Below are 216,008 nucleotides of genomic sequence, written 5' to 3'. Positions count from 1 at the left end.
CGATGCGTGAGGTCACTGGCAAAGTAGAGGCGAACGGATCGACGCTGGCCGGCGTTTCGTTCGGGTTCGAACGTAGGTACATAATTCATCGAGCGTGCACCATTGTCGGCAGCTTCATTAATACAAATGGCGTCTGGTGAATTCTACCCCGACCACACCCCGCGCCCTGCACGATAGTAACAAGGGCGTGTGGGTGTATAAGGCTAGCGAGCAGCAGTAGCAGCCGGCGGCGGTGGCTCTCGCTACCGCGGTATCATCCCCCGAGCGTGTAGCCGAACACACGCTCTCCTGCTCTGTGGCCGTCGCCACCCCCGAGAGCCAGGACGACGTCGGGACGCGCGGACATATTTTTCCAGCGCTTGTCGACTTTCATGAGGGCGTCTTTCCGCAATAACATATTAATATCCCGGAGCATCGCGAGACTTATGGGCTGCCGTAGAAAGCTCGACCCTGGATCAACGCAACGCCCGTTAAGGCGGTTCCACGAAGAAGCCGGGGACACCGGGGAGGACGTCTCGAAGCGCGGCTTAAGCGTCGTAAAGCAACCGTTGCACGTTCAGCCCGGGCGGACACTGGCGGGTTATCGGCCAGGAATTGACAACGATTCCAACAGCGAAATATCTTCCTCGTTTTACCAACTACCCTTAAGTCGTGTCCCGAATTTATCGCCGGGATCGCGCTCCATCTTCCTCTTTCTTCCTTTCCTTCTTTCTGCCTGCTCTTCCCTTTTATCGCGTTATGTAACCGCGGAAGCGTCGTTACGTAATCGAAAAACATGAGACCACACAGTATGTGCGCGGTATGGACGATCCCCGTTCGGACAGTTTTCCTGTTTAGAGTTTTAATGTTACATTTGCAATGATAACGAAACGGTAAATAGGAAGTCGCCGAGCTGGCGATTCTTTATCCCTGTTTCGGAGAAAAGTTTCGATCGATGATCAAGGACAAAAGTGGCGCATATACATATACGTACGCGATTTTGTAGATTCAGTGGGGAGAAATCAAAAAAAAAAAAAAAAAACAAAAAGCCACCGGAAATAAAGCTGTTAGTCCTCTGTGGACGACGATGGAACGACGCATACGGCGATGGGGGCGGGAAATATTACGGGCAACACGGATCGCCGGAAGGAGGAATGCAGGAGATTCACAGATGGATTGGTACACGGCCAGGGCCGCAGGCAAAAAAGCGAAAAGACGCATGATCAAGTTTACATCGCATTTATTTTGTTCCTTTTTTTTCCTTAGCAATCGTATAATCAAGGTAATATTACAATAGCGTTCAGAACAGCAACCGCCCCTACGAAAAGGTCACCGTTTCTTCGTTTACAACACGTTTCACGCATAGGCAGCAGGTGCGGCCCTGGTCGCTCTCGCGGGTTACATACAATCAGCATCCAAATTGGTAAAACAATCGATAACCCTAATATGTTACAAAAGAGGATGCTGCGTGTTTTGCCTTGTGCGTTCTCCGTTTCCTTTCTTTCTTCTCGCCACCGTCGGAAAAAGAAATTACGTTTACAGAAATGACGACGACGACGATGATGATGATTGCGGCTAGCTACCACACTACGCATGGACAACGCCTACCCCTATAAGATATAGGCCTAACTTGCCTAAAGAGAAACAAAGTCCGTTATTTTAAAACGTTACAGCACAGCAGAGCGACGAATGCATTCTTTCTATATTCGTATATATAATATATATAATTTTTTTTTTTTTTTGTTTGCTCGTTTATTATTCGTTTCAACGTTTCGCGTTTCCTTCTTCTTTCTTTCTTTCTTTCTTTCTTTCTTTCTTTTTTTTTTTGTCCTTTTTAATCGTTATTTTTTTTTTTGCAATTTTCCATTCTTCCCGTTTTCACCGAGATCCACAAAATAAATAATTATTAACATTACATTCCTCTTAGAAATACTGCGTTTACCTATTACTCTTGCGTGTCTCTTAGCGGCTATTCGTATACATTCATTAACTAGAATAGTTGTTTTACTTGCTTAGGATAGCGCCACGCACACTTCGTGTCCGGGTAGGCGTCTATAGGTACTAGGTAGGTACGTACAATGTAATAATCTTGCTCGTTAGAGTCTATCGGAGTTTCGTTCGATTCTGTTGCTTGAACCGAGAGTCAGCAATCGAAGCGATTCGCGTATAGATGAGGAAAGAGAGAGAGAGAGAGAGAGAGAGAAAGAGGAAGAGAGAAACTGTGAAGGAATAGAGCGGAAGGGAAAGGAATAGTACGAAGATGAAGGAATCTGTTTGCATCTTTAACCTCATTCTTGTTCATTTTTCTCCTTTCTCTCTTAAAGCGGTAATCGACGTACAGAGGGAAAAAAGCTACATTCGACTCGTGAGACGAACGCGCGTGCCTCCTAGCTACCCAGCACGCGCGTATATCGCATAAACGTTTCTATATATAATATTTAACAAAATTATCGAACATCAACATAGATATTTTGTACCGATCGAAAGAAACACGTTTTTATCGCGCGCCGTGCCCGACGAGATCGTCAGCACCGGGACGACGGTTATCATCCGTCGGATGTAATTTCTCATGGAAATGGGCGAGCCGCGCTCGAAGAACGACGAGACACACGGCGACGGTAGAAACGTGTTCTCGTGTCGTTTCGCAGACAATAAAAAAAAAAAATTAACAAAAACATAACATCAACAGCAGTCGTAGCATAACACGCTGCGGAAGGGATCGCGTATCGTCGAGCGTGCGCGATCAAAAAGCGAAACAAACGGAGCAACGCTAAGTAAACGAAAAACGGGGGGGGGGGGGAAGAGGAGAGAGGAGGAAGGTAGCATTCGCGAAATGTATAGCATTTTCTTTCTCATTCTTTTCTGTACAATCGAGATTCGCGAGAATTCTCTTCTTGTCACTGGGAAACGCGTCGATAGAATCGACAAATTCACCGACACAACCCCCCCGATCCTTCGAGAACATCGTCGATCGCCACCTGGATGACACTCGGGGATACTTTGTCCACCTTCCTAAGCGTTAACTTACTAATTACCTCGTAGGCTTCTCGTTACGTATTTAGGTTTCAGAGAATTGCGCGCACCCCAGCGCGCCTCCTTCGTTCGTAATTATATGACAAACCGAGACAATGAGACGACGAGAGACGTCCGATAGACCTTCGAGAGACGCACAACACGCAATGTTCCCCCATCGTTCTCTTCATCCTCGTCTCTTTGGACGCGTTAACGCGCGGTTGTATCGTCGTCTCTCGGTCGACCTTTCACGCTCGAAAACGAGAGACGGACGGAGATCGGTTGTTTTAACGAACGGAACTACTCCGTATAACTCACCCCCTCTATCTACACACTACTGCGCCAAAGCAGGGACTACAGATAGAGAGGCCAGAAAAGGGGACGGGACAGACGGGGGGGACTACGACAATACTAGGCTTGTACGGACGTCACTGTGCACTTGGATACTGATTGGTCTGCGGGATTATTGGTCAAAGTGAGCTACAGGAGGTTCCATAGAGGGTTGGTTGTTGTGGTGGTGGTGATGGTGGTGCTGGCGCGCGGGGGAGCGGGAGGCGGGTTCGTCACTCACCGGGTGCAGCATCCGATTCGCCGCAACCGATAAATTGACGATCGACAGATACGCACATCGACCATCTATTTGGCATTACAGAGACAGTGGATGCAGCCTGCCACTCACCTGAAACAGAAATCAGAATGTGACGTGTTAGGTGACGAGCAGTGTTTCGCCGACGCGCTTCTTCTGACCGAGACTGGTCAGCAGTAGCTTCTTTCTCTTTGCAAAATAAGCGACAGAGCAGAGAGAAAATTGACGCGTTCACTGCCGCGGGGGTCACCGGTGACCGGCACCCGATTTGGCTATAGCGGCGTGGGGCCCACCGGTGACCGGCGGCGCAGCAAATGTTAAAAGTACGATTATTTGACAAAAGGAAGATCGTAATAATTGTCTACAATGCCGTGGGGGTCACCGGTGACCGGCGACGCAAAAAATATTAGAAGTACGATTATTTGAATAAAGGAAGATCGTAATAATTGTCTACAACGCCGTGGGGGTCACCGGTGACCGGCACTCCATTTGGCTATACGCCGTGGGGGCCACCGGTGACCGGCGACGCAGCAAATATTAAAAATACGATTGTTTGAAATAAGGAAAATCGTAATAATGGCTATAGTGCCGTGGGGGTCACCGGTGACCGGCACTCGATTTGGCTATAGTGCCCTGGTGACCGGCGACGCAGCAAATATTCAAAGTACGATTGTTCGAAAAAAGAAAAATCGTAATAATTGACTATAGCGCCGTGGGAGTCACTGGTGACCGACACTCGATTTGGCTATAGCGCGTTGGGGCCACCGGTGACCGGCGACGCAGCAAATACCAAAAGTACGCTTATTTGAAAAAAGGACAATCGTAATAATTGCTACAACGCCGTGGGGGTCACCGGTGGCCCACCACGAAAAATGCTTCAAGCATGATTTTATAACTCGTTTTATTTGCTGCAAATAATATTTCAACATAGTATGCATCGCATAATGAAAAGTTCACGTCGGCGCCTTGGGAAAACCATGGGAAATTCGTCTGGCAGTCAACGTGTTAATAAACAAATTGCTCCGCTAACTGTTTCGTATAAAATACAATTATTTTTGTATATCGCGTGATTCCACGAAGATAATCGCATGTACCGTTGTAAGAGAAAACGGTGAAACGGAGCTAATCAGCTCGTGCGTCAACGTCCTCGTAGAATCCCTAAGAATTCTTCGTCAAACCGTTCGTCGATCGCGTCGACGATCTTCCCGACATTCTCGCGTTCTACGAATTGGACGATCGTCTTCTACGAAATCTCTGCGTAATATTTTACACATGGATTTTCTTCGAAGAAGAAATATAAAAATTTAGAAAAAAACCGCCATTATTCCGTGGGGGGTGGCGGCGAGTCGTCGAAGGGTGTTACAGACGGTTCAAGGTTCCACCGCGTGGTCTATAGGTTCATACGTTGAACGTGTCGAGGACAGGACGGGTAGGGTCGTCCGGCGCTGGTTCAGCTTCTTTTGTAATGGGACGAATGCACGTGGTGCCTTGTCCGGCCACACGCACGTTGAGCCCCGTCTTTCGTGGTGTCTGTATCTCGGGGATATCGATAGCTCGCGCTAAGAGCGAAAGGGGTTGGGTCGAGAAGGTCTTAGGGAGGAAAAGGGCACAGCGGAGGCAGTGCGCGTTGCCAATCCGTCGCTGCCGTTCTCTGCCTTTTCTTCCGCGCGCCGTCGCCGCCCCTTTATCTTCCTTTTTATAACCAGCTGCTGCTTTCCACTCGCTGATTCTTTCTTACCACCCTTTGATGCTCTCTCGATTCGACGTGGTTCACGTCGGTCCTGACGATTCGTGAAACTACCCTTTTCTTTTCTTTCCCTACGACTACGACTCTTTATTTTTCTCATTGAATCCGATCGTCCCCGGTGAAAGATTATAAACTTAACGAAAGAACTTCTTTATTTTTATCTTCTTCCTTCTTGGTCGTGGCTTCGGAATAGCAAGTCTCGCAGTTACGAGATCGAAGAAGGAAGAAGATTGTGCCCGTAAGGACTTGGATAAAGTTGTTTGCCCTGGCTGCATCGGCCGTCGTGACAAAGGCGGATGAAGGAAACGGAAAGGTGGAGAGGATGTTCTCGAGCACTTGGCAAGGTCGGCACATTTTACAGCCGCAAACTCGCGCCAACTGTTCAATCTATTCGCTTATACGACCTGCTTCTTTCGCTTCCCCAACGAATATCCTCGGTCTGAATTCACCGACTCTGGCTCCAGTTATTCCTTTCAATCCTATCGACCGATTCTCCTCCCGTTTTAATAGTTCTCTTCGTATTTTTACATTTCTTCGATACACAGACAACCTGGTTCCATGTGTGTATTATACGATGGTCGTTTAAATTCTACTAAATCCAGGATTCACGTTATCATTCGCGCGGAATCGCATGGCAATCTTGTTTTAAGAAATATGCCCTTGAACGCTCTTATGAGACCATAAGTCTATTCCTGTCGATTTCCTAACTTCGATACTGCTTGTACGTTCGTCCTCGCGTAGTTGAGGAGAAGATCCGTTAAATTCAAAGACGCGAAGATTTTCAAAATAGCAGAGAAACTTACGAGCTTTCGTACCATAATGTGACGACGTGAATTTTTGAAATGTTTCGAGAAGTTGCAAAAATGCACACAGGCCACACTGGAGAAATGATACAAAATTGACTGACAGAATATTGAATTCTCAAATCGAGTTCTTCTTTAAAAATACGAAAGTTGTGGCTTACCGTGAGTTCGTCCTGTGATTTTCGTTCGATGGGAAATGAAATGGGAGGAGAAACGGACGGGGAGGGAAGAAACGGGAGCAGAATCACGCGAGAAGAAGCTGGCTAGGAACAGCCTAGCGAGAACAGGCTTGTTTGTTCGTGGCTGTATTTCATTTTTGCCGTAAGTTTGCCTTTCGGCCTAGAGTCGCTGCGTAACGAGTTTAAACGTACGTATATACACGAAGGCGTTGCTCCTTCGCGCATTTATCAGGATTTCCGAAGGAAGCCGGAGTTTTTAAGCCGCAATAAATTCCCGTTCCCGCGTGCCTTTACGTCGCACGAGTCTAACGTTGCTTAAAGCTCGCAAAAACCGAAAGCACGAATCTCGAACGCCACGAGCGCGATACGAGCTTCGCTTTGCGCCCGAAAAGAGAATTTCAGGTTGTTCGGAGGGAATTTGCCTTGGAAGAGCTTCGGAATTTGAGCAACGGCTGTAAATCCTCGATTAATTCGTTGAATCGGTGAAAGGGGAGGAACATGTACTGTATATAAATAATTATAATTAAAATGCTATGATGAGAATTTCGATTGCAACTTAATGTTAATATTGTAGTATCTTTGCTGTAATTAGTTTATTTAGAATAAATGGATTAAACAGATGTTGATCAAACAGGAAACCATGGTTGTTTAACGTGAACTAATCACAATTACGTATTATAATTGAGACAACTAGATCGTTAATTTGCAACTCTCGTCACCACGGATTCAACGCTCTCTCGATAATGCAATTCGCACTCTCTGACTTCTCAACTCACAATGCGTTTATGTCACTTAGCAACCCCTTGTATTTTGTCTTAGCCGCTTGTTTATAATTCGCTCGACACCCCAGGCCTTTCATCCACGACGCTACAATATTATGAAAAGGCATCGATACATTCTTAGTATTTGTTCTTCAAGAAAAATTCTACATCTTTATTTATGTACATCCGTGACCTTGAGACCGCTATTACGCAAAAATATTCTAAATAAGGAGAGGTGCATATCATTGTGCCCTTGAATATACATTGTGTTTTGGGTTGCAAGGTCTGAGAACAAAGCAACAAATGAACAGATTTCATTTTATGTTCCTTGTAGCCTCTACCTGAAGCTATTAGGTTAACCTTTTTGGTAATGTCCTTTCGCTGTAAGTACATGAACCTGCTCCCTATCATTCCATTGCATTGTAACACTAAGAGAACAAGGATCTGGATCAGCATAAACTTATACATTATACTTATACCTTTAATTATTTCAATATACTTTTCTATTACAAATTGATCCACTTGTTCTTCAATTACCTAACCTCAACACTATTTGCCAAGAAAAAGAAGACTGAAACCACTCATTTTGTGTGTATCAGTAGTTCTAATGGTAAAGTGCCACAATTTTCTCCATAGGAATATTAGTTGCAGAAAGATGAACAATTATCTGAAGTTAACTATTCTTTAATGTATTTTTCCTTGGTGTATTTTGCTACAATTATAACCCTAAATTGATTGTCTTTCATCTATCAACTTCTTTATAATTCATCCACTCGTTCTTCAATCACCTAACCTCAACACTATTTGCCAAGAAAAAGAAGACTAAAACCATTCATTTTGTCTGTATCAGTAGTTCTAATGATAAAGTGCCACAATTTTCTCCATAGGAATATTAGTTGCAGAAAGATGAACAATTATCTGACGGTAAATATTCTTTGATGTATTTTTCTACAATTATAACCCTAGATTAGTTGTCTTTCTTCTATCAACTTCTTTATAATTCATCCACTCGTTCTTCAATCACCTAACCTCAACACTATTTGCCAAGAAAAAGAAGACTAAAACCATTCATTTTGTCTCAGTAGTTCTAATGATAAAGTGCTACAATTTTCTCCATAGGAATATTAGTTGCAGACAAATGAACAATTATCTGAAATTAACTATCCTTTAATGTATTTTTCCTTGCTGTATTTTTCTACAATTATAACCCTAGATTGGTTGTCTTTCTTCTATCAACTTCTTTATAATTCATCCACTCGTTCTCCAATCACCTAACCTCAACACTATTTGCCAAGAAAAAGAAGACTAAAACCATTCATTTTGTCTGTATCAGTAGTTCTAATGATAAAGTGCTACAATTTTCTCCATAGGAATATTAGTTGCAGACAAATGAACAATTATCTGAAATTAACTATTCTTTAATGTATTTTTCCTTGGTGTATTTTTCTACAATTATAACCCTAGATTGGTTGTCTTTCTTCTATCAACTTCTTTATAATTCATCCACTCGTTCTTCAATCACCTAACCTCAACACTATTTGCCAAGAAAAAGAAGACTAAAACCATTCATTTTGTCTGTATCAGTAGTTCTAATGGTAAAGTGCTACAATTTTCTCCATAGGAATATTAGTTGCAGACAAATGAACAATTATCTGAAATTAACTATTCTTTAATGTATTTTTCCTTGGTGTATTTTTCTACAATTATAACCCTAGATTGGTTGTCTTTCTTCTATCAACTTCTTTATAATTCATCCACTCGTTCTCCAATCACCTAACCTCAACACTATTTGCCAAGAAAAAGAAGACTAAAACCATTCATTTTGTCTGTATCAGTAGTTCTAATGGTAAAGTGCTACAATTTTCTCCATAGGAATATTAGTTGCAGACAAATGAACAATTATCTGAAGTTAACTATTCTTTGATGTATTTTCTTTGGTTTCTAGAATTATAACCGTAGATTAATTGTCATTCCCCTATCAACTTCTTTATTCCTCGTTTCTCCTTATCGTAACTAGTTCAGCTGTTGTAAGTTCAACTCTTAGCAGAACCGCCAAAGTTTACATTAGAAACTTAGCCGTCTTCTATAAAAGAAATTCCCGATACGTGGGGCAATCGAGTCCTATATTTCACGGTCGTAAATCGAATCTCACTGCCACGGTACCCAACGAGCGTTTAAGAAATTCAAGCGCGCGAATCGAGAAAAAATAACCGAGGGTAATATCCATGTGCAAGAGCAGCGTTGCCCGCTAGAACAAGAAACGTACGGAAGGGTGCAAGGGAGAGACAGAGAGAGAATGGAAGAGGACGAGAAAAGGGATGGGGTTGAGCACGGAGCGGTTATTATCTATCGCTCTCGTTACCACAGGTTGCTCGTAAACCGGCCGCATCAAGAGGATGGGGCGTTTGGGTTGGAGAGCAGAAGCATAGGTAGGTAGATACCGGTACTCATATCGTTGTCGTCGTCCCGTACCCTCGTGCCACCACTGCTAAGCCCCGTTTTCCTTCCCTTTCTCTTTCTATCTCACACGTTCTTGCTATTTTATTCGGTTACCCATGCAGGGTATCGCATACAGTGCGAATGGACGGTTGCGTCGAGGGGACACTTGAAAAATCTCCACTTACCGAGTGCCTTTCCTTCCTTCCAACGATCCACCATCGATGCCGATTGCTTTTTACCCCCCCCCCCGCTCCCCCTTCCTCTTGTTCTTGTCTCTCGTACATCGAGCAAGGCAGTTCTTTGTTTGAAGGAGATACCATCTAGCCCTCTTCTGGCTCAAGGATCGCTCGATCAAACGACTTCATCGTGCAAACGATCGCATCTGTGATTTTTCCTACCAAGACGCGATAAAGACGATTTTTCCTACGTTCTACGATTCGCAGTTCGATTAGGGCATTGCATTTTTCACTAATTTAGTAAGATCAATGAGTGGTTTACTTGTCATATCACGACTCTTCATTTTCTTCAACCCCCCAGCGGTAGTTTTAGGTTAGAGTCGTTAGAGCTAGTTTTAGGTTAGGATTGAGTTGGAATATTCCATTTTATTGAAAAATTTATATAATGGTAAAGTTAGTTTCAATAGTTTCTGTCTGTATAAGATACAGAATACAAGATAAAATTAGACAGTCCAAAATGAATAATATAAATGTAATTACCTACGATTCAACAACATCATTTAATGCTTAATGCGTGCGAGAAACCACGGTTATCTAACGATAATAAATACCATTCTTTCAATTCGCACTTATTTGTAACTAAAAAATAAAAAAAGGTACACACACAGAGTCTCAGTGTTCAACGCGACGCACGATAAAAAAAGGTGGAACAAACCCGTGGCCGGACGATACAGAAACGCATCGGCGTCGCCCCATAATTTCAATGCGTTCGCAGTCTATAAACGCGTAGGAAACACAATGATGATCGATATTTCAAGTCCGAGCGACGAGCGAGAGGAAACGAGACGGCGCGACGCTGTGTATAGTGGCAAGAAGTGTACGTGTGTGTGAAAGAGAGAGAGAGAGAGAGAGACAGAGAGATTGCTAGGTTCGCCGATGGCGAAGGGAACGGCGAAGGGCGCGAGACGGCGCGGAGGAAGTTCGCAGAAGCATCGGATTGAGATCGAGTCGCAAGTTTTTTATCAGAGCGACGTTGCACGAGCGCGAATTGCGCGTAACCCCCGCGGGGCAACAGCACGCCCGTCGCGACAGGGGGCAGCACCAACACCGTACCGGACCCGATACTGCGTGGTGTGTAGTTGCTGCGAGCAGCCGCTGCACCAGGAACTCATAAATCTCCGAGGATATAGATGGCTCTAGTGTCGCGTGAGGTTGCAAGCTACCCCATGCAGGGTGCCGTGGAACGCCCTCCCGCCCCTACTCTATCCCCCATACCCAACCCATTTCTCTCTCTCTTTGCTTCTCTCTGCCCCTCTTCGTCCATCTTTGCCCCACGGTCTTTGTCGTTTTCTCTCACGCGACGTCCTTTTCGTCCGTCGAAGCCAGGCCAAGTTCCATCGGTCTTCCTCCGTTCCCGAATACGTCGAATTACCGAAATCCCACCTTCGAAACCAAAGGTGGTCCCTTCTAGGCGAACCTCTCCCACTCTCCTTTTCTCTCTTTCTATTGCCGTGATATTTCACACCGGGTCGTATAGTTCCAGCCAGGTACACGAGATCCTCGCTGGCCATCGCTTATCGAGCGACTATCAATTTAGATACACGCGAAATTGTCGAACGGTCGAAGAGTAGAAAAATCGTGTTCACCCGTGGCACGCAGCATTTTCTTCCAACAAGCTGACTGTTGTACACCCACATAGGGAAGATCGAGGAAGATTAGACGTAAGTCAGAAGATTGTTCCGTGTCCTCGCATAATTGACTCGTTGGTTGTATGAAGAAGAGAAGATATACGAGGAAAAGTATCGTGGGTATTCGATGACGAGGGAACATCAGCCGGAAATAAGAGGGGATTCTCGCGCAGACGGCGATCCCCGGTGTGCCCCCGCAGTGTTTACACCGGCAACATTTTCAAGCGTACCCGGGCGAAATATTACCGTATCGCCTCGTGCCGGAGAGTGATATCGCCGGGTAATATATCGCTTCGCGTGTTTTATAGCGACGCGTACTCTCCCTTATAGTGGGTGTACCTAACCTAACTGAGCGGATATCTTGGCCGGGTGCGATGCGACCCAGGGATATATCGGACACCATGGAACAGGCACGGGATCCTCCTTAAACCCACAGCGAGACAGAATGCCGCGATGCTCGGATATAGCACGCACGAGAAAATGATAGTCGACAGAAATAATGAAGAAATCACTGAATCACATTTCTTCGCTTCTCCAAGAATAACGTGAATACCGTGCAGATTTGCGACGAGTGCTGGTCACATTGGTCATTTCTTACAGACCCGATGATATAATCACAAAAATAAGTACGTGCATCGAGTGGAAATTTCACATACATCGTCATGTACGAATAAGAACATGTAGTAACACATCAGGAATAATCTCTTTGTTTTTAGCTGACCTGAAGCTAACTCCTGGAAATGCAGATGAAAAGTGGTTAGTCGTATAGGGAGCAAAAGTTACAGGATCATTGAAATATCGAACGAAGGTTGGAGATTGTAGGTGCAGGTGTAAACTGAGCAAATTGAACGTGGTAAAATTTTTGAGATACTAGCGGAACCATCTCTCCTCTCGTAGGCTGCAGGATGTGCCAGGAGAAATGCGGGAATACCTATAAGCCAACAGCGCGAAAGAGCGCCCTGCCGAGCCAGAACTGCATGTTGGTACGACTCCAGTGTAGGAGTAAAACGAGTACATAGAAGTCTGAGAAGCGGCAGAAAGAAGAAAGAGGAGGATTGAGGAGAAGGAGGAGGTGGAAGAGGAAGAAGAGCGAGTAATAGAGGAGAGGTAGAGGAAGGGAGAAGGAGCGAAAGAGACGAGGAGGTACGCGGGTCCAGGGGCCAGAAAGCCAGAAACCAAGCAAGCCAGCGAGCCAGCCAGTCAGACCAGCCAGCCAGCCAAGCCAGAGAAAGGAGAGAGGACGACGCCGATGATGAATCACCCACCAGGAGTGAGCAGGAGTAAAGGAGAGAGGAGGGCAATAAGAGGACGAGCTACGCAAAAAAGGCTGCACGTTGGAACGCGCTAGAGCGAGTCGCTAACTGACTTATCTACACATCGGAGTATCAAGCCATCCTCGACGCCCCAGTGTAATGAGCCGTGTGCCGGTATTTCGGTTGTTCCAGTTGAATAAAGAACAAGTGAAGATTGTTACAGGTAATTTTAATCGCTGCCAGAACCAGCAGAATCAAAGATGGAGTAGAAAAGAAAAGAAACAAAGAAAAAAGAAAAAGAAAAAGGAAAAAAGAAATTGGGTAAAAGTGAGGGAACAGTGTGAAGGAATTGCGAAGGGAGAAATCGCGAAAGAGAAGTGGTATACGGTTTGTAATTGGTATCGGGGAAAACTGAATCCTTCCCGTGGGCACGTGAGCGAAGAAAATCCGAGGGGTGGAATTCCCGTCGCCGAGGAAATTGGGTTCGTCGTCGCGAAGCAGCTAGAGGGTAGAACGAGGAAGCGAAAGAAGTTCCAGTATCATCAAAGACCGCGTAGATCGCTGCGACTGTGGATGTGTACACACCGATGCGCTTTATATAGAAGTTGCGTTCGCTCGGTCACGGGTAATGGTTTTACGAGCGTCAAGGGTGATATAAAGAAAATGAAAAACACACCAGAGCTACTGCCAACATGCGCGGGATATAACTACGCTCCGTCGTCCCTTCCTTTTCGTCTCCGCTGCTTCTTCTTAAGTTTATATACAGCCGAGTGGAGAGAAAAAGAGAGAGTGGGAGAGTCAACTCAAAATTCTAACCACCCTTTCCCACCTCCTTATGATTTAACTCCCCGCGGAGTGCGTGGCAATTAGTTCTCATATTTCGCTACCGCTCATACCGTTGCCTGAACTTTTAAAGCGCCTTCGCGCGCTCGCACGCTCCAGCGTGGATATGATTTATTCGATCAAGAAGCGTAAACTTCCCTCCAAACTTTTATTCCATTGTCCGTTTTTAGTTGAAAACGAATAATTTACCGCGGCCGCGGTTTGATGCGAGAATAATCTCCCGAGGGATCGAGCGAGACCACCGACAGAGTCCCTCCGGCTTGTTCCACCCCTTGCCATAATTTGCAAAGATGCGCAACTTTTTCAGGCATTAGAATAACGAAGGAGGCACCGGCTAAAAGTGGCGTCAATTTTTTCTCGCTTCGTATCGTCGGATAGGAATTACGCTTACGTAATACGGCTGTTATCTCTTCCACCCCTTTCGCCTGTACAACTCCAGTTTTATGAAGTCTCGTCGCATTTCTCTTTGCGTACTTCCATTTCGTACAAAAGAATATTTATATAGTAGTTAATAACATCGCTATACCGTACTATTGAAATATTTAAATATTATTTTATTTTAAGCATTTAAATATCAAGAAGTCAGAGAAGGTTCGTTTATAATTTAATGGAAAAAGTAAGAAAGTTTAGGAATAAAAAAAAAAAAAATATGGAGGGTATATAAAGTTCCTGCGAGAACGAAAGAAAAGATGCATTCCCGGTTTTTTTCCAACTTCCACCGCGATCCAGGAGTGTATCTTCCTGAAGGGTAAGCGTCCCGTCGAGTGTATGGCAATTAGGCAGCCCGTTCACCCTGCCGCGGCATCGTCGTAAACTTGCTCGCCTTTATGCACGGCCCACGAGCGCGAAGAAGTTTTCGAGAACTTGAACGGGACTCGAGAAAGGTTACTTCAATACTACGATGTGTGTAAGTGGGTTGCGAACGAGGAAGAAGTTGACGCGACCGAGGGTTCCGGTCGCGTACAATGAACGCATTACACGAGGAATCTTTGTAACTCGAGGACAGAGTGGAGAAAGAAACGCGTTAACGCCACCTATAACTCATACTTCGAACATCTGCACGACCAATAAAATGTTTCCAACTTCCTGGCTACTTCTTTCTATTGATCCCGATTTCTTGTTACAAAATTCTCTGAAATTTATATACGAACGCAAACGTGACGAGAACGTGCAAAGTGAAAGACGGTCGATAGGTAAAATCGTGAAGGTAGGAAATCGACGGAAGTCGGTCACACCACGGATAAAGACATTAATCTCGTTCCGCGATAAAGTAATGCGAACAATGATAAATTCCACGCGGGGATATTTATTACGTGCGCGCGGGCGCTCGTGGTCAAGGAACATTTAGCTCGTACCACTTTATTTCAACGCGATCTCGCTGCCGGGTGGTCTGTATAAATAAGCAGCCGTCCGAAACTGGAAACGTTCGAGCCGAGAGTGGAGAGAGAGAGCGCCGGACGATATCCCTATTTCGAATCGTTGGAACGATTTTCACGCGTTTCTTTTTAATTAAGCTACCGGCCGCGTTGGCGTTGCGTTATCGGTCGCAATTATTCGCTGCTGGACACGGGCACGGCATATGAACACCGGGGACTTCCCCACTGCCCGCGATTGATGGACAACGCGGACGCGCGCGCACGGTCATTCTTGCCGCGTTAAACGAACCGTGTAATCGCGCACACGAGACACGTAGAGAAATGCAGCGCGCCGCGAGCACCGAGACTGTCCGTGTGCTTTTTCAGCCACGACGAAGAAGGCGTAAAACTACTCGTGAAACGTTTGTCGCGGCTCTTTTGCCGCGCGACAACTCGTGAAACGGTTAACACGCGTCCACCTCGTTGTTCTCGACCTGTTTTTCTGTATAGCGATACAATCGATTTCTGAACATCAACATCTGGAAATTTCTGCTATTTAAGTATTCGCGCAATTTTAATGAGCCAGCAGCACCTAACGAAGTTTATGTATCGCGCAAGTATAGCTACGTACGCAAATGTTGCAGCGTTACGATGAGAAACAATATTTTGTTTCGAAATTTTCAGCTTACTTACTGATAAAATATACTTTTACGAACCGCGGCGAATATAGATCTGTTTGAAACAAGCATAGCAGAAGAAAAAGAACACGAGGAGATCGAATTCGTGCTATCGATGGTGCCTAGAAAAATTAAGTAGTTATGTAAGATAATTTGGCAACGTCGCAGCAGCCATCACGCTGTAGTCCGAAAAGAGTAGGAAGGGAGGGGAGAGAGACAGAGAGACAGAGAGAGAGACGAAGGGCGACGATGTGGCGTGTATCGTATGTGTTAGAAATATCCAGGCAGACGGAGCGAAGCGTATGCCATCTCCTCTCTCTGTGGCTAGCCAAGACCCGAAAAGAAAACGACGAAAAAAACGGTTATGGAAGCCTTAGGTTTTGTGTTGCAAGAGATTCTAGTTGGAGGCTGTGTGCCGTTGCCTCCTCTATCCCGTTCTATGACCCACAGCACCCTAACCTCAAAACCGAAATGGAAGAGGATGGGGAGAAGCAGCAGGGAGGGTGAGACACGAGGGAATCGGGGAGAAAGGGAGAGGAAGTAAAGAAAAGATCGAGATGGCGTTACGATTCTCCGTTTCTCTTTCTTTTTCGTCCAACGTCTCCGCTGCTCTTTCCACCGCGTTCGCTTCGGAGCCCGGGGATTCTGGGAGTTTTTAGAGTGCGGCCCCTCATTGTTGTGTAAATGCGGGCCAATGGCGCCGGCAGACGGGGCGCGCGCAACTTACTTTTAAATGCTAATACCGTTGTACAAAACCGGGTTTTACGAAATTCGCGGCTTCCTTCAGGCTGCGGATCAGCGGCTACATTTATTAAGCTATCAAGCCGCGCCAAAAAGCCTTTGTTTATGCCTGTTCGCGCGCGCTGTGTAGCGCTGCACGGTGCTGAACCGCCGCACCGTACGAAAATTTCACGTAAATTAAAGCGCGATCCCTGAGCCGGACCCTTTGTGCTCGAATTCTGAACGTTATTAAGAGCGAGACACACAAGAAAAATATTTTCACGTCCGGAATTATTTCCGCCCGTTCGAAAGTGGAAAGATGAATTCACGCGACAAGCAAGTAAACCTACGACGACGAGTAAACAAGCCGTTGTCGTCCGTTCGAGCATCGTCAAGGAAATATCTACGACGCAAATTAAAATACGATCTTGACTTTCGAACTCCGTGCTCATAAATCTAAAAACGTGACTAAAAAAAAAAAAAAAAAGAAGAGGTATAAGAAGCAAAGAAGGAAACATAGGTGTTTTTTGATGTCCAATTATCCGTTCGTCGAGTGACAAATAAATTTCCTCGACACCTTGAATTTACACCGAAATCATCAAGATACTCCGATACCACGCCGCCGGTCGTCATGGCAGAATTTACGACGGAAAGTAAGCGCACGCGAAATGAAAGCAAAGATAATAAGCAAGAGATGAGCAGAACGGGAGTGTGAGAGTGTAAGAAAAAATGAAGAAAGAAGGCATTGGAGAGCCGAGGCAATCGTTTCAAGCCCAAGGCTATGATGATTCGTCGTAAAGAGATAAGAGGAGGAAGAAAGGCCTCGATAAATGAAGTATGACATTAAGACGTAGAACGAACTGCAAGGACGCGATCTGCCGGACGATCCGGCAACTCATAAGTCTCCCCACTCCAGGCAACCACCCTTTGGCCGGGAATCCCCCACCCCCAACGTGCTGTTGGCCAGCGTGCAAGCGGATGTCCCGGACGCACGGGCGTAGACTTTACGAGAGTTCAAGTGGTATCAGCTAATAATGACGGTCGTAAACGTCGCGATAGAATCAACAACGAAGAGTTATTGCCAGCCAGTTACGTGGCAACGAAAGGCGTAAAATGGTAATGAAGTGTAATCAAAACAAATCATAAAACAGCGGATAGAACAGTCCGCACCCGACTCTCTTGTAAGACACGGCCAAGAGCACGTTCCTGCTCTGAATTCGTACGCACCTGCTGCACACGAACTTATCTCCGGTGGCCTTGCGAATATATCCTCCCCCCATAATGTACAGATTAATCGTCGATCAAGAAGGATGATATCGACTTGCAAATGGACGAACCTGATGCACAATCACGTTTCACGAGAATTTCGAGAGATAATAATTTTTTTTTTTTAATATCGGAAGAAATACATGGAGTATTCGATTAGACGACCATTTTTTTCAAAATGGTGGAAGGAAAAGGCAATGAAATCTATGGTAAAGTCTTGAATACGGTAGGAGAAGATAAATTGCGGCGGTGAAAAAGTGGTAAAAGTTGAAAAGGAGACGAAGAGACAGTGGTTTCACGGACAGTGGTCACGCTAAAATTTTTCTAGGACGTCTGCTCGAGAGGTAGGTCAGGGTCTGATTGCAGGAAGGAAGCAGTTAGGCCCGGTTAAAGTCGTTAAGCCAAGTTTACGAGGTGTTACCGGGAGCGTAACCTGTAAATCTCAAAGGCAGCGGAGAGAGCGCGTGCCAGTGGCCGCCCTTGGAAAGGCCGCGGAAGGGGTAATGGATATAACCGGGGTGTAAGAACCGAGGTAAGACTTCTCGAGCGCTATAAACGCTTTTATGGATCGTAAAATGTCTTCCTTTACAGCCAATAAAGATCCCCGACCTACCGTTTGACGAGCGGGCAGTTGAATATATGCGCGCGAAAGAACGAAAGAGCCGAACGAGAAATAGAAAGGCGGCGAGAGGAAGAGAGAGGAAAGATCGTGCATCAATCTGTCGGAATCACGCTTTACTGCGCAATAAAATCACACGCTGTCGGTACTTTATTCCGTCTTCATGAGGCCGCTAGTCGCGCGGCTTTATTGGATTATTGACGAATAGCCATGAGAATGCGTTCGTCGGGAAAATGCAAGCGGTCCAGTCGAGTCAGCGCAACAGCGTATACACGTACAATGTACACGGATTCACAGGCACGACCCCGATCGTATACTGTATAGTTGCCTTAGGTATGGAGCACGGATCCCGACGTTGAGAACCAGAACCATCAACGTAAGTTACTGTACGACCGCGTCGATAAAAACAACCATAAAATGCATTACCGGCCATCATTGGACTACCGTGGAATAGCGTTAAGCTGGGTAAGTAGGAGCGAGTTCTAAATTAAACGGCGTACCGATTGAGTCGTCGGTAAAGCAGAATTGCTGCTTTATCAACCGAGAATGTGTCGATCCGTGCTGCCATCTACGACGGAAACGAGCAATTAACAAAAAATAGTGCCGCGCAGTACTACAGAATTTTCCACCTCGAAGATTTTCTCGCATCCCTCGCCACCACGAACGAATCGCCGGACTTTTCCGCGATAGTGTTCGCGAGAAAAATTCCGCGAAAGAAATCCTTCCTGGCAATATGTAGATTTATATCGACGAACATGGAGACGAACGATAAAGAGTGACGAGCCAATACGACGAAATATACATCGCCGTTAGTCTCCGCCTTAACCACGCCCTCGGAAGCAGGAGTGAGGCGGCCATAATTAAGCTCGATGTCGTTAAAGCCACTAGATGGCATCGCAATGCCATAGACCAAATAACAGTTCGTGCAAAGCCGCTTATACTACTTACTATACTCGCGGTTCCTAGCATCGTTAAACATACCTTATCGAGTTCCTATGACACGACCGTGTACAATTCATATTTCAGACAAATATCGACGAAGCAAAGATCACCGTTTCATCGTGCACCGTCAAAACCGATACAAACGTAACGACTCTCCGTGTATCAACGATAGTATTATCCACATAAAAGAACGGCAAAAGTTGCGATCTGAGAAATCGACGCTCCTACCGCGGCGAAATAAAATCTGTCTATAGATCTGCGGCTCCGGGAACACGATTTCGGGATCGAGATACCTTTAAAATATTTCTAGCTTTCAGACTCGGGCCCCAGTGGCGCGATTTATCGCCTATACAGGGCAAACTTTCCTATAAAAGTAGATCGCCGGAATTCCTCTAAATTGCCTTTTCTTGTTCACTGTCAAAATTTATCTTCGCGTATATCTGTGCCATGGCACCGGGTCGGCCCGCGAACAAGCGATCGACACAGGGAATTCTCGATGCCTCGTTCTTTATTTAGGCGACGAAAAAGCCTGACGTATGGACGTACGCCACCAGAGGTCCGTCAAATTCTTGCACCGTGACCACTCGTACGATAGCACGCCGCGAGAGTGCACTTTCTTAATTGCACGTAGTCTCTGTTACTCCGCGTGCTCGCGAAGCGGACAATAACTGGCGGTCAATCGTGGCCGACAATGAAATGCAAATTTCACGGAAATTCGACGACGAGCTCCGAGAAAAAAGCAGCCCTAAAATATGTATATCTCATTACATTATCGAAGCGTGGCACGATCGCGAATTTAATGCAGCCCCTCCGCTATCAATGCAGGATTTAATGAGCCCGCGAAACAATGCAACAGAAACGCGCATGTACGTGCGAGCGCGCGCTCGCGCGCAACCAAGTCTACTCTAATAAATAACGTCGTAAATATGTAATTAATATGGTAATATAATTCAAATCGTAATTTATCGTGCCGCTAATCGATTTCGCGTCTCGATACGATGACGTTACCTCCACCACCGCCGCCGCTGCGCTACTGTTCCAGCGTAACGCGATTATAGTTGCTGGCAGTATTCCATGCACCCAACCTAACGATCTACTTTGCGTCGTAAAAACGCGGCCGGCACGTGGTTACGCTGATAAAGGAGCACAGCAACGATAAAGAAGAAGTCGGATAATAATCGTTTGGATAAAAGAAACGTCGCTGAATAAGTTTCTGCTGCTTCTAATCGATCAATGAATTTGTTGCAGTTTTGTTATATAGATAGATATAGCTATGTACACTTTGGTCGCCTGGTAGGTAGATTTTTATTTATTAATTTTACACTTAGGCTATTTCGAGATTTAAAACAACATGTACGTTTAATCGTCAACTTTATTTCCTCATAATTACAAGATCCATTTGCATCCTGTCGCACAAGATGTCCCGTAACTTACGATAATTCGTATGCTTGAATTTGTCAGAAATATTCTAAAATTCTTTCCAAAATTTGATCGTAAAGAAAAAGGATTTAGAGAGAGAGAGAGAGAGAGAGAAAAAAAGACAGGGTTTGTTTTCGAAATGTCACTGCGTTAAATCTTTCGAGTCTGCATTCCACGGAGACTTTGATGCGGGATACGAGTAGCGATGCATGCATCATGCATGCACTATGCTTGTGGCTATTTGCAAGGCTAAAATACTATTTTAAGGCTGGCTAACAACACGGCGAACCGATTTCAGGCAGTTGAGAAGCGAAATTCAAGTTTCACGAAAACGCGCCGCTCAACGACAACCGAACGAACCAACCAGTCCATCGATTAAACATCGCACACACTGGATCGGTATCGTCAAATCTGCACGCTCGGCCACAGCCTACAATTACGACGCGGTTCGTGGAGTTAATTGGCGAATTCCTCTGCCGGCAGGATGTCGACAAAAGCAACTTTATAAAGTTTTCCGTTTATCTGGAAAACCACAAGCGGGGAGGGTGGGGGGGGGGGGGATATGATTTGCAACCGGCTGGGAATTATCGCGCGAATTTCTCTTCTTTCGCACCGTTTGATAATCAGATTCGGAACAAGGTTCGTAGAAAATTGTTCGTTACAGCTGTTATTGTTCGAGTGAATATCGCTGTTCGAATGAAAATATTCAGAGTATTTGGGAAATTTTCAGCGAGTTGCATCTTCCCTACAAGTTTTATCAGCGACTGCTTTAACAAACATAATTTTCTAAATTTTTCGAATGGAAATATCCAGAGAATATTTGGAAAATTTTATACTTTGCACCGGGTTCCATCATCCATACTTTCATCAGCGACTGCTTCAACAAATATAATTTTATACTTTCTACCGAGTTCCATTATCCATACTTTTATCAACAACTGCTTTAGCAAATATAATTTTCTAAATTTTTCGAATGGAAATATCCAAAGAATATTTGGGAAATTTTCTACTTTCCACCGAGCTCCATCATCCATACTTTTATCAACAACTGCTTCAACAAACATAATTTTCTAAATTTTTCGATTGGAAATATCCAAAGAATATTTGAGAAACTTTATACTTTCCACCGGGTTCCATCATCCATACTTTCATCAGCGACTGCTTCAACAAACATAATTTTCTAAATTTTTCGAATGGAAATATTCAAAGAATATTTGAGAAACTTTATACTTTCCACCGGGTTCCATCATCCACACTTTTATCAACAACTGCTTCAACAAATATAATTTTCTAAATTTTTCGATTGGAAATATCCAGAGAATATTTGGAAAATTTTATAGTTTTCACCGGGTTCCATCATCCACACTTTTATCAGCGACTGCTTCAACGAATATAATTTTCTAAATTTTTCGATTGGAAATATCCAGAGAATATTTGGAAAATTTTATACTTTCCACCGAGCTCCATCATCCATACTTTCATCAGCGAGTGCTTCAACAAATATAATTTTATACTTTCCACCAAGTTCCATCATCCATACTTTTATCAACAACTGCTTCAACGAATATAATTTTCTAAATTTTTCGATTGGAAATATCCAGAGAATATTTGGAAAATTTTATATTTTCCACCGAGTTCCATCATCCATACTTTTATCAGCGACTGCCTTGACAAGTATAATTTTTTACATCGTTGAAAATCTTGCGTCGAGGGAAAACACGCAAGAAAGAGGTAGGAGGAGGCTCAACGTCAAAGGAAGATACGTAACAATTCCCGATGTGTAATGATGGCGCGAACCACCCCCTGAGACGTCTTCCGAGGCAAAAGAAATCTGCACGAGAAACCAGTTGAGTGAAGTAACGATCGAGTTGCCAGTGAAGACGAGAACAATTAATTTCATAGTAAGAACACAGTGGAAGCTGAGTGTGGCAAACACGAGAGCAAAGGGGAGAGGGAAGGAACGTAATAACGAGTGAAAACGAAGGCGGCATGTCGGCTGGTGGACACAAAGCGTCCACCACGGCCAACATTTCCCGGGAATCCTTTTTTTCCAGCCAAACATGGAAAGAGTCATAAAAGCCGGGTAGAGAACCCGGCGAAGCAGCGCAAGGCTTTCGTGAAAGCAGAGAAAAAGCGGGGACCTTTTTTTTTTACAACCGATATTGGCTTCGGCCAAGCAATTCGAAGGGTCGTTCGTTTTCTGGGAACGAATGGCCGCCCCCTGGACTAAAGTACAAATTATACCAGAGGATGCTGCGAGGCAGATAGCGTTTCAACGACACAAGTTGCCATCCTCTTTTGGCGGATCAGTTTCCTGTTTTTTCCTCTACCTGGCCAAAAACTTTCTACTTTTTTTAGTCACCCTCTTGCAACCGTACGATTTCACTTTTTCTTCTCCTATTCTCTTTTTACAGCCTTGTATGGCTAAAGAGAGAAACTGGCGAAACTTTCGAATATATCGGCCAGTGAATTTCCCTTAACGTAGGACGATAATCCGAACAACGGTGGAACGAAGAAACTGCACGGAATCGAGAAAATTGCAGCCGTTTCATTATCGTCGAGCCACGCAGTTATCCACTGGTGGAATATAGAAGAATATGAAAATCACGACGGGGCAACATTTCACGCGAGCCAGTTGCTGCGGCAACAACAACAACCCCTTGAGATGCAGAAGCCCGTGAGACGGCAGAGTTAAATGCACGCAAACAGAATAACTTAGGAAATTATGAAGGCACACGCTCGCAGGTGGTTTATCCTCATTAAGTGTAGCGGATAAACTTAATTTTAAAGGCACGGGAGCTGGCTAAAAGCGCCCATCCCACCCCTCCAACACCATTTGTAACGCTCTCCAGCCGACATTTTCTTCGGGATCCCGTAACTTTCGCCGATGATATATCAGGCTTAATGCGCGCTAGAGGTCTCGCGAAACCGTTGTTCAACGCCGTCGGCAAATCCATTACCATCGAGTCGACTCACCCCTGGCGAATTCGCTCAACGCAAGGGTTAAGCTACTGTTACTTGGAAGATTTATCGGAACCTGGGGCTTCTACAAGAAACGTAAGCTTTCTATGATCGCAGGTAATTTGTTTTTCAAAGGATGAAACTTCCCTTTCGAAAGGCACCGTTCCAGACATCTTTTTCGATAAGAATTTCCCAACTGCCGGGAAGTTGACTCCTCGCCAAGATTCCATAGCGACGTTCACGCGAAGAGATCTTAAAATCGAGATTCTGTTTGACGACCTGTGTAATTCTATATTTTCCACGACATTTCGCGAATATTTCGTCCATTTCGTTTTTCCTACCGCTGACTTTCTCATCCGAAGGACACGCTAATTCGTCCTAATCGCGTCACGATCTATCGGAACGGCCAACCTAAAACAGTCTGCGAAAGCATAAAACATCGGCAAACCGATTGCCGCGCGCTGGAGGTGTTTTCGATCAAGTCAGAAATTGGCCGTTTAAGAGGAGAAAAGGGGCAGCAGACCGATAGAAGCGCGAATGCGAACAAGCGAGAAGCGAGAAGGGTGAAAGAAGACGAGAGAAGAAAGGAAAAAATAAAGGTAGGAGAACGATAAAAAAGGAAATAAACGTGGAAGGGCAAAGAAGGCAAAAGAAAAGAGAAAAATAAAAAAAGGATCGGTATCGAAGAAGTCACTCACCTTTAATATAGCTGTGTACATTGCGGTGCTAGCAGAGGGTGGTGTGGATTGGTGGTGGGGTGGTCAGGGGGGCTCCGGTGCAGGGCGTACCCCTAGTTGGCCCCCTCCGGTCCCCCACCGGCCGCTTGCTGCTGATGCGCAGCCGCGGCCGCTGCTGCCGCTGCCTTCTGCGCCTGCGCCTGCTTCTCCTGTTCGTTCAGCTCCTTGATCGCCTGTATCTCCTTCTTCAGCTTCATCCGCCGATTCTGGAACCAGATCTTGATCTGCCGTTCCGTCAGGCAGAGCGAGTGTGCCATCTCGATCCGCCTCCGCCTGGTGAGGTAGTGGTTCGTGTGGAATTCCTTCTCCAGCTCGAGCGTCTGGTAGCGCGTGTAGGTCTGTCGGCCGCGCCTGCGCATTCCGTTCGCTCCTGCAACCAACAAAACCATAGCCGAACGTTCAAACGAGCTCTCTCTAGAGGGAAAGATCGCGTGTCTTTCCGTGGACTTCATTTCGGCGATCCCGATGGGAACCCGGCTGTTCCATCGAAATAATACGTTCACGCACGTCAGCAACGTTCGCCTACTTCTCCTCTCGCTTTTTTCAAGCTTCCAGCGAGCTACGAACGTTGTTGGCATCGTTAGAGATAGCAAGAACGTTGTTTACGACCAGTTGAACGATTGCAAGCGAATGTTGCTGCTACAGTATAGAACGTTCGCAACACCAATCATGCGTATCCTTGTAAACGATAGTCCTAACTGAAAGTAACAGCGATCTCCGACTCCTTCAACGTGTTAGCACATTCGACGATAAACCAGCCTATCGTCGAATCAAGTGCTCTGCGTACGAAGTTTCTCGCCTCGTTACAATTTCAAACGAACCACGAGATCTTTTAATCCAACGTTCATCCCCGGGACCGCCTAGCTACAAATATCGGCAGCCGAGACGCGGAGGACGAGTTGAACGAGTTGGAAGATGGTCGGAAAATCCCGGCAACATTCTCGATAACGCCGAGACACCCGGATAACTTCCAAGCGGCAGTTTAAAAAGAACGAGTGGGAGACAAAAAGGAGGAAAAAAGGGGGCGCGTAAACGGTTTCAGATAGAGCGTGGCGAAGTCACAGCAAGCCACCGAGAGAAAGTAGAGGAGAGCGTAGGACAGCGGGATAGGTAGACCGTCGAACAGCCGCTTGGGTACAGTACCTAGCTGAATAAACCCGTCTGTGGGGGCTCAAGCTCACCTTATCGGCCGTTACTGCCTCGTAAAAACCCTGCCGTTTCACCTCTGCCAGCAGCGAGGTCCAAAGCAACCCCCGGCGCTCAGCCGTAAGCAGCCGGTTCGCATACGCTTTATATCGAAGTACATAAAGGACTTGCCCGTGTAATACGATTCCCTGCGTTCGACGACTCCCTTTTGCCATCCCCTGGAGCTGTTCCGAGTCTGCCGGACTCGTTCGCCCGGAACAATTAATTTCGCTTAAACGCTACTCGCCATTTTGCCGGTTATTACGCGATAAACCGAGAAATTAATTTCACTCGAAGGGTTTAATTGTTATGAATAATTAATCCGGGTGCACGCGTCCCACGGCTACTCCCCGGAAGATAGGTGACGCGGCGATATCGAGTCCCGTGGTGAAATTCATAACGCCGCCAATTGGTCGAGTCGCGAGGATACTCGAAGAAATTTCATCCGGCAATTCGTCCACTCTGTGAACGGAATTTTTCGCCGATTAAACCGGACACGGTGCGGGAGGGAGGCTTACGGATGGCTTCCGGCGGATGGAACAAATTTCAAATTTCGCGACGAAATTCGAATCAGATTCGCGCGCAAAACGGCACGTCCTTCGATAGATATCGGCCAGTCACCGGCTGTGTGCACACTCTCCCGAACAAACGAACAATTCGAAACGAATCGAGTAATAAACGCGTCATATTTACAATCGTATCTGTGCCGATCTATTATCTACGAGCCATGCGCGCGCGACGGCCACGTCGAACAGCCGCCACCACGCACTGGACCATTTCCAGTTGGCCATTATACAATATCGCGCGCAGACGAGCAACAACGCGCCGCGGCAGAGTTCATATCGGCATCATGTATATTATCGCAACGTAATCAAGTGTTTCGGCGCGCACCCCTAGCCGCCGTCGCCGCCGCCTCTGTTCACGCGCTCCTCTCCCTCCACGAGCTCTCACAGCGGCGCAACATCCCCATGGTTTTCATTTCAGCTTGTCAAGCAGGGCTCGCGGAGGGCCACAGAGTTATGGCGAACCGTTTATAAGGGTTATTTGTCACGCGCCTCTTCCAGTGTGTTGCCAGTGCCTCCTTTCCACCCCCGAAGAACATCGCTACTGCCTACGACGTGCCGCTGTTATATCGTCCCCTTGGCTCGCGCTGTTCCTCACCAGAAGCGGGAGGTGGGGTTCTCAGTCGATAGACTCGTTCGAACTTATAAATAAAAGCGGAGCCTCGGCCAATTAAGCCAGCCTCGTACGTCTCCGCGAAGTAGAAAATGTGACAAGCTGTACCGCCTTCTCTTTCGCGACGCGTTTCTTCTTCTCGGCCCTCGCGCCTCCCTCCCTCGCTGAGGCCTTTTCAATTTTCTATCGATCGCTTTTCCTATAAAACTCTTTCTCCCCTCTGTATCCTCTGCTCGCCTCTTTCCGCTCCGTTCTATCTCCTTCGACGTATCGCTACGGCGCATCGCGAATGCAATTAAACTTTCCTCTTCGAAACGTACGGCGATCCGTTGCGTTCCGAAGGACGAGATGGTACAAAGGAATAGAGATATATAGGAAATCCCCGGACGTTTGATTTTTGGCGGCCGTGATCCAGTCTTCTACGACTCGTCCCTTCCCTCGAACTCGGTCAGCCATCGTACACTTTCTCGCCCCAACTTACGCACGCCCCGTGGGATGTCGTAGGCGAAACGAAATTGGGGGAGAAGAAATTCCAAGGCTGCCACGCTCTCGGAAAAGTAAGAAGAGGCGTGCGTGGCTGTTTAACCAAGGGGATGGATAAATTTTATGCTGAGACCGTGAAACGTGTTTCATCCGGGGAACGAGAAGGAAAGTCTCGCTGGATGCCGACCGGGGTCACAGGGGTAGCCTGTATTTGGAGAGGAGGAACGATCCCGAGAAGAGCAGCACGCTTAGACCGAGTGAAAATATTTCCATCGTAACTCACGCTTTTCTAGAAGAAAAAAACGTTTCCATGTATATCGTTGGAAATTCCCTTTCCCCGGCAGAAGCCTCCGCCCGAAGGCCTTCTACAACGTTCAAGAAAAATGGAAGCCTCGAGCGGTTGTTTCGCGTGGAAAACGATCGATTCCTCCGATCAGCCTAAGTAAAAACGATAGAGAGAAGATCCGAACGAGCATGGAGAATTTCGCGAAACTAATCCCGAGGTATCCTCACGGCTCGTTTAGGTTAGGGATTCCCCCGATTGGAAGCAAGTTTCGACATGGCCAAGCATAAACAGGGAGACGGAAAGGGAGAGACCTCGGATGTTGCCAACTCTAATAAGAACAAGCAATACGTTGATTGCTAGCCGGAATACGCCGGTATAACTCTGGACCCATGGCAAAACACGAGCCGCCACCCTTCGTTTCCCTCTCGTGAAGATCGTGTACGCCAAAAGCGGATCATACGCGGGGTCGATCAAATCAAAGTAAGTGAATTGGCTGGCAGCATGAAGGATTTCCGCGAAATTCCCCATGCTCGGCAGAAATTTCTCCCATAGGCTCGCCACCCTTTCCCATCTTCGTAGCTTCCAACATTTCTCTTCCGCCCATCCACCTTCCTCTTACCGACGAATCCGATGAACATCGATCGAAGCTCTCGCTGCTTTTTGCTGCCTGCGTTCGGCTACCGCAACCACGGAGGTGAATTTAAGCGCGACAATTTCGTAAATCACCACCGACGAACGGTGATGCAATACCAATTACCCTCGGTTTGCTTCGTCCCTCTAAATCAGCCAGCGACTTTTGTCTGTGACCCGTAAGGCCGGTCTGGACTGCTAAGTCTAGGTCGTTTCACAAGTTCCTGTAACTTGGAAACATCAGGCGCGGCGTTCTACTATCCAGGAATTCTTGTCGGCCAAATGGAGGGCAAGTTAGCCGCATAAATCGTGAACGTAATTAGAGGACCTTTCGCTGTCCGGTTGTTGGGAACACGAGACACGGGAAGGTCAGTTAGCTTCGTTCGGAGAAACGGGCACGTTGTGTTGGCTTTGCTCGCGTTGGTGTCGTAAGTTGTCGCGCTTCCGGTGTGTCCGCGTCCCTCCCGAAACGCGAACGTTCACGGCCGCAACGAACTCTGTTTGCGAGGCACGAGAGTCCCGCAGACACTCGGTATGAGAAACGCGTAGCTACGCAGCAAGATCGTAGCTCAACGTGGGGTACACCCTCCTCCAGAGGCTTGCCAAGGTAGGTAATCCTCTCGGGGGCGTGAGTTACTGCCTAGCGTCCCTCGCGCTGTACTCTCTTCTGTCCCACCTTCTTCTTCTTCGCCCCATCGGCCTTCCATGCGTCCCTTTTCCTGCCGCTCGCCTCGCTTCGTCCTACCTTGTACCGTCTTTCTCGTCACGCCGACCTTTCCTCTCCCGTTTCTCGTCTCGCCCATTACTATTCTTGCAGCTCTCTTTCGCCCTCGGCTAGGGGCTGCTGAGAAAATGCCGGCGGAAAGTTGGAGGGCCGCCGGTGGTGCGCGCCACGACGAGGAAAGAAGGGAGGAAGAGCGACGCTGGTGGCAAGGAGAGCGTACGGTGCTCGCTGTGCCACAGCTGGAGAGCATTAGTCAACTGTAATTAATAAGTTATGTACAAGACAGGCTAACGAACAGCACCGCGACGCGGAGGTGTTGTTGTCTCTCTCTCCAGCCGGCAGAAAGAGCGGCGGAGATCGCTTTTCACTACGGCGCGACGACGGAAGCCTCTGGGATCGTAAATACGCGCCTGGTAAACCCTTGTAACGTGAATAAACTGGGGGTGCCCGCTCGGAAATAAGCGACACCCGCAACGTGTACGACTCTCTACGTGCTCGTACCACGCTCTTTCCTACCGATCATCGACGCTCTCCTCCAAGATTTATATCTCTTTCGCCTTGCATAGAGGTATTCTCTTTATTCCATAGGCCATTATTACGTAGGCAGGAAAATAAGATGAAATATATTCGGCTTGACGGGCGCGATATATTTCTTATATTTGCTCACGTAATAGACATCGCTGGTAATCTCTGAATTAAAAAGATCCTTCTTCGCGCGATGACGAAAAGCCGATCAGCCATCATCCAGAGGTCAAAGAACCCGCCTAGTTTACGGTTCAACGGGCAATCCCTTTCTGTCGCCAGGTTTAACGAGACTCGGAAGTCTCAGGACAGTCGTCAGCGAAGATCGGCGAATCTGTCGGATATCGAGAACGGGGCATGCAACGACGTTCGTCCCGAGCGAGAGGCTCCCACGGCTGAAAGGGGGATCGTTATTCCGCGTGGTTCTCGGCGTACGTTCTAGCCTATCGAGGTAAACTCGTCGTTACCGAGGCGCAATCGCGATCGGTCGAAACGGTGCAGCAGGATACGGAAAAGGAGGAGGAGGAGGAGGAGGCGGAGGGTGGGAGGCAAGGTGGCCGGGAGAAGTTACGCGACGCGGACAAGAATGTCGCCGGCAGCCAGCAGGATATACCATAAGAAGAACGAATGGAGCATTCGAGAATAAGATATCGGCTTTACGTGCAGCCACTTTTGAATAAGCGTGGTGCCGCGCCGCGGGCAAGGTGGCGACTTTGCTCCCACGCGCGAAACGCCGCCATCCAACGGCGAACTGGCGGGATAAAGGAGTTCGTCCCAGTCTGGTGATTCTCCTCTAGTCCTTCATACGATGTTTGCTTGTCCCCGTGATTACCTGGCATGTTTCGCCGTTGCCGTGTAACTCGGTGCCTCGTATCTGTCCCGACATCGATGTAATAATTCGTTGAAAAACGATGGGCGTGAACGCGTGCATCGCGTTCGAGATCGTTCAGACGAGAAACGGAGAGCAACCAGAACGGTTTCACGTGAACCACGCAGGTCGTTGCAACGAGCTGGAAATTTTACGTTGCCTCGGTAATCGTCCGTTCTTTGTAATTTTGTAGCGATACACTTGCCCTCCACGATGTTCGGTCTCCGTTCGAGAATGCGGTTGGTCGTTTTGCTCGTTCGAACGTAGAACGTACAGCGAAGTATAATGCCGTAAGAACGATTAGCCGGGCCGCAATTAGTAGTCCGACTGGATACGCCGGCTGGTACGTTGACGAAATCGCGCGAAGGTCGCCCATAACTCACGTCCTCGTTCATCAATCAGTAGTCAAGAACTAACTATTCCGTGCTATGGTATTGGCGCGGAGAGGGGCGGCTCATTTAAATGTACAGCATTATTTGCTGCGTCGCGTTGAATGATATCTCGCAGAGGTCGAGGCACGCGAGAAGGAAACGACCGGCTGCGCCTCGAACTTGGCGTTTCAACAAGCAGGCGATACAAGACCATCGAGAATAACGTTCAACGGTTGTAGGCTGCTTTTATCAAATCTAATAACGCGACCTTTCTTGCCTCGTAGGTTTAACCGAAACCATACACCATCTTGAAAAAGGCTGAATGGACTGGAAGCACGTCGTTATGCGCCTTTCCACCATGAGCTATCCATCTGTGATGTTAAAACTATTCGCTAGCCTTTGTTAACCCATTGCAGTTCGCTGCGACCGTCTTCTATCACCAAGCGCGGATTACTACGCGCGCTGCGACCGACTTCTATCACCAAGCGCGGATTGTTACGCGCGCTGCGACCGTTTTCTATCACCAAGCGTGGATTGTTACGTACGCTGCGACCGTTTTCTATCACCAAGCGCGGATTACTACGCGCGCTGCGACCGTTTTCTATCACCAAGCGCGGATTGTTATGTACGCTGCGACCGTTTTCTATCACCTAGCGCGGATTGTTACGCGCGCTGCGACCGTCTTCTATCACCAAGCGCGGATTACTACGCGCGCTGCGACCGTTTTCTATCACCAAGCGCGGATTGTTACGCGCGCTGCGACCGTCTTCTATCACCAAGCGCGGATTGTTATGTACGCTGCGACCGTCTTCGATCACCAAGCGCGGATTATTACGCGCGCTGCGACTGCTTCTTATCTCAGTCGCTAGCACTAGAACTACTACGTGGGTCAAAATGGCTGTTTTGACAACTTTATCTTAAGATTCCTACTTCATCTTATATTTCTCCTCCGCGGGATAGTTAAAGGAATAATATAACAAACTTAATTTTGTTTTATTCGTTTAATATAAAAGAAATTTAGTGTCATGGCTACTTATACCAGTATAGGACAAGTTGATCCGGCTGGTAAAGATGATAGAAGTGAACGTTTGAAAAATAAATTTACACTAATATCAACCCTATGGGACAAGTTTATTGAATACAGCGAGAATTGCTATAAACGTTACAACAGACGAGCAACTTTTCCCAACCAAAGCCAGATGCAGGTTTACGCAATTTTTACCGAATAAGCCCGACAAATTCTGAATGAAATTTTGGCTGGCATCTGATGTTCAAACAAAATATATTGTAAATGGGTTTGCTTATTCAGAAAAGAACGAAAACCGAGCAGCATCGCAACCTCTGGCTGAATTTCTGCTACTGCAACTTATTGAACCGTATAGTATGATGGGAAGGACCATAACGACCGACAATTTTTTTACAAGTTTGTCACTGGCATATAAATTATTAGCCAAAAGAAGCACGCTGGTTGGCACAATACGCGGAAACAGAAGAGAACTGCCTGAAATTTGTAAAACGACGAGCGATACTATGGCTCGCTTTTCGTCGCTGCTGCATCGATCAAACGAGATTACACTCTGAATTTATAAAAGTAAACCGAGAAAGAAAGCTTTCATGCTGAGCTCTAAACATAAAACCGTCAAAATTGGCAAAGGCGAAAAGGACCTACCTGAAACGGTCGAATTTTATAAGAGAAAATTTGGAGTAGACATAGCTGACCAAATATAGCGCGAAGTCGGGATCAAGAGGATGGCCACTTCAAGTACTTTTTAATATTTTAGATTTAACTGGCATAAATTCCTGCATTTTATATAAGGAAACCACGGGTGAGCAGATATCCAGGAAAGATGAAGACGAAGTTGGCGCTGGCAATGAAAAATCACGAGTAGAACAAAGAGCACCTGACATCCAAAGTACGTCAAAGAACTCACCTTATTCGCGCAAATATTGTCAGATAAGGTATTGCAACAATAATAAGACCAGCACCATTTGCAAAATGTTTGTAAAAAATATTTTTGGGCAAACGCAGGCAGGAGAAAGTGAACGTCTGTAAGAAATGTTACGAATGACAACTTTTGCACCTAATAATTTAAGTTATATATGCATTTTATTTATTCCATTATGCTCACCACGTTTATTATTATATTATTATATCATACTTTTTATATTCACCAATGGAAATTTATTTTAATATTCTTGTTAGCAAAGATTTGGGTACTAAATATTCTTCATTATTGTGCTTATTGTTATTATATCATTTTTATGATCTCAGAACATGTAGTTCCCTTTCTAAGATAATAATAAATATAAAAATATGCCATAATTACGTATTTTTTAAAGACCAGTCATTTTGTCCTGTTTTGGTAGAGAAACGTCGGTAGTTCAGACGTGTGAGATCACTTTTCACCCTATATCAGTTTATTATTTTCTAAACAGGTCTTACTTTTGTTGTGAAGATCTTTTTAGCTGCCACTACGAGCAAGTACCGTCGATCTGAATTAAATTTAACGAATTCGAATTTCAGAAATATTCTAATTTTATAATGTAAACTAAAACTTAGCTGGCCCAATGGATTTTTACCTTAAATGCCACATTTCCGACGTGCCATTATGCATTGACCATTTTAAAGAATCCCACGAGAAGCGACATGATTTAATTTCCACTTTAGTCCAAACAATTTTTACCTTTTTCCTCCGTTCCAAAGAATGTAAGACGCGACGTTCGCCATGTAACTCGTTTTGAACAGTAAATCTCGGATAAACTCCACGAAGAATGTCACCTACTGCGCCTAGGACCGGCCGCGCGCGGTCATAGGCGGGACCATTCCTCTTAAGTGGGGCCATGACGCAAAAATGGGTTAATATGAAACCGTAAAATCGTAATGTAAACTCACAAAGACAAGATCGCGTGAGTATCTCGTGGGAATTGAATTAACGCGTACACGCGAGTCGAATGGGCGCTCGTAGCGGACGTGTCCGTCTCTGGCGAGTGGCCTATCCGGTGCGAGAAGACAACGTCTACCGGGTAGTGGCAGAGGCTACAGAGACAAGGTGACTCTTCTACAAGCCAGCTGCTACTCGCGGTAACTGTAATAATTATGCAAAGACCGAATGCAACGGTGCATCGCGAGCAAGCGAACAGGCGGACCAGCGACCGAAGGGGCCAAAGGGAAGAAGAAGGAGGACGTTGCAAGGAACGGAGCGTAAAAGGAAGAACGCGAGTCAAGATGGTGGAGGAGATGGCATGCAAAAGAGGCTTCGTAGGTAAGCGAACTGAGCCGGTTGTAAGGCGACACCTCGTGGCTCCATATATCTTTCTCTTTCTTTCTCGCCTGATCTCTGTTCCCCGAGCAGTCGATGCCACCACGGTCTTCTTCTTCCTTCTTGTTGTTCTCTTCCGTCCAACGTTTCCACCTCTCCCCTCCCTCTGACTCACTTTCGGCCTGCATCGGTCTCCTTTTCGCGATAAACCGATAACGTTTCTACAGCTTTCCATTCCACTCGACAATTTCCGAGATGACTGGCTTCTAAGAAGGATGCAATTTCCATTTTCCAGATCATCTCGGCTGATCTTCCGAAACACGCTCGCCAAGCATCACAGAAACAACGTACGATCGATCGCAGGGTCGACACCAGCACGAACCTGGGATTTTAGGTACACAGCGTCCTACAGAGCAATCTGTGGCTGTTGTATTTCTCGACGATTCGCAGTTCTCTTGGTTTTCACTGAACGAATTTCCAATTACTTACGCCCCGAGGATGCTCGAGAAATATACATCGCGTGGAAGGCATGGAAAACAGAGTTACGTGAACGGCAATTCACCGAAGAAGCTGCGAATAGTACGCCCATTGAAAGGGGTGGTCGTTCCATCCGACGAAAGATTTCCCCTCCACGTTCGTCGTGGTTCGTCCGATTGATACGAAAAACTAGGGCCGTTGTTCGTCATACGTACAGCTCGTAATCTGTAGAGGGTCGATGCAAATGGGCCGGGGTATAAATGGCCGTGGAAAAACAAGCAAGAAGCTCGGCGAAGACGAACCGAAGGACGAAAAAAGACGATGGACTCGGGTCGGCGAGGAAGATGGTGGTAGAGTTTGATACAGGTGGGTAACCCCGCGACACCCTCTAACGAAACGGATCGTCTGTCTTACTTACATCGGCTCGCATCTATAAACTCACGCGGTTGGTACACGCATACGAAGGCCAGCACGCGTGTATATCCCTCGTTGGACGTGCAAGGGGGACGCGGTTACCAGCGGGCAACCGACCCACCAACCACCCATATATCTGCGTCCTAAAAGGAATTCCAGAATATATTTTACATATGCTTTATTGCCGCCTTATTTCCAACTCTATGGGCACAGACCTCGAGCACAGACGGACCAACACACAGAGAAAGAGAAAGAGAGACGGAGAGGCAGCGGTGCACGCGCACACTTTCTGCCTCACAAAGAACGATTCGACTTGCCACACCGCAACCGTTTTTCTCCACGTTTTCGTGCATCCTAGCGATCTGCCTCGTTAGTCGATTCGTTTGAATGCGAAATTTGACGCGAGAATTTCTGGTTGCCAGAATTGTCCGTTCGATCCTCGGGGGATAGATGACGAACGGGAAGACGTAAAGAGGATAATTTGAGAGAAGCTGCGTTCGTAGCTGCTTCAAACCAGGTCTTTTCGTTCCCTTGCCATCCTAATTCTTCGTTGTCGGAATTTTAATACAATACGACGTAACAGAAGATTGCCATCCGAATTGTGACGGAATACTCATTATGGACGTTCTTCTGAATTGTGCGAATGCTGAAGAAGAGGAAGAATGGAGTGTCCGAGGGCAAGGAAAATCGGCTGGAAAGGAACGGCGTGTGAGTTAGCGAGGGACAAACCCGCAGCATTTTTAGAAGGGTTGGAACCGTATCGATGGATCATCGGACAGACCACGAGGAGCATACCGGCTAGTTGCACGGTAGCGCGTCGTAGACTTATAATAGGGTCGGATAAATGTATAATGCATGCTGCTGCACGACTGCATTCCGCAGTAATGACTTAACTTGTACCAGTTAACAAGTACCGGACTAGATGATTCGATAATTTGCAAGTGGTCGACGTGGATGGCCGTTGGTTTCGTCAAGCCCGTGGCTTGCAACGGTGAATCGTCGAATGTAAATCGCCTATTTCTGCCGCCATCGATTACATCGTTGCACGACATCGTCGCATCTCAACGTGGTCTCTTTTGCGTTCACCACGATCTCCAGTTAACCAGGGTCGCTCGGTTAACCGAAGGAGCAGTGAACTTCACGGATCCTCGATGCATGTCATCAAACTTTGCCCAGCTGGCCGCCATCCAGACGCTGTGAATTTCCCATTATTTCTAAGATTCGGTGAACCGCTTATGGCTTGTTCCGTGCTAACAATAACAGGGACAAAAAGGATGCGGATGAGAACATCTCGACGTTCCTACGTTCCCTAACTCAGCTCCTACGAATCTGTTTCCCTGGACCCCGCCGAGAAGAGAAAGGTGAACAGTAGGACAGCAGAATTGGATTATTCGATAATTTGCAGGGAAACACGGATTACGAAACTGGCTGTGTACGCGGAACGAACGGAGGGAGGCTACGGGGGAGGGTGGCGCAGAGAGCGCTGGGACCCTGAGCGTGCTTCTTCGGCTACTCCAAGTTCGACGGGCCCCGACGGGGGGCCCCCCACCAGCAAGTGTACCACGGAAAGACGGTGGGGAGAGCCGGTTTCGACGACCAAGACGCCATCACGCTTAACGGCAAGAAACTATGATTACCGAAGCCCACGAATGCCCGGTGCCGGCTCTGCCAACGAGGAGTTGCGCACGGTCTTTCTCCTCGAAAAATCAGTCTCCGCGACTTGCAGCCGTTCAATTACCGTACGGTCCACCCCGTTAACTGGCCGAGGCAGAAATTTTGGGACCCGCGAGCCGCAAATTCCGCCTGATCCTACGTATTGCGGATAATAGTGGGAATAAGGGGTGGAGCGAAATGATGGCGCGGCGTGCAGCTCACCGAGTCCGACGCTCGAAGCATAAAAAATGCATGTAAAAATCAGCGGAGCGGTGAGAGGATGATGGCCGGGGTCGAAAAACCTGCGGGCCGCTTGAATAAATTAAACAGTAACTTTTGATTCGTTTCACTTGGAACGGCCAGGGAATTGCACGTTCCGAGAGGACGCCAGGGACGATGCACCGGCGGTGGTAGCGCGCTTTTAATGCGTCAGGTTGGCCCATCTTGACGAGCGTGCACCGACGTCGATCGATAAAAGATCACGCGAACCCTCTTCCTTCGAGCTTCTTGTATATCTCATGGGGAGCTCTGTAACTCCCATTAATAACCGAGAATGGACGAGGAGGTGGTGACGGGGGGTGGCGGAAAAAAGGAAGTAGAACTCCATTATTCATTGGACGCGGTCTCGCGCTAGTAGTTGTGGATTCTCGCGAGTAGCGAGACTAGGCTAAGGGGCGTGATCATTCCGTCGCATGAAAATAATAATGAACTCGCATAAATCATGGAAAGTTGGAGGGAACTAGTTCTATCGTTGTCTCTGCTCTTCCTACGGAGCGCACCATTCGCGATATCCGGGCACCGCGTGCCGCCACGATGTGCTAGCCGGCTGCCAAAACTGTTCCTGGACCGGCAACTTTTCTGGCGTGCTGGAAAATGCAGGGGAAACCGGTGTGCGCCGCGACCGATTAGTCTCCGGTTCGTCGGTGCCGCGTTTCCGTTGCCGCAGCCTCGTTTTTCCCGATTTTCACCAGCGCACCAACCACCCACGGCGCCAAACCACCGAACAGCAGAGAGAACACGGCGGTGGCTTCGAGACAGCCGTGCGATTGCTCTTTTTTCGCCAGATAGAACACGTTCGGCCCAGGCTTTTCGGGGATCTGCTGGCGTCCGAACGGGTTCAGCGTAGCAGCCACGATCGTAGAATGGAAGTAGGTAACCTTTGGGATTTTCGACGTGATATATCGCGGCAAGGCGATCTACGATCTACCGGTGGACCGATATAGACGCGCTGCTTGCTGCGGAATGTTCTATGCAAATCGGGAATCAGGAAGCAAAAGGAAGCCTTATGAAAATGAAACTTTCAACCTAGCCAGGTGTAACCCGTGAAAATAGTCGAAATACCACCACCCCTCCCCCTTTCGTTCTTTATATCTCTTGATCCGTGCGGTAGCTTTCCAGCGAATCCGACCTCTTCGCCTTCCTTTTGTCCTCTTTATCCGAACGAATTAAGTTCCCCTGACTAAAGAAAGAAGAAAAAAAAAAGGAAAAAGTCTACCACCTTTCACGGTTGCAAATATGTTTGAAGCAAATTCCCCGCCCAAAGAATATCGCGACAGCGTAAAACTCGTTCGCGCGATTCCTCGACACAGGAGATGAACACGGAAAGAGGGATCGGTGAGTCGGATGGTTACGTAGTTACAGGTTGGCCAGACTCGCGGTTAAGATGAACGAGGCGGTGCGCAACGAGATCTTATCCGGACGCAGCAGCGGCCACTGAATCATCCGCTTTGAATAGGGCTTCGCTACACTCCCTATATTATACCTATAGGTACTAACCTTCTACCTATGGCCGCGCGCGCTCGCGTTTACGATGTAGCGTCTCCGAAGCGAGAGAAACGAAGGGAGATGGAGCGACAGCACGGGAAAGCCAGGCCAGGCGACAGAGATCGAGCCACAGCCTGTATAAATGCGTTATACGGCAGAAACCTTGGTGCGCACTAAATTACCGGCCACGACACTGTGACACCGCGTTGCCGCGGCTTGTAGCCCCAGCCACCTTGCAACTCACAAGTCGCCCTCTACCTGCCCATGACTTACAAGTCGGCGATAACGTTCCCTACCACAGTCTTAATCAGCATAAATCATAGCGACAATGCGCCACTGACCGCCTTTGAATCCGCTACCATCTCTACGAAAATGCCAGTTCCATCGTCTGCGCCCGCCACTATCGTCTCGATTCACCAGAGATCGTTCAGCATTTCGCCAGATCAGATACATGGAACGGGGAATATAATTCCCGAAGTCAGAAATTGCTGGCGATATCGATGAACGAGCGAAGGTGCGCGTTTCGTCGATCGAAACGTACTCGTCGATGGTAGTTTTCAGCGAAACGGCGAACGATCGCACATTGTTTTTATTCGCACAGCGCCTTTGGCATCGCGCAAACTCGGATCTTCGAAACGTTCTACGTTTACTCGCCAACTATTTAAGTTTGTAACTCAAACACTGTTCCGCGCAAGTTACCCTTTACCATGGATATGAACAGCGAGGCGAGGCGTCGTAAATTAGACGCGTTACGCGGAACACCGGAGATGCTTAACTTTGTAAGATCTCGGCGCAACAGGGCAAATGGAAGAGAGGTTCGGTAGCGGAATTCAGGCCGCAGCTAGAAACCTTCTGAGAAGTAAATCCAAAATCAGTAGACGCACTTTCAAGTTGCATAAAATACTTGCTGTACCGCGGCATGTGATCTTAAGTGTCATGTAATCATAAAATGGCCACAGACTTGCTCGTGCTCAAGAGAAATGCGACAGGATTAGCACGCGCAGGCCAAACTTATGGTCCCGTCGTACATCTGCAGCAGCGAGATTGCTGGCGCGCCAGCTGCTTCGCTTTTTCCACCGATTTGAAACCTGGCTGCTGCGTTCGAGGATACGCGCGCATCACCAAGTCGCATCGTCTGTCTTAACGGCAGCGCCGGTACGGTCATTACGCGTGAAATCGAAACGGTGCAAATGGCTGTGCCCCCTACTCTCGTTACTCGGTTCACGTGGACTATGGAATGCCGTTTTCTAACAAAATTCAAAATTGTAGCCTTTCGTTGACCAGCGTCCTTCCGCCTTGCCGTCTTCAGGCGCGTCTCTACGACTCGCGATCAATGCAATCTTCAAAGAAGAACCGATTACTTGGCGAAGAACAATCTTCTTGGACGGTGATCGAACGAAGTACAGCCATCGAACAGGGTAATTTTCCTTCCTTCTGATCGATCTTTCGAGGAAGAAAAATACGAGACCTTAGCGGGGCTACACGATGCCATGCCGAGAAAGAGGAAGACGGAGGAATCGTTACACGTACTCGCGTTGATTATTAAAATGCCGCGCGTTAGGATGGACGAAAGGATTTAATTCGATGAACGCGCAATACGCGGCAATAAATGGCGTGCTTTTCACGAATTACAGGATACGCTCGTATCGTTAATGCCGCGCCATTACTCATAAGAACGTCTTGCGCCGGAGATTAGATCAAAAGCCGCGTGAGCACCGAGCAAAGGCAGCGTCTAGAAAATCATTAATATTGATCAGGCAGATGATTGATAACTTCATTAACACGTTACACGCGCCGTTTCAATTAACTGCTCGTAACCGTTCGCTTGGTGAATGTGCGCGCGCCAAGTAATTTACGATTCAACGGAGCTCCTCGCGTTTTTTTCACGCTCCAGTCAATTAGCGATAACCTTTCCCGTGGACGCGGCCGATTTCTAACGGACAAACTTCTCTCTGCCCCTTTTCCCTGTCCGTCAACCGTGTACGAGACGGTGATTTACGCCGGCGCTAATTAATCGCGCGAGCATTCTCCCGCGAATTATTATTTTTCCGCATGGACGTTCGCAACGAGCGGGACCGCGAGCCACCGCGCGGCTCGAAACATCGGGGGATCGTTTGCATTTTTACCCAGGAAACATCGTAAATCCGATGCCTCGACTTAACAACGTCGGAACGGCGAGAGCCGACTACACTATCGCGGAATATTTTTCTTCTGCTTCTTTTCCCCCCTTCCCTGTCCCACTCGCGCGCCCTATCATGCCTTGTCTCCTTTCTTTTTCCCCCTGTGTTCCCCGTTTCTCTGCCTCTCTCTTTCTCGTCACGAAAAAATTCTAGCATCTATTCTCCGCTCACGTAGAACGTGACGAGAGGAGAGGAGAGGAGGCCCCTGGAAACCGCCGCGCCTCGTCGCGTCCACCGTCGCCACCGCCCGCAGGCTTGCAGCGTTTCGCCGCTTCGGCCCGAGACAAGAACAGATCCGTACCCGTAATTGTAAACATTGGATTAATGCAAATGCGCGCTTAAAAGCTTAATTGCTTTGATAAAGTATGGCGGTGCATTAAATTCAAATGCATGTAAATTAATTCAAATTTATGAGAAATAGGTGGACGCGGAGCACTTACAGGAAAAGAGGGAAAATAAAAATTAGTCCCCGCGGGGCCGGCCCCCGCGACGAGACTCTTTTTTCATTCTATCCCTCACCTCCTACCCTCTCCCACCTCCATCCCTCGCGCCCTCTCTCTCTCTCCTCTCTCTTGCTCTTGTACCGTGCCACTCCTCCCCCAGCAGCCCCACCATTCCCTCTTTTTCACGAACGCGCCATGTTGCCAGCCAGATTGGCCTTTATGTGCAGGTTTCGCCAATAAATTCCGCCTTCGGTTCTCTTCCGATACACGTCGAATTTTAACGCAGCGGATCGTTGCCACGCTGATTGACGATGTCAAAATCAACCGCGTGCCAGCGCTTTCGGAAAACGCGGTCCTCCGACTACCGCGCAGCCTCGTGGTCGTTAGCAACGGCACATGGTCGGAAGAAAACGATCACGGGTACAGTAAGAGAAGAAAAAGAGAAAAGGAAGAAAGATACAAGCACCATCGAACGAGAGAGGCAACGACCGGTTCGCGCCTAAATTCGAACGAAGTGAGCCGTATCGGAGCGTCGATCGAACGCGCCGAGCCTTCGGCATCTCAGCTGCCATTATGAATTTTAAAATAAAGAGGAACACGTACTAATTTACCATAATTCTTGCACGCGTCCATTTTTTAGCATATCCGATACCTTCGTTCCAAGTTCATCGACTCGGTTCTCTCGAACCGAGAAACATAACCTCAATTTGAACGCGCGGACATTCGCGGCGGAATAAATGTCGTTCTTCTGCAGCTACGCGGCCCGATGCTGGCTGTATTTCAAACGCGTAAACGCAGCCAGCGTCCCTAAACAAGCTGCTACTTATTGCAACGTGATAGAAGCTGGACGCACGAGCTTCGTTGCTCGTCGTCGACAGCGAAGTTACGCGCACGCACCACGTGACCACTCGACGAGCGGAAAAACGAGGACGAGAAGTGCATTTTAACGCGATCAAACTTATCGACCGGTGTGCACGGTGCGCGCAGGGTGCAGGGAGAATCGAATATCGTCCTGGTGGAAGAGAAAGCCCCGGAAAAGCCAGTGACAATAGGAAAATCTTTGGCGCGCAGCGCCACTTCAGCCCGCTGATAGATGCGCGCGTTCCATAACGGCGATAATGGTTGCTGGCCCATCAATTTCGCCCGGGCTTGATTAGATAGGCGCGTTTTATTACGGCAAAAACTCAACTCTCGCCCCGTCGAAAACCAACCGCCGCGACATCCTCCCCGCGCGCTACCCTCCCGTGGTCCATACGTGGCGCACACACAAACACGCTGCTCGCACGAAGCAGCATCGGTGACGCCACAGCGACTTTATCGTAAATAAAACGGAATCGCGAAATACGAGAGCGAGGTGATATTTGCCGGTGCACGAGCAAAAGCAAATACTCTCTCTCACCGCGGGGGTCGTATAAACCAACCGGAAGTATTGTTCTGTCCATGAAGCCGGGCCGATCGACGGTCAAGTGTCGGGCCGTTGGTGTGCGTTGCGTTCGAAACTCGTTTCGAAATATCGTCGAGTCTCTGTGGTCGCAGGAAGGCGACCTCGGAAGAAAGACACCGCAAATCAATTGTCGATAAAGGCAGAATAAACAGATATAAATCGGCGGATATCGGAGATGGCCATGAATGGCGTGGAATGAAAATCTATATTTTTCGGCGGTGCCGCGTGGCTGACAACTATTCCTGCGAATATAATACGCGATAAATAAATTGGGGCGCGTCCGCGAGAAAATGGAACGGGAACGAAGTGTACGGATGACAGGGTGGAAAAACACGCGCGGACATTTGCATTTTTCGTCGTACGAGTTGGGGTCGCGCGATTGACAGAACGTCGTTACACCGCTCACTACGTTTTTCTTCGCGGGCATTCGTCGTAGTGCGTCATAGTCGGCTGCCATAAATTGCATGCTTTTTATTTTTTACCTTTTAGTAAAAAAAAAAAAAGAAGGACAAGTATAGGTGGATATTTCGCGTATTTATGATTCTGTGGATACACGTGAGCGAACATTTTTCGAAATAATCTATCGAGAAATTGCAGGAAATTAGTGGAAATGAAATTTTCATATCGGTTGAATTTTGATAAACTTTCTCGTACAAGGAATTAAATATGCATTCTAAGGTTCTTTTTAATGACATCCTATCGACTCACGAATGTCGTAAATATTTTTACATATTTACATTTACTGGCATAAAATCTCCACTTGGAAACGCCACTAAGCAACGAAATACTAGACACGAAGGTACGTTTAAGGTTTATCGTCGCATCGGCCGATCGTCGATCGTAGCATAAACGAGATACGTCCGCGTCTCATCGAGCTGACGCCGATTATCGATGCGCGCTCCGTTAATAACCGTGTTCGATTTTATTAACGTGCAACTAAGATCGGCTTAATTTGCGCTGCCGTTCCAGCGTCAATAACATCGCCGGTATCTTAATGCATTAAGATTACGCGTGAAAGGCGGTGCTCGTACCGTAGCGTCGAGGATAAGCCGCGAGAGTAAACGCAGAGATGCGCGTGCCAATCGCCATCGCGCTCGCGCGTAATTTGTAAAACCGAACAAATTACGCCGGTACGGTTTTATCTGCTCAAAGATGAATCGATTCGGAAGCCGACACGCGAACGTTGCAGATTTATCTTCGTCGGAAGCGCCACAAGGAGATCCCGATGATAAAACTACCCCTTCTCATCTCGAATATCGTGTTTATTATCACGCCAGAGCATTCGTTCCTATTTATATTATACTTTACTTATTATTATTATTGAGGAATAATAAGTAAAGGACTAAAGGACAAGGGGTTGCCAGGGGGCAAAGAACGAATTAACAACAGTACGAGCTGAGACGTCGAAAGAGCGCGGATTGCGTTGACGAGAGTCGAGTCGTTGATTAATTACTTAGTCGCGCTGATTATTGTACGTTTTCTGCGATTACTTCATGTTTAACCTTTCCGCTTCGAGTGCCGCTTATAGGCGGCGCCGGCCGGATGACCTGTGGGTACGCGAGCCGCTCATAGGCGGCGACCACGTGACGATCGGTACCCCATATATCAGGCATACGCCAGTGCCATCTGTAGTCAATAATGCATATGTAATACATAACCTACAATTTTGCAAGCCTTTTCATATTAACGATGTAAATTATACTTATCATATGGGAGCAAAGATTGTTTTATTATCGTTTTATCCAGCACGATTGTTATTTAAGACTTAGGAAAACATTTATACAGTAATCACGCCATTGTGGGCATTTGTGGCGCGCGTTTTCGTACAGGAAGAGCACTAACGAAAGGGTTAACGAACATTATTCTCTGTTCAATTAACACCTGGTCGATCTACTTACTATAGTAGCCACGATACTACGTTATGATCATTACTATTGTACTTTTCGAATGATTCGACCGAGCAACTTTTGCAACAGCGATACATCGACGTGATTCTGTACGGGCGAGTTAAGAGAAGTTTACGTTCGTTAAAGTCCGCCATGGCTGAAGTTTGCCGGCGTACGATCGTAAAGCAAGAAAAATGTGGGAAGAAAAAAAGGAAGAGGGGAGAGCGAGCGAGTAACTTTCGCGGACGCTCGATCTTAAAAAGTAGTTGCGCGTATCGCGCGTTTACGACTTATCTACAATTTTGCTTCGCGGCGGCAACAGTTTCGACGATAATCGCAGGCAGACCGATATAGTAGGATCGCTCAAGGACGATCGGTACATTTATAGATTGATAATAGTAACATGCACGTGCTACTAGCGCATAAAGGTCGACGCGCAGGTAGTCATTAGGCCGCCCCACGCCCAATACATTAAGTCGTTATGAAGATATCTTTAGCCTTTTCTCACCGACAGTAGGGTCTCTAAACACGTTCGGGCTCACTGGAATAATAGCCGGTATAGCTACGTTATCTTCGGAGCAAACAAGGTGTTTTTGTTTTCTTCGTTTCTTTTTCTTCCGTTCTCCTTTCTTTCTTTTCTTTTCTTTTTTTCTTTTTTCTTTCTTTGCTCCCTTTTCTCGCTCGATCGATCGCTCGGTTCTCGTCGCGGCAGATCGTTATTATCGTTTAAACTTCATTACGTTCGATTCCATGCGGGCGAACGGGGGTATAACACTTTCACGATGTTGTTGCAAAGTATACACCTTGGGCGAGGGAAAATTCCGGCGGAAGGGGGCAGGTCTCCGGGTAAACGGTTTCTATTCATAGAGCGTCGCTTTTTGCTCGCCTCTGTACACGTATCAGCCTGTAGTACGCATAATCATGAACGGGTGTTTCTGAAAAAATCTCGGTAAACAGGATAATAATTTCGCGTACACGAACGCTAAGCGGCAGAGACGAAGCAAACTAATAAAGAAAAACTTGTTTAACGTTGACTCTCAACGTTATTCTCCATTTTCCCTAGCCAGATCCACTCCTGCTGCTCGCTGCCGCTTCTTCCTCATCCCTCTTTGCCTGCACCCTCCGTGGCGTCTCGGACGACCAGTTTTATATCAGCAACACTGTCGCAAAATCCCGGTAAGACGCGAGCGAACAGCCCCTTCTCATAGCAATTACCGCCATCCCATGGAGAAGAGCGCGACCCACACCATTGCGCCACACTCTTCGCTACCCCGTGTTCTTCTCTCTTCCTCCACTTCCTACCCCTTTGTATCGCGCACCGGCTCTCCTCGAATACCCAAGTACTTACGCGTACTGCCTAACTAAAAGTCCTTCTCGCAAATTGCCAGTTATTACCGACGTTACGTTTATCGATGCAGCGGTTGCGTTTACGTCGGACCCGCCATTTCTTCCCCCTTCACCCCCCCTGCGCCGCTGTGTTCACCGCTTCTCCCCCTTTCCACCCGAGACACGCTCTCTTTCTCACTTGCCCGTCCCTCGCAGATTACCCCTGGCAGGAGAACCCCTCTCCTTCCAGCTTTCGACATACCTTTCTGCCTGTTTTTACCAGAACCAGGCCCCCCCCCACCCCCAACCCCAAGACTCGTCTTTGATTCGCCTGGCGCGAGTCCCCTCAGCCTGGCTCTCGCGAATCCATCAACGAACACGGGTAGCTATTAATTCCGGCGGATTCGGAATCGAGGCTCGTTTCGTTCAAATTACGAGATCGCGACTTCCTCAGGGACTTGTCCGCGCCCGCCTGATTGGATGCGTTTAACGCACACCAAATTAGGATTCGGAAGTCCTCGTAAGCAGAAAAACGTGATTACAGGGGGACCACCGTCGATCGGGTATAATTATCCAGACGAAGTTGAAGTATGTTGGCGTTCCCAGCAACTTCCAAGCAGTTGGAATTTATCGTAATAATAATGACGATAAAAGAAGAAACGTTTAAAATAAATATCCTTCGTGTAACTTCTCGGGACGAGAATATACCACCTGGAGGGAAAAAATAAATTCAATAACAGCAGGCTATCGAAATAAGATGAATTTCTTCTGGAAAACCAGTCGAAGATGTATATCGTGTCCGTTTGGAAGAGTCGGTGGGAAGAAAATGTTGGAGTCGGAGGAACGGTCGCGCACCGGCTTTATCATCCTCAGCCGAGTGTGGTGTGTGTGTCGCGAGAGGATGAAAACGCCGTCCATAGCCGACGACTGCACCGACGTTCCCGGTGTCTTATTTTCTTTTCCATTGCCGATGCAAAAAATATGATCGAAGCTGGTCGACGCTGCTACGGGTATGTCTCGACTATGCCGAGGAGACGATCCACAGAATAGACGTTTAGCTGGCGCGCGGTAGAACACGACGGAACGAAGAGGACGAGGGCGGTCGACGAGGATGCGACGCAGAGGGCGAATCGAGCAACTGGTGAGGAAGATAAAGAGGAAGAGGGATTAGTGAGCCACGGGCACACAGGATGAGAACGCGAACGCGAACGTGAACGTGAACGTGAACTTGAGGGTAGGGGAAGAGCAAGAAAGAGGGATGCAAGATTCTTGAAGGTAGAGGCAGAGGAACCAAAGAGGAAAGGTAGAAAAGGACAGAGGTGGCCAGAGGGAAGACAAAGGTAGAGAAGGAGGGGAAAGAGTGGTGAGTAGAAGGGCCGGGGGAAGTGAAAGAGTGAAGCGTGTACGAAGAAGAAATGGGTGGAAGGCCAAGCGAGGGGATCAAGAGGGGGGATATCAAGAGCGGACCTCCCAAGTTGCGGTGAGATGGCGGATCATCATCGTCGCATCATCCGTGAGCCGAATATCTTCTCAGGGCTTCGTTATTAAGCATACGATATACTGCGTATGCGGCTCGTATTCGCGTCAAAAAATTACCGATCGCAGTATCGAAAATTCCTACTTGAGCACCGATCGACTTTTAGATGCAATTTGCCGGCGGACCGTTCGTTTTGCACGTTTTTCAGCGGAGTGCCGGTCGGCCGAGACGGTAGATTGCTCGATTCCGAGACGAGAATCGCGTCGTTCGTATAATTAGTTGGTAAAAGGAAGCGGTTCAATGTGCCGTTCCTCGTCGATCGTGGCCAACATTACTCTTTATCCTTCCGACGACCGGTACAGCAATGCCTTTGAAACGTTCCATTTTTCTTCCATATCTTTTCTTCTTTTGCCTCGCTGCTATTCATAGAAGGCGAAGATCGACGAGCTTTTTTCAGTTGCTCTTAATCTTCTTGAACGAACGATCGGTAGGCTGCTTCTTTCCACAGAGAAAGATCGTTAGCAGTAGGATGTACGGCCTAACGATCATCGATGATCCCTCATCCGCGAAACGATTCTATCGGGCGCAAGTCGAGGGATGTGAAAGCTGTCGGGGAGGAAAATACGGAGGAAAAACTAGGCAAGGGAAATAGTGGATAAAATCGTTCGGAACGTTCCGTTTAATAAAGCAATGCTGTAATTGCCAGGCAAAGCTTCAAGAATGGCGCGCGTACGACGGATGATATTGGACCAACAGATATTAATTTCGGGGATGTACGAGACATTTAAAGACCGTGGGGATTCTGATCCCCAGGCGTGTAAGGGGAAGATAAGGCACCGTGTACCCGCGGCCTGTAATCAATGGCTGGCAAACGAAGTTATAACACAGATGACAAACAAACGTAGCTGGAGTTTGCTTCGGTCGCTGTACCCTTCGAAATGTACTTCCTGCTTGCCAAGTATTTGTTTAAAAAAAGTATTTCCATGCGATATTAAATCGGAATCTGTTGTATTGTAAAAAAATGGATCATCTTTTTAATTTCTTTCATTTTTATACCTTCAACGATAGTAACGCAATATAATTATTGAGATATGTATGATTTTATGTACTGCACTAGGTTAGATGCGTATGTGAGTATCAGTGTGCGCAAGTATGTGTGTGCGTGGCGTCTCGAAAACGGACGAATGTAAACAGTTCAGTCGGTTAACAGTCGGCTATGGAAGACAGTGGCGAGACGCGTGTATCGATGAATATCTTAGGAATCGTCCATAAAATAAATATAGAATTGTTCTAATATTAATTCCAAGTGTAAATTTAATGTCCCTATAACGTTATTTCGGTTAACAAGATCCACGATTCTCAATAATAATACTTTCGCAATGTAAAACAAGTGGAAAAGATCAACGATATGAACGACATTAACACGTATGTATATGAAGCAGACGTTTGAGTAACGCGTAGGAAGGTAAAGCATTGGTATAGAATATTGGTATTAAAAAGAGAATTGGAAATTGGAAATAGCGCAAGTTGGCTTCTCGTGGTACCTGCTTTTTAAAATTTAATTTAAATTACTATTTGCATCAACGTCGAATATGTTTCTATCATTTTAGAGGCACGTTCTTAATGTGATGTAAAATTTAAAAATTAAAGAATGTATTGACAAATAATAAAATATAGTTCTACGTAGAAAATTTGATCGTTATAAATATTAATCATATCACTGTATATTAGTTTTTAAAAATCAATTTATTTATTCTACCACACGTAGCTATAGCAACTATAAAAATTAAGATTATTGTAATTTTGCAATTGAAATACATAGTGCTACAAGCCTTTAAAAAATATAGACCGATAATTATTTAAATAATACAATGGGTCACAACAGTTAAGTTTTTTGATGGCAAAAATGAATTAAAAATTAGAAATAGAGCAAGTTGGCTTCTCATGGTATCTACTTTTAAAAATTTAATTAATTTACTATTTGCATTAACGTTGAATATGTTTCTATCATTATAGAGGTACGTCATTAATGTGATGTAAAATTTAAAAATTAAAGAATTTTTAATCGTATCACTGTATATTAGTTTTTAAAAATCAATTTATTTATTCTACCACACGTAGCTATAACAACTATAAAAATTAGGATCATTGTAGCTCGACTTATTCGCAATTTTGTAATTAAAATACATAGTGCTACAAGCCTTTAAAAAATATAGGCCGATAATTATTTAAATAATGCAATGGGTCATAACAATTCAGTTTTTTGATGGCAAAAATGAATTAGAAATTAGAAATAGCGCCAGTTGGCTTCTCATGGTATCTACTTTTAAAAATTTAATTAATTTACTATTTGCATTAACGTCGAATATGTTTCTATCATTATAGAGGTACGTCATTAATGTGATGTAAAATTTAAAAATTAAAGAATTTTTAATCGTATCACTGTATATTAGTTTTTAAAAATCAATTTATTTATTCTACCACACGTAGCTAGAACAACNTAGAGCAAGTTGGCTTCTCATGGTATCTACTTTTAAAAATTTAATTAATTTACTATTTGCATTAACGTCGAATATGTTTCTATCATTATAGAGGTACGTCATTAATGTGATGTAAAATTTAAAAATTAAAGAATTTTTAATCGTATCACTGTATATTAGTTTTTAAAAATCAATTTATTTATTCTACCACACGTAGCTATAACAACTATAAAAATTAGGATCATTGTAGCTCGACTTATTCGCAATTTTGTAATTAAAATACATAGTGCTACAAGCCTTTAAAAAATATAGACCGATAATTATTTAAATAATGCAATGGGTCATAACAATTCAGTTTTTCGCTGGCAAAAATGAATTGGAAATTAGAAATAGCACCAATTGGCTTCTCGTGGTATCTGCTTTTTAAAATTTAATTAATTTACTATTTGCATTAACGTCGAATATGTTTCTATCGTTATAGAGGTACGTCATTAATGTGATGTAAAATTTAAAAATTAAAGAATGTATTGACAAATAACAAAATATAGTTCTACGTAGAAAATTCGATCGTTATAAATATTAATTATATCACTGTATATTAGTTTTTAAAAATCAATTTATTTATTCTACCACACGTAGCTAGAACAACTATAAAAATTAAGTGTGTTAATTAATAGCGTTACAAGCCTTTAAAAAATATAGACCGATAATTATTTAAATAATGCAATGGGTCATAACAATTCAGTTTTCCCCTGGCAAAGATCAGAAGTCATCGTCAAAAACGGACGACACCTAACTGAACAAAGTCACATTTTTAAGCAAAAATTTGGAATTTTCCTTCTCATTTAACTCGCTTAGTTTCCAACACAATACAAAGAGTTCTATCACACCAAGCAAATATTCTAATGAAGGTTTCATGGAATTTTCTTCCCAGATCGATGTTCCACAGATACTTGCACGATATTCTCGATCTCGGTTACTTAACAAAGACGAAAATCAGAATGTAACAAGTCTTTTTCTTTTATATCGATCAACAGAAATTGGCAGACGGAGTCGAATGCCAAGTTTTCCGTACCATCTGACTCCTTTTCCAATTGTGGTGGCATAAGAAACCATTTGGCCGGAATAATCCATGCCACACATTCCCTCATTACATCCAACGACAGCTAGTGGTTTGAACGTTGCGAACAAACGAAACGAGAGACGATTCTTGAGACTCGCATCACTAAAATATCGACGGTACTGCTGCGCGCGTGGCCTGACGGAGATTTCTGTGAAAACACGCGTGGCAGTGAACGTATTAAGACAATCGTTAAAAAAAAGAGAAAAAATACAAAGATGAAAGTGACAGGAAAAATGATCTCCGATCGTTTTGAACAGAGAATTAAACTAAAGCCCAGTTTTACATCTTCCATCGATTCATAGAGATCTCTGGCTTGCCTAAGCTCAACGTAGATCCACTGGCCCGCGTCACACAAAAGTGGCATCGCGCGTCATCGATAGGTCCGATCGGTGGCAGAAACAAAACGTAGCAGGAAAAACAGGGAGAAGAGAGATGTATGTGACATCTCGTAGGCTGCATATGGCGAGAGAAGGCACGCAGGGCGCGATGGTAGCTGTGCGACGATACTTTATACGCTTTTCGAGTAAATTGGCAAATTGTAAGCCAGTGGGGAAGTAATCAGGGGAATTGTTACGGATGTGGGAGGTTGTTACAGGGCCGCTGTACAAGAGTAACCTGATATTCGACCATTCGTTTTTCTCTGGCCGCGGCATTCGCCCTTTTTGTAACGGTAACATGGAGCTTCTAGGGGTGGAACCATTATGGACGTCCTGCCAGAGGTCCCCATGGAACCTGTTTTTCCAATGGAGTCGCCATCGACATCTGCCCTTCGTTTAGAAGAGGAAATCTCGCTCTCTCTGCAATGGACGTGCACATTTGGAAGACATAATCTCGTGGTTTTCCCAACCATCGTAATTCTCCGCGTCGTTCTTCCCGTACAATCAACTTTATTTGATTTTTGATTTACGAGATGCAGATGAAATAAACAGGCAACAATACGCGTAGCGCAGCTAACAAAAGTAGCTTGAATTGTGCGGCTAAATTTAGAGCGCGTTGTGAAATTTTTACGATGAAATAACTTTTATCGAGCGATTTATTCGGAAAATTCGTTGCTACAATTTCTTCCAGCTTTTTGCTCCAGCCAATTCACCACTGCGCGGAATTTTCATTGCAACAACACAACGCGCGAAGGAACGTTGCATTAAAATATGGAGATGGTCGGAGTGGCAGACGTTCAACTTTACGCACCTTTATTCTTTCGCGGAAAGTTCCAGCGAAACGGAAACACAAACGTAAGAATCCGATTCGTTATGTACGTCGTTCCGGTGTGTATAAAACCGGTACTATACCAATACCTCGTTCGTGCACCTTATGAATAAGCAATAGGCAGTTTCATTGTGGTCTCATCTTTTATTCTTAAATGTTATTCCTGTCGTGACCGACCATTCTATTCCCAAGTGTTATCCCAAAGTCGAATCGCGTTTGCCCTTCCGGCACATCCAGATACACTTGCCAGTCAATATTAATGTCTTTATTAGCGATCGTGCATCTCTCTTTCAACGTCTTCCGATCTGCAGAGCGTGGGAGGATATGGCCATGTCGTAGAGGCTAACGTAAACAGTGGAAAAGGAGAAGACTTGTCGCAATTGTTGGAATATTCGGCTTGGAAAGCGTACTCTTATACTTGCACCAACTTCGCCCTCTTCGACTACCCTTTGCTGGCCTGTGTGTAACTTCTGCGAGGCAATATCTCTCTTTACCTGGAATAGTTGCGCAAGTTTTCAGACGCGCATAAAACGCAGCGTTTTCTATAAAAAGGAATCCGCCGTGAAATACAGCAGCGTGAAGGGCTGATTCGTAACCTTTGGAAGCGGGATCAGCTGCTTCGAACGAGGGCTGTGAATTCAGTGTCTTTGTACAGTACGCACTGAACTAGAAGAGAACCATTTAACTTATACCCATAACACGGACTACTGTTTCTCTGCAAGGATTTCTTTGTTCTTTTTCGATGAAGAGAAGATAGGAAAATGTAGAATTGGAAACGTAAATTATTGGGAAACAGCTTTTAAGAAAGTAAATATAGTTTACTGAGGGGTAGCAACGTAGAAATCGTCTCGAGCATCTCCTTCCGAACATTGAAATTCCATGACAATGATTTAGTTTATATAATATGTGTCTAAAAAATGTGTTTGTGCCTAAAATATTCTTCCCTCTCTTTGCTAACGATATACCCGACAATTAGATGTCCGATTATGCCAGTGCGCGCGTACCGAGCGAAAATTCAAAGTCGATTTTCTCGGAAGCAAAGCCTCAAACGAAAAATTGTTATTCTATATTTTCGACTCCTTTTTTCGCGTAGAATCACCCCCTTTCCGCTTGTACCACCAGTTACCAGCCACCCTGTATATCTGTCGGAGATGAGAAGACACCGGAGCCTTTCCTTTGGGAATTTTGGCAAAATCCTCTAATACTTTAGCCTACATTCTATCATAGCCGTAATTAAGCAATTGTTGTCATTGTATTTGTTCGAGATTTGCGATAGTGGGATTGGGCTCGGAGTGACACGACTGGCCGCCGAACGTAGCCACGGTCACGGGATGGACGTTCCGCCTGACGGAGGTGTGCAGTGGTTGTATGGTTCTCCCTAGAAATGTGGTTGTGGCGGCATACGACCTCGAGAACGGGCCTGGCCACGTGTGATTTTGCCTCGGAGGTGTCGATTTAATGGGACACGCGTTGTATTAATAATCAAACTCCAGACAGAAACTGCCTAGCAACGGCGATTGCAACTTTCTCCATGCTTCCAGCCAGTATATAACAAACGAACGGAATCGCAAAGAGAGGAAAATTTTCATCGGTCTATTATTCGTGCGATCGCCTTGGAAAGTTACACATCGAGCAGTGTATACCGAGCGTCCCAGCAGACGTATTTCGTGCTTCAAAGTATTGCACGTTTAGTAAAGAGTTCTCCCGTTGACCGCGGATTCGTTATTGAGCCCAAGAACATTGTGAATAGCATCTCGCGCGTCTAAACACCACGGTTGTTGGTCGAACTCTGTAAAAATTCATACTTATACTTGTAAATACAATCTTTGTTGTACGAAACGACGGCTAATTCAAATGAGGAATCGTTACGCGCCGACATATCAATAAACAGTAGCAAAATGTAATACTGACAATGTGAATTAACGCAGAAGCAAAGAAACGCTCCTAAGAAATACTGCTGAAGTTACACGTCGAAACTCGGCAACCTCTCGGAGCAGTACTTCCATCAAAACTGCGGAACTTGGACGCACGAGGCTCGCAGGAGAACGATACGGAGACGCGTATAAATACGCGAACGTTTCACGTATGATCATATTGCGGCCATTAACATGGAGAAAAGTTGGTCTCGGTGCCTGGAAAGCAAGGGAGCAGCAACCACGAAGCCTTTAAGCCGCGGTACGGCAAGTTTCCCCACTGATCCTCAGTGCGAGGTGAGTTTAAGCCCCGGGATTCCGGAGTTACTGCCATCATGGCACACCATGCACCACCGCCCATAGATATAAGTATAGCCCCTAGCGTAACACCGTCGACTGTACTCGAACCCGGTGTGCCGGTCTACCACCGTCCTCTATTTCGACCAGCTTTCCCTCTTTCTCTGTCTCTCTTTCGCCGTTGAAACCCACCCCCGTTTCCAGCCCCCTCCATGTTAGTCGGCTTCATCCCTCCTCTCGCACGATCCCTGTGTGCGGTCTCTTTCTCTGTCTACCTCACTCCCCACGCCTTCGTTTCATTGTGCCCTCTCTCTCTCTTCACTGGCGTTGAGTCGTGCAACCGCGATCTAGTGCATCCCTATCGCAACAACGATCGTTCTCCGGGATACGGTAGCTGATATTTATGGCGGTGCCGGCGCGATGTTGAAGTAGTTAAATTGCTGATAATAAATGCGAATCCGCGGTAACTGCTGGCGGAATGACATCCAATCTAAAAGCACCACGTGCGACCCTACACGGATGCTCGGTGTTTGAGCTTTCAATTCCACAGGCCGCGAAAATACAACCTCTGGCGGACGCAATCTTTCGCCACTGCGTTCAACTTCCTCTGACGAACGAGCGGGGAAAACCGGCACGCTGGTCTGATTAAAGTCTGCGAACGCAACTTTCATGGACCCGCTCTCTTTGTGTGCAAACTTGCGCAACTTCCTCCGACGATCCGATCGCACCCTCTGAAGCTACGGGGCTCTAAAGCGGACGCGTTCTTCCATCCACTTCTGACGAACGATTCGTGCAATTATAGGATAGTTGAAAATGTATTAGGAAAGTGTCTTTTCTTGCAACAGTGCACTCCGTACGAACGTGAAAGCAAGTCGCGGTGTTTGTCTCAACGGAAGAAAATGGGTCGTACGTAATCCGACGAAATAATACAAAACAAAGCGTCGTGCGTCTATTTCCTCAAAGAAACATAACGTGCTATTTAGCAAGTAAGGCAACTTTCTGCCTGGGCTTCATTTGTTCAATTTTGCATAAATATCCGCGACCTTCAATACGAAAGGCAATTGGTGAAAATTCACTGTGACCATATAGTCTCAGGTTACATCTCGCTGGCCGATCGTCTGTGGTCGATGAAATTTATTGAAAATTTGACGAGTCGAGATGGAAGAGAATAAATGAAAAATCGTAGGCGACTTGGCCGCAACTCGATAAGCGGTAGTCATCGAAAGCTACCAGTTACTTGATACCGACGGTCATTACGATATTATTACGCGATTCTTCGCGACGAAGAGAGCCAAAAGGTCACCGTCGAAGGGGGCTGCCATTATCGCGGTCAAACGGGGTCACTCCAATTACACGAAGCAACGTTAGGGTTTCAGAGCGGGGCCCGATCGCGTTGCTGGACTTGGCGAGGTTTTCGACCTCCGACCGCTTCGATCGATAGAATCCACGTTGTATTAGCACGGAAACAGCTCGCAAGACCTTTCAGAAGGCCATGCAGGACAACGCATACACTGGGTTATCATTTTCCTTTTTTTCTCCAACTTTTTCTCTCGCAAAGATTGCGTTTATCATGGAACGTTGGAATAAACGATGAAGTAACGCCACAAATAATCATTAACAGTGACTCATAATCAGAAAGCTACGTACTGGATTTTACGTTATCGCGACAAACATTTCCTCGTGACGTTTATTCGCGCTTTCCTTGTTTTCCATCGAGCAAGGGTTGCACAAATTGGCTCGTCTGCAGGTAAACGGGCGGATGCGACGATTAAACGCGTGATCGTCCGTTCATACGATCGCGTAACATAAAATGATAATCGAAGATACATGTGGCACGATGACGGACTGAAATTTATCAGCGATGCTACACGGGACCGGCGATCGATTAAGGAATCGAGGCGTTCGTCGCTCGGTATGGAAACGCCGGAACGCATGCGCACCTATTAACGTTACCCTGAAACGGCGTCTACAAAATTTGCCCGGGCAAATGGCAAATAATCTGATTACATTTGCATAAAACCGTGCAGCAAATACAGTGTTGATACGCGGAGCCTGGCTGGAATGCGAACGAACAGAGAACGAGACGGAGGAAGGGAAGGACCGAGAGACCGCGCAGGAAAAAAGATAATTCAAACGCGAGGGGGTAGTTGGAGGGTGTCGAGCGGCGAGCAGCGTGCGATACGGCAAAGGAGGAAGGAAGGGGCACGCGGTTCGAAGAAAGAAAAAGTCAATGAAAAGAGAGAAGGCAGGATGGCGTCGCGACGCGTCCACTTCTTCCTCGTTCTATCGTTCTTCTTACGTTGAAGATAGGAGAAGAGAGTGGAGAAGACAGAGGGGAGGCCGGGGTGGGAGGTCCAACGTGTACGCGGTGCAACGAATTTTCAGCGGCGTCGACGGTGGCGGCAGCATCTTAAGCTTCATGCAAGGCAAATCAACCCTCCTGAAAGCGAAGTGCTATTCCCGGATTGCGCTAGCAGACCCTTTTACTTATATTTAAATTTGAAGATGGAAAGGTCGCGCGAGAGAACGAAGCCGGCTGTACACGGCAGAACGTCGGGACAAATGAACGAACACGATTCGCGGATACAGAGCGTAGCAGAGCAGACTAGAGCAGAAGAGCAAGATAGTGGAGAGGAGGCGCTAGCGCGCCAACCAGATACGAAAAGCTCGACTGCTGCAAATAACCAAAATGGCTGGCTAATCCAAATGGAATCAGGATACACTTAAACGAATTGCACAGGCTGAATAAATCATTGGAAACTGCGGGATTGATTTGCATATCCGGCGAGGCATTATGCCACCGTCAGCCCTGTTCCTGCGGTAACAGAGGGCGAACCGAATCGGAGCAGGGGGATCTAAAGTCAGACAAGAGCATTCTCGAGATTGGCTATATTTCAGGAAGCGCAACCGAAATACCGGGGCGCGTTTGACTGAACGGTCGCGCCCGTTCGATGAAACCTACTAGAAACCGATATATAACGCCTCTGTCGAATGGCTTGCTGGCCGAGGAAACATTCGAGTTGATCGTGGCGGACGTGTGCTTGCGCTCGTGCGAGCAAGACCAGGCTAGGATAGAAATTTATGTGGTTGATCGCGACGCTATTGGCCTAATTATGTTAATCGCCGTGGAATTTCCGGCAGGTGAATTTATTCCGTCGAGTATGCTCCCGTGTGCACGCGAGAAACATTACCCGAAGCGGTAATTAGAGCGAAATCAAATTGCGTCGGGGAAAGGTTAAGAGAGAGATGGCGATCCTCTTGGGCGATGGCGTGATATGTGGACCAATAAACTGACGTCGAGTCTAATGGTCCGAGCGTCCGGAAGATCGATGCCGCTATTGGATTACCGACGTCCGCGAGTACGTGCCTGACGTTCCCGAAAGTAACGGCATCTTGAAATTATGAAACGTTCATTTTCGGATCGGCAAAACGTTGCGGGCTCTCGAATTTTGAAGCTAATTTATATCCTAACGATAAATACAAGCGCAACGAAAACTTAATTACCACGTTTCAACTCCACAAACGATGTAACCTGGCGGTAGCCACCCGCGTGATAATCAAACAGCTGAAAAATTCTACCAAATTGGACAAATCGTGGATGCAAAGTATTAAACAAAAACAAGAAAAAAAAAGAGAAAAACAACGCTTCCTTTGCGTCGAACGTATCGTATACCGAGCCTACTTGAAGGGATGATCCTGGAAAGAACCGGAGGGAACGAAGGACATGGAGAGACGGAAATGTACTTGCATTCGCGCCCTATCTCCCATAAATAAGATTCCTTTGTACCACGTTTTTTGTCCCTTCGTTTCACGAATTCCTGTGTGTCGGCGCGCAGCGTATCGAAAATACGGGAGAAAGTTGCGAAACAATGCAAGGAACGTCGTACTGTAAGATGAAAGAACGAGGCGAGGATGAAGGAAAAAAGCTATGCGGAACAAAGGAGAAAGCTAGTCATAGAGTTCTCCGGCCGAGAAAATGTGGTGTCAAGAGCCCTGCTGAACACCGACGACTAAGTCAGGTATTTACCGTACTCTCTGGAATGCCTTTGAACGAATGAAGCTGTTATCGAACGTCCCACTGCACCTAACCGACGACTAACATGCTGTCTACCGGTCTAGAATCTAATTAATCCCGCGTTGCTAGCGTGGAATCAAAATGAGGCACATTATTCCTTTGGAATGGCGTGTCTGATTGATCGAGGCGATCGTCAAGCTCGAGCTTCGTGTATCATTATACGTCATTGAACGAGACAGAAAAACATTTCATCGTTCATCGAATATCTTTCTTGCGGTTGTTCTACGACCTACAATTTCCAACACTACATCAAACATTGCGATCGCTGGGTCGGGGATTGACAATTTCTACGATTGACATTTTATAGACCTTTCAACGACAGAGTATTCATGATTTCCTTGCTTTCCTTCAAAAGAAGGATAAACGACCGAACGAGAGTAGGAAAGATAAATCGGCAAAGGTGAAGAAGAAGTGGAACATTGGGTATGGTCAAGGTAGGGACACGTTATAGATCATAGAGGGCCGAGGATCATTGGCAAGCGAGTAGGAAGCAGCCCTCTGCCTGGGCATTTCATTATATGGCGAGAGTCGCGCCGTGCCATTATTATTCACGCGTCTCTGGTTGCGTGGGCTCACGACCCGCAAGAGCTACCACTGTCAGCCCTGCTGAATTATAAGGGCATTACGACGCGCGACTGTTTGTGGCCGTTAATCGCGGACCTTCTGGAAAAGCTGGAGACAGCCGACGACCGACACGTGACTCATACACGCGGCGACGACTTATCGAAAGTTGCGGGACACGCGAGTCACCGGACAACCTGCGATCGTTGCTCGAACGAGAGGGAACGCGTTTCAAGGAAAGCGGTGAAAATTTGTCTCGTCTAGACGAAATGTTTTTGCAGCGGCACGTCGACTATAAGCATCAAGGATATGCGATTATAATAATGGCGGGAGCGGCGCGGGTATATAGTCGGGCTGGAAATAAAAGCAAAAGAATTCGCAGCCGTAGCGAGTAAAGCTGCTGTAGACTGCGATGCCTATCGGTGCACGGGAAACAATCATTGATAATGCGCAGTCAACATTCACGGGCAATTATTTACCCGTTGAACGCGTATTTTGTAATCTACGTAAAGCGGAGTAATTACACGTCTTCCTGTAATTACATGCAAATTATAATAATGTATCGTTGTTGCGATGAAAGTTTCTTTTTTCTTTTCCCCTTCTTTTGCAAGAGCTCCGAGCGGCGACCAAGCAGTTTCCAGAGCAACAACTCGCCGATCAACGCGCCACTTAACATATCGCGCGACGTCCACCATTATACGCTGTACACTGTCGACCGCTCCGAGCCTACGATTTCTACAGACCGCTTATTTATAGAATTACGGGCCCAGCAGCCAGCGACCGGTCGATCGCAATCCTACAAACGCAACGGTTGTTCCTTATCACGCGAACAACGAGCTTAGCCCTCCTCGCCCTCTGTATTCGTATTAGATGGACGCGCGTGGTACGGCATATAAGTACGAGACTTACGTAAGTACGCTAGTGATCGCGTAAATACATATATCTGGAAAGTTGGGTAGAGGATTCGGGATACGTTTGAAGAGCCGAGGGAGATAAATAATCGTGACAAGAGAACAACAGAGGGAAAGGCCACGATACAACGACAGAAGCACAGAGGAGAGCGGTAACGGCAGAAGCCGTTCCGCCGATCCAGTCGCATCGCTCCGAAGCACAGTCGGATGGACGTTCTTTCTGAACGAAACCCAATTAAGAAATGTTTTGTCCGGCTAGCGGGTAGGCAGTGGGTAGTTGAAGAGAAAAGAGAAAGAAGAGGACGAAGATGGGGAGGATCGGAGGAGATGGCAAAGGATCGAAGAGAAGAATCGAATAAGAGCACGAAAAGCGTAGGCGAGGAAGGCCAGGGGAATGATCGAATATCGCAGCATGAGTCCAAGGGGGATCGAATCCTCGATCGAGGATCGGAGGTAGGATATACTGGAAGAGAAAGAATAAGCCAAAGGGTCCACACACGGGTCTTTCGCATAGGCGGTAGAACGGCAGCTGTTTGAGTCGAGCAAATTAGTAGCCGGCACGTGATTGGTCTGTTACCGCCCCGTCTATATTGCAATAACCACCGGAGCCACGCCGCGATACTTGCGAGCGTGAAGCGAGAGCCCCGGTCAAACGCTTCTCTTCTTCATGGTACCGCTTGTGCGTGCGCGCGTCCACCTTCTTTCGTCTTTTCTTTCTTCTCTTTAGCCCCGGCTCTTTTCTCTATCCCTTTCGGTCTTCGTCCCTTGCCCTCACACCCGGTCTACCTAACCCAACCCCTTCGATCTTCGTGTTCCCTGAACTCCTCTTTCGAAACCCTTCCGCGCCAGCTCGCAATTTACTCGCGATATCTTTATGCCGGAATTTACGAGCAGATAATCATCGGAGGGATGTTCCGGCATTTTTCGGCCAAATTATTATTATTTATATTGCGATACCCCGCGGACAGAGATCCAACGTCTTCGGCCGGCATTAATTAACTCGGGATCCGCGGTGATGCGCCCGAAGAAAATGTCTTTATTACCTGCCGATCTTCGCACGAATCGTTCCACCACCCTCGTCCACTGTCGTTTCACGCTCTTGCACGTTTCTCCACTTCTTTACTTCTTTAAAACCCAACATATCACGGCAACCTCTATGTTCGGATACGAATGATCGGACACTTGGCTTGCGAAAAATAAATTTGCGCAAAGTCGGCGATAAAATAATCTCGGACGTTAGACGCGGCCGAAGAGATATTTCCCATCAACTTTTGCAATAATTAAGAACAAGAAATAATAGGTGCCTCGACTGTCAAGTTCGAAAGGAACGACAAATTACAAGGAGGCGAAAGGGCTAGCGGACACTAGGCGGACACAGTTAAATCACAGTGATGGTTTACACTCGCCCACTGTCGTCTGCCGCCTCTCTTCATTTCGCTGCGACAACGCGACTCCCTTTCTCTCATTCGTTCGCATTGCACGCGGCTCTTTCTCTCCTTTGAACAGCTTTCGTGTACGTGTACCTGCCTCCCCCGCCTTCCCGCCACTTGCCCGTTATCCCTTCGCCTTCGTGGTGCGCGCGATGCTTCCCGGAATCGAGGGAAAATAAAAGTCAGAGGAGAATACAGCTGAAAGAAAAAGGAACGACCGAGAGGGAATAGCCTAGCCGCGGACAGAGAAGCAAGAGAGGGTTGTAAAGGGGATGGGAATGGAGGAGAGGGGCGTCACGGAACTCATGCAACGTGAGTGGGCCTAAGGCACGACCGCTGTTGCTGGTGCTGTTGCTGCTGCCGGTGTGCTGTTGATGCTGATGCTGCCGCTGGTGCAGCCAGAGAGGAGTTCTCGAGAGCGATATCTACCTATCTTGATGCGATACAAGCAGCCACCTTCTATGCGATATAATCCCATTGCCGATGGGATCCGACGTGTTGCGCTGCTCGACGAAACCGTGCTAAGATAGAGGGGGTCGTAAATCCTCACTAGCTACCGTCCTGCTGACTCCAACGAGCTAAGTTCCCTTGCGCCTTATAAAGCCTAACCCTCTGACTAAGCGATCCGGACGCTACCGCTAGACGTTTCTTCCTCGTCGAGCTACATGACTGACGACCATATTCCAACCTTTGTTTCGTCCGTTTATTCGCCAGTCATTAAAATCGTAATCGTCGTTTCATGGGCAAAGTCGACGATGCTATCCGAATGATAAAACGGTCGCTATACTGATCGCAACCTGTCGTTTACCATAGGACTATCGTAACGCGATCGAGCATGACTATATAGATTTGGAAAAGCGTAGACGGTGTTGCTACTTACTCATACCGTGACAACGTTCGCTTCTTCGTTCTTTGCTACGAGCTAGCGGAACGCTTACCTGCAACAAAACGAAAAAGCATGGGATTAGAGTGACAAGTAGCAGTCGGATCGATTATTTCGCAATAAATGCTAACGATATTGCCGATCGACGTTTCTCGCGATTTCGTTTCACCTCTGTGGTGTATTTATACACGTTACATGTACGTATTGCCGAGAGTGGAGCTTCGTAATCAGCCGTAACAGCAGGAGGGTAACGATTAGCGAAACGCTGTGCACAGTTGGACGCCGACTTGTCCAAGTGATTACGCGGCATCGTCGTACGCGTTCTCTGTGTCTTCATTCCCGTCGTGCCGTTTCAAAGATCGTTAAAGTTAATGCGACGTATACCGAAGTAGGGCAGATTGCTCGGCCCGATCGCACGTACGTTCATTACGCGTTCCACGTCGCATAGCTTTATCGCGGCATGCCGTAGGCGGCTCGGCTCACTCGTCGTCATCGTTAACGAAGAAAATGCGAGCCGAAAGTTGAAACGAAGCGATCCGATTAAATCAACCGGACCTCGAAGCTGGTCGCCTGTTCCTCCGCAGCGGTTTTCGAAGCGAAACCGCGATCGCCATTTGCGGCACGCGGCCTCTTCGTCAAGCCCTGCCCTTGGCATTCGAGGGAATTTCGGCGAACAAAGTTGTTGAATATCGGTGGAGAAGAAAATCGCCGGGGAACGGAGAAAAAGATGTACGTGCTGGTCTCAAAGGGGGAGGAACGACACATAGAAGCTGCTAGGAAGACTGATAGTCCTCTGCGTTTCATTACCACCTCGGGAAACCGGTAACGCGACCGTTTTCTATTCCCCTCACGATCATCCACGAGTATGATGGTCGGAATTGAACTTCTTCCTCGGGAGAAAAACGCAAGTGGAGCACGCGAAACGAACGCTTCTTGCGTAATTATGAGCGAGGACGGTAGGGAGGCAGGGCAAGACAACGAGCCAGAGTTTCTTTCGGTAGAGGCGTATAGCCATCTTTAACGAGGAATACGGAGAAAGACGAGCTGTCGAAACGGGCCGGCGTAATTTCAAAAGAGGCCGTTCCGGTTTGATCGACGTTCCGCCCGCGGATTGGAAGATTTCGGGGTAGCATGCGTGGGGTGGCGGTTGCCGATGGTGGTGGAGGACGCGCGCAAAACTGCGATGCATGCCGTGGTAGCGGCGCAGCAGTCAGCAAGAAGAAAAGAAAGAGAATGAAAGAAAAAGGAAGAGAGAGAGGAGAATGGGGAGAAGGTGGACGGGGAGAGCCTTTAGGAAACACGGTATTCAGGAACCCGGGTGGAAAAAGTGGTAGGTTGGGCCTGACGAGTCGCCATCTCTGCCGGCGTCACATCACGTAGCGGGCCCCGAATGGCGGGCTCGAGATATAACGAACCGTCGGCTTGCCGGCGAGAAAAAGTTGGACGATGGCCAGTTACGTACCGCGTCACCACTATCCACCACGACGCTCTATACCTGCTTCTCGGTGGAAGAAGGACGAGGAGAAAAGCTCGAGGGAAGCAGCACAGGAACGAGGGACACGTAGCGAGCAAAGACCGAGAGAAAGAGAGAGGAAGGGGGAAAGAGTAAAGAACGAACAGAAAGGAACGGTCCAGATCCTCGTTCTTTCAACCAGCCACTTTCGTTCCTGGCCGCATTCAGCGAACGGGAGGCCCCAGGCTGGGGCTAATGGGACGCAATTAAACGATTGGTATCAAAGAGCACCGCCGGTCGCGCTCGCGGGAATGTCGCGAACTAGATGGCAATGCCGGGGCTTCTGCAACAACGGCAGAAGCACACGGAGGCCCACGGTTGATTCGCTGCCGTGGAGAGGACGAGTCTAGAAAAATCTCGGCCGCGTCCAATTCCATCTCATTAGTGGAGGGAAACGGCAGCTGATGCTTGTCTCTCTTGCGGTCTTAGCGCAAGAAGAAGAAGCGTTCGGAAGCCATGTATGGAACCGGTCTCCCTCTGTCTCCCTATCTATACACCCGTATGTACTCGAACGGTGAATATACCGGGTGTCGACCACGTACCTCGTATTTCTTCTCACGATACGGACAGCCGGGCAGACGATCTAGCATTCTTCTCCGTACGATAACCACACGCTCCTGCACACCGGAGGACACAGCCGGCCAGCGAAATAAGGACCGAGAGAAGTTGGCCTAACTGCCAACTTCTGCATAGAGATTCGAGGATAACACGACCCTTCTGCTCTCAGGCTGATGCAACCATGAGCGGGAATCGACTGTACCGTGCTTAGTCCGACACTATACACGTTCTCCAGTCTGATCGACGATCCCAGCGTCGCGGGACGATTCCATTCCGTTCGTTCGTTTAACAAGTACGAGTACGTTACCCGTTTATGGGGCGAAACAAACGACGGCGAGCCTCGGTCGAACTCTAAAAACTTGAAACGCCTGAAACGTTAAAGGTTTTCGAAGCAACGACATCTGGACTTTTAAGTGCACCCCAGATATATCGTGACGTCCTTGAAATCGCACCAACCAGATGACGAATCGCGCGAAATACGTTACAGAAAATTAGCAGCATTTGGACAGGACACCCTGTACATGTGGACCGCGCTTATATTCCGTATGTGCATATATTCTACACGTATATACCGCGCACAGGCCATACCTGCATGTAGCATGCACATGCATGCGCCGCAAAACAAAGCGAGCTCGTTAGGAGGTGCATTGCAACGACTGCACTCTTTGCTCTCCGGTACATCCTGCTGGCGGTCTGAGTCCGCCGACTTCGGCCTCCGGCCGACTCGCTTCTCTTTGCCCGTTTCTCGCCATTACGAACAAACTCATACTCGAACACGCTTTGGCTTTGTTCGTGGTTCGGTACCAGTCGCCAAGGAAAGGGTAATTGCCTCCAGTCTCTCCCGGCAATGTTCGAGAGATCCCTTTGGCAAACCGTGGAATTGCGTATCGTACCGTGAGATCGATCGTGTAAACTGCGCGCCAGTCGGCGAACGAGTCCCTGATTTACGGCCGTATCGAGCAGCCCAGTCCACCTAGGATTTCAGAGATAAGACGGCTACTACTTTGGCGTACGCGCCACGCTAAAACCGATTGCCAACGTCTCGCTTGGAAAAGACCATCGATTAGAAAATGCCACGAGAGCTAGGGTTCTCGATAACGAAGGAAATACGTTTGCGCGGAGGTTTACCATTTTTCTGATCGCTTCCGGACGCTCGATACTCTTCGTGCATAACCGATGGAACGCGTCGTAAAGGATAAGACGGGTAGGAGAGACCGGTAGCCTTAAGGTCGAGATAAAACCCGAACAGTGAAATATCACCTTATTAATGCCAACCGCTTCATTAACGTCAAGCGTTAACACGTGCACAGTCGGTCAGAAGGCAATCCGTATCCGAAGCGAAATTATTACGCGGTGCGCTCTCCTGGCTACGGTACAGGGTGGAACGTGGCCGAACGCTTTGCTTGTCGATAAAGAGCGGATCCTTCATAAGCGCGGCAAACCGCATAACTCTAGCGCGCGGCAGACAAGCAGAATAAGAGGAAATATGGGAGGTGATCGGCCTCTCTTCGAGGTGGAGTCATGCGAGCACGGCCGTGTAGCCCTGACTGCAAAGAGGAAGACGGAGAAAAAAAGATCACGCGGGTGGAAGAGAGAGGGCGGTTGGTCCCAAGAGAAAGAGGCTGCACTAGCAAGAGAAAGAGCGGACGAGAGAGTGTAAGAGAGCGAAAAAGAGCGGGAGAGAGGCTCCGAGCGAGCGCCAACTGGGCCGACATAGCTCTCGACTCTCCAGGACGAGTTTATGCGATTTTTACACTCGATCTGATTTTTTGGCGGCGCGCCTCGCTCTCGCGAGACAGATATATGTCCCACAAGCATACAAGAGCCGCGCGTATAAAGACATCGAAGCGAAAGCCAACGAGAATTCCTCATCCCATCCTCTCAGCTCACCCTGCTCTGTTCCCTCTTCGGCCTCGCTCCTCTCCTTCGCGAGCCACGGTACCCCATCATCCTCTTTGCCACCATACTTGGTATACCCCTCTTCCTTCTCGACCGTCTCCCTTCTCCTAACTACCACCACCTTCCCTCCCTTCTTCTTTTCCCTTCTCTCACCCCCTTCCCTTCGCAAAGCCCAGCAACGGGAACAAGAATACGAAGAGTCGAAGGGCCTCGCCCATAACCGGTTCAGTCTCTCTCGTCATCGCGCTCTCCTCTACTCCGCCTCGACAAACCGGCAACCGACTAACTTACCTACCTGATCCACATAGATATGCCCACGATCGGATACCCAATAAACTGCTGCTTAATCGCGCCACCGTCTTCTCTGACATACATTTTCGTCAGCTATTTCGCGAAACGTCGATGACGACCAATCCGCCACGGCTCCAGCCTCCGACTAGTCTGTTCTTAACGCGACCCCACGGCCACTTCTGGCCGAGTCAATTGTCACGCACGCTAGACCGTTAATTCGTTAAACTACATCGTTAACGCTAGCCTTGGTAAAACCCTTCTAGTCGTTTGGTCGATACACTGTAATAAGGAGCGCAATGCTCGTTGTTGCCTCGGTCTACCTTTGAGAAAATAGAAAGAAGGGAGAGAGAAAACGAGCGATCGTTAGCGAATAGCGAGCCCAGTAATTTCCGCGTATCCCGAGCAGCGGCGAGAAAAAAGTTCCGCTTGACTGGCGACATCGCTCATCGGCCGAAAGAATCGTCCAATTTGCGGGACTCGTTTTGCGTCGCCCTGGCCGCCACTGCGCGCCATGTGCGCGCTTCCAACGACCAGAATAGGAGGGAAAAAAAAAGGGGCCTGCTTTCGATTAGAAGGTTCGCTGGGACCGTTTTCTTCATGGCAGACACGCGAGCACGCGAGCAACCGATGTACGTCCGTGGACGAGAATAAAGGGGGTTGTCGATTCGCCGATCGTAACACAGGGGGAAGGAAAAAAATTTCTTAACGCGGGGAACAGCGGAGAGGCTGCACGGACGGTGTAGCGTGGCACGGCTATCCGATCGAGCAGTACTCACGCATACGGGCCTCACTGTGCCTCGTGTACATAAGCAACGACAGGTAAGAGTGCAAAAGCGAGAGCAAAGAGTTAAAAGAAGAAACGCTCGTGGAACAGCGTCCACTCATCACGCGGCGTGTAGCCGGCCTTTACATAAGCGACCATGCCGCCTGGCGGCGAAAGCGAACGAACGCTTTTACAACTCAATGCAGAGCCCTCCTGAAGGCCCCTTCAAGCTATCTTTCTCTCCATTCCTCTCCCCCGTTTTCTCCGTCGCGTTTCTCTCCCTTTAACCACTCGCCCTTCTTCGGACCTCGCATGTTTCTCTCCCTTGCGAGAGGACCAGTCGTAGCGGTATATGTACGCGCGCGTACCACTATCTCCTCTCCTCTCCTCTCCTCTCTTTTCTTCCTTCGCCGAACCGACGCGCATTTATATTCCCGCGAAAAAGACCAGCTTATTCGCGTCTCGTGACATTCGACGCGTATTCGGGCGAAGAGGTAGCCAGGGATTCGAAATAGCCGGCCGTCTTTCGACGTCCTCGAAACGGTGTCGAGGCCGACGCGTATCCCTCGACGATCGCATTTTTCATCCGATAGCTCGTCGAAATTTCGTCACGTTCGCAATGAAAAGTTTGAAGGGTAAGCAGTCGCTGGAAAACCTGACTCGCCTGCAAGCACAGCCTGCCGAACATCGATAATTTGTATGTTCTCGTTCTCGAGTCTCTTCTGAGAGAGCAACCGAATGAAACAATGTAATCGACGATGGTTAACTTTCCGCGCAACGAGTGCCCGTCGTGGTAACCGCGTCGCGTGAAGAATTGCATACGCCAGATATATCTAGACCATCGCGCGCTTCGGCCGGAAACCGGGTTTTAATTAATACGAATTAATAATTAATAGCGAGACCGTGCTCACGGTCAGCGAGTATCGTCTTCGCGCAAAAAACGATCGAAAAGCAGAGTAGAATGGGAGGGTCGAAGAGAAACGGCACGGCAGAAGGAGTTAATTATCGCGTCCGTATGATTCCACCGCGGACACGATAATTAACTCAATCCCCTTCTTTGTCTCTCCCTTTACCCTCGTGCGGCTTTTTATTCGCTGCGACACCAGGTATACAAGCCACGAGATATTCAATATCGCGAACGGTTAATGAAGGCTCTCGTCCGCCAAGTGTAACGCAGATCAGCGCCGTCCAGAACTCCAGAAAGACACGCCGCCTCGGTCTTTAAACGAAGCACAGAGCAGCGATGATACGTTGCGTCAGAGTAGATGGTGTCTTTTATACGGTTCGTTATTGCGCGCCTTACTAAACCATCGTTCCCGTTGCTCGTCTTTGCCTATTCGCCTCGCTTGGGTGCCCCTGATCATCGAATCGTACAGAACAGAACCACCCCAATATTATCTTTCACTTAAATTTTGTCTCGTTCAACGAGTGAGACATGCTCTTTCTACGCAGACAATTGTTTTCCTGCAATCACTGCAATCTTCATCGCGCGTCCCAGGGTGAGCTTCCCATAGTAAACGGCCAGGTGCGCGTCATCTCGCCTAGTTTGCCCTGAACGGATCCCTACGTGGCGTTCTAACGACGCGCCTATGATTTATGGCCCCCATGGTCCGATAAATGCGATTCCTTTGGTCGTTCGACGACTGAGAAACGTTCATTTTGCGAAAGATCTAGGACGTTGGGAAAGAAATCGATGATTTCTACGAGCGATGTTATCGGGGTATCTCGGGCGTTCTCTAAATTGATTTCCAGGCCTCGTGAACGGCACCCCAATGGAACAGCCGAACGCCCTGCCTCTTATCTGGCAACGTCCCTCGCATTTCTCTTACCCATTACGCGTCTTCGTTTCATTGGACGATACGCGAGCTACCTGGAGAATTTTTAAACGAAATATCTAAAGGGTAAAAGGAAGGAAAAGAAAAAGACTGCAAATCTTGGTGCTAGAGTTACAGCTAATTAACAATACGCGGCGAACGCGTAACATTTTTCTGGCTTCACCGAGCCCATCAATCTTTGAGTTACGCGTGAATTAACGCGCGCCGACGCGGTCGTGCTCTCGTCGAAGCTGTGGAAATGCGACACATTGGGCAAACACACGGTCGGCCGGATTTCCGCCGTTCACCGAGTTCCCGAACTCATCGTCAAGCGTACAATTTCGGACACGCGGAATTGTAACGACAATCCTCAAATTGCTAACACACCGGGACCTTGTTAAGTATTCAGCTACGCGCACACTGGTTTACACGAGCGTCCGTTTTCCAATTCGGCCGATGCGAATAAGGGAAGTTTGACAAGGGGGAAATCTTTCAGCATGATCGATTGTTAGAAATGGCACGGCGATTCGTTCAAAGTAACGGAAAATCGAGTACTTGGAACAAGCATGACGAGCAAATTATTAAAATATAATCGATATTAATTACGACGATGACGACATGGAAATTTGACTTGACGTTTGCTTAGAATTTGGATGGAGAATAAAATTAAGATATTGTACAAAATAGAATTCCTAGAAGACATTAGAAAATACAAAGAGATTCATCGACTAAACGTATTAACCAGTTGCAAAATTATAGGATCGAACAAGCGTATGATTCGTACCAATAAATAAAAGTCATGAAAAAATCCAGCGAACAAACGTTCTGCCTAGTTACAAAATATTAGCAGAGTTACTCAAGCTAACCGGTTCTATTTCATTAGTTATTTCGTAGCACAGCGATTGTAGCGCCAACTATCTATCGTCCCTGCTACTTTATTTATACATGACGTGGCTAATTAAGCGCGTAAAACTAGCAAAAAATGCTGCGTTAATCGCATCGGGGCAATCCGACGAAGTCGGTCAAGCGTAAAAGCATATGCGCGATTACTGTGTACGCACGATTACTACAGCTTTTACGTGGCAGTTAATTATTTATCAGTAGAGCACGTCATCATGCCGATAAGTTTGAACGTTATCGCGCAGAATTTGCCATATCTTGCACTTTCCATTCATTTTTTTTTTCCGTCCATCCCAGCGATGCACGCCTTCGCGTCGGTAGCCACGACACGGTCGTTAATTTATAATCGAGCTCGTTACCCACGAATGAAAACGTTTCCTCGTTAATTATCGCCTTTAATTTTTACTCGACACCGAAGCGCGAATATAACCAGCGCTAGTTTCAACGGTGACGACGAATAGGTCCATTCCAGTGAAAAATAAAAGCCTCGAAAACGAAACAAAGATGAATTAAAGATTATCTCACGATGGAGTTCTAATAATACATTGCCATGTCTGATTATAACGCGTTAGCGATCTGGAGAATTGTGTCCAATTTATAGAGACAGTCGAGGTATCCGACGGCAACAAATCAATGGCGTCTTTACGACGCCGCGAATCCAGTTCCGAGTTAAACTAACCTCTCATGTGTCCTTTTCTATAATCTAAAAACAATAAAGTCAATGTTATAAAAATCTGTCTAAGCTATGTTTCATCAAATTTTATAAAAAAAGTGACTCGACTTGAATTTTATTCGCGTGCATTAAAATAATTACGGGGATCAATTAGCACCATCATAATCGAAAATTGTTATGTCTTCTGTAAATACCTGCAATTACCTCAGTGAACATTACGATACTGGATTTTTACACCCATCATGTCCTGCGCGCATATTACTTTTAAAATGCCCGATATCCTTGGACATGAAATGTTGAAATTGCTTTTGCCGAAAGATGGTTTCGTAACGGTTGATTATTATCCAATACACGCTTGCTTAATGGCCTCCGAGGGAAATTATACGATGCGCGGTAAAAATGTCATCGGCGAATAATGCGAAAGGACAAACAGATCGATTATGATTACCTTTTTGCCGTAAGTGCATCGTCTCGAATCACGCAAGTCGTCTAATGATTATGAGGAGGAAAAGAAACGGAGAGAAAAGGGAAAAGAGAAAAAGGAATGCGTTGGAATCTTACTTGGCGCGACACCGGTTTCCGTCGAGATAATTTATCGCAAGAACATTTTTCGAGCCGCGATCATTAACCGTACTGTCGTAATTATCGTGCGCGTTTACCATCGCCAGTCTGAAGCAACACAAAATTGACTTTTACATCTTGATTTATTCACATTTTTTTCTTTTTCAATTGAAAACGATGACCTAATGATCTAATGGCGATGACACGCCGTTAGCTAGTCGTCTCGAACACAGCCGTTGGAACTTTTATCGAAGTCAATGTATTACTTTGAAATATCGATATACCCGCATTTAGACGCGACATCTACACTTGTAGAATATGAGGTTATGTATTTGTGACAGGTGTGCGTTTGACAAAAATTATCTGCCTACGTAAACCATTTGCCGAATTATTAAATGAAACGTCGTTTTGTTCGCATGGTGAAAATGAAGAAAACAGAACGATAGCCATGCAATTAAAATGCTAACCTAGGCGCACATGTAGTTTACGAAGGAAAATAATTAGAATAAGCAATCGCATACACGATGCAAATTAAGGCGGCACGTTTTTTAACTATTTCGGTTTTGTTGACCCTATAAAATCGAAAATGAGAGAAATATTTTTTAAGTTACGTGGATCTCTTAATTTTGTAAATGTTATTTTCAACAATGTCGAATAAAGTATACTAACTCAATCAACGATTACCGCTAGACAACGCGCAACTAGTACGACCAAAACAGCAGTAGCAATCTCAATTTATTCAATCAAAATTCAATTGCAAAACGATTTGGAAAATTTGAATAACATCGGCGATTCGTAAAATTGACATTGAAGTTAATGGAACTGCATAAACAGTGCAATAGCGCGCACGCAACAGAAGCATTACACTAAACCGTCCACAATCGGTAAATACCGAAATGATATGCGGTTCACCGCAAATGATCAAGCCGCAAAATTATCAGGTTCACGCGAGAAACATTAAAGAAGAGCAGTAATTTGATGAAAACAAAAAACTAAATTCAGAACACAGAATGCACTTGCACATACACGCACGTGCACGTATAGGTGAGCATCACAGGCACACGTGTGAACAATCGTAAGATGGCTCCATCATATCCACTTGGCGTCGAAATGAAAAGCCAACGGGATTTTTGGCGACTTACGTACCAGTTTCGGTGTCCAATCCGCGGTGACATCGCGAGCTGGACAACAATCGTGCAACGATACCGTGAAAAACAATGGAAAAACGGTTGAACCGAAATCGCGGCAGAGAAAAGATAACCGCGACGACACGGTGGCCATGTTGATCTTTCGCCCCACCCGATTCGTCGTGAGCGCTTAGAGCACGCACGATCGTTGCGCCACGGCGCGGCACGTTATCCACTGTTATAGGCCCGCGCGTTCCCTCATCGACCGGTTTTCATAGCCGTGTGCCAAGCTTGACTCCATCCCAGCATGCTCCCCGTTGGGTTCACCCGAGTCGCCATATTGCCATGAGACGAGTTCGAGCCAGATCTGCGCAGGTCGGATGCCGCGGAGGCAACCTTTGCCTCGGATACACCCACGTCGCGTATTTATCTATTAGATTTACATTGGCGATATATCCTTCAATGACCGATTCGACGCCTGACGCGGCCTTAAGTGCGCGATTAACAATATATCGAGTGCCACATGAACATTTAGCTTGGGAATGTTTCACTCTCAAAAGGTAAGCACGTGGATGCGCGAGTTTGCGTCTCTATGTAGCCACGGTTATAGTTGAACATGACAGAGAGCGCGTGTGTGCGTGAGCGAGGCGAGTATGACAGGCTGTGTACGGCGGCCATAATGGCATCGATACTAATAAAAGTAAATATTCTACTTTCGTTTTAAAACGAACTGCCGAAGCGTAACGAAAGATCACGTTGCAGTTTTGGAATCGTACCGGTTTCGTGCGTAATGCAGCTCGAAGAGTCGCCGTTTTACAAGATGCTTTGTTATCATGGTAGTACGCGTGCGTGGATCCGCTGACTCACGCACACAGGCACGCATAAACATTTGACATTGCAGTCGTGTTTGTGTCTGCGCGGTAAACCGTAAACGTTTATGAACTATTTATAAAAAAAAGTCTGATAAATGTACCGTCCGTCAGCAGAGGAAAATGCAGCATGTATAATGAAAATGTAAAGTCCGAAAATCGAAACGAAAACGACCGGACTGCCCCGACTATATATGGAGCTCCTAAATACGCGTTGAAATAATTATGAACATTACCGGGGAAATTTCGATTATTAAAGCACACCCGAAATTCTCAATAAAATACAATTATCCGAATTATTAATGAGATTTGTATAAAATATCTGACGGGGCGAAATTTAAGGATTGGAACGATTCCAACGAACGTTTCACGACCGAATTCCTCATTAACATCCAACGGGATGCGCTTTCTCAATTCTGCTGGCTGTCTTGTGTCAACAAAAGTGTTGCACACACAGTGCGCACAGACGGGTCTGGAATCGTAAATAAATCGTCCGGAAACGATACCACCACACGGCATCTACTCGAGTAGAAAAAACAAGTGGGTCCAAGCAGCGCCACATGTTGAAAATAAGTCATCATCTAGAAGCGAGTTTTTTCCTCCCAAGCGGAGAACCCGAAATACACCCGACCCCCCTGCCTTTATGTTATCGCGACTTTTAAAAAAGGAGGAAATAAATCGTTTCAAGTTGGATAATAACTCGTATCAAAAGTTGGTGAAACGAAACTTTTGCAATTACCCCTGGCGCTTTTATAAAAATGGGCAAAAATTACTTCGAGAAGACCGATATAACTCCCAATGTATTTCCAAGCATGATAAGAACCGTACATATTTTTTCCACCGATTCGCACAAGCCTACCTTTACCCTTTCTCGCACGGTCAGAAGTTTTTCCTTCGAAAACGATTCTCAACCGCGTTCCAATTACCACTATGCAAGCCATACATACGTCTTACACATATACTTCAAGTATACCAAGCTACGCGAAGCGCTCTATCTTCACCGTGATTACCAAAACGTCCGCAGAACTTCTCTGTATCCCCCAAGTATACCTGCTCATCCACCCGCGATACCGAGATGCTGTCTCGTCTTCAGAAACTGGTAGCAGTAGCCCAGACAGTGGCTATATACCGCGAATGAAAGCCACCGGATAGTTTCGCGGTGCAGCTAATTTACGCGAAGTCGAGCAATAAACATCGCGTCTCTCGCTAGAGAATACCAGGCGAACGCGCACACGGATGAACGAACGAACGAAGCTGAGACCGAGGAGAACAGAGCGAGAGGGAAAAGCGACAAAGTGCGTTCGTGTGTACGAACGAGAAGCATACGCACGTAGGGCGCAACAGTAGCCGTAGCGCCGGTTAATTAGGGTTTAAGTTTATGAGGTGCAGGCGCGCACGCCCTACCCCCGCCTCCCCCATTCCACCACCTCTCGCCACCCCCACCGACTCAACCCCTCCATCGCTTCCCATGGTCTTTGTCGCTCCCCGTTAAAGCGGTCTGGTTGTTTCTCTGTCTGCTACACCCCCACAAGCCCCCATCCCCATGCGCGCGATTCACCAAACCACCACCAGCACCGGTAACATCGTCCTTTGCATTCTACGCGCATACATATGCTTACACGGGAGGGATTAATATGTGCGTGTGCACACGAGGATATCAAACTTCACACGCGAGAGCAATAACAAATGTTGGACGTTCACAGCTTCACAGGTTTATCGCCGTTACCGCCGATTTACGCGTGGCTGTGATAAAAACAAAAAAAAAAAAAAGAAAGAAAGAGAGGGAGGGAGGAGAACAGATCGAAATAACGGCAGCCGGCTACCGAAAGGATGGTGATTACCGTCGCCTAAATGAAAAACCCGATACATTATGGGCTTTTCAACGGGAACGACCGACACCTATGCCGTATCACGTATGCTTCCGAAGATTCTTTGCCCGGCGGAATTTTTTGAACATTTCCTTTTTCACACCGGACACTCATACTTTGTAATTTCGATTAGTTTCGGCTAAGAACGTTTCCGGTACCGTATCAATCATTCGAACGATAGTAATTGCTACGAACCACGAACAAGAAATTTCAAATTTCGTCGACGTTAGAAAATGTAAAATTGTCGATAAAGAAATATTCGGCGAAAGTGACGTGGAAGCGTTTCTCGAGAAGAGTTAACGGTACGATTAAAGGCACGATACCGTTGAATACGCTGGGTCGTATGTAGCAATATATTTTGGTTTCCAGACAGTAACCTCTGTTCCTCCGAGCTGCTGTCATTGCTCTTCTTCCTTCCTTCTTTTGCTTTCTTTTCCTCTTTCGTGGCAACGTAGATCTGTCTACTGACAGATCCATTAACGTCGCCGATAGGCGTATAAGATTTACGCGCTACAAATACTTAATGGCGCGTTATAACCTGACGGCGAAATTTTACAATTTACGCGTCTTTCATTCTTCTTTATGTGACTCGAAATAGTACCATCTTTCAATCTGTTCGTTTCACCCAATCTTTTATTCAATGCTCGTAATTATAATCCTCTTCGTTAGTTTGCACAATATTTTGCAGACTCGAATGCCTCTGCCCGGCAAAGCACACGGGAAAGCACGTGGAAAATCCTTTGTGCAAGAACCAGTGTCGTTATCGGATGAAGTTATACGCTGGTCACTTAATGACTACACAATCTAATATCGAAGTGAAATCCGCCGATGTGCGTTGGCAAAATAAGCGATTGGTAATCCCGTTATTAATGAGCTTTACTCCGTTCACAATGGAAATTAATTGCACACGGTACGCTCGTATAAATTGCATCGAATTAAGATACTTCGTCATACGTTCTCTCTCTCTCTTAGTTATAATATCCTCGATGAAAATTCATAGATGTACGTTCGTTGAAATCGCCAGACTTTTCTTCGCATTTCTTGCTATCATCCACCCGTACGTTATTCCAGCGAAATTATCATAATACGTTTCCAGACTGCCATATATCGCTGGCTCGCGATTCTATCGTCCGCTAGCTACCGTCACAGCCCGGATCAGCCGCAGTACGCAAACTGCGAAAAGCATTTTTTCAATATTTTAACGATATTATCGCGTTACTCGTCGCTAATTACGTCCACCGATACTTGTACTCCGAGAAGATCTTGGCGTTTCAATTCTCTCACGTTTAAGCAGATAAACGTAAACACACCTCGTAGTCGAAATATTCCTGCTACATGTTATTCTAAAACCAATCTGGACACACGGAATACCACTGAGCCACAGAAACAAAATAGGGACATTACAAGCAAAAATTCTTAGAACAATAGTAAACGCATGGTACGTTAGAAACGAGGATATTCGGAAGGACCTGGTCAAGGAGGAGATCAGCAGATACGCGGAAAAATACAAGGGAAGAATAGCAACACACCCAAACGGGCTGGCTGCGGAAACGATCGACACAAGCGTAGAAAGAACATGTTATTCGTCATTGCAAGTTCCACAGTCATGAACGATCGAACGACAGAGTACACCGAGGTCCGAGCCGGTGAGTGCAGACAGCTGTGTAGACTCTGGTAAGAATTGAGTCCTCGAGTAGATCGCGTGTCGAGTCACGGTTATTCTATTATTTATCCAGAGCGGTGTGCTTGCTGGCCAGAAGGTGTCGTCAACAGCTCATAAAATCAGATCGGGTTTGGATGCGGGTGTTATCAATCTCGTTCAGTCTGAAAAGGGGATTCGGTGTGTTCGCGTGCTACGAACGAACGATATCAACCGGAAATCTCCTGTCGCAGGTTGGTCTCGCGCGAAACCTTGCATCGCGTGTTGCCATGCTACTGCAGTCGGACAAAAACCAACGAGAGATAAGGCCACCTCTTGGAAGAAGGGCTGAAACGGGTCGGAAGGAAGGAGGAGAAAAAGAAGGAGGTAGGGCGATTTGGAACACAAGAGAAAAGGAGAGAATCGCTGCCGCCGCGTGATACGGCCAGCTTTCGAATGCGCCGAGTGCAAACGAGTCCACCACTCGACGAAACTCACGCGGCCGTTCCCTCTTTCGTGATCTCCCGCGATATTCTTCAGGCCGACCGCTTCCATGTTGCACACGTTTATGCAGATATCCATGCACACATATCCGGGCGGCATACCGCGCGCCACGGAGAGACGCGCGCAAAAACTCGCGTGGGAATGCAAAAATGCGATTCACCGGTGCGGCGAACCACGACCGGTCTCTTCGCCGGAGTTTTTGCTACATCAGATAAAGGGCCAGCCGCTGAAAAAAAACCGCGGATTCGTTAACGAGTTCAAGTGCCCATTCTGGAGTGCGTCAAACTAATTGCACACGCGGATATCCTTCCTTAGGAACCTTCTTCCTTTATCGCGGTGCTCGCCAGTGTTGCGACCAGATTTTACATTGCCATAATAAAAACCGACCCTCTTTCTGTAATTCGTGCGAGCAGATACTCAACATTCCCTTTAGTAGCATTGGCATCTAATTTCATTGTTCAAAAGCGATAAACACCGGTGTCCGTCGAAGGTACATAGAAAATTTGAAATTGGCAAAGTCATACTAAAAAGTAGGGATATTCATATAAATAATAAAAGCTATTTCTCGAGCGGCGAAAAAGAGATAGAAGAATAGGATGTTCATTTTCATCGTTGCGACGATCTTTAACTCGATACTTGAACAAATATACGATCGCGCACACCGCGTGACTTCACTTATTATTACGTATCTGGGTGGCCGGGCGGGACGAGGGGCGAAAGCGAGCGGTATATATGTAAAGGGGGAGGGGAGGGTGGTACATAATATATATCTAACTGCGCCGCGCCGCGTAATTAAATCATGCCGACGGTTTTGCAATTAAACTCGATTATTTGCTCGTCGCTAGCCGCCCTGCGCGCACCGGCCTCGATTTAACTCTTTCAAGCGACGCGCGCCCACCCTTCGGCACCCTTCGTCCCATTCGTCCGATGCAATATCCTTCTACTTGATACCGCGGGGCCAGCCACCACCATCTCCGAGCTCATTTCAAAACGCATTCCTCTCGGCCGTTTAATTGCTGCTGAAATTCAATTAATCTTTCGACCAAGGTTTTCTCAGCCATCTATCCTTCTTTGTCTTTTAACTTGTCCATCGACGATACTCGTCGAGGTTGAGAAAGCGTTCTCGACTCTTGCGCAGTTACGGATTTTGATTTTATGATCGTATTCAGAAAGTTTTACAACGTAAAATGGACCGTTTTATATTGGGGGCTTTTATGGGACCGGTATATCGGCCGACAAAATAAAAACTGCTGGAAATTAAGTCTAAGGTTGACTGAGAATTTGCATTGTAGACGAAGGTTAAGGTGCAGCAGGTAGTTCCGGTACTTTTCTCGTTTATACGATGTGGTTGTTACGGGTAATAAAACGGCATCACCGTGACCGTGCTTAAATATCTGTGTACATGAAGAAATTTAGGCACCGTTTTCATACTTCTCCGCGTGTTCCCAGTGGCAAACAGAGAGCCTTGTGTCATTTTAATTTCAATTACGATGAAAAAGGACACGATGATACGTAATATGGAAGGGGACGATATTAACAGTAAGCGAGTCGTAGCCGCGACAGGAATAACAGTTTGCGATTTTGTCTCGTTGTAAAATGAGTCTTGTATTTTTAACTATTTCAAAGTCTTTTATTATTTTATTAGTCTTCTATTTTAAATTCGAAATTTCGAAAATACCGTTCAGCGGTAAAAAAGATCTTATCGGAGCGCAACTGGAGAAACGTGGGGATCACCTTGCATTATCCCAAACTTTCACCAAAGGAAAAGCGTCGTCCTCTTTTTTACTACCCCCCAAAAAATGACAAGGCGCCGCGGGGCCCTAACAAGGGAAACGGGCTAACTTTCACCGAGAAAAGTCAGAATCTTCGGTTTCTACAAACCGTTCTACACTACCGCGGCAAAGGTGCAGGAAAAAAAGTGAAATTTCAAAGGCAATAAAAAAGTAAAAGTCGTTTTTTTTTTGTTAGGAGACACGCAGCGACATAAAACATCCTTCGACAAGAAAGGGAAAGCTAGCCCTTAGGATCTTATTAAGAATTTGTGTTCTTTGCGTGACGAATCTTCCGGAAAACTTTCTCTATTCGTAGGACGTGAAAAAAAGAACTGGTTTGCTGCTTAAAACATTCGTTGCTACTATGCCCCTCTCCTGTCTGGACCAACGGAATCCAACTATGGAGAACAGCAAGTAATTCCAACATTGAAATACTTCAACGCTTCCAATGCACCTTTGTATGTCACCAACGAAGTAATACATCGCGACCTCAATATATCCACAGTCAAAGAATTAATAACAAAATATAGCAACAGATATAGCAAAAGAGTCAACAAACATCGGAACCCCCTAATAAATAAATTACTTAACACGTCGGACCAGATCCGCGGACTAAAAAATACCACCCGTTAGACCTAAGCACAAGATTTAATTAGATATTTATATTAAGTAATAATTACTTATTTATAATACTTATCTATAATAAGTATTAACTTATTACAAGTAATTAGCCAGGGAAAATTACTGAAAATTCTCAATGCGAGAATTGATCGTAAATTAATAATAAATAAAGAGAAAAAAAACTACGGCCCTCCAGAAACTTCACGCCTCTTTTATTAATGCTATTGTTCGTTTAAATAAAAATTGCTTCAATTTCACTGCTTTTGATGCTGTTTGCCTTTGTACATAATTTTGTGGAAACATGTAAACTGAAAAAACATCTNTTTATTAAAGCTATTCTTCGTTTAAATAAAAATTTCTGTTTCAATTTCATTGCTTTTGATGCTGTTTGCCTTTGTACATAATTTTGTGGAAACATGTAAACTGAAAAAACATCTTTTATTAAAGCTATTCTTCGTTTAAATAAAAATTTCTGTTTCAATTTCATTGCTTTTGATGCTGTTTGCCTTTGTACATAATTTTTTTATTTCTTTAATAATTTACATTCACAATTTGTCCAATTTGGACATTTGGTAGAATTTTTTAGCTGCTTGATTATCATGTGGGTGGCTACCCCCAGCGGGGTACCATCTTCGTGTCTGTTATGTTATACCCTTTGTGAGATCTGCTGGGTGTTTCCTGCTCAGTCTTCATTTCTATATAATTTTATAAACTGAAAAAACCTCTTTTATTAAAGCTACTCTTCATTTAAATAAAAATTGCTTCAATTTCATTGCTTTTAATGTTGTTTGTCTTCCTATATAATTTTGTCGAAACATGTAAACTGAAAAAACCTCTTTTATTAAAGCTATTCTTCATCTAAATACAAATTTCTGTTTCAATTTCATTGCTTTTGATGCTGCTTGCTTTTCTATATAATTTTGTCGAAACATGTAAACTCGAAAAACATCTTTTATGAAATCTATTCTTAATTTAAATAAAAATTGCTTCAATTTCATTGCTTTTGATGCTGTTTGCCTTTCTATATAATTTTGTCGAAACATGTAAACTCGAAAAACATCTTTTATGAAATCTATTCTTAATTTAAATAAAAATTGCTTCAATTTCATTGCTTTTGATGCTGCTTGCCTTTCTATATAATTTTGTCGAAACATGTAAACTGAAAAAGCCTCTTTTATTGAAGCTATTCTTCGTTTAGATACAAATTTCTGTTTCAATTTCATTGCTTTTGATGCTGTTTGCCTTTCTACATAATTTTGTCGAAACATATAGACTGAAAAATAACAATTTTCGGTAACAAAAAACTAGAAAAATAATAACAATTGCGGCAGTGAATTATTGTCGAGTATAACAACCATTGTTTAAAATAATTAGAACGATGCATTAAACCTATATCGCTTATGAAAAACCAAAGTGTTAATTAAACTGACTTTTTGCCATCGTCGTAATCATCGATAAACGCGATCGATGGAAAATCGTCCATCTTCCAGGGACCTTTGATAACATCTCGTATCCCCGGATCATTAAAGATCTGTATTTTCTCGGGAGTAGCACTCTCCCTCGATTTTCCCGGGTTTTGTTCGGGCAGCACGTTCCTGTCTCGCTCTGTACCGTGTAATAGGGAGAGCGAAACGGAGGATGCGACAATATCCGGCGCGCCGGCGTCCGACAACTGATAACGCCAAGGGATGTTTATGTATGTGTTCATAATATGTTTCGAGTTATGCTCAACCCCTTCGAAGCATCGAGGCTATCCCTGGTACCGCTCGAAATTACAGACACGCGAAATTGCTCGAAAACGAACAATACGTGCGATAAATTTCCAAACTGGAAATTTTCATCTCGTTAACGGTTCGTAACCGAATGAAGAAGAGAAGGCGATAGACACCGTGGCAAAAAGAAGTGGCAATTGGAAGCTAAAGGATGGACGAGAGACGACGCGAGAAACGCTATAATTCCAGGCAAATTTTATCGATGCCGAATGAATAAAGCTATAAAAAGGCAAGTACTTTCGCCGGCGACTCAATGCTTTTCGTATCTATATGTAAATAAAGTGGAGAGAAAGAGAGCAAAGAGAGAGCGAAGCAGAGAGACAGAGAACACGAGAGGGAGGAGCTGAGAGGGGAAAAGAAGAGGCGGCCATTTCTCTCCATGGAGCTGGTGTAATTTACGCGAGGACTGAAGATAGCGAAGGAACTTAATTCACGTCCCGCCGACGAAAAAATAGGATAGAACCACTACCACGAGACGGAACCACCTCGTTCGCTGCTCTTAATTCTCGTTACAACGGGAACGCTGCCCTTATCCGTGGCCAATTACCTAAGCTTATTAACTATTCCGGATAAACGAACTCTCTACTCTGTCTCATTCTCGCGCGATCTACGATCCCTATACAATGGTTCTTTCTTCGACCAACCTTCTATATATCGCACATATACGTACGCGTTATTTATAATATCGCGTGGTTGAGGCGGAATGACGAAACGTCCCTATGTTCGGTATAAAACGAAACGACCGTGTAGACATTTTTGGTTGTCAGGTGAGCCGGTGACATTCCGCTGGCAATTATATCTCGATAGGAAAGAATACGGTCGACACGGTGTCTGAATGGGGTCCGCCGCGACTCGCGTCTCGTGCCGTGGCTATACCTCCGTCGAGTGAAATAATAGTTCGGCCTGGATGCCACACCCAGTATTGTGTTCACTCATACTCGTGCCTCTCCGTCGCCTTATGCGCTTGCTTTGGCATTTTACGTAGGTATACATATCGATGATATACATGTTCCTGCTCGGACGTACTCGACACACGGACGCACGCGCGGTACAAGTGTACAAAAGGGGACGCGTGTGTAAGCGTACAAAGACGACGAACACGTAGAACACGGGGAGACCCGTGGCTGGGTCTCCAAGATAGCGAGATACACGAATGTCGAGAGAAAGAGACTACGGGGGGGGAGAGAGAGAGAGAGAGTCATGGAGAGACAGAAATAGATGGAAAGAGAGAAAGGGAGGTAAGCAAGGAGCAGGAGAAACAAGGGTAGAGGGGATAGCGGGGGTTGGTTTGGAAGAAAGGTGGGGTCGTGGATGAACGAAAGGGGGTTGTATGGGATGATGGCGGTGGCTTTCTGTTCGTTCACGTTCGCTTCCACGTCCCTGCAGACGTGCCAGCCGCTGATCTACGATTCCCTGGCGCATAGCAGACCGCATAACTCTCGTCTTATACCTCTCGTTGAGATCTGGACGACGATATTGCTTATCCGCGTGTTCGAACCGCGACCCGCTTCAAATCCCCGCTAAACAAAGAAGAAACACGTCGCGGAGGATAGCGAGAGAAAGATTGCCCCGCGTCTTTAGGCTGGCGTTCCGAGGGGTGGACTTGGTAAATCCGCTCGTTCATTCCACGCCGCATGAAATATTCTAACGTGAATTTCAAATGGGATAACATTCCGGTCAATTTATAGTTAATAAACATGAGAACGAGAGAGGAGATAGTTGGCTGAATGAATTTCACTCGGGAGGGTGCATAAAGTGTCGCGAACCCTTATCCCACGATAGGCGCGGTTGCTTCACGATCGTATGGAAAAACGTCGATAATCCGATGCAAAGGAGAGAGAAAGCGTGGGATATAGAGTTTTACAAAGGCAGCAATTTCCAGACGATCGCGATCATCATTAATAGGATGGTGACTCGTGTCGGTGAACTGGCTATAAAGAGCGGCAGAAAAACTCGAAAGGTATAAATTCTATTATGACCCTACGGCGCAGTCTGAAGCATGGTATTACTAAACAACGTTGTCTCTGCACGGAAGCCTTTTAAAAGAATGGAATAAGGGAGACGAAGAAGGTGAGAGGTATTTTGTGGAAGAGATAGTGGAGAGCGAAGCGAGAGGAGAAGGTAGCGGCGGAGGAGAAAGAGGAGGAAAAGGAAAGCGTCCGCCCCTTTCCTTGTGCTCAGTTCAGGGCTCCAGCTCGTGCAAGCGGTTAACGCAGCCATTTCACGCCTCGAGAAGCATCCAGTTTCCTCATCCAAATTCTAACCAAATTCACGGATATCTCTCCTCCGACAAGCTCTACGAGGATTTCTATTTAGCAGAAGTTGCAACATGGCGGAGACAATTGAGAGAAATCGAGCAACTGCTTCCTCCCCGACCGTTGCAAATTAATCCTCCCATCTAAACAACGCGTTATATCGCGTTGTATGAAAACGCGTTACAGTGAGAAATGACAGTCTGCTTCACAGATTACAAAGTGCTTTTCGTCCCCTGACGAAGAAACGAAAAGCCACGAAACAAATGCAATGCACGCTGATAAACCGGTCAAAGGGAGAAATGGATAACTCGATAATCGAGATGCTGCATCACGCAGCCCATCGCCCCGAATAACCCTCCGTCAATGCGATCTTCCTACCAACCCTTTGGCCACTTGATCCTTCGTCAATCGGCGCAGTTCGATCGAAGTTATCCCTTGAAACTGCAATCCTTTATGGAATTAAATGGTAATTAACGAGGACGACTTGGTTTTTCGTTCTTCCAACGGAGGGTGAGAATGAGAGGGGACGGCACGATCGTTTCGTCGTAAACGGGAAAATCGCGCGGAACGAAATCCCGTGTTGGGGACGCGCAATCAAGGGAATATGCCCATTGAATCCGCGCGTACGTTGTCTGATACCGATACAACATCTATTCCACGGAGAATTTCCATATAGGATTCGGCTTATGGCGGCTGCTGGATGCGCGAAACCGTCGCATGTACACGCTATCGAATTTTTACGGGCAGCCACCGTTCTATCAGTTTACCTCGTAAAGCCTCGCGACCCTTTCCGCGTTTTTCCTGGCAGAATGGCTTAAAGTGAGTATCGATCAGAAAGTCTGAGGGAATTACGGTCCATGAGCGATTCTCCATTGCCTATACCAAGTGGTTATATCTGCCATACGTCGTGTGCCATAGGAAAGGGGCGGCAACCGCAGCAGCACGACTGTCCTTCCTCTCACCCTCCGTCGCCATACCCGTACTCGGCTACCCCAATTTCACCCCCGAGAGCCAATATTTATTGATCACCCTCGAAGGCATCGTTCTGTATTCTCTCCGCCTCGCTCTCCTTCTCTTACTCTCGCGCGGCTACTCTTCTTCCCTATTCTTCCCTTCGCCCCGATTTCCTTCCAACGCGACCTCCGCACGTTCTCTGGTGGCGAACCTTTTCTTCGTTTTCTCTTTCTCCCTGGTTCTTCCCTCGTTTTCAAGAAAAAGAGAAACACGGGATCGGTGTCGGTTGCCGTGGCGCTGTCAAGACGCTCGCAGCTGTTCTTCGCGATGCTTCTTTTGCCGGCCGCCTCGCACAGGGAAAGAGTTCGTCAACGGGGGAAAGGGAAACGGAGTTGGAAAGCAGCAATAGCAGCACCGGGACTCTCGACGCGATGAAAATTCACCCCACGACTCTTTATTCTTGGAAGCCTGCCTCCCGTGCCGTTCAAGAATGCCGCAGCTCTACACCGAATTCGTGAAATCCGAGGGGGTAGCTCTCTCTCCTCTGCTGTGGTAGCAGCATCTGTGCGAGCACGCCTCGCCCCGAATAAATCTAATCTCTTGACGCACGATCCGAATTCGGCACGAAACTTTCGAATCCCCGTTTAAAACGCTGGCGGGACGAACGCGACGTCGACGAACCAGAAGCGTCTCACCGGGTCGAGTCTTCGGCGTCGTTCAATTCCAGACGGTGATTTCAATCGGTCGTAATCCCCGTGTCACATATCCTTATAGTGCCGCCGATTGAAATCGTCCTGCTGGGAATCGACGCTGAAACCTCGAGCACGCGAAACGCCTTCTAACTTTAATCATGATGTTTGAAGAAAGCACAACTCAACTCACCTTGCAACCATGTCCAATGCGGCTTAGCAATATCTTCCTTACCTGTGACAGAGAGAAAAGTCTACGTGAGGATTCAACGTTCTCTGGTTGGTTGGCGTACGCGCGCGCGCTCGTGTATTTTCAACGGCGTGCAACGATCCGAATAAATCTTTTCCGACGATCGAATTGAACGCAACACCGGGCGGATCTGGACAGTGGGTTCGGGTACGGGACGAGCGAGAGGTAGAAATCGCCGGGATATCGCGTACATATAATAAGAGGCGTCACTTTTTGAATTATTCGCTGAAAACTGATCGCCGCCTGCGCGAAACATCGTAAATCCTGCAAAATGTTTAAGCAGCCCGGGCGCGTATAATGCGAGAGCAGCGCGCACGATCGATCGATCGGAACATTTTAAAACCGAGCCAATGAGAATAACTCGTGGCCCGTCATAAATGAAGCCATAAATCGTATTTAGCCATTCGCCAAGCCGGGGCGATATTTCGCGGCATCGGACAACACAATTTTCTATCGGATAGTTCAATTTCTAGATCGAGGATTCATATTTAAAAATATCCCCGCCAATCGGACGGGATTAAACAATTAACGATCCCCAGTGCCCCTTCGCGCCACCGTTACCCCTCCCTTCATCTATGTCACGTTTGTTCGACGAGCAACCCTCTCCCACCCCTCTTCTCGTCCCTTCCTCTTGTTTTTCATTTCGCCGGCGATTTCGCTGGCGCGTGATGAAACGTCGATCGATCAGCTACTGAATGCATTTTGTACGCGGCCATCGAACGCCGGATTGTGTTCGTTAATATTCTATTAGACATGGACAAATGCGTGCCGTGTTTCAACGACACCGCGCGTTTAATCTCCTTCCCTCATTATACATTCAATCTCTCGTAAAGTGAAAATGACGCCCGGCAGCGATTCGTTGAACCACCGACTGTGGAAACCGCTCCTTTCCGTCTGTTTCGAATTCCGCCGAACCAAACACCCGGTCTGATCACCGGCGCACAATGGCCCGTTTCTTTGCAAATCTTCCGCTCCACGAATATCCATGTTCATAGACGTTGTAAGATCGAAATGGATTACGATTAAAGCACGATACAATAGCGCCACTGATCGTAACAATCGGTCGAACCAACTCCCTCCGCCGTTATGCATACAGCAAAATTAAAATGTAATGCAAAATGCAATCGGTCAACATTAGCGAATAGCAGCAGCAGACACGGTGCATGATCATCGTAGCGGAAAGGATTAAGTTAATCGCGCGAAATGGGAAATTTCAATTGTCGAACGACTCGCTTCAGAACGCGCGGCAATTATGCGCGCGCGCCTCTCCGCGCCGCTTGTAACTCACCCTAATAACAGAATAGTATAATCAATTTGAATCGCGAGTCGAATTACGATGCTTCGGTTACATCAATCATTAACTCGTTTATCGTGTAACCGGGCTAGTTAGTCACGATCGTAAAGCAACCTATTGAAAGTATAATGCGGCGAACGAAAAGGGGTTGGTAGCCGCGGCGGCAGCGATGGCCGCGCATTAAACCAAACACAGCCGTTTTACACGCGTATCGGCTACAAACGTACTGGCCATGATAATCTAACATCTAAGAACAACTTCTTTCCTGCCCAGCCGGCCTCTGTCATCCATATTCTAGTTATTTGCGCACGTGCACGGCCGCCAGCTCTGCACTCGTGCGTCGGTGGTGCCTCTACTCGCACGTGGGTGTGCCCGTGTGTTTAACACACGCGCACGTACCACGTACTTACGTGTGTTCGCACGAGCAAACGCGCCTACTTAAGTCAGATATTATCGGCAGAGGAGGCAATTCGATTGCGTGTACCGAAGCATGGTGCAGCGCTGATATAGAACTACTAAACAGGTCGTAGATCAGCTCGGTTAGTTATAACGCGGCCTCTGCTTTCGCCCCTACCAACACCACCCCCTTCCACGCTGAACCAATTCCCACCGGTGTTCTGGATCATTTGGCGGCCCGCGGCCGTCAGATGCGCGCATGCACCGCTACCACGCTCTCTGCGCGCTATCGCGATCCTGTAATTCGCCCTTCGATGGACTCTATGATTTTTAGAAACGATTTCGAAAAAAAAACCGCATCAACGGACAACAACAACCACCCCAGGGGAACTGCGCAACTGCACTTTTTTTTACGGCTGCGAGGTTCGTCGATCGCTGGGAATAAAGCGCTCTGCGATAGCTGGTTCCATTCGCGTCCCGTTCTCTCTCCCGTTTTTCTGTGTCTTCCTCTGTCCCCTGTTCCTTTCTTTGTCTTCCTCCGTCCCCTGTTCCTTTCTTTGTCTTCCTCTGTCCCCTGTTCCTTTCTTTGTCTTCCTCTGTCCCCTGTTCCTTTCTCTGTCTTCCTCTGTTATCTCTGCAGCTCGCAATCGCGGTATTCACGTCAATCTCGTCTTATCCGACTGCAAGACGATCCTCGAACGTCGACTTGCTTTTCTTATTGCTTTCGACAGATTGCAGCCGTAGTTCGATGGTCACGGATCTTGAACGAAACGCGGAGTTGTAAATCAGCGAGAAAATCTCATATCCGCGACGATAGCCGTGATGGTGCCTGGTTCTTTCGTTCGGCCGGCTACGGCCTCCGACCGACGAATTGATAATTCAAGAGGGAACGCGTTATTGGCTCCCGAAGTGAAAATCTGCAGACCGGTGACTTACGACACATTGCCGGTGACTGGTTATTAGATTATTGGTCGTATCGACAGCTCATGCGTTGGCCGCCGATATAGCGCGGAAGGCAGCAGTCACAGAGGCAGGCCGACAGGGTGGAGAGAGAGAAAAGGGGGTAGAGATTCGGGGGATGGCGATGGTCGGTGATGGTGTCGCTGCTTGTGGGTCGCGTACGGACCACGTACAAATATAGAGGGGACCGGGGTGTGAGCGGTGACTGAGGGACAGAGGAGGAGCGGGGGGGGGGCCAGCGGCGCTGGGACAAAATGGGGAGACCGTGATAACGATAACGTACGATCGGCATTAGCTGGCGGCTTGCAGCGGCTGATGGATGCGCTAATTATCAGCAAGCAGGAGTTACAGTGTTTCGCGTAGCCGTCCGCGCGCGCCGACCATCACTATGCGTTTCCGATAGAGACCATCGTGAAAAAAGAGATTACGCGCAGTACGGTGAAAAAAAAAAACACGAAAAATCCGCAATTGCCGAGCATTTCGACGTGACGGTTTTGGCTCGGAAAATTCGAACGAGGATCACCCCATTTGGAACGGACCCTGTACCCGTACAGAACGTCGATCCTTCGATCGGCCAAATCCGAGCCTGCGACAACCTGATCGCAGCGTGTTGCATAATTTGCAAATTAGCTATTGTTATCGTGACTGTGAAAACGCAGGTCCGAATGAAATTCAGGAAAAAGACAGAAATCGAAGTAAGAGGGGGAAGAATAATTTCTCTGTTTCTTCGGTTTTTCTTTTTTTTGTTTTTTGGCGAGTTTAAAAGGAAGTCGACGATAGAAAATCCATTTCGTTGGCGATCCGAGCGGACGATACAAAAGCGGTCCGAACAATTTTCTTCCCTCTTACGTTCAATTTCGAAGAGCTGAATCGTAGTTCTCGCACATCCATGTAAACCTATACGTATCCGGAAACCGCAAGCTGCGGTCTAAGCCCTAGATGCATCTACGTAACATAATCTACGATAGCGGGCGGCGCGTATATAGCGCACGATCGGTCGAGATCCGGTGCCCCGTAATGAACATTGCGCTTGTTTATTTAATGGGAAATTCGGTGGCGCCATAAAGCTCGAAGAAGGGGGTGAAACCTATTAAATTTATGTTTTCGGTTTACCCGCTCTGACGGATCGCAATGCCCGCACGCGTCGACCTCTAGCCACCCCCTGTCGTGGTTCGACCACCCTCCACCCACTTGCACCGCCATTTCTACCACCTACTATACTCCCTTCCACCCAGCTTTCCTGTATCTCCTCTACCCTCTTTGTCTTCCTCCCTCATTCAATTTCTCCCGCTCTCTCTCTCTCTCTCTCTCTCTTTCTCTCTGTTACCAGCATTGACTCTGTTCCTCCCTTTCCAAACGTTCATCCCTGTCGCTCTCTCTTTGTTTCCATGTGTTTGTGTTTACCGTATTGGTCCAGTGTAATCCAAACGGAGATATATATTCGTAGTGGGCAGGGGGTTCGGGCAGGGTTCCGTGAACCACGCTGCGGCACCCATCGTGACGGACAGCGCCGCGTCAGCGCGTAAAGCATCATCGCGTTTCTGCGGCTTGCGATCGCCCGCCGTACGTTTCGTTGCTCACAACCGGCCGAAGATCTAAAATTGAACTCGCGCACGGTCATCGATCCAGCGCGTGCTGCGTAATTTTATTGTCAATGGTTTATCCCGTTCTTCTCCCATTGAAAGTTCAAGTTACTATTAGATCGTTTTATTCGAAAAAGAGTTACCGTTTCATACTTCGAAGAAAATGTATTCTTTTCTTTTTTTTTTATAAATTACCAGTACGTCTAATAAAACCTGAACAAATTCACATCCCAAGTCCGAACTTTCGTACCGTTATCGCGGCATCTTCCGACAACCGAGACGTTTCCTTCTCGGTAAAAGTTTCTGTTTTAACAGGTCGAGTAGCTAATGCCTGGTAACCCTCGAAGAATCTGGCATAGGAAAAACGGCCATCCTGCAACTTTATCCCTTTTGAATCCCCCTAATTGCCAAATTTTCCTCGCCCTTAATTTAGTGTTATAATTGCTTCCTACCCCTTATAAGGGGTTGCCCGCTGGTGCCTCAGTTGCCGTGATACCGCCACCCTTAACGCCGTTCCTTATATCCATACCCTCCTCCGCGAAATATCCTTACGCAGTTTGCCTTCTTCGTCCTCGGTGTTCCGTCGTCCCTCTGTCTTTTATCACGGTATTTCCAAATAGCCTAATAAATTCGTACTCGATGCGCATTTAAACGACTCGGTAGGTCCGCCATCGATCGCTGCTCGTTACCACTGACAATCATTGGGCATTAACGAACGATTCCTTTCGCTCGTGTCCCCTTGCTGAATCGCAAACAAATCGCTTGCAACGATCCATAGATGAAATCTTCGTGCAGATAAATAGCGTGATACGTAGGGTGTTTTTAAAATTGAATGATTGCACGACACTAGAACTTCATTTATGGCAACGACGTCTGGCTTACTGTCCAATTAACTCAATGAAATTTATTTATTTATTCCGGTGTGAATTCTTAGGCGAGGAGAAACCATTTGTCTCTCGATAAGTCGCGCTTTACGTAGCGATAGTCTCTTGCAAAAATGCGCGAATATCTCGCAAGTTCTTAATTAGAATTCGAAGTGCGAGTTAGAAGCATACTCGATACGAGCAATACGCGAATTGACTTTACACGCGCAGCGCGTGCCATTCTGCTTGCCACGCAGTCACGTCTGCGAGCGTTCATGTTCGTCCAACATAGCGGGCCGCATGTACGGCAGAACACGAAACTTGAATGAGTTTTTATGTCACCGAACACCTGGCAATAATAAAGCGATAATTTTGCCTCGACCAACCCGGGGTACCAACCCCCGCGGCTATTTTCCCAACTTTAGGACGTTCCACCTCCGAACCTTTTTATCTTCAGGTCCAATATCTTCTAAAATCGTAAAATCCCTAACTATCGCGTGTTCATCCATCATGGCAGGAAATATGCTAATGATACGCAAGATAGATTTTTCATTTTACATTACAAAAGCGACCTTTAACTAGCCTTGTAAAACTATACAAGACAGTTTACTTGCTGCACTGTCTCCTTCGTTTATCGTAGCCTTCGAACCAACCAATTGAGGTTTGCGAGATTCGATCAAAAGTGCAGCAAGTGGAATTAATAGAAACATCCTCTGCTCGTTCCACGGAGATTCCCTTTTCGATGGAACAATGCGGACGAGAATGTGAAAAGATGGCAACATGTCGAGCAGAGAGGAAATGCATGGAGATACAAACGCATCTGACGTGGCAAAGTGCGTTTGGCAGAGTCGATATAATTTCGGCGCGGCACTCGGATGTCGTTGAACGTACATATACATTGAGCCACATCCGGGGCCATATAGACTGTCTGAAGAAACTACTCGAAACGACATAATAACGGCCGAAACATGGCTATGTATGCGTTATGCGTACGCTATACGGTAGTTGCTGTACATAAAAGTCAGTTTACTTTCGGTTTACATGGCAGTCTAGGTACGGAGCTAGCTGGTACATATCGCAGAGAGTCGTTCAGCTTGCCGTCTCCATTGCGACCAGCAGCCACACCAATGGATCGACCGTAGCAGGTTTCTTTTCGAGGTCCGCGCCTCGTATATATCGCCTCGCGTATACACACAGAGAGCCAAGTGTACGATCGAATGGCTGAAAGTTCTAGCGTCTAGGCAAAAATGTGTGCGGAATCATGGCGTGCTTATTCTCCGCTCTAACGACCCAACCCCCGCGAGATAACTTGTCCAGCGGCGAAATGGCCCACAAATAAGCGGCCGATAAATCAGCCTGGCAAGAAAAATCGTGGCGACATGCCGTGACCGTGAACACATTGGCCGCGATTGTGCGTTATCGAAGTGGCTACTTTCTAAAGAGAAAAGAAATTTGAAGGAGATTCGGCAAACAGAGAAGTTGCCAGCCACTTGACGGAAATAATCGCCACCCTATTAATTCCCAACGATAGTTTGTAAATGTAATTTTCATAGCAAGTACTCGAACATTCTGAATAGAATATTCAGTTTCCGCGAGGATTATGACTAGAAGGATCTAGTTAGAGGGTCGTTAACAACTTCGAGATACCGTTACCAACCCCCCTCGCCGTTCTCTTTTATTACTCTGGAAAATTCTCGTCGCCGACGACGACAACGACAGCATATAAAAACAAACTCGTTTAAAGAAGAATAACGCTCGGTTGTGGTTTGGTCGTCGAAAGGAATGAAGCGGCCGCATAATGCAGGCGTCGTGCCGCGCGGCTGGAAAAGAACGAAGGGAAGAAAAAGCGGTCAAAAGAAAAAGATTCGCGCGACAGCACCAAGTTTCTTCGCGCGATGTTTTATTTGGCGGCCGCGAGCGTTGCAAGAGTTAAAGCACGGATCCACCACTGCCGCCGGGGCGAAGATACAGCCGAGTAAAGTGGCGGGCGTTAGACTCAAGGTAGGAGTGTATAAAGGCCCTGCCCAGTCACCGCAAACTTCTATTCCCACCTCCTGCCACCCCCGGCACGCTACCCTGTTACCACCCCTCCGCAACCCCCGGCGCATACCGGCTACCAAAGGGTTCGTAAAAGTTGGGGACGCCCGGGATATTTACGCGTCATCGTAAACTCTAGGCGTCTTCTTACTTACCCCAGGATACACTGGCGCGCTACCTCCGGCTATAGCCAGATACAACCCCTTTTCTTCGGCACGCCGCCGTCCGGCTCGAGATTATTATGCCGCTATCGAATGGCTCGGTTATTTCGTCTGGCGTGCTCGAAAAATGCATCCTTTACGCTTATACAGTGACTCAATGAGGCATTCGTACTCTCCATTGTTGGCACCGAGGGGTTGACGTATCTTTTACGATACAAATTTTCAGATTCTTGCGGAGGATAATGAACACTGGCGTAATTAAATTTGGCTAATAATAATATTCTTAATGATAGGAATTTGAAACATCTCATTATGAATTCTAACTTAGTTCAATGTCAGTATAGTTAGTCCTTGATGAAGAAAGATTGGAACTTGCGCGTATTATTTCACTCTATTGTTTATACCGAGGAATTGATGTCTTTTTTCAAGAGGCAAATTTATAAATTCTTGTTGATAATAATGAATGTTAACATAATGTCCTTGATGATAAAAAGCTTGAAACTTGCGCATATTATTTCATTCTATTGTTTATACTGAGGAATTGATGTTTGTTTTTAAAACACAAATTTCCAAATCCTTGTGGATGATATTAAATATTGGCATAATTAAATTTAGCTAATAATAATAATAATATTCTTAATGATAAGAAATTGAAACATCTCATTATGAATTCTAACTTTGTTCAATGTCAGTATAGTTAGTCCTTGATGAAAAAAGATTGAAACTTGCCCGTATTATTTCATTCTATTGTTTATACTGAGGAATTGATGTTTTTTTTCAAGAGGCAAATTTATAAATTCTTGTTGATAATAATAAATGTTAACATAATGTCCTTGATGATAAAAAGCTTGAAACTTGGGCGTATTATTTCACTCTATTGTTGATACTGAGGAATTGATGTTTTTTTTAAAACACAAATTTCCAAATCCTTGTGGATGATAATAAATATTGGCATAATTAAATTTAGCTAATAATAATAATAACATTCTTAATGATAAGAAATTGAAACATCTCATTATGAATTCTAACTTAGTTCAATGTCAGTATAGTTAGTCCTTGATGATAAAAAGCTTGAAACTTGCGCGTATTATTTCATTCTATTGTTTACACTGAGGAATTGATGTTTTTTTTTAAAACACAAATTTCCAAATCCTTGTGGATGATATTAAATACTGGCATAATTAAATTTAGTTAATAATAATAATAATGTTCTTAATGATAAGAAATTGAAACATCTCATTATGAATTCTAACTTTGTTCAATGTCAGTATAGTTAGTCCTTGATGAAAAAAGATTGAAACTTGCGCGTATTATTTCACTCTATTGCTGATACTGAGGAATTGATGTTTTTTTTACGATACAAATTTTCAAATTCTTGCGGAGGATAATGAATATTGGCATAATTAAATTTAGCTAATAATAATAATTATAATGTTCTTCATGATAAGAATTTGAACATCTCATTATGAATTCTAATTTAGTTGAATATGTCCTTGATGATAAAATGTTTATACTGAGGAATTGATGTTTTTTTTAAAACGCAAATTTCCAAATTCTTGTTGATGATACTAAATGTTGGCATAATGTTCCTGATGATAAAAAGCTTGAAACTTGCGCGTATTATTTCATTCTATTGTTTATACTGAGGAATTGATGTTTTTTCTTAAACACAAATTTCCAAATCCTTGTGGATGATAATAAATATTGACATAATTAAATTTAGCTAATAATAATAATAACATTCTTAATGATAAGAAATTGAAACATCTCATTATAAATTCTAATTTAGTTGAATATGTCCTTGATGATAAAATGTTTATACTGAGGAATTGATGTTTTTTTTTTAAACACAAATTTCCAAATCCTTGTGGATGATATTAAATACTGGCATAATTAAATTTAGTTAATAATAATAATAATGTTCTTAATGATAAGAATTTGAAACATCTCATTATAAATTCTAATGAATATATGTTCTTGATGAAAAAAGCTTGAAACTTGCGCGTATTATTTCACTCTATTGTTTACACTGAGGAGTTGGTGTTCTTTTTAAAACACACATTTCCAAATCCTTGTGGATGACAATAAATATTGGCATAATTAAATTTAGCTAATAATAATAATAATATTCTTAATGATAGAAATTTGAAACATCTCATTATGAATTCTAATGTAGTTGAATATGTCCTTGATGATGAAATGTTTATACTGAAGAATTGATGTCTTTTTTACGACACAAATTTTCAAATTCTTGTTGATGATAATAAATATTGGCATAACTAAATTTAGCTAATAATAATAATAATGTTCTTAATGATAGAAATTTGAAACATCTCATTATGAATTCTAATATAGTTGAATATATGTTGTCGATGATAAACAATTTGAAATTTGCGTGTATTATTTTTTAATTTTGTATGAAATATTAAGAATTTAATTCTTGTGTCGAGACTCGTTTCGGCTGCTCGTTTCGTGGAAAATCAAAATTACCATAGATGCCCAGATTATTTAAACATCTTTACGTCTACTTCTACAGTTTTGTTAATTATGGAAGCAAAATTTTCCGAAATTATTTATACGTCATGCAAAAGTCAAATTAATTTGTAACTACACGATAGTTCGTCATTCGAGCTAAGAAAAGAATACACAGTTCGTGAAAAAAAGGAAATCGACGATTATTGGAAAAGTATAAACATCTTTGTTATCGACATATTAATTAAATACATTTCCAAATGATTTACATTTGTACCATACAATCTTTCCCAATTTTCATAACGCACGCTCCTTTTCGTTTTATTAAATTCACGCGGCTCATTTTCCGTTCCATGGTTTTCACGCATCTGCTTTAAACGTTTGTTAATTATTATCCTGTCAGGATCACTTTACAAGACATTAGAACCTCTCAAGAATTCCTATATCATGAATTAAATATCACACGTTTAGATAGCTTTAAATGCACACATAAATTAATTCTGAGAATTTCAAGCGTTTGATCCTGTCGCTTGGTCGAATTCATTTTCAAAGATTTCAGATAATAACGATTTTCAGGTAGATATCGCGCTAATGAAGGAATTAAGATCAATTAGCAATTTCATTTGTAACACAGAAGGATCGGCCGAGTAAATTGCTCTATTCAGGCAATCGCCTGTTTCCTTTTTCCTAGCATTAGCATCGAAGAATGGTTAATGCCAATGGCACAGGTATCCTCACAAATATGGCCTCGAGGTAAACGTAGAAATTCGAAAGAACGCAGAGCCAAGGTATGCGAACACAGTTTTTAACGTATGATTTCGTCAGACATCTGGCTCAATGAATTAAGTTATCCAGGCTGATGGATCCTACCTTCTTAAACATAATACTTAGAAATGGCTACTTGGTCTACCTACAGTCTGTCAGACAATAGAAAATATTCAACGTAAATTCGTCCAGTTTGTCTCCTTAACCGACTGAAACGTTGTATACAAACATCGTTAAAAAACAGTGGACTGTACTAAATCGAAGACCGCGAAGAATTTTAATCGACGATTCCTTAATTTCTGAATTGAACTACTTCGAGTTAAATTTCAAGTAAATTTGCATTTGCAAACTGAAATTGAAATTTTCCTGTTCAACTATTTCCCGATCGAAATTTCCTCTGAAGGATTTAGTATGTAATACGCGAGAACTTACAGACGGAATAAGACGTGGAATCAGCAGATAGTCATGCATAAGGTCAGCGATCGAAACTTCACAATGGTCTATTTCAGTCCGTTCTACGACTTTCTATCATTCGTCATGCACTCAACCGCAGGAGAGTTGTACACGCGGGAACACATGTTTGCCAAGATTCCTCCGCCCTTCTCGAAACCGCCACGTCCGCACTGAATTGATCGGTATATTTTCGAATTGGCCCGGTGTATTTAACGGACACACACGTCTGCTGAATTTCATACGCGTTGTTCACAGTTGTGCACAGTGAACCAGCCTATTGCCCTCTCTCGCCGTATTTATAGACCATGTTTTGTCTATTTTCTATGTATTTTACAGGCAGTCGGTGGACGTTCAACCGTGGCGTTTGCATCTCGTTCGATTTTACTCGACGCGTGACACGCCAGTTACCTCTGCTATCCCCCGGTTCAAATATTTTTAACCCCTTCTCTGGCCGAAAGGATTTTCCAAAGTTACAGTCGCGCCGGATATTTATGTATCGTAAATTCGGAACGCCTTCCACCCCAAACGCTCCAAGACACGCAGGCTCCTTCTTCTTCCCCATTCCGAATTACCCCGAAACTAGATACAAGTCACCCCTTCGGAACGCGGTAGCCTTCCTCCGTAATTATCCTACCAAATGGTCACATTGTTTCGCATGCCTGACCTGCTTAAATTAAGCGAAACTGCGTTTCGTGCGGCTCAAAAAATTACGCCCCATTTAATACGCCCAATGATAAGGTCGAATTGAATACAAAAAAATGCTTGTCAATTTCTACGCCAGAGCAGAAGAGTACTTTGGTACCTTTTACCTCTGCTCCATGTGTTTCAATTTTTTGAAACAAAATATCTGCGTATCTTGAACTATATGGAATTATATAAACTACGACGTGAAGATTTTTGGCCAACAGTTTCAGTGCTCATTAACACGTTGACTGCCATGGGGGTCTCACCGATGACCGGCACTCGATTTGGCTATAACGCCGTGGTGGCCGGCGACGCAGCAAATGTTAAGAATACGATTGTTTGGAGAAAGGAAAATCGTAATAATTGTCTACAACGCCGTGAGGGCCACCGGTGACCGGCACTCGATTTGACTATAGCAACGTGGGGGCCACCGGTGACCGGCGACGCAGCAAATGTTAGAAGTACGATTGTTTGAAAAAAGGACAATCGTAATAAGTCTGCAACGCCGTGGGGGTCACCGGTGACCGGCACTCGATTTGGCTCTAGCACCGTGGTGACCGGCGACGCAGCAAATGTTAAGAATACGATTGTTTGAAAAAAGGACAATCGTAATAATTGTCTACAACGCCGTGGGGGTCACCGGTGACCGGCACTCGATTTGGCTATAGCGCCGTGGTGGCCGGCGACGCAGCAAATGTTAAGAATACGATTGTTTGGAAAAAGGACAATCGTAACAATTGTCTACAACGCTGTCGAGGTCACCGGTGACCGGCACTCGATTTGGCTATAGCGCCGTGGTGACAGGCGACGCAGCAAATATTAAAAGTTCGATTGTTTGGAAAAAGGACAATCGTAACAATTGTCTACAACGCCATGAGGGCCACCGGTGACCGGCACTCGATTTGGCTATAGCGACGTGGGGGCCACCGGTGAGCGGCGACGTAGCAAATATTAAAAGTACGATTGTTTGGAAAAAGGACAATCGTAATAATTGTCTACAACGCCGTGGGGGTCACCGGTGGCCCCCACCACGGAAAATGCTTCAAGCATAATTTTATAACTCATTTTATTTGCTGCAAATAATATTTCAACGTAATATGCATCGCATAATGAAAAGTTCACGTCGGCGCCTTGGGAAAACCATGGGAAATTCGTCTGGCAGTCAACGTGTTAAATAACTGAAGGTGTAGTTACGTCAATGATTATTTTATGTCAATATAGCATTATATTCCTAATTAAGCAACTTATAGATCTAAATTGTTCGTTTCATGAGAAGATACGTGTGTATTATTTATAATTATTGTGTTAAATAAGTACACGTTAAATGAGCGTACACGATAACGCTATGACTGAACACTTGTAGGCTTAATTTTCATTTTTACCGATCCTACCATCTTTCGAATTTCTGATTCTATTAGGCTTTGTTCTTTTTTATTTGAAAGTAGTTTACAACCAATTCGCATTGAGAATTACAAGTAAATTATTCTGGCGTGGTACTATAACGTGAATAATAAATGATTATGTTTGGTTCTAGCCGAATCTAATGTTTAAATCTTCGACTATTAGGTCGTGCGAAAAGTTCCTTTTTATTTTATCGAATTACGTACGATCCATTTTGTTCTAGCAAAATAAAGATCACAACGTTCGACAGATTATGTTTGTACAAAGATAAACACGCGTTTCTAAAAGAAAGACACTTTTCCGACAACCTAACAGAATGCGTTATTGCCAAAAAGACCGAAAAATTTGACAATCTTGGTCTTTGTCGTGTCCCCCCAATTACCAAGTGCAATTTATTAGGAAGAGAAAAAGATTACAAGTTTAATCGCGACCTCGATCAACGATTTCAAATCTCGCGATTCAAAAGCTATCTGCTGTTCGTTCCACGATCCGGTAGCTTCTTCCTTTACATGGCTTGGCACGTTCAATGGCATTTCGATATCGTGCCAAAGGGAGAGAGAGAAACAGAGAGGTGGAGAGTAGTCGCGCGATACGAATCGAAAGTTGCGGAATATCGAGCGACGATCTTAAAAATAAAGCCACACGCTATTTCCGATAGTCCGTCGCATCGAGCGCAGATTACGTTTCCATCGAAAAGGTATAAAACAAGAGAAACGTGTGATTCGAGCGTACGACGAATTTACCAACTTCATCCTTCCAGTTTCTCCGTCTATGTTTGCTGGAAGTTTGTCAGGACAGTCTTAAAAATACAGAGAAGTCGATCTGTAGCAATGGCGAACGGTTAGTTCCGAATGGAAAACGCTAAGCTGGTTCGTTCGTTCGTGCATCTAAAGGGAGGGTTTAATTCCCTTGAAGCATTGTCCACGTTAGCCACCATTACACTCACATGGCCGTGCAATTAGCAATGTAAATGCCGGTTAGTTAGTTAGCGTGTTCGTAAAGCAAACGAAGGTGGGCACTGGGACTAGATAACGGACCTCCCAGGCGAGTGATCATCTCAATTAACCTTTGATAACGCCACGGTTATCAATTGCTTTTTGCATACCAATCATTGTCTCCGTTTTTTCGCCCCGATTTACTACGCCGCTAATTCGCCCATCTTTTCGCCAGCTTGCAATTTTCGGTTAATGGTAAAACGTCTCTAGCGTATCCTATTCGCAGTTCAAAGGCAAAGCTATGATTTACTCGAATTGTGTATATTTAGTTGCAGCATGTTCGTCAAATCGAACACTTTGAATTGGAACGTTCGTGGTGAAAGTTTTAGACGTAAATTTTCGAATTCAGGTATTTACTATGGAATTTCTAAATTTCAACGTTTAAAGAGAAACAGCGATCACAAATCATTTTACCTAATACAATCCTTCAACCAGCGGAATATTTCCTTGCAACGAAATTCAAGGCTGTGGACTATACGTATCAGGTCGTCCTGAAAGTTTCTTTTGTTTCGTAAGGTGACAAATGGATGAACAATTTCTCTTTTGTATTATTTTATTGAATCAGGTGTGATCCATTTCGTTCTATTTCTGTTACCATGTTCCTGCATAATTCAGTAAATTAATATAAAAGAAAAAAGCATTGTGCGTCTATTATTTCCTCATAAAACGAAAGAAACTGATAGAAAAAAAATAAAATCCGCGAGCGTCGATAAAAATAAATAAGGAAACTCTTTCATCGTTGTTCTATAACAAAATAATTAATTTCTTAGTATAGTTATAAAGTATGCAGAATCAAAGTATTCCTTCCACGCTTAGAGTATAATAGACGAACAACAATTTCTCTTCTATATTATTTTATTGAATAAAGTATCATCCATTTCCTTCCATTTCTATTACCATGTCCCTGCGTAATTCAATAGATTAATATAAAAGAAAAAACCTTCCTCATAAAACGAAAGAAACATGTCGGGCAACCTAACCTATAATCCGCTGATGCATGCAGGACGTACACTATAAAATTCGGAATACCTCATAGATGCGCAGAGAGTCACTGAAACGCACGATCCTCTAATTAGTTCGATCGTTCGAGAGCTTCCATGCCGTCGAACTGTGAAACGCGGCTCACTCGTAAATAACAGCTCATGAATGAAGAGGATACGTTGTGGAAGCCGGACGAAGGAGACGTAGCGCGGATGCGGCCCCAAGATCCGCTGTAACGAACGCGCTCGGTAATCGCGACCGAGAGTCGCATGACGACCGTTGAACCTTACTAATGGAACGCTCGCGATAGTCGATCACACCACTTAACATGTACGGGTATAAATCTGGTGTCGTGGCCAGCCGAGGCAAAACAAGCCACCTAACGAAGCGCCGTGTCGATTCCTCGCGTGGCAAGGCGCGACTACCTCTCCTCTCTCACCTCTCTCGAATTCCAACGGTTCCCCGTTCCGTTCCTTTCCGTGTGCCTACATTCTCATCCTGCAAGCTAGAGCTATCATCATCTTTTCTAAGGCCACGATTCTGTGTGAGTTGTGCCAGCCAGTGAATACACAGAGCACGCACAGCCGAAATACAACACACCCGAAGAAGGAAGGAGCCATACTGCCATCGGCTATGGCCGCAAGGGTGTTTCCCACGGACGAAGGACCAGCCCCCTGTCCCAAATTTTTCTGCTACTCGCTATGATGACCCCGTTACGAGCCACCATAATGGCCTGGCCCGACCCCTACTTTCTTCCTCGGGGTCCCGTAGTCAGCTGCATCTGTTTCGTAGAAATAGAGTAACCTGATCTGGCAGGCCCGAGACTGAGCGGTGAAACGAGAGGGGGAAACGGGCGACGCAGATTTTCGGGGAAAGTGTAAATAGAGAAAGTGAAATTAATATTTGATAAGAGAAAGTAATATTGGAAGTAGTTTGCTAACCGGAAATAGAATCGCAAGAATTTCTAATTCCTCTTGAACATGTTCAATAATATTTTTATTTATAAAGATGTTTCGTGTAATTATTGCGTTATTATATTAATTCTGATTAAGAGTGTAGCCCGCTAAATGCGAAATTCTTACGTTTGATAGATCGTTTGAGATTAGACGATTGTTTTACGATATCTAACTTGGAAAAAGAAATTTGAAATATATAGGAACGTGGACGAAAGGGCGCAGGCATTTTGTCCCCGTTTTCAAATACTGTGTTACAGCGATAGCATTCACGACGCGAGCGATTGCGCGCGAACTAATTTTATAGCTTGACGAAAAGCGCGTCAAACGCGTCGTATAACGTTGCCACAAATTTCCGAGGATTTCGTATCGAGCCCATTAAATCTTCCGGTCGAGCACCGGTTGAAAATGAAAATTAAGCGATTCTCGATTGTTTACAGAAACGCCGTGACTATTGCGCATCCCGATCTTTCGACTCTTTTCGCTCTTTGTTCTCGACACAGGTGAGGTAACCGAGGCGAGCTACGTTACCGACAGACGTAGTGGGACATTTAAGCTCGCACAGTTGCGGTACGTGGTCGAACGATGGCGTTCGCATCTTTATGCCACACCCGAGATGCTTCGCCGCTCGCAGAGAGCGTCGTGGAGAGCCCTTCACGGCTGACAACCAGTAGCCACGTGCCGTTCGTTTCTCGGGTACGGTTAGGACGTGCCTCTCGTTTGCCAAATTCTCTAATTGTCCCGGACGAAATTTTCAAGCGTTATAACATCGGTAAACTCATACTCGGTACACGTGGATTCTTCTAAAGATACAATATGAAGTCGTTCCTTGGAATTTGGGTATAAAAGTAAATACGTAAGATATATAGAAATCAAGTTAATTTATTAACGCAAAAATGTATGCGACGAATTTACAGCGAACGTATAGAATTGCTACGAACATTCATCGGTATGCGGCAACGAATCTGAAACGCTCGGAACAAAGGAATGCCCTTTAAAAGTGGTTGGCGAGAAAGGTCGAGCGATTAACACACGGAATTTCTATAGTCAAAATTATCGCGTTTCCTAGCTAAACTCGTCATCCTTTTCAAGCGTCAGCCATTTAAAAAACACGGTTAAGGGAAAAGGCGGAGTAGAAAGAAGACGCTCGGACGATTTTCGCTTGCGTCGATCAACCATTACGAAACTCATTCTATCACGTAAGAGGGCTGCCGCGAGATTCTTTGAACGTCTTCCGGTGGTCGATTACGGTAGCTAGAATCGGGCTAGCGGATGTTGTTAACGGCGATCGGTGGGCTCGTGAAAGCGGCCGCCGATAACAAACTGCCGGTCTCGCGGAGGCCCACCACCTTGCGACGAAATTAGGCTGTCTGTAAAATGTAATATTATTTTTAGTTGGCTGCCCTTCCCCGTTCACCGGCGGCAGTAACCATAATTTTTCGTGGGCCCGCGTGGCGTGACGCCGGCTATCCGCTCGGCCAGAGCTCTCACGCATACCAAACTCCATCCACAACACACTAATTCTCTCCTCTATCCACCCACGTGCTCGTCCTCTCTCTCTCTCTCTCTCTCTCTCTCTCTCTCTCTCTCTCTCTCTCTTCTGTCCACCCTTCCTTCTTTTCCTTCTTGTTGCTTCGTCCACGGCCTGCTCCCCACCAGAAACGACCGCATCTTTTTCGGCCGCTCAGCTCTCTCTAGCGTTCGAATCCGCTTCTTCTTCTATCGCCATCGTCGTTTCGAACGTTCGCCATTCCAGCTGGTCGCCACGTCTTCTCTTTCGTGTACCGACCTTCAAGGTTGAATCGAAATTCTAGCGGACTATTCCGATCCACTCGAACCAAGGTCCTCGCCCTCGTTCCTGACCTTCCGCACCTTTAACTACCGGTTCGAATAATACCCGTGTCGATTTCATTTTCTTCCTTCTGGCCCATGCCACCGATGTCTATCTGTGTCTCGCAATTCCATTTTCGTTTTCTCCCTATGTAGCAATTATTCGAGCGGAGACTCCCATCTAGGTAGCTTGTTCGTCTTAGACTGTGACTGTTTATCTAATGGCGATCGCGTTGACGCTTCTATGTACAGGGCTATGATCGTTCTCTTGATCATTCGTTGGCACAAGGAATGGTATAGCAGCGGTGTAGCTTACGAAAATTCAAACTATTCCAGAAATCACGCCATCGTGTCATGAATATGAATATCTATCGGTAATACGATAATTGTAATTCGTTTAACCGCCGTCTAAAAATTTCTAGATGTCCGTGAAAGAGTTGCGGTTGCGTGCAAAATTCGACATTTTATATCGAACGATTCGGTTCTCAATAAGATGCTCAAGATATTCATATTTTTGTAACTAACATCCTATTTACTTTGAAATATTTCGATGAAATCATGTTACAACGCAAAAGAACGCTATGAAGGAAGGTAAAGGAATGAGATGAAACAGGTTAACTACTCCTTCGCAAACGGTTAACCTCCGCTTCTACCCGATCTTTATATTTCCTTCCAACTTTACAATCTTCTTCGACCGAGCAGCATGTTCGTGAGACAAATTACGTAAAATACAAAATGCTACGAGATTTCTCTGGAATATTCGCGAAGCCGTGGAACAGGAGAGAAACGATTCAGACACGAGCAAGAACTCGAGATCGCGTCGGCGGATCAGCGATCCTTCCGCTGCCCAGTCCTTGACTTCCTCCGCGGATTTCACCGGAATATCAGGACCGCGAATCATTTCAACGGCTTTCTCCTCGGCATTTTCTGTCACGCAATTAACGTTCGCGCGCGACCAACCGCGCTCGTACCGAAGGGACCGAGCCGCGGAGATAAATCGCTCGCTTGGGTTCACGCGGGCTCCGGGCAAATTTAAAAACATTCGCGGTCGTTAGATTCCGTGTCGTTTGAAGGCGCGTCACACGGGGTCAGCATCGTCAATCCAAAACAGAGATCGCGTCGATTATTCCACGCTGGGATTTATTTCCGTTGTTCGTTTCGATCGATGGTATCAGACGTTTCTTTCCCACCATTTTCTTTCTGATTATCTTCTATTTTTGAATAAAATTGTATTCTTAACCCTTCGCACCGCGAATTTTATTTCAATTTCGTTACCAACAGCTGCTAATGCTTTCGAGTGTTTTATTTGAAATTTTAATTTATTTCTGGTAATTAAATTTTTCCATTAATACCTATTTATTGCTTCGTTTTCTGTTTATTATTCAAATAATTTAGGAAAATAATTCTATTGCGAAATAATTTCTAACCATTCGCACTGCGAATTTTATTTCAATTTCGTTAGCGGCAGCTGCCAACGCCTTTAAGTGTTTCATTTGAAATTTACTTTAACTAAAAAATAAGAGAATTTAGATAAAGAAAGGAAGAAAGAAATTCACTTAAATACCAGTTTTATTCACACTATTGTTGTGTTTCCTAATTTTTAAGCGTATGATATATCTTGAAACAATTTCCAAAATGCACGCTTCACAAAAGAAGCTGGGACTCGACAAAGGAGCTGCTGAGACCTGCTGAGGAAACTGATATCACACTCGACACAGGACAGCAAACGATTGATAATTATCAATGACAGATATAACGATTCTATGCAGCATTCTAACATAATACGCTGAAACCCAAGTTCTATTTTACTGACAATATTTATCCTTCAACTAATTAATAAAAGGTGACTGAAAGTCACAGTCGATATAGCAGTGTAAACGGTTAAATCGAATGAAAATTCAGTGAAATTTGTTGAATTACTTCAAGAAAATCTCCACATCGTCCTGGAGACCGCTGTTACGAAGAGAATATAATTCAGCCAGAGAAGTTCAAAATAAACGGAGGTCCATATTATTGTGTCCTTGAAGATAAATGTCGTGTTGGGTTACAAGGTTTAGAAACAAAACAGCTATAAGCAGAACTCTGTTGCTGTTTCTTATAGCCTTCAGCTACAGCCACACAATTTTAACATTTTGGTGATGTCCTTTGCTAGAAAAATATGAACCTGCTCCCTAATTACATTCTCTCGTATCGCAACACTGAAAGAGCCCCAGGATCAGGATCAGCATACACTATACCTGCACTTATGCTTGCGTCAATATACTTTTCTACTACAAATTCATCCACTCGTTCCTCTATCAGTCAACCTCGACAAAATTATATAATAAAATGTTGTTAAAATATATTTCTTTCTTTCGAGGAGTACTAAGTTAGAAGGATTGAAATTATTTCAAATATCGTTATTATTATGGAAGATGGGGATCGAAGATACGGTCGCAGTGTTTATCGTTCCTTCATTTACGACCGGACATATTTTTGCGAATTTCTTACGTCTCATATTCTACGCTACGTTCCTTGACAGTTATTGAAAACTTATCGCAAATGCATCGTGAAGATCGCCCGCTTGGACGAACGAAGCAGCCGACGAAAAGTAGCAATTAACTGCAGGAGCCAGCCTCTATGGAGCCACGAGTCTTTGCACCTTTTATCCTCCGCCGTGCCACTCGCGGTGGCGATGGGCGTTCCGTTTGACATTTCGCGCGATGCATCATAATACAAACAAAATTGCCAGGCGAAGCCTATAATTCTGATAAGCGAAATTCATCCAGCTGATATGCAAGACAATGTCTCCGAATCTGGCCAGCTACCACCTATCGCCTACGTCTCTTGTCTCTCACCTACGAACTCTATTCCCTTGAAAAAGAATCGAACAGGATAATATCCTTTTATTTTTTTTTGTAACACCTGCACAAGAAACCGTCACTAACGCTGCAACGAGTGCAGCCGCGGTGGCAAACTCTGTACACACAACAATGGCCACACGCGCGACAATTAAAGTGATTTACGGAACAGAGACATTTTTCAGTTGCTCGTAAAAGTTTAACACCTGTGTCGGGATTCAAACGGCGCCACCGAAACGGTATCGGTGCCATTAATCCCGGGATCGATTAACGGCGTTTCGTCGGGAATCGACGCTACCCGAGGGTAAACAACAGCGGGTCGCGGCCATCCCGACGACATCGTCGGTAATAACTTGCCATTACGGCCAACGATAGGCGCACGAGCGCGAAGAAAAAGAACCGCCAACCCGGCGCGGTGTGTACCTCGCCTCCGATGCTCCCTGTATACCTGAAATCACTTCTCCAGCCGTCGTTTAAAAGAAGAAGAACAGCAGACAGGGTGGAGGAAGTGGAAGACGAGGAAGAAGCACGAAGGAGGGTGAGAGGTGGGTTACGCATCGAAGGCGGCCCTATGGATGGCTCGCAAATCATCCGAATGCATCATACCGCAATTACACGGCCAGAGTTCATTTAAATGCGATAAATAATACGCCACTCATTGTACCGTGCCATCTGGCGAGTACCTTCTCTTCTCTAATGCCCTGCGCGAATACCACGCGTGCTATGTGCACGGGCCCGAACTGGGCCTGCAGCTTTTCTCCCGTGCCAGCCGGCTTTTCAACCGTCTCAGTTCCCTTCTTCTCGCCAGAGACATCGCCGTGACTCGTTCGCGACTCGTTCAAATTTGCCGGCTGTCGGCGCACGCCATCCTCCCAAATTAGACATCCGCGGGTTCCAGCCAAGCATCATGCCGATCCTCGCTGTTACACGGGTCTTACGTGTCTTTCGCTTGTTCGTTAAAAACAGGGTCAATTCGTATTTATGAATAATTCAAGGAAAATGACGTGCTTTCGCAACGAATCCCCTACGCTCGTTTAATTCACCTGATAAACAATAAAACACTTTCCCCTCGAGCACGTCGGTTTTATCTACGCTTCCCTCTGCCACGAGTTCACCAATCAACCAACTATAACACGAACGGGAAAAAGATGAAGAGAGAGAGAGAGAGAGAAACAAGAAGAGAATCGAAACGTCAAAGTGAAATCGATGCTAGGAATCGAGTGGCGGAAGGAAACGTGGCATACGTTAGATGAGTCGCACTGGATGCAACGATAGTTTGTCCGGTGTATTTATCGTTCTAAATCTCGACTGGCTTAATGCGGCCATAAATCGAAAAGGCGCGGTCCCCGGCCATCCCATCGAAAAAGAGAAGGTCGCCGCGTCGTGTCCCGGTGAAATATTGCAAGTTGCAGTTGGCCGGGGGTAAACGATGCCGCGGTGGCCACGGGAACGGCCAACAGCGACGACGCCCGCTATCACGATAATTCGACGTGGAATTTGCACATTCCTCGAAAGCGATGTACGTTGGGCGTGAAAAAGCCGGTGACAGAACGAGCGTCTTCGTCCATCGAGATCCGGTTAAAGGCGGACACACAGGAGACGCGGGAGAAGAGCATGGCGAGTCCCTTTGATGTCACGACATATCTGCCGGTCGATCGGCCGACGCACCCTTATAAACAAGGGTTACTCGAAAGAAATCGCAATAATTTATACCCTAAGGGCTTGGGCAGCGATCGCGTGTCGTTGGGTTGCTACCTACCGGCCGTGCGCTTCACGTATGCATACACACGTGTTCGTGGCGCTGTCACGTGACCCGAGCATTTTCGTTCCACGCGAACACGAGGTGTATGTTGCTCTGTGTGCCTTCTGCGCTCTGCTTTTGAGGAATCAATCGACCGCGGCTGGCCGCCTCGACCGCCGTTGTCTCTCTTCCTCTTTGTTCCCCCTTCGACCATCGTGGTGCTTGCGGCTTCCTTCGCGATGCCAAGGAAACACCGTTGTAGTGGTCGAGAGCAGCGAGGTTTCGCTTAATTTCAATTACAAACGGCCTTTATTTATTTTATTCGTTTTATTTCATTTCAGGCGGATATGCCGTGTTAATTGTGATAGTAGTTCCTGGCGGTAGATGTCACTGCTGAGGTACTGTCCTACTTTCTTCAGATTTAAGTATCGTGGAAGAAAAATATCGCACTACGGACCACGGGACTCGAACCCGGGTCCCGAACGTTCGTAACCTACGCCTCTAACCACTGCGCTATCGTCGTTCGGTGTTAATCAGTGTCGAAATGGTGGTATTTGGGCTGTCGAGTGCGGCCACAAATTTGTAATTCAGCGCTTTTCCTCTCGAGTGCGAAAGAACGAGTACGTAAAAATAATTCTAGCTATCTATAAATAATTTTTCCTGGTTTATCTAAAGAGCCGAACAAAGTGTCGACAAGTACAGCTGATCGCGAACTGCGAAAAGTTAATGGGAAACGTAACAGTGTGGCGTTGTGCTTGAGCGAAACGCAGCGGAGCGAGGCGACAGCGACGGCGTTGATCTGTGTTCGTTAAAGGGATTTGCCGGGAGTAGTTTGAAATTCCAGCGTTAATAAACGTTAACCGAGTGTCGGCATTAATTACGCGCACAGGTTCGAGACGCGATCGACACCGTGATAGGCGTTCGAATGTCCAGTAATTAGCGAAATCTCGCGATCGTAATGCAATAAATATTCTGGTCACGTGAGCCATCTCGCGAGGAAGAACGATGCGCTGCCGGTCGCCAGAGTAAACGTATTAGAATGTAAATGCGATGCAAGCTTACGTATATTGCCTCTATTCGATGTAAAATAGAAAGATATTTCTTTTTCAACTTCGTGTCCTTCGAAGCGAACCGACACGCGTAAATTAAACGCAGGCGAAAGAATCGGTAAAGAGAACCGTGTGCACATTGGGCAAGTTTGTTCGTGTGGGTAGATAAAGAATCTGTGCGCGATTCTGTTTTTTCTTATCGCTGACACGTCTCGATACACCGACTAACGCGATTCCATCGTTCGGCTCACGATATCTAGCGAACGTAATTAAACGTCTAATGTTACCGTAGCGCATTTCGTTTCGTTGCTAAATTGCCTTCATCTACGAATGTATGCATAATTGAAATGCCTCGATGCATGGAGAAACCATTGTTCTACGGAAGAGTCACGATCGATCCAATTACGTGTCACTTCCGATTTCTCGGCTTCGAAATTTTCTCATAAATCGTAATTTCCCGCGAATAAACTCCGGTTTCTTAGCACCAGGCACCGAATCTTCGTTGTTACGTGGTTCGGTCTGTAAACGGTGATCGGAATTTGACCCATTAGCGTCCAAGCGCGGATTATTACGCGCGCTGCGACTGCTTTTTATCTCAGTCGCCAAGTATTCCTCAAATGTGAGAGATCACGTTTCATGGTAGTATCGGGTAAATTTAGATATAAATCTTTTCCTGACTATTTACAATTTATTTGCAGTAGAATGAGACAGAAAACGATGGTTGTTTAACTGGAACTAAATACAAAAAATCACACTCTATCTCAAACAACTCTCGCAACTCAACAACGCTAACAATTCTATCTTTCAACAACGCTAATAATTCTCGCAACTCGACAACGCTAACAACTCTACCTCTCAACAACACTAACAATTCTCGCAATTCGACAACACTAACAACTCTCGCAACTCGACAACGTTAACAACTCTATCTCTCAACAACACTAACAATTCTCGCAATTCGACAACGCTAACAACTCTCGCAACTCGACAACGTTAACAACTCTATCTCTCAACAACACTAACAATTCTCGCAATTCGACAACGTTAACAACTCTATCTCTCAACAACGCTAACAATTCTCGCAATTCGACAACGCTAACAACTCTCGCAACTCAACAACACTAACAACTCTCGCAACTCGACAACGTTAACAACTCTATCTTTCAACAACGCTAACAATTCTCGCAACTCGACAACGCTAACAACTCTCGCAACTCAACAACACTAACAACTCTCGCAATGCGGCAACGCTAACAATTCTATCTTTCAACAACACTAACAATTCTCGCAATTCGACAACACTAACAGCTCTATCTTTCAAGAACACTAACAACTCTATCTTTCAACAACACTAACAATTTTCGCAATTCGACAACGCTAACAACTCTCGCAACTCGACAACGTTAACAACTCTCGCAACTCGACAACGTTAATAACTCTATCTTTCAACAACACTAACAATTCTCGCAACTCGACAACGCTAACAACTCTACTCTTCGACTTCTAGACTAACACTGACTTTCAACGCTCCTTGAACCCAAAATCGTCCTTCTCCTCTAGCGTTCATTTCCTTTTTTTTTTATCTCACTACGTTCATGCTCCGCAAAAACTAGGTGACCTTAGTCACATAGGCTTTCTTCGATGTAAACTAACAACTGAAGGGCAAACAACACTGTTCTTATGATTTGATCGATCTCTACTTAGGCCCTTTTTCACCATACGACACTATATCAGTTTATTATTTTCTAAACAAGTCTCACTTTTGTTGTGAAAATCTTTTTAACTGCCACTATATGAGTAAGCACTGTCGATCTTAATTAAATTTAACGAATTCAAATTTCAAAAATATTCTGATTTTATAATGTAAACTAAAATTTAGTTTGCCCAATAGATTTTTACTTTAAATGCCACATTTCCCATGTGCCATTATGTATTGACCATATTAAACAATTCCACCAGAAACGATATGATTTAATTTCCATTTTAATCTAAACAATTTTTACCTTTTTCCCCTGTTCCAAAGAATGTAAGACGCGATGTTTGCCAAGTAACTCGTTTTGAACAGTAAATTTCGGACGAACTCCATGAAGAATTCGCGTGTCATTTACTGCACCTACGACCGACCGCGCATGGTCATAAGGACCATTCCTCTTAAGTAGGGCCATTATACAAATGTGTTAAAATAGAAATGGGACGTGACAGAAAGAAGAAAGGAATTCGTCGTTTCCTTGTCGGTGCAAAAGTAACGTTTTCGCCAGTAGTTCACTGCATTATTTCTTAACATTTAAACTCATTCTTCAACGTTTAAAATTCCACCATGTATTTTTAACGACGTTTAGTATATTTCTTCTGTACATAGATACCCGGCGATGGAATTAGAAATTGTGTGTAGAAATTCGAATGAAAGTGAAGAAGATCAAAATATGATCTACAAGCTGCTATAAGCTGTGCACATCCGTGTCACAAATTTACAAATTTGTGTAATTGTATAAATCCATCGTTTGTCTTATATATATATATATATATGTCGGATTAGCGTTAGGTTTAGCAATCGTTCTTCTACAAAGATTGATATTCTTTCTTTATTAATATTCATCTTCTATAAAGATTAACATTTACTGGTATAAATATGATTTTTACAGAGCCTGACAAATAGCCCTGGTGATCAGGCACTCGAGATATTAAAGACGATGTTCCTAGCTTCGATAACGAATCCACGGTCAACGGGCCAACTCTTCGTTAAACGTGGAATATATTTTGAAGCGCCAAGCAACGTTTGCTGTGACGCTCAGTACGACACTGCGCGTAAAGACAATGTGAAAACTGTCCAACGTGATCGCAAGAATAAAAGACTGATGGAAGCTTTCCTCTCCTTACGACCGCGTTTCTTCGTCGCATATTGGCGGGGGATACCAACAAAATTCCAGCAACCGTTGCTAGGCAGACCAGCGTACAGCGGTTCGATTGTTAATACAACGTGTGTCCCACAATATTGGCGCCTCTCTGTTAGGTAGAAACGTTCATCCCGTGACCGTGGCTACGTTCGGCGACCAGTTGTGTCACTTGAAGCCCAAGCCCACTGTCGGAAATCTCGGGCAAACGTAATCGGATCGAACCGTAACAACTGCTTCTAAGTTTCATTATTTAAGTACAGCTAGAACAAATAGCGCGGACTAAAGTACCGGGGATGTTGGCAAAAATTCGGAAATTCCTTTCATCTCCCACGTATATATAGTTTTATAGCGAAACATATTTCAAGCGCATAACAGGCGAGCGCGATATTAGCAACACTTTGTTTAGCAACCGAAGATCATACTCCTTCGCGTATATACTTTTGCACGGACTTTTACAGATCTTCGTTACTCGGCTTTCAAAGTAATTATACAAATTGTTCCAGATTAAAAGGCTGATTTAATCTTGCATTAACGCTAAAAATACTTCCTGGGGACGAAACTTCATCACCTTTCAATTTGCCTAATTCTCAGGTAGCAAAACACACGAAACGTACAGTATGTGCGTGTAGCTGTGGTAATATTCAGCGGGTGAAACGGATAGGTTCAGGTTCGAGAAATAGGTTCGCCAGGTTCTATTTCTCCAAATGTATTCATAAGTTCGCTATACAGAACTAACTATGCATCTAGTAGCTGTATCTAATCGTATCTGCAGTCATGCCAATTTACTCGCCTGTATTCCCGTCCTATATGCAACTTGCTATTAATCGTTAATTGTTTATTCATTTATATGGTCCCTTTGCCGTACCGGAGGATGTCACCCGCGCAGGAAATATCAGATCGTCCAAAAAATGTTCCTTTCGTTTTTTAAGGAAATGATAGGCGCGCAGTGCTCTTTGTTTCATACCAGTTTCGTTGAGAATTTTGCATCGCAATAGCCGAAATAACGCTATAGGAACATTAAATTTACATTTGGTATTTCTATCAGAATAATTCTATGTTTATTTGATAAACGATCGCAAAGATATTCATCGATACAAACTTGCACGCGTCTCACCACCTTCTAACCGACTGAACCGTTTACGTCCATTTGTTTTCGAGACGCCGCGCGCACACATACTGATACTCACGTACAAGTATCACTACTACACGCAGCTAACCTAGTCCAGCACGTCAAATTATACGTATCTGAATAAGTTTATTGAATTATGCAGGAACGTAATAAGAGAGATAGAAATGGATCGTACCTTGTTCGATGAAACGACACAAAAGAAATTGTTGTTCATCTATCATCATCTTACGAAACGAGGGAAACATTTCCGACGGTCTAATAAATAAACAAATGCATAAAAGATCAGATAAGAGCTGTTGATATTTACCAAATATAAATTCAGTGTTTCCACTACTTTTGTTTCCCGCTTACTCTACAACGTTGTTAAGGTATCCCGATAAATGTAAAGTATGGTTGTTCAATGTATCGTAACGCAGGCACCTCGCACTAACAATAAACTTCGACGTACAAAGTCTGCGTCGAAAGGGGCTACAAAAGTAAAATATAATTTAACGTATACTACAGAAAGTATCGTGCAGCATAGAAGATTCCGCACATTTGCCGCGATCGAACCGTTGGCATTAGCAGACAAACGATCGTAAGAATGAGGCGCAAGCGGAAGTCCGTGCGAACGGTCGCAGACGAATGACATCTTTACGTCAACCAAATAAACCCTAAATTATACCGGAATTGGAGTAATTCCAAGTCAGTTGGACTACGTCCAAGGCCCTTGCCTCCGTCCTCTACTTCGATCGCGCGATCCTCACTGCGGCGAATTCCCGTTGGTCGTTGAAGATCGAAAAGAAGAGGTGTAACGTTTTAAAAAACACATTATCTTGGCGCGGCGGAGGATTGCGGGCACACGCGTGCCCGAGGAAAATGCATATTAAAGCTTATCTGGGCGAATGAAGCGAGTCAGAAACGAGGATCGTGCGGAACCAGGCGACTGAACTACCGAGTAAGCGCGTTGCACTCGCGATACAAGGAAAATACACGTAGAAATAACGTGGACTATTTTCATTTTCTCGTTGGCGTGGATCCTCGTTCGTAGGAATAGGAAATCCAATGGTGGATTATTAATAAATCGAGCAGGCAAGGGCACGCGTTTCATCGGCCAGAAGATGGAACGGTGTGGAACGAAGGATCCGAAACACCTAAGCAGTCGATAAAAGACGGATGGCAGCCGCGTTGAAGCCCCATGGGTGCCGCACTAGCCGTACGGTTCAGGGTGGTCCGGCAACTTTCCGTCGCAGGAATGCAACAACATAACAGAAATCGTCCCTCTTCTCTCTAGTCCTCCCTCTATTTCTCTCGTCCAGAGTTTTTTGCTTTCATAAAAAGATGCCCCTTTCCTTTTTGCTTGCGCCGTTTTATTTTCATCGTTATTATCATCGTTATTATTTTTCGACGGCTGCGGCTCGATCTTGCGAGGATCCAGGTTCCAAGGTGGAGTCGCACTGATGCCGGATAGCAGAGCGAAAAGGAGCACGACTTGGGACGAAGCGAAGGGGGCAGCGGAGGACGCAGCAAACCAAGGGATATACGCGTGTATCGCCATGCATCATCCTTCGTTCGTTGGAGAAACCAAAGGCCACCGCGGGGTGCGTTACCTTTGCTGCTTTGCCTATGGGCGCCTAAAAACGATCCGTTGCTCGCAACCTGGAATATCCACGATAATACATCGAAAGGAATTCCGCCATTCCAACCAATTTGTACGTTCACCTAACGATACACGTTCGAAATGTTCGTCATTGCGAAACGATATTTCTTACTATCCGTACATAAGTAGGCAACTGTAACTACTTCTAATCCAAGACTTTGGCAAAAACGTTCAGACGTTCTTGGATACAGGTTCGTACGTCGATTGAATTTCACTGGGAACGGTCAGGTATGAAAGCGATGTAATCTATTTAAGGATAAATCACAGGCAAAAAGGCATTTTCGACGGGATGGTCGAGCGGTGGAACACGAGTTCCTTCCGGCTGCTCGAGCATGGTCGCACGAGCGTCGTTTGCCGGTTATCGAAACCGTACACACCGACCTATACTTGGAATACGAATATAATGCGAGTCCGACTATAGGGGGGCTTTGCGAGCTCGCAGCGTGGTACCATCGGAGCACGGGTAATGAGACGGCCCCCGACCAAGAGGAGTTGATATGCCCGCGCCCGCTCTGCCTATAGTCCCTTTACCATAGAACAACCGTCTTGCCCTATACGTCGTCCACCAACTAACAAACATTCGCCGGTCGACCTCGATGCTCGCGGGCTTATCGATGCGCTCCCCTTGCCACGCTGTTTGCCGCGCGACCAGGACACCGGTGCACTTCACACACAACATGCATACGTAACGTGTGTAACGTGGTATGGTTAAAAGAGCCTCCTGTAATTTCTCGATTGGCCGCCAACTAAATTATGTAATCGTGCACACACGCGTTTCGTGCTGTTCGCGCGCTATGTAAATTACGCGCGAACCCGCTTAATTTCGACGACGACGACGACAAGGAGGACGACGATGACCGCGAGTAATGAGCCGAGCTGCACAGAATCGCTCAAGACGAGTGGATGTAAACTCCGTGTAAATTACGGTGCTGCCATTTCCATCGGTCTTTAAGAAGATGATTAAAGCCTGTTAAATACCACGGCTGAGTCGATCAACCCATAAAGCAAAAACTAGAAGCCCGAAGCTCGTTTCCGTGGGTGGAAAGGAAACGAGAACGCTCGTGGATTGTGCGTGCACGTAGCGAATTCGAAAAATCGTGATACGAAACCGTGCTGGACCGTTAGCGGACCAACCTGCCTGTTAATTCGACCGATCTAACCATCGTGGGCAATCCAAGCAAATACAACGTTTCCCTGAGGATCGCAGCCTGCAAATCACGCGAACGCTCGGCTTTCCGTGACCGGCCGCCGTATTTCCTCGAAACGGCGATTTTTGCATAGCTGTTAGTGAATTTTCATAAATTATCTGCGCGATAAGACGCGTCTATCCGCGGCAAATGCCCAGCCGTGAATTAACGTAATCGACCAACTTAACGGAAATCGCCGGGAAAACCAACCGCACATATCCGGCCAGAGAAAACCGGCGCGAATCAGCTTCGGTTGCCTGCTATTCTCCATAACTGTTTCTCTCCTTCTCGTGCTACGTATTAACCAGGTCTTAACCACGCACCTGTCCACGAGCAAAGGAATTCGGTTTCCACGCAAACGAAGCAACACGCCACCAAACACACGCGGCCGATTTTCCAAACGTGGAATATACATGCTTACTGCACGGAGATAATGCAAAGGTTCGCGAAGCCGCTGGCACTCTATAATCATTAAACGATGACTGAATTAAATTATCTGTAATCGGCCGGTCGTATCGGTCCGGTCGGTGGCTCGCGATCGAAGAACGTGACCTCGTACGTAAGACTACCTACTTCTCAGTGGGTCTCATCTCGATATTGCTATCGATCACGAATCAGGACAAAAGTGTGGGAAGGGAGGAGGGGAGAGAAAATGAAAAAGAAGAGAATACGAATCACGCCCTATCCTACGTATCTGGAGGATTTTTCGTTCGAACGGACAACTGGCTTTTATCAGAGAAGCAATTGCCGCCAGCTAATCGAGCAGAACCCGAGTTTCTGTAATTTCTACGCTTCGTAACAGAGAAGAGCACAAGAGCTACGTTGGCGGATAGAAAACGCCGTCTAAATGAATCAAGCGTTTACCACTGGTCTTTCGATGTATTACACGCGACGTTTGAGCAAAGAACATTGATGAATCTCGCGGCAGTTTCCAGAGGACGAAGATGGTAGGAACGCGCTGCTGGTATGAAGAGAACACAAAGTTAGTCCGAAAACCGCAGCTCGTGTAGTAATTTCAGGCGCATTTAACCGCAAAAATGATTGTTATCGAAGAAGCAATGGGGCAGGAGTACGCGATGGGATCTCGTATTAGCTGTTCCTGTCCGGCCCAAGTAATCTTCTCGGCGTTCACAATTCGACAGCGTATGGAGCAATGATTACGTCGATGGGAGAGCGAATCGCTCGTGCCGTGTTCCAGCCTTTATGAACGAAAATCACTCGATGAAATCAATGAAGGATCATCGTTTGTATAGGATAGGTAGAGGGCGTCTTACGTAGATACACAGAGGAACTTTAATGATATCGAGCGTACAAGGATTCGACATTGTTCGTCAAAGGTGACTCGGTGAAAGTCAACTTTGCGACCTTTAAGATGCGAGAAGAGTGAAAGATCCGAGTAATCTATGCTCCTACAGATTTAGATCAAACGATATAAATCAAGATGGAATTTAATTACGCGTCGTTTGTATTTTATTTGAACGATAAATAATCTTTGTAAAACGTTTATGGGAAAATATTTGAAGCTGTTACTGTTCACGGAAGTGAAAAACTGTCACGCCCCGAATAAAACTGGCGAATAAAAGACTGACAGGCTAATAAAGTCGGCATCGATTTAAACGTATTTAAGGGGAGACCCTGTGCAGTCTATAGCACCGTAGGCAAGCAGCCATTTATCCACCCTTTTCCCCTTCCATGGACACCAAGGTCACCTAAATCTCAACGAGGCAGGAGTTGCACTCAATATTGTGACCGAAGGTGTAAGCTATCGCGTTTCATTCTTCTCCTTTTGCGTTGTTCGCCTCTCTTTCTCGCCGTTTTCGTTTCGTTCTACCGGCGCACGTTACCATTACCGCCGCCGACATCGACACCACTGCCGACGCCGCATCCTGATCGTTCCCGGGCGGCGCAGTTCTCTATATCCAAGGCGCTGATTTGATCCACGTTTTAGATACGAGCATCGACCAACCAGACACGAAGATAACGAACTGCTAATACTAAACTTGAAAGTTACACGCCGCAGAGTATTGAAACTTTTCTTTCTTTTTTCTCCGCTGCCGTCCAAAAGAGAAAGAGAAAAAGAGAGAGAGAGAGAGAGTCGCGCGTGTGTGTTATATATGCACGAATACACATGGAGGAAAGGACGCGTGTAGCGTGTGTGGTGAACACGCGCGAGCCATGAGAACTGGAGGACGCGAGGAGGTGAAGCGAGGCGCCAACCGCTTTACCTTTTTCAAACTAATTATCGGTAGTTTGCGCTTCCGTGTCTCGTTAATCTTATCGTACACCTCCCCCTCGCCTTTTTTCAGAACACCGTGGAAATTGAATAGCATTACGCGTAACGAAATTCTCCCGTTGAATCTTATGAATTTCATTAGTACAACGTCTTCTTCGGTCCACTACTCGCCTTGTATCCCACTTATTCTCTTTGCTTATTTAATTTTTTCCTCGACTTTTTAGATGCAATGTTACGGGATCCAAGTACGGGATGACGATCGCTTCTCCATGCGCGGGAAAGAGAGCGAGCGAGCGAGCGAGCGAGAGAGAGAGAGAGAGAGAGGGAGGTCGTTACATGCCGACCGAAGGATGAGCAGGTTAAGTACGTATACGCGTATTCCGGCAGTTATTTCGCAAATTTAGTGGGCACACAAGGGTCGGCGCGTGCTGATAATACCGCCTCAGTTCCCACCCCTGCCATTTTCGACCTTAAAACAGGGGGAGGAGAACGCGTCCTGCCTCCGACTGCCTTTCCGGCCAAAAGTGATTTTTCCAAATTCCCTGGCAAATTAGATGCTTCGACCTTTGCGCCGGATAATGCTGCAGCCACCCTAAACGGGGTTAACGGGAAATCTGAAACGGAAGAATAAGCAACCGGGGACGCATTTAACCGCACGAATTTCATTAACTGGCAATTTCGCGTATCTGTCCCACCGCGAGTTATTTCGGCAATGCAAAGGCGAATTCTCCGGCGCGGCATGTCCTTTATATTTAATTATTTTAATCCCGTAGCGGTCTATCGAGGAATAAGAATCCCTCGAGCGCCACACTTTATTTCCCTCCTCCCCATTTTTCACTCTTCTCGTTCTTCTTCTTCTTCTTCATCATCATCTTCCACCTCCTTTCAGTACTATTCCTACCTCCTCTTGTTCTCCTTCACTTCGTTTTATCCTCTTTTCATTTCACAAACTTACATAAAATTTTAAACGCAATCCACACTTGCGCAACGGACGGCGCGCACTTCGCGCGGAGGTACAATTATGCAAAAATCGAGCATATTCCCTTAGATTAAGGGGTAGGTTAACCACACCTGCATGCAGAGCCAGACATACGATTAAATCCATGGGCATGGATAATGAGATGCGTGTTCGACTTTAAGTGGTGAGCCACGAGTGAGGAGATCTCCGCAACCGGTCTCTGAATCGCTCATACCTACGCGGTTCTCTCTCCTTTCCTTCTTCTTCCTTTCTCCTTGCTTTCGTTGCAAAACTCGCGAGCTGACACAATAAACGAAAAAAAGTGGACATCGATGAAAAGCCACGAAATTTCTCTGCATATTAATCAGACTTATTGGCTTACTTACAACGACCTGTTATTTCTGCTAATGCTAAGTAGCTGTCGTACAAAATACTTCCTCTCCCACTTTTTTTTAAAAACGACACCGGTTCCGTTCGAGTCCGCGTCATTTAAAATCGTCCTTATCTTTCGGCGACTTTCGTCACGTGTAATTACGATCCAACGAACGCGAAGACCGATACCCGACTAGGTAATCTAATAAAAGGATGAAGGAATTTAAACATAGGAAGAAATACCATGCCAATAATGATAGCGTTACGTCGGTCGTCATAGTCCGAGCCGAAGGACGAATGGAAAAAACGAACGATCGCGGCGCGCGGTGGTTATGTCGAGAGATGGCTGTGGTCGAGGGAACAGGGTTCTGTGGGCCTATGGGCCAGTGGAGAAAGGGTCGGTACAATTGACGAAGTGGGGGAAGAGCAGTGATGGACGGACTCGCTGCTCCCCTGGACGGTTCGGGCCGCACCAATAACTTTCCGAGACTAAAAATGGCACTCGAGTCGCGTGCTTTTCACTCTACTGTTGTTTCACTCCACACGTTCAAATACCGTCTTTTTAAATATTTTTCACGATACTCGGAACACAATCGTACTGTGACGCTGTAGATTAAAATTCTATTTATCAAATTCTATTGATCAATTTTGTAAGGTTAAAAAAGAAAGAACATGAAAATGACGACCATTGTGCGAATACTGGAGAAACCGTACGAAGTTGCGTAGTTTGTTGACTCCTAGGAAAGCGTACGAACCCCATTGGAAGGTAGTAGGTAGCATGGACGCGCTTGCAGGACTCTTGACCCATAAAGCATAGGAACAAGTTCCTATGACGGCACTCTCTCTCTCGTATAAGAAGAGAGAAAGAGAAAAAGTGAGGGCGAGGAGGCATAGAAGCGAGCCGAAGGCCGTCTGGGCGTCGTACATCAAAAAATCGTTTCCCACAGCTGAACTTTGCACTCGAAGCCGAAGATAGAACGCGATCGTCTTACATCCGCGATAATTAGTGTACCCGGACAAGCAAACATGGCAGAAAAAAGTGATTAATTTATCAGGAATCGTCGGCGGAAGACGTTCCTTTTTAGCAATTTCTTTCCTTGTCTCTTTCGCACCGCCCCCACCACCCTCCCCTCCCCTTTTCTGCTCAGCCTCTTCCTCTCCTACGACCTTGCGAGCTGCTCGCAATGATATAACTCTAATAATTTGTCCCGTCAAAGGAAGAAAGCAGGTATGTATATAATAGAGGTCGTGACCCGATGTAACGCGATACGTAGCCAGTTGCTGCGTTCGCTGTATACCGTGCCGCGCTCTCGCGCTATGCATTAGATGCACGTCCACGCGTTTTGCAAGATTACCATCCTCGTCTCGTCTTGCCTGGTCTCGTCGCGTATCTAGAAAAATGATCCGCCCGAACTATATACCGCGGTGAACACGATGGAAGTGGAACAATGCTTCTGTTGCTCCCTTTGTTCCAACGCAAGTCCCTTTAACACGTGGGCTGATTGTCTGAGATGGAAAGAACGGCAATTTCACTGGCGTTCTGAAATGTCAGCATTCGTTGCGTCGAATACGAGCAACAACGCGAAATGCCACTTCTTCCTACATTCTATTCTAATGGATTATTTTGAATGGCGTAAAAAGATCGAAGCGTGTCACGCGTTCGCACGAAGCGTCTCCAAACGTATCCACACGAGTTCCATCGTGGTGAAGAATAGCCGCACGACAAAACATACACCGACTACTTCCTCCAACCAGAAAAAGAGCAACCCGAAGGTGACTTTATTAGCATACGATTGGCACCGTCCATCTTAATGCCCCTCCGCCGTGGCCCTCTTCCCTTTCTGCGCTTCTTTGTCCCCCTTTCCGCGCGTATCTTCCAACAATGTTTATGCCCGTGTTCCCCGATGTTTAGTCGGTGCTCGCGCGATTCCGAGGCCACCGCGTATCTTTCTGCCAAATTCGATTTCTTTCGTCCGCTCCTTCGCACACTGCTAAAGTCTCCGACAAGCGCGTTCGAACCTTCCATACACTTTTACGCACGATGACTAAAACAAGCATTAACACGCTATTTATTATATATTATTTATTCATTATTTAATCTGCTAATTAATTAATCAGATTCAACTATATCGAGTTTAGTATTAGTGGCTAATTATTTCCACAGATTTGATACTCTTAAAATGAAACGTGCAATCTGATAAATAGACAAGTTTAATGTCATTGAAGAATGAAATATAAGCAAAGACCTGTTTCACTCACTGGATGTCGCAAACATCTTTTACACTGTTTATCGTTTTCGCACCTTCAGATTTCGCATGAATGCGCAAAAATATGCAATGTACTAGCAAAAGGAAAAATGTTTCCTTAGATAACAAGAGTGAGCCAGTACTTTTTGTAGCCGTTGTATATCGATACGAACCTTTACACGCCAAGAGGTGAAAGAGCAGACGATCAGACGCGTTTTAACACGCATTGAGCGCGCGCGCATCTTTATAAATTCACCTTGTTTCAGCTTGTCGAAAGTTCAACGCGTTCGATGTAAATTATTCGAGCGCAGTTCCGCATCGTTGCATTATCCCAGGCTCTAGAATTTTTCTTCGTCACGAAACGCGTACACGACGTAGCATTAGAAAGATCGCGGAGCGAATCGATCGGTCGCGGATGCGCTCAAGTTCGCGGCTAAAAGCGAGAAAGCTTTTACTTGACGATGGCTCGTCGAGGACGTCTTAAACAAAAGCGCGGTGTGTACCGGCGTCGGAACGTATTATTATTGTTCGCGTAGTTACCGTAATGATCGTCATTATTGTCATCAGCAGTGTTGCTAGGACATTCCTTCACGGTAACGAATTTAGCGAAGCTTTGCCTCGGACGAACAGGATCTTGAGGGGAAAGAGAGCCCGGCCAGACGTGGCCCGAGGGCCGCGTCCATTATTCAATAATCTCGCGAGCCAGCGCTTTTCGTTTTAACTGCAACCTTTTTTTGCCATTGCAATTGTCGGCAATTGTGCATCTTGTTAACCGAAATAATGTTATAGGAACGCTAAATTTACGCTTGTAAATAATATTACAACGATTCTATATTTATTTTGTGGACGATTTCTAAGATATTCATCGATACACGCTTGCACGCGTCTCACCACTTTTTTCCATAACTGAACTGTTTACATTCGTCTGTTTTCGAGACGCAGCGCGCACACAACTTCCACACACTGATACTCGCATACGAGTATCTTTATTACGCATCTAACCTAGTCCAGCACGTAACATTATACGTATCTCAATAGCAATATTGTTTTTGTTCGCGATCGATACGCCTCGAGTAAACCGTTCGATGCCTGGGTTCTCGAAGACAGTGAGGATTTGTCGTGCACAAAGGGGCACGGAAATTTACGAACGAGCTGGCAGTGCTGGAGGATGAAGATCGATAAAAAAGTGAGCAGTTTTTACAAAGGAGTCTACACAGTTGCCAATGGTATCCAAGCTGAACATTATCGTAATAGAAACGGCGTGCTAACGTCGAAGATTCGTCACTGCGATACCGCGTCAACTTAATTCTTCTTTGTTTTAATTATAATCCGTTTAAGGCACGAATACGTAACTTTTAATGATCGTTACATCGCACGAAGAATCGATGGACATAGGGGAAACTGATAGCAAAACGGAAATATGATCCTTAAAGAGACCACGATAAAGAATACCATACTAGCGAAGAATGATTTTGCTCGGATGGAAAGCGGAAAGAGGAAGAACCGCTGATGTTAATTTGGCCTCTCTTCCGCTCTGTGCACTCCTCACCCTCCCTTTTCTTGTAGCAATTTCCATAGCCTTGTGCGAATAAAACGCATTAAGATAGTCATCATTGGCTATTAATTTATGGCTGCGCGTATTTAGATCGACGCGATAGTATCGACTCGTTAACGCTCTGTTCCGCACCTTGTACCGAACAGATCTGTTCAAATCGAAGACGACTCGAATGAAACGGTCGACGATTTCACGAATCTGCCTATTCCCCGAACGAGAAATTCTTCCACTTGTTTTCAACATCATAGCGAAACCATCGAAAGTGTTGGCAGCCTAGTTCTTGCGCGAGAAACTCGGAAGACATTCGCGGCGGCTGGATTAAAGCAATGATTCTTAGGTGTGCGCGATTTACGCCCGCTATCTCACCTTCTAGGATGAAGAAGAGCCACTGTCGGCAGTTTGTCCTGTCTTCCGCCACGCACTCTTTATTACCCCGTTCTTCGCCGTCTTTCCCCCTCTCTCTCTCTCTCTCTCTCTCTTTCTCTCTGTTTCTCCGCGTGCACCCGCGCGCTCGCGCGATTCTGTACAAGTTCAACACATTTAGGGGGTTATCGTATTATGTCGAGTCACGAACTCGTTATAGCACGGCAAGACGGATCGGCGCTATAAAACCACTTGGTTTCAGTTTAACCAAAGGGTGCACGGTATAACTGGTTTACATTTTGCCGCCTTTCTTGCTGCCTGCCCCCTTCTACCAGAGCGAGCGCGTCTCCCTACGGTTGCACGGGAAATTTTTCACGATACCGTGTGGCCTCCAGTCTCTCTCTGTTCGCCTGCTCGAAGATACGATCGTTGGAACGGTGCAACGGGTCCACAGGAAAACGTGGATACAAGATACGACGAGAGTGTGGCAAGAGAGAGGCTCGATGAAAAAAAGCACGAGGGCGAAGAAAATAATAAACGTGCACGAAGGAATCCACGCTAATACCACGTTTGTGTGTGTGTGTGTGTGTGTGTGTGTGTGTGTGTGTGTGTGTGTGTGTGTGTGTGTGTTGTAGAAGAGAGAGTAAACGGGAGAAAAGCGTTCAACGACAGAGCAAAAGGGGAAAAGAGAAGAACGAAAGGCGGCCGAGGGCGAACGAGAGACGAGAAACGACGAATCGAAAAGGCACGGGGGATGCACGAAAAGGGGCAAGAACCTTCTCGACAGAGATACACCTACCACAACCGCGCGCTTCCTATCGAAACCGGCACTTTCGTTTCACGCAAATTTTAAGTTTCGCGAATAAATTGCTAGGCTGTCGGTCCGAACGAAACGACGCCGAAGCGAAGCGAGCCGAGCGGCCGCGCGAGTCGACGAGGAAAGGCATTACCCTGGAGGTGGTACGAGGGGCCGAAGCAAGCGGCAACTAGTCGATCCACGTGCTCGTTATCACGGTAATAATATCGACGATGTTGTCTTCGTCGTCGGCGTCTTCTTGCCGCTGACTCTCGACCGGTCAGCACGAACCAATGAAAAATACTGAAAAATTCACGATAGGATCGTGTGCACGCGCGTTTTACGTTTTTGCCGCCGAGAACGCGTGCGCGCTCGCGTGTGAATCGGCGCGCTTCGACGCGAAATCGAGCGCGGCAAGATCGGCCGTATCGAACGGGGAACGTGGGAGACGATGCCGACGAAAGGTGTAATTTTAGTTAGGAAGAGTAAGTAATGAGCAATCGACAGGCTGAACGGCAATTTCGTGGCGGCCTGCCTTCTCCGTCCGCCACGGACCAGCTATCTGCCGACTTTGTAGCTTCACTATAGGCTACGTGCATTTTTCCCATCTACACGCCACATGGAATTTGTCCCGCGTGAAAGTACCTGTACAACTGGAAGCTATCGAACGTGACGAAACAAATCGAAATGTAGAATTCTAACGAAGCAATTTATTCGAAAAATTACGAAACTGTGGTCGGAAGGCGGCGCGAGAGCGTCCGACGGGAAACGTTGTTCCACTTCTGGGTAATCGCGTTACGAAGAAATCTACTGAAATCTACAATTATTGCAATTGAATGCACCTTGGCGCGCGGTTAATCAATAAGCAGCGACTCGTCCGAAGGAATGTCACGAATCGGCCACAGGAATTTCGTGTGGTTTCGCGCGGCCATGGAAGGGCAGGGCTAATGAAGAGAGTTTCTCATTTTAAGTCAAACTATAATATTCCAAGACTAACGATATTCAAGTATGGATCATGGAATGACGCGGACGAGAAAAAGGAACTGGAAGAGAGAAATTCTTCCCGGGGGCTATGGACCATCCAGTCCTCTTACGTAAGGCTGGCGAGAATCGTTTGCTCGCGACGGATATATTCGGAAATTTAGTTTCAAGACAAATGAAATATATGGCGAATATTTGGCAGCGGTTGGTCTACTGGTGTCGAGAATGAAACAAGGCTGATCAACGTGGAATATCGTACGATAGATGGACCGAGCCGATTCCAATCTCTGGTGCGCGGAACCCGTTCCTCAGCATCGGTCGCGGGGTCGCTCTCCTCTTTCGCGCATGTGACGCGAAGCATCGCTGCGTTTCCCGGCTGCTCTGCTCGCTACCGCACACCGTGTCAGCGTTCTCTCGTAAATCCTCGTGGGCGGGGCGTGAACGCAGGCGTTTGCGTTGATGCTGTCCAAGAATAGCGTACAAAGTGTATCGAATTTGTACGATTCACCTCCCGGCTCTTCCCGGGCCCTGTTTCACCCCTTTCGTTACACCATCCGCCTGATGATATCCTTTTTTCTTTTTTCTTGTGGCCGGAATCAACTTGGCTGGACGATGCTTCAAGTAGAGTTTCTTACTCGCCGACACTCGCGGCAAATTTTCGTCGGACACACTGGCACGATAGTCGATCGGTGAACCGTTCTTTCTACAACTATCCCCCCGTTCTTTATCCTAAAACGCTGTTAAAGATCGTCCGCCACCGGAAACGAGGGAAATGTATGCACGAAATATGTCAGCGTAATAAAAATCAACGAGGTCGGATCTAAGCCGAGATAAGTGGAATTTACGATTACGAAACACGATTGAGAAGGGAACGTGGCCGACGCAAGGCGACTAGGTATCGACGACTGATCGAGCTCGACTGGTCGACGCGACGTCGCTGGAACCCGGAAGAGCCGGTCGGTTTCGGTTTAAAAGAAGGTAAAAGTAACAGTTATGTTCATTGTCGCGCCTGCCTCGTCCGGACGTTTTATGACTGTCCCTCGTAAAAAAAAGAAAAAGCTAACGGTCCGCTCTCGTTTCGTCGCTATACAAACCCTGTTTATTGGCTTGTGCAACACGGCGGAGCAACGTGGATCAAGAAGCCTTACAGGGGGCTTAGTCCTCAGGTCCGCGTAGCTGCTCTTTTCCGTGCAAAGTGTCGTGTTGGAGGACGAACGTGACTACGCGACCGTTTGCCAGTTTTATTGCCAGGTCCAGGCAAATTACGACGCCGTCCAACGACTTTTACGTCTATTCGCCGTGGCGTCCCTTCACCCTGACTACACCGTAGCGTTTTTCCCTCGGCCGGCAAAACCAACGTGCTACGTAATAAAGATGGAACAGGCTGGCCTATCAAAAACGTTTTTCGGATCGTCGTAGCTTCACGAGGATTTTCTTTTTCTCAGTCAATCGCACCAGGCTGATCGAAATAGAACGCGCGTGTGTTAAATGAGTAGTGTTCGAACGTGTTAACGTAAAATATTACACCAATTTGTTACGGAGTATCAAGCTAATGGATATATATTCGTAGGAATATAAGAAAATAGATAAAACAATTAAAATATTCCGCATACTGTCGTTCTAAAATAGACGGCCGAAGAACCAGTTTAGAAACACAGCGATAAGTATCGCGCGGCAGACAGGTACGAGGTATCGCGTCAAACCGATCCGTTTCGCCCGATGAATTATTAACTCGAAGAATAGCCAGATTTTGAAGGTTCTAGCCGATGCGTGGAATTTGCTTTCCGCGAATAATCGAAGATAAGCTGCGACTATGAGCCGTTTACGCGATAAACATAGCGAGGGTTACAGCAGCTATTCTGGCGTGCGTCGAGGAATAGAACACGATGCCCGGAAACGGTGTTTCCTCCGCATCGATACATGGATTTCCATTAAAAGTAAATACGTGGTAAGGTCGGCGCAGCTCCGGTCTAAGGCTCGCTTCGTGTGTAATATATAATATGCGGTTAGATGCAAGACTACTTTTAACCACGGCCATAAATCAAACAACCGACTCTGCGTGCATTCCTAGAGAAAACCTGCTCCGGCCCGAGAAAAAAGTCCCGGAGACCCCGCTCGAGATCTCGCCGCGTCTAATGAACGTGCCTCGTTCGTTTCCTTTTGCAAAACGAGAAACGATAGCCTATTACATTTTCCTGTGTCCGTTCGAACACCTTCCGTCAAATCAACGCTTCTCTGTTATCTGCATACTCTCGTTTCCCCTTCTATGTCTCGCATGGCGGACGCTGCGTTAATTCTAACCGGCACGTACCTCACGTGTATTACATTCGCGCGTATGAAACCGCATAAACGAATCATATTTTTCACGTAAGTCTTATTATCGTATAGGAGTAGACTTTACTTCATTTCATTAGCGTACAGGAAAAAGTTCGTTTCCTTTCGCTGTGCGCTCTATCAGCGTGGCAGCGATGATCAAATCAAGCAAGGGTTAAGGTTAAATGGTCAGCCGAATCCGTGATTGAATACACGCTAGTTGCAAGTGAAACGTAAAAGAGGAAAATTTATCCCTTCGGTCAATTAGACCTCGCGAGCGGAATACGGTGCAATTTTTAACGCGTTGACTGCCATGGGCGTCTCACCGGTGACCGGCACTCGATTTGGCTATAGCGCCGTGGTGACCGGCGACGCAACAAATATTAAAAGTACATAGCAGGATTCTTTGAAAAAAGGAAAATCGTAATAATTGTCCGCAACGCCGTGGAGGTCACCGGTGACCGGCACTCGATTTGGCTATAGCGCCGTGGTGATCGGCGACGCAACAAATATTAAAAGTACATAGCAGGATTCTTTGAAAAAAGGAAAATCGTAATAATTGTCTACAACGCCGTGGGGGCCACCGGTGACCGGCACTCGATTTGGCTATAGCGCCGTGGTGACCGGCGACGCAGCAAATATTAAAAATATGATTGTTTGAAAAAAGGACAATTGTAATAATTGTCTACAATACCGTGGGGGTCACCGGTGACCGGCACTCGATTTGGCTATAGCGCCGTGGTGACCGGCGACGCAGCAAATATTAAAAGTGCGATTGTTTGAAAAAAGGACAATCGTAATAAGTCTGCAACGCCGTCGAGGTCACCGGTGACCGGCACTCGATTTGGCTATAACGCCGTGGTAACCGGCGACGCAGCAAATGTTAAAAAAGTACGATTGTTTGAAAAAAGGACAATCGTAATAATTGTCTGCAACGCCGTGGGGGCCACCGGTGCCCGGCGACGCAGCAAATATCAAAAGTACGCTTATTTGAAAAAAGGACAATCGTAATAATTGTCTACAACGCCGTGGGGGTCACCACGGGGCCCTCGCCACGAAAAATGCCACAAGCGTGATTTTATAACTCATTTTATTAGCTGCAAATGATATTTCAACGTAATATGCATGGCACAATGGAAAGTTCACGTCGGCGCCTTGGGCAAACCATGGAAAATTCGTCTGGCAGTCAACGTGTTGAAAAGCAGATATCGGTATGATCTGTGTGTCATAACGAAAGCAGCGTTGCAACGAAGCTCGGCGATCTTTGTATCATTGTACGCCGCGAGCAGATTGTTTCGCTCGTCGTCGACGTTTTCTGCGAACTTTCAATTTAACGGCCAGATCCGGGCCTTTTTCTCCGAAATCACCATCTCGCGCAAGAAGGGCCTGTAAAAATGACTCGGAGGGCCCCTCTCGGACGGCTCGAGCCTTCGGCTACTCTCCAATTAACCCATATATAGATCCCCTCCCTTTCTCTCTCTCTCTCTCTCTCTCTCTTTCTTGCTCTTCCACTCTCTCCGTATAGGTTGGGTAAAAGGAAATCGAGCTGGGCTCGTTTGATCGATCCTTTCCGCGACTTGCATCGGCGCTGCCGCCACGATTTCCCTTGCACGGGAACCACAGATCGAACACGACGCACTCGTCGAAACCGAGTATCCCAGATCGAGATTTCGAAATCGCGATACCAATGCGCATATAAGAGAAGGAGAGGAGGAGAGTTGGCCTCTCGAAAGGCACGCGCGAGCTCCTCGAACCACCGCTATTATTACGACGTTACGTGGAATTACGGACGCCACACGATCGTCTGCATGCACCATCTTATTACAAGATCCTCAAGGTCTTCGTCAAATAATCCGCGTTTTCCGCGACAAGCTTGGTCGTCTGCAAAAATCGTGGTCGCGATCCTGCAAAGTTGTTTGCCTCGAAAAAGAAAGAACGCGATAGAAGAAGAAACAGCTTTCACAGGGTTGGTATGTCGCTATAGGTAGAGGAAGCGGATTGAAAAAGGGACAGGGTGCGTGTGTGAGGGGAAAGCGAGAGAAAAGAAAAATCGCAGCAAGCCGAGAGCGACAGCGTTACGGTAGCCGTAAATTTCTTCGGCTAATGGTGCACAACAAACGCTTGTCCGTACCTAAGCTCATAATGTCCGTTCACGCCGGCCTAATATCGTTCCCGGCGTTTAATAAATATGTCGCGCAGGTAATACGTCATAACTTTTCCACGCGTCGCGATCTCGTGCAAGCGGTCGCGCTCGCGCAACACCGTATACCCACACGCACGAAACGGCCGTATACACGCGAGTCTACACGAGCGGCGACCGCACGAGCGATGTATTACGTTGATATTCGTTGAACGGTTACCGCGTAATGTCACTGAGTTATACGCTTCTTAACCGAGACTCTTAATCGCGGGATAATGTTGTCCCAGCTCTTTCTTTCGCTCCTTTTGCTCCTCTTTCTCCTCCCCCCCTCCCCTCCTACCCCATTCGCTGTCCCCTTTTCTCTTAACCCTGTCTCCGTCTTTCTTTTTCACTCTATTCGCCGGTTGATACACACGACGCCGCGCCATGTACGCATACCGATAAAACATACGCGCAGTGTCTCGCGCACGTGACGAATGCGTAATTTCGCCACGGACGAATGATTGTCCGTACGTTTTTAGTAGCACAAAAAGGACTCCATGGTTAGATACTCGCCCCCTCCCGTACGGCGACCATGCACCGCCGCCGTGTAAAGCATTCATTGAGTGGAAGTGCAGTGTCGATGGCGTGATTCACGCATCTGGAATTCGGTGGCGCTTCGAGAAAATTAATTAAATCCCACTGATTAATCCGCTCCATCTCTCTTTATCCTCTTCTTTCTACTTTGCTCTCGACTTGATCTCTTTCTCTCATCGGACGCTGATCGACGGCACGTACGTTCCTGACTATTTCTAGGTTACGGAGATACAGAGGAGACCGCCGCCGAATGTTTATACTATTAATCGCGTTGTTCGCACAACACGATTAATATGGCCGGCAGGTAGTAACGGTTGTACCGAGAGCCCGAAGGATAAGCGGCCGACGAGTCGTTTATGCGCGTCCGCTTAAAAACGCCAGATAGAATCGTACATCATGGAGCGTACGACGGGAAAGAGGCGGTAAAATTAAGAAATTTTCGTTCCGGCGCACAGCGACGATCAAGCAATTATTTTAAAAGGTCAAGAGGTTTCAGCTGGATAAATTATGTCCGTCGTCCTTTCCCACCCGCGTCGGCGGTCAATAGCTACGAAATAAACGTTTCGATTCAGTTCCCGCAGTTCACGGGACTAACTTATGCCCCGTTAAAACGACGGCAGATCGTACGCGTGAAATTGAGGAAAATGCGGAAAGCAGCGTACATTTACCGGCTGATCGATGTAACGAAGGAAACGACAAGGAAATAATACGAAGTAAACGTATACATAAAGAGTTTGTTACGTAAACACACGTACAAGGCGACAACCGATAGCTGGAGAATCAAAAAGGAGAAAAAGCGTGTTAAAATGCGCATATTACGACTGCGTTGTTCGTACGTTCTGCCTACGGTAAAATTCACGAATGCTGGCTACACCACGTGTCCCGGTTCGCTCGAGATAAAGTGTATCGATGTCACTGGCAATTAGCCGCCGCTCGATATTCATAACTTTTTTACGCTCGTACCTTTGGGATTGGTAGAACCTGACCGGAATGGAGAAGGCAAGGAGCAACGGATACAAAAGCATTTTACGGTCAGATCGCAGAGAGAGCTTAGGCTGGCAGGTGGTGTTTGTAATGGCCGGCCATCGGCAGACCAGGCGGCAGTGCTATAGGCAGGTTTGCCGTGGTAAAAACTGTTGCGTGAGTTACGAACGTCCGAGTCTATTTGCGGTATCGACGGGTCCCGATTACATCGACGCGTATTAATTGAATACGCGCCACAACGACGACAGTGCAGATGGCGCCGAAACGCTGCAAGAAATCGGGACACCGAGGAGAGAAACGGCGAAGAAACCGATCGAATATTCTTTCCAGTACGCACGATCGCGCCACATTGCCACGCCATACGCCTGCTCTCCTCTCCTCTCTTCTCTTCTCGGCGATCCGTTCGTTGATAGAAACGGTACGATACAGTCGCGCGATGCGGCGCGATCATCGATTTCAACGAGTTCCACGTACGCCGAAGCACCGTGTCGAATCCCTAAGTAACGCAACGATGGAAGATCGATGGGAAGAAGAAACGTTTAGCCAACTCGATGTATGTAAATTGTTTCTTTTATCCACGAATCCACCATTTCTCTATCCTCCTCTAATAAATAACGCGCAATCGTGTTTTTGTAGTCCGTGTGAAAGTATTCGAACGATTCGCGTGACGCTTTACGACAACTTTGTAGGATGCCGATGCGTCTTTCCCTCTTCGGACGTTCATTTCTACATGGTAATTTTATTTTCGTCCTTTGAACGGCGAACGCTGCTCATGCACGTGGTACGTCTTCATCTGCAAGAGCAGAGGCAAGTATTCCGCAAAAACGTGAGCAGGAACACTTTTTGATTCAATTATTTTACCTTGTATCCTTCTTTGCTTGCGGGCACACAGGTATACATATCCTTTGTCTGGCGGTGTAGTCGTTCCGATCGTCGAGCACCTAAACACGTTCTTCGTGCCTACGAAGCGCGGCCGATCCAAAGTATGCATTATCTCAGCCTGCAGCAGTGAAATGGCAGTCTGCTATATAGACGAGCAAGAAGCCGAACCAATCAAAAGCGCGGCGTTTCTGTCGTCAGCAGCCTTGAAATCTCCAGCCGGCGATCAAACGAATTTCCCTTTTTCCATCGTGTCCTTCTATTTAGCGTTCCACCCACCGGAACGCTTCCTGCTTTTTCTCGTTTAACGTCCTGCACAATGAAATACGTCTCGTCGACGTGGTTTACAGGCGTTTTCTTTCGTGCCAAAACACACGGGTCCATTAGTCTAGCCGCTAGCGCGATATAATGATCGATAGAGATCGAACTGAGGCAAGAGCCTAACTACTCGGCAGCCTGTCTTCCTCTGTTCTTTGCGGAAACAACAATCTGAGAAACACGGGGTAATTGATGAATAGCCATTGACAACAAACGGCACGCTGTGAGAGAGGATTAATCCCGGGCCACGACGGCGATAACTCCTCCCGCATGAAATTTGCAAAACAGTCGGATAGCGTATGAGCTGTTGCCGGTGTGTAAAAGCTAGCCAGCGCACACGAGTTCGTACATGCGAACAGCTCGTCCATCAAATTGAGAACCCTGGTAGGCAGCCGCTATACGCTGCCGGCTGAACGTGCGGCGATCAGCACCTATGCTTTGCGCGCGCGTTACGCGCCACTCACGTTCCTTCGCTTCTTTTCTTCCACACAGCTCGTAGGCACCGATAAACCATTCCTATTGTTTACCATCGAGTCCTGTGTCGTTTACTGTCGTGGAACGACGGCGATCTCTCGCCGCCTCTCGATAAAGACGTAACCAGAGACCATCGTCGTCTTCCAAGCCGTCGTTTGTTGCCCTGCCTATTCACCTCCTCTACCGCAACACATGTACGTGTGTCCTTCTCTCGATCCTCGAACGAGATACCGGTGTAGCGTTCATACACTAATATCGCTCTGTTTATCTTATAATCGTGCTCGCATACATTTCCTGTCCCTGTCGCGATGTAAACATACTGCTGCGTCCTACCTTTGTTTCCATGTTTATAGCGTGTTCGATCATTTGTTTTGCTTTATGGGAAACGAACTTTACTTCAGTGGCGTTCGCATCGTCTTCATCGTCGGTGTCCCAATGAAGGAGAGATAGGTTGGAGCAAACATCACGCTAGTCTTTTCTATACGAAGAGAAATAGAGATAATCGGCGCAATAATATTCTTACGTGTTACGGTAAGTGATTGAAATAATCTTCAGCGGTAACTGGCGGTAGATCGTATCGAAACGGAATCGCGATTATTCCGCGCATGTTAAGTTCCGGTGAACGTTGACCAGCGCGTTACCAATTGCGTGAAATAATATTACGGACTTTTATAAGTGGCAAAGCACGTTGTCGGTAAGAGAAAAACGTGGGACAGGATGTAAGTGATTCGACCGATCAGAAATTACGCTTTCATGCGGTGAATCTGCAACGCCCGTGATTAATACTCTTGAAAATTTTCACGTTATAACGCAGCAAAATATAAAAGTTGATCGACGATACTCGGGGTTCAGGGTGAAATTATGCGGTGGGGCATATGCAAATTGCGAATATCCCGATACATTTTGATCGATGTTTACAATTACTTTTAATGACACGCTTCTACGGCATTTTGTCTCACTATGGCCGACTATGGCCTTTTTTCGCAACAATGAGCGCACTGCCGCACGGCATGTTAATGAACGCGAATTAAAAATCAATCAACGAAATGTTACGTACGGAGAATATCGAACAACAGCTTGTAATCTCGCGCGATTTAAAACTATTTTCACGAACATCTTTGCCCTATCCTTTATTTTCTCCCGAGTAAAACACCAACAATTTCAATTTTTCTGCCTAGTGTAAAAAGGAAATTTACAACAAAAATGTTACTACCCTCGTTCGTGACGAGATGCAGGCACAAACGTTACACGTTCGATGACGCAAAGAAACGACTTTTTTCCGGCTACGTTAACCACAACCTTCGCATTTAACTCTCGTTGAATATATAAAACAGACTACATAGCTTTCTTCTTCCAATCACGAATTCGCAGAAAATATGCTCCTTTCGCGTGTCCAACGTATGTACGTGGTTTCAGGAAGTCTGGGTAACGTTACAAAATTTCAACGACAATTATTACGTAATACTTGCAACGAAAGGAAGAATACTTACAAGAGCGAGAAATTGTTCGCTATTCTTCAGTCGTATCATTGGCAAAAGTGGCGTTTGAGGAATTCAACGAGGCAAGAGCAGGATGGAATCCCGATCAAATGTGAAGAGCCACGTAATTTTCAGAGACCCGAATGTTTTTTGAGCGAACAGTACGCAGAAGCGGCGGGCGTGGAGAAGGGAAAAGGGCGTAGTAAGTCATACGGAGAGGCTCGTACGTCATCCTCCATCCGGGCCAACGGAGCAACACATGGAAAGGGGCTGCGGAGCCTCCATACACGACGAACGCACCTACTTGGCTTGCCTCTTTAGGTCGAGGTTCGCTAGTGTTCGCGTACCACCACACACGTTCATAACACGCACTCACACGCTGGTCACTCGTGTGCCTCGATATGTAGGAGAGGCTGAACCACTTGGTCACGGGCGTGCAACACGCACGCCTATATTCGACGCAAAGTCCACGATCCGATCTTTTCAATTTTCCAATTGTAAATTAGCGCCTTAAATGGTTGGTAAAAAAGAAGGCGTCGTAGAAGCGTGAGTATACGGGAACGAAGCGACCGGAAACATCGACCACTCATCAAGAGGGAAGTTCTCTCAGCCATGTTTGTCAGCCATTGAGGTATACAATTTTGAAAGATACGAAACAACTACGCGTATGTTTATGCCCGTATGATTATTAATTATTAAACATTTTTCAGGCTCCTATCGAGGATAAACGTTAGAAATAAACGACCAACGAGGGAAAATTATAGTGGAAACATAAGGAAAGAAAGTGAGTCGATTATTGTTATTTACGAGACGATTCGGCAGCAAACGATAATTAGCCGGTCGCGTGAAACGAATCCGTAAAAATCTTCCGCCCATAAATGATTTGTACAATGAACTTGCCCGTGTTTCTGTTCCAGCAAAACATTCCTACCACACACGAAGACGCGGAACGATCTTGGTCGATACACACAAAGATATGTGCTCTGTATTACCGACGAGCCTCGCAGCGACGATAGCGGTAAGCGCGGAGGCACATAAGAGGGAGGGGTAAACGAGCCGAGCCACGATTTCGTCGTCGTAAACGTCAACGTTACGGTTACAGCGTTGTTCCTAGCTGGTTTATATTGAACGAGGTTGCTCCCCGAGGTACGTAACACCTACTGGCAACCGTCGTATCGTCGAGTAGCACCATACTCGTTTCCAACCCGACAGAGAAAGAGAGAAAGAGAGAGAGAGAGAGAGAAAGAGACAGAGAGAGTGAGAAAGAAAGAGGAAGAGAGAAGCGGGTGAGACCACGTGGCTTTTACGCGGGAATCCCACTGCTTCGGCACAAGAGTTCAAGGTTTGTTAGCTCTCTATCCGTTCGTACACGGTGCCGAGACTAGACGAACCGCCCAATAAAGACCGCCATAACCACCACGCGATATCGATGCGCGTAAATCAAAAAAAGAACACGGATATACAATACCGGTTCGTTGGACTTCTAACACGTATTTTGCATTTTTTTAATCAATTTCGGAGGGTCAGCCTTACGAGGGAGCAGAGTTGGATTATCGAACGATTTGATCTTCACGGTACGTTTCTGCCAAGAACGTTGATATTTCTTTTTCTTATATTTTTTACCGTTCAGTCCATAATGAGAAACACCTATGCCTTATTTATGAAATTAGCATTATGCTTAACATTCATAAAATCGAACTTGTGAGAAACGTGAGAAGCAGAGTCTAAACAAGGCTAATGAAAACAATTAAATAATCGAATCGATGTTTTCCTTTTTTCTTTTCTTTTTATCACATCGATGGATTATCGACCTCTCTGAATTACCGTGAAGACGGAATAACAGCTGAAATTAACGTTGGCAGGAAGAACGCCGTCGGAAGACGAGGCAGTTTTACAGAAAATAAATGAACCGTGGGGATGTACAGAGATAGTATTCGAAGCTCCGTCTTCACGCCCTCTAATTACCTCGTAGACGCGGGCCAGACCCTTCAATGAGGGGCCATAAATTTTCCTTGCATTTGGAAACAGCCCCAGAAACTGATACCGCCGGACAGAAAAGCCTTTTGTGAATCGAGTCTATGCGTCTTGTAAAATTGCCATCCAGTGGAAGAGGAACGTGCTCGATAAATGTAACTAACCGTTCAATCTTACGGCGCGATAATTGTCAGATAGATATGAGCGATTCTCCTCTCTCTTTTCATCTTTTCTCTCTTTTTTCCTCCGTAAAACGTTATCTAAGTAAACGTTGTCTATACAAATAAAAGCATGGCTCTATATCTACGACGATTCATTATACACCCGATAGCATATTATGTTGCTTCATTACCGCAACATTAATAAGAGAGACATTTACATCTGAAAACGGTGGCGATACGGACGCTTCGCCGGCACCCATAAATCACAATGAATTTCAAGCGCGTGTACCCTTTGATGTTTATCACGGCCAATGATACAAATGCATTCCGTGCAATCAAGTTTCTTCGGCCGATCGTGAGGCGTACGCGGCGCGGTAGTTCTCTCAAGAGCGTTAATGTTGTCCCGAGATCGTGTTCCCGTAACACCAATCCGCAATAAAACGAACTTAATGATACCGTGTCTATCGTTACTGATTTGTGCGATTTGGGCGGTATAATCACTTCTTCAATCACTTATCGCATACTAACCAATGACGTTTAACGTGGATACCGTTAGAAGATCGATAAATCATCCTATAAGATATATCATCTTACGTGTTTGTCGTACGACCACCACCACCACCACACTCATATTCCTCGTACAATACTTAGAAAAACTATCACCTTGTAAAGAAGGGGCCATATTTCTCTCACGTCTTAAACTTTCAGACGAGATATTCGAAAGTTAGAGACAGGAGAGGTGAAAAGTAGTTTCTTGTTTTTTTTTTTTTTTTTTTTTTTTTTTTTTTTTTTTTTTTTTTTTTTTTTTTTTTTTTTTTTTTTTGGTAAAAACACGGAGACAGAAATCTTTATAGATATAAAGATAGTAAATAGTTGTCCTCCGTCGTTTCTAGAATCGGTGTTTTTACCATGTTTGGCAAACCGACAGCAATAACCCTCGTGGACGGATCGGTTCCTTAGGTGCGTGTCGATAAAGCTAAATTATTTATTGTGTAGGCCGTAGCAACGAACACCGGTGGAGGACATTGATGGCTCTATATTTACCAGGAGACTTTAATCTACGACGAAATAATCCATAATCCTGTATCGATAAATTTTGCTACGCGTGTATCGATTGTAGCCGGCGATGTTGAAGAGCACTTGCCGGCTAGTGCTAAATGAGTCAACGACTTTCGATTCGCGAGAGCATAGAGAAACCTGTTCGACGAGAGTGCCTAGCCGATCAATCGCCTTTTACCATTCCTACGATTCCTCCTACGATCGCCGCATTCCGTCGTATCGTCGACCCGATTTGCACACTCTCTAATCGCACGATTAAATCTTCCGTGTCTCCTCCGCGATAAACGCAAAAAGGTAATGGCAAACCGTTTTCCGGCTTTGTCGATCGAAGAGGCGAAAAACGAGCGTGTGCGCGCGCGCGCGCGCTAGCCGCACGATTCATCGACTATAAATCTTGTTGCAGTTATTGAATGGAAGACGCCGAGTTGATTCAGGAATACGCGAGCAAAACGACGCCCGGTTGAGAGGATTCTTTGCTCCGGGCCGTGAGCCGGTACCGTGGCCGAAACTTGACGTTAGATGGAACGAGAACGATGCAACACCGCCGCCTCCTTGAATATTAAATTCTTTCTGCCGTTGAATTTAGTATTTATAGAAGGACGTAAAGAATAAGGTTCGTTCAATAAAATCCCGTTTCTTGTCTTTGAATAAGCACGCGCCTACGTCACGAAAGCTCATAAAATAATCTGTACACCTTTTGTATGCATAAAGAGAGAGGTTCTCCTCTCGCGTGGTTCTCCTGCGGGAGGAGGAAATAAAATAAAAAAAAAAAGACAGAAAAGGGAGGAAGAGTACAACGGCGGGGCCTTAAACCGGACCAAAGGGCGCGAGAAGGAGGCTAGGAGAAGAAGATCGTAGGTAAGAGTGAAACAGGACGGCGAAGAATGAGAGGTAACGGGGGTAAGAAGAGAGGACCAAACTACGAAAGACGAACGGTCTAAGACCCAGCTGAGTTGGTGTAGAGAATAGGCGGTGTCGAAAAAGCGAGATAGAGTTGGAGAGGTCTGGATCTGCCTACGACAAAGCGAGACCCAGCTAGGGAACCTCTCGGCAAGGGGGACAAAGACATCGCTAGAAACAGCTGACTACCGGAATTCGTGGTTCCGGAGGGGTGAGTACGACGAGGAAGGCACTTGAACCCCAATTGGACGAGGGCTTCCCCATTATACTCGACGTGCCCAACGATTTTACACGCACTTGACTCCATTCTATCTATCCACCAGACGTAACTTTATCGCTGTACGACCGAGTTTCCACGATCTGACGTTCGTTTTCAACGTTCGAACGCGAACTGCACGAGAATACGCGACGTACGGGCAAACGTACGACGGCCGAACGTACATGATACGTAGAGCAAACTACGATTCGCTCTGGCTTTCTCAGAGATCGGAAATAGATCTTCTACTTTTAGCAAATACTTAACAGCGAACGTAACGAGTATTCTAGCTAACATACTGTATTAATCGAAAAACCCATTTGGCTTGCCTCGTACGTCTCACGGTCGAGTCTACGAATTGATACGCGAAACTAAGAGGCGCTCGAGATCGATGGAAGATGCGGGGAAGATTAATTTTAGCGAGAGACGAAATTCTCGAATGTGAAATGGAGACCGTGTGCGCGCGCTTTTTTTACCAACGACCCCGGGGGGGTGGAAAGAAGGCGCGCGCTCGAGAGAGGCGCCTCCTCGGACAAAGAGGCAGACGCGCACGCATTAATGATAACTCCAAGTGACACTTTGCGCGTCGCTTTCACGCGGATGAGTTAGTTATTACCGATACCCCCGTCCCCCCTGGCACGCGGTGCATTCATTCGCGCAGAAGGCAACGGAATATTTTTAGTTGGCTGCCAACTATAAATCCGTTATCTCGGCTACGCTTCATGACGGATACGTCGTATTTCAATCGACACACAAATAGACTCGACCGAAAAAAATTACGACCAGTTTCGACGTAACAACACAACAGCAACTTACATTCGACAATAGTATACAGCTCGTGTCTTCTATTTTTCAGAACGGAACCAAGGGGTGGAATGATTTGTTTAGATATGTATCGGGTTAGCGAACATAGAGCGGGGTTTTCGCGTTGAAACCCGTGTCGCTCCCGCTCCCGGTTTTCCCTCCTACACGAGATACAATGGAAGGACGCGAGACGAAAATATCATGAAGAAAATCGAGGAGAGACGCGATACGAACTATCGGATGCGTAAGTTTCACGCGATTCGAACGTTGACCGTGAAACGTTCGACGAGGGCGATTTAGCCTGGCGTATAATGGAGCTGGGTAAACTCGATCCACCACGCCTTTCCCGACCACGTGGCCTTCTCTACACACTACCGACCCGTTGCTGTTCTCTCTCCCCTAAGCATCGTATGGTCGCTTCTCTATATTTCATCACGGTTGTTATGATAATCGTTGGACGAGAGAGAGAGAGAGAGAGAGAGAGAGACATTTAGAGAGACAGAGAGAGAGAGAGAGAGAGAACTTATGAATGTAAACTCACCTGCTATAGCCATCCAGGGGTAGAAGGTATGGTTGGTGGGTTGCTGATGTAGTTGCGTGGCAACCGGTTGGCTCGCGGACGAGTTCAAACTGCAGGTGTTCCAGGACGACGTGAGGGACCTCGAGGAACTGTTGTTACCAGGACTCGATGCCGGGTCGCCGCCTACGAGACCACCGTAGCTACCAACCCTCGTCCCTTCTGGAGTGCACGCCGAAGGACGGACCACCGAATTGCTCTGACTGTTCGACCCCGAGGTCGCTGACTGCCAAACGTCCTTGACGGCCGCGGCTGCCATCACCGCAGCGTAACCATTCTGATGCGCCGATGCCTGATCTTGTTGCTTACAGTCCTTGGTTGCTGTGGTCGAATAGGAAGAGGTGGTGTGTCCGGTCGCCTCCGGTGTCGTGGAGTAAAGTTTGCAGGCCGTCGCGACGCTCGCGTCGTACGGCGAATCTTGAGGTGGTCTCGTGTTCGTACCTCCGCCTGGATGTATGCCCAACGACGAGGACGTGTGATGATGATGCTGCGTAGATGCGTAAGGTGACATACCCAGGCCGAGAGGGAAACCTCGATAGGCCGCGGCTGTGGCGGGATCGTGATGTTGACTGGCGGCTCCTGTCTGATGGTGGTGACTTCCGTAGAAGCCACCCGCAGTCTGCTCAAAGTACGAGTTCATTATCCCGGGTATTTTGAATCACTTGCACTGAAACACCGCCACTCGAGAAACAAAAAAAAATAACACGCGAGGGCGAGCAGGCGAAAAGGCAAGGGCCTCGTGTTCGCGAGACGACTGTTCTCCGTAGAGATCTCTTCGAATCCTTCGAGAGGACGGAAAAAGGAGGGCCGCCGAGTACACGATCGTGTGTTTTGTTGCGTGGCCAGTCACGAGCGATGTTAAGAGTCCATGCTCCGCGCGACCCGTTATCTCGTTCGCGTTCTCCGAGTTGGTGGAAAAGGTCCGTTCACCGTTCGAAAGGCACCCCGACGATCGTTGGACGAGAGGCGAGAATTGTCGAGGCGATGTGGTCGTGGTGGTCGCTGTCGTTCCTACTCCGTGTGTGTCCGGTGGTGGTTCGCGCCAAAAGGCGTGAGGTAGGCGCGTCGCGTCGAGCACCGATACGCTGTTTGACGCGGCTGGCGACAGGTGACAGCGTCGACGAGGGACAAGCAAACGGGCATTAAACCGTTTTAAGAGGTCATAAAAGTCATCGGTAGGTATAAGCGGTTGCACCCAAGAGTGTCAATGTCAGTAGGCCGTAGATGTATAATTCCGAATGGGACTCATGGCAGCGGCGGGGGCTTTTATGGGCTTGTTATGGTTACCGCTACCGGCAAGTGTGTAAACCGGCGGTCTAGGTGGTGGAAACGAGCGATGATCGTTAAACCGTTACGACGCAATAAACCGGGGTAATAAGACGGGCTATAAAACTGGCTGTGGGTCTCTCTACCGCGTGCGCGCCCGTCGACGGTTCGGTCGGCCGGCACGCGACGATCTCTCCCTCGCGAAAGACCTCTCTCTTTCTCCTCTGTGCGTCTGTCGTATCGAAATGATTTCTGTGCGATATGATATTTCTCGCTGTGTTATCGGTGACACAGGCCCGGGGCCCCGTGGCGTGTCTCGTAAACGTTGGTCGTACTTTTTAAAAGGACCGAAGCGACCGCTCCGACTCTGTCCGCACTGCACTAGCACTAGCCGAAATGTGACTTCGCTGATGACTGCGAGGTTCGGTACGAAGCGACGTACGAAGGGGATCGTAACGAACCACGGTATGCCAGTGCGGTGGTCCACGGCACACTACCGCTTTTCTCGCGCCCCGTGTACCGCCACTCTGTACCGTCCTCCGTCTCTTACTCGCTCGTTCGCCTCCTTTCCTCTCTCTCTTTCACCGTCGACCTCTCTTCCTTCCACCACCGACTTTCCCGTCTCTCTTCTCTCGCTCTACCTCGCTCTTTCTCTCTCCGTCACTCGTCCGCCAGCCCCAGCGTTTCTCCTCTTTCTCTTTTCCACTATCATTCCCTCTCTTCGTTCGTGAGCCGCGACCGTCTCACTCGCGCGCGCACACTCTTCACGGTTAACTCTATTGTGCGAACGAGGAACGCGCGCTGCTTTTCCTCCTTGTCTTTCACGCGTCGTTCCCCTCTCCGACGCGATAACCGACTTCTCTCGCTTGCTCCGTCGTCGCTCGGCTCCCCCTCCCCCCCACGCTACGCCCCCTCCACGCTTATCCACTCGCCCTCTCGATCCGTCTCGCTCCACCTCTCGACAACGCGTCGCGTTTCGTCTTGTCTCTGCCGCGCTCTCTATCACACACCGGTTCCTCTCTCTTTCCTTTCCTCTCGATTAGACTACGCAGCGCCCCCTGTTGATCGTTCGAGTAACTCAACGACGTGCCGCGAGATTAAATTCGTACACGTTGCTGGTGTGCTCCGCCTGGTATTGTACGTACGCGTTTTCGCGTCTCAGCCACCAAAACTAGATAACAGGGCGAAGAAAAGATCGACCAGATCGGAAGAAGCGCGAAGAGAAGCCGATGGGAGAGGATCGCCGGGACGCGAGAAAATAAAAGGGTCGGAAACGGCGGATAACCGATGGCATCGAAAAGAGACGAATACATGTTGCCGCTACGTTGGGGTGTAAGAGGTACGCGAGAGTATCGAAGCGAAGGTAAAGAGAAAGAGAAAGGCAGGGGAACGGCGAAGGAGCGGCAGAAAGAGAGAGAAAAAGAGAGAGACGGAATAAGATGCGAAATTGCGGCAGCTAAGAGGGAGACGAGAGGTGCTAGCCCGCGTAGATCGGACTGCGAGGAGGAGGGGGAAGAAAACAGGGTGCCAAGGGAGGAGGTTATGCTTAAGGACCAATCAGAATTGAATTCGTCACGAGTACCACGCCGGCACAGCACGAAAATTCCTACGCCATGTGAAAGTAGTTCCAAGTTGGAACGACGCCCATGACTGGTTAGGCGCCGCCCCGCGTTACCCCCACCAGTGAAAACACGCGAGCAGCCGCGGATACGGACACCGCCGGCCACCGTACGGTAGAGCGAAAGCTGCACGCCACGCGCGTCACGCAACGTTTCCTTTCCTCTCCGCTCCGCTCCGTCCCTCCGGCCCTCACCGCGCCCCCACAGCTTCTAGGGATACGTGCACCGCCACCTCTGTGTTTCGTCGCGAACTAACGCTGCCAGATCCATTCAGACGTTCAAACGACCAACATCAACGAGGCACCTTGCGATTATCGTCATTGCCGAAAACGATCTTTGCGAATCGACTTTTACGACGGAAGATTGTTTGATCGACGTGCGATTTGCCAAAGCCAGACGAACGGAGAAACGAATGGAAAGAGAAAGAGAGAGAGAGAGCGAGAGAGACAGACAGACAGACAGAAAGAGAATGAGAGAAAGAGACGGTGGAAATATTTTGAAGCGAAAGGAACGCCGTGTTTCCCTCTCGTACGGATTCGTGGATTTCAGGTCGAACCGGTCCGAGGTTTCCCAAGTCTGTCCGTGGATTCGATGATGACGCGATTGCGAGTACGAACGACAAGAATGTTATCATAAACGTCTTTTACGAGATACTCGGACGTTTTACGAACCAATTAGACTACGGCCGTACAATTAAAACGCCGTAAAAGTGAGGTTCGTGAGGGAAGCGGGCAAGCGCCGTGGCGCGCGCCGCCACCAGTATCGGGAATGTTTATTGGGATGTAAATGTCGCTGGATTATCGCCCCCGCGGTTCGCACCTCGTAAATTATTCCGTAACGAGCCGAGTAATGCCCATCATAAGCTGCTCTCAGGGGCCGGACCGGACTATTTGCTCGTTCACTTTCGCCATTATGGATGTTTAGGATATAACCCATCGACTTCGCTACCAGCCTCCAGAAAAAAGATTTGGATTTTTGCTATTCATCGAACGATGCCTGACCACGAGCAATTATTCGTACATTGTCTACTGCGCTCTCGCTGCTACGTCTAACGCCGATATTTGTCGACTTTCGTAATTATTTACGACGATACGCATGTTTAGTCTGCGATTTCATTTTCTCTTTCTACGATCGTCTATATCCAACTTGATCCAATCATAATAAATAGAGTAGGTTCGTAATTTAGAAACATCTTAGATATAATTTTTCAACGCGATGTTACGGAAATTATGTTTCGAGATTGTAAATTGTCAGGCGTATGTGTCAAAGAAATTGCGTTAACTATTAGATGAACGACAGTGGAAGCGATAAATTGAAATGGAAATGCCAGAGAATGAGAGAACACGTAGAGTTTTCGAGGTTACGATTGTTAGGATTTCAATGGATTATTACGAGCTGGCGGGACAATCATCAAATAGCCGAATTGATAGAGCCCTTGATGAAGAGACTTGATGCAGTTTTCGCTTTTGTGGGACTCCGACAGGTGGCAGCCCGTTTGCTTGAAAATCATGACGGCAATAAACTCCGGTTTTATGACCACTTGAACAGAATCGTAAAAGTCAGGGCCTTTAAGCTTATGGCATGGTAGGACGCGTGTCGAATATGGTGGGGGCGTGAAGAGAGCCACCATAACGCGGAAGAAGGGGAAGGGTACCAGGGGCTGTGTGGGTAGCCAAAATGGGCCTAAATGCCCCTTTTAAAACACCATTGAAGATAACCAGCCACCACTAAAAGGGGTTTATTTAATGACCAAGGTTGTTCTCACAAAACCGGACGCTCTGTGGCTACCGACGACAGTTACCTGATGGCTTCATGATTATTACGAGTTTCTTTTCTTTTTCTTTGTTTTTTCTCTTCACACCAAGTGTTGCATGTTCGAACAGTGTCCACCTGCGTTACAAACACTCGCGCCTGATTGTCCTCCCATAGAATAAGAAGAAACAACAGTTAACAACACGGCAGACAGTCTTCTCAGACGATCCTCGTGTAACGAGAGACGAGTTAAAGCGTTCTCGAGTTAATCTCCGCTGTTCAAAAATATTGCTATTGCCGGTTTTCAAACAGACTCATTTTAAATGCCGTACGTACACGTATACATATGATCGGACGCACGGTAAGACATTCGTTAATTTTCGCGACCAAATATTAGTTGCGATAAATCTGGGCACGTATCAGAGAGTATCATCAAGGAGGAAGGATCGCATGTACGCCAAAATGGATGATGGACATTCTCCTCTTATGGATTTAAAATAAAAAGAAAATGGAGAACACAGGCGTTCGAAGGTAGTGGGAGGTATTAGACAGCGTAGCTATAGCAACGAGAAGATGGACACGAAAGTAAAGGGGCCGTTGCACCCGACTCGAGCAAATCTGCACTCTTGCTAAACCAGCATCCATTCTTCATCGCTCTGGTGGCTTTGGCTCTTCTGGTCTCCTTCGGTATGGTTCAACGCACTGCTCGGACTCTCATTTTGGCTGGTCTTTCTTCTTTCCTCCTCCGACTCTTCGCCGTACTCTCCCCCAAACTTCGTTTTCTCCTCTTTTGCCTTCTTATACCGCCTCCCTCTACCTCCCCGGGGAGACCCAGGATGAATATTCGATCATGAACGAGCGTCAGAATTTCAGATAAGCGCGATTCTCGTCGTCGTTATTCGCGCGGATCGAAACTCCTGGGGATCAACCTGTGATATAAGGCCACTTGCGCCGCTAGATGATAATGGCGAGCTGGGCGGTGCATTGAAACGGACCGTGTTTTATATTAAATAAAGGAGGGAATTAGTTTGTAAGGAACTAATCGGGGGAAAAAAATGAAGATTTAGAGAGAATATTGGTCAGAAAGCGTATCGACACGCCAATCGTGCGTCCAGAGATACGGAATAAATTATTCGCTGTGAATCCAGAATATATTCCAGTAGAACTGAAATATGTGTTACATATTTATAAAAATCGAGGAGCGGGGAAAAAGGCAATCGCTATGTATTTCGATGTAATGTTGATGCATATTTGAAATTTCTACATCGAGCGACAAGAGGTAAGAGATTCTGTAGCGTGAAAATGGAATTTTTTCGCTAAAAATTTATATCCATTTACAATGCACGACGACGGGCATTCGTATAAATCGAGACAGAAAATTGTGAATGAGAAAATGTTCTGTAACGAAAGAGAGCCTATCTACCGTGTTCGTTGAAATGCAGAGTTTCATTTAATTTAATCAACAATTGATACAAATATAAAAATGACGGAAAGGAAGAATCGGTATGCATATTGATCTGCAGTATATCAGGAAGGGAGGCAGGATCGCTCACCAAGGACACGGAAGAAGTCCTCTTTGCCATCTGGCGGTTTCCTGCAGTATCACCTGACTGCAAAATATCTTTTCTGCAGCTCTCTACAGTTCTCGGCTGCCGATATTTCGATAGAGCGAAAAATGCAGTTCGCGACTCAACACTTACACGGTACATAAATATTTTCTGACCCCGTTTCGTATCTAAATAGAAATTCTAAATGGCGGTTTCCCGCGGGATTCTGTTGCCGAGAAGCGTTAAGGGGAAAATGAAACGTTTACGGTTGCCAATCCTCCCTGCGCAGCTGCACTCGTAAATCGCGAGGTGGAACGTGAATGTTCAAATAGCTGAACAGATTAATATACGCGGGGCAGTTTCGCGTCTTTGGTTAGCTAATCTTAACGATAATTTTACACGCGGGCAATCTCCTTGGTGAACTGCGAAAACGCGTTGTTAAAACACGTAGTTTGAAAAACGGGCAGAAATGGTCAAAGAGGAGAGGAAAAAGGGCACAGGCGAAGACAGCACCTACGTCCACGTAATTGCTAACCAATTTATTTAAACACAAGCTGAACAGTCGTTAAACTTGATGGGGGCCTACCTTACCGGTCGAGGAACCTGTTCAGCAACGAAACGTAATATTAAGGAGCGTTCACACGAGTTTCGATCGCGAGACTTTGCGCGGCCAGTCTTAGAACTACGGCAGAGTAGGACAAAATTTCGAAATTATTAGCTCGAAACCTATATTTAATGCCATCGTTCGAATCGTTTCGTTTCGATCGAAATCGATTTCGGCCATGAAGTAAATAAATCGACGCGAAGATAATTGCTGAAGCCAGCTGCTCGCTTAAATCCGGTCCCTACTTCAAATATTAATATTAATATGTAACACACACACACATATATATATATATATATATATTCAGCGCAATGCAACGTTAGATCATAAACTCGAGCGTCAAGATGCCATTGTCGATTTAGCAGCTTCTATTATAGCACGATGAAACGCACGACCATTTGCATAATTTCTATTAAAATTACGTTATGAATTATTAATTTTCGTATCATTTTACTCGCGAAAATAGCCCGACTATCATTTTCCTGTTTTTCCTTTTCCGTGGATAGTATATATCGATATCGTTTCGTATCCTTGAACCGATCAAAGTCAATAAGATTGGAAATGTGCGGTGAACACGTGCGCGCGAGAAATACCCCAGTCGGTGTCGTTCACCCATGCGTATATTTCATAGCGTTTCAAAGTTATGCAACCGCGAGTATAAACATGAAAAGATACGATTCATTAGCGTGTTATCAAGATAGCAATGAGTAGTAAGTAATACGTAATGATAGGATACAGAACTGGCGTGGATAATGAAGAAAGTGTGTTTGCGACGACAAAGGGGATAATAACGGTTGGTTAGAAGCAGCCGACCAGGCCGAATGAATGACTGGCAGCTTACACGTAAACAAACAAGTATCAATGCGTCCAAATTGAAACATAAAACGAAATGAATGAGCCCATAAATACTTAGACCTAATGGTAGGGTGCGGGTAAGCTATTGCTCGAAGATCGTTACTTATGCGAACGTTGTAAGAGAACGTGCCCGATACCTTTGTAAATATTGGCGTCGCGTCGCTTCGCTTTAAATGCTAACTTTTCATCGAAATTCTAATGGCATTATTTTTATCCTTTTATTATTTTATCTCGATGGATATAGAGGGCGCAACTTATTAAAAAATACGTTATCATCAAACGTTCGTAACCTTAGATAGTTGAACAGTGTAATTAACTTTTCCTTTTTAATTTCAAGGTTTGCCCGCTAGGTCGTTCCTTCAACCTGATACATTTAAATCAGATTGTTCGTCACGTCGCGTTAACATCATCGGTAGATACCTAACGATTATCATGGCAATCAAACGTGCCTTTTCTTGCGCAAACGTAGCCGCTTAATTTGTAGAATGCAAATAGTAGCAGGCGAAATAAAATGTGTATTCTATTAATTGAACGTTAACTCACCCCATCGTCCTGCAGACGTTGATCCTGTTTATCATCTAACGGCGCCTACGCGAATCTGCCTCTGCATTCTGAAACGAAAGGAGACTACGATTAAGGAAATCTTCCAAAATTACAAGCCGCGTTTAACTAGATTCTACGTGGAACTATGGACTTCTACTTTGTATAAATGCTGCTATTGAAGAGAATCAGTATAAGCAGCCCCGATATTCATCCGGGACGAATAATGAACGATTGAGTATCGAGTTTACAATGATTTTCTGTTTCACGGGGACACTGATGGTCTTTGTGCGCGACCGGGCTATCGTGACATTAAGATTCCAAGAGGGAGGCCTGACAGACGGCCGTGCAACGCCATATTCGCTTTGCTTTCGTCCACGAACTTTAGCTTCTCTGTCACGCAACTAATTCCCCTTTGCTTTTCTTGCGGGATTGAAAAAAAAAAAAAAGAATATGAAAAAATGCCGACTTCCAAGAGCACACCGGCGTAACTGATAGCGCTTCAACGACGGTATTGATATTGCTGAACGATCTTTTGGTTTTTCATCGCGTCGGAATTTTTTGCCAACCGCCACCCATGGCCCGAGACGTTCGAGACGATCTAACAACCGATCCTCGTTTATTTCTGTGTTCCACTTTGTTTTATCCTTGCAGAAACATCGGATAGCGCGTGAAGAATTCGAAGCACAGTTTATTTTACAGACTGCGAAGGTTTAAAACCAGTTCTGACGAGCTGACGAGGCGCGAGACGCTCGAGAATGGAAGGATTCACTGTCGCAAGGTAATTGAACGTGTCTCGCTCTCGTTGCATCTATGCCAGCCATATAACGAGAAGGAGACTTAGACGATCCGTGAGCTTGCAATCAGCGAGTCTATCGGGCCAGATTATGCCAGTTAAGTGTTACGTAACGAAAGACATCGACCGTATGTATTAATACCTCGCGTCGTTGAACCAGCGACGATAGTGCCAGCAATAACAATAATGCATTTCTCCGTAGCTTAGCCCGGTGCTGTACACGCGACTTCACGACATGGATTTGCAATTCGAACGTCTATAGGCGTAATATGTATAAGTCGAGAGGCTACTCGGCGTGTCCGCGCGAACGGATAAACGTGGTTAGAAGAGAGAAAGTAGGTGGAAAGGGAAACTAGACATTTCTGGACGAACAGATGAAACTAGATGGATCGAACGGTGTAGAAATAAGAGGAACAATACAAGTTAAGAATATCGCGGTATCTTCCTTTTTTCTTCTCAAGATCCAGAGGATAACAGCGTCGTTATACCGCAACATGGATGCAACAGCTGCAACACAAGTCACGTTTGTTTGGCTTAAGGCGATTCCCCGTCATTTCGTATGTGAGCTCTTTCAAGAAATTTTTTCTGTAAACGTTCGTCGAAGAATAAAGAATCCATTATGTGGTGTTAATGCACGTTTGAAGAAACGAAATCTGCATACTTGTTTATACAGGGACCGTGCCAAAACTTACGTATTTCCATTTTCCATAGCTTTAATTTATATATTCTGAGCGTAACACTGGCTTAATACGTAGCGCCATCTTTGAGAAGAATCTTAAAACAGCGCAATTAGGACCTATATATCATGCCACTTCCTCTTATTATGTAGACAACAATCATCTTCCTATATCTTTTCCTCCGTATCGCGCTAACAGTTTCCAGTGTACAATACACAATTATACGCAATTATGTATTAATCATTTTCATCCAATCTATTGTAATTAGAAATTATTTAATAGACCTATTTTTACAGCATTTCAAACAGCCACATCATTAGACTATAAACACCTGAGTGGTTACATAAATATGTAACGGTACAACGATTCTTTCTTCTTTATTTTCCCCATCTACCGGCTAAATTGCTAAGCCTCGATCCTACTCCGTGTTGCGTTAAATGTTATCTAGCTTGTGTCTCAGTGTAGGCTCGTCTATTTATCTAATATCATGTTTCTATGATATCGGATTTCTTTTTACTTTTTATCGTAGCTGGTGTATTTTAACCGCATAGACCGTAAGCAAGAAGGAACGAAAAAACGGAAGAAAGAGAAGAAGGAAAAAAGAAAGAAAGGAATAAGAGGCAACTTTTTATATCTCACATTATCGTTACTTCGCTCTAAATCTGTTCCACCAAAAAGCAATCAACAGTTTTAATCGTGAACGTTCTGTGTATCTTGTTTGGGGTTTTTCCATCTTTCTGACCGTTCAAATACTCCACCAATTTTAACCAATTAAATCAATTACGTCTAACAACTGCTCCCAGTATTAATTAATTCGACGCAGATCTCAGTCAAGGTACGCCGCAACACTTTATTTTCAATATGAAAAGATGGATACCTAGGTCAAGTTTCTCCGTGCGTGACTTCTCTACAAAGATACGCTTTCTAACTCGAAAGAAAACAATGAAGTCTCTCCTTTTTTATTTTCCTTGCTCATCGATTACTCTTACTATTATCGATTCGCCGTCGCACGATGTTTCCCAACCAATACACGGCACATTCGTTCGCGTGCTTCGCGCATGGTCATGCATTCCATAGTTCTATGATTTCACTGCTTGCTCTCCTGAATTCCCATCGAACTGTCTCTGTCCAATCTGTGTGCTCAAAAATTGCTCAAAGATGAAGGAATATGTAATTCCTCTCTAAAATATCGTTATAAACCCTTCGTCATTTTCTTACGGCAAAGGCCTACATCGAGCTAATTTTGGATCTCGTAATTGGGCGATGTAAAGTGGAATTTAATTTTATCCCTCAACTAGTAGACTGGACTGCTATAATAGTCTGAATTAGGACAGAGTCAAGTTACTTAATTTCAATTTATTTCAATTATATTAAGAATGCTATCGTGACAGTCTTCGTCGCATAAAACACGGAATACTGTAGGATCTTTCCTACGATTGGTTTATTTGCAATAAATGGATTAGACAGATGTTGGTTAAACAGGAGACGATCACGTATTATAATTAAGACAAATTGATAGTTAATTTGCAACTCTCCTCACCACGGAGCAATTTAGACTCTATGGCTTCTCAGTTCACACTGCTGTTAATTCGTTTGCGTCACTTAGCAACCCCTCGTCTTTTGTCTTAGACTCGTGTCTTTTGTCTTAGCCCCACCACGCACATGTTCCGCAACCGCTTGTTTATAATCCGCCCGACACCCCCAGGCCCCTCGTCAACGGTACTACAATACAAATAAAAGTTAAGAAATACTGTGAAACAGTATAATATTTTTTTTTTTTATTTGGTAGACTATTTACGATCAATTCTCATTGAGAACTATAGGTAAATTATTTTGGCGTGGTACTGTAACTTGGATTATAATAGTTTATAGTATGTTTGATTCTAGTTGAACCTAATTCTTCAATCTAGAGAGTATTGTCCTTTTAGTCTGCGGATCTGATCCGTCGTGTCAAATAATTGGGTTTTGCTGGTTGTTAACTCTTATATTATATCTGTTACTGAATTTTCATATTTCTTCTTTAACTGTGGGTATCTCAAGGTCGCGATGTATCGTTTCCTTGGTAACATACCAAGGTGCATCTATCGAGGATCTTAGAGTTTTCGATTGGAATCGTTGGAGAATTTCTATGTTGGTACTACTGGCTGTTCCCCATAGTTGCCAATGTTTAATCCAAATCGTCGTGGATCGTCTACTGTTCAACGATATCGATTAATTTTTAGGTTATTTTTTAAAATCGATATATATATATATGTAATTTATCTATTCAGAGAAACGAGCATATTTCCCAGTACGTGAAGAGAAAAGTGACCATCGCTTGGTGATACTGGATCGCCAGAAGGGTCCTACGACCAATGTATGAGACTCCTATGTAAAGACCCATTGTAGGGAGATCGCAGCCTATCTCTCTTTACATGAGCCTACAGGCCAAGTAGAGTCAGAAGTTGGCATTCTCGTTGGCAATATCTCGAATGGCAAGACTTATATAATGCAAAAGTTGTGATTAATGCAAATCTTATGTTTCTGCTGTAGGCATGTAATCTTGATGAGATTTTATAATTCGTGTCGTTTATCAAAGCAAAATTAGTTTGCAAAGTGAGGTTAAGTTAAGAATTATGTTCATGGCTTAAGGATATTGCCACAATTCGTTTTAAGTAGCAAAAATTTCTTCTCGATCTATAAATTCTGAAGAATATATTATGCATACCGGTATATTAATGCATGTACATAAATTAAGATAGATTAAGTTGACGTTTAAACAATTTCAATGGTAAAATTAACTCAGTGTATGTTCCGTCGCATGGATGTTGAACTTTAGATCGACACACTATATCTTCTTTATGAAATAACTTTATTATTCTAATGTTCGTAATAAAGAAATTTAACGATCAATAAGAAATGGATTGGAATATTAGTTAAGAAATAAAATGATTAATGTCCTTCATAAAATGTATCTCACAGAGATAGATAAGTACCTCAGATATTAAATAAAATTTCGATATCGGAAACGATATATAAATTAATAAACAGATAATCGAGATATTTCCATCAACTGTAATACGATTTTTAAAATATTACTTGCTGTTAGCATTGTTTCACACAATTTCAAACACTTCTCCTACTTCGATCTATCACGAAACGATCAATCCATACATAATATATACGAGTGTTCATAAATATTCAGTAACTAACTACCGACGGAATATTTTAAATTTACTGCATATTTACTGCAACAAAAAAAAAGGAGTGATTTTTTTAAAGAAGCAAGCGACGCATGACAGTAAGAAACTGTAAGCGATGTACATATAACCAATGGCTTTGAAATAGGAAGAAAATGGGGAAAAGAAAATGAAAAGTGTCTTTATTAAAGACGACCCGTGCCGAATTTGGGCGAGTGTCTTTCTTCCCAATGATCGTTTCGGGTCCACCATCATGATCTTCTTCATGGTGGTCGATCAGATGGGGGCGAGGACTGGATTTAAAGATGTTCTAGGAAGGGGACGTGTTTGAAAGAAAAGGGGAGGACTCGTAGCCTTTGTGGCCGGGTTACCTCCACTGACAACTCCGCCTTTAAAATAGCACCGGTTCCGCTTGGTTTGTTTCAGAGTCAAACGAAACTGCAGAAAAACTGTTCCATCGAATTATCTCTTCCGTTTTCCTTCTAAAATTAATTACCGCTATTCTCCAGACATTCTTCCTTTTATTGTTCATAAAAAATCCGTACCGAAATAGTGACCTTCAAACTAAGGTACCGAGGCGACGCAATTTTTAAATTCTCATGACATTCTCTAGTAAAAGTAATAAACTAAATTTCAACATTTTTGACTTTTCTGACAATATCAATAATCTATCATGGAAATTTCTTTCAAACTGAGCTGCCTACTATAAAACTTTTAAAGTTTAGTTTTCAAGTTAATTAAGTTTCGTAAGGAAACGATAGATGTCCATCCTTTTTATTATTATAATATATAATATATAACAGACGAGTGTTTTATATTGTGTTTATATTATGATAAAATATAATATAAAACAAAAAGCGTCGTGCATCTATTATTTCCTTATAAAACGAAAGAAACTTTTGAAACGAACTAATGCATTTACTTAGTAAAGTAAAGTAAAAATAATAAGTGAAATTTTAAAGGCGCGATTACAAAATTGGTATGTGTATAAAGAATGAAGAAAAATATGAAATTGTTACAGAAAATGTAGGAGTGGCTTGGAGGTTCCATAAGGAAAGTACCTGCTACCCCGGCAACTCCGCCCTCGAAATACTCGTAGGCTTTCTTGGCCCGACATTCCTTTCATCGCCATCAAGGTCAAGGTAGGTTAGAAAAATTTAGAATGGCCAGACTTCTAAAAACCTGACATTCCGTTCGTAGACGTCAAAGACAATCTTTCTGTTGATACAGCGACTGCCACCAGAATAAATTGCTTCCGTCCAGTTAGAAATAATTCGTCGAAAATAAATAAATAAAAAAAGAAGATCCTCGGCCATTTTATCCTTTAGGCAATTGAATTTTCTCGTACCCCTATGTCGCCTCCATAAATCTTTGGAATCTCCCAAGCAAGGCTACATTAAAAAATGAAAGGAAAAATAAATAAAAAGATTTACAGTTACACAAGAAAAAGTAACTCATCTTACATCCATTTTTCTTTCCGCGAATGAAATATTCGTTGTGCAATACGAAAGTACATAAGTTCACGATACTTGAGAGGAATCGAACGAAACGACAAGTCGAAAGATATACAACTTCGTTTAAATTGTCGGAAAGAAAAGTCAGAGTTTTAACAATAGCGGCATCAGCAGCTAATTAAAAGGAACGGTAATGCAGAAAAATCTGTGTCGCAACGGAAGATTTAAGAGGAGAATGCGCGAAGGGTGCGCAAGTCAACGGGCGGGAGACTGTACGGAGGCCAGAGAAGTGGGTGATGAATAATGGATGGTACGACGTGGCTATCTCGTGCCCAGTATAGCCTGTAGGACTTTGCGGTAATGGTCCGTAAATTGCTGAACCGTAGGGATAATGAAATCGCCGCGGTTGGCTCTGTAAACGCTTCGTTATTACGCGTTTCTGTATCCCTGCGGTCGCGCTTTGCGTTATCAAACCGTTCCGATATTTCGCCCAATTAGAAATACATAAGTATAGTTTTCTCTAATAGGTACGTAACATTTCTTCGACGAAAATAAACTCACGCTTTGTGTACTATTTTGCTACGACGATGACATATCGTTACTGTGATATTTATTAGCACGCCCTAAAAGTTTCCTTCGTTTTATGAGGAAACAATAGACGCACGACGTTTTCTGCTTCATATTATTTTATCGAATTACGTACGATCGATTCTGTTCTACCAAAATAAAGAGTACAACGTTCGACAGATTAGGTTTCATGTTTGTATATAGATGCGTCGTTGTTGAAGGACACTTCCCGGACTACCTAATACTTGCGAGAGTATACATATTAAGGTATCGAAGTATCTTTTGTTATATTTATGCATTAGAGAACTAGATCTTTTTTCCAAGTTCTTACAGAAGTAGTCTTTCTAAATTGTCCATTGTGTCCATCTTATCTCGTACTATTCGTACAATTTTCGTGCTTCGAGAATATTTACTTTCGCGTGTAGCTTTCGTTACAAGACACGACTGGTATTAAGGAGTTTTCGAGGTTAGTAACGGTATCGAGAAATTGATTCCGACGAGCGTAACGTGGACGGAAACACGAGCACCGTGGAAAAATGTCTCTCATTGCAAAGACAATAGGAATGCATCTCCTATTACAACGAAAGCATATCTAGTCAAAGCACTTGTGACCTGAATCGTGAGGGCAAATAAGCGATATCCTATAATCGTTCCTTTGATGACCTTAAAGTAAGTGCAAGCAGGTAGGTAAGCCAAGCAAAGGTAAATAGGCGTGCCGCAATGTTTGGACAGAACTACCACCAGGTGGCACGCCCACCTAATTTCCCTAATCTGCCATGCAAATCGGCCACATTAAGACTTCTCTTTACTCTGGTCACTAGAAATTTCATAACAGGTAAAGATCCCGCTGGGGCCTCGCTATACGAGCCATTCATCCTGAAGTATTCCTATCAAATACACAATAAAAGGGAAGCTTATCTTAAATAAGATCGTTGTACAAGGAGCTGTAACAAAGAGACGATGGCAAATAATTTCACTTTCCGTGTTAGAACGTCTGGGTAATTACCAATCTGTCAGTCGTTTAAACCAGTTTAAGGCGAAACAGATTTTAACTGTCGCTATCTTTTTATTGCTCGACATTGCTAGCGAACTTCAACGTGCAATTATTCAAAATTACTAAGGCAGCGAGTTGTAGGAAAGTGAAACGAGAACGAGAACACGGCCAGATGAAAAAAGCATCGCGATTCTTCGCATGGTGTTCTTGTAATTATTTCACGTAGCTCGGTGTCTACCTACTTAATGCACTGGCGTGATATGCACATTAATGGCGTCATACACGATAACCCTAGGCGCTAACAAGAAGTGACTGACGCCTGAACGTTTTAGATTAACCAGATAGGTTACTACATAAACGAACTTCCGGTGCGCGTGTGAATAATGTGCTGCTAGCAAAAAATATTGCATTTTTGATAGCGCGCGGGAAACTTCTGCATCGATACTCCCATGTTCCTCGTTAAACTCAACAAGGTTACTCTTTGCCGATCACGTGATATCGCGTCGTAGGTTCCATTCAATGGTCCATCATACTGTCATACTAATTTAATGACTTCAATTCGTTCCGCCTTATCCGGCGGACTATGAGGATCGTGCGAAACCACGTTCGACTCGTGCATCAAAATTATAAGTTGGAAACTAAGATATCTGGAGTAAATCGGAATGCAACAGATTCGTACAAACGGCAGAGGAATGGTCGGTATTGTACCTACCGAGTCGGTTTTTATCGAACGTAAATTATGCCGGTAAAAAGAATGATGCGGCGGTTCTACTTCTTTAGAATGTACATTCAATTCCGAAAGTAGACAGATACTGCATAAGGTTACTTGATCCATACAGCTTGCGTTCGTAGTAAAAAGCTGCAGGTTGAAACTTGCTCGATCGAAGAAAGAACTGCACGTCGGCAGCACCTATAAGTCGGACCTATAAATAGGTATAGTATAAAACTATGGTATAGAACGTTTGATAAAAATATCGAGGAAATTTAAGGCATCCACTACTAGTTGGTAGTTCGGAAGAAGCAACGATGCATATCGCTAAACCGTCCAGTTTAGACTTTGTAATATTACATACGACTTGTACGGTTAACTGTACGTACGATCATAGAAACAATAGAAGTGAGATAGGATCGCGAAACAGAAGTCGTGGATTATCGGGTAGACCAATACTCCTAGATATCCAGCGCGTAGGCTTGGACAGGGTCGTGCAGGATACTTGGTGTACATAAGAGTGGCGACGTGGGCTGGTAAGCTTTTCATCAAGTGGGTTCATCGGGGCCAAGAAGAGCCTTTTGGAATGTGCTTGATCTAAAGAAGTGGTGGGAGAGCCCGGTGAATTAAGCCGAAAAGAGACAGAGAAGATACACGCTAAGCGGAGAAACGGCAAAAACATGATCCCCCCATTAATACTATCTTCCCGTCTCCTCATTTTATTCCTTCTATTTTGGCTGCTTCTTGCTTCCATCTCCACGGATATTATAATATTTTTACGCATTTTTGCCGTATTATTTTTCTACGTCTGTTTGCTGATTTACATTGTCATTGGAGATATACGTACAATTCTACTTGGCTGATTCTGTCGAAAAACAAAAATTATGAATCAACTTTTTCACCGGCTACTCTGACTATATTCTAATTCTATTGCCGTTTCTCTCTCGTTCTCACTTACATTTTCATATTCATTTTTATCTTTGTTTATTGATCGATAGACAAGCTAACCGCATGAGATCGTTCACGGTTGAATAAAGTCATTCAAGCTTTTTCTGACGGTAACGCGTATCGGTACAATTTATCGATTTAAATTATATTTTTATAATGACGTATCGAAATATGGAGTATAATTGTGAAGATAAGAAGGAAGAGTCGTGTGTAGGATTATAGAATGTATGAAACAATCGTAAAATCAGTAAGTTTATCAGAATTTTACCGATGAGTTTATCTAAGATCGAGGAATATTTACTAGTCTTACTTTCTGCTACTTGCGAGCAAACACGACGGTGGCTGCGCAAGGGGAAACATTTATCTGATATATAACACGTTTATAAGTTCCGCGGAGACGAGAGAGGCAACATGAAACTCAAGCTAAAGTACTCAGCTTGATAGGCAATGAAGTGTAAGTGGATATGTTTCGTCGTCTGCTAAAACGCGATGATATCGGGATTCTCTTCTGCAGGCCGGTGAAAATAAATGGGTAAATCAACAAATGTAACCCTACTTAACACCCGTGATCATTTTGTTTCTGTTCTTGTTAGAAAGAAACCGCAAATGCATTTATTTTTGTGAGCCACGTCGCGTCGTTCCGCGCCATAAGGATAAAGAAATGGTTAAAAATACAATCGAAAAAATAGCTTAAGAATGCTTTTTCACCACGGTCGAAAAATAAATTGAACATGTAATATCCATAAATACGTTTTTGCTATTGTTCCAAACGCGACAACGGTCGCTGCAGCATAATCAACAACGGGATAACGTTACATTATAAAATATTAACGGCCATGCGGTTGAAAGAGGAACGCAATATCCAAAGCGAGACCGGAACGAGTCAAAGAAATGGTTGAAAAAAAGAAACTGATAGAAGTACAAGGCGTATAAAAACAACCGTTTCGAAAAACCGCACTGTACCATTCGAAGCTTTATTTTTGCGTATTATTCGTTGTTTCTAGTGTTTTCGTTTTTCTACTGTCGCGTTATTTATGTAAATTAATCTCTCTGCATCCATTACATAATTATAATTATAATAATTAAATTATATATAACGTAAAAATTATCGGTTAGACTAAAAAAAAAAAAAAAAAAAAAAAAAAATAACACGGAACCTCATCTCAAACGTACAAAATTATAACGTTACAACGAAGAAAAGAATACTTAACATAAATAAAATATTCCTTCTTTTTAAGAAACTATAGGTACTTACATACTTGTAAAATATCGTCTAAGAGTCATGCACGAACAAAGGGTATCTACCTCGAGTATCTAAAGCCACAAACTATCGTTATAATTTTCAATCTAGAGTTACGACCGGCCTTAATAACGACCAAAGAAAAAAAGTGAAAATATGATAAAATGTACCTGAACAGTAGCGTCAGCCAATGTTGGTAAGGCGTACACGCAGCGTAAGTCGCGTGATGGTTGCTAAGGTTGCAACACTGACTACCGTGGTGCATCGCGCTCAGCTGACACGCAAGATGGCTGCCCGTGCCAAGGGCGTGGCCGTGCGCTGAGCTACGTTTCTGCCGGTTTACGAAAACGTTTTCAACGAAACTCGTCGACAAGAATGGAATTCACTCCCGAGAAAAATCACCGAGTTATGGCTTGCACTTCCACATCGGGCACCCGTTAGCTCACCCACGTTGTTGTTGCACGCGACGCGTACGCCGTGCACACACGGCAGCCATCTTAGGATTCTCCTTCCACCTTCCGCGCACGGTCCATCTGTCGCAGCCTCCGTCACTTTATCCTTCTTCCACCACAAACCTTTCTCTTCCACCTATCCCTAGTTTTGCCTATCCTTAGACCGCCTCTTTGACTCTCAGGTAAGAATCTCGGTTACTGCCGCGCGATTTAGGAAATCTTCCGCGAGCCTTTCGAAGCCAAGAAAACTATCCCTTCACGGTGGCTTTAACGATCGATATTGTTTGGTTTTACACACGCGCCTCTATTACCAGGATCGTTTCAGTCAGCCGAAGGAGAAACAGTCGCTTCCGTTTTTCTCCGACGTTAAGAAAGTTTTATTACGAATAATTTCTCGAAATAAGAGCCGCGATATTATTCCTTGGACATTTTTTAATGGCGTCTTACTACAGTCTCCGAAACGGCGTGCAGTCTTCGATAAAAGTATTCATTTCAGTCATACGTCTTTTCTTTATTCGACGCAGTATGATTATGTAGTTCCTTTCTGGAATTTAGATACGACGAAAGATAACATATTCTATTTTCTTTAGATTTTTCAATGAAAGAATTTAGAGACGTTTACAGACGTTTTAATGCTATAATAAAACGATGTAACAAGAAGTTTAAAATACCAATGTACAGACGTGGAAACAGAGGCATTATTTTTTACAGCGTGCACGAGATAGATCAGAAATTTCCAAGTTTCCCCCTTACATGTATCTTTCATGTAACCCGCCCTTGTCGTCGTTCCCCTCCTTCGTATTCTATTCGTCTACTCCTGCGTGTGTCGAGCAGCGCTGCGCTGCGTGAGCGTCAGCAGACGCACAGCACGATACATTTTCGTGCGTGTCTTTTCGTGGAAAATCAACGACCACGGAGAAGGATGACGACGATTCCGGAGGGCTGTACACGTCGGCAGTCAGCAGAACAACCGAAAAGCCGCGGCGGCGGACGTCGCGTCAAGAAAAAGAGGAAGAAAAGAGTGTGGAAGAAGTTTAAAAATATTTGGGGTAAGTGTAGACGAAACAGTATGCGATTGTATGTACCCGTTTCTGGCTAGCGATGTGAGCTGCGGCTTGGTTCTCCTCGAGGCAGGCGCGCCAACCGGTATAGCGATGGGAGACGCGATGGAGGGAGTAGGGCAGCCATCTTGACTATAGACGCCGTCTCGCTCGGCCACGTTCACAATCCCAGTAACTCCATCGCAGTTTACGCTTGCGCATTATTGCCCGGTCGCTGAATTTCTTCTTCTTCTTCCACCCTTTGACACGTGCCGCCGCCCGATTCCCGGAGGAGCAAAACACTTATAGATTCGAATTCGAAGCATGGTTTAATCTCTCGCTCTGTGACTTTGCAATATCCTTTTTGGCAGAGAAGTCTCCTTTCTTTTCTCTTTTTTTTTTCTATCTTTTATGTCTTCGTATTCTCTTCTCGTATGCCTGGTTCGTAACGAAAATAATAGAAACGTATAGTGGAGAATATTAGTTACCCTTTAACGTTTCTCTGCTGGTGATTTTATTTTTTATATTCTCCTTTCAAGCTTGCCGTCCACGTTAAATCGTAGGTTTATAGCTTCTATCTTGTAATTGGTGTTTCGACCATCAATTTCGTTCGATGTTATACGGTTTTCAATATGGCGGCTATATTTTATAAATTCATTAAATCCGTTGGCGTCCCGCGAACTGAAAAACTTGGCCGATTAATTGCTTCGCTCTCGTCTATATATATGTAGGGATATTGAACTAATATCCCGAATGTATGCATTCGATAACGCGGCATTTATTATGCGAACGATAGTATCGCAATAGCATCAATTTATTTCATCGCGAGTGTCATGATTGTAAATTGAATACGTGACGTATCGTTTACGAGCTTAACTAATTTGATGCGCATTTCAAACAATTAATAAGCGATATAGTGAAATTGTCGTCGGTACAATCGTTGCTCATATAACCAACGTTTATTCTACAGTTCTAAAATTTCGTTTGGCGGACATTTTTTTTTTTAGGTAGATATTATACAGTTACCACGTGAAAACTCTTTAATCCTATCTTTCCTCGCACGAATGCGTAGTTAATTTTTATAAAATTGTCATTCCGGCATTTGTCGTTCAGCGTATACGATCGCCATGATTAAATATTTACATTTATCATTTGCATTTTGAGGTACTCACTTATCTTGCCATCCACGATTTTCCATATTACGAATATCACGTTAGGGCCAGATTTCTAGCCAAATCGATCCAACCAAACTTGTTATATTTTGGTACAATGATAAGAATCAAAATTTCATTTGTTTCATTTCACGCTACATAACCAATTGAAAATTAATAAAAATTCCATTACAGACTTGAAACGAATAATTAAATCTCTAAAATTTCGCGCTCTGTCTCGTAATATTCAACGATCGCGAGTTGTTCAAACAACTTACAACCTCTCAAATTTACATTAGCTCGAGCACGCAGATTACTTACGTATATTATCTTCTGCATCGACAGTAATTTTTCATTTTTCTTCTGCATTTCGTAATTACAATTAAAATGAGCTGAATAATCACACGTAGCCGCGTACTTTTTAATTTTCTATTTACCTTCGCCAGGTTATAATCGTTAATAAATTTTGAATGCACAGGTATTCCTGGCTAGGGATAATATCAAAGTTTTTCACGCCGCGTCTCCCCCATTAGCCTCAAACGCATTGTTCAGACTTACTGCATATTGATCCCATCAATCTTCCTACTTTCTCCCTTCTGTCTTTCCTTTTCGCGCGTATAGTAACGCGCATAAATCTAAGAAGTTCTCGCTGGGTTTGCTCGGTACTCGAAATGCACGTGTGTACTATACACGCAATAAAAATCGCCTTCTTCGTGAAAGAATCTCTAATCGGATTTTTAACGATACAATTCTCTACAAATTATTATTATTTTTTTTTTTTTTCTTAACGAGAACACGCGGTGTTTTATGTTAAACGGGAACTTAATATCAGGTTTATGAAAGCAAGTCGCAGCGCATTGAAAGCATTATTCGTTCCGCAGGAAAAGCACGTTTACTGATGTTGTATCGCGACTGTATTTATGATTTCAAATGCTGCCTCAAACCTTATCCGGGTCACGCTTTATGCTGCTGATAATCTATTGTTGTTGTCGCACTAAATATTCATCATCCATTTTCTTAAGAAAACTACGCGCCGCCTTCTTATTATACTTGTCTGTATAGCCATTATTTCTTCTGCTCTTTTATCAGCCTTTTTACACCGTGAAGTCATATCGTTGACAGAAAACATTGATTTTATCAATTTTATTTCCGCGTGTTAAAAATTTATGCTTAATTCCGAATGGATTAGAAACACCGTCGTCTATTTGTATAACAATTATAAAACTATTAATGCCGCGATTATGATATAATTATTCTCGATAACATTCGGTTATCGTTAGCTAGTAATAATACAAAGCAGAAACGCTTGTGAATAATTGATTTTTAATCGATCGAATATGAAGCATATGCTAGGAAACACGATATATATAATTTACCATGCGAGTGGTAGGAAGAAACAAACAGAATAAAACGTACCGTGGTGTGGAAGAATTAATGGCGAATCCACCAGTGAATAGTTTCTGAGTTGGCTCGGAGGTGTGAAATTTTAAGAATAATCCGTAACGCGGTAACGAGGAGAACGAGCAATCTGCTTGCACTTTTATGCGCCGTTTGGCACACGAGACGCACGTCGCACCTATAAAACGCATAAAACGTCAGGTATAAATGGCCGCCGCGCACTCCTTCGACCGAACCTTTTAAAACGCGCGCCTCCGCCTCGGTTGGATTCAGTAAAAGTTGCCTTTTGTTTGATAGCCAACTAAATCGGCCCGGCAACCCCCTAATGCGTCATTACTGTCGGGTTTTACGACTGCCTCGTATCATTTCACTTAAGTATATTGATATGGCAACGAGTTCTTGACCTGCCTCAACGCCAACGATCCTACCATACTTATGCTATGTACAAACGCGTTTGTCACGGGCTGTGCTTCATGCAGTTTTTGGCACTTGACTGTAAGAGAAATTATCGTTTGCAGGAAACGTGGAACCCACCGCTTTCGGTGAGATACAGCCCGGAAACTGAGTTATAAACGAGACCGAGTTACGAGCTCTGCATATATTTCGAAATTTCTTTTACATCATTTCTTTTATATAATCCTAACATTTCGCCAGTATTGGTGTTTCTGATTTCCATCATGTGCTTTCTGTTCGATGACGAAACTTTTTAAAATACCCTAACTATCTGGCCGAACGAGAAACACTTTACGGAAGCAAATTCTCGGCAAGGCGTCGTTTCGTCGACTGATAATGACAGCTTATCTTTGTACTGTCATCAGCACAATTCCAACTATGTTCATCTTCCAGAATATTCGTCGAGACACGGTCGGTTAATGAATGAAAAATGGTTTCATTCGTGATAACCCTCGTGACATTTCACCAATGCAACCCAATCAACTTGTTTTTCTCGTACTTTCATCGAAAGGAACTTCCTCCTTAGTTTCACAACTTCCTATTCGCTTACTAATTTTCTAAAGAAGCTGAACAAATTTTTCGTTACATACTTGTTATCTAGTTGCGTCGAATTTTCTGTGCAAAGATCCTCTTCAACTTCTTGTTGCATTCCAAGCACAGATACAAAGTACACGCCATAAGTGGATGGAAAAGAAGATGTCGGCTGTGCACCAGAGAGCACCTACCTGCTCATTATCAGCAAACATGTTATCACAGAAACAAGGGCTCATCTTTATCTGGAGAGAACAACCACCGCATTCCTTGCACATTCAAACTTACAACTTCAAATTCATATAACACTCGAGCCTCTAAGCAAAATGTACACCGCCGACCATAACTATCGCAACACCTATTCATTATGTTCATTGAAAAATTCGAATAAACACCTTACTTTATTTGATACTTTATATCACAAGACACGCACGATATAAATAAAATAACAACTTTACAATAAAATACCTGACAAGTATTCAATTTGCACTAAATATCACTAGGCGTCCGAATAGTTTTGGTAGGCAGCGTAACTCTTTCTATGATATCACAGTACACGCGCGACTTTTTTGATGGAACAGACGAAAGGATGGTGTTAGAGGCGCGTAGGTCGAAGTGGAACTAACTCTTGTCCGCTTAACCCCATGGATTCTGTTGGTCGTCAAACGGCCGTCCTTGGCTCCTACGAAAAAAAAAAAAAAAAAAACGCTAGGTTTCAATGAGGGGTTCACGAAAAAAAAAAAGCAGAAACTCTGAAATGAGCAATTGTAGGGTTTACGAGGCCGTGGCAGGCATAAACGTTTAGTTTCAGTCACGGGCCAGATCCGACGGGTCGACATGACCACTTCCGACGGATTGGTCTTGTACACTTTACCTGTTACCCTAAGCCTGTGACCCTTTATAGGTTTCTTTCCTCATAAAACATGCTTTCCGAAGACAGTCTGCTTCTTTTATTCTCTTTTTTACTAAGAAAATGTAATTCCGCCTTTTGGAGACACTTTATCGTTGCGACATGTATTTTGATTATGTAACGTCAAATGTATTTGAAAGAAATGGTAATACTTTCTCTATATTTATTTTTTTAAATGGATGATCAACGTAAAGGATTGACTGGACTAAAAGAACACATTGGTAGAATGAATATTGGGTTTGAGGTTAGATATGGTTTTATCCCGACGAATTTCGAATTGCAATATCTGGTAAAAAACACCAGCATTCTTCAATATTTTTCTCGAACTTGATGCTTTTTATTCTTATTAATTATTCTGCAAATTCGCAATATTTAACGAACAGAAATTTTAATACGTAGCCAAATTATTTATAAATAAATACCAGCTACGGTATTTAATCAATGACGAACTTTCCATATAATATTTTCTATCGAATAGAACTGTGTAGTGTGTTTGGATGAAGAAGCAAAAAAAAAGGTGATCGTTGTATCGGAAAGAAGGAAAAAGTTGGGTCATTACTGTTGGAATCTCGAAGGTTTACGAGGTCGAGCGGATCGCGGAACGACTGATTTGAACGAGTCAAAGCGCAACGACCTTGCAGGTTTACCTTTTTTACTAGCCATCCCCGAGTCAACGTCGACTGTGACCCTTTATGGGTATTCCTGCTATAAACACCCTCTCTGTCACCCCGTTAAATGCTTTTTTAGCCAAAGCGGCCGTTTTTAACAACCCTTGAGAGACCTCGGGCCCATCTACCGTTCGCTCCCTTTTCAGCCAGTCGGCGGCCGTGGAGAAAAAAGCCGCACTATTGCAGGAAACGCGGCACCTCGACTATTCTTTTCCGAGGTTTTTACGAGCAGCCTTGAAATTCCTTGCAATTTCGTAACTGCCTTCCTGACTAGCTGAGTTACGTATACTTTTTTAAGATCTTTTTGTGGCCACGTTTGAGAAAAAAGATAGCAGGGAGAATAAGGTGGAAGGAGTTCGTAAAAAACCAAGGCCAGTCCTTGAGGCGACAACATTACCGTGTTTGGACAATTACGTTGGCCGTGAGAATTATTCTAGACAATTTTCGGGAAGTCAGGTAAAAAGAGTGATTTTAAAAAAGTAGCCACGGACTGACGCTGATTCCCTCAAGTTCTCAAGTTTGCTCTCTGATGCGAAGGTGTTCAGTCGGTCGGTAAAAGTACAGTATCAGCTTTTTAGCAGGTTCGTGCAGTCCATTCGGAATATTAACGGTATATCGGTTGTAAGTTACACGGTGGAGTCGGGTGACAGTCCTCTGAATCCTGATCGGTCGTCCACTATTTCGGTAAGATCGTTCAATCTTTTACAAAATATCTAGATCGATCGTTAAGCCTGTTACAATATAGATAGATAGATAGTTTCTCCTATATATACAGTTTATTAGTATTTTACCGTAATTAAATTACCTTTAGATCTATCATTCGTCGTTGGTAGCTACTGGGGCGCGAATAATTTCCCGATGCATAATACGATTGCTTTTTCTGCCTACGTACCGTTGCAAATTGCCTTGAACCCTCCCCGTTGTTCATCGGATTAAGACATCTACGCGAGACTGACATGCATACGATGCAGATCATACAAGGTTGGGAACGTGACAGGAATTATTGGTAGCTAGAGTAACTCGTTGCATAAAAGTTTAAATAAGGCAATGATCGCTTAAGATTACCCCGGCTGCCCAGCGGGACGCAGATGGTTTCTTTTGAACGTCTCTTATGCAGGCTCCTGTTTCATTGCGCAATTTCTCTCTCGGTACCACGAACAAAGCATCGCTATCTCGGTTTCCTTCTGCAACCCGATATTCAGAGAAGAACCGCGTGCCTCCATTTATTGAAAACTGGTTGTTTCGCCCGTTACGTGGACTTTTATGCGCCGTGTACCACGTTCGTTTCGGAGACATACCTCTGCGGCTTTTGCGCCTCTTTTTCTTCCCGCCACTTGGCAACAACCGCTAATGCATTCGCGTCTGCAATATCCCGCTGATAAATAATTCACGCTAACACAACAGAATTGTAACATAGCATAATGCATGCAGCGCTGCATAAATAGTAATCATTTTCATCACGTTTGCCAACCAGCTGAATGTTCGACTAGTTACACCACAACCACGGTATAACAACGCCTGTTACAAGCCCTTGTTTGTAAAATCATTCATACCGAATGCACGTACGTGCAACTTTCATACAGTCAATCTAAATGTAACGGGATAGCTACCGATTGGAACTCGTCTAGACTTATGCGCGTAATCTTCGAACGAGCCAAAACTGTGTATCTATACAAATTCACACCAACCTATATATATATATACATACATACATACATACATATATATATATATATCATAGTATACCAGAAACCTTTGGCAATCAGTATCCCGTGTGTATAAAGCGAAGCCATTACTTCATTGCGGTGTTTGCTCGAAATTGTATCCCCGTTGATTCGAAAAAGTGTTTCAACGATGGCTTACCAGCTACGCACCGTACATCCTAGGCGGCGTACATTTATTCATGGAAAATAGGAAGCATTGCTCCTGCGCGAATGGGTAAATAGGTATCGATAGATGCATAAAGCCGGTAGCAGAGAGGCCGCGGCCATTCGCATTGTACCCGTCGGCAGGGTGGAGCTTTCCACGGATATACGGAGCGAGAAAGAGACAGGGGAAGGAGAGAGAAACCGGGAGAGAGTAACCAGGAGAGAGAATCGGGAGTGCGACGGGGTTGGCAGAGCGAGAGGAGAATAGCGCGCGGCGGTCCATAACATGCGGTAGTAACTAACCGGATTCCGGTGGGCTATGCGCGGCAGCACCATCGCCCCATACGGCGTAGAATATGGGGAATCTATGGGCTCATATCCACGACCCAAACTGTACACTAGCCAAATGGACGCGGCAATAACGGCCCGTTAACGCTAATTCGCGGAATTCTGATTGACGACGGCCGCAGGGAGCGGGTGTGCCCCTCAATTTCTGTCTCTCTGCACTCTCTCACCGCGCGCTCCATCCTCTCCTCTCCCTAGAACCCTGAACACGTTCGCTCCTCACTTCCTACGTACTATACGATCTCGGCCGCGATCACTAACGCCGCACGAATTTTTTCGGCATCTATCGCCGACACTTTTGTCTCGTCAGATAAAATGTATCATCTGTAAATCAGACAGTAAACTTGTACGAGCTATATATTTTCGTTAGTTCGTTGTCTCGTTGGCACCTTTTGTCGTACCGTCGAAAGGAATAAAATACGATGTTTGTTTCTTCTTGATAGATAGTGTAGAATTTTTGGTATCGAACGATATCGATGTTGGCTATCTTGATCTTACATCTTCCACGCCAATGTCCCCTATTTCTCTTGCTCCTCTGGTCGACTACATGCACTTGGTCTCCGCCTGCTATGAGTACACCTCGAATCCCAAATGTGAACCCAAACATCGCGGCTCAACCCTACAATCCAGCGAGTTCGAACGGTGTACACAGCCACACACATACACGCGCTCATGAACAGCTGTACCGTTCTTCCTCTTTGGTTCAATTGTTAATTTATTTTAGTTACAGTCTGCTAATTTGCATCGCGTATTCGTTACGTAGAATCATGCAATCAAATTGGAACATTAATTTTTATAAGATCTTATCGTCGTCAATATTAAAATATTGCAGGCATTAAAATATTTTGATGCAACAATGTCAAAGCAGCTGTAAAGTCAGCGGGTGGTTTTCTCGATCGATTACACCACCGATTGACATCTCGGTTGGAATTACGCGCGACAGCTTTCTTCGCGTCGTGAAACGCTTTTTTTACGATTCGATGAGATCACCATTTTAATTGCATTCCTGAACGAAACCTATCGTAACAAACATTGCGTGCGTTCGAACCTTCCAATTAAAGCCGACCGTTTGCTGCATTTCACCGTTTATTTATAGACACACGGTTAGCACGCACGCTTTTGCCGCTGGATGCTCACCCTCATAAATGTGTCGACATTTCGCAAAATGCATAGTCGCCAGAATTTGCTAAGAGCGTAAAATTACGTTGCGCGCCTTCCTCGTAACTTCTGTCCATTTTGTACTGACAGTTCCGCCTAAAATTAATACAAAGAGACGGTTAAATCAACGTCAATTAAACCGAAATTTCGACATTACAACTTCCCGATCCGCGGAGACTCCGCAGTAAAGTATTACGTCTACGAACCAATTAATTGTATAAATAGCGCGAAAAAAGTTATTCGCCCTCGACCAGATTTATGGCGAACGATGAATTTTACGCGATGAAAAGTTGCCGCGATTTCTTCGACAAATAAGGAGCCGAGTTGAATGAGCGTTGGAATAAGAGAAAGAAAAAGAAACGAGGGAAGGACCAGTTGGACCAGTTCGCCATTTTGAGCTGCCGAGGAGCGCCACCATAAAGCGGTCTTTCGACCTACCGTCTGCACTTCCGTTATCATTTGCGCGCGTCCGTTTCATTTTTGTATTTCAATTAATCGGGAATAGTCGAGAACGTTTATCTCGAAATATCGATACGAGCCAGTCCAATCGATATATATCTCTGTGGGCATCCTGATTTCGCTTGCCAGCCTGGCGTAGTTTCGGCTTTTCGTTGCCCCCGATCCGTATCGGCCTGTAAATTCGAAAAATCTCCAAGAAACCCTATGAATTTGTCCACATGTGTCTCGTTAGCCAGTAGTTTTGGGTATTGCCGGTGGCTGCGGATTAGGACAACCATATGGGTAGCAGGTACGAGCCCCTAACCCTGGAATATTGCAGGATAAGAGACTGGACCCAATTAAAGCGCTAATAACAACCGTTGTCCGACCAACTTGTTCTCCCTTTCTCCTCCTCCGCAAACGTGAATTTACACGCGAATAGCTATCGCAGTTTCCGACACTCTGCCAAGCTTTAATGTTCGTTCACAATCATGCGAATTCTCTTGTTTCTTCCTCTAAATTTCTCCGAAGAGTTTTAACGTTTCGAAAATGGAAATTTCCTTCGTTCAGTGTGTTTAAAAGTTCGCAATATTACGAGATGTTGATAGATATATCGCGTAGATATAAAATTGTTTACGACGCCACCTGTTTGAACTGAAGAAATTAGAATAGGAGACAGTTGGGAAGCGTTTCTCAACATTGTTACAAGATGATCTTCTTCCTCTGACATAGTCCTTTGTTAACAATTTCATAGTACATTGTACATATATATATATAATTTTAAGGAACATAAAGTATCTACTGGATATGTTTGTCGCGCGGGAATCTTAGATATTATTCGTGTTATTCGTATTATTCCAAATATAATTTTCTGCCACGGTCAAGTACTCATTACACCACCCCCTTTTTGAAAAACAACCCTACCGTGCTATACGATATACATATTTCATATCGTTTATCATTTCATTCAGCTTCTTTTACGTCGGCTAGGTACTGCATGAACACACTGATTAAGCCGTATCTCAATGATCGACAATTAAAACGTAGAATCGACATACGGTACACGAATCTCTCGAGACGAGGTTATCGACTGATTCATTTCCAGAGCCGTTCGCTCGGAATCGCCGCAATTACTTTGATGTGAGAACCGTGTCAAACGTGACGCTACTCTTGATCTGAACGGCCCTTTGATTCGTGAGAAAAGTGCCATTTCGAACACGCTATTCGCGTATAAATCGTTGGATAATCAGGTGTCTCCGGTCAGATCTCTTGCTCGTGCGTTTGATATTCTTCGAGACAGGTGCGATCGCTGTAGGTGGTCGGATGTACGTTTGCACCGATATTAGGAAATAACAGCCTTACGTCTTCGCCACCCTGCAAGTGAAATTAATTAATCTGACCGCGTACATACACCTAGCCTGGTAACGGCGTAATGGATCTAGTCGCCCGTTTGAATCCCTAAACGCGAGTAAAAAGTACTTGAAATTCGAGAAAATTCTCGACAACCTGTTCTTCGTGGAGAAATCGTTCGTTAGGAATCGACGTGATTATCATAGCCGTTTGGCGTTCATCGTAGTACTTCCGTTTCAATACAGTTTTACCTATGCAAATGAACGCAACTGGTTAACTAGCAACTTTATTTCCACGTCTTTGCTAATCACGATCTGCACGATCTTATTACCATATCGATTAACGTTTCTTAATTAGAGAATATCAACGAAGATTTCATTTCTGTCGTTACAATAATATCGAAATAGCATGTCCGCTACCGGACTACCAATTACAAGCTTCTTAATTACGACTTAATATTTACGAATGGTGTAGTGCAACCGTGTACGTGAAACGATCCTTAGGAAGTCGAGCTACACACATACCAATGTCTCATTAATGTTTCGTTCCTCTTAACATCGCCGATAAAGAACATCGATTACAAAGTTTCAGGAGTCAGTAGGACGCACGTGCAAACATCGCTCGACAACCGTTTCAACTAGCTACGCAATCTTTTTGCCTATACGCCATGACGTTCCTTTCTCTTCCTCTTCTTCGTTCTTTTATTTTTCTATGCTTTTCGATCCCACGATTGTGCGTATATCCAAGCGAAATTTTTTTCCTGCATTTGTAAATCTTCCACCTACGTGTCGCGTTAAACCATCGAGAGCTGTAATCGTTACTCTCAGCGACGTTAGCTTCGAAGAAAATTATTCGCGGATAGACAGACGTGGAATTTACGCGTTTCGCGTGAAACTTTATCGGTACACGCTGGACGAGCTTGATATTTCGAAACAAAAGGAAGGCGGTATAAATAAGCGGTATATTTTCGTTATGGAATTATGATACACGTCGCGCGTATTTCAATTAAGGATGATTAATACCCGGCTGGTTCGCATCTTGCCATCTCATCTTTAAAGTTCCCGAACATCTCACGATTCCTACCGCGAGAATTATTTCGCGTTTCTAGTTGCCTCGCGAGGTATCGTTTACCCAAACGCGTTCACGTTCGATAAATCAGTTCCTTCACGGGATTAAAGGCCATCGCGAGTTCATTCGACACTCGATTAAAGCGCCGTTCTTTCCCTCGGCTCCGTTTGACGGCATCTAACGTACGAGGTTGTTCGCTTCTCGGAAAGCTGTCTACAAAGCTTTTCTGTCGCTCTTTTGTTGCTTCGAATGGTCTCCAGAGAGCAGTTCTCCAGCGTCACGTAAGAACGTCCTGAAATCAGATTGTAGACATATATACACGTTGCTTCTTCTCGAGAGACGTCTGTATACGTGGAAGCACGGTTCAGATTCCCAAGAAGATGAAAGGGAGAAAATCAGCGGTGCACGTGCGCAGGTAAAACCGTGGTTTTCGTAGCTTCGCTCGTGTCTGGCCTACGTTGGCCGAATGCATTAATCACTGGAGGGGCCGCGCGCGATGCATGAACGTGCATTGCGCTCGCCTCTTCGCCTGGCCGTTGTGGGCCCAGGTTCGAAGCCCTAGCCCCGATAGTCACGCACTGCACGAAAACACAACGCTCCGGGCCGTTTTATATCCGCAGCCACTCGAAAATCCGCCAGCAACCTCGCGCCGCCTTAGTTCGTTCGGATAAGGCGCATCCAGGGAATCGTTCGACTATATTCGTCTGTATGATAAATATTCATGGGATCTGCCAACGATTCCAGACTATTCCGCGAACATATAAATGGACGTTAAAATTTTTAACGTACCAAAAGCGTGCACGGCGAAAAGCAGAATATAAAAGAAGAAAGAAAAGAGAGAGAGAGAGAGAGAGGCAGCTATATAGGTAGAGTTACGAGTTCGTGGCAACGACTCGCATGTAATCCGCGTGGCACGTCGTCAAAGTCTATCTCAAAGAGATTCCAAGCAGAGAGGCGTACAGTAAACTCGGTTATCATAGCTTCGCGTATTATCCGTGAAATCTAATTGCTGATACCTACGTGAAACAACGCACGGTGTCTTAGGTTAATGTGACGCTGGACTCTGATATGGTACCAGCAACAAATGCAGCGGCCCCGGGATGAATAATTCAAGCCACCATGGCAGCGCACACAGCCCAGCAAGAGCTGTTTCGCGCGAGCAACGGAGAACCTCGAGCATTCCTGCACGCATTCGGCCGCTCGCGATTGTAAATCTTGACACTGTGCCCTTATGGTGGATGTTATGCGCCAATGAGCAGAGAGAATGAAATACGCGACCTTGCTTTATAGCATTAGCTTTGTCACTAGCCGTTTGTTCCTGGTTTCGCCAGTTTTTACCCTTCGCGTTTCCCGAACCGAACGATAATCTCAACAACAACAATAACGCGCTAATGTCTTTAAGATCGTTTAACAATTAATTTTTATATCAATATTTATGCTTCAATGTTATCAAAGTGCTTGCGCACATAATTAATTAACATTTAACTGGAATGAAACTGTGTGTTTAGCGGCTACGTTAAATCGTTTCGTCCATTAGGAAGTAGATGTAAATGGTGTTTTCGTGATTCATCGATGGAAATGCAAATGGGAAAGGTTAAACGTTCACGTTAAATAGATACGACGAAAGTGAACGAGGTTTATGGTTAGTCTGTTACGTGGTCGGAGTCGAAAAATAAATCATCGGAACTCCATCGTCACTCGATAAATATCGTAATTCTTCGGCGAGGAGTCGATCTCTGGCGGGTTGTAGAACTCGCGGGGCCAGCTTATCGGTATCGCAACCCAAGGCATCGGCACGATCGAGATTTAATAATTTGATAAAATTCCAACGTATTGGTGGTTGCGGTAACGCGAACGCGCTAATATTTTATGGTAATTATTATAACTTTATTTTCTTTCGATCGTTTTGCCGAAGCCGGGCTCAATAAAATGGCGAAGATTTAATAGTTGTGAAACGCGTCCGTCCGTTTCTTCCACTGCGATTTAAATTGTAAATGAAACGGCGATCAATTTGCCAGGGTTTCCAGCCCCGGCAAAAAGACAACGGGGATAAGCGCAATGGGAACGTCTAACGATATCCAGCCGCGACAATCGTAGAATTACACTTGGAATTGGAAAATCGAAAAAAAACATCTCTATCTTTAGAGCGCCGTGTGCCACGAGGGGAAGGCCATGTACGTACATCGGAAGATAGATACACCGATGCTAGTACCAACAACCCCGAGGCGTTCTTCTCTGATAAATAATCGATTCGCGATGCTCGTCCTCGAGAATAAATCTAGCGGGGCAGGCTCATCCGTCTGGGACAGCGGCCACGAAAACGTATGGAGGCGTTTGGTATATAGCGAGGAGGTGGATGCTTGTCGCTGTTTACGGTGGTTCGTTATACACTGACGAGGTGTACGAGGTTATACGAGGTGGTAGATATGCAGCACAGTATCTAAGAGGGGCAGTAGCGATCGTAATTCTCGCCGGACGACTCGGTGTGTTCCTTTGCGCCGTTCTCGAACTCGAATAAGGTTTCTTGGTGTTGGTGGTCGTGTCCGCGTTGGTCGAAGGTAAGCCCGGATCATATTCTTAACGAGAGTGTTTTACGATCAGAAGACCCTTTATCTACGGCGGTGTTGTTGGCGTTATCCAAGACCAAACCGAAAGGGAGTCAGCGTGAAAAAGGGGGGAGAGAAAAGGGGGGAAGAAAGAAGAGAGAGAAGCCGAAGCGCTTGGCCGAAGGTGGCCGTGATGTATCTCGCACTTAGCTTTGCCACGCCATGCCACACCAGGCCACACCGAGTCACACCACCCTATACCAACGCTATAACGCCACGCCATGCCGCGCCACGCCATAGTTGGTCAGGTTTTTTATGCGTTGTCACGATATCACGCATGTACCTATGGCGTGTATGTCGATCGTCCCCCGTTGTCTGTCCGAGATCTCGCTCGTTTGTAATTGTCGCCGTTCCGTGTATGTTGCACGAGAACGACGCGATAGCAATGGCTGAAGTAGAGACTCTCGTCGTGTTTGACAATGACTGCTGAGAAATAGGTTGATCTGATACCAGAAATAAGAGTATGCCGTAACTCTTTGATGGGAAGGGACACGCGGACATTGTCAATGGTATTCCCGTTTCTTATCACGATTCCATTTCCCTCCAACGATATTTCTTCATTCGACGGAAGAATTTAAGCTGTATATCGCCGGCATTCGATAGCCCTTACCGCTGCTGCTCGTATCCACGAGGCGTTTTCTATTTCTCAAACAGCCGATTCGATTGAGTAACCCACTCGACTTTATTTTAATCCGATCGACTGGATCGTTTCATTCACCCTTTTCCAACTTACGTCCCCTTTAACGTCACCGACGTTATTTATACATTCGCCGTCTGCTTATATAGATCGCCAGGTAAACTTAAAGTCGCCTTGACGCGAGTAACAACAGCTTGAGAATTTACAAGAACGTCATCCCATGATTTTAGCGCGTCGAGCGAACGATCGGCTGAAATTCGCACGAAGATCAATTAGGTTATCGACCTAGCCCACTTCCGGGTCCATCCTCCTCCGGCTACCTTAATCTCGGAGCCATCGATTTCCAAGCATCTCTACCTGGAAAAGAAGCAATCCGGAGAACCACCGTGCGTGTTATGTACGTGGAAGCGCCGATGATTTCTCCTGTACAGCCTCAGCTCGCGCGTTCAGCGCACCATTTTATAAATATACAATCATGGCGATCGCGAATCGACCGAAATTAATACATCGTAGCAGGTTACACGTTCCCGTAACAAGCGCGAGGAGGCTGCATCAGTCGCGTTATCTTTATGCTCGACGAAAGCTTTCATCAACCCTTTCGGGTGTACGATACTCGGCCACTTATTCAAATGAGACGTTCGCTCGAACCACGATACGATAAAGAGATAATTCAGTACACGTACGAGTGCATCGTTATTGCAATTATACGTAAATGAGACGATTACGTGTTCGGCCATACAAAAGACGATCGGCTGAGCATCGGCAACGCAACTCACCGCCTTTTCTTCGACAGTGTACGCGCGTCTCGTACGCTCAATGGAATGGCCAAACGCGACAGACGTTTTCGCTCGGGCCGTTAACGTTTTTTTCATAAATATCATCCACCAGCTTTCGCGAAACTGCTACTTGGCGACGCGTGGTTATTCGCCGGTAAAGAAACTCTCATAATTTAGACCAGATAGGTTTTCTGCCGCGAGTGAACCGCGAGTCTAGAAGATTTGAATTTCTCCTCCTTTCACGGGGGTAGCTCGCAGGGAGATCATTCACCCTGTACACGTGCACGCGGATAAGATCCCATGAATACATACCTAACGTTGGCTAATTTGCATACGCGAGAGGAACCTATCGGTGGATGTACGTTCCGCTTACGTACAGGGTGTCTCGAGAGCATCCTCTCATTGTCACGATGGAGGCAACTAAAAATCCCGCTCGTCTAATTTACCAAGTCTAATTCAAATACTTTGGACTAGTTATCGCACGATTTTATGACAAAATTCTCTTATCCATATGATCTAAATTCTCTGTAATTTAACAAATTGTAATTTCTATAAAATAGATATAGAAACAAGTGGTATAACAATAGAGAAAATGTATCGCGGTAATACAAGGTGTCTTTAAACATTTTCCCAGCGAATTTCTTCGAACATTTCCACCTCTAACATCGCATCTCCCGACAATGACTAAGAACATAATGAAAACGGTAATTATTTTTACAAAAGGAAGAATTTTGAAACGCACTATAGGTGCGCTTACGTAGCCATATACACGTACCATATACACATATAAGTATACGTAGTCCGAGAGTGGTGTACGTGCAAGCAGTGGACCGACAGGACATCGCTCATGGCGCTCCCTTCGTCCTAAAGCGCTATGTTACAGGGGGTTGGGGGCACTTACTTCGTTCTCGTACTCTTGTACCTTCGTTATCCACTCCCCATTTATCCTTCACGTGATCCCCGTGTACGTGTACGTACACCTTTCCTCCTCTTCTCTTCTTCTGTGTAATCGGAGAACTGCGAGCACCATTACCCGAGCGACCCGGTCGAACGCAGTCAAAGAACTGCGAAACGTCGGTGGCCGGTTCCGCGCCGGCTAGTTACGCTAGACACTTTCTGCCTTTATGAAAATTCTACAAGCTGAACCTGTTGAATATTCGCCCCAACTTTCACCCCTGTTTTTCCGTGCCCTAAACTTTTTAGTATCTTTATAACCGGCTCTTGACCGTGTAAGGAGGTCTCGTGGTTGAAAAGTATTCGCGTCATATTCTCACGAAAAGTACGGAGAAAATGTTTAACCGCGCGTTCCTCCGCTCGTTCTTATCCTAACCGCGTTCGTTTTCTGGTGTTGAAAAATTGTTTAAGTTTAAGAACAATGTGGCAGAATCTCCTGTTAGTACGTGACTTCCGGTTTACGCCGAACCCTCTTTAAAGTATCTGTTACAAATCTCTTGGTTTAATCAAATATAAACGGAATTGAGATGTAACAGTTGGAAGATCGCAGTGGAATTACAAGTACTTTTCCGTGAAATGTTGTTTTTCACTTGGCATACTGGAGTATTCAAATGAGAGGCAGGTACGGTGCAATTACAGCGATTAGAAAAACGGAGCTGTAAATACAGGCTGGCAGAAAGTTCTCTTTTTTCTCCTTTTTCCACGAGCGTGTGTTCCCAGTCGTCTGGCAATCCGTTGGTCAGCCTCGTGCGGAATGGCCGTTGCAAGAAGCCGACTTGGGCGTAGTATACTTTTACAGCAGGACCGGAACAACAGTAGCGAAAACCGCGCTGCCAGTTATTTTCTAATGCCGAGTACCGCTGCTTGGTTTACGAGGCTATAAACTGACGTCACAATACCAGGAGCTGGCTTGTACGATGGGTCGGATGTGCTACTAACGCAAACGCCACCACTTCGGATAATGGATTCATATGGTCCATAAAATTAAAGGATGCGACAAATTTATCGTCGTATTTCACCCGAACTTTCGGTTTCGGGACACGAGACACGTGCCTACGTGAAACTCCATTGCCTTTGTACCTTTTTACTTTACCGATCTTTTTACCTTTATTACCTTTGATTTACCTTTGATTTACCTTTACGAACATGCAACTTGTATTTTGCAACATTTTGTCGTTTTCTTCTTTTTTATCGTAGCCGGGCGCCACGTGGAAATGAACAGAAAGCGCGGTAAATTTGAAACGCAGCGGTGCGATGCCAAAGACATCCGCTACATCGTAGTCAGGTGCAACGCATAAAGTATCGCCAGTCGCAATTTTGCCTACAATTCGGATATAGCGTTATTCCTGCTAGCAGTTTGATTTACGAAGATAATAAGACGTCGGCTGTAAGATTAGAACAGAGTCGCTGCGTGCCTTATTAAGACTTAAATTGGAGCAAGTGAATAAGGAAGAACGGAACAGGGCTGAGAGAAAGAGAGAACGCCGACCAGGGATGGTGGTGCATCCTGGCATTATGGCCGCCGCTCCTTGAGTTTGGAGGGTCCGGGATGAACGGCTGGCAAAGATAAGGAAAGCTGGAGGGGGTTGCTCATGGTTGGGGGATTTGGGGGTCGAGGACATCCATCTTCCCCCCCTCTACACGTCCCTTCCTATCTTCCACGCTCTGCCCCGTTGCATCCTACAGGGTTCACCGTACCGACATACATCTCCTGTCGAGAGGGGAAACCTCTCTTCGTCCTGTCCTTTGCTTAAGTTAACTTTACGCTTCCTCTCTCTTCGTTCGTTCTTCTGTTCCTCCGGGCTTCCTTCTCCGTTGCCGCAGCATCGTGGTGCGTGCGTTTTCTTTCTTCGTGATGGCGAGAGAGGCATTCGAACGAGAGAAAGAGAAGACGGCGGAGCGGAGCCGAGCGGACGAACCGAGAGCCAGAGTCGAGCCACGAAACGAGCATCGCCGAAGAAAACACAAACTTAATCCTACGCGTGATTCATCTGGGCCGCCATAGATCTGGATTATCTGCCGTCATCTGCATATTTACGAGTATCTGCTTTGTCCTGATTGTGCGAGCCCCACGCGTTCTCCTACTCCAGCGTAGGAAGTAACACCGAGCACAAGATAAACCTATCCGCCGTGAATTTCTTTGTGCGCTGCGCTTTTCCTTCGTTTCGAAATTCAACACCTTTGTAAATGCTCGATCGCTAGATCCACCAACCTTTTCCTTTCCCTAGGAAATACTTTCCAGCCATCCTCAAGACAGTCGTCCCTCTTCGTTTCGTCAGAGATGAAATTCTACGTACAATAGCGTAGGCTTAAAAATAATAACGAGCTGCGACGTCCCTATCCGTGGTGAATCTTCCAGATGATGTCTCGCAACCATCGAGAAATCCAACGCGCGAATTCTATACGAATTTGTTACGTTTTCTCTTTCGCCATAATTCTAAGCGTAATCGTGCACGTTCGCTGCGATTTCCATCATGGCGTTTGAATAACGCATCGTTAAACGCGTAGCAAACATCCGTGGCTTTAACGGGGCATAAATAATTGTCGCACAAAGTGAACGCGCGGATTTAACTCATACTTCAGCGTGTCGACAATAAGCTGATAACGGGCCGGTACACGCTCGCCATGCTTCGCTGTACGCGTATATTCCTCGCTCTCGTTTCGCTGCCGATTGTGCCGCCGTTTAACAAACGATATGATGGAGACTTAATCGACGCCGAACCATCGAATTTTAATTAATCCAGCGTGCGTTTTTCTAACCGATCGAAATGCACGCGCGAAAACGCTTTTTTCACGCGTTTACGGCGATAATTCAATCGGGGCTTTTTACCCAACTCGCTAAATGCACCGTGACACGGCTATATAGAGGCGGCAATGGGGCTTCTTGGAATTTACATATAGTGGATCGTGCGCGTTTCACAGCCAAGTACGTAAAGGTCGTATTGTAACCTTTTTTTCGTCGCTCGCGGCTCTAAGTGGCGGCCAGTTTTTTGGAAAATTATTCCCCGCGCGGCTATTCGCAACGATGTATCATTTACCCGGCAAAAAACGTGATGAAATAACATGCATCACAGCCGGTGATTTATAAAAGAATCGTTCAGCGTACGTGCATTAAGGGAGCGCAGGAAACAGCTCGAACACCGTTCAAGATTGCACGAAAAATCAGCGCTCCATGGTGTGCGGTAACTTAATAACACGTCCGGCACCTCTTTACAATATCTACAGTCTGCGACCGAGAGATCGGATCGTGAAAACGGACCAATAATTCCCCTTATCGTCGATCCTTTCTTTCTTTTTTCCATTTTCTATCTGTTTCACGAAAAGCAAACGTTTCTACGTGCCGATAGATAAACGACGAGATTGAAAAATCAAAGCGTTTCCATCACCTCTGTTCATCTTGGCTACCTCCAATCTCATCTTCATCCCTTTTACCGCACCACTATACCGTGATGATGGTCTTTGATTAATTCGCGATCGGTCTCGCCGAGTTATTCGCCGATCGACGATCGGCGATCTGCAAATTACCTACTCATCCAGTAATAGCGACGACGTGCCTCCGTGCCAACCGTCCATCTTACCTTCCACTCCTCTATCTTTTACCTGCCTGCCTCTTGGCTACTCTTTCCGTCGCCACACGGCGCTCCGGTTTTCTGCCTTTTTTCTACCACCATCTTCATTTTCTTAATCTCCGGTTGCACCTGAAAAACCGATCGGCTATCCCTCGATCGTACAGCGTTTTTCAAGCATTCGGTTAACGTTTAATAACAGTCGGTCGGTCTTGAATTTTCGTTACCGGTGTTTACACCGTCCGTAGTCTACCAGTCGCCGTTAAGCATCGGCCGGGGCGCGTTTTTCCGTCGCGCGATCGCGTTTCGTTTACACGCGAAAACGTCTTTTAATTTAACAAATAGCAAAAATACTGGCTTGAACGAGCGCCCTGTCTCAGCTCTCCTCTCCAATCGATCGTTTAAACCGCTGGCTTTGTAATTTCCCCGAGCGAAGGAAGCAGCGATACTTTAAAATGAAAAAACTCGGTTAATGCGAACGGCCTGTCTATGCTAAAGATAGCGATTTCCCCTTTGAAGTGAAAGCTGTTTGCTCGCACATGCGCCCCGTAACGTGCGAACACGGTGCGGTTCATCGCGTGCTAAAATAAAATAAGAAAGAAAAAAACAGAGGGAAAGAAGAAGAAATGCTGGAAAAGCAGAAACCCGTTATCGACATTTTGAAATTCACAAACGTTCTCGTTCGGTCGTTGCACGAGCAGCACCACGAAACAAATTCTCTTCGGGATTCTCTGTGAAAATTCTTACGTAAACCGTCTCACAACTTACAGATACAACAATGCTTGACCCGTTCACGATAAAGAAAAGGGCCTCGATGCTCGTTCGGTCGAGTTTTTCTTCCGAGCCCGGAGATCTATTCTTTATGGAGATTACGTGATAGAGATACGATCGAAGCGTATCTTGTGCGCGATGCTCCGATGTTCCCGGCAAGTGATGTTGATTTAGGTCGGTTGGAGTTACGATTTCTTTCTCCATGCCAGCCGAATGTACCACGACGTTCGTATGCTAACTGAATGTAGCGAACTTATGTAATATTTTACGATACCAGTTCTAGTGAAATATCGTGCAGAATCTGCGACATTAAATCTTCCTTCGTTAAACGCTCCAGGTCGCACCTTTCTACGTTTCATCTCCGGTGGATTAAGAACAATCGTCGCGTTTAAACGAATTTACGCGAGACAGAAATTTGTGCCTCTAACAACAATTGTAATTACCTTCGTTACGATAGGGAACGTTTGTCAGTTTGAAATTGAAGTGCTTTTGTAAAGCAAGCTTTTATAAAGGAAAGCGGGAAGAACGGGTGAAATTAAATGAAAGTAAAAAGAACTTCATCCGAAAGCATAATACACGCATTATAGTAGTAGCTCATTCGTCAAATCGTGTTGTTATTTTCCAGTTGGTTTTCTACCTGCAATGGATGCAGTTTAGTCAACATTCGGAAGCCATACCATTTTATCACGGCCATTCAAACCCCATTGGCCGTGCAGTAGAGATACCGCACATATCTATATACATGTCTAGCCTGCACTCTATATGCATACAGGGTGAACCCAGCGGAACGCTCGACTCCGTTCAAATGAAGAAATAAAAAATTCAATTTAACGAATCATCGCCGTTTTTAAGGACCGGCAATCTGGTTCAATAGTCGTAAAGATGAATCCAAGATAACCGGCGCTGCAAATATTGACCTCTTAGTCCCGATATTCTTATCTCTTCGCCAGCTTTTTTTTTATCCGTTCAAATAGAAAGAGAAACGCTTGTTCGCCGTTGCAAATTGCAAAAGGTCTTGTAGAAGCAACCCTCGTTAGAAGATTCTGTTAACGAGTTATACAGCCGTCAGAGATCTTGTCAGAACTTGCTGGAACGCGAATATAACGCCACCCTCTACGCGTTTGACATTTTCCTCGTCATTTTATAAAATTCTATACAATTTTCTTTCTTATTTACATTCTCAATTTGTCCAATTTGGACACTTGGTAGAATTCCTTAACCGTTTGATTATCACGTGAGCGGCTAACCTCAACGGGATACCATGTTCGCGTTTGTTAGGTTATGTTCTTTGCGGGGTGTTTCCTTCTCATTGAAAAATTTGGAAATACGTTGGACAGCGAACGTGTCAAGCCTGACAGCTAAGAAATGTTCTAAGAAAGCGACGATTCAGCCCTGGAATTTAACATCGTTGAAACGAAAATGCATATAATTAACGGCTGCAAATCAGTACACTAGCGGAAAGTATATAGCGAATGGTTTTCAGATAAACATTATGCCAGTGAAGAAGCTTCCGGTGGATTTCGATCGCATAAAGATAAGAAACACCTGTTTCGATATCGATAACAAAATTATATACACACCACCTTATTATAACACCATATCGGTGATATTATCTTCTTTATGCGCCTTTGTACGGTGAAAGCTTGATTCCACAGTGGTTATTGGAAATCGATTACGCGCGCCGATAAATTATTATCAACTACACATCATACCGAAGGCAATAAATTTAGCGTACCTTGTCTTTAGCGATTTTTTCACCATCGTGCAAGTAGCTGAGCTATCGTTTCATTATTTTCGTATTCAAGCGGCGTTCATTTTTCGCCGCGGTTGCCGTGTACCACCGGTCATTTAATGACCTTACCATTCATTTTTTTCCTTCTCTCCCCTCCCTTTTCGTCTGCTCATTTCGCACTACGTGTAACACTTTTCATCTTACTTTACCGAGCAATTTTCTATGCGATAAAGAACACTTCGGTGTGAGACATTCTTTAATTTCCTCACGTTGGATGTTCATGGGCCGAAAACATGCCAACATTATGCCACCATTAATACGTAAGCTGGCTGGGACAAATTGCGGCCAATTTACCTACCAAGCTGATAGTTAAGATAAATCAAAGTCACCGCGATCGAAATAGGAAATTTCGCAATTCGCCGGATGATGGTCGCGCCTTTATGAAAGGATCCTGCTGATCGGCAGATCATATTCCTTTCGATCGCTCGCCATAGAAACCGTCGTAACAATCGAGCGTAACATTTGCAAGTAGCACTCCCCGTGATCAAAATCCATATCTCATTGGACCTGACAAAAAAGGAACAAGCAAAACGAAAAATATCGAACCGAGTCTTTTTTCTATTCCAAAGCAGATCCGTTGCACGGATTGAACTGCTGCGTCTGCATCCGTCGGATACGTTTCTGTTCACTTAAGCGTATGGATATTATCGATTTAACCGAGTGGTTAACGGGAAAAATTTCTACACGGTGTTAATAAAATAGTAACGACGACCTTATCGATGAGAAAAGGTTAAAAAAATTTTTTTTTCTTTTTAGGATTTAACATAGCAGAGAATATCGTTTAATCGATCTACTTGCATTTTTATTGAATCTGTTTGTGTCGTTTCTACGATCGAAGAATACGAGAGAAGAATATCGACCGCAAGGTAGAATTTTGGGTAACACGTATCTCCGATCGTAGTCACGTTGTAGCCATTTCGTGTACATTAAATACTGACTCGAGGTAATGAGTACACCTGCATGCATATCTTCATCTGGAAAGCAACGCAGCCATTCAATAGCAAAGCTATTAATCCGCGGGATATCAAGATCTAACATTGGGCAGGACTTCTGAAACGTTCGCAATGTTGCTGATAGCGAACGAAAGAGCAGTGGACCGCCGGACGTATCGTAACCGACGCTAAAGCAATGGGTGGAACTATGGTGAGATGGACGATACATTCGATTCGTTTCTACTTTTTATTCTGTTTCCTCGCAATCAAATTTTAATTTGGTTTTCATCCCGCAACCTTGGCGATAATATACGTCCGAATTCACTTTATGAGCTTCATTATTTCATTTACAATCATAATATTCGTATAATTCATTATTCAAATCTCTTTTAGAGAAAATATTGTATTGCTAAATTATTAAGGCGTTTTGCCAATAAACAAAGACCCAATATTTCTTCCCGTCATCCTTTCAATTTTCATTACAAGGAAACGAACAGGTAAATAACTTGCGTAGAGGCGAGTCTAAACTATCGTTATGAAGATATCACGGGTCGAAATTCTTCAACAATTTGATTACGTCTGTATCTGTCAGAATCTCTTTCGTTGAGTCGTTACATAACCAGCAGAATAATATTAGTAATATGGAAGTGGCTGATGGAGAAGCTTTAGCACCAGCCATGATGGTAATGGGGGCTTGGTTGGAGGAGGGTTGACCATTCAAGGCCGACTTGTTGGTCGCTTACGGGGCCCAAAGTGGGACCCTCTCATGGAGGGGGTTACACATCGTCCCTTTCCCTCGTCTTTTCTTCTGCATCAAACGATTCGAACCTACGCGGATAGCCAGAACTTCTTCCAAGAAATTTTGATCAACAACCACTCAACCCATGCGAATGATCGTCACCAACGATGTTTTTTTAATTTTCACGTCGGAAATCAACAAAGTATCGTCCTTGTCATGTTCGCGGAGAAGAAAGACTCGAAATATTTTGGCCGCGCGAAACGATAAATAGGTAAATAAATAAATACGTATACTGTGCGTTAATAGCTGACACTGGTTAATGTAACCGGTCAAAATCATTTCTAGAAATCATCGAATAAAAGTGTCATCAAGTAGGATGGTTACTTTTGGTCACGACATAGTTTGCGTACTTTCTATCAAGGCATTTCGTACGGCTATCGCTGTTCAAGACAAATGCGCGCGGCCAAAGTTGGGTTTTCACGTAGAAATTCGAAGATGGAGCTTAACACGCGGCAAATTAGTAATTTCGCGTTGTCTTCGAATCAAGGAAATCCCTGGCCACAACGTAAGAAATGCAATTTTGGCGTAGAGTCCTCAGTTGGCGCAGATGTTCCGCAGAATCTCGTTGCACGATCGTCCCAGGAGTACAACGACTGCGGTTTACGAAATAGTGCAGGATCATAAGGAGAATTAGGCGTCTGAAGTTGCAAGGCACGTAGCTTCGTAACGACGTCTCGAAAGGTTCGTGATTTTACCGAACTGCCGAAACGGTCTCTAAAAGTATTGTTCCAGCAAGCAAAGAGGAAAAAACGAAGAAAGAAGGAAAGAAACCGGGAGGAGGAAAAGGAGGAAAGAAGAACAACGGGTCTTCCTTCCGCGTTAATAATCATCCGCAGGAAAATCCCAATTCGTCTTTCGATCTTTCCCCTTTAATATCACAATTTCTCACGCGTTTCGTCCAACGAATCGGATACCCAAGGCCGGAATAAAAAATAGAGCTGTTAAAACTTGGAAATTCCGCGATCAAACTTGCTAATCTAACTTTATAATTAAACATAGGAGCGCATAGCGCGCCAAGAAGATAACGAAACTGTGGAATGTTAGCCGAGCCCGATCTCTCGCGTCTTACCGTTTTCCGACTTTAATTAATTTTGCGCGGCACACGGTCGCCATAACACGGCCACGCTCCGGCAAATTAACTGTCACGTAAATAAGGCCGGACGCTCGCATGATACAGCCCCGCAACGGCCCGTGATATACATTCGATAAATAACGAAACACCGGAGCGGCTGATGAATTGGAATAAAAAGATGGAGGTAGCATGGCTACGGAGACCGCTATATCCTTCCGGTATCTGGTGGCGAATCGTTAATTCAATACCGGCATCCTATCTCCTTTTTGGTGAACTTATCGGGAAGGGATAGAAACGCCTTATCCACGGTGGCCACTCGTCGTCGTCGGGAAAAGCAAGCAAAAGAGAGGAGAACCATTTCTCCGACCGGAAGCCGGACGCCCTCCGGGTCTCCATTTCTATGGACGAGCGACGACGTGCCACGTCAGCTACGATCGTCCACCCTTCTCTGGTTTTTCGTCAGCCCGGACGACTGTTCTGATATTTATTTTTATTGCCGTTCCTGTCAACGCTACCTCGACATATACAGGGGTGCCCTAGGTCGACGAAAGACTTGGACGATTGCCAGATGAATCGTACGAATAGATCCAAACGGTCAATATTTTATGCCGGTTCGTTGTTCGCGCCTGCGAATTCGTTCTGACGCGAGCCTCCGAATTTAAAGTGGCCGAATGCGTCTTAAGAAAACGACGATCCTCGTGTCCTTATCCTCACTGCGGATGCTTTATCGTCAGCGTCTATAGTTTTCCAACGCTGAGAAACCGCGCTGTAACGAGAGAATCGAGCAACGTTTCCGATATTGCCGCATTTTTCTATGGCTTGACCATGTTATTTCTCTGTAAAGAACAAGCCGATATCAGCAGGCATAATCGTATTTAAAATAGGAGTATGCGAGTGGCGGCTCTTCCCGCCGCTCCGGCTGCCCGTTCTTAAGCCGACGGTCGCACCGTTTACCGCGAAATTATAGTCCCAAGGTTGCATGGCCGTCACGAGTTGATCCGATGCGTTGATTAAAATCATGAACCCGCTGGGTCGCCGTGAGGGGATAAGAAATTGCTGTGGGCACCATGAGAATTCACGTCGTTTTCGATTTCCAATTCCCTTGGATCGTTCCCAAAGCAAAGAGATGATGAATTCACGCTCTTTTCTTCTCTTTTTTTCTTTTTTTTTTTTCTTCTTTTCAAGTATCGAGACTCGAACGGTTCCTCCTCCGATGCCGACCTTGGGATGTGCTGGTTCACCTCGAGAATATTCGACAGGTCCGCGTTTTTTCCCAAGACCGTACGACAAAACGCAAACGTTTAATGAATCGATAAGAGCGTGTCTGAAAACCTCGGTGAGATATCGACTGGCGCGAGCGCGCGCGTTACGGCGCATACGAAATACGAAGGTGGCATGGGCCACGAGTACAGGAAATCTAGCGTGTGGATATTTTTCAAAATTTTTTCCCAGGCCCGTGAGTCGCGGTGGAAAAGCCAGGCAAAGGCTGTGGAGTGGGTGGGTGGTGTAGGAAGGTGGTATTTGCGCGGGCCAAATAACCCAAATAAAGAACAAACAGCGAGGGTGCTGTAGAAAGGGAGGCCACACAGGGTGGCACAGGCCGATGGAGAAAGAAAAATAGAAAGGGATGAGAAAGCTGGAACGAGAGAGCGAGACCGTGTCGAAAGAGAAAGAAGCAGAAGAGGAACGGGGGTATGAGAGAAGGGAGGAAATGGCGCGCGTTACGGAGAAATGGCGCGGAAACTGGGGATAGTGACGGGCAATGGGCGCCTGCCGACTCCTCTAACCGAACGAAAACTCGTAGCCGAGGAGACCGTGGGAGGACAACCACTCCCTGGCTTTGCCGTAGCTCTACCAACGTACCATGGAACGAGGACAAAAGAGAAAACGAACTAGAATACCTTACAAACGAGAATCGCGGAAGGGATAGATAGCCGGACGACGTGTATAGTGAGAGCCGAGGAGAGCAAAATGAAGGAGAAAGATCATCGCCTTCGTTCTTTTCCTGTCTCCCAGAACCTCCCTTCATCCTTCCACCTCATCCCACGGTCCCCTTTTTCTGCCGTGAATTGCGCGTAAAGATTGCTCGTACGATTGAACGAACTGACTCGGACCAGGTTGCGCATGGCCCTCGGAATCTCTGCACCAAAGACCACTAAAGACCTCCTGCTCTTAATGGACTGCAAATAACGATCTGGAGTATTTCTGAACCGCGATCTGACCTTGAGACTAATACAGTCTAGTCTCGTTAACCAACGAGGCTCCATAGTTTTCTACCACTCGCTATATCAGCGAAAGATTAACGGTCGTTTTTAACAGCAGGTTTCAAACAGAATTGAGAGAGTGGAGGGGGCCAGAGAGCTAATTATACGAATTTCTATTTTTCCTCTATAGCATTTTGCGTCGTTGATTAATCACCAGGAGGATCTAATTGTATAATTAATCGCGTACAATCTGTTTGGTAGGTCGAGTCAGGTTGAGTAACGTTTCCCAGATAAAAAATTCATACGACAGACAGACAGACGATATCCACGGTGTGGGTAATTTTAGAGGCATGGAATGTACCAGACCACCGTCTGAAGGATCCCTCGATGGCTGGTAACTGTGCTGGCATCTAGCGGCTCACCCGAAAACCTTGCCACGGTTAATTCGATTCGACAATATCAGGCCGAAACGAACGCGGCCGAAAAAAGAAAATGGAAATCGAATCGAAATTATTCTCAAGCTTGGCAATTACGCCTACTAGCGATTGATTTACGAGATCGTGGCGCTCGCTTTTATAGCAGGCAACACGCATCGAAAGTCATTTTCATTGCGTGACGCGTTTCGAATTAACGATTCCACGCGCGCAATTTATAAAATATAAATCGATCAATATTCCGCGGAACGAGTTTTGTTAATGTCGTACGCGCAACCGTCGTCCATTTATATACGGTGTTTGAAAAATAACGGCTGCGTCCGTAGTAGTTGATAGCACTGGCGAAAAGAAAGGAAACTTGTCCGGTTATGTCGAACCATAAATCAACCTTGTCGGAATATAACGCGCGACGTTTCGATTAGCCACGCAGCCGCAACATGCTTGTCTCTTGCCATTGATCATTAGCAACTATACGGTTACGACGTTGCCATACTATTGTACGATAACGAAACTTATTTATCAACAACTTTGCGATGACAAAAATACGCGGATGAAAGATATCTGTTTAACGTAATTAGCGATACAAAGTGAAAATCATGAAATCAATCATTCGACGGCAACGAGAAAATCGTATACCTGTTACATCGACCTCCGATATAACTTATGAGTTTTGAGGTTAGGTTAGGAAATGAAGTTTGGGACTACATTTTTGAAACACCTCGTACATGCATACTGAACTATCCGCGATATTTCGCAGCTTGTTGGCCGGCAATATTGCTTTTTTCTTTCTATTGATTTTAACGCGCGTCGCAGAAGAAAAAGGCGAACGCAATTAGCGTGTAGAACAGTGAGGAGCGCGTTTTTTGATGCCCGTCACGTAGCTTATTAGCAAGATATTTATGATCTGAATTTTTATTGCCGTTAAGGGCGATGACTCAAAATTATTATTATATCGAGAATGGCGGATACGTTTTGCGTGTGTACCGGGGGGCTACGTGGCGATTCTACGCGAACGAAGGCGAGGGGCGCTCGTAACGAGGCGCCACAAATGGCGATAGATTGAATTAAGATTGCGCGACAGCCTCTTGCAAGATGAGCCAATTATGAATTAATTACGCTCCACGGTAGCTCTATGGTTTTTAATATCCGATTATGTCTTAACAGCGCATCGACGAAACTTTTCACGCAGCCACTCTGTTTACGGTCTACGACTTCGTTATACAACAAATTAACTTAATAGGATTTTTACTCTTTTCTTTTTGCCAACACCAATTTTCACCTCTGCCGTAATTATCGTAAAACTCCGTAATTAAATAAGAAACGAGACTCTGGTCTTCTTTTATATTGAAATTAACCGTGCAACGGCTGCAAAGTGAATGTTCCTGTCAACTAAACGACAGGACGCATATTACCTACGCTATATATATGTATGTTCCGCCACGAATACACACGTTTACACGATGTCACTATCTTTTCATTTTTTCCTTTCCTTTTTTTTTTTTTTTTTTTCTTCTTTTAGCGGCACGTTGACTAAATTTGTTCGGAACACCAGACCTCACGGTACTTTACTGTACACCATTTCTGCATTACGATCTTGTTCCCTTTCCCCTTCTCTTTCCTGACATTATTATCCGTGTACATGTTCCACCCACAAACGTGCTGATGTATACACGCGTGATGCTCCCTGAGAGGTTCCCTCGGACTCTACTGCGAACTACCCGGAGAAAGTAACGTACAATTTCCAAAGTTCTAATTACTCGTTACAGCGAAGTACTACGCTCCCTAAAAATTTTTCTACGGCTAATAATTACAATAATATCTCGTAACCGGTTGTAAAATACTTTCGGAGTATTAGGAAATTGTTTAACTTTCTCCTTAACCTTAAGTAACTCGGACTTACGCAGATATCGCTATCCAAGTTACGCTTAAGAGTATTATTATTTGATCGAACTACGTCGATGTTTTATTATTTAAATAAACTTTGTTATCACAGGGAAATCGAAGAGCGTATTCCAAACGGTTCTTCGCTTTATCGCTATAAAATAATTATTTTAATTTATCGCCGTAATATTCTAGACACTAAAGGCTCCTCTCGTATTCCAAAGCGCCACGAAAGCTCGGCAAATGGAAAGAAGATCTCCGACGATCCAACACCGAAATAGTTCCTCTGTCAGACCGATCTTCGGAGTATCTTTACGCGCGATCCGTAATTACTTCTCGGAAGAAACGAACGTATTACCGAATTTAGAGCGACTACTTACACTGGCATCGAGCAAGAAGTTGCCACAGCCGGAGAATGTAATGTTACACCTACGTTTGCGTAGAACCTTGTAACACCCACGTAACAGTACGTTATTCCAGAAGCATGCTCCCATTATACCTGGCTATGGGGTCTATGCGTGCGAGGTCTTGTTGCGGTTGATCTAAAACGACCATTCTGCATGGGCTATCTTATCTTATTGCAAGACAGCGGAGTAATTATAAGGCAGCCACTATAATTGGCAGGTATTCTTCGGTGCGCGTTCTTGCAATTGCACAGGGCCACACGTTTCTGCACGATTTTAGCCGCACGTTGAAAGGAGCCAACGTCGGGCTACATCGCGAAACAGTCGCGTCAAGATGGTAAAACATGCATGGGAATACGATGAACTGGGAAACGTTTTAGGCGCCTCTTAAACGTTTTCTCGCTTTATCGCGTGCAACAGCAATTCCAGCGCCTGTAGATCGAGAATCGTTAATCGGACGAAACAATTCCAGTCGAGAGATTCTACGTCTCCGGACAGAGTAGCGTTTAGCTGCAGATGCGAGCGATGAAGCGTGGAATTGTTCTTGACACAAAAAAAAAAAAAAAAAAAAAAAAAATACAGCACAGGTCCAGAGGTTGCGGTAGGATTGTAAATCATTCATCCGTTCCTCCGCTGCTAAGAACTCTTTCAAGGCTAAAAAAAAAAAAGGAATCCTTGTCCGAGATCGACAGGCAAACTTAGATTTAAAGGGTCACCGAGTCATTGTTCGTAAAAAGCAAGGTTAAAAAAGTCGAACAAAAAGACTGGCCGCGTAACGGCAATTTCAAGCTGCATTGTTATTACTGGTTTCTAACCCTCCGAGTCGACGCCAAGGCCTGCAATACCACCTCTTTTTTACAGCAATTTAGCCGGCCTAGTATTGACTCCTACGAGGGACGTTTTTACGATAGCCGCTAGTTGACCGTGGTTTCTTCCAAGGTCGGAAAATAAGGTATCAATGAACAAGGTCGATAGACTGGAGTTTCGTTTCATCGAATATACGGATAACTGCTGCGAGTTTCAATTTAACTTGATACAACTTTCTGTACTCTGTGGACGAGAAGAAAAGGAGCATGCTTCCTCGAAGCATCGTAATTCACGCTGCTTGATATTTATACGCGAGTCGGAGTGGGCTCGACGCGGATCTAAATATCCACGAAACTTGAACGCTCGATACACCCGTTATATGTACTAACACATCGATGAACTTGTATAGAAGGACGGTCATGGTAGGATGCCACGAGATGTATAGGCAATCTTGCAAATGAGAATCGTGAGTAACGGCGGACATTAGCGCCCCCTATACCACCTCTGCTCGGCCGAGCAAGAACATACGTACACATAGGTAAAAAGAGTATACGCGTTTTAGGTGTACGTATAAAGAGAAGTTCTCTCGATAACGGGCCGCCATTGATATTTTTTATACCGTCGCCTGGATGGAGAGAGTGGTTTGCATAAGATGGGACGTTCTACATCTTACAAGCTCGCCATACCAAGACTAATATGTCTGCTCTTGTTATCGTGACCGAGCTCTTGTATTGTGCTGTTTCAGGACAAAAGGACATGGGTGGACGACGCGCGAGAACCAGTCGTGTCGGTCCGCGCCAGATTTACTTCCTTTTCTTTCTTTTCATACGAACGATCCATACTTTTTTCCTCTCTCTCTCTCTCTCTCTCTCTTTCATTTTATCGTGAAAACTACTATTCATTCTTGTCGTGAAAATCTTCTTTCAGTTCTACGTTAACCCTGTCACACCCTTCCGGTTATTTTCCATTGAATCGTATTCCTCTATTGTTAGAACATTTCTTAGATAACGAGACACAGAAGGACCGTTATCGATACCTGTACTTTCTTCTTTCAATTGCGTGCTAATGATTTTTGCACGACATAGAAGTACTCCCCCAATTTGAAACTAAAACAAGATTGACACGTACAGACCATCGCCTGTAACAGTATAACGAGAGTCAGCTATTAATAGTCTTTATCTTATTTATTTATTTCTCGATTCAGATATTATTTCCACCTGTAATTTTTCGAGTTCTCAAAGTCGAATTTTCCCACGGACTAAGAAAAAGACATACGTGTATATATTTTCGGAATTATTCGTCACTTCCAGTGAAAGTTACGTAAGTAGAAACTAGCCAATCTGGCAAAATAATTTATTACGATTAATTTCCCGGCTTCGATAATAACGGATTTAAGATTGAGAGTAGATACTTGGAAATAATGGCAGGGATCGCTTAAAATCTACCAGAGGGTTCGAGGGTCGCGAAAATTAGATACGAAGTTTCAGGAGTTTCTTATCAGATACAAAGTTGTGGTAACAGCGGAAAAGTTAAAAAATACATACGGGTAATGGTTGGCCTCGTCTTTATTACGCTTAAAGGCTGTTTTATAGATCGCCTCCTTTTTTCTCGTGTCTCGCAGCAACAGAACTTTCGGTTATTTTATTTTAGCCGTAGGGTTTTCCCGCCGCGATAAAATAGTCCAGCGTTATTATACTTAAGGACGTTAACATCACGTGAGACACTACAGAACCGACCACGATAAGAACTATTTTAGCGGCGCGATAACGTGGGAATGTCAGCCGGTTATCGCGATTCGCGCCATTAATGAATTTCCACCGTAAGTCATACGCTGGCGCGATTAATCTGTTCCCTCGTGTTCTGTTCGATAACCGTTCCTTCCTTCGATTTATTTCCTCGTTTGGCGTGTGCTTAAAAATCACCTACAACGATTACCCAAGGATATTGAAAAGCATTTTCCCAGTGAAAAAAAAGCAGAAAGAACGAAAGATAAGTCTGGTATCGGTTGGCGTCCGATTGAAATTATGTCAGGCTGACTTCATCCCACAGATAACACGTGCCTCTATAAATCATCTGAATTTAAATTTTACAAAAATCCCGCTCGATCGCACGGCGCCAGCTCATCGACCGTATCTTACGCTCATTAATCATTTATTTATCGCAGCCGTGAATTCCGAGGGATTCGCGTACGATCTCGAAACTACTCTGTACAGATGAGAAGATGATTAGCGGGACAAGACACGAACAAGAAGAGTATTCTTCTCTTTCGTCCATCGTCACGTATCGCTGTACGAAGTCTCCGAGAAACCAATCCATTTGACTCCGCTTACTGTAAATTTGTTAACACAGATAATTAATATTTAATTTGCAAGCAACAAATAAGTTATTACTTCCGATATACATACGATATAAATGACAGTAAATTTTGAGGAATATTACGAAAAGTGATGCTTTATAACTTTATGGAATTGATCGGATTCTGAGCAGTTCGCGCGACGTAATTTATGCTTCTTTTCGCGATTCTGTCGATTCTGTCAAAGATCCACATTTCTATGACCCACGCGGTACACGGAAGATCAAACTCCAACACTTAGGAAAATAAGTAACCGAAGCTTCTTTACTGCCAGCTCTATCCACGTTTCGCTAAACGCTATCGGACTCTTTCGTTCGAACGTGATGAAATAAGCGTCCGTACGAGTTTCACGAGGGATCTGCATTATTTATGAACCACGTAGCTTAAGTAGGATCCGTGATTTCTGCCGTGGAAACGGAAAGGAGCGTTTATCGCCACAGATAGGATAGGCGGTTTGCACGGTGGCACGCGGCTAGCGGTACAACTTGCCTCTCAAGCAGCAAACCCTGACAGTTATCCAAAGGTTAAAACACCATATCGCACACCATACAGACGCCACGTACACCGCGTTGCTGCACAGGGATATCCCGACCTGCATACACCGATATACGTCGCCTGCAATCTATACACACGTGCTCACCATACCTTGGCACGGCTGCATTGCCCATTGGTTGTTGCAGCTATGGCCTATTTCGCTTCCAGAGTACGACCCATTCAACGCGAAAGGATCGTCCGTTTCCTCTTACCTTCTTTTTCCTTAGGATCTAAGCATTCTTTTGTAGTTTCTACAACCGAAAAACTTCAGCAACGCTTGTAAGCGTCAAGACGACCAACCCTTACGATGATTGTTTTCACCCGACAGAACGTTTTAAGCGGATGGAGACGATGCACGAGCCAAAACGATGACCAGATAGCTCGATAGACGATTTTTCTCGATAGACCATTTCCCCTTCATTTATTTCTCTATTTCAGGTAAAATACATTGTATTTGAAGGTTCGAAATACTTTGATATGAAATTGAACGACAGTTCACTACAAATTTGCAGGATATCAGAGGCTGTCAGAAGAGTAACGAAAAGCGTGAGATGTGTAGATACGCGTTGGAATGCAAAGTATTTATTTTCTGTGTAGCATCTGCTGCGAAGGTAATCAGATATGAAATGATAGAATAAGAAATTCGCTGTATCTCATAAACGAGATCAAACAGAATACACTACGATAATCTTTTCTAATGTCGAATCTGTTTCCGGAATATTGTTCACACGTGGAAAGATCTGCGCATGTTTAGCTCGTGTTTCATTTTGTCGTTCAATCGTAATAAAGACGTAACGTCGTGAAAATAATCCGGCGAACTTGCTCGGAAGTAAAATTCCAGCGCAGCTGAAAAGTAAAGCTTCGCTTCCGGCTACGGAGAACCACGTCGCGGAATATAATGCACCGATATCGTTAAGGTGAAAGTTGCATTACGCGTCTTCCCTGTACTCCAGTTAACAAGAACGCACGGAACGCGTTAAAATAATTGTACAGCATAAAAGATGTATTTTATAATAACGTTGGCCGTGTAACGTGTCCCGGAGCGGGTTTTACCTAAATTAGAAGCTCAGCGTTAATTACGAGAACGCAGCAGCGTTACGCGGAGAAGCAAAGAAGCTCGCGCGGAGAGCAAACTGGTTGCTCGTCACAGGCGTACTAAAGACGAGCTTTCGTGGTCCGCGCGCCTCATCTAGAAACATCCCTCCAACATCAGCATCTGATCGTCGATTAGCAGAATTTTTCAATTAAACTGTAACTGCTACAACCGGTTTCTCGAAACGAAGATCGTATCGTCGTCGAAAATTTGCAACAGACAGAGACGCGTGAGATTATTGCCCATTAACCTTTCGTGCGTTTACGTCACGGATGATTAAATCGAGGAGAGGAAGATTGCAGGCGCAACGAGTCACCGGTTGATGTACTCGCGAAAGTCAGCGTTTGTGAAGAGCCCGGGACGCGGTTAATTAAACGCTACCGAACGGCTGAAATCTAGCGCTCAGGACGATGAATTATTTATCCGCTGCCCCGGCAGGCTGGCTACGAAAAATTACGACGACGAGGTGCGAACGCGTCCAATTAATTCGGACACGCGCGATTAAACTTTCAAACTCGGTTCACGAAGATCGTTGCACAGGACCATCATGTCGCGTTCGTTCGAAGGCAAAGGAACATGTTCGCTGATCGACGAGCAATCGAAAGCACCGGTGCCAGCCTAGCAAACCGGCGCTACATCGACGCGTCTCTGATTCTACACGCAACGGATCGATTTTGAGCGTAACGTATGACGCGGGTGTAACGAGGTGCGTACGCGTTAGAACGGATGGCATTGTTTTCGCGGGGCCAAAACGTAGACCAGCGACACGCACACAAGCACACGGCCGCGACTAGCCACAGTTTATGCGAAACATTATTCCGGCATTACCTACCGGTCGACCATCCTCTCCTCCCCGCAAAATCCGCTATCCTGCGAGCGGAAAACCTACCAACCGCCGCAGGATCGCTTGTTTACCGGGCCAGTGGAAAATGATTAATCACCATGGCCAGGCTGCGTAACGTTGTACCGGTTAATTAATCAGATAGCCGCGAAATTAGCGGTGGAACGCTTCGATCAACCGCACGCTACGATCGAACCGGCAGGAAACACTGTTGTTACGCTCGTCGAAATACGCTTAGATTTACGATCGTTCGTGTCTCTCTACGCTCGCTCGTTTCCATTTCACGCTAGGCAGTGCTTTATTCACATTTTATTCCGGAAAAAGTTCGGTTAGATGGCTCTTTTAAGATACATTGCGGATTTTGGATTTATTCGACGCGGACCGAACAGCCTGATGCGCGTCTTTTTCAACGAAAACGCTCGCACAATGTCAGATAACGCGAGTACCTACACCTACATGCGCAACTTTTCGTTTCATATTTTTATTGTGTATTTTATTCCAATTTTATTTCAGATCTAGCGCGATATTTTCGGCCGGAACGACAAATATTTATTCAATGTATAAATAATCTTCGCCGTTTATCATGCGCCGCGGCATCGATAAAACTGTAATGGACGAGGCCGTATTTTCATACGGATTGCTGTGACACTCAATTATGAAAGAAACGCTGAAACACGATGCATTCGAAATCCATGGCTTTTTTAACGATCTCTCGTATATACCTGACGATTTACCACACCTACTTTTTGTCAAGAATTGTCAGAGCTGCGGTCGAATCTACGCTAAACCTAAAGGAATTATTCAAAAGTCCAATTATATAGTCCATTTTCGTTCACGATGAAAAGAGCGGCGTCGGGGAATTTTAAACGAAAAGCAGCGGGGAAGTCGAAGACCGAATAGAACCGAATAGACGTAACAAAAACATTATCAATATCAGCTGTTAGGGAATGGGATGAACGTACCAAGAGTCCGGCGACCCATATGATATGCTCGCGACCCATCAAAATTCAGTGTACGCTTGATTGTAACACTCGAGCGATTTACAACCACATCTTCTGCCCCCCTTGTCCAACCCATGAAAATCATGCTGGAGAGTAAATTGCCGCGAGAAGAGAAAAAAATCGCTATCGGAACACCCGGTACAGAGAGCGTATAGTCGGTGTGTATATAGTTTTAGGTGTAGTTTCAGAAAGGATGGATACGACGAGGAGGAGAGAGGTTGGAGTTGGCGCGATTCAAAGTCGCTGGAGGGTGAGGAAGAGAGTTGGAGGACGACGAAATCCGGAATGGTGGGAGGACGTCGTGCGGCGTTGGGTGCACGGGGCGCGGAAGGAAGAGGGAAGACGCGGAAGGTCGCGTGGAGAATCGAGAAAGAGAGAGGTCCGTGGTAGAAAAGGGGTGGAGGGTTGCGGGTGAATCGGCAGTACCGTCGCTCCGGGAAGGTTGCGAAGGAGGGAGGGAAGATGGGATACGGGGGTTGAGAGGTGGCGGCGGACGGCAGTAGCGACGGCAGTTGAGGCGCATGAGCACCACTTTTATTGATTCCGTAACTGCCGCCATGACTGCCGTGGCGCTTCGTAGGAGGTAGGGGGGTTGGCAAGCAATGGGTTGAGGGTAGTTCATGCCAGTAGCGGAAAGAGGAACGCGGAGAGAGGTAGAATACCGTGGGGGGATGAGGTAGGGGACAAGGGGGATGAAGGAGGTGCGGGGGTTACGAGGGTGAGCCTGATGGGGTGGAAACTTTGCGGAGATAAAAAGGAACGAGGGTTGGTGTTGCCTCGGGATCGGTTGCGAGGGGTATGAAAGAGGGAAAGAAGGGGTTAGACAGCAGGAATATCAACATATCTTATTGCGTCCAAACATACAGCCGAAGTGGGAATAAACTTAAGATTCCTCGTGATACTCTTGTAAATACACGCCGGCGAGACAGTGTACGTGATGCATAGTTGATAAGCATGAAATATTCAAATCGTCGACGAGGTTCGTTTAAAACTCATGCCGGATACGTTGCTCGCTTACGAAACGTAAGGATCGTCTTCTGACCGCATCACGATAAAATTAATGTCGCGGCTATTTAAACTCGAACGTAGATTTTTTTTCCTTCAGTTCTCTCCCTCTCCCTCTCTCTCTCTCTCTCTCTCTCTTCGTTCTTCTGTATTTGACACAAAAGCAAGCGACGATGTACGACTAGGAACGAAAACAGGGTTTGTTAACGAATCGTCGAGCACATTGAACGAGCCCTCTGTCGCGTATCTCATAATAACGAGCGCGCGCAATATATCGCGCGAGTTGTCCAGACTCGATCGAGCGGTATCAAGGCCCCGTTGCGTCCATGCATAGATTAAATTATTTCAAGGGAGGACGAAGGATCGTCACGAGAGATCGTTCGACGGACTCGGTGGAAAGGGACACGGTTTTGGATGAACGTGGGTGTAGGCCACCGATTAGAAGGGGTAGGCAGCGATGCGTGGAGATAATTAAGCCGGCTGATCTATGGCCGTTTCACGAGTTCGCTCGTTATCTCCTCGGTAGCCCGGTGTCCCCCTGGTATTTAGTTCAGTTTCGGATATACGCAGAATCCGGAGGCTAAAACCAATGGTATCCCGCATCCCTCTCTCGTTGTGCCTCCCGCAGCCTCGGAAAGTTCAGAGTCCAGAGGTCGGCGTTCAACGATCCACAGTTTTCCGTCTCCATCCCCGATCTCTTTCCCTCTAGTCCCTCTATCCCTCTCACGCTCACCTCCTCACCTTCCACACCGCCTCCGCTTCGTCTTTCTCTCTTGCTCTTTCCTGACCCCTCCGCACCATTCTTCTACTCTTACTCCTGCTCCTCCTGCTCCTCCACCTCCTTCTCCTCCCTCTTCTTCCTTTTCCTCCCCGCTACACCTCCCCCTTTCGACTGCTTTATTGTCTGGAGCCGCTCCATCGAGGGTGCATCCCATTCCCAGCTTTAATTGAGACATAAATAAGGTTTGTTTGGCTTTGCCATTCGACCAGCTAGCTATCCCTGGGAATTGGGATTGAGGCTCTGCCAATACAACCCGTTCTGCATAATGGCGACGTTAAATTCTGCCTTCGCTGAAAAAAAGGAAGCTTTTCCCAGTGGCGAGACAGGTACGCGTCTATCTGCATTTATTGGACAGCTCGATTGTCCACGAATTTCATACCATCGAACTATGCATTTTCGAACGGTCTCTTCTCCCGTTTCACCTTTTTATCCTCTGTCGTGCCTTTCCTCCTCCCTTAATTAATACCATAAAACGAGTACGATATAAGAAGGACATTGTTTAATCGTAATTTCTTACATCTGTCTTTCTCCATCCACCAATTACCAAAGGTAAACACAAATCGCGTTTCATACATTCCACGTATCCTTTCGTTCTTTCTTCAAACTTGACCGTATTTCTACAACGTTTCTACCCACGAAGTAATTATTTCTATGTCAGAAACCGATACCATCTGCGTGGCCGGTTACAAGAAAGAACCCCTGCTGTTCCTTCTGATCTTCGTTATAGCTTCTACTGAGATATCGACGCAAACAGGTAGAATTATTGCGAAGAACAACAAGCGTGGAGGGAAAAGAGTCGCGGATGGGCCGGCCAGCTTTGGTCTGGCCCGCTGGTAGGCGTAGCGGCGTAGGCGAGAGAAAATGTAAAGACGAAGGAAGAGGGAAAGGAGGGACACACCGAGGAAACTAATGTGCCGGTACAGTAGAATCTCGTGCTAGTAAGATCGTAATTTTCGTTAGCCAGGTATCCGACGAGACTTACGAGCAACCTTTGTATGCTGGCGGCGGGCGGCTTTACGGGATACAAGTTAATCCCACGTGTTGGCATATATACGAACACCCTTTGACCAAACGGCCCTCCCGTTGTCGCCGCTGCCTCCTCTTCTGTCTCTGACTTGGAGTGTTTGCTCGGCATCCCGACGCCCGGTACTTCGCTTCTTACGTTTTATTCCGTTTTCGTATTTTATCAGGCAAGTTGCGTTGCTTCTTCTATTTCGTCCTGCTCACTCTACGTCAAATCTGTAAGTTTCCCCGCTAATTGTCAGATCGACGATGTGAATAATCAAAACTTTGTCCAGTTTTTAAAGACGCGACGTTACGTAATAATAATCGACATACAAAGTTTTGCACACGGAATACAAAACGGTGAGTTACACGCGCACTTTTGATTACGCCTTCTTCGCCCCCCGCATGTTTATTCCTACGTACATGTCCCTATAACGCGTTATTTATCCGCGGCAAGTATCGCGTTCCCCATTTTCTCCGCTCTGCCCATTGCCGGGGTTCCACCGTGGTCGATCCACCCTCCGTTGCTCTTTGTTTCCGCGTTTTAACGTGTTCATTCGGATCTGTGATCCCTCTATGTTTCTTCCATTACCGGTGCGAGCGAGAGAGGGTGCGCGCGTAACGGGGAAAAATCGCGGCCTCTAAAAAAAAAAAAAAAGAAATAGCAAACAGAAACGAAACGGAATGAAAAAGGGAACGGAGAACAGCGGGACAAAAAAGCTGGAGCGGTTTTTCCCGGGTAGAGGGCGACGCGTACCATACGTCACCCCCAGTTTAATCTCACCTCTCATTTATGCTACTGCGAAACGACCGAACCGGCGACCGTGGAACCCCATCAAAGCGGACTGCTCCGGTCGGTGGCGATTTCGCTGACGTATCTCGGCTGTCCGTTTCCCTTTTGTCTGGCCGCTTCGCGCGAATGTAAATGTCATTGGCGCCATAGCGTCGCCCGACGACCGTTCGCTCCAACCCCCACCCGATTAAATTACTTTGCTATATGCAGAGCCTACTGAAATCGACACGGCGAAGCACGCTCCGAGCATCTCCATTTTCTTCTTCTTTCTCGAGTGTCGTTGTTCTCGTTGCAGATTGTTTTTTCAACTTACTGCACACATGCTGGAAACGGTCGATAGTTACGGTGGAAGTTACGGTCGCTATATTAAATACGAAGTAAGCTTCGGTCGTACTTAAGAAAACGCCGCATTGTTAAAGTGCTGCAAGGAAACGATAAATATGGAATTTCTCGTTCGCCCCCTATAGATAGTCGTTTGTAAATGATACGTCGCCGTGAACGTCGTAATTAATAACGCATCGCGTAGTAAAACCTGCGCCATTAGGCAAAGGAGAAAAATTAAATCGTCCTGTAACGATTTTATCGCGTTTCCGAGATCGAGGGAATAAGGAAAAGCTATCTGGAAGGAAGATACACGCCGTTGGACCTGAGTTATTGACCGATATATGCGCCTCCAACCATGCACGGGATTCTAATCTCGCTTTCCCGCCTCCAACCACTCCGTTCCACCTTCTTCTTCGAGCCCGAACCAGCCGTACCTCCTCCTCTCCTTTTCTTCCTGTCTTTCTCTCTTTCTCTGCGTACGCCCCCGCGGGGAGCATCTTCTGCTAATGAAACGTTGGTGAGCTAGCGCCGACTCGTGCCACCAGCTTTTACCATAGAGCTTCCCCTCGAATCACCCTCGCGACTTACTAATGCTAGCTCTCCAAATTCTCCAACGATACGAGGCTCTCGATCATACTGCGCTTCGCCTCGATTTCAGTCGCCATGCTTTATCGGCACATTCCTTGATGAGAAATGAATCAGCCGAAGAGGCATACCGATTAATCTTCCCTCGCGTACAACCCTCGCAGATTCAATTAAGCCGATCTATTCGATTTATTCGCCTTTTTGTCTTGCAACGATATCGATCGTGCGATCTTTCTTGATGAAGTTCAAACGCGATTTTTAATTCTCTTCGCTTTTATTCTTTATACGATATTATATCACCTTCTAATGATCTTTATGCGTCCCTGGTTGATCTTCGAACGACCTAGGCTAACCTTTAAGGTTATTCGAACGAACCTTAACAATCTGCCAGCGAGATTGAACAACATCGAATGATCTTGAGTGTTTTTTAAACGACCTCGAATGATCTCTAAATTTGTAACCTAAAATGACATATAAATAATTTACTCCTATTGAGATATGTGCAACTTTATGTGTTAGACTAGGTTAGGTGCGTAAACTAAATTTGTAACCTAAAATGATATATAAATAATTTACTCCTATTGAGACATGTGTAACTTTATGTGCTGGACCAGGTTAGATGCGTAATAGAGATGCTTGTATGTGAGTATCAGTGTGTGGAAGTATGTGTGTGCGTGGCGTCTCGAAAACAGACGAATGAAAAGTCGGTATGAAAAAAGGTGCTGAGACGCGTGCAAGTTCGTATCGATGAATATCTTTGCGATCGCTCATCAAATAAATATAGAATTATTCTAATATTAATTCCAAGTGTAAATTTAATGTTCCTATAACATTATTTCGGTTAACAAGATGCACAATTCTCAACAACTCCGTTTCCGATTAATTGCAAAGAAAATACGTATGTCGTAGGTTGGAGAACTGAACGATTCGAAATTACGGGATCTCTCCGGATGGCTCGATATATTACCCGATCGTAACTACGGTTTCGTCGCCTAATGCTAATTTAAGGTGCCATCCATTGAGCTCTTGCAGCGTAACCGTACTAACGTAAAACGCGAGGGAGATATTTTCGCCGGTAATTTCCTCGCGAATATATTCAGAAACGCCTGTAAACGCTTCTCTCTTCTAGATCAGACCGAGTACGAGCTTAAATCGTCTACATAGCAACGATTGCGATTCCGACCGGAGAAATCGCTGGCGTAAACGTTTCCTCTATCTTACGTACGATTCTTCTTTCGTCGCGTTCTCGATCGTTCGACGGAATCATCGAACACGCAATTTCGATAATCGGCCAATCAGAATCCATTGGTCGCTAATTGAAACGAAAGCACAGGCATAACGATAGTTAAATCTATACAAAAACTTGTTCCCAGAGGACGAAGGAAGGAAACTTTTGCACGCCCTTTATCGAAATGGCCGCGATCCAACAACAGCGTCTAAGAGTTGAAATTGGAAGTTTCCTTCTACGTCGAATTAGTGGCTTATCTCGTGGCGGACATTAATCCGACCGGCACGCGTTCAACTCGTCTAATTAGCTCGCGATGTATGGTTCAGCAAAAGTTTCAACTTCGCCGTTTAAGTACGGCTGTATGGTAGATACGGGTCGCGGTCTGGGTGCCGCTTCTTGCATATCTGAGATGGTCGAGCGGGCGAAAACCGCGGAATAGAAAGGAGACCGAGGGACGTGGCCGGGAAAAATGAGAAGAAAAAGAAAGTAAGATGGAAGCGGATGTATGTCGGGCACGTAGCCGCGGGGATTGCCTCGATGTGCCATAGAGGCAATCATGCCGGCAATGCAGAGGCCCATCTTACCACGTTACCGCCCTGCATATACCTACCCCCGGCTATTCCGTATATATTTACTGTCTCCGTACCTCCACAAACTGTGCTCCCTCTTTCTTCCACCTTCTCCCTCTTCCTTTCTCTCTCTGCCTTTCCTTTCTCCTACCTTCTCTACCTTCTCCTTCTTTGCCACTGCTCGGCACGTACCTCAAAGAAATTCGCGAGACGCGGAAATCCGAACGCGAAAATACGAAAAGCTCGAGCTGTCCTCGCATTCTAATAACGCGAGCGTGGATTTAACGCGAGCTGCGCCTCGCACATTTTAATTGCGATCTGCTCCCAGCAATCTTTCGCCTTCTTTTGCATACGAATATTTCCCTGCTTCTTTATAAGCATTTATTATTGAGGTTGAATGTACTTTTAAATGTTAAATTATTCCGTAAAATGTTCCTTATAAGGAACGGCTTTTACAGTCTGATAATATAAAAAGCTGAAAGCGTTTTGTGGCCATCTTGAGTCCATCGAATCGATCCGTTCGCCGTTAGACGAGAACGAAACGAACGATCGAGAAACAAAAACGCGGTGTTCCTTTTTCCAGAAGCCGCGGAGCCACCGCAACGGCAAATATTCATAAATCGTATTTCATTAAAGAACGTGGTCCGTGTGCGCGAACGGTTCGTTCCCGGACAGAAGAGAGAAGAAGAAAGGACGCACGGAGGCTTGGTAGCGCATCAGCATTCAAAGTACTCGGGCAGAAGGAGGGTGCCGCTCTTCGGAACAGAAGAGGAACAAAAACCCCCCGAGAGAGGAGGATGTTGCATTAATATTTATACGGGAAAAGAGGGGCTGGCGTAGAACTTCGGGGGGATGAGGAGAGAATAGGAGAGGGACGAAATGAAATGCAAATGCCTTAACGAGCCACTGAGGGACTGCTGGAGCACATCCTAGTCTCGGTCACGAATGTTCCTTCCTCTCATCAACGCTTACGTTATAACGCGTCGCGACTAATCCTCTTGCTCGTCCACGTGGACGACGACTTCGTTTCACGGTCGTTTGGTTCTCTCGAGTTGCTTCGCGGACAGCAAACCGATTCGATCAAGGCACATTCACGGGATAGCCGAGAAGTTTCCTAATACGCTGGAAGACTTAAACTCGGGGTGATTTCGCGACAATTAACGTAAAATATACGATCCAATGAATCGACAAGGCGAAAAGACTTCGGTACATAGACTCTTCTCCCGGCTGCCTCGATATCGTAAAAGACCGTTGGATTCGTGCGAAACAATTTCTCAGCTAATTTCCCATTTTAAGTTTCACGTGCGTGTCGACCGATCCCGTGAAACCTCATTAAACCCCTTCCGGTCTTGCGCTCCGGTATCGTAGGTTAATTAAGCCGTAGCCATATCGTGGTTACAGCTGCACCGGCTAACTTATACGGATTTATAGTTTCGTTTCACGGTCTTCTCATTGGGTACTCGAAGAGAACACACTCATCGAGAGCCTTTGTTCGGTTCGACCTGGCAACGAGGCGGCAAACCAGAAAGAGAGACAGAGACAGAGACAGAGAGAGAGAGAGAGAGAGAGGCAACCCGTGATAGGCCAACGTTTGTTATTTGCAATTCCACCCGTGGGATTGCACGGGGTGTGGGCGGTGGGGAAGAAGGCCGAGAAGGGTAGGAAGGTTTAGCACGGCTATTATACAGATCACGTGGCGATTGGATTCCTTGTTGAGCGCGGCTACCCTGCCCAGTTCCCTCTGGCCTGGCTGGCTGGCTGGCTGGCTGGCTGACTGGATGGCTGGTTGGTTCACCGTGGATCACCGGCTCTTTGGATGGGTGGCTGCCTCTTTGGCGAGGCTAGGAGGGCTGTAGTACCCTCACAAATCCAAGTCCAACTCTACGGCTTTCATTATAAATCCACCCCCACCGCTAGGTTACTCTACCGCTATACCGTAGAGCCCCTTGAACCCCTAACTTTCAACCCGCATTTTCCACGATCCATTATATCATTCGTTTCTCTTCGCCCTCGCCACCCTGCCCGTGATCCTGCCTGGTCTCCGCGATGCCTGCCTCCACAAGGGCAAAGAAAACATCGTGAATGTATTTTTCAATTTGGATCACTGCCAATCTCGAGAGCTACGAAAGAGTCAGAAAATCCTTTCCCGCTCCTGTCCCTACAATACAATACGCGTTGTACCTCGCTTTGACGAATCACCTTGGCGAGCACTCGCCACATCATTTACATATCCCACGAGGTTGCCATAGGTTTCGCTCGAGTGCACGTAGGGAGATCTAATTGCGGGAGACAAATTCGAAATTCAAATGGCTGGATGGTGCCGTTAAAGGGCTAACGACTCGATGTACTTGGCTGTACGAACTAATGGGAAAGTTTCAGCGGGCAGTTGCTTTTAGCTGGTGAATCGGTATAATCTGAAATCATCTAATTTCTCCGTTTGTACTTGTGGAAGAGAAGTGCTATAAACGCTCTCTCGCAGATTGTTCGATGAATCAATGGAAGCGACCGTAACGTTCAACCGTGGATTGGATTACTTTGCCGTAATACATATTCCTCGGTTGGCTTCGAAGTTGGGCTAAGTCTACCGCGGGGGAAAACTTCGCAACTGTGCCGCTTTCCAATTTGGTAGCTCGCCAGATTGGAAAGCAGCACCGCGCCACGGAATAAATGAAAATCTACGAACGTCAGCCGCATTAATATCATCGCGAAGGGGGATGATTTAGACTTTTTATAACGTGTCCTCATACCCATTCCTATGTACGTAGAGTAGAAGAGGGAGGAGGGAAGGAGGAGTTTGCCATCGGGTTTGACTTGGTGAGTTCAGATTCGAATTCCGTAGGAGCGCCGGATGCACGTAACGACGTCTTACCTACTCCATCCGGTACATACACCCTTCCTGTTATTTTTCTACCACCCACTCCTATCCACCCCTCCGATTCCAAAGTCCACCCGGAACATCGAACACGTGTTTCATCCCCGCTGATCTGCCCCTAACCATCTCATCCGAAGGCGTTGGATGTGGTCCCAGATGCTCTTACCCAGCCGTCGGTCGACCTTCTATTTTCTCAGCGGGGAATGCTAACTTAGTGCGAAGGGCGTGAAGAAGGTCGACGAAATTGTTTACTAATATCGGTTAGGTGGAATGAGCGCGTAAAGAATCTCTACTGTATCTGCAAATCTTCTCTATACCAGCGCTGCAACTAAAACCATTGTTTATCAGAGCTGACTTAATATACTTAACTATATAAAACTTGTTCATTCAATGGGAGAATAGACGCAGAGTATCAATTCTTTTAACACATCAACGAATGAGTGAATGTGCCGGTGTTTGGACAATCTATTTTATGTTATTGTCAGAAGCAACGTGCGCAGAATCCGCTCATGCAATTCACGCGCGCGGATAGCGCGCCTTTCAAACAAAATGCACGCGTGCAGAATCCGCGCGTTTAAAGTTCCCGCGCTTAGCACCTGCGCGTTTAAAACTCACGCGTGAGAAATCTGCGCGTTTAGAATCTGCGGCTGGAAATTCCACGCGTGCAGAATCCGCGCGTCTAAAGTCTCCGCGCTTAGAACCTGCGCGTTTAAAATTCTCGCGTAAAAAATCTGCGCGTTTAAAACTCACGCGTGAGAAATCTGCGCGTTCAGAACCTGCGGCTGGAAATTCCACGCGTGCAGAATCCGCGCGTCTAAAGTTTCCGCGCTTAGAACCTGCGCGTTCAGAATCTGTGGCTGGAAATTTCACGCGTACAGAATACACGCGTGCAGAATCCGCGCGTTTAAAGTCTCCGCGCTTAGAACCTGCGCGTTTAAAATTCTCGCGTGAAAAATCTGCGCGTTCAGAATCTGCGGCTGGAAATTCCACGCGTGCAGAATCCGCGCGTTTAAAGTTCCCGCGCTTAGAACCTGCGGGTTTAAAATTCACGCGTGAAAAATCTGCGCGTTCAGAATCTGCGCGTTTAAAATTCACGCGTGAAAAATCTGCGCGTTCAGAATCTGCGGCTGGAAGTTCCACGCGTGCAGAATCCACGCGTGCAGAATCCGCGCGTCTAAAGTCTCCGCGCTTGGAACCTGCGCGTTTAAAACTCACGCGTGAAAAATCTGCGCGTTTAGAATCTGCGGCTGGAAGTTCCATGCGTGCACGATCACGTAACGTACGCCTGGCGCGACAAAGTACTTCAGCAAAATCCGCGATACCTTTACCGCGTGCTACACCAACGATATCTGCGCTCGCTCGTGAAATATTAAACGAAACGAAATTTTGAAACTTCGTTAACCCAGGTTCGTTCTATCAACTTCCGGCGATAGCAAATAATTTTCCAGCGCGTTCGGCCGCGTTCCATAAAAGAGATATTCCCTACGAACGAACAAACGGCGCGATCGCGATAAAACTTGAAGGGAACAACCTGCAGATGATCAACGAGAGAACTGTTAATTGCCGCAGCCTAGAGACACGATACTCGCTGGCAGGGTGGACGCGAACGGTATTATCGAGGGATGGCCGAAAGCCCGATGGCGAGACTTTCTATGTTTGCCGTGTAACGGTTACCTCGTGTCGGATGGCCAGAGGCGCATAGATGTCGGTTAAATGGCGACACTAAAACGGAATGGGTCATTTGATTCGGAAACGATATCTCCCTTATGAGGGATCTACGTGTACCTATCCTGAGGCAACATGGGACCAGGCGATATTGTGAAAATATGCATATGGAGGGCCGTAGATTTGTAGCATACGATCACTTCGATCCGTTCTACCGAAGATTCATCGTCCACTTCTGGCCGTGCATTTTGATAATTCGCAACCGGTTCGATATCTCTAGCCAATTATCGTTATAATTACAGCAGACGATTAAACAGAGTGAAAGCCGGCGATTAAACTATTTTATCGTTATTATACGATATCGTAAATGTTTCGCCACAAATCATCGAGATTAATTGAAATGTTCCGTTCGAATTACGATAATCTTCGCACGAGTTGCACAAATTATTATCGCCAAATAGGTTGGATAGTTGTAAAAACATTAAAGGAAAGGATACACGAGGACGATGGCGGTTGTTTAGCGACGTAATTCCGAGCAAAGTCCGTCCAATCTCATTCAAAGTAATCAGATTCAAATTTGTTACGGCTAAGTGTCCTAATCTAGATCGAGCCAGCCGATAGGTGACCGAGCTTACGTTCGTAGGCCGTATGTTGGCGCGAGAAATGCTCTTCCAGTGGAGTAATGCGGTGTTTATCGGGCCGTATCCCCATCCACCTTCCACGCTCGATCCGACCGCTTAGACCAAGAGGCTGCTCGTGATCCCCTGTACCGCTTTAGCTATCATTGCCCCTTGCTGCAACTCCCTTACAATTTCTACCAGAAATTTCATATTCCAGCAAATTTCACCGTACACCGCTCCAACACTTGCCACGCGATCCTTTCCAACAATAATTATATATTTCGAGTAAAATCTTTCTACATCGTTGTCAAGTAAATGGATAGTCGATTTTTTAATGAAACGATAAAAATTATAGAATACACGGTAATTTTCAATAATCTGCGATTACAATGATAGCGGGATTATGGGACATTTTAATACAAAAATAGTTGCGTTCAAGTGTTTCTTAATTGTATTGCCATCGATTAGCAGCAGGACGATTAAGAAACACCAAGCCCGATACAACCGCCTCGTCTCATAGCGGTAAATCGCGGATTCGCAAGTAAATTCGTTTCATCGACTCCGATAACACCGTGGCAGTTTTTACGTGACAAGCTTGAAAGAGGATCTCTAAATCCGGATAAAAGACGCCGCGAACCGAGCAGCAGATCGTGCGGCTTAACCAATTAATTGGCTCCGGCTTTTTTTCCGACTAGAATGGAGACTATAAAATCGACTCATTAGGGAACGCCTCGAGTTCCGATCGAGCGAGCTCATTAAAATCCCCGGCTCGAAGGATCCGGCGGAACTTCTGGAACACGTACAGCAGCGTCGAGCAACTTCGCCGCGTTAACCTTAATTTAATAAAACGGCCCTTTATTTCCTCCAACGAGCGGATTAATACGCCTTCGATCGCGCAAAAATTCTTGCGACAACTTCGCCACAAGTTGTTTCCTCGTGAATTACGCCACTCGTTCGAAAGCTATGGATTTATCAGGTCGAAAAGAAAAAGAAAAAAAGAAAAAGGAAAAAGAAACGGGAAACCTGAAAGCCTAACGCGCACGGAAACCATCTTAATTAGCCGGTTTTTCATTTAAACGCGGTAACTTAGCGCGGATTTATGGAAAGCAACACGCTCGTTGGCGTTGATCTGCGGCCGGTTTACGTGTCACGAGCCGATGGCAACGTGTGAATACGCTCTGTTTGCCTTTGCCGAGCGTGCCAACGTTTCAGGTAAATGAGACATAATCGTTGCCACGGTATATTGTAAAAATCAAGAGCCCGTAGCGAAAGGGATAAGGATGTACGACATGAAATTCTGCGCTAGCATCGAACATTTTCAACAGCAAGGAACAGACTAATGATCGTCCACGGCATCACCATGCGTACCAAAATGACTTCCGTCTATCGTATAGATTATTATGCCCTGAATCTCGCCGAAGCGATACGGAAGCGATACTTGCCACAGAAAGTATGGAAAATGAATCGTCAACGACAAAACTATATTCGGTAATTCCTTTCTTGCAACATAAGAGTGAAAGTTTCATCAATTTCTTGTTTCCATGTCTTAAAATATATTTTCTTCGCCGCAAACATCTTTATCGTAGACAACGATAATTGCTCTTTTTCCACAGCTCAAATCTTTTTACCAAAACGCACGGATTTAAAAATATTTGTATTATATCGTAGACAAGAATAATTGTTTACTTTCCACCCCTGAAATCTTTTTACCAAAACGCACGGATTTAAAAATANTTAAAATTGTATCGTTGACAAGAATAATTGTTCTTTATCCACAACTCAAATCTTTTTACCAAAACGCGCGGATTTAGAAATATTTAAATTGTGTCGTAGAGAAGAATAATTGTTCTTTTTCCACCCTTGAAATCTTTCTACCAAAACGCACGGATTTAAAAATATTAAAATTGTATCATAGACAAGAATAATTGTTCTTATTCCACCCCTGAAATCTTTCTACCAAAACGCACAGATTTAAAAATATTTAAATTGTATCGTAGAGAAGAATAATTGTTCTTATTCCACCCCTGAAATCTTTCTACCAAAACGTACGGACTTAAAAATATTAAAATTGTATCATAGACAAGAATAATTGTTTACTTTCCACATCTTAAATCTTTTTACCAGAACGCACGGATTTAAAAATATTAAAATTGTATCGTAGACAAGGATAATTGTTCTTTTTCCACACCTCAAATCTTTTTACCAAAACGTGCAGATTTAAAAATATTTGTATTGTATCGTTGATAAAAATAATTATTTACTTTCCACATCTTAAATCTTTTTACCAAAACACACAGATTTAAAAATATTTGTATTGCATCGTAGACAAGAATAATTGTTTACATTCCACATCTTAAATCTTTTTAGCAAAATGCACGGATTCAAAAATATTTATATTATATCATAGACAAGAATAATTGTTCTTTTTCCACCCCTGAAATCTTTTTACCAAAACGCGCGGATTTAAAAATATTTGTATTGTATCGTTGATAAGAATAATTGTTCTTTTTCCAAAACTCAAATCTTTTTACCAAAATGCACGGATTTAAAAATATTTGTATTGTATCGTAGACAACGATAATTGTTCTTATTTTAAAATATATTTAAAATATTAAAAATAGTAACGCACAGATTTAAAAATATTTGTATTGTATCATAGACAAGAATAATTGTTTACTTTCCACCCCTGAAATCTTTTTACCAAAACGCACGGATTTAAAAATATTTGTATTGTATCGTTGATAAGAATAATTATTTACTTTCCACATCTTAAATCTTTTTACCAAAACGCACGGATTTAAAAATATTTGTATTGTATCGTAGACAAGAATAATTGTTCTTATTCCACCCCTGAAATCTTTTTACCAAAACGCACGGATTTTAAAATATTAAAATTGTATTGTTGACAAGAATAATTGTTCTTATTCCATCCCTCAAATTTTTTTACCAAAATGCACGGATTTAAAAATATTTGTATTGTATCGTAGACAACGATAATTGTTCCTATTTTAAAATATATTTAAAATATTAAAAATAGTAACGCACAGATTTAAAAATATTAAAATTGTGTCGTAGACAATGATAATTGTTCTTATTTTAAAATATATTTAAATATATTAAAAATATTAACGCACGGATTTAAAAATATTTGTATTGTATCATAGACAAGAATAATTGTTTACTTTCCACCCCTGAAATCTTTTTACCAAAACGCACGGATTTAAAAATATTAAAATTGTATCATTGACAAGAATAATTGTTCTTTTTCCAAAACTCAAATCTTTTTACCAAAACGCGCGGATTTAGAAATATTTGTATTGTATCGTTGATAAGAATAATTGTTCTTTTTCCACCCCTAAAATCTTTTTATCAAAACGCACAGATTTAAAAATATTAAAATTGTATCATAGACAAGAATAACTGTTTACTTTCCACATCTTAAATCTTTTTACCAAAACGCACGGATTTAAAGATATTTGTATTGTAGCGTAGACAAGGATAATTGCTCGTATTTTAAAATATATTTAGAAATATTAAGAATATTCAAATTGTATTATTATACCAATTATTTACAACTACTTTTACAATTAGAATTTAATAATAAGTACAATTATCGAATGGCGCCAACGTATGCGACAGTAGTAAATGAAAGTATCGAACATTATCAAGCTTCTGGCGATAATTTCCATTAAAAAGAACCTATGAATTCTCAAACAAGTATGCAACATTTTCTAAAATATCAGTGAAGAATAAATCGTATCTTCCGCGATAATCTCTGACGATAACAATACCTAAATATAAAGAAGGGCGAGCAGCAGTTCCTTCGCGCGGTGTCCAAAAAATCTGCCTATGAAGGCGATATGATCGCGTATTGCTATTTATAGGGCTAGACCTGAGCCGTCACCCTCTTACGCGAAAATACCTGAAGAGGGAGCAGTCAGAGGGGGAATTCTCGTGATCTCTTCGCGTACGATTCCCTGGACGGCCTTTCGGTCCGAGTCGGGTCTGGTCTGGAACGCGTAACACGCATTTTTATCAAACGTTACGAGCACTGAAACGAGCCGGATGAAAACCAATATCTTACTCCCGCATGGGAATTCGCCGCCGCTACTCGCGCACTGTTTCCCGACTATATTCGATCCCTTGTTTACATACGTTCGCTGATCTTACGCCCTTCGATCGCAACCTTTCTTCAACGTCCACGGCGTCCGTACCTTTGTAAGGCACGATATTCGCGTAGTCCTAATACCGACTACCCATTGAATGGCCTCAAGTTTGAATAGAGTTCGAACGCCTTTGATATCCAATGAATTTCCACGTTTCGAATAGAAAGTGATATCTTCGATAAGCACTTTTCTTCCGTTATACGGTAACATTTCACGTATCCGGCGACAGTCTGACAAAATGAATTATACAGAGGATCCTCTGACTCTCATAATTTACGATTCTCGAAAGTCTATGTTGTTTCTAGACAGATGCCGCGTTACTCTCTGGACTCTGTGCACACTTATGCTAATTTATATTTTCATGGCTACAATTCAAGAAATTTATTTCATCTCGTAAGTATATTATATAAAGCTAACTATACTTGCAATCTCCTGTGCGTATCGTATTATTATCGTCTGTTTTTTATTATTATATTTCGACCGATTACATCGATTTATTTTCTCCGGTGATTAACAATGTAAATTCTACCGTATGTAAGTACACTTGCAATAACTTTGATTCCTGTCCGCAGTCTCGTGTATCAGCGATGAACTTTGTAGCCTATCTTCACGGACACGGAAATTTCACTATACATATTGTAAATCAGCTATAGTACGCGGATATCTTCAATATAATGAAATATATATGTTTGGAAAGAAGAAAGTAATTCTGCATTCCACTGAGTTATTCGCCTTCTTCGGTCAGGTTTCGCGTGATCTGCCGCTCATAAAGCGAACTTCGCGATGTAAGATCGTGTAACGCATAATACGCGGCTGTCGCATAATTCCTCCGCGAGAGAGGCTATTTCATTCTGTATGCGAGAATTCTCCGCCCGGGAGAGACTCGAGATCCTCCGGAGAACCAAGTGAAATAAGAAGAGGGTACTCGGTTGCAATAAAACATTTTACATCTGTCACGTCGGGGCAATTTAGTTAAAGCGTACGAGGGGTTGAAGGTGACCATCACCGGGGGTAGCAGGCACGTGAGTTCGTATAAAAAGTTTCTAATCTTAAGCCTGCGGGCGAGAAAGAGGAAGAGAAAGGACAAGAGGGACACGATAAAACGAACTCTTGTAACGTCCCCTCAGATACATATTAACCCTTATTGCGCCCTTACGAAGCAGAGGATGTCGTTTCGAGAATATGTAAACGACCATTCGAACAACTCCGAAATCTCTGTTTCCGTGTGCTCCTCTGGATTTCGTTGCAGCAACCCTACCAAAATCTCATCCTACTTGCCCCGTTCAAACTTTTATTCATTTCTTCTGTTACCTTCTCATCGTTACAGGACGTTACGCGTACAATGTAGAAAATAGAAGGCCGGAGATTTGTTTCATCCTGTAAATGTTAGAAGAAATACCGTATTTTGGATATTTTCTATATTTTCGTATATTCGGTGCATCGTGCACCCTTTTGCATCATCGCGTTCTTCGTAAGTGCGTCAACAAGCGCGTTATAATTGCAAGGAGTTGGTCCGAACGAACGAAATATGGAACGTAATTGGAATCTCATAGCGGTATCCGGACACATTTGGTGGAAAAATGGTAGGACAAAAATCGCGAGAAAGCGCGAACAAAGTATCGATTTAATATTTTTAGCGGCTTATGGTAACTAACGGCCACGGAACTGTAACGCGCGCGAGCTTTCTCAAAGTATTCAATAATTTTCGCACGTCTTTTTGAAATCGTCTGGCGGCGAGCAGAGGGAAAGAGGGTTTCCCTCTTTACAGATATATAGGTATCCGCACACAGCAAAGCGTAAGCCCGCACCGACGCCGGGATTTAAACTCAAGCGTGGAAAGCTTATACAAAGCTCCAAATTTATTGGATGGAAATCCTCTCGGCATAAGCGTGCAAGTTCCCTACAGGGGGCAAAGTTGCTCGGTTGGATTAACACTTTCCTATTTTCTACTCAATGCTCCACCATTCCCGCTAAACTTCCCCGTCTTTCCACTTATTCATTTTCTCGGATTTTTGTTGTCCAGTTGCTCGCGAATCGCGTTTTTTTCCGTTTCTCCTAATCCGTGGAACGTGGTGGAACAATAATCCAAATATTTCTGACTTGACGGCTGTGTCTTAAGATTCAACGATAGGATCGTTTGATTAGTGGTATGAAAGGACAACGAAATTCGCATAATCAATCGACACTTGTAGTATCCAGTCACACTCGCCGAACGAATTTATTTATATTTTCTTCAATAAACGTAGATTATATCTCCAAGTTTATCTTGAACAGTAGCCTGTTTCCGATTCTTCTGACCGAGAATAAATAAATACAAATTGTATGTAAGTTTTATTTATAATATTTTATATTTCCAATAACGTTAGCTGTAAAATCAAACCCCGAAATTCCAGTCTTTTCGCATTAAATTTTCAAAATAGAACCTGTCCTTATAATCAACCAACGATATTCACCGACCGTCCACTTCTCAAGCTGAATGAGGAACGAATAAACAAGGTCTACGACAAAGTTTCGCTCGCACAATTATCCTGGCAACGGTATGTTTAGAAAAGATCGTTCCTTTGACCCGGTGGACCTCCAACCTCGTCTACGGATTTGCTTTCGGCACAAAAATGTATCGTCTGCTGAAACTTCCCTGGCAGGATTTGTCCGAAACGTGGCGAGAACACGAGCTTTTCTACCGAGGAAATACTGGGCGGGAGGGGCGGGGGGGTAACGCAGACAGTGGCCGCCGACGGCAAACAGCCAGTAACCTGGAGAAAATAGCATTCCGCGTGAAAGATATCCCGTCGGAAAATTGTTTACAATTTTTAAACGCGAATATCATACCTTCGCGCGCTGCGTAATTCTTTCTACCGTCTTTTTTTTTTTTTTCATTTTTTATCGCTATCGTTGCTGGTCGTTTTAATATACTGTGGATATTTAATTCTCCCCCCCCCCCGTCGATATTGAGGATGAATCGTTACAAAAAGTTGAAATTGAAAAATTATTTAGGCGAACGGTTAAAATCGTATTTGTAAAACATTTAACGTAACGACGGTTCCAGTGAAATTTCCGGAAGAATCTTCGATCAAATGTTCCATTTCTTGGGCCATCTACGCGGCGAATAATGGAGGAAACCATTCATAAAATTCATCAACTCTTATAGAAGGAAAAAGTCAAAAGCAAGGAGAATCCTGAAAGAAACTCGAAGGATCTGGAAGGTCTGGAGCGAGCTAGTGGGCGGAGATAATGGGAGTCTTGAAATTGGATTATCAATCTCCGTGACTCCTCGACCTCTTGCGCAGGTATTCCCCTTTCGTCTTTAGAATTAAGATCAACCCGGCTTTTTCCAACGACCGCCCCGCTTCCCAACGTTTCCAACTTCCGTACAAAGCCACGAAACCGTGCCTTCGATACAACAATCATTATCAACCTTCTCACGATGAAACAAAATAAAACTATTAATCCTTCAGGTCGAATAAATTCGGAAGAATCGATCTCTGATTAGCCGGCAACCTACTTCGCATTAAATGTACAGATAGAAAACAAGAAATTTTCCATCTTGAACCACTGGAGGGGACCAGTTTTTCGCGTTAGCTCTTGGCCACTCGCGATTCTCTCGTAACCTAATCCCTTTTATTCGCCATAAGCGAGGCGGTGCGTGTCGGACCACGGTCCCCTTCACCTTTCTCCCCCGGCTGTTTCTTTGCGAAAAGAAAAAAGGAACGGCGTGGCATTTATGGAGTTAACATTTCTAAAACTCGCCGGTTCCC

At 45.1% G+C, this 216,008-nt stretch overlaps 1 protein-coding gene and 2 long non-coding RNA genes across 5 annotated transcripts; 1 reads left to right on the top strand and 2 right to left on the bottom strand.

Annotated features, from left to right (window-relative positions):
* Positions 1–1,202: 1,202 nt before the first annotated feature.
* On the bottom strand, positions 1,203–141,847 carry LOC122577274 (homeotic protein ultrabithorax). Of its 3 annotated transcripts, none has more exons than XM_043748499.1 (4): positions 139,571–141,847; positions 84,846–84,887; positions 24,124–24,532; positions 1,203–3,670 (listed from the first exon to the last, which is right to left on the bottom strand). In XM_043748499.1, the coding sequence occupies exons 1-3, from the start codon at positions 140,244–140,246 to the stop codon at positions 24,216–24,218; spliced, it is 1,035 nt and encodes a 344-aa protein (XP_043604434.1). In that variant the 5' UTR covers positions 140,247–141,847; the 3' UTR covers positions 1,203–3,670; positions 24,124–24,215. The 3 variants fall into 3 exon arrangements, with proteins under 3 accessions (XP_043604434.1, XP_043604435.1, XP_043604436.1); XM_043748501.1 differs by lacking the exon at positions 1,203–3,670 and adding an exon at positions 61,608–61,665 and having other exon boundaries at positions 24,472–24,532; XM_043748500.1 differs by lacking the exon at positions 84,846–84,887.
* On the top strand, positions 132,788–137,994 carry LOC122577278. Its single transcript, XR_006320194.1, has 6 exons — positions 132,788–132,928; positions 133,814–134,506; positions 134,586–134,659; positions 134,793–135,021; positions 137,473–137,682; positions 137,781–137,994. It is a non-coding gene; the product is annotated as an uncharacterized LOC122577278 (long non-coding RNA).
* Positions 141,848–147,792: 5,945 nt separating the features above from the next.
* Positions 147,793–158,862, bottom strand: LOC122577282. Its single transcript, XR_006320197.1, has 3 exons — positions 158,524–158,862; positions 158,373–158,427; positions 147,793–147,860 (listed from the first exon to the last, which is right to left on the bottom strand). It is a non-coding gene; the product is annotated as an uncharacterized LOC122577282 (long non-coding RNA).
* Positions 158,863–216,008: the final 57,146 nt, after the last annotated feature.

The sequence above is a fragment of the Bombus pyrosoma genome, linkage group LG18 (genome assembly GCF_014825855.1).
Source record: "Bombus pyrosoma isolate SC7728 linkage group LG18, ASM1482585v1, whole genome shotgun sequence".
NCBI lineage: Eukaryota > Metazoa > Arthropoda > Insecta > Hymenoptera > Apidae > Bombus > Bombus pyrosoma.
The sequence above is the reverse complement of the archived record's forward strand: the minus strand, read 5'-3'. Positions and strand labels throughout refer to the sequence as shown.

Excerpts from the sequence above, each read along its gene's own strand:
- LOC122577274 (XM_043748499.1), bottom strand. The coding sequence starts at position 140,246 with ATGAACTCGTACTTTGAGCAGACTGCGGGTGGCTTCTACGGAAGTCAC. Across the intron at positions 84,888-139,570 it reads CCCCTGGATGGCTATAGCAG|GTAAGGAAGATATTGCTAAG; the intron begins GTGAGTTTACAT and ends TCTCTGTCACAG. Across the intron at positions 24,533-84,845 it reads GCATTGGACATGGTTGCAAG|GAGCGAACGGAATGCGCAGG; the intron begins GTGAGTTGAGTT and ends TGTTGGTTGCAG.